General features: G+C 39.9%; 1 protein-coding gene across 7 annotated transcripts; it reads right to left on the bottom strand.

The window, feature by feature from the left end:
• Positions 1-17,909: 17,909 nt before the first annotated feature.
• On the bottom strand, positions 17,910-202,988 carry Dock11 (dedicator of cytokinesis 11). Of its 7 annotated transcripts, XM_087599790.1 has the most exons (55): positions 202,778-202,988; positions 154,948-155,064; positions 154,774-154,863; positions 153,663-153,745; positions 152,485-152,554; positions 152,027-152,122; positions 130,526-130,660; positions 127,695-127,872; positions 127,238-127,317; positions 124,836-124,919; positions 120,675-120,815; positions 119,273-119,485; positions 116,848-116,970; positions 115,486-115,568; positions 112,701-112,823; positions 112,431-112,507; positions 110,448-110,632; positions 110,296-110,361; positions 108,132-108,224; positions 105,406-105,529; positions 100,222-100,343; positions 99,702-99,788; positions 98,844-98,933; positions 92,211-92,329; positions 89,780-89,849; positions 89,570-89,695; positions 88,570-88,641; positions 86,376-86,522; positions 84,992-85,075; positions 83,696-83,807; positions 83,164-83,202; positions 81,359-81,537; positions 79,668-79,784; positions 77,165-77,240; positions 76,488-76,597; positions 70,502-70,613; positions 63,583-63,649; positions 61,929-61,976; positions 59,847-59,989; positions 58,040-58,155; positions 54,782-54,919; positions 51,217-51,399; positions 48,767-48,880; positions 46,508-46,723; positions 46,362-46,419; positions 41,237-41,343; positions 35,117-35,239; positions 32,630-32,743; positions 31,480-31,626; positions 26,419-26,629; positions 25,521-25,711; positions 24,943-25,043; positions 23,451-23,589; positions 18,526-18,543; positions 18,237-18,362 (listed from the first exon to the last, which is right to left on the bottom strand). In XM_087599790.1, the coding sequence occupies exons 1-54, from the start codon at positions 202,877-202,879 to the stop codon at positions 18,538-18,540; spliced, it is 6,147 nt and encodes a 2,048-aa protein (XP_087455916.1). In that variant the 5' UTR covers positions 202,880-202,988; the 3' UTR covers positions 18,237-18,362; positions 18,526-18,537.
• Between the last annotated feature and the right edge of the window lie 6,089 nt (positions 202,989-209,077).

Here is a 209,077-nt window from a genome sequence, read left to right as displayed (position 1 = left end):
TTGTTATTCCTTTGTCTGTAGCTTCTATTTGTCAGGTAAGCTCCTGGTCTAAGATAGCTGCTTTAGCTCTGGATTTCGTCTTGGTCCGGTTAGCTGTTCTCTAACCCATGGTCGTCTTCCAGCTAGCCTAACCTAATCAATGAGCCTCTGATCTCAGTGACTTGATCCAAAAAATAAGTGAGGCTCTGGAGAGATGGTGCAGTGGGGCTCCATGGCAGCTCACAACTCCAGCTCCGGAGGCTCCATACCTTCGTTTGGTTTCCCTGAGCATGCATGCAGGCAAAACACTCAAGACAAATAAACTAAACTAAGGTGAAAAATATAGCGGACAGCTCCTGAGGAACAGTGTCTAAGGTTTACCTGTAGCCTCCACATGCATATACATTTGCATATGAACAATGCACACAGACACATGCACACGTACAAAGAATTAAAATTAAAATAGATTATTTGACTATTGAGGTGACTCCAGGTGGTGAAGGGTGGAGGCAGGGAGGGAAGCTCAAGGCCACAGTAGTTTTCGAGGCACAAGATGAGAACTGTTTAGACTGGCATAGTAGTAAGAAAAAGGGCAGGTGAGGTGTTAAGATTTTATAGGTGGAGTAAAAAACATTTTACTGAAGAATCAGAAGGTGGGAAAGAAAGGGGAAGGTCATAGGTGTGACATTGACACTTCTGGTCTAAGGACATATTTGAGCGGTGATGCCACTTAGCTGACATGGAGAACTGTTGGAAAAGAATGATCTTGGGAGACAGCAACTGAGTTTGCAGTGGCTTTGCAGTACAGGCCTGTAAATCTAGCTGCTTGGAAGGCAGACATAGGAGGATCAAAAATTGAAGAGCTTATAGGCCAGAGTGTGACTTTAAGGCTACCCTGGGACAACTTAGTAAAACCTTGTCTCAAAAATAAAACACTTGCCAAAAAAAAGTCTCCTTTGATATTTTCCCACTAGAAGAGACTGTACCTTCACACTGAGAACCAGTGTAAACTCTCCCTTCTTTAGATAGCTTCGTGCAGTATCGTGCCAAGTCAACAAGGATGATACATCACTGCTTACCTTCCTAAGCCATAGCCTGGGGGCTCCTTCGCCAGATTCTTATCTCACAAAGCAAACAAAAACAGAAGTGAAATGAAACCTGGGAAGGACATGGACTGTGTTCCTAAAGCATCTTTCCATGAAATCTTCGTCTTTCCTTAACTTGTCCCAGTCAGAAAACACAATGGACAAAGACATGAACTAAAATAGTATAAATGTGGGTGAAGAGGGGGATACATTTAACAACTACTTAGAAAGTGAGATACATGGGGTTTTCATGATTAGATGTAAGAAAGGAAAGTAGATAGTTATCCTGGCGAGTGGGAGTTGAAGTTCATGTGCCAAATCTGGTCTATCTTTGTTTATTTGAGAGAGTAGCCCAAACTGGTCTCAGATCCAATAAGTAGCCAAGTATGACTTTCAACTCCTTATCATCTTGCTTCTATAACCCAAGTGCTGTTCTGACAGTACTTGGCTGTACATAGCATACTGTTATGACAGGGATACGTCATAACATCCATCTCTCATTGCCTGTAATTGGAGCAGAGCCTCACCCATTTGTTACATATTGTTGATGACAGCTCTCATCCTGCCACAGCAGAGCTGAATACTTGGGGCAGAGGGTGTATGGATTATAGAGACTCAGCTACAACCTGCTACCCATTCCCTCAGGTTCTGAATATGTGGAGTCAATGGTTGGATGAAGATATTAAAAAATAATTGCAGCCATGCATGCTGGCTCAAATCTGTAATTCCAGTGCTTAGGAATCTGGGGCAGGAGGATTGTTAGAGTTTGAAGCCAGTCTAGGCCACACAGATCATGGCTAGACTGGGCTACAAGGTAGAATCATATTTAAAAAGCATTGCAAAAAAAATAAAAATAAAAAAAAATAAAAAGCATTGCACCTGTACTGAGAATGTACACTTTTTTCCTCATTATTCTCCAAATAAAGTAGTAAAGCAACCGTTTGCATAACTTTTCATTGTAAGTAATGTAGAGATTATTTAAATACATATGGAGCCAAAGACATTATTCTGGGCTTAAAAGCACTTGTTATTCTTGGAGAAGACCTGGGGTTTGGTTTCTAGCACTTACGTGGTAGCTAACAATCATTGGTAACGCCAGCTCTAGGGAACCCCACACTTTCTTCCAATGTCTGTGGGCACCAGGCACTCACATGGTACACAGATATACATGTAGACAAAACGCGAATACACATAAAATAAACAAATAAAAATTGAAGAAAAGTTTATGAGGACATGTGTAGGTTATGCAGTAGTATGCCGTTTAATATGTAGACATTGAGCTTTCCCTAGATATCTGTAGGAGGTTCTGGAACCTAGTTTGTGAGGATACCAAGGGACCACTATACTTCTATATTTCACTTTGTATAGATTTTTTGCAATACGTGCACCAGTATACTTGTGAAGACGAAGTTTATTTGGTGCACAATTCTTCAGGTCCAAAGTTTAAACAGTACTGAGAAGGCTCCATAGTGCAGGGTTATCACTTCCCTGCAGAGACAGCAATGGTGGAAACCCATTTGGGAAAGAGCAGACTTACCTTGAGTCAGGAAGCTGAGAAGACATGAGGGACTAGACATGTTCATTTTGTAATACCCATCTCTTGAAAACAACCAAGGAATCACCAGGGGACTACTTCCTGCTCCAATAACCCAATGGCCTCCCTCTGGGCTCCATCTCTGGAAGGCCCACACAACCTTCCCATTTCATCACCCTGGCGACCAAGTTCCCCACACATAAATTTATACAGGAACAAAAATTATGTTCAAATCTTTAATAGGAAAGGATACTGACTACTATTCTAGATCACTTTTGGGTTCGTAACCTACAAAGCTGGATGGGAAACAGAGTGGCCACTGAGAGAGAGAACACGGGAGGAAGAGTGTGTAAAAAATAATTAAAAGCATAAATTAGGATAGGGAGAGGGAAATAGAGGAGAGAAGGGTGTAGAAGTGGGTTAGCTAAAGGTAAGGATATATGAAGAAGCCTTGTGGAAATACACTAGCTTGTGTGTGTGTGTGTGTGTGTGTGTGTGTGTGTGTGTGTGTGTATGCATATGTATATATAAATGAAAAAGGAGTTTGAATGGAAGCACTCTGCATGGGCAGTTAACAGTGCTGCCAAAGGACATTGGTCAGTAAATGAAAAGCTCAGTGCCAGGCATAGTGCAGAGTCTTACACTACGCTTCAGAATCACCTAAAACAATACAGGCTATTTCCATTGCTCTTGGTTATACACCTTCCACAAAAGTCTAATAAATAAATAAATTATTAATAATGATTCTTAAGTTTTTATTAATGATTGATATAATTTAATAAATGAATATTGCAAAAGGCAGAGAAACACTGAGCCACCTAATTTAATACAAGACGAGCACTACTTATGTCACCTTCTCTTGGTTTCTTGCTTTTTTTCTTCTCTATCAAGATGTAAAGAAGTTTAGCAGAGTTTCACTAGACATGCTAAGAAAGGCATCATCACATTATTATTAATATTACTTATAAACAATTATTACTTTGGAATACGCATTTTATTCTAGTCATCTTGGATACAGAACATAGAGAAATTAGTCTCTTTTGACTAGGAAAGGCCATACTGGCTAGCTTACATAGTGCCAGAAGGTGTAATTTAGGCTGCTAAGGGAGAAAAGACACCAATGCTCTCACTTAACACTGGACATGGAATGCTACCATCCTGACTAACCTGTCTGGTAAGATGCACCCACCGGTGCAATAGTGACAATGACAGCTAGTGGGAAAACCAACTGCTTTCTGATTGAAAATGAAGATGCTCTATAGGAGGGTTTTCTTGCCTGGCAATGTAAACCTGGTCAAAAGCTCACGACTTGGGAGATCTTGAGTCCTAGGAGGAATCTATGGTTGTTGTTTTGGTAAATGGTCATTCTGTCAAACTGCTTTCTAAATATTTATGTTTATACCTATAGATTTATGTTGCTTCTAATTTTGGGGGAGAAAAGCTTCTTTTTGAAATGGGCAACAATTAATGCAGAGGTTGATAATTGTTCGAAGTGCGAAGTGTGAAGAGTTTTGAGTTCTAAGCTGTGGATTGGTCATCTATAGTATACGCCCCCAATACAAGGCTCAGGGAACATCTCAGAAGAGTGGGCAGAAAGAATGTAAGAACTGGCAGCTAAGTGGGCAAGCTATGAAATGCTGATTTCTGGACTGGATATGGCTTTTGCATACCCTACTCACAGCAACTATGATTACCTGCATAGATTAAGCCAGTGGAAGTTCCAACAGGAGTGGGAGAGCAATGTCTCACCCTTGGCAGACATGCTGTCGAGTTACTTTCCTGTGTGGACATGGCTGCTAGTAGATTGTTCATACTTGTGGATGGCTCTTCACCCATGCGCATATGGGCAGTACTAATTTGACTGGGAGGTTAGCAATAACAACAAAAATTGGAGTTCATAAATTTTGGAAGAACATTTAGAGCAGGACTCTGAGGAGAATTGGAGGATGGTAATGATGGATATGATCAAAATAGTCTATGAGCCTATATGAATTTCAAAGAATAAATAAAGATATAATTTTTTAAAAGGGAAGAGGAGGAAGCTTGCAAAGACGTGTGATTGGCAAGTGTGTAGGGGCCACCTGAGGAAAACAAGTCGGTGAACAGTTGGGTATGTGGCTTTGGGACTCATGAAAGAGGCCCTAGCTGAAGACTGAGGAAGTGGATCTTGACACTCTTCCCCTTCTCCAGAAACTTCACGAAGGGTCTAGAATTCTGTTTATATCTTATGTTTCAACGTTTGATTGAGTAGTAAAGGTTTAATATCTACAGAATTCCACAATGATTAATGTTGGTTGTCAACCTAACTGGATGTGGAATCATTTAGGAGACAGCTCTGTGATTGTAGTTTCCAGAGACGTTTAACTGACTGAGGATGGAGGACTCACCCTAACTGTGGGTGGTACTTTTCCATTGGCTGGAGACTGGATAATAAGGGAAAAAGGAAAAAGTGAGCTGAGCCCTGACATTTACTTTACTCTGCTTCTGCTCTCTCACTCTCTTGTTGCCATAGCAGAGAGCTCCAGTGTCCAACTGCTAGCCAAAAATAAACTCATCTTCCCTAAAGCTGCTTCTTGTCAGGTATTTGGTCCTAGCAATGAGAAAAAGAACCAATCCTAATCTAATCCTAAAATCGAGATACAAAGTGGATGAAGGCCAGAGGGCTCTTTAGAATTTATTTCAGGGGCTAGAAAATGGAAAAGAAAGGTGTAGTAGATTCTGGAATGAATCAAAACTGGCTTTTATAAATTATATAAATCCTGTCGATAGAGGGGAGGATTAGTTAAATGGCACAAAGTTGCAGCTAGACAGAAATAACGGAGTCTGCTAAACCTCCTGACCAAGACTATAGATTAATGCATTATGTATTTCAAAATAACTGGAAGGGTGGGTATTAGACAATCTTACCTTAAAGAAATAAATATATAGGATAAGTATGCTAATTTTTTATTTTTATTCTACTACTATATATATATTTATTAAAGCATTATGTTGTACCCCATATTCGCTTGGAAATGAAATATTTATGTATATTCAATTATTCTGAAATATATATGCATATATATATATATATATATAATGTCTAAGTTCCCTTGTCAGTAAAATGAGGATAAATAAACAGAATAGGGATGGGGGTGGATGGAGGGAGAGGGAAACATGATCTGGTATTGGGTGGGGGAAAGGACTGAAGCAAGCCCTGAGGGCCAGCAGAAAGAATGGAAACAGATGACCTCAGGAGGAAGAAGGTTGGGAGGACACTCTAGAATGTACCAGAGACCTGGGAGGCAAGAAACTCTCAGGACTCAAGGTGGGGGTGGGCTACGGTGGGGAGAGGGAACTTACTGAATCCACCTTCAGGAGAAAGACAGGGCATCAAGTGAGGGAGGGGGTTGCTATCCCACAGTCAAAGCTCTGACCATAATTGTTCCTGTCTGAAAGAACTGCAGGGATGGAAATGGAGAAGAGCCTGAGGAAAAGAAGGTCCAGGGACAGGCCCAAAGTGGGATCCAGCTCAAGGGGAGGCCCTAAGACCTGACACCATTACCGAAGCTATGGGGGCATTCACAAAAAGGGATCTACCATGACTGCCCTCAGAAAGACCCAACAAGCAGCTGAAAGAGTCAGATGCAGATATGTGCAACCAACCAATGGACAGAAGCTGCTGAATCCTGTGGTTGAATTAGGGAAAAGCTGGAGGAAGCTGAGGAGGGCAACCCTGTAGGAGGACCAGCAGTATCCATTAACCTGGACCCCTGAGATCTCTCAGACACTGGATCACCAACCAGATAGCATCCACCAGCTGAGATGAGGCCTCCAACACATAACACAGCAGAGGACTCCCCGGTCTGGGTTCAGTAAGAGAAGATGCACCTAACCCTTAGGAGACTGGAGGCCCCAGGGAGTTTAGAGGTCTGGAGAGATGGGTGGGGTGGGGACATCATTGTGGAGACAGGTGGGCAGGGAGGAGGTATGGGATGTGGAACAGTTGGGAGGTGGACTGGGAGGGGAATAAAATCTGGAGTGTAAAAAAAACCCAACTGAACACATCTAAGCTTACTACGGTGGAATGGTTTGTTACCATTCAAAACCTGCAGGTTAGCCATGCGGGTTGCCGAATGTAATCCTAGCACTCAGAAGATAGAGATAGGACAATTGCTGTAAGTCCACAGTCAATTTGGATTACACAGAGAATTCTGGCCATCCTGGGCTACACAGAGAGATTCTGTCTCAAAGAGTGAACTAAATAACAATGCTGAAAGCTTATCCTTTCCTGTTTAAATGTCAGCTAAATGCCTGGAGAAGGGCAAAAGAGACCCTTTCTTTCTTTCTTTCTTTTTTTTTTTTTTGGTTCTTTTTTTCGGAGCTGGGGACCGAACCCAGGGCCTTGCGCTTCCTAGGTAAGCACTCTACCACTGAGCTAAATCCCCAGCAAAAGAGACCCTTTCAATTGGTTGCTGTCTAGGCTATGCCTAGGGGAAAAGGAGGAAAAGCAACCCAAAGCCAGTACTTTTATGTTACTGAACTCAAGTGGATCCCTTCTGAAAACAATGCTTTTTTTCATGGCAAAAAAAGAGTGTTTATTTCTGTGTGTAGTGCCTATTTTCCCAGATGGAACCCCTCTAACCAGATCATCTCAGGAAGCTTTGGTAGCAGCGACCAGGGACTGGCATTGCAAGAGCTTGGGTTAGAACTGCAAAGGAGTCTGGACACCCTCTGACAACTGCTTCCCAATGTTTGAAAACTTGAGCCTCTCTTTCACCTTCCTTCTGTTCTCTTAGATCTCTCTTTTCCCTTTGATTCCTCTCAGAAGGAAATGTGAGTGAAAATTGTCCCGTCAGCAGGTATGGATTCAAAGCCCAGCTCTGCCAATTATTAATTAATCTCAAACAAGTCAGCTAGCTTCAGTCTCTCTGAGGTTCCCCATTAAAAATAAGGGAATGATTAATAAATGACTTTACAATGTTATATTGAACACTGAATCAGATAACTTTATTCAAACTTAGAACAGGGCCAGTGACTACGTGCATTCTAGTGATATAATTTCTTTACACGCTGCCCTCTTCTTCCCTCCTTACTTACCCAACTGCAGCAGTCACATGAGTGCTGCCTCACCTTGAGTCCTGCCTTATAATTGCCGTGCTTATGTTTTGTTTAGATAATGTTCTGTACGGGCCAACAGAAATGCGGTACCTTCATGACTCAGAAGTGAGTCCTCACCTGGACGAATTCATTCTCAGCATTAGTCACCTGGATAAAAGGTCTGTCCCTCAAAGCAGAAAAGAAAAGCAACCAACTAACCAACCAAAGGAAAAAAAATTTAAGAAATGACAAAACAACAAGAACAAAGTTGAGCAGACTTGTAATGGAAGTGAAAACCTTTCTTGGCATGTGTATTGAAACTCTGACTTACTCCATCTTTATCAAGATGGTAAGACATCTAGGAGGGGCCTGCTCTGGGGAGTAGTAGTTATGGGTGGTAAGAAACAAAGAAAATATGCAAGAAAACAAGGGAAGGTGACACAAGTTGCAGCCGTCTTTTTTTTTTTTTAACTAGGTGGCTCAGTATTTATTCCCATTTTGTTTTTTCTTAAGAGTGTAATAAAGTGTCTCATCCTCTGTTCGCTATTGTTTTTAATTACATTTCTTGATGTTTTGGCTGTGAGCCTTAGCCTTTAATGGCTGAGTTCTGTTTCTCTCCAGCCTTGTGTTTCTTTAATAATAAAGTTGAACATCTGTTCATATGTTTAGTGGCCATTTGTAATGTCTTCCAAGTTTGCCTATTCTGTTCTGTTCTTTTCTGAGACAGGGTCTTATGTAGTTGCAAGCTTAACTATGTAGCTGAGGATGATCTTGCATTTTGGATCCTACTATCTCTAATTCCCAAGTGCTGACTGAGATTACACATGTGTACCACTGCATCTGGCTTTATATGTTAGTGGAGATGAAACTCACGGCCATGAGGATAATGGACTAAAGCTCTGAAACTGTAAGCCAGCCCCAAGGAAATGTTTTCTTTTATAAGAATTGCCGTGATGATCATGGTCTCTCTTCAAGGCACTAGAAACCCTAAGATAGGGACATTCAGAAATTATTGGAGATTCTTTCTTAAAACCAAGTGGGAAACATGGTGTCATATAGGCAAACATGGTGCTGGAGAAGGATCTTAGCGTCCTATATCTTGATCCATAGGCAGTAGGGAGTGATCTGATTCCCTTCCTCCAACAAGACCATACCTACTCAAACAAAGTTACACCTCCTAATAGTGCTACTCCCTGTGGACCTATGGGGGACATTTTATTCAAGCTACCATACTGGGTTAGCACCTATCACTGAGCCAGCCCCACTTGTTTTCTTTATTGTGGACTGAAACGAGGACCTCACATATGCTTAGCCAGCACCCTACGCCGGAACTATATATTCAGCTAAACTTTACCCATTTTCTTACTGAGAAATGTCATCTTATTGAGTTGTAAGGACTCTTGTAATAGTTTATCTAAAGTTTTTGGCTTTTTCATGTTAAAAATCTGTGATCAATTAAACTCTCAATTTTTGTGCAAATGCATAGTCAGTTGTTTCAATATTATTTACTTAGCATTTCCAAAAATATTAAAATAAGACTTGTTTTGGAACAGGGTCTTGCTATGGAGCACAGCTGGCCCAGATCTTGGTTGGCATCCTCCTGCCTCAGCCTTCTGTGTGGAATAAAGATCTGTACCACCATATCTGCCAAAATTTTTATTTTTATTTTTTCCTAATAAACTGTAGAATCACTTGGTCAAGTTTAATATTTTTACTGTGTAATTTTTATTGGGATGAACTTCAAATGATAGACATATGGGAGAGAAATTTCACCTTTATGAGCAACATAAGAAAAGGTTCATCTATTCCTTGATTCTAGACTTTGTTGTTGTTGTTTAATCTTTCAATAAATAGCTTTCTAACCCTGACCCTACCTACTGTTTTTTGTTCAGGATTAATAATCTTGGCATATTCTTCCTTCTGTTGTTTTCAAGACTGGGTCTCTGTGTATTCCTGGCTATCCTGGAACTCACTATGTAGACCAAGCTGGCTTGGAACTCACAGCGATCCACCTGCCTCTGTTTTTGCCTCTTGATTGCTGGGATTAAAGATGTACAGCACTGCATCTGTTTTAGGATTAATCATTTTAGAGGCCTTGTTTCATTTCCTTTCATTACATTTTATTAAAGAACTGAATTGCTTCTCAGGTGGCAACATGACTAGAGTTAGAATTGCCTGCCCTAGTCAGTGCAATGGTGGTTGCTACTAATGAGAAAGACTTCACTTTCCAGGAGGGTGGGAGATTATGAAGCTAATCTTCAGTAGCTTCTGATCCCCAAGTCTGGCTAACCTGAAAGTAAAGTGCTGAGTTAGGAACAAAGGTCAGGAAGATTATCACTGCTTATGACACAGAAGCATGCAATGGGATAGATAGTTGGGACTAATGGTAAAAAAATAATTCAGGCATGCAAAAGTCCACTGAGGCAAACAGTCCTTCCAAGACAGTGTTTCTCATCTTTTATGCTCTATGCACTGTCAATTATTTTAAAGACTTAGTTTTATTCTTTTAAATTATATATAGATGTGTGTATGCATGTGTGGGTATGTTCACATTGAGCGCAGAGACCTGTAGAAGCCAGAGGTGTCACAGGTGGAGTTAGACAGCTCTGAGTGTCCTGTTGAAGGTGCTGAGAACTGAAGTCACATCCTCTGGAAGAGCAGCCAGTAAATCACTGTGTCATCTCTCCAGGCCTAAGTCGATGCTTTTGTTGCTGTGGGGGTTGGTTATGCCTGTGTATAGTAGGGTGTTTAATAGTATTCCTAGACATTGCTAGATGCTGTTAGCAACACCTCCACTCAGTTATGGCAACAGAAAGTGTCTCTGGGCATTGCCAAATGTCCAGTGGCTGGTGAAATCACCTCTAGTTAAGGACCATGGCTCCAAGCTCTAAAGTCATGGTTCTCGACCTTCCTAATGCCATTGTGACACTTTGTGCTGACCCCCAACCATAAAATCATTTCATTGCTAATTCATAATTGTACATTTGCTACTGTTATGAATTGTAATGTAAATATCTGGTGTTAGGTCACTCCTAGGAAAGGGTCGTTCGACACCCCGTCCCCACAAAGAGATCACACACCACCACATGTTGACAATCACTGATCTAAAGTAGCAATCACTCCTGAGAAAAACCATGGAAGTGAGCACTCCAAATCAACTACAAGTGTGTCAGTGGGAAGGATGGAGCAATTTAAAGTTAGTTGGCTTCCTGGAAAGGGGAAGTACAAGGAACCCCACCCCCACCTCAGCCACATCCTGGTAGCCTGGTGGGTGGTGGCCTAACTGATGTCCCAGGGATGTGTCATGATCACAGCAGGAGTGGAAAGAAACTGACCAGGGGCCTGATTTTCTCATAACCCTGTGGAAGAAATATCTCCTGCAGAGCTTGGTGTGTGTGTGTGTGTGTGTGTGTGTGTGTGTGTGTGTGTGTGTGTGTGTGTATGTGTGTGTTAAGGTCTAGAGGCATTACTCATAAAGAAATTATTGGTCATTGTTCAAAGGTGATACTATAGTCAGAACCATCTCAAGACCTAGTGGAGGGGACTGTTCAAATCCTGTCAATTTGTCCCAGTTTTAGAAGCTTTGGGACCTTGTTCAAATGCCATTAGGTGTAATTGGCTTGGAGTTATGGAGCACAGTTGTGGGGGCTGTGCTCTGCTAGACAGTGGAAATTGAGTAGAACACACAGGATGGGAGTATGGGAGTGTTCCTGGGGAGATGAAAGAACTGAGGGATGGGGACAATGTGGCTCAGCAATGTTCAGGGGAGACAGGCTAGTGCTTTGCCAGAAAGGGAAGGAGAAGATATATCCCAACTATATGCACACTATCCGAGGTTGGTTATTACTTATCTGCAAACATATTTGTTTGGGCTGAGTTGCTTCTAAAATGTTTGTTATAGAGAGAAATGGCCTGGCTGTGGTAGCACATGCTTTTAACTTCAGTACTTTGGCAGGAGGATTGCTGCTGAGTTGAGGCCAGCATTAGCTACATAGCAAGGCCCTTTCTTTATAAAAAAAAATTACAGAGGAATGAATAGACAGTGGGAAAGGGGAAGGGGAAGTCTGAAAACTTTCCCTGGTTGAAAGCAAGGGAGCCACAGAGTTATGTGGGAATTGGCAGGGTAATATGAACAAGAGGTCTACATTCAATTTAAGAAGACTGTTCACGAGAGTTTTCTCTCCCCTACAGCTGCTGAATCTTTCTTCCAGTGGAAGGAAGCCAGGGTAGGTTCCAGTAAGCAGTAAGGCAGGTAGAAGCCTGTGCAAGCACAAGAAAGACACCTGGCTTTTGTTCAGCTAGGATGTGTGGTGCTGGTTGAGAACAGCCAACATTTGTATGTGTTGGCTGGTACACACACACACACACACACACACACACACACACACGAAATTACATGCCTAAATTGGGGCAAAGAACTCCATGATCTGGTGAGAGTAAGGGAAGCCACAGGTGATTTATGTACTATCAAAAGTAAAAAACGGCCTAGTCGTCACCTAATCATGGACCATTCCATTTATAATGCGGTGGTTAAAACCGGACAGCGAGGCTGTAATGCTGTCAAAATTCTCTTAAGCTTTAGGGACAAGATCAGAGTTATAGCTCACATATGATGTGATAATTATGTAGATGTAGTGGGCACCACATTTATGTGTGTGTGTACAAGCAGTGTTTCTATGTGGGTGGGTACAGCTCTTACACAAGTTACTATGAAGGCCAGAATACAACCTTAGACGACGTCAGTTCCTTGAACACCTTCCACCTTTTGACACATGGTCTTTCATTGGCTCTGAGCATCTTCAGGGGTAGTGTAACTAACCAGTGAACTTTGGAGATCTGTCTCTAGCACTCTCATCTCAGTATTCCTGGGATTATAAGCACAAACTACCATGCTTGGCTTTTTATATGGGTCCTGGGGTTCCAAACTCAGGTTGTTGTGCTTGCAAAGGCACAAAGATTTTAGTGGCTGATCATTGTCCTATTGCCCACAGACATTATTTTCTACATATAATACATGATAACTTATTGAGCCTTTAGGGTCACAGGTAATTTAACACCTCCATTTTATAGGCAAGGAAATGTAGGCATAGAAGGATCGAATAATGTATTTAGTGGCAAGTTGGGAATTCTGACACAGCTATCTTACACAAAAGAATGCTGAAATCTTCAAATGAATGACGCCAGTCAAAGCCCTGGGCAGTGGAGATTGAGGGGTGAGCATCCTTAGGTGCTACACATCAACCAAACTGTGTTATCTAGAATAAGGGTTTTAATGGAATCTATTCAGAGGTTGCTGTGATGATTGACACTTCTAGTGACAAGAAACCCAAGAAAGTTTAACCTACTGGGAGACTTGAAAATTTTTTCTCCCAAATACTGTATTTCCAAGGCTAAAACTCCATAGAGAATGTTATGATATCTAATGTGTGTGTGTGTGTGTGTGTGTGTGTGTGTGTGTGTGTGTGTATGTGTTACCTTTATTTTGCACATCCTAAGCAGTGGTGATTGGACTTAATGCCCAGACTTCATATTACAACTCAAATGAAGTTAAAAATTTTCCATTTCCTGTTTAAAGCTGTGCCTGAAGTTTATTCAGCACATATCAGTTAGTTCTTTCCCAGTCCTCGGAGTTTGTCCACACCCTGTCTCTGCTGTGAAGCCTCAGCTTTGATATAGACTGGCTCTGCCTTGTGGAGCACTTGCCCCACCATGGGTATACTGTTTCATCAGACTGCATATGTTATCTGTTTTACAGAAATAATATTGCCTATCTCCTTAAACTACAACCTCGCTGAGGGCCAGGATCTCTGTCCCCATCATTTTGTTCATTATGAAGGGCTTCAGGGGAGCTAGATCAATTTCTATAACAAAGCTTTCTTTGCTTAGGACCATTCAAGTGCTTATTCTGTGCCCGGTTCTGAGAAAATACATGAAACTTTTAGGCACAAATTTCATACCAGAAAAATTAGAAGAATTATTCTGGGTTTTTCTGGCAAGTTGCAGAACATTAATGTAAGACATCATAGGAAGGAGTATAGAATAGTTAAAAATATGGAAGCAGGATATCTTGGCATCATAGCTGATTCATGGTAAACTGAAATCTATTTCTTGTTCATTTGTGTGTTAATTTCCATGTAACATATAGAGCTCTTATGGATAATTGAGCCTGATTTGAAACACAGGAAGAACTGAATCTGTGAGGATACAGATGCAAATCATTTTAGAGGAAACTTCCTGAAGTACATTTTAAGAGACCTACTAAAGCCGCACAACTGACACCATACGGAAAAGGACTCACACACTTCTCCCAGGGATGAGGAGTAAAATGTCATTTACAATTGTTAGGGAGTTCTAGGGAGCTGTGAGGTACAAATATAATACAAAAGGCATCAAGATTAGAAAAGAGAAGCCTGGGTGGTGGGGGCGTACAGTTTTAATACTAGCACTTGGGAGGTAGAGGCAGACAGATCTCTTGAGTTCAAAGCCAGCCTGGTCTACAGAATGAATTCCAGGACAGCCAGAGCTACACAGAGAAACCTTGTCTTAAAAAAAAAGCCCCTCCAAATAAAAGATTAGAAAGGAGGATTATAGGCTATTAAGTGGAGGAAATCCAAAGTACCCATTGAACCTTATTAAAGGTCATAAAGGAACCCACCAAGGTATCACACAATTGTTTCTATAGACTAGTAATTAACGATGTAAAAATAAAATAAAGATGATAATTTCCTATCAATAGCATAAAATTAAAAAACAAGAAATTAAAGAATGAATAAAGATATAAATGCAAGACTTAGACTTAAAAACTGCGTAAGAATTAAGAAGGCACTGTTGTTCTTGCAGAGGACCTGAGTTCAGGTCTTACCACCCACATGGGGGCTCCCAACCATTTGTAACCTCAGTTCCAGTGGATCAAGTGCTACCTTCTTGACCTCCCGGGCACCAGGAGGCACATGGTACATAGACATACACGTGGGCGAAACACTCATGCATATAAAAATAAATCTAAACTTTAAAATGATATAATACTCTTGAAAGAATTAAAATTAAGATAAATGGAAAAACATTTTAAACATTTAAGTGTTCATGTACCCTTAATATTTTAAGATGGTCATACTCTTATATTTATAGAGTTACAACAACTTCTACGCAAATTCCCACTGCCTTTTCTTTTTCCAAAAATCAATAAGCGTATCGTAATATCCATGCGAAGGAACAGAATAGCTTTTGATATCTTGAAAATGCGCAAAATTAAAGAGCTCATACTTTCCACTTTCAAAACTTATAACATAGAGAAAGGAATTAAGAATGTGCACACACACACACACACACACACACACACACACACGCACGCACGCACACACGAACACACACACAGGCATAAACACACAGAGGTGGAGGGAGAGGGAGAGAAAGGGTCTTTAAAAAAACAACTTTGCGGTTGGGGATTTGGCTCAGTGGTAGAGCCCTTGCCTAGCAAGCGCAAGGCCCTGGGTTCGGTCCCCAGCTCCGAAAAAAAGAAAAACAACAACAACAACAACAACAACAAAAAAAAAAACCCCCCAACTTTGCTTCATACTGACTCATTCTGAAATTCTGCACTGTGGTGTAAATCAAGATGTGGGCCACACCTAAGTGGAGTGTTCTATAGCTGTCAGTGTTCAGCTGTCTCCCAAATTGCCACTGACAGGCTGAGACAAGAATATTGCTTAAACCCAGGCATTTAGAACCAGCCTAAGTGGACTAGCAAGACCCTGTTACTTTAAAGAAAACCAACAGGAGACATATATTCAAATAATATATGTGAGATAGAATGTTCTGCCAAAAATAGGTTAAAAAAAAAAAAACAACCGTGACAATTAAAAACAACTCAACAATTAGAAGACAAACAACCTGATTTTACTCTACGAATGACGTAAATTGATGCTGTTCCAGAGAGAATGGAAAACCGGTCAATATCCATGTGAAATCCTCAACTTTGTCAGCTATCAGGGGAATTTAAATACACACCCCATATGGATCCTACTGGGATGACAATCGAAGTGGCAAATAACAGTGCTGGGGGAGTTAGGAGAACCTGGAACCCAGTGCACTGCTGAGGGGAACACAGAGGGCTGCAGCTGCTGTGGGAAAGTTTGGGTTCAAAGGTTAGGGTTACCATGAGATCCAGTAATTCCATTTGCACATCTCTGCTTAAGAGGACTGAAAATACACCCACCCAAGCACCTGGAAACTCTTGCTCAGATTAACAATGTTCTTAAGAGCTCCATAATGTAAATAATCCAAATGCCTACGACTAGATAAAAGACAGCATATTTATCTGAAAGAATATTATTCAGGCTGGAAGGGAATGGATTAATGATATATGCTATATGGAGGAGATATGGACATGGATACCTTGTGCTATGTGAAGTAAGCTGAGCACAAAAAGATACATTATGTGTTTCCAGGAGGCGAATCTATAGAGTTAGAGAGCAGATTAATGGTTGCTTGGTGCTGGAGGTTGAATAGTGGGGACAGGGGAGTAAATGCTAATGCATCTGGGTCTCTTGTGGGTGAGAAACGGTTCTAAAATTGAGATGCTTGCATAACCCTATGAATGTACTAAAACATCAAGTGAATTGTGTACTTTAAACAAATGGATGTATATGGTATGTGAATTGCATCTTAATAAAAAGGAAAACTCAGAAAGTGACTGGAGAAGTTTTCAAATGACACACACACACACACACACACACACACACACACACACACACACGCAAAGTCCATGAAGAAGAATTTAGCTTCAGTTTCCATTAGGATTTGGATAAACAGACATACCTATTCCTCAGAGTGACCTTTATGTGTTTAGGGATTAGGAAAGTTGACTAGATAAACAAAGTATACTCTTACTGACCAACTTCCAGGACCAGAGCATAGCCTGGGCACAGATTTACTCCCCACCTTTTGTTCTTTTCATTTCCCTTCCTTTTTCTTTCCATAGTTGAAATATTATCTTGTTAGAACAAGGTAGACTAGGCTGATGCTCAGTGATATATTTCATACTCAACAGACCAAAGCTCCAAGACTCAGGATGGACATAAAGCATGCACATGTGTGCATGCGTGTGTGCACGCATACACACACACACACACACAGAGACAGAGACAGAGAGAGAAAGAAAGACAGGCAGAGAGAGGGGGAGAGAGAGAGAGAGAGAGAGAGAGAGAGAGAGAGAGAGAGAGAGAGAGAGAGAGAAGATAGGGGAGGAGGGGAGAGGCAGGGAGGGAGAGATTGTAAATCGATGACTTCATCCTTCACCTCAGGTAAACCAGTATTTATACTAAAAAGACTGAGTTCTTATGATGACTTGTGTAGTTTATCAGCTAGTGAGTCATCCTGAGTTCTATGTGTGTTGGTCACGGTTCAAAGGCTGTTGCTAACACTACTTTCTATTTCATTTAAAAAAAAGATGTTTATGCTACTTGTCGACAGAGCCAGACCATATAAATAATGTAACAATAACAATTCCATATATAGGCATGATGCCATCTGTGGTCTGCTACTATGAAAGTTTGCTTGAAATGAGCTATTTTATCTATGCTTTTGATACTGTTCAAAAGTTCTTTACACCCCGGGGTTATCCTGAACTACTGAAGGGATCTGAGATTCCTTTGTAGGTACCAGTGTTAAGCTTGCCAGTGTTGAATCTGTGTTCCTACTCTAATCCAAGACATACTCAAGTAACCGCCATGTTCTCAAACAGCGCTTGCTAATTTTGCAGCCGGAGAAAAGAATCACCACTCCAGCCACTCCTCCAGCTTCCTTGACACCCTGGAAGCTGCATAGGATATAGAAACTACAGATTCTCCAAGGATGTTTTGTTCAGCTTCATGGACATCCCCAAAGAGCAAGAAGCTTAGACAACAAATCCCTCCTGCTGTATAAGGGAGAGGGGCCCACCCTGACGCGGAGTGCCCTTGGATCAAATGGCAAGCAGTAAGGCTGGTGGTGTTTCTAGGAGAGCCTTTTCTTTCCCAAGTTTTCCTGTTAAAGCATGGTCCTGTGTTTTGTTTAGTTTTGTTTTTCACCCTGGCTTTAGCTCCTAATAGGCGGTAGTTTCAATTCTCTCCCCAATTATCCATGACCTGTGGGTTTTTAAAAACATTTTCTTGCCCAGGGGTTTATATGAGAATGAATTTAAGTTCTTATCAAGAACAACCCTAAATTCAAAGAATTATTTCTTTCACTTCGAATTACAAATAAGTTTTACCTTTTATTGAGTTCCATTATACAATTTTACATATTCTCATTGTTAGTAAGTGGTAACGAAGCAAATGGAACGAATGGTTTTGAGCTCTCCTTTTCAGCATATAGATTTACCTCAAAACAGTACAAAGCAAGCGCACGGCTGCGAGTTTCAGGCACTTTCGAGTTGCTTAAATATTTACAGATACGTAAGCACCCTGTATGAAAGCATGACGATTTCGGCGTCAGGAGGCAATACTCCACAGATATCAATCTCTAAATGCTACCCTTTGCACAGCTCCAAATATTCCTGAGAAAGGTCAGTCTCTTTGCCATTTCCTTCATACTTCAGAGTATCTTGGGGAACCATACCCTCTGTTACTTGATGTACCACTAATTGCACAAAATACATGTAATGTGTTGTTCATCCAGGGAGAATGCATCGTGTCTTCTTGTAATATCTGAAACAGAGAACAAAAGCAAAACCCACATGATTATCACCAACTGAAGCTGTCTGTGCCAAAAAAAGACTGTGTATATAAAATAACAGGCATATTTGAATTTATCACTGACACTGGGCTATTTAAAATGACGGAAAGCAGAAAGAGCAAAGAATAACATTACCGGCTTTAGTCTTCACAGCTGAGTTACAAAGGCAGCGTATCAAAAAAGCAGAAAAGATCTGGTTACTCATTAGGAAAAACAAAGGTTCGGGAAATGCAAAATTCAATTAAAAGAGACAGGATGTGATCTTTGAATTCTATTTTAATTGGTCATCACCAGGGCTTCTTTGATAAGAGTTTACGGATCACCCATGTACCTTTTAACAGAGTTATGCACGGAGTCACCCAGGGACTTTTCGAACGCTCCTTCCCTGCACACTTGGAATAACATTAAATGAAGATAGGAAACAAAAGTACCTATTTGAAATATGATTATATAAGCTAATCAATGTAAATAAATGAGATACAAAATGTGAATATAATATTTCCACATCTATATAAAGATATACATTCATGTTGCTCTACATATTTTAAAAATTAGTCAGTTAATGTGATCAAAAGCCAAAGCAACAAAGGTTTTATGCTTAAATGAAATAGACAAAGGAAAAGAATAGTATACACGTTACGTTGCCTCTCTTTGAGTCATACCTTACCATTGCCTCTCTTTGAGTCATACCTTACCATTGCCTCTCTTTGAGTCATACCTTACCATTGCCTCCCTTTGAGTCTTAACTCAGGTCTTAAGTTTTTTTGTTTGCTTTGATTTGGTTTTCTAATATTGAGTTTTCAAGGCTGTAAAGATGCTCAGTGGTTAAAAGGACTTAAGGACCTGAGTTTGGCTCCCAGTACTCTCACTGGGAGGCTCATATTGCTAGAAAGTCCAGCTCCAAAAGATTTGACACCCTTTTCTCCTTGCCTCTACATTGTATACATGAGGCACACACACACACACACACACACACACACACACACACACACACACACACACACCCCTCCCTCTACCACATACATGCATACATATACACACAAATGAAAAAGAATATAAAAAATACTGGATGTGCTGGTTGCTTTTGTTCGTTTATTTTCAACTGAATCCAAGCTATGGTCATAAGAAGAGGGAAACTCAATTGAGAAAATGTCCTCAACAGACTGGCCTTTAATGATTGACGTGGGAGGAGGATCCAGCCCACTGTGGATAGGACCACCCTGTGCAAGTGAGCCTAGTTTATATTAAAGTAGGCTGAGCAAGCTATGGGAGCACATCAATAAACAGTTCTACTTCATGATTCCCTTCCTGATTTCCCTGCATGAAGGACAGTGAGAGGGATGTGTAGGCCAAATTAACCCTTTCCTATCCATGTTGCTTTTAGTCAGAATGTTTTAATACAGTAACAGTATGCAAATTAGGAAATGAGGGTTTCAAGTTGGCTTTGAAGCCTTAGTATTAAGCCTTGTCCTACAAATGACAATTCTGTGTGCCCCTCTCATTTGTGTTATAAATAATAGGCTTAAATAGATCATAGAGGAATACAAAAATCTTAACTCATGATACTAATCTGAAAGCATGCTACAGATTTAACTGATGACAATTATTCCTGTCTCTCAGATGTGACCAACAAATGGGGTGTTCATTGAGGCTGTGTTGAAAAACCTACCAGATCCTACAGTGGCTACCACCGACTCCACCTAAATAAGAAATCTCCAATTAATAATCTTAAATTATTCTTTAAAAAATTTATGGCCAAAAGTTTAAGGAAAACAAGTATACTTAATTTGACTTTTACTAAATAATAGGTATGCTATAACAAATTACATTGCAAACTGCCAAGGAATATTAAGGCCATTTCTTCTTTGAAGAAATCAAGTATGGGGCTCGATAGAAAAGTTCCTATTTAAGTGTATACTTAATTACACTTGGTTTATTTTGTGATAGCATGATCATTTTCAATGATATGGCTGAAAAATATTTGTTTAACCTAACATCTTATGGAATACATTAATTCATTTATAAAATTCACTATAAAGTTAATGGTTTACATAAACATGTAACACATAGAAACAAAAAGTTTTCTTGTTAGCTAATGTTAGCTCATATCAAGGGCCTAAATTATTGGCCTCCAGCTAGGAAAAATATCAACAGTATAATGAAATAATTGATACATGCAGGAGGTGGGAGGAAGCCACCTGATTTGAAAAATTCATGCTTTTAGTGGAAAAACTGGACATGACCATTCTAAATATCTTGATCATAGGTAGCAATAACAAGTTGAATAATTTGCCTTGAATTTGAATAATTTGGAATTCAAGACTAGGCAATGCAGCTGCATGCAAATGAAGTAACTGTCAGACAGTACACACGGGCTGAAAACAGCATGTGCAATTGTTTTCTATTTTTTGTGAAGGAGTCATTGTTACTGGTTTTCCCCATGTATTATGAGGAATGAGGGTCATCAAGTAGACAGCTTCAAAGAACCAGCTATGTATACCATTTCCTAATAGGACATGCCTCAGGACAGTGATGGTACTTTTGCAATTGTGCTAAGCAGTAAGGGCGAATTGCAGTGATGGAAGCAGAAAGGTCCCTGCCTAGTATCAAGAAATGTCTTGCTGTTTGCATTCAGCCCTAATAGGCTAGTAAAGGTGGCAAAAAGAAGACAAAGAACACTGAAAGTCCCTCCAGCCTTCAAGGTTCCAGCTACAAAGAATGGACATATCTTGCCAACCAGAACTTGATAAACAAGATTTTTTACCCTGAATGTCTGCTGAATACTTTTGGTTTCCCATCCTCTTTCTGTATCAAAGGTTGTCTTAACAGCATGAGTTCTGAGGACTGAAAGGATCTGCTTAAGCATGAGGACCTGAGTTCTGTAAGCCAGCCCCAATTAACTATTTTTCTTTATAAGAAACAACAAAAAGAATGGATATATAGGAGACCAGACTTGACCTCATTAACCACTTAATTCTGGTCCACTCTGGTTCTCCATAATGAGTAGATGACAATGATTACAAAAGTGAACTCACAGAAACACCAGAAATCTCCCAGAGCTCTTTAAGTTAAAGCATATCAAAAAATGCAAAGACCGGGGTTGGGGATTTAGCTCAGTGGTAGAGCGCTTGCCTAGGAAGCGCAAGGCCCTGGGTTCGGTCCCCAGCTCTGGAAAAAAAATGCAAAGATCTAGAAAGCTTAACCGAAAGCCAGCTAGCTTTTGTTGTTTGACAAGTCTTTCTATCTACCATTCACTGGGCCATAATGCAAGGTAAACCTCTGTGTGAGAGTCTCCTGCATGGAATGACTACCTTCAATCACAAAAACCCAGACTCTAAGACAAATGAACTTTTCTGGGAATAGTTTGTGAGTTTTTTTCCTTCCCTGGAATGGCGTCTTGCTTATAGTCCAAGCTATATAGCATGTAGTCTGTATGTAATCCATGTTGGCCTTGAACTCACTAACCTCATACATATTTAGCATACTAAGCACTGGAATTATAGCTATAACACCATGCTAGACTGTAGGAACGAGCTTTCAAATTATTTTCTCTGGAGCTTAGCATGGACCATGTCTATAATTCCAGCACTGGGAAGGTAGGGACAGGCAGGAAGATAAGGAATCCAAAACTAGCTTTAGTTTGAGGCCAGTCTGGACTACATGTAACCTTGTTCAGAGAGAAAAAGTATTTATCTGTTCCATGTTTTCATTCATGGGGAAAGGAAGAAGGTGCTATGATAAGCTCTAATACTCTCAGTGAGGAAGCAGACAATTATGCTACAACTTTTACAAACACGATAAAAAGATTTCAATGGTTAACAGGCAATCCATATGCAAAATATATGTAAACAAAAATTCTAGGGCCTTAAGAGATAGTCTACAAACATGGTCAGGATTTCTATAAGGATCAGTAGATATGTAAAAGTGGTAATTATTTAATGGTGACAGAATTTGCCTATGAGCTAGGATCAGGTCTTCACTTTTATTTTTTCAGGCCATTTCCCTAAGGTAGTTATAGTTGATACTAACACCCAGTAATTCAGCCTGTCACCTACATCACGCCATCGTGTTAAAAAAAACTGTAATGGTATTTGCTTATGTGATATATATATATATATGTATATATATATATATATATATATATTTGTCTATATGGGGGTGTACAGGTTCATGTGGGTGCACTTGTGTGTTTGTGTGTGGAAGCCAGAAGAATGACATTGGGTATCTTCTATCGGGCTCCACTTTGTTTCTGGAGATAGAGCCTTACTGAACTTGGCTAGGCTGGCTGACTAATGGGCTCCAGGAATCCTCCATTCTCCACTCCAAGCACTGGGGTGACAGGTGAGTGCTGGGTATCTGAATTCAGGTCCTTATGTTTGTGAAATGGGCACAATGCTCACTGAGCCATCTCTCTAAGGCCAGTATCGAGCTTCTTATAGCCAAGATAAGAACATTATCTAGGAACATAGCTACCGAGATAATCTTTTCACCTCTTTGGGATTCTCCCAAATTTGCCAATCATCAGATCAATGTAAACTTGCTTAGCTAGTCGTCTTTAATGTCACAGCATAAAGAATAAATTCGTCTCTTCTGGATCAGCACTTCTGCAGCCATTTCAGGTAATTGCTTCAAGTTTCATTCATATTACATGACTTACATGGTTGAAGATATGAGAGGAACAAATTTTAAAATATAAGTGTGGAACAGTGAAATGACTCAGTAGGTAAAAATGTTTGCACTCAAGCCTAACAGCCTGAGTTCAATTCTGGGAACTCACAAGATGGAAGGAAACACTGGCTTCCGCGTGCTTTCCTTTCATCTCCACTCATACACACATGGTAATATATGTGTCATGCCACCTCACACTGTGGCACATACACAACACATACCTACTTACCCACCCACACATGGATGCATTCAAACAAAGTAAATAAATTAAAATGTAATGAAAATTATGAGCTAAATAAGTTTAGGGTAATACATTTCAAACCATTATATTTTGTTAAGTAGCACAAGGGACCCCAGATTCTGCCCTTACTTTTAAGGATGTTAATACTTGCCTGCTCATGGATAATGTCAGACAATTCTTTGACCATGTCTCTGAAATTTGATTTTAGTCCTTCATGGTACTCAATTTGATCCTCTTTAATTAGCCGCTCATTTAGTTCAAGTGCAATGCTGCATGCCTGTATGAATTTCCTGCGGATGAACATGAAGATACAAAGAAGAAAAATTAATTACCAACCATAAGTTTGACAACTTACAAATCTTAAAGAAAGACTCATTGTTAGTTATGATTACTTCCTTAGCTTAAAATACATTTAAAAAAAACCTTTCATTTTTTATCTTTGTTTTCTGTATTCTGATCTGTTTTAAAACTTGGTCAGTACCTGGTGCATACCTTTAATACCAGCACTCAGGAGGTAGAGGCAAGTGGGTCTCTGTACATTTGAGGTCAACCTGGTCTACATAGTCAGCTCTGGACTAGTCAAGGTTATATAGTGAGGTCCTGTCTCAATACAAAACAAAAATAATTCAACACCTGGCTCAAAAATATATGCCCCCTAGGAAGCTTAATGGACTTGGTTACTGTCACTCTTTGAAACAGAATTCATTTGGGGCTTACCATCTGGCTAGTAATGGTGTGGGCAAAGTGTTTGGGCTGATGGGAATAGGGGCAAAGAGTAGAGGCACTGCCATGAAAGCCTTTTCTCCTATTATTTCATATGTTAAAGTTAATTTTCTTCATTTATTTTTCTGTGTGTTTAATGCCCACAATGAAGAGAGGATGTACACAGGGAAAAAAGTACCTCACTGCCTGCATAGTATGTATTCCTGTCATAGCAACTAGTAGAGTCCTTTGTACCTGCCAGGCAGACACTATTAATACATTTTGGTAAAGGAATGAATACAGGTCAGTCTGCAAGCTGGAATGGATGATGACTCCCAGACAGAAAAAGTAAATGATTACAGCTAGGAGTAAAGAAGCTTACTGGTTACTACCTTTCTCCTTAGTCTATTTCACTCTATTAGTCATGCTTTATAATTAATATCTGTTTACATATGAGTCAGACTTTTTTTCTGACCTTTCAGACATGCCTTAGCTTACAGAGCTACTCACTGAAGACAAGGTAAGATAGTCGCTAGTGGTGCTGAGTCTGAGTAGAAGGAACAACACAAGGACTAGAAGAAAGCCTGTGCAACCTTCGTGGCTCCACGGCACCCCTTCCTACATGGTCTGAAACACTAGAATACAAGGTCAACCGGGCAAAGAAGGAAATCGTGTAATGAATACAGACTCATGTTTGTGTCGTTTAAAATATCCAAAGCAATACAGTAAGCTGGGATGTTTAATCCCTTGGGTCACAGGAGCAGTGACAGTGCCTCAGAGTATGAAACAGATCATACGGTTCCTAACCACTTAAAGTGCCATTTGGCGATCAATTAATCACTGCAAATGCAGAGAACACCCGTACTTAGTGAATATTTTTATTTCTGTTTTATTTTTTGAAGAAAATAGAATAGAGGTCTGATCTGAAGACTAACACTTACCTAAACATGTCCTTCAACTCATTCACTTTCTTAGGTGGATACTTGTTAGCTTGACTCTCATTTAAGAAAGCTCTCGCATATGCTAATGGACCAGCATTGACCTAAATTACAGAAGAGAAAGAAATGAGAGTGTGGCAAGCATGTGCAGGAAGAGTTTGCATTTTCCTTTTCATTAAACACCCCCCAAGGGCTGAGGAGATAGCAGATACACAATAAAATACCTAAGGAACCCATAGCTTAGAGGTCTATTTATTTTGCTCGTGAGAAGCTTGTGTGAAAAAAATTATTAACCAAAGGGATTAATCTGGCAAAATGATACACCAATAAATTAGTTAATGATTTCTGATGCAGTAATACAGGGCATGGCCAGTCTTAGAGGTTTGTGGTAATGTCTTCTGATATAATACAAACTTCATATAAACTAAATGTGATTTGTTTCTCATGTTAAAAAAGAATATTGAGTTTTTTTTTGCGCCCAAAAAGAACCTAACAGGTAGTTGATGCTTGCTCTGTGCCCTTACAAAAGCAAAAGAAACATCAACAGCCTTTTGTGTTTGTTGTGCAATCAACCAACATACCTGAACAGAGACACAGCCCTGCAACTTTAGCTGAAGCTGAATCATGTCCACGTCAGCAGAGGAGCAAAGCTTGTGTAGCTCTGCAGTTTTATCTTTTATTTCATCAGTAGCAACATCGATTGGTTTTAAATTCACCTGCTGTTCACAGGTTATAGGAATCCTTTTCTTTACATATGGAAATGAGTTTGAAGCTACGAAATACAAAGACCAATGTTTTGAAAGTAGCAATGGAATAATTTTATTTATTTTCATTTCATTTTATGTATTCTTCTCTCATATAATACTTTCGCCCCTTCACTCCTCTCAACTACCTCCCACCTCCCCTCTCCCCCAAATTCACTTCTCCTCCTCCCCCTCTCCTCCTCCTCCTCCTCCTCCTCTGCCTCTCTTCCTCCTCTTCCTCCTCCTCCTCTTCCTCCTCCTCCTCCTCCTCCTCCTCCTCCTTTCTCTTCGGAAAAGAGCAGGGCTCCCAGCATTATCGACCAGACAAGGCACAACAAGCTACAATTAGACCAGGACCTCGTCATACCAAGGTTGGATGAGGCAGCACAAAACCAATTTTAGAAAATAATTTATTCAGTAGAATTCTAGGAAAAACCCAGAATCAACTTGCTTTATGCCTTCCCATACTTTTCCTAGAAAAATTCCTAAGGGTGCCAACTTGCTTCCTTCTGCTTCAGGATGAAAGGATATAATTATCTTTATGAGACACCTTTAAGCAATTAGGAGTGACATATGGGAAAACGATCGTTTATTACAAGGACATGTTTGTATAAACTTGTAAAATAACAAATGATTCAAATTTCAGCCACATGTTCCTGCTGGCCAGCTGGTACTTGTTTGTGTACATGAGAAGGGACCAAGACAGATACGAAAGTAACATAAAATTCCTACTCACTGGTCAAGATGGTGCGGCGTTTGCACTGTTCTTCTATGCAGCCTTGCTTCTTGCCTGATAACGTGTATGGGGCCTCAAAAACAAATCTGTTGATATTATGATTCCTTTCAAACTCTGTCTTTCTTTCTGTGAGTTCTTTGTCATCAAAATAGGGCTTCACATAAGTGACTTGAATATGAGCGAATTTTGGATCAAGCTCTTTGGCATTTACCTATAAAGAGAGAGTTTTTTAAATCAATGAAAAGAAAATGAAAGCATAGCTTACTGCTTTGAGACTACACAAGAAACAAGCCATTATAAGTGTGCTCCTGATTTATTGTACACTTACCTGTGAGATTATAGCTGTGTTTTTACAGACATTTATCAGTGATTATAGGGAAGGTACAGAAACCTATAGAGACTACAGAAATATAGGAGAAACAGAGAACACCACTGCAATCTTATCCCTCAGCAATTAGCATTTTCTACATTTCACATATTTCTTTCCAATTTTGTATGCATATATGTTCTCAAAATTGAGATTACATTGAACAATTTTGTAATCCTATTCTTAAAATATTTATTAAAATAGTTGTGTAATACGAAAAGTCTACCACAATAAGAACACGCTGAAACTACTATAGTTTGTACTGGAGTGTTGACCATAGCATTAACACTATTTATTTATATTGTTTGAGACAGAGTTTTACACTGTAGCTCAGGCTAGCTTAGAATTCTCTAGGTAAACCTCAGTAACTTTAAATTTGCAGTTGTCTTCCTGGTTTGGCTACTGTGGTGATAGAATTTTAGGTGTGAGCCCCCAGTGGCTTAATATAATTTTAATGGCTGAGTGAATGCACATGAATTATATTGCTCATTTTCTTACATTTTGCTAGGAAAATCATGTTTTGGAGAACATCTTTGAATTTGAATGGTGTGGTTTTTAGAAAACAATTATTTAGTTCAAAGATGAATATAGCTTTAATTATTTTAATTGTATATATAACCTAATTATGCGACAAAGTAGTATACCAATTTGGCTATCCACAAGTAGTATCTATATCATGAATGAATATTGTAAAAGTCTTATTATTTTTATATTTTATGTGTATGAGTTTGTCTACATGTGTGTGTATGTATGCATATGTACCATGTGCTTGTAGTTCTTGCCAAGCCCAGAAGTGAACAACAAAGGAATCACTGGAACTGAAGTTAAACGTGGTTGGGAACCATTATGTGTGTGTTGGGAACTGAGCCTGGATCCTGCATGAGAGAAGCAAGTGCTCTTAACCATGGAGTCATCTCTCTAGCCTTCAGGAGTAGCTATTCTTATCTACATCAGTTTAATCCTAGCCATGAGAGGAAAGGGATCAAAAGAAAATCCAGTGATTGTATGTTGCAGACGTACAAGGTTAGCTGTATGCAGGATTGGGGGTATAATTCAAGTGGTAGAATGCTAGCCTAGCATGTACAAGGTATGTAGTTCAATTCCCAGTGAGAACAGCAGCAGCAGCAGCAACAACAACAACAAGATAATGCAGAAGTCTAGTGACCGTTGCCAAAATTCCATGCCAAGAATTGCTGCTGCTGTCCTTGCTGAAGGTTCACTTGCAGATTCTCAAACTCTCTAGCATTTCGCCTTAACTCCAGACAAAACTCAGGATCTGCTTTCAGTGTCTTCTCAACAAAGTCTGCCTAGTGTCCTGGGTGACTTGTTTATTATCTTGGTTATTTATCATCACATCTGTCTGTCTAGTGAAAGAAAAGAAAGGAAGAAAGGAAGGAAGGAAAAGAAAGCCAATAAAAATCCACCCCTCCCCAAACAGTCTCTGTATGATTTTATCCTCGCCACATATGCAGGCATAAAGACAGGGAACTGTAAATGTCATAACCCTACTAACCTCTTTACAAACCTTCTATTTATTTAGCTTGCTCGGGAAACATTAACCTTTCTTTCTTATTACACTTATTTTAGCCAAAAGTCCCAGAAATGATTCTCTAACATTTAAAAGCTAGAATTTTATTAAAAAAAAAAACAACCTTCAGTCAAAGTAAAAGTAATTATTTGGCTAAGATGAAACATAAATAGAAAATAAAAAGTTCAAGTGGGATGTCAAATCCTCAAACATACATGCACATAATAAGTAATAGACGGTTTATACATAAATAGCAGAAAAAACTTTTTTCAGCCAAGATTCTAGCCCCATTTATGTATGGAGATAAGTTTATACGGATTTAAATGTACTTACCATCTGTATTTTCTTGCACCTTGCTTTTTTCCCCTTTAGTGACATATTTTTGATATCATCATACTGATTATAAATCCTTCACCCTGTCAAACATGGTGGCTAATAACACCTATAATTGTAGCACTTGTGAAGCTGAAGCAAGAGGACTGCTAAGAGCTAGAAGCCAGCCTGGACTACACAAGAGTTCCTAGCCTGCCTAGGTTACAAAGTGAGACTCTGTCTCAACAACGCTCCCCCCCCCAAATAAAAATAATTCACTCTTTTCATTCCTAGAAGACTCTACCTATTATATATTACACATTATTATTATTATTAAACATTATTACTACCATGCAGGTAGGTATTATGAGTATCAAGCTTTCCCCAGGCTTTTATAGCACCAAACTTCCTTTAACAAACAACCATATACATGTATATTTATAGTATAAAACTTCAAACATAATATTGTTGGACCAAAGGACACATACATTTAAGAACCTGAAAGACACTGCTAAACTTCTATTCAAATTGATTGTGTCTTTAAGCAGGTTTTGTTCTTTGGCAAGCAAAAAGAGTAGTTTCCTTTGCTTTTCTTTTTATTTTGCTTAGCATGGTAGCCCAGGCCCGTAATTTCCCCCCACCCCCCAAAACACACAAGAATGCCTTTACTTTTACCATTACATATTAAAAGTAAAATTCCTTATAATCTTGGCAATATTGGTGCAGAGAACCGAACCTAAAAATTACCCTTCTGTAGCTTTTAAACCATCTAGGGATGACTTCTAGCAAACACAATGTAAACGCTAGGCAATTGCTTGTTATACTCTATTACTGAGGGAACAGTTACAAGGAAAACATCTTGCAGGTATGGTGATATGTGCCTATAATTTCAGCACTCTGAAGGTGGAGGCAGGTCCTGCATTTCAGGCCTGCCTAGGTCAGATCCTGTTTAAAAAAAATGTTTGGCCAAAAAAAAAAATGTTTGGCTAGGGTGAATGTTGTTGTGTAACAATTTCCTACAAGGTAAACAAAGCCCTTCATCTTGATCCCTAAGATACAGGATATTCTAAAGGGAGGTGAAACATTGCATTCTTCAAGGAAACTCGTCAAGACACACAATGTTCTTGGACATAAAATATTCCATCTTGGAGGGAAGCTCAGATAAGGAAGTAAACTACTCGGTAGCTTCATAGGGTCACTGAAACTGACCACATTCAACAGATCTCTCCTTTTCTAAGCTTCTATAAGGACTGCTGAGATCCATTCAGAGACAAGCTGAACTATCTGGAAGAGGCCCAGCCCTTATTAGTTGCCCGAAAAAGATACTTTCTAATCTGTGGAAGTTGCCTGCTTTTGGGAGCTGTCATTTATGCTAGGTTGGGCTTTTGGTTGATACAGCTGTCTTTGAGGTATTTCTATTCTAATAAATAACTTCCGACCTATATTCCTCTAAATAACCTTGAAAACACTCACGGGTTCAATAAATTGTACATTGGTGGCATCCTCACTTTGGTCTGCTATTGGGTTTCTATCTGGGATGAGTAGATGTTTGCTCATGTCTCCCTAGGAATGCTGACACACATCGTTGGGTTACATAGGGAATTCTAGACTACTCTGGGCTACAAGTAAGAGCTTGTCTCAAAACTAAGGAAAACGAAATAATGAAAAGTCTCAAACTGCTTGGTTTTCTGAATAGTTTGGATCCATGGTTGGTTGACTGTATGGCTGTAGAACCCATAACTCTGATTATAACTAATGCCTGCATTTTATATGAATAAAGATGGCTTCTTGTATGTTGCCTATGAGAAGTATAGAATAATGTCAGGAGTCTGGCTGCTCAGCAGTGGTTTTTCACCAGCATCTGGGGCTAGGTTTTCAAGGCAGAATAAAGGAGAAAGACAGGTTGTCCACAGTGTCTCACTAACCATCACCTATTCATTTCTACAGCAGTCAAGAGCATGGAAATGAGCTGAGGTTGCAAGGACAGGTAATTTTCTACTGTCTTAATCCAATGAAACAAAACTAGTGAAACTTGAAGAGAGGTATTGCCAAATATCTGGAACCAATCATCACATCTACTTTTAAAGCTCTTAAGCCCATGTTAAAGATAATTCAGCTAACAAGCGATACAGGTGTTTCTAGGAAATAAAGAGGTGAGATTTTTCTATCATTGCTGTCGACTTGACTTCAGGGGCTTCACAGAAAGTTATTGAATAAATGTGGCCACAAACTCTGCACTGTGGTAATCCTTTCTACCTAGGTAATGAGCTCTCATCCTGGGAACTGTTAGGACTCAGGCAGTCTGACTGTTAGTTCCCAAAGGCTGTCTAGAAGGATTAGTGCATTTCCCACAAAAGTCTCTCTTGTTAGACCTTTTACACCTTGTTATGCATGATAGGGCCTAACGGGGTAGATAATATTTAGGGTGAGACCAAAACTAACTCTCTGTAAACTGACTTCATTAGACATGCAGATACAGCCCATACTTGTAATCACAACAGCAGGGAAACTGTTCTGAGTTTGAGATCAGTCAAGAAACCAAACTAAATCAAACAACAACAACAACAACCACAGCAACAAAAAACCCAAAAAACAACAACAAACCAAAACCAAAACCAAACAAAACAAAAAACAAAGAAAACATTGGGGGAATCAGGAGCTGCAGTAACACCCTTGCCAGTGCAAGCAGAAGGGCCTCAAATGTGACCCCTTTGGCCACGTAACAAAGCAGGCAGTGCACACCTGTAATCTTAATCCCAGGGAGTTAGAGACAACTTCCCTCCCACAAATCAGGAGCAGTGTACTAGGCCTGTAAGAAACGAACAATGCTTTCCAAATGTATGAGACAGGTTACCTTGTCTGAATCCTGAATTATTTTGACATTTTCAGTTCCAAATTTTTCACCATAAAGTTTTACAAGTCTGAAGGAAATCTCTGAAAGGCCCGTGAGTTTCGGTTCTTTATAGATGTACTCTTTCCCATCTTCTTCTTCAAAAAAGGACTATTATAAAGGTAAACAAATAACAATTTACAAACAGTATGTGAAAACACATTCAAGAGTATCAGCACAACTAGTGACAATATATCTGAATACACTTAAAATAATACTTATTAATACTAGTTTTAATATATTTATGCTACCTAGTTTTATGCCATCTTGAAATAACCTAGAGTAATTTGGGCAGTTGGAATCTCAGCTGAGAAAATGTCTTATCAGATAAGGCTGTAGGGGATTTTTTGGTACGTGATTGATGTAGGAGGACTCAGCCCATTGTGTGGGACCATCCCTGGACACATGGCCCTGGGTTCTATAAGAAAGTAAGCTGAGAAAGCCAGTAAGCAGCATTCCTCCATGGCCTCTGCATCAGCTCCTGCCTCTAGGTTCCTGCCCTGCATGAGTTCCTGCTCAGACTTCCTTCAGTGATGGACTATGATCAGAGTGTTATAAGCTGAAATAGATCCTTCCTCCAAAAGTTGCTTTTACTAACTGTGTTTTAACACAAAACTAGAAATTCTAAGACCATATTAATATTTTAATTTTAGTGTATTAATAATATATTAAAAGTCACATGCATATAGTCAACTTTCTAACTTTGAATAAGTTGAGAATTGTCAAAAGGCCAAGCATACTAACATATTATTGTCTGGAAGGGGATGAAGTAATATGAAAATGCTTTTATTTTTTATTAATTTTATTAATTATTCCCATGTAATATTTTCGTGTATATATTCAAATTCATAAGTGTATAAACACGTTGTTGGTAGAAGGACGAAAGTAACATGTATTTTTTCATGAATTTTATTGAGAAGTCCATACCTTGCATCCCTGACCTAAAGACAGGAGAACCAAAGTGAACTAGAATATTAAAAACAAGCCCCCTGCTGTGTGAAAGGCAATACATACTTCCAGAAGGAACAACTGCACAAAGGCCATCTAACAAGTCAAAGGAAACATTTAAAACGTCAAACAACTTGATAAATGAACTTTGCTAAAGCATACTCACCTGGCCATAAAAGGCAACTCTAAAGAAAGTACCTAAAAGTCTTTTTTTGGTGTGCATAACCTCCAAAATTTTTGTGTAAGCGCCATGGAGAGTTCTATAGACTTGAGTCAGTTTCTGAAAAAATGAGAATAGAGAACTTATATTTATGATTTTGGCAGACATTAAGTATCATCATGCAAGAGTTAAAAACATATCCATACTGGAAAATATCATCCTGAGTGAGCTAACCCAATCACAGAAAGACATACATGGTATGCACTCATTGATAAGTGACTATTAGCCCAAATGCTTGAATTACCCGAGATGCCTAGAACAAAAGAAACTCAAGACGGATGATCAAAATGTGAATGCTTCACTCCTTCTTTAAATGAGGAAAAAGAATACCCTTGGCAGGGAAGAGAGAGGCAAAGTTTAGAACAGAGGCAGAAGGAACTCCCATTCAGAGCCTGCCCCACATGTGGCCCATACATATACAGCCACCCAATTAGACAAGATGGATGAAGCAAAGAAGTGCAGACCGACAGGAGCCGGATGTAGATCGCTCCTGAGAGACACACCCAGAATACAGCAAATACATAGGCGAATGCCAGCAGCAAACCACTGAACTGAGAACAGGACCCCCGTTGAAGGAATCAGAGAAAGAACTGGAAGAGCTTGAAGGGGCTCGAGACCCCATATGTACAACAATGCCAAGCAACCAGAGCTTCCAGGGACTAAGCCACTACCTAAAGACTATACATGGACTGACCCTGGACTCTGACCTCATAGGTAGCAATGAATATCCTAGTAAGAGCACCAGTGGAAGGGGAAGCCCTGGGTCCTGCCAAGACTAAACCCCCAGTGAACTAGACTGTTGGGGGGAGGGCGGCAATGGGGGGAGGATGGGGAGGGGAACACCAATATAGAAGGGGAGGGGGAGGATTATGGGGATGTTGGCCCAGAAACCGGGAAAGGGAATAACAATTGAAATAAGAAATAAATAAATAAGAAATACCCAATTCATCTTTATGAAAAAAACTATCCATGTTTAGGTTTTTAATGTTGGCTTTTTCTTGTTCTTTATTTATTTTTTGAGACAGAGTATTACTGTATTTATTACAGTACTAGGCCATCCTGGGCTGTTAGCAAGACTTTACCTCAAAAGTTGCAATAAAGGGGATCTGGTTACAGCTGAGTGGTAGAAAACTTGCCTAGCCTGGGTTCAATGCCTGGAGGTGCAAAATATTTTATATTATATGAACATGTGAATTTTACCTATTCATGTATACTTACTAAATTCCTTTTTAAATTTAATTTTTATTTGTGTGATGCATTGTCTGCATGTATGACTGTACATCACAGGAGTCAGAAGATGATATCAGATCCTCTGGAACTGGATTTATTGATGGTTGTCGACCACCACGTGGGTGCTGGAAACTGAACGCAGGTCCTCAGCAAGACCAACAGGTATTCTTAACTGCTGAGCTGTTTCTCCAGCTCAATTTGTCAATATTTTCAAACATTTTTTTTTCTGTTGAGTAAATGAGTTTTGTGTGGATTGCTAATAGTATGGGCAAGCTGAGCCATTATATGAGCAAAAATGACTGAAAGATAGCAGTATCTTCAAAAGTCTAAACCCTGGAGCCTGACTCGTGAAAGCCCAGGAGAGCTAAAATCCTGGAGCACACTTGCAGGTAGCTAACTTGTCAAAGAGTATCTGTTTCAGGAATCTAGGTTGATCTGAGACTCTTCTGGGCAGCTCGGATGGTCTGAGAGTGTCTTCTAGCAGTCCTTACCATTTATATTGGAGAAGGAGGGATTTAGCACTTCTGGTCAGCTTCAGGGACTTCTTGAAGTCTTTTAGTTTAAAATGGGTTTTGAGGTTTTTTGTTTGTTTGTTTTTGTATGTCACTATATTCAGCTCGTCCCACCACCTCCTCTCAAAATAGCTTGAATTCTCCTTCCCCTTTTTTGTACATTTGCAGTGGAAATTGTAATATGGGCCCAAAGACTTGAATATTAAAAAATTCTGTTCCATGTACATGGCAGTAGCCACTCATTAGAATTTATCAACAGTTTTCCTGGCAGAGCACATTGATAGACAAATGTTTACAGCTGGCTTATTACTGGCATCACACTATGTTTTTCTATCATGGTCAGCCAGTACTTTGAGTCCCTGCACTCAAGTTGAAAGAAAAGAATAATGTTTTTAGGTCATTCTTGCTGATATGGATGTTTGATAGTTTCGACAGTCCAGGGAGGAAAGCTAGAATTTGGACTGAGGGAGTCTTGGAGACAGAACATGTGTCTATCATGCTCAAGGCCCTAAATTACATCCCTGACACCAGAAACAAGAAGGACAAAATAAGGATACTTGTTCTGTGATAAAATTCCAATGTCACAATATTTTCTTTAGAAGACATCAGAATATAAAGATAGGAACAGCATTATATCAGTGTTTTGACAAGCCTGAAACAAAGTATGTAAGGCAATGTGTTCACCCCTTACCTCAAACTCACGGCGTTTCTCATAAATTGGAATGATCAACTTGGAAATCTCAGAAATTACTTCATATCGCTCTGCCTTCCACAAACCATCCACACACTGTTCTAGTAACTCCAGCAAAACTTCCTGGATAAAGAGAAACATTCAATTGGGTATTAAAAATAGCTTTAGACAAATCAATTTTTAACCATCTTAACTTATTAAAGAACAAGCCAAATGGGCTAAGTTCAAGCAAATGCACAGAAATATATTTGTATGGCCACACCTTCCCCCAACCATGTCTTTCTTTAGAATCAGGACCTAGCTATGGAGCCCTGTCCTCCAACTGGTGAGCTTCCTGCCTTAGCCTTGTAATTGTTGGGGTTACAAGTATGTGCCAGCACATACAGTCTCACAACTGTATTTTCAAAATCAAATGTTAACAGGAAATTAGAAATGTTTCTAACATATGACATTAATGTCAACAGTAAACTGTATGTGTTTTGTTTAAGAGAAAATAGAGACTTTACTTGCAGATAGTATCATGTTGAATTGAATCTTTTGTTTGTTCTAAATTATGGGCTCAGTTGACCTGAAAGTTGAAGAGTGATATACTACAGAATGGAAAGGTCCAGGGTCGGGAAGGGCAGGTGGTAAGGGTAGAAGAAGTATGCTTAGAGATCTCATCAATGGATTTGTATGCATGTATATAAAGATCAATAATGAATCATACACATATAATATGTTTTATTAACAATAAGTAACTAAATAGATGATGTAACAATGCTTAACAAGGTAAATTCCACTAAGCTTGTACATCTATATCACTTTTCTTTCATACTGAAACAATGCATAGAACATTAGTTTGAAGGGAATGGGACAGCTTTTCAAGCTATTGAATTAGTGATTTAGGTCTTAATTAAACTCATACAACCCAGAGGATGAACTCTTCCTTCATGTGATTTGAACATCAGTGATAGGTTAATGTCCTATGATAGAGCTCTCTCACCTGCGAGAATCGTAACAGCCTCTTGCTACAACTTTGTGAAGTATCATCTCATGTTCTCAACAACAGAAAAAGACTTTTAGGCCAACTGCTGTGCTTCTGGCTGAGTTAATAATTTGTTTTCCATCAGATCTACAGAACTGATTGCCAAAATGACCTTTGTTTGTTTCTTAGATAACTGAATGCAACCTGTAGATATCATTTCTATGTAGCAAGTGGCAATATTCTATAAATTTTTTAGCTGGAAACGAGGTGCAGTTTTTACTTTATCCTGTTATGAACTGAATTAATTGTATTTCCCTAAATCAGAGCTTTTCAACTTACCAGCTGCTATCCCCTTGGGGGTGGTGGTAAATGACCTTTCGCAGGGGTCACATATCAGATATTTGCATTGCAATTTGTAACAGTAGCAAAATTACAGTTATTAAATAGAAACAAAATAATATTATGGTTGGGAGTTACTACAACATGAGGAACTGTATTAGAGGGCTGCAGCATTAGGAAGGTTAGGAACCACTGCTCTAAACTGCAAGTTGAAGTTCTCAGCCACCTCAGAATGTGACCTGATCCAGAAAAAGGGTGTTATAGATATAATTAAGATGTGTATACTGAATAAATAAAATAATTCATTAATAAAAAGATGAATATACTGCTAAAGAGTGAACCTTCAAAACAATATGGGTGGCACCCTTATTTTCTTGCAGGTATTCAGGAAAATATGTGCCTACATAGACAGAAACAGAATCAATGCAGCTACAAGCCAAGGAATGCTAAGGATCAACAGATATCACCAGAAGGCAAGGAAGGCTTCTACCTGGACTCCGGGAAAGAAGTTCCACAATGAAGCCTCATTTTCAGATTTCTGGACTCCACATGGCGACATAGTACATTTCTGTTGTTTGAAGCCACACACTTTGAAGGTGTTTTGAATGTGACAGCCTCAATGCTCTGCTCTAAGTATTTGTTTCTCTCAGATTCATGTGTGAAAATTCTAAGCTTGCTAATGGTAGTAGAAGGTGGGTTAGTTGTGGTCATAATAAGGCAGAGCAACCCTGAATTGGATTTCAAGCACCCTTTGAAAAGAAATCCAGAGATGGAGCCCATCTCTTCTACCATCAAGTACACAGCAAGAAGGTGTTATCAGTGCACTGAAAGTTTTGCCCTTCCTGGACACATTGTCACTCATGCTTTCCTCTAGAACTTTGAAGTCTGAGAAATTAATTTCTGCTGTTAATCAGCTACCTAACATATTATGCTATGGTATAGCACTTCGGACAGAAGAAGATGATAGGGAATGAATACAACCGCTTCTTTCACTCATCCTCTGAGCTTAGGACCAAGCTGTATTAATTTTACTTCCTAGATATTTCTCAAATCCAACACTTCTCCACTTCTCCATTTATTGCTGAAGCTCAACACCTTGCTACTTTTTTGCTTGACTGATCTTCCTGACTGTAGCCTTGGCACTTCCCAATACATCCTCTACAGACAGACCAAAGGCTTTCATCTGTCACTGATCATGTCACTGAAAACTTGAAAACATTCCATCACTCACACAAGGAACAAGCTCCTTCATGTGGACACAAAGCTTGCAATGAGATTAATATTTCTATAATCTCCTCATTCAACAAGCCAAGTGTTCCAAAACAGAGAAGCACTTCAAGCCCCTTCTTAGAATAGTTTAGGTACTGACCTCCTAGATATTTTTCCTAGTCCAGATAAGGAAGGCAAGGTAAAATAATTTGTTCCCCTTTTAACTAATCAATGGGGCAAATATTTATAGTTCTACAATATTTACATACTGTCTCAATAACTGACCTTCTAAATAAACCATAATTCTTTAAAGGTGGGAACAAGCTTATTTATCCAGACTGTTTTCTTCTGTAACTCATATAGTCCTCCTATACAGCAGTTACTCAATCAGGGTGACCACTTGAGTAAAGAGTCAGCATATTAACCTTCAATAGCTATAGTAAGAAGTTTAGCAGGAACATGGTGGCACATAACTCTAAACTTAGCACTGTAGAGTCAGAGTCAGAGAGGCTGAGGCAGAGGGGCAGAGGCAAAGAGAGAGGGAGGGAGGGAGGGAGGAAGGGAGGGAGGGAGAGAGAGAGAGAGAGAGAGAGAGAGAGAGAGAGAGAGAGAGAGAGAGAGAGGCAGAGAGAGAGGCAGAGAGAGAGGCAGAGAGAGAGGCAGAGAGAGGCAGAGAGAGGGAGAGAGAGGCAGAGAGAAGCAGGGAGGCAGAGAGGCAGAGAAAGGTAGAGAGAGGCAGAGAGAGGTAGAGAGAGGCAGAGAGGCAGAGAGAGGGAGAGAGAGGCAGAGAGAAGCAGGGAGGCAGAGAGGCAGAGAGAGAGAGAGAGGCAAAGAGAAAGAGGCAGAGAGAGAGAGGCAGAGAGGCAGAGAGGCAGAGAGGCAGATGCAGAGACAAAACTCACAACAATCTTCTTTCCTCTTCCTGTAGACTTCTGAGATAAAAGATGATGTGTACTGTCGAATATGACTCATTTTAATATAACTTCTAAATCAGTTTAACCTACTTCAGATATGAGAGCATGAGGTGGAAACCCTACGTGGGCCCAGAAAAACTGGTACTTGGTTGAACACCGTACTCTAATTTATAAAAACAAAAACAAAACAAAACAAAAAACCCAAATGTATAGATTACTACTATAGAGCAAAAAGTATCCCAATAAATATGTTTACAAGGTCATCTGTATGGATAACTTAAAGCTGCCATTTAGAAGGGGAGGATAAGCTGAAGAATATGTCTTCTGTGAAGTACTGTTTGTGAGTGGGGTCACATAATAATACCAACCGAATTTTAAAGTATATCTAAGTCTCAGATTGTGAAAAGTGAAATGATTTGTTTCCTCTCTTTTTCTTTCCTCCTTTCCTCACTTGAGACAGGGCCTTGTTCTGTAGCCAGGCTCTTCAGGAACTATGTACACCTGACAATTTTCTTGGCAATACTCCTGCCTCAGTCCTCTGATAACATGGTCTGAGTCACCATGCCTGGCATAGTACATTCCTTGTGCAATTTTTCTTCGGAGGTAGAGCCTTCTTATGTGGCTCAGGTGGGCCTGGAACTTGAGATCCTTTCTGCTTCTGCCTTCAAAGATGGAATTATAGGCATTTACCGCCATACCTGGGTCAGTGCAACTGTTATGAAAGGAAGGGAATTTTGCCAGACAGTGGTGCACATGCCTTTAATCCAAGCACTCATGAGGCAGGCAGATCTCTGTGAGTTTGAGATTGGCCTCTTCTACAGAGCTAGTCCTAGGACAGCCAGGACTACACAGAGAAACCCTGTCTCTAAAAACAAAACAAACAAATACATATCTCTGTGAATGTCACATTTGTCTTTTTGTAAAACTTGGCATCTAAAATTTTATTTTAGAGGTAATAGATTTCATTTTAAAATATTTTTTCTTTATTAACTTGAGTATTTCTTATTTACATTTTGATTGTTATTCCCCTTCCCGGTTTCCGGGCCAACATCCCCCTAACTCCTCCCCCTCCCCTTCTATATAGGCTTCCCCTCCCCAATACATTTTAAAATATTTTGATTATTCTTCCTTCATTGTCTTTTACAAAGACAACAGGTTTCTTTGTGACATCACCATGCATCCCTATCATGTACTCCCCTCTTCTCTTCTCTTCTATCATGGAAATAGAAAATTTTTGATAGTTAAATTATATAACTCTGTTGAAGATACTTGCTTGTATATGAGTATAATGATAGTCATTCATTGAATTGTTTTCTGCATGTATCTTCCACCAAAATATATAATTAAAGCTCTTTTTATAAACAGTTTAAAAACTTGCACTCATCAATCTCCCTATAAATAGTAGCTATCATTTCCCCACAATTCCCAAAGCTGTAGAGATACCTATAGATTGTTCGCTCTCCTAAGCGGCAGTTCTTTCTTCTCCTCCCCTTCCTAATGGTATTTCCTAGGAATATTTGCTTTGTTTTGCTTTTTGAGGAAGGGTCTCATGTAGGTCAGGCTAGTGTCCTACTCTCTATGTACCAAAAATAGGCTTGAAATGAAAACTTCCAATCCTACTGAAGTATAGACATGGAGAACCTTAACCAGTTCTTGTGTAGCTGAATATCAAACACAGGGATTGTGTACGGAAGGCAATTACTCTGCCAACTGAGAAACATGCTTAAACTGGACCTTTTACTATTGTGGTTTATGACATAGTTGCCACACATCTAGACAATAAGACTGGCCTTCTCCCTGCCTCCACCTCCAGTCTCTATCTAGTCACCTGAAATTCACCTCTCATATCACAACCATGTTAATCTTCCTTGCCTTATACCTCTGACTTTTCATATCGCACACCTATATTATTTCAATGGCTATCTCCAGAGCAGAACTTGGAGATCATAGTTCATTATTTTACAGTCCTTTTATCTCCAAGTCTGTAGGCTTGATCCTATGTTGGTGCTTAACAGATCTTTACTGATGAACAAGTGAAGCTGTTTTCTATCTATCTGAAGTAGGGAGCAGGACACTTCATTCCTGCTATTTTGTTACAAATATTTTGCCTATTTTTAAGTAAAAGACAATTTTAACTCTAGTTTTCTGGAGTCATTTTTCATATGCTAGGTGGGACCTGGTCACAGAGATCATGGTATAAAGATGGTTAATATTGTAGGTTAAAGTAACTTTTTTTTTTCCGGAGCTGGGGACCGAACCCAGGTTAAAGTAACTTTTATTCATTTTATTTATGACTATTTTGCCTACATGTACATAGGTATACCACTGGAGTGTATGATGTTCATGAAGGCAAGAAGAGGGAGTCGGATTCCCTGAAACTGGAGTTAAAGGTGGCTATGAACCACCATGTGAGTGCTGAGAATCAAGTCTGGGTCCCCGAAAGAACAAATGCTCTTAACCACTAAGCCATCTTTCCAGCCCTCTAAATATTGTATTTTAAAACAAGATAATGGGAAGAGTTACTGAGACAAGATTCTACCCTGCCAACAGAATTCCTTTGCCTAGACAGATTGATTACTTAAAGCTCACCAACCTTTAGTCATTTTCAAATTTAAGCCAGATCTAGTAATTTAATATAAATAAATTTTGAAATGGGAAATGTCTATAAACGATGATGCCCTGGGACCTTACTTCACTGTAATGAACATCCATCATTCCAGCATCTTCCTTCATGGCGCCTTCTTCATCTATATTGGGAGTAATTTTCTTGAATGCTGAACATCCGCTAGGGAATAATTCTGTGTGGAAAACCAGAAATGGAGTCTTTATTACAAAAAAAGTTTGGTCAATAACAGACACCCTTAAAAGGACATGCTATTTTTAATAATAGAAGTGGGTCAAAGTCATAAGTACATGTTTCAGCTGTAAAAGTAATTTCATATGTTACTCAGATTTATTATATTCTATGGTTCTTCCTCTTGCACAAAGTGAAGTCAAATTCATTATAAGTGAATTGTGGATTTGGTGCACTATCTTCAATGGCTGGTGTAGATGATTTCCTAGTATAAAAATATAGAAAATGCTTATCTTTTCTACATTTGCTCTGTACATATTATCTAGACAAGAGGGTGGACACTTTCTGGGTAACCCCTGGATGACCTTTGGTAATCATTTCTAGTGTTTAAATTTCACGTAGAGTTGGAACGAGAAGTCAGTCAGTTATTGGAAGAGCCTAGCCTAGGATTTATATGACAGACAGGAAGTGAAACAGATGGCAGAGATAAACCACCGTTGGAGAAATTGAATGGGACTTTAAAAAAAAACCATAGATTTGAAATTTAGACGACTCTGACTCTAGCATTGTGTCATTACATGAATTTGGATGTTTGTCTCTCTAGTCTTTATAAAGTTTCTTCATCATCATTACTACCACCACTACTGTGATAACAAGAATAATAATAGAGGTTTGTGAGAATTACCTGAACACATGTTTGGAATAGAGCTTAGTGTATAAGAAGGACTAAATTAATTATCATTGCTAAGTAAGTCTATCAGTGTAACTTCCTGAAGCCTGGGAAGTGGGGCTTAAACTGTAGCTGAAAAGAGCTTTTATAACTGTGACCAAAATTGTTATCGTGGAGTGAGAATCTAGGTGGAGAAAATCAAATGGTTTTCCTACAGTCTGCGTTTTCTAGGATCTTGTGATTTAGAGGGGAACAAAGGCACATTTCAGATATGGCTGGCATCAAATTTATAACCATCCTCCTGTCTCTTCCTCCCAAGCGCTGAGATGTGGCTGAGGTACACTCCACCCGGTTTTGACATGGAATCTCAATCTCACTGCTTCATTAGCTATAGCTTTTACATTCCCATATGTCATTCTAGAGAAATAAACATGGGAACAGTCCAGGAAGGTACAAACACTTATTCCAAGTGACCCAGTGAAAACGGTGAGTAGGATTCTGGAGGATGGGATTGTAGTGCCAATCCTTGATAAAAATGACTGGCAGCCAGAGGAGTTAGAGGTAAGATCCTGAGGGGTGAGCACAAAGGGGGAAGCTGGAACTAGGAACAAATAAGGGAATGAAGTACTTTGTGAAATTTTAGCTATATGACACTGGGTACAAAGACATGGGAATGGAAGCAGCATTACCCTATAAGGAATGAGAAAAAGAGACTCTATAAGAGGAGGAAATCACATTTCTTAGGCTTATGGGAGAATATGAAGACCCAAAAGTTTTGCTGAACGAGGATGCTATGTGGTGGTACAAGAATGCAGAAAACTTGACTCTTGTCTTCCCCGGGGAAAAAAGTGTTGTGCCCTCTCTCAGGAAAAGAGAGAAGAATGCCAAAGTCTAGGCTTTAGAGAATGAGATCTAGAAATTCTGACTTGTCTTGGATCTTCTATTTGAGAACAAGAAAGAGTAACACAGCAAAGCCTCCATTATCACTGCTTCCACTTGACTTGGGCAAGGGAAAAGCCTGAGAATCTATCTGTAAGGTTATCTCTGGTACAAAGAGCAAGGGCCTGTCAGAGGGTGGGGTGGGATCAGGGTCAATCACAGACCTCCTTCCACTTTCATTTTCTTTTATTTCTTCTTTTTCTATGGGGAGGGGCAGGAATAAGATGAGATATCAGACCATAGCTGGTACTGTGTGGGCCAGTCTGGCCTCAAACTTCTAACCCTTCCACTCCTGCACACTGCAATTACAGGCATGAGCTGCCACTCCCGGCTTCCTCCTTTCTCTTTTCCTGCCACTCCAGTGCCCGAAACAAGATTCCAGCACTGTGGTCCTTCACTTAAGCTGACACCCCTTGGGGCCAGGAAACTACTGGACAGAACAAACTTTATTTTTATTAAAAGAAAGTCTAAATGATAGAACATTTGGTTCCAATATGTCAGCTAATTAGCATTCTATTCCATCATGATTAAGAATATTTTTATAGTGCACTTCAAGAGAAATGGCTGCGGGGCCAGAAGGACTTGTGTACTATGTACGCCATCCTGAGTTCCATCCCAGAGGGAGGGAGAGAAGTGCTGGATGAGATGAGCTGCAAGTAGAGTACTTTGAAATGACAGAAAACAATTTTTTGGTGCCACATAGCTGTCAGGGCTTTACAATGTGAACACTCTTCTGTATCAATGGACAATTAATTGAAAACAGGTAAGTTCTAGTGTGTCTTGAGGATCATCGCTAAATGTCATTTAAAGCATATTTTGCTTAAAGATTCAAGTCTTTTTTAGACTTTTTAAATCCTGCTGGGTTGCAGAGTTCTCACACTGGATAGTGGTTGTCCCTGGGGGCCAGGAAACCACCAGCTAGAAGAAAATTTGTTTTTGTTTTCCAAAGTCTACATGATAGAACATTTGCTTACAATGTATCAGCTAGGTAGCTTTTTAGTCTATTTTCATTAGGAATATTTTTATAGTATACTTAACTGGTTTAGATTAACTATGTATCTTGATACCACTCTCATAGTTTAAGCAGCTAATTGAAAAAAGCTGTTTTGGATTCCTTTTTTATTTTTTTACTTGAATCATTAAAGCTAAGGTGGAAAAACCCTGAGGATTTTTACTACTGCTGTCCTTTTAGAATAAGGTTTTCTACATTAAGATAGTTGAATTCTACGGGTTCAAAAATGGACAGCACTCATAAATAGATATAGAAACAGCACTCACATTTAACTTTTTTTTGTTTAAAGGGTAAGACATCATTTTCCCCTCCTTAGCTCTTTGAGGTTAATGAGAGATAAATTTGAAAGAACCTTAAGAATATTATGAACTACTTTAATAACAAGTTTGGGCGACATCCACTTGTTAAGACAGGACAGATTGCTGATTAAGTAGCTGCCTAATGCTGAAATAACTGGAGCAAGAAATAGTCCTTCTAAACTTAAGGACTGGCTAGTGGAGACAAATCATTCTTGGTCTGAAGGTCTTTATACACGTGAATAAAACAAGATTCTTGGGAAGAACTTCTAATATAATTATCTATATTGAAAGGGTTTATTCTTAATAGGCCTGGAACTCATATTTCAGGTGCTCACTAATTAGAAAGCTGGGGTAACAGGAAGCCAGTTTCTCTGGAAAGCATTTAAAACCACAGAATGGTATTTAAGAACCTCACATTTGTCGATGGGTATGGAATTCCAGGTGCGCAACTTTGATTTTTATTTTTAGGGCAACTTGACAAACATCAGTGTTCTAATTGAAAAAGATGAAATGAGTCTCACTTTAATCAATTCTTTCTCCATCAGAACTACTTTTAGGGACTGCCTGTACAGCTTGGTCTTCAAGCATTTGCTAATCATGCTTGTAGCCATTTTATCAATCCCCAGACCCACTCCCCCCAGGAGAAAATGAAAACAATATATAGACTAAAAGGAAAGAATAGAAATAGACTATTTTTTGCTTTGCTTTCTTATGATAAATCATTCTTATTTTTTGTTTAATATAAAGTCTTTGTACTTGTAAAACAAGATTCTCAGGAAGAATCTCTAATATAATTATGTATTTTCAAAATCTAGAGAGTTAATTCTTAATAATTCTTAATGAGTCTGGGACTCTACTTCAGGTTCATACTTTGTAGTACACCCTGACTTGGAATTCACCATGTACCCCAGGGTGCCTTGGATTTGTGGCAGTTTTCCTGCCTTAGCCTCAATGTGTTGGGATTATGGACCCCACAATCCCTAGCTGAGTATAACAATTTATAAACAGATTATTCAGAAGAATTTCACTGTCAATTTAAAACATAAGTAAAATGCTAAAAATGTTGCTCCAGTAGTAGTGTTATGCTTTCTTGCTTTAGCATTCACAAACTTCTGGGCTTGATCTCCAACACTGCATGAACTGAGCGTGGTGGTGCATGCGTGTAGTCCCAGGAGCTAGAGGCAGGAAGAGCAGAAGTTCAAGGTTGTCCTCCGATACATGCAAGTCTTAGGTTTGCTTGGACTGTATGAAATCCTACTCCTTTCCCCAAACTTAAATGACACAAATGCATAGTTTAATTACTACAGTCATTTTGGGGAAGAATCTCCACAATTCCCATTAGTCTACATGTGAAATGAAAAACACAGAAATTCCAGAGATTAAAAACAAAACAAAGCAAAAAAATATAATAAATCAAAAAAACCTTGTGTCCCCATAGTCCCAAAGCCCACATACTCTGACTCCTTTAAGTTGCTTTCATTTTGACCTCATTGTGATAGATAGCAGATGTCTTGATTGCAATCGCCACTACTAATTAACTTTTAAACCTTACTCAATTGCTTTGCTATTTGAGTAGTTATAAAATTCAGCAAATTATTTGGGGATGGAGAAGCTTTCAGCCTGATCTCTGAATTATGAATGCATAGCTGTGGATGTCCTTCAAGGGCTTGATTCCCTTTAATACTCAGGTGTCACTGCATAAAAATAGCTCTCGATACCTAGTCCATTCGCAGTTGGTGAAGTTAAGGATGAGGAGGGGAAAGAAGCAATCTGTCTGTATTGTGCAGAGCTTCTCTTAGGCCCCAAGAAGAATTGAATTTGTGGCAGTCATCCAGGGAGATAGTCTTGGGAAATAAACACTGGGCATGAAGCCCAGCCGTGTAATATTTAACTTATTCTTGTAACCTCCCACAGAAGCCAAAGCCAAAATGAGCAATCCAGTCTTCTTTTATAACAACGTCTGTTTAGCATTGAATGAGGCTGAAGGTAAACATATTTTTAAGAGCTCAATTCCTTCCCATTCACAACTGTACACTGCAAAGATAAAGATTATTTTGCCAACCGAGTGTCCTCCCATCTCAGAACAGAAAGGTCTTACTTACTCTTTCGATGAAGAAATTCTGCAACCAGAGCTGCTACATGGACATAACACATTGCAGCCTAGAAGTGGATGACAAAGACAGAAGTGTCAGAATGTGTTCAAAGGAGTTTGAAGAGTCCCAGTGGGAGCAAAATTTTAAGTAGTCACCTCAGAAAAATCTCCATTTTTAATATGAATTTTGGCCATGCTGTCAAGCCATGTTTTCCTCAGCTCTGGTGTGCTGGCATAAGATTTAGCTAAGCTGTACTGGAGATCAATTAGCATTTCAGGGTCTTTCTCATGCTCCTTCATTTGGGCAGTGGCCATAAGAACGGTGCGGATCCTCTTGGTCAAATCTTTCACTTCTGTGGGAAAAGCAGTTGCCTAATTTCAAAACAAAAGAAAACAAAAAACCCACATATTTAACAGTATTATCAAAAGGATTGAAGCATGAACATCCAAATCTGGTGACTATAGTATGGTTTCTACTTCTTGTTAACAGTTGCTAATACTGTATTCCATGTGGCAAGTCTAAAGGGGTTTTAATTAGTTATTTAAAAAAAATTAAAGCTTTTGGCAATATACTCAAAGCCCATAAAAACATGATCTTTGGAGGGTCAGACTATCCGGCTTTCATTATGAATTATCTACATGTTTGGTTTACTTGTCACCGTAATTGAAAATGATTGACAGCACATAGGTACCAGGTACCGATCTGGGTGCTTTATGTTTTAATTAAGTAGCCTTCTCATGCATTTCCACCAATGGGCAAACTGAGGCACAGAGCAGTTGAGAAGCTGAGTCAACATCTCTTGGTTGGCAAGTCATGGAGACAGGACCTCTATTAGGCAATCTGGCTCCAGGGCTGGTGCTCTGTGGGCAATCTCCCGTGATAGAAGTGTGCCTATCCTGCCCACTGACTATAACGCACACCTCAGTGAAAACTCTGCTGCCAACTTTCCACAGATGAGAGCTTATGAGTAACATCATACTCCAGAGAGGTTAAAGAGAACGTTAACCTCTCACAGTGTTTCTGACCCCAAGATAGGGATAGGGCAAGTACATGGTTAGGGAACTTAATAGGAATATAATATACTGTTCTGACTTTTTGTCTGCTTTAAAAATAATTATTAGATGCATCTAAACCCTTTGTGCTCATTCACAGAAACTCTACTTCCTGAAAGGCTTACCTTATAGTAACAGGGCTACAGGTGACCTTGGCCAATAAAACTAATTCACAAATGAGTAAAGGGAAGGCAAAGGGGCTCTTTTCTAGAGAGCTAACATCAGCCTCATTCACTTGCAAAACGCTGTGCTAATCTACCTGTATAATATGGCAGTGGGCACGGTAACAACTAGAAACATAACTTCTTGGAGTAAAATAGTTGAAATAGTACACATTGCTTCTGTGCTCCTGGGATTAGCTGAAGTGTATTCTGATCCCTTGGGAAACCCACAGCACTGCTTGAAAGCAAACTTTCCCAGCCTATGAGCCGCTGGCACCACTCAGTGTTTTGCTCCCTGTAAGCACACTCCTATGGGAATGGTTTTTTGGTACATAGATTCTACACGTCCCAAACATCAAGCATGTTGTGACTGTGAGCTTTTGAATTTTTGAAAAGGATTTCCTGCACTACTGTCAAATATACTAGAATATGACCTTTCCTGAGAATGGGGACAGTTCATCCCCTCGGGAGGAACTAAAGACCTGTTTTCCAGGCAACAGTAGGAGATGCATTTTTCTTTCTTTCTTTCTTTCTTTCTTTCTTTCTTTCTTTCTTTCTTTCTTTTTTTTTTTTTTTTACAACGTCCTAGTTTTTAAACATGTAGTGCTCAGAATCCTAGGTTTGATTCTGATGGATTGGTACTAAAGACTGACAGCTTTGGACTATTACAGCAAGCAACAGTTGGTTAGCCTAACTTTTGAAAGTCACAAAACCAACAAATAATGAAAGTCGTCTGTTCCACTTCTTATCTATTGGCAATGGATCTGTTAGCCATAATAACAAGTGAGATTTTTCTCAAATTTCCAACTCAGTGTTTAATTACCCAGTATTATAAATGGTCACAATTGTTAAGAAGAAAAGTAAACATTTATTTTTTGGGCAAGTTTAGAAATGAAGCAGAGAAAACAACAGATTTTATTACTAACAGACACACATTTTAAAAATCGATTTAGTTACTGCTGAATATTATTGTTAGAGATCCAGTGGTAAGTAAAAGCCATCAACTCTTAAAGTTCACATTCTATACATTCCATCATGAGTCACTGAGAATTCCACCACAGTTTAAGAACATAAACTCTCCTATTTAATTAAGGTATTCTTATTTGTTATTTTGGTGTTGGGGATCAAACCCATGGCACCGTTCACGGTTAGTGCCACCAACTCACAATCCCAGCCAAAGTGGTTCGAGTTTATTCCATACCTTCATAGGTCTGTCGCTATTTGCAAAATTATTGATAATGAATAAAGACTCCTGAAATCTCGATCCTCCACTCAGTGCTACATCAGCTATCAGTTGACTTACAGCAATGATTATCTGTGGGAAGAAATAAAGGTTATCTTTTTCAAATGGCTTTAAAAAAACCTGCTTTGGGAGGTGAGGAGAGGTATCACTATACTGTGCCCAGGCAAACATCTACCTTGCTTCTGCCTTCCTGTTTCAGTCTCTTCAATAGCTTGGACTGCAGGCTAAAGGTTCTTATCAACAATCCTTTCCCTATTGAAGAGCTCTAATGGGACCGACCAAGGCAGTGAAGATACATAACTAGAGATTTCCTATATTGCAAAGTAGATTACTGAGCCAAGAAATCCCAACTGTGTTTAGACTGTGTTTAGAGTTGTTTCATCAATTAATCAGTATGTTAGAGAATACTAATTATCACCCAGTGTGTTCTCTGTGCTCGAATGGTGCCAGCTGCTGTATGCATTTCATTTTCACCCTCATACTAATGACCATACAAGATGGCAAACACTTGGTCTCATTTTACAGATGAGCAAACTGGTTCAGCCAGATTAAGTAACTTGCCTAGTGTCACACAGCATGTATGGTAGTTGGTCCGTGAGTTGAGCACAAGCAAATAGTCATCTCTATACATTTTGTGATTTCCACAAAATCTTGAGGTTAATTCCATTGCTTGTTTGTTTTCTGAGACAGGGTCTTGCTGTGTTAGCAAGACTGGTCTTGAACTTGTGACCGCTTGCCTTGGCATCTCAAGTATATGAGAGTATACAGGTGCAGGCTAGCACTCCCAGGTCAATTCTTTTTAATTTTTGCTTATTTGAGACAGGTACTTCTTGTCCTGTAGCTCTTGTTTGGATTTTAGGCATGTGCCATCATGCTTGGCAATCTCTCATTGTTAAATAAAGGTTTAGCAGATGCATGCAAAACAACCTGTATCACCTGCCATTAATCATCGAACGATCTTATTTAATCATCTTACTTAAGCCTCACAAAAATTCTGAAGGAGAGCTTCTCCTATTTCATATTTAAAGAAGTTGAGGTACAGAGAGGCTAAGGAAGCTATGTGCTCCATGGCAGACTGTCATGGAGTCTGAACTAGAGCACACATTCTTACACTCTAGAGTAGCCTTCTGCAAGAAAAAGAGAATGTGAGTCGCATGGGCACTTGCTTTATGTACATGTGAATATTAGGGGACAACATTCAGGAGTTTGGTTTTTGGTGCTCAAATTCAGGTCATCAGGCTTTGCAGTAAGTACTTTTAGTCACTGAGTCACCTTACTAACTACAAATTTATTTTAATATATTTTAATTACTCCCCAAATTTGACAAATTATTTCAATATATAAACAATATATGACAACTTAGAATGCTCTATTTTTTTAATGTACTTAGTCTTTATACTTCTGACACATCTCAGTTTGGACCAGTCCCATTTCAAGTGGCAGATAGCCACATGGTCTGAGCTATAGCACAGAAAGGAAAATCCAGATATTGATTTCTTTTGCAGTACTGAGACTAGAACCCAGAGCCATGTGCATAGTAGGCAAGCATTATATATGTTGTGTTGTATAATATATAATAATTATAGTATATTATTATATAGCTATAACCTTAGGTCTCTTTTCACTTTTTGTTTTGAGATAGTGTCTCTCATGTTGCCCCAGCTGGCACTGACCTCACTCTCTAGACAAAGTAAGACCTGAAGACGATATCCTCTTGCTTTAGGTTTTGAAGTAGCTATAAATGTTGCTCTTTGTGGGGAGCAGAGTGAGAGGTGGGTGCATGCGTGCACGCACGCGCGCGTGCGTGCGCACACGCGCACACACACACATTTTCAGGTGCACATGTATGCCTACATGTGGCGCTTAACCATTCTTCAGATGCTGTCTATCTTAATTTGGGGGTGGGGGCTAGATCTCTCACTGGCTTAGAATTTGCCAAATAAGGTTAGGCTAGCTGGTCAGAGAACCCCAGGGTTTGGTCTGTCCCCATCCATCAGTTCTGGGGTTACAAGTACATACTACCATGCCTGGCTTTAAAACAAAAATGATTTATCTGTATGTGGATAGCTGTATGTATATGCTACTGTACACCTTGTACACGCCTAGTACCAGATGAGGCCAAAAGAGGACATCAGATCCACTGGGCTGGAGTGACAGGTGGTTGTGAGCCGCCATATAGATGCTGTGAATCAAACCTAGGTCCTCTGGATGAACAATCCGTGCTCCCAACCACTGAGCTGTCCCTGTAGCCCCATACACAGCTTTCTGGACCAAATTTAGGTGCTTATGCACTATGAACATGTACATTACCAACTGAGCTAGCTATCTTTCTAGCTATAGATACTAATTTTGATGGAGGTCGTAGATCGAAGAGAAAACAATCAAGAAGAGCGTTGATTGGTACTTACCTGCAAGTGTGTCCTCAGAAAGGTTTTCCTCTTTGTATACTCAAAGTTGTTTCTCATCAAAAGATACAAAAGTGCGGATGCCTCGTTCCTGGTTGAGCTAATCTTTGAAGTACAGCACTTTAAAACCTCATAGCAAAATGCAGCACACATGTTCACTCTTCCTTTGAAAAAGGCTGAGGGAAACTAAACAAGGAAAATAGAAATGAATATCTGAAAAACGAATAAAATCCACCAAATAGTCAAGTGTTGACTGAAGCCTCACTTAAAACTATGCTCGGAGCTTTAGAGGATAACCAGTCAGCAGGAGGCTAGCACTCTGTTCTTGAGATCCTACAGACAAGCATCTGTCAATGATAGAACAAGTCAAGTCAGTATAGAAGGTAACATGGAGGTACTTGGCATAAACGCTATCAATCTGAGAAGAGCCCAAGATAGTCCAAAACATAATAGGAACAGTATCGATGGCATGCTGAGCAACTGAATGACTGAAATGATGAGTGATGGCTCCTGTTCTAAACTTCCACCTGCTGAGAAAATCACTAGTGGTGAAATTGATCGCTTTTTATTACACAAAATGGAGTTTATGTGAAGTGTTCATGTACACCTGTCCATTTTCTACTCTGTCAGTTAAGACATATTTTTCATAGAAAAAGAGTGCTCAAGTGGTCACTGAATTCTGAAACCAACCAAGAGGCTTGGTGCTTTGAGAATGTATTCAGCCTGCTGCTTTGGGGAAGATAAACTGTATATCTAGTGTGGGCTTATTAGAGTCTTCTATTCTTGAAAGGAAAGACAAGCAAGCTGCTTCTGAGTGCACATTGGCCATATTTTTAGGACTTCTGAAGCTTGAGCGTCAGCCATTCAAAATGGCCTCTTGGAAACTGTGAATTTTAATTCACATTTCAGGAATTGATCTGATCGTTTTACCTTCATAGCAGGTGCAGTGTTTGACAAGCAACAGGCGTGTAACAAATGATTTCTGATAGACAGATTGGGAAATCTCATAAAGTTTCACAGGATTAGATCGACTCTTGCTAGACAAGATACTCTAGTATTAAAACATTTAAGGGCAGGCATAGCTGTGTGCAGTTAATCCTTACGATAAGTCTTTTTTTTTTTTTTTTTACATTACTAGTGACAGGAACAATGACCAAAGTCATGAGCAAATTCCTCAATGCCAGTTCTAATGTGCCCTTTCATCTCACTTGACACTCTGTACCTCATGATGATGCCCATACTCTGTTCCCCTTTGGCTTCTGTGACATTGTCCATTGTCCATTCTTGGTGGTTTTTTTTTTTCTTTTTTTCTTTGTATTGGCTACCTCTTTCACTGTTTCCTCCTGTCTCCTTTACTGTTTTCTGTTTCAACCCTTTCTGTGTTACCTTCTCCAATGTTCTGATCCTGATCTCTGTTTTCCCTCTATATCCTTCCCAGAGGAAGCTCAGTAAGTGACTGAAGTTGGTGAGTTCCAGTATCCCTTTGATGCTGATGTTTTATCAGTGAACGGGTGATAAAGTCCAAAAATTCTTGTTAACATGTATTCTACCTGCATATCCACACACCAGTGCCTTTTTCCAGGTCCTCATCTATTTTTTTACATGTTTTATTTACATCATTTTGTACTATGTTTTGTACTCCTTCCTTCTATTCACCCCTTTGTTGTTTACTATATTTCTCTGAAGCTCTGGCTGGTCTGGAACTTGCTACATAGACCAGTCTGGTCTTAAATTCAGAGATCTGTCTGCCTCTGCTTCTCACCCAATGTCTAACTTTAGAAAGTTTTACTTTCCCTTGCTCATACCAATTCTCTTTTATTATACATTGTGTTGCTTCCATGCTCAAAACATTTCCATGCCCGCCTGTTTCCTAAAAGATGAAGTCTAGCTCTTAAGGTGACGACACACTGATTTACTTGCCATTTATACTTTCACTTGTACCTTGTGAGTCCATACGAACCCCACCAACCACTACTGAAGGGAAACTTTGATAAGGTGCAGCATGTATGTATAGTTATGTGTATGTTTTTCATTGATTGCATGGTAAGCCCTCGGGATTTCACAAAATAACTACCTACATTGTAAGTGTTAAATGAATTTTTTATAATGTATTTCCATTCATTTATTCTAGCATGCTCCTACAGAACTCAATTCCCCATAGATTCCTTTATTCCTAAAGTATATTAAAGAATAGAAAACTTTTAAACCTTCATATTTATCCAATTTCGGTTTTCCATACCATGAAAGGTAGGACTTGTTTCTTTGATCATGTACTGGCTGCTTATGGTTCGTTTGCAAGATATTATATAAGACCCCAGAGTTCTAAAAATTAGTTTCTGCTTTCAAAGGGCTTACACATGACTTTTTTCCAAATAAGCAAGATTAATGTTTCATTAGTACAGTATGTGTTGTGATAGTCTCACCATATGATAAAGTAAGATAAAGAAAAATTGGTGAAGTTGACAATTTTAAAATAACATTGGGGCTACAAATGTGGTGTCCTGGGTTGAATCTTGAGGGAGAAAAGAAGATGCAGAGGTAGAGCATACAGGCTAGTCTTATGCCAACTTGACACACTAACTAGAATTATCTGAAAGAGGGAACGTTACTTGAAGAAATACCTTCATAAGATCTGGCTGTACAGTGGGGTTAAGGACACCACAAGAAAACCCACAGACTCAACTAACCTGAGTCCACAGTGGCTCACTGAGACTAAACCATCAACCAGGGGGCCTGCCTGAGACTGATCTAGGCCCTCTGTACATATGTAACCATTATGTAGCTTGATCTTGTGGGACTCCTAACAGTGGGGATAGGACCCGTCTCTGACTCTGTTGCCTGCCTTTGAAATCCTTTCCCCATAGGAAAGGAGGTGCCTAGTCTTACTGCAAGTTGATATGTCATGGCTGGTTGATATTCAGGGGAGGCCTGACCTTTGCTGAAGAGATACGGGAGGAGTAGAGTGGGGAGGAGCTTGGAGGAGAGAAGGGAGGGAAAACTGCTGTTGGAATGTAAATAAAATATAATAAATTAAGTCCAGCTGTAAGGCATTTTCCTAAGTAGTGATTGATGAGGTAGAGCCCAGCCCATTGTGAGTGGAGCTACCCCTAAGCTGGTGGTCCTGGGTTCTATTATAAAGCAAGCTAAGCAAGCAATGGGGAGCAATCCAGTAAACAGCATCCCTCCATGGTCTCTGCATCAGTTCCCGTCTCCAAGATCCTGCTCTACTTCACTTTCTTCAATAATGAACAACACTGTGGAAGTGTAAGCTGAATCCTTCCTCTCCAAGATGCTTTTTGATCATGGTGTTTTTTGTAGCAATAGAAACCCTAACTAAGACAGAGAGAGAGAGACCCCTGAAAAGGGCCTCCGGAAAATGGAAGGTGTGATGGTAAAAGGGAAAGCCTGTTCTGATTTTAGAGGATTCTTTGCCAAGTCTTCTATATCTATTTTGCTATGCTATGCTTGTCAAAGGCTGCGGTAGTTATTGGCTATTTGTAGATGTCAACACAATGATCCCCAGTCCTCCATCTTCCCTGGAACTCCAACACTTTCAAGTTGTTCTTACCTTACTGATGAAAGATCTCAATGAGGCAAAGACATGCTTCAGTGACACTTCAGATTGTCCATTTTTAAGAAAAGCAAGGTGAATATCAAATACTTTTTTCATTAGTGGGTTGTGACCATCATTATTTAAAAGTTGGCTCTATAAAACATGGAAAGAAAGTTCATAGAAGCCTTTAGTTTGTCCCTCTCCCCCATTTACAGGAGAACTAATTTTACTGCATCATCAATATCTGCTTATGAAAATGCTGTTAGGACTTTGGAAGTTTTTTCAATATTTTCAGTATTTTATTTGAGAATATTCATGTGATCTTCAACTTGAATTGAAAATCTCAAAACACCACAAGAATATTGAAACTCTAGCATTTAAAATAGCTTCAAAATTATTCTTCCTATAGAGAACATCAAAACTCAAAATGAGTTTGGGAAGAATATTTCACCTTCTATTCCTCCTCCCTTTCTGCCTTCTTCCTTTTCTGTTTTCTTCTTCTTAAAGTTCTGTTTCTGTAGCTCAGTGGGATCTAGAACTTGCTATATACAAAGGCCAGTCTGGCTCAAAGTCATAATTCTTTTTTTTTTTTGGTTCTTTTTTTCGGAGCTGGGGACCGAACCCAGGGCCTTGCACTTCCTAGGTAAGCGCTCTACCACTGAGCTAAATCCCCAGCCCCTCAAAGTCATAATTCTTTTGTTGGGATTATGCACATATTTAGTCATGACTGGCTGGGAGGAATTTTTAAAATTACCTTACACATTCAGAAATTTAAAACAAATACAAGGCAATTGGCCTTTGTATTTCTCTGGGACAGCAATAATTAAGAGAAATACCAATTCTTTTAAAAACTCTATTATCTTATTTACTTTTGGAAATGTATTTTGTATAAGACATATTTATGCACTGGTGACAAATTGAAACCTCCATGATACCTCATGATACCATAGAAACAAATACCACACCTGACTGTTTAAATGCCTCTTGTAAATGGGCATGAGAAAAAACAGTAAACAGTACAGTTATACAAGGGATATCAGTTGATTCATAAAATTTGCTCTAAAATAAATTATGAAGGGGCTACAGTGTATAACTGAGTGAGAAAATGTCTGCTATGTGAAGGTCTCTCTGGGAAGTCCAGAGTTCAATTTCTAATACTGCAAAAAAATGGAAAAAACAAAAATCAAAATCAAAACATCAGGGCTGGAGAGATGGCTCTGCGGGTAAAAGTGATTGGCATGAAAGAAAGCATGTGGAACTTAGTTCAAATTCCCACGAACCATATAAAATCAATACAAACTAGCAGAATCATCTGGAATTCTAGTGTTCCTATGAGAGACAGGAGATAGAGACAGAATTTCTGGAAGCTCATATGCCAGCCAGCTTGGAGTACACAGTGGAAAAAGAACAGAGACCTTGTGTCAAACAAGTCAAGTATGGATGCCCAATAACATCCTGGCCCTCCACACTTGGGCCTGTATTCATACACAGTATACACATGTACACACACACACACACACACACACACACACACACAGCAAATTATATAAAATCAAAACATTGGTTTAATTCTCCAACTCTGCCTTTTCGACTCTCAAGAAACTAAGCAGGTTATATTAATATTGCCCACCACACAAAACTAGACAAAATGGTGACAGGCCCATTGGTGGCCAGTACTTAGAACTATGGACTTGCATTGTGATTTATAAATTCTATAAATTTCTATAAATTTTGTTTCTGCCACCAACTAGCTGGGCAAGACACCTTATTTTTATGTGAATGATATCTATATACATAAGGCTATTATAAGGATTAAGAGATAATTTATTGTTTGTATTTAGCTTATGGGGATATAATTTGTGTTACCAAAATGTCATCAGTTTTAAGAGTACAATTCAGTTCCTGTTGGCACCAGAACTGAACTATCACAATCCAACTTCAGAGCAGTTTTGTTACTTCATAAATTTCAGATGTCCTCTTATGCTATTACCTCTCTTTATTACCCCAGTCATCAAAAGAAAAGGTGGAGGTAACACAGCGACACAATATGTGCTTTGCATGCATGAGGATATGGTTTAATCCCCAGCACCAGAAATAATAAATTAAGATTTGTAAAATGCTTAAGAGAGTACGTGACTTTTTACCAAGAAATACACAGATATCTTTAAATAAACAAAACGTATCAGAAAAGCAGGGAGGAATGGAAGACTAGTCATGGACTCGGATGTTCTATCTACTGACATGATGAAAAACAGATGTGCGTATTATTTTAATTAAAACAAACCTAATATTTTGTAAGATCACCTACTACAACGTATTAGTTTGTTATTCAATTCTCCTTTATGTAATGTTTTTGAGAAGCATGGGTCACGTTTCCTTTGTATATATCTGGAAGCCTGGGGCAATTGAGTACATTATATAAGAAAGGAAAAAGGCAAAACAAACAAGCAAACAAAACCAACAACACTGCCAAATCCTATGTAAGTGATGAGAAACAGGAGGTGTGTTTTCCCCTTTTAGGTTCTAATACTTATGCTACCTTGCACTAAGCTCATGAAGTTTTTCCTCTCAAAGCACTTTCACATCCACTTGTTTTCTTTTACCCTTCCACCTAGCATGCAAGCTAAGCGACTTTCTTTTACAAATCAAAGGAATGATGCTTTGGGTTGGAGAGAGAAAAAACATCTGAGAAAAACCTAGACATTGCCCTTACAAGATATCTTGCTATAATGGGTACTTTGGCAAACTGATTCTCTCATGATTTCAAGTAAAAACTCCTAGTTATTTTAATAAAGACATGAGAGAAAACAGTCCCTCCCTTCTTTCCTTCCCTACTTCTTTCTCCACCCCCCCCACCTCCTATCTGTCTCTACAGAGCCTTCACTGACCTGGAACTTGTTATACAGATTAGGCTACCCTCCCATTTGGCACGCCTCCTGCCTCTGTTGCCCAAGTCCTGACATTATAGGCATGTATTACCATGCTTGGCAGAAAGCCGGATCTAAAGACAAATAGAAAACAATAGAGTGAAAGAGGCCTAGGGGGATTAAGGACATTTTAGTAGGAACACTTCACTTTATGGATGACTGAGTCTCAGTGATTTCCCAAGGTTATACCATACCTCGTCAAATTTGGCCTGTCACCAGTATTTTCTCACCGCCCCTGCCAGGTTATTTCAAACTAAACTATCGTGCCTCAAACTAGCTAGTTACAATAGGTTTTTTTCCCCCCTTTCTTGCAATTGACGGTGACCGATTTCAAACTCATCTTTACCTTGAAGCACTGGGTGAAAAAGGAGATGGTGTCTAGTACGGTCAGAGACACTTCAGTAGCAGTATTGCCTTCTAGAAGTGCCTGGTGGAAAATGTCTGCTTCTGTCGTTGCAGAACCTAAGGTAAGAGAAGCATATTAAACCATGCCCAACACAGACTTTCGTTACCAGCACCAAATAGCTTCCTCCCAAAGCCATAGCGAGACAGTCTTGTCTTCTTAGAAGGAGCTCACACCACCAGACCTAATCATGAGCTTCGCTGCTGATTCCTGAGAGCCATGGTCTGCTGTAATCACTTCTGGTCACTTTTTTCTCTGCAGCATGTATTTAGGTAATACCCTTCTTTGGTGATGTGATCTCCATAATGAGCTATGGTGATGGAATTAGGAAGTCATGTGAAAGGCATCTTCAGCTGTGCTGCCAACATGGGTGAAGAAAAATGACAAAGCCACGCAAATTCAGCATCCTACATATGTTGTCAATTCCACCAGTGACAGGAGACTTGTTTCTACATTCCAGGCTATTTATGGGCTGATGGAGGCAGGTTTGTTGCACTTTTACAACAACTTTAAAAACTTGCATCCTCACTGAGCCACCAACCAGGCAGCATACACCGGCTGATATGAGACTCCCAACACATATACAGCAGAACCCTCAAGACATTTCAGGTCCCAGGGAGTGGGGAGGTTTGGTAGAGTGAGTGGAGACAGACTCATGGAGATTGGGGTGAGGTGGAGCAGGATGAGGAACACTCGGGCAGAACGGGAGGGGGCCAACAACTGGACTGTAAAAAAAGATTAACAAACAATAAAAAATGTGTACTAAGTCTTTTAGCTCAGGGTCTGTCTGTCTATGCAGGAAATAATTTATTATCATTATAATCGGGCTTCACAAATTTAGTTTTCTTGGCCTCTTTCCCTGTGCCAGTTGGAGTCCTGCATGAAAATGAAAGTGTTCTTTCTCTGAGTTTTTTTAAATTAATATTTGCAGTCAGAGGGTACTTTCCCTTTATCTAATCCCCTTAATGGCCTCAGTTAGGCAAGATTTCTCTTCTTATCCTATTTAAATATACCTTCAACAAGTAGTATTTAGAGCTCATTATTATGATTATTTGGTGCTACTGAGGATTGAACATAAGGTCTCATGCATGCTAGGCAAGCATACACTCTAGCAGTGAGCTAGGTCCCCAGTATTTTTTTTTTTTAGCTTTTTATTGTATTAGACAAGATCAAATCTGCTCAGGATGGCCTTGAACTTGTGAACTTTCTGCCTCACCCTCCTTGGTAGCTGGAATTACAGGCCTGAACTACTAAAAACAGTAGTGCAGTCAGCACAGGACATATATGTCATAAGTCATTAAATGAACAATTGTAACTCCAACTGAATATTTTATATGCTATTTTATTAAGATATTAATATGTTCTATTAAAATTTAATGGAGCTAAAGAGATGGCTCACTAGTTAAGAGCACTTATTGCTCTCCCAGAGGCCTGGGTTCAAGTCCCAGCACCCACATTGTGACTCACACTCATGCCCAATTCCAATCTTGGGGGGGTCAAGTGCCTTCACAGGTACCAGGCAAACATGGCGCAATACATATATTCAGGCTAAACATTAAAAAAAATTAAATAAAATAAATAAATCTAAAACAATTAAAAATAAAATTCAACGGAGCCTCCACATACATACTTGCATCTACACAATGCTCATATCTGCGTACACATCACACATACATACCCATTAAATTAAAAAAAAGATTAAATAGCATTACCAGGCTATTTGATATGCCTCTGACCCAAGATTACTTACTGTGATTAAGTGTGAATGAGCTTTCTAAGCTGCTAAGGTGCTGAAGCCGAGCCTGCATGACCCCTGATCTGTTTCGAAGAGCTGGCATAGTTTGTGACTTTCGATCTATTCCAAAGTGTTTGGATAGCCAGGCATCATGCACCCTAAAATAAAAATTTAAATCAACAACCAAAAGTAAAGACAGGCAGTGATGGTGTATTCCTTTAATTCTGACACCCGAGAGGCAGAGGCAGGTAGATCTCTGTGAGTTCAAGGCCAGCATGTTCTACATTGTGAGTTCCAGGGCAGCCAGGGCTACATAGTGAGACCCTGCCTCAAATCCCCACCAATAAAACAAAACAAACAAACAAAAAACAGTAACAGCAAAAACTGAAGTGCTCCAATAATATACGTCATTGTTTGATTCTTTTAAACTAAAGTGTGATTTTAGTTGATGTGTTTCCAGATAAATATAATATGCTGCTCAAAGATTCTATCAACTATTGCTTAGATTAAATGAGGTATATTAGAAACTGTGAGCCATCTCTCTAGCCCCTAAATTGTACAACATTTTAATGGGTTTCAAAAAGAGTGTATACTATTAGCTAAGGCATTTAGAAAGAGCCTTCTAACCTTCTCAAAACATTGGGGTTAAGTAGACAATACTCCAATAATATTCAGTTTTTTTTTTGCAGGAAGTGGGGAAGAAGAAGTGAGAAGACAGACAGTGAAATGGGAAGGGGCTGGCATCAGATATTCAAGTATAAATATCAATTCAGTTTCTTTCTGGATCACTTATAGCTGGGTCGTCTGTAAACTCAGGAAGGAAAAGTTTGTCCTCTTCTGACCATCAGGTCAGAGTAACAGAATCTGTGATGCCAATGGTCAGAGCAGCTCACAGTCTTAGGGAAAGATGGTGGTCACTGGAACATGCATCACTTGAGATTTATTACTAGGCTGTTCCAGAGACACAGTAATACGGCTTCAGACTGTAGAACTAAGCTTGGCATGGTGTGCTTACACATCCTATAATCCTGGCCTTTGAGAAGCTGAGGCAAGAGGATCAGAAGTTTAAGGTCCTTCTTGGAGACAGAGCAAGTTGAAGGCAAAAGGGCTCCATGAGATCCTGGGGCCAAAACCCAAACCCAAACCCAAACCAAACAAAGAAAAGAAAGAAACTGTTATAGATTTTAACTTTGAAAAATAAACTATTTGGTGCTAGAGACATGGCTCAGTGGTTAAAGGTCCTTACCACTGTGCCCAAGCTGGATCCCTGGGACATACATGGTGGAAGGAGAGAACCCAGACCATGAGCTATCCTCTGACATGTCCAAGCATGCACATAAAATTTTAAAAGACTATATTTGAATTCCTTTAGTGAGTAGTTCTAATTCATACCTACACAGATCCACTCATAATTCAAATAAACAAGACCTTTTTTGCCTTCGACCATTTGCCTTAAGAGACTCCTGATTGTTTTTTCCAGTGTTGAGGGCTGAACCCAGGGCTTCACATATGCTCAGAAAGTACTCAGCTGAGCCATATTCCAAGAACAAATGTATTTTCCTTCTTCTTTCCATTTTTTTTTAAAAAAAAATGTGGTTTTGGGAATTGAATCCAGGGCCCTGTGCATGCTAACAAATGCTCTATCACTGAGCTATGCCATGGAGCCCCTCAAACATTTCTTCATAAAGATTTAAGAGGCAAAAGAATAAATAGATGTATGTCCTAATTACTGTTGAGGCTTTCTAGTCACCTTAGCACTTGGGATGTTAACACACTGCAGGCAAGAGCGACTTTTACAGCCAAGTCTGCTTTTTGATTTTCTGCCTACCTATTTAGCCCTTACTTAAGTCCTCCAGGAAACACAAAGTTTAGGGAGATCTCAGAAGGTAGAAGCCTTCTCTATCATTCTAGTCATTACCCTTTTGAAAACATAGCATTCGTTCGCATTGGTTTTAACTTGGAATTGGGATACGCTGAATAAATCACAGCTGCCTTCACATTAACCTAAAGTCACTAGGTTTCGCATGCCACTGATGGGCTTGCTCTTTGCTGGAAAAGAATAAAGAAATGGAACATTGTAGTGCCCGCAGGAATTACCTTGCTATGTTTCTTTTCCCCATATATCGGAAGTGAAACAGACATACTCTAGAAAGGAGAACAACAGCACATTAGTAAAATATGGCTACCTGGTACAATTTGACAAGTAACAAGTAGAGGGTCATATGTTTCAAAGATCAATTTACTGAAATGATATTATACTAACATTCATTTCCATTGATAGCTACTTACAGGACTGCCATACCCTACCTTTCCACATGTATTTGCTATAGTTATATTAGCATTAAAAGTCCTGTGTCTTTACATATGAATGTAATGACAAGTTAGAAAAAAAATTGCCCATGTGAATCATCTTTTGTGCACTGTACCATACCATAGCAAAGGTCTCTAGTCATCATTAAGACTAAACCATGTTCCTTAATCATAGAAATAGAGGCAAATGCTATATTTTGTACAGAGGTATTAAAATGTTCTATATTATTAATAATCATAAACACATGAAAATAGGAAAAATAACATCTAAATCCCCATATGCTCATTACTTCCCAGCTTCAATAGCTGTCATGAACAGTCTTGTTTAAGCTCCATAAAAAGCAAGCTAATCTTCCTCCACCCTGCCATTCACCTTGCCTCTTTTCAAGCAAATTCTCACTATCAGTTGTCTTTATTGGTAAATATTTCCCAGCATATAAACAGGGTTTGCTACATCTGGGGGAGGTCATACAATTTAAAAGGGACCGTGAAAAAAAAGAGAACTTCAGGGAGGGATAGGAAAAAAGGAAAAATAGGAACAAAATGCAATAGAAGACAGGCTATGGGATAGGAAAAATTGGGCTAATGGAAAAATGGGGTAAGCGGGAGTGGGAATGGTTTAAAGGATGGGGCAAGAGAAGATCAATAGAATTGATTTGTAAGAAAATGCTATAATGAAAATCCCATTATTTTGTAAACTAATCAAAAGTCTAAGAAATACATATTTAGGAGAACCTACTTGAAATCTTAACAGCTAACCAGCAGATATTTTCTGTAATTTTTAAAAAGGTTGCATCAACTGGTTATATATTGATTATCCTCTCTGTATATTATGAGTATATAAATCGTGTCTATAATGCATATGTACTATTTATGTAAAAATTCCTATATTTCTCTCTATGCATAATTTTCCTTTAACCTTTTGATAATGATAAATAGTAGCTTAGCATATAACACCTTTCAATCACTATAGTTGGTTTCCCCGAGCGTTTTAAAATATAGGTAGATGTGTATTTCTATATAAACTCATAGAGCTACAGCTGTCTGCTCCTAAAGTGATTACTGTCTAGAATTATTCCACTCTAAGAGTTCAACATCTAAATTTTAGCTGTACATTAATACAGTATCCGGTTCAAAGGACTGATACAAGGCAGCTGATACCATTCTAATTTCCTAGTTTTCAAGGTCATAGTAAGAATTCTACTCACCTGTAAAGCAGTCTATTACTAGATAAGACCTTTTCTATGGGATCACAAGTATTCCACCTCCATCCTTTTATCACTAGGTGAAGAATGCTAGACTCTAGACTATTAAAAATCATTTAGTTGTCTACAATAATAGCAAATGAACTGTTGAAAACAGAAAAACAGTAATATCTAATAACCTTCAGCCAACTTTTTCAAGTAAGTGAACTGTATTTTAGGAAAATACTGTAACTTACTCTAGAAGCACGAGAATGTTTATGAGCTCTTGGGGAGACACTTTATTCCAATAAGTCAAGAGGGTATCTGAAAATAGGAGAAGTAGTGTTAGATCAGAGATCAAAGGCCCATTATCACACACTTTATCCCTATATTTGTCTTCCCACTGCCCAACACCCGCACATTCTATGACAGGATGATATATATTCCAGGCTGACAATAAACCCACTATGTTGCTGAGTATGATTCCTAATCCTCCTGCCTCCACCTCAGAGTTCTGGGATTATAGGCTTGCACAACCAAGGGGGTTTTCTCCTTTCCTTAGGCAGGATTTCACAGAGGCCTAGGCTGGTCCCAGGTGCCCAGACTTTCTGCTTCCTGTCTTACCTCCAGAGTGCTAACATCACAAATGTGTTTTATCACACTGCATTCAAAAGAATACACATACATATTTTGTATTGATTTCAAATGAATCAGTAATCTTTATTTCACATCCTAATCTTTTTTACTTTATAAATGTTCTTTTTGATGGTTAGTTCTAATCTTCCTATCATAGCTGAGGACAAAATAAGGAAATTTTTGTTTATCTTTTATACCCAAGGCTTAGCCAACTCTAAAATTTTACAAATAGTGGTAGGTTTATGGGAAGTTTTCTAGAGAGATAGAGTCAGGTGCTTTTATCTGCTACTTGAAGGGCTCTGTTAACCAAAAGATTTAAGAATTTAGAGAACGAAATTATCGTCTTCCATTTTCCTCTTTGGATAATGAGGTTGATGGTTTGTGTGTGTCCAACTATTTCAGAGAGAAGAACATCTTAAACCTATCCATGTAAGTTTTTTTTAATACATTTCTTTCATTTTTTCCAAAATCTTTTATTACCTAACTATCTACCTACCTACTTACAGGGGGTAGAAGGTATTTTATTTGTTTTAGACAGGGGTCTCATAGTCCAGGTTGACCTTGAATTCCTGATCCTCTTGCCTCTACCTTCCAAGTGCTGAGATAAAGGGAATGTACCACTTTGCCCAGCTCTGGCTAAAACCAAACAAAACTAAAAATAAAAATAAAAAAAGAAAAAGTACTAAATTTTGTCACAATATAGCTTTCTTTTTTATACTCCTCTTATATACCTAGCAGCATTGGCTATCCTACTGTAAATGACAAAATCTTTTGTCACAAAAAGTAGAAAAACTACTCTCTTTTCACCTAAGCAACAGTCTTAGGTAGACAAGGATTGAGGAGACAACGCCAACCTTACAACTGAGTGAGGTAGGATGAAGGAGCTTTGATGTTGCTTCTCTCATTTTTTAATATATTTTTTTCTGATCCTGGGATTAAATCTAATACTCTATATGTTCTAGGAAAGTACTTTATCACACAGCTATATTACCAGTTCTTAAAAAATTAATTATCATGATTATATTATTACATTTCTTGTGCATGTTCGGAACATGTTTAAACTGATATACCAGTAGAAGTTGGAGGACAACGTGCAAGCTGAGTGCTCCATTTCCACATTTGAGCTTCAGGGACTGAACTCGAGATATTTGGCAAAGGGTTTTGCGGCGGCCAGTTATCTCCGTGGCCCAGGTTGAAGACAGGGTCCGGGTTGAGAATGTAGCCCAGAATGGCCTTAAATTTTCCATTCCTTTGCCTTTGCCTCTAGATTGTTCAAATTATACAGCATTTCCTAAATTTTATTTTTAAGTCGGGGTCTAGAGGCTCAGGAGGTACGTTGGCCTTGAACTCACAATTTTCTCACCTCAGCTCCCTAGCATGAGTCACTGTCCTCACCTTACTCAAAAGTATTTTATCAAACCACGACTACCAACAGTTTCCAATGATTCTAAATTATTAATCTTTCATAATCAAAATGTTTTTGATACTTTTTCTAAAGTATTTGTTCTAAAAGATTAAGCTAAAGGCAACTTCTGTCCTCCTCCATCCAGCCTGGCCTCTTGGTATCTCCTGAGGGAGCGGGGCTGGCACGTGATTCTCAGGCGCATGCGTGCTCCCTCAGCATTCTCAGGGCATTCCTGCTTGGCCTCAGAGGGCGCGGCGCCATTTTTGAAGGCGGTGGTGGGTTTCTGTTTCCCTCAAGCTTTGGTATTTTTGTTTTGTTTTGGCAAAAAGTTTTTAGCTCCTTTCTAGGAGTAAAGAAACTGTGCTTTTCTGTCCGTCCGCAGCACGAACAGAAAAGTCTCTGCAGGACTGGTCTTAAGGCAGCTTCATGGCAGGTCTGTAAAGGGACAGGGGGGCGGGTGAGGCCTGTGAGGCCTGTGAGGCCACGGGGCAGCCGCGCCCCTTGCCTACAGACCTGATTGGCAGGGCTGCCGGGGCTAGTGTTCTGGTCAGCGGACCTTAATTAGAGGCTTCTGTGCCATTTTTTCTTTTTGTCAGTGGCATGTGAAGTTGCTGGCCACAGCTCCATAGTGAAAAAGCGGCCAGTGGTCCTACCAGTCGCTAGCCGGTGTCAAGTTCTCAGTGGAGGTTTTTTTTTTTTTTTTGGACAGTTTTTGTTTGTTTGTTTTTCGTTTTGGTCAGTGGCATGCTAAGTAACTGTAGTTAACAGCTCTGTAGTTAAAGAGCAGCTGGTGGGTCCTGGTGGTCACTAGTCAGTGACAAGTATTTAGCAGAAGCTCTCTGGCCATTTTTGTCAGTGGTCCTGCCAAGCTTGACCCCTGCCTCTCTCGGTTCCCGATAAGTCAAAAAACGATGCAGGCCAGCAGTAGTGGTAGTGAAGACAGGGAAGGTGGTAGAAAACCCACACGGGCAGGTAACATAAAGCTTAGCGTAAGTGATTTGGCGTCTGATGACTTTAAAAAGGCATGGTTGTCACTGAAAGAGGTCCATGATAAAGAGCTTTACCGCTTACAGGTGAAATTAAGCAATATGAGAAAGTCACGGTTGACAGAGGGAAGGCGGTGTGGTGGCCCAGTACCAAAGGGCAATAAACCACTAACGCAACCACTGGAATCCTCCCATTCAAAAGTATGTGAGCGCTGTTTAATGAACGAAACATACAGGGATGTGCTGCAACAAGAATTTAATAACATGCAACAAAAAAATCTCGTGCAGATTGCTGAGCTTACTGTAGAAAATAACAAATTAAAAGAAGAAAACAAAATGCTTTTGGAGAGGCTAAAAGCAACTCCACCTTCACGTGTTCAGTTGGCTTTTTCAGATAGTGATTATGAGGATTTCGTTAAAGGTACTCAAATGAAAATTAAACACATTTATACAGTAAAGGAGCCTTCCCAAGCAGTACAGTTGCAGTCGTCTCCTAGGTATGTTACAAAACCACAAGATGAACAAAAAAAATCTCTCTGTACACCGAAGGTAGAACCACCTCCTTCACGTAAACAAACTCCACAAAGCAGTCAGGAAATCCAGGTAGTCTCAGAGACCTCTTTTGTGGACTCTTCCTGTCCCGAGGAGGATCATGATACCAAAGAGGCCAATGTATTACTGTCATGTACAGCTTGTTCTATAAAAGCTTCATCGGACACCTTTAACAAAGATGAGTCAGATAATTCCTCAAGACGTCGTAGAGTAAGTACTTCCACACAAAAACATGATAAGGAGAAGACCTTAACTTGGAGCTTTTCCAGCATTTCCTCTGGAGAGGAACCTATAATAGTATCTGAAACTTCAGAGGAAAGTATGCCTTGTAATCCTAATTCTGCACTGGCATCTTGGGAAAAGAAAAGAGAACAAAATAGTTCACAGGTGTTTCCTGTGGACTATACTTCAAAATATATTCAGAAAAGGAGAGCAACACAGTCTGCTAGCAGTCAGAATAATGACATTTCAGTGAAATCTGGTCATGCTCCTCGGCTTTCCAGGGGAGAAACTACTCTGAAAAGCACTTGTGAATCTGAAGATATAAGACATCTTGCAAAGAGGTCTAAAAGTGATTCCTAGAGAGTTCTTTCAGAGATTTCATTGAAAAGTAAAAAACAGATAGAAAAAAGTTTCAGCTTCCCTTCATGTTTGCTTCTGAGAAAATGTGTCTGTGTTCAATAAGATAGTGTTCCTGTAAATTCAGATTATGCAACAAATAATAAAGTATTAGAACTTAAAACTCTTTGATTCATGCCCTTTAGGACCCTAAAATAGTGAATTGCTATTAGTAAAATATATAGACAGAGAAGGAAATGTCAAAATCCCCCCTGCTGCTAAAACAATTGTGTATACATAGAATAAATTGATATTAAAGTTATTAATTTTATAATACAATTAAAAAATTATGAGCACCTGAAGGATGTAAACTTGTAAGAATTCAATGCACATAGAGTAATAAAAATACTATTTATTAGACAAGGTCACTAGAACTAATACATTAAAAACGATCTAGAAGTAAACATTTTTTTAGAATAAAAAGAGAATGACTTTATGGGATGCAGTCTGACTTTAAACATGCAAAAGATAAAGAGATTTGATGCAGACAAAATATGAGTTACTGAAAATGTCTTCTCTGAAACTACAAAGAACCTTCCTATCACAGAGCTTCAATCTTTTTTTTTTTTTGGTTCTTTTTTTTTTCGGAGCTGGGGACCGAACCCAGGGCCTTGCGCTTCCTAGGTAAGCGCTCTACCACTGAGCTAAATCCCCAGCCCCACAGAGCTTCAATCTTTGACTTCAATAAAATTTTGACAGTTTACTCCTAAGTTGTATATTCATGAGACCAATAGATTATTCAGTTATTTGTATAATTTTTCTATATGAGATGGTAGAATTCCAGTCTTTAGGAGGCTGAAGAAGAAAAACTTCAAATTCAAGGTTAGTCTGTATGTTCTAGAACAAACTAGGCTAAAAAGATTCAATCTTAAAAAGAAAAAAAATACTATTTTTGAGTTGTACTAATTTATTTCAGAGTTTGTTACTCATATGTGGCTAAGGGCTTTAATATTTTTGTACCTAACTGGCTATTATCTAATAATTGGTATTATTTATATTATTATTTTGTACTATCAAAGAAATTCAAGTAATGTTTGTTAAAAATTGTTAAAGATATCCTGGTTGTGTAGTACCAGAAAAAAATTTAAATGAGAAATAGTTGGGCATACTACTAGTTACCTCCAGTTCCAGCATTTGGAAGATAGGTAAGAAGATTGTGAATTTACAACCTTGGCTAAGAAAAAAAGACTGTGGTATTGTTGTACTCTACAATTTGCTTTCCTATCTGAATAATCTGTTATAATGTTTCTTTGTCACAAAAATAAAGTATGTAATAGTTAGTAAAAATGTATGTATAAAATAAGCTGGGAGTATATAGCTCATGTGCTAGGCCCTGGGTTCATGTCTCTAGTATCAAAAAAGTTTAAAAATATGGCCTAGGATTTAGCTTGACAGTGAAGCACTTGCATAAGCATGTGCAAAGTGGAAGCCCTTGGTTTGTCATCTGACACCAAGGTATGTGTGGGAGAATGAAACAGCCAAGTGTGATGGGAAAAAAATGAAACAACCAAATGTGGTGTGTACCCTTGTGATTTTAGCACTCAAGAGGCTGAAGCAAGAGAATCAAGAGATTGAGCCATCTTTATGTATAGTATGACCCTCTCTCCAAAACGAATATAAATTGGGGCTGGAGAGATGACTCAGCAGTTAAGAGTACTTGTTGCTCTTGCAAAGGACCTTCATTCAGTTCCCAGCACCCACATGGTGGCTCATAACCTTTTGTAACTCCAGGTCCAGAGGATCTCATGCTCTTTTCCCACCTCTGTAGGCATACATGTGGTACACATACACATAAAGAAAAACAAGCAGGCATGGTGGTGCGTGCCTTTAATCCCAGCACTTGAGCAAAAGAGGATAGCCTGGTCTATACAGTGAGTTCCAGGCCATTTAGGGTTATATAATGAGATTCTGTTTTAAAAAAAGCCCAAAATAGAAATAAAAAATAGTAAATCTAAAAATATGTCTGTAATAGAAAATTTGAACAAGATAGTTATATGATAATGGTGATTAGAACCCAGGTGCTTTTTTGAATTTATTTTAAATTTATCTACTGATTTTGCATGTTGACAACTATTTTTCTTTTCTGTTTTGTACATGTGCTATGAATTGAACCCAGAGTCTCATATATGCTAGCCATGTGCTCCCCTAGTTTACATTTACTTTGCTAATTGTCTATATTCCTGAGGAAGAATATGATATTATATGTATACACTGTATAATGCCTACTTAGGTAGATTTTATGTTCTTTAGACCTGCATACTTTTTGAGCAAATAAAGATAAATGGAAGAAGAGGGTGGGAATTTTATAAATAAATGTGACATTTGAGGAAAAGGCAATTTTAACTCCTGAGGATATGAATGTAATCCCTTATTTATAGTTATATAGTATAAAGAGAAACTGGTAATGCTAGCAGATGATACCATTCTTCTCCAAGAAGAGATACAGATTGACATCCTGACTCCAGACATCAGGGCTGCTGCAGAGAGGACGACTGACTCCAGACAACACCGTGGTGCTGCAGAGACAACTGACTGCAGACAACACCATTGATGCTATAGAGACAATGACTGACTCCAGACAACACCATTGGTACTCAAAGAGACAATGGTGGCATCCCCTACCTTCAGAAAGCCCTGGTTTCTTGCTTCTGTGTTTATGTTTTTCAAATCCTAGTTCAAATAAATGCTAAAGTGTTAATTTTGTATTGTGATTATTTCCTTCCTGTTATATTAACCACTTAACATTTTATGCTTTGCCTAAAAACCCTTAAAATTGTTGCATAATTTTTATAAGTTAATAGTTTTAAATCCTATCAAACATTCAAATCCATGGAAACTTATTTTAATGTTCATCTTAAGGGATATTTCATGACTTGAATCTTTAAAGATCTGTTTCTAAAATGTATGTTCTCAATTTACAGGCCTGAACTTAGGAGGGGGTATCTACTACAGTTCCTGCTGAGTATGCTAGTCTCTCACCTTCAGAAATCATCTTTACTATGTATAAGTAGCACATCAAGAGGTTTCTGATTTCATACTGATCCAGACGATTATACTGGGATACACTAGTTCTTGACGAACTCTGCCGGGTCTGTAAGATAAAAGAGAGGAGACTTATGAAATAATATGGCGATTTTACACAGCTTTAAACTCAAATTATTTTTTCACCACTAGTCCTACTGGGGAAAACTATAAATTTTATAGTCTTTCTTACAGGTAAATGGGTTGAGTCTTTATTGCTACAGTATCTAGTGATATCACTGGAAATTACTTCAGTTGTTCATAAAGATATAGCTATTAATGATATATTAATGTTCCACTCCCGTATGCTTTGTGTTATAATAACAAAAACTGAAAATACTCAAAAATTTTTAGGAAGAATATCTGTTATGTGAAGGAGGGATTTAAGGTATATGAAAACATAACATATTTTAGGGCTGGAGATAAAGTTGAGAAGTAGATCACTTGCCTAACATATGCAAGCTCTGTGTTTAATTCCCCATCACTGCCTAAAAGTTACACTTTAAAATTTGAATCACTTCTTAGAATGGATTAATATCCAATCATCAAATAACCTATTTAAAAATGGGCTGACATAAAATACAGGTACCATGTTATACTCCACAGACCCAATGCAGCTTAACAAGAAGGAAGGCCCAAGCAAGGAAGCTTGAATTTCATTTCAAAGGGGTAATAAAATAGTCATAAGATGCAGATGGAGAGAGGGAACTGGGAGGGAGGGGGAAGGCAGAGGGGAATGGGGTTCAGGATCAGGTGTGGGGAAGGACAGGAGAGATGGCTACATGGCCATGAAAATGAATGGAAATCTCCAATTGACCGAGGTGATGAGGTTGGGGCGGGGCATCTCCAGGGAGAGACAGAGACTGGGGATAAGGGAGGAACCCAAGAATCAATGAGGGTGACTTAAGCTGTGACTCACTACACTGGGGATATGGAACCCGAAGAGGCCACCTCCTGTATCCATACAGGAACCCTAGTGGAGTGATAGACAACAACTCACCAACAAAACTTTCAACCCAAAACAAGCAATGCAGACATGGGGGAGGGAGCAGGGACTGAGGTAATGGCCAACCAATAACTGTCCCATGGATAAGCACCGATCCCTGACACGATTAGTAATCCTCGGTTATGCTATAGACAGGAGTATGTTGTCCTCTGAGAGGCTCCACCTAGCACCTGACTCAGACAGATAGACACCCACAGCCAAAAAGTGGATAGAGCTTGGGTTATGGAAGAATAGGAGAAAGAATTGCTGGCCCCAAAGGGGATAGGAACTTCATAGGAAGACCAACAGAGTCAACTAACCTGGATGCTTGGGGCTCTTAGAGACGAACCACCAACCAAAGAAAATACACAGGCTGGACCTAGACCTCCCCACTCCTATGTAGCAGATATGAAGCTTGACCTTCATGTGGGTCCTGAAAAACTGGAGCAGGGCTATCCCAAAAGCTGTTGTCTGTATGTGGATATGTTGTAGCTGGTCAGCCTTGTCTGGCCTCAGTTGGGAAAGAAGTGCCTAGCCTTACAGAGACTTGAAGCACCAGGGTGGCAGGAGGGGGGTATGGCCTCCATCTGCTCAGAGGAGAAGGGGGAGGGGAAGCAAGGATTGTGGGAAAGATTGACAGGGAGGCTGGCAGCGGGTGGGATGTAAAGTGAATAAGTAAAAACAACAATCACAACAACAACAAAACCCAAATGTGCTGATACAATAATTAAAATAAGAAGGACCAGGTAATATTTCCAAATTAGGTCAAGTAATGTTGTTCCTATTATTTAATGAGATCTCTTTAAATACCAAAATCATGGCAATATCGCATTTATTTGAGGATTTATATAAATAAGAGTAACAATAACACAAAGTTTTACCCTTGCTAATTAAACAATACTCAGAGCTGAGCTAACAGGGTACATAAAACTAAGGATTTTGAATTAGATTGAAACAAACTTGTTCTGATTGCTTGTTAGACATGAAATTACTAGGAAGTTATTTAATCGCTGTCACCTTATCTGTGATGGTATCATCACAATTCAAAATAGTGTGAAATAGGAACCATTGTGAATAAATTACTATTTACCCAAAGGTTCAAAGATGTATATTCCAGTGGTTCTTTTTTTTTTTATTCATTCTCTCCAGGAATGTCAGCTAAAACCATTATTAAAAAAATGAAATATCCCTAAAACAAAACTGTATAACCACCAGATTCACATGAAGATGACCTAGTGGAGACAAGCTGGACCTCACCTTACCAACAAGCTATCAAATCTGTTATGTTTAAGCAGTGAGACCGCCAAGGAAGGAGATGCCAAGTAGTTCTTCAAAGCTTCGGACCACAATCAAACACAGCATCATTTTCAACAGAAGCAGAAGCTCATCTGAATATGCTCAAGGATGCTGACATCAACATTTAATCATCTGCTCACTCATCCAGGAAGAAGGGGAGATCAGTTACTACTGTACTTTATTGTGTTCAACCAAATCACCATGTTACAAAAATAGCAAGCTGCCATAATAAAAAATAAAGCTCCTCTATCCAGCACCAGATAGCATCATTTTACTTTCAAGCCTAGAAATTGCACACTTGTATATAAACCAACCAAAGATGAGGATTGAGAGTTCATCTTGGTGGATTTTTCCTTTGATGAATATGAAGTGTCCTTCCTTATCTTTTTTGATGACTTTTAATTGAAAATTGATTTTATTTGATATTAGAATGGCTACTCCAGCTTGCTTCTTCTGACCATTTGCTTGGAAAGTTGTTTTCCAGCCTTTCACTCTGAGGTAGTGTCTGTCTTTGTCTCTGAGGTGTGTTTCCTGTAGGCAGCAGAATGCAGGGTCCTCATTGCATATCCAGTTTGTTAATCTATGTCTTTTTATTGGGGAGTTGAGGCCATTGATGTTGAGAGATATTAAGGAATAGTGATTATTGCTTCCTGTTATATTCATATTTGGATGTGAGGTTATGTTTGTGTGCTTTCATTCTCTTTGTTTTGTTGCCAAGACGATTAGTTTCTTGCTTCTTCTAGGGTATAGCTTGCCTCCTTATGTTGGGCTTTACCCTTTATTATCCTTTGTAGTGCTGGATTTGTAGAAAGATATTGTGTAAATTTGGTTTTGTCATGGAATATCTTGGTTTCTCCATCTATGTTAATTGAGAGTTTTGCAGGATACAGTAACCTGGGCTGGCATTTGTGTTCTCTTAGGGTCTGTATGACATCTGTCCAGGATCTTCTGGCCTTCATAGTTTCTGGAGAAAAGTCTGGTGTGATTCTGATAGGTCTCCCTTTATATGTTACTTGACATTTTCCCCTTACTGCTTTTAATATTCTTTCTTTATTTTGTGCATTTGGTGTTTTGACTATTATGTGACGGGAGGTGTTTCTTTTCTGGTCCAATCTATTTGGAGTTCTGTAGGCTTCTTGTATGCCTATAGGTATCTCTTTTTTTAGGTTAGGGAAGTTTTCTTCTATGATTTTGTTGAAGATATTTACTGGTCCTTTGAGCTGGGAGTCTTCACTGTCTTCTATACCTATTATCCTTAGGTTTGATCTTCTCATTGAGTCCTGGATTTCCTGTATGTTTTGAACCAGTAGCTTTTTCTGCTTTACATTATCTTTGACAGTTGAGTCAATGATTTCTAGGGAATCTTCTGCTCCCGAGATTCTCTCTTCCATCTCTTGTATTCTGTTGGTGAAGCTTGTATCTACAGCTCCTTGTCTCTTCTTTTGATTTTCTATGTCCAGGGTTGTTTCCATGTGTTCTTTCTTGATTGCTTCTATTTCCATTTTTAATTCCTTCAACTGTTTGATTGTGTTTTCCTGGAATTCTTTCAGGGATTTTTGTGTCTCCTTTCTATGGGTTTCTACTTGTTTATTTATGTTTTCCTGGAATTCTTTCAGGCATTTTTGCGATTCCTCTCTGTAGGCTTCTACTTGTTCTCTAAGGGAGTTCTCCACGTCTTTCTTGAAGTCCTCCAGCATCATGATCAAATACGATTTTGAAACTAGATCTTGCTTTTCTGGTGTGTTTGGATATTCCATGTTTATTTTGGTGGGAGAATTGGGCTCTGATGATGCCATGTAGTCTTGGTTTCTGTTGCTTGGGTTCCTGCGCTTGCCTCTCGCCATCAGATTATCTCTAGTGTTACTTTGTTCTGCTATTTCTGACAGTGGCTAGACTGTCCTATAAGCCTGTGTGTCAGGGGTGCTGTAGACCTGTTTTCCTGTTTTCTTACAGCCAGTTATGGGGACACAGTGTTCTGCTTTCGGGCGTGTAGTTTTTCCTCTCTACAGGTCTTCAGCTGTTCCTGTGGGCCTGTGTCTTGAGTTCACCAGGCAGGTTTCTTGCAGGGGAAAAGTTGGTCCTACCTGTGGTTCCAAGGCTCAAGTTTGCTCGTGGGGTACTGCCTAAGTCCTCTCCGTGGCGGCAGCAACCGGGAAGATCTGCGCCACTCTTTCCGGGAGCCTCCGTGCACCAGGGTTCCAGATGGCGTTTGGTGTTTTCCTCTGGCGTCTGGATGTGTGCAGAGTGCAGTCTCTTCTGGTTTCCCAGGCGTGTCTGCCTCTCTGAAGGTTTAGCTCTCCCTCCCACGGGATTTGGGTGCAGAGAACTGTTTATGCAGTCTGTTTCCTTCAGGTTCCGGCGGCGTCTCAGGCGCAGGGGTCCTGCTGCTCCTGGGCCCTCCCCTACGGGAAACCAGAGGCCTTATACAGTTGCCTCTTGGGCCAGGGATGTGGGCAGGGGTGGGCAGTGTTGGTGGTCTCCTCCGCTCTGCAGCCTCAGGAGTGCCCACCTGACCAGGCGGTGAGGTCTCTCTCCCACGGGGTTTGGGAGCAGAGAGCTGCTGCCTATTCCAGTGGTTCTTAAGGGTGCTTTCCACCAGCAGAATCAGCATCACCTGAGGACTTAGTATTAAAAATTAGCAGGCCCTGTTTCAGACCTACTGATCCTCTGAGGGCGAGGTGCAGCCATTTATTTTTAAGCCCTCCAGGTGACTGATGCACATCATGTGCGCCACAAAATAGTAGGAAATTCTTATTTATGAACATGCATTCAAGTATGGCTGGCTTAAGTAAAAATTCCAGTTTTACTTAAAAACATGAGTGGGAGTTTATTATTTTAAAAAACATTTACAGACCCATCTAAGTAATACATGATTCTATAATTTTATCTAGTGTGACAACTTTACTCTCTAGGCTGTGGTTTTTTGGCTTCAAAGCAGATACATTTCACATTTTGATGTTAGGCTTGAAACAATTTGATGGAAAAGTTAGAATACTTTAAGACCCTAAGTAATTCTGGAACTCTGAGACAATCAACTGGACGACCTAAAGTTTCTCTCAAACAAATGTTATTTTTTTTTAAAAGAAAGGCTGAATCAGGCCCGCTCTGATATATTTTCATTAAAGTGCAAGGCAGATTAAACATTTTAAATCAAAACCTCCCCTTCTAGGTTACAGTGAGCTACAGCAAAGGAAGTAAGAGTTAGGCTGCTCGAGGATAGTTGCCTTATTCCCAATACAAAGTTTTAAGACAACCAGGAAAACTGGGCATCCTGGTTTTTGCCTGTCGTTGGGATTACTCAGAAGGATGAGACTGCTTGAGGCCAGAAGTTTGAGATCAGCCTGGGCAATAAATTGGAGGTGGAAGCAGGAGACTCAAGGATTGTCTGGGAGACATCATGGCCTGAGGTGTGCTTGAACTTTGAGAAAAACCTCGTCTCAAACTTCCACTAAAAATGTCACACTAACTATGCTTAAGGGAGAAAAAGACGTCCAAGTAAGAGCTGCAAGGACAGGAAAGTATTGCTATAATATTCAGGAATTGTGGGATGTACTTTACAGATCCAGAAAAGACTATATGAGAGCAGATAGATGAATGTTTACTTTTTAAAAATGTTGGTAGCCTAATATGTCACCAGGTTTTTCTATATATTTAGGTTCTTACGTTTTCGCCAGTGCTCCCAGGATCTGGAAATCCTGTTGCTCCTTCAGGAATAAGGGAACCTCTTGAATCTTCCCTCTTAATTCCATGACCATTTTGAAAAGACCCATAGGCTGGAAAAAAGTCCAAGTCCTTGTTAACAGCAGGAAGAACCATCAAAATATTTTTAAAACTAAGTACTACATTATTTTAAATAAGTATATGCTATTAGAGAATCCTGGTCTTCTAAAAATGTCAAATTCATATGTCAAAATGCTGCAAAAAGAACCCAAGTAAATGTTAAGTGATTTTCCCCCTCTCAAAACAATTTATTAAAGTTCCTTGGAAGTCATGTAATAAAGCGACATATTTCACAAAACAGCTTACCTATATTACAGATAAGGAAACACAAGCCTAGGAAAGTGGCCTACCCAATACTAGTGAAAAAAAAAAGGAGGAAAGGAAACCAGTGTCTTTTTGTTTTGTTTTGTTTTTCCTTATCTTCTAGTTTTTCTACTGTACCTAGTCATCTTGATCATGTTTAAACAAATTAGAAAATATGGCTGCATGTGAATTATATTTTATCTAAACGTTAGGAAAGATCAGAATTTGTATAGATTTACCACAGAATATTTAAAAAAGAGCAGAGGTTCATTGCTAAAAATTTGTTGTGTTGCATAAGCTTTAAAGTGATTAATTACCTGGTTCTTTGTCAGTGGCCAGGCTCCCTCTGCTTGTAGGTGAAACAAAGCCACATGGAAACTCATCCCTGGATGCCTGTAACAGATATGATGCCCGATGCCCGAATCATTTAACCAATTTTAAAACTAGCACAAAAATGTTAATTAGATTGTACCCTGATTTTAAACAAAGCTTACTATGAAAGTTACATCAAATACTATTAGTAGTTAAGTGACACGTCTCAAAATATTGGCTGCCAGCATACTATAGTAAGAGTTATAACCTCTGATATCTGATATTATATACACACAGACACACACAGACACACACAGACACACACACACACACACAGACACAGACACACACACACACACACACACACACACACACACGGCTACAACTGGTATAATCTAAGCATTGTTCAGTTTAGCTCTCTTCCTTGGAACCAGAGACAATGCTAGAAGTTGAAGTGTAACAAAAAGTTCCTAAGTAAACATGAGCTGCAAAAGAACAGATCCTGAAACATTTCAACTATGAATGTCAAATGTGTGTGGAATGAACAACAGCATGAACTATTTATTATGTGTGAAGATCGATATGGCATCCAGTAGGTTACAATCCTATTCCTGTCATTAACACAATCAAGTGCCACAAGCAAGAAAGCTACCAGGCCAGCTTAAAAGTGGTTTTTTCAGCTGGTGATGGTGGCGTATACCAGTAACCCTAGCACTCAGGACATCTAGTTAGGAGACTTGTTCCCAGTTCCAAGCCAGCCTGGACTGTAGTCACAGTGAGATCCTGTCTCAGTAACCTAATACGGCTGGAATGATGGCTCAGCAATTCTAAGTGCCTAATTGCTCTTGGTCAGAGTTCAGTTCCCAACAGCCATGTGGACTGTCCATAACTCCAGCTCCAGGACATTTGTCCCTCTTCTGGTCTCCATAGGCACCTGCACTCATGCATGAACACACACTCTGACACATGCATATATGCATAATTTTAAAATAAAACTAAAATTCTTCCTTCAACTGATCTTTCAAAGATTCTTTCTTGGGAATTTAGGAGTAGCTTTCAAGATTAGCAAGGGCATTTTACAGGGAAAATTTTCTAGATTATCTTGTAAAGCACAATTCAACTTGCTGTCCAACAATATGAAATGATTCTGCAAAGTGTGTGTGTGTGTGTGTGTGTGTGTGTGTATACATGAATGATCAAGGACCATTCAAAGAAGGAAGAGAAATAGGAGCTAACAGTGCCACTGAACCAACAAGTACAAAACATACAATTTGAGCACCGAAACTTTTTAAGGTAGCATCTTATGTAGCCCAGGCTTGCCTTGAATTCGCTCCAGCCTTTCAAGTGGTGATACCCAGCCATTGTTTTAATAGGGTTACTTGCACATTGGAGAGTATCCAGAAGTACTGACCATGAAAATAAATGGTTTGGAATGACAAATATCAAAATGGTGATACATGGCCTGGAGATAAATTTAGAAGGTGTGTAAGGATTTGTATATGCTTGGCCCAGGGAGTGACACTATTTGGAGTTGTGGCCTTGTTGGAGTTGAAGTGTCACTGTAGGCAGGGGCTTTAAGGTCCTCATCCTAGATGCCTGGAAGTTAGTCTCCTCATAGCAGCCTTCAGATGAAGATGTAGCACTCTCAGCTCCTCCTGCACCATGCCTGCCTGGATGCTGCCATGTTCCTGCCTTGATGATTATGGTCTGAACCTTTGAACCTGTAAGCCAGTCCCAATTTAATGTTGTCCTTATAAGGATTGCCTTGATTATGGTGTCTGTGCACAGCAGTAAATCTCTAAGACAATGTGTAAGGGCCAAATTATAGAGGTGGAAACAAATATTTTACAGGTCTCTAGAGGCCAAAACTAGGAGCAATTGACAGAAACCCTTTTAGGTCTAAGGGTGAGGGGGGACTATTTTAATATTACAAGGGCAAGATTGTTTACAAACAGAAACATTGTTACCCTTTCAGGGTCTTCTACGTCTTAAGGCACTAAGGAGAATAGAGAGAAATTTAACCCAACTGTGGTAAACTAAAGGGGACTTATCAAGAAATACTTAACAGAGACTATCAAGGGTAGGGAAAAACAAAGGAATCTTAACCCCCAGTGTCTGACACTCTGGAAGTGAAGAAACTTTCATTTTGCTCTCAAGATGAATAAATACACTGAAATGTATTAGTAGCAAAATTTAAAGAACAAAACAATAGGAAAAAATCATTCCTTTGGACCACCTTATCCAAAATGAGGTCTTTAGAGTAGACAGAGGCAGTTAAGCTTGTTAGACACACAGACTCTGCACTTCGGCACTAGAGCCTACTGAATTAAGATCTGTGTTCTCCACACTACAGTTTGAGACACGTTGCTCTAGGACAAACAGTAGCAATGGAATATGGACTAAAACGTGAATTTGTAGGATTTAGATCATATAGCAGATGGCCTCAATTCCACATTCATCAGATAAAACAAGATACAACTTGAGACAGAAATGCATTAATACACTTACAGAATTAGGCATGGCTGCACAGGAGTACAAAGTATCTCGGCCTGCCAGTCGCTGTATATTTTCCAAGAGCAGCCCGACAAACGGGAGGTACAACTGTGCTATTTTGGCTTGCTGGTTCTGAAAAATACCAAAACTTTATTGATTAATAGTATGTATATGCTACAAATGAATGGGGTCGACTTCATATGTCAGATTTAAAAGACTAAGAGTGAGATAACAGCTATAAAAATTTGAGGTTTGAACTAATAGTTACAACAATTATCCAAGAACTTTGTTGCTGTTTGGACTTGCTCAAAATACAAAGTCCAGTGACAGCTTTCAAACATAATCACATAAAGGAAAAGGTTGTTTGCAAGATCAGTATAACTAAGCTGTTTATAATTTGTAAAAATCACAAACTACAATAATATAGTTTATATCTTAAAACGAAGGATCAATTTACTTTCAGACAGAATCATGAAAAAAATGGCAAGATTTGTAGATAGAAAAATTTTGGTAACTAAAAAATGCAGCATGATAAAATTATAGGAAAAAGTCCATCTGTAAATCGAAATTTCAAATTAGCTACAATAACAAATTATATCAAGTTTCTTTATATTGAATGTTTGAAATTAAGGATGGATTATCAAACAGGAAATATTATATTTCCTTGAGTTACTTAATATTAGGAAGTCACACAGAGTTATTCCAAATCCATTTGGTTTGTAGTTTAATTTTCCATGACCTTAAATTGCAATGTAAATGACTTTTAAATACATATTGAAGTAGTAGGAGACAGCAACCAGAGCCATGTAGGATCACACATAAATAATGCTAAATGTATGTAAGATTTACAGCCCCCTCCATGGTTTGACAGTTAAATATTATCGTAACATCTTTTTAGTATACAGAAAAATTCACATTACATATTTTATATATGTTATATTTCGTATGTCTTATTAAACAAGTATCAATATCATATTCATTTAGGGATATGTGTATATATTTACAGACATTAAACTATTTGACAGCACATGCATGGTACAACTCTATATGATTTTTTAAGTGTCCATCCATGTGAATAAAGGTGCCTGTGGAGGCCAGAAGTGTGGGATCTGCCTGTAACATCTCCTTGGAACTGAAGTTACAGGCGATATAAGCTGCCAGACGCGAGTACCGGGAACCAAACTGCAGTCCTCTGCAAGAGCAGTGAGCACTCTTAGCTCCTGACTCAACTATTTTTCCAATCCCTGTTAAGACTTTTCAAAAATCCTAGTTTATGGAATAAATAAGGAAAGAGTTTGACTACCCAAATGTTTATATTAAATAGAAGCAAAATACATACAGCAACCTAATCTCATTTTCATCATCCTATAAGTACAGATCTTTATATATGTTAATTTAAAAGCATGATTTGAGAAGCTGGGGATACAGAGCTCAGTGGTAGAATATGTGTTCACTGTGTACAGGGCCACAGCTTGTTTTTTCCCCAGCATCAAATTATTAAAAAATGATTTGAGAAAATGTTTTCCTTTAACTTAATTTGCATGACATTTAAAAAAAACTTAATAGCCTGAAATGAGGAAAAAACCCCAATAGTTTATAAAATTACCTCTTCACTGATAACTCATACTATGTTCCTCACTGTAATCATCTGGAGTGAAAAATCTTAGTAGAAATTTGCTAGTGTGCTACTGTACAGACATCCTTACCTTGTGTTGGTATCTAGTATCAAATGCATGCTTTATCAAAAGATTCTTTATGACCGAGATAGCTGTGTATCTGATCTCATAATTGTCTTGAAGAGCAATGGACGTTTCCCGCAGAAGTAGCCCAACCAAGAAGTGATGTTTGCAATACTCATCTGATAAACTGTATTCAAGATTGGAATCTGCAGTATAATAAAAGTTGTAACTTTTAATAAAGAATAAAAAATATTAGACAACTAAAATACTATAATTATTTTGATCATCTGTGGTCATGCTAGCAAGAACTATAAAATTTTATTATTAATCGATTTGTACAATTCTTCTGTACTATAGAATGAGCATGCAAAATTTGAATGATAAGACTACTCCTAAATTAGGGACAGACGATTTGCTTTAATGATTATTTCAGTCACCATGATACTTTTCCCCCTAAATTATTTCAAATCTCAGTACAATTATACTAGATTCTGGGATGAAAAAAATTCTATATTTGGTCATCTTTTAACATATTTCTTTATTATCAAAAGAGATTTAATTTTAACTCTAAGCACTCAATTTCATAGAGTAATGCTTGATTTCCTTATCCATTTAGATTTATAAAGTGAAAAGAAGAAAACAGGATGATGTCAAGAGTATTAAGTATTGATTATTACGATCATCACTACATTCTGGCCTGACCATTCATAGTAGATACAATGTTAATACAAAAAGCCACCACATCGCACATCAGGTCAGCATCACATCTCACATCAATTCACCATCACATAAATACAGACCTTCCATTTCATAAAATCACCACTGCAAACAGCATCTTTCACTCCTTTCTAGACTTTTTGATCTCCACTAAATCCTACACATTAATACTGTGGGACTTAAAATAATTAGAGGGCGGCTGGGGATCAAATTAAGGAATTTCTGGTAGTAGACTGTATTTCCATTTATTTTACATAAAATGCCTTTTTACTTTCTTTTGTCTGCCTCAGAATGTAATGCAATGCAGCATTTTCAGTTAGGACTTTTAAATGTTGGAATTCTCCAATTGAATCTCAAATCCCAATGCCCTATCTCCTCTTTTTCCCTACTGCCTCATCATTATCAAAAAGACAGGGGGAAGTACGTGAGCCACACAAGCTCTTAACTTAGTAATGGGTGGTTAGATAGTAGTACTATTGTCTTAAAATATTTATTTTCCTATTTTTGTTGGCTATGATTTAACCACTTCTATAACTACTACGTCTGAGTAGAGACTTCCTTAAAGACCACGGCATAAGACTCTCCTGCATTCTCATACTTTTTGTGAATTCCAATCACTTTCTAAATCCAAGGACAACATTGAATAACCAAGGTGGACTTATCTGGGTAGAATTTGCAAATGGCAAGTGATTTTTTTTTTTTTTTTTGCTTCAGTGACTTGAATAAATTCGGTTTGGTGTTGTCAAGTACACCTTCAAGACTGTGGCCAAGTAGCCATTTAATAGGGTGACAGAGAAGGCAGCAAGCCTGAGAGAGGTGACAAACATTTAAAACAGATATTCATTCCATCCCCTTTTCCCAAGCTGCTTTGCAGCAAAGGAATTTGCTTTCTAAGGACAGACATTTGAAAGTTGATTCTTCAGACAGCACTGAAGCTCATTTTAAAGGTAGACAAGCACTTGCCTTTAAGATTTTTAGGTACCAGAAATTAAAGGCTCACTTTGGCTAGGGAGGATTTGAAAAGCAAATAAAGCCCCCATTCATCTTGGCCATTCATCAAATCAATTGTGTTTAAACACAACATACTACTTGAGAGTGAACCGAGTTAAACCTACCTACTGAAGTCAAACGGTCCACCGCAAATGAAAAAAAATCTAATTAATATATGAAAAGAAAAGGGACAAATAAAAAACATAATAACATAAGAATAGTGCTATACAACAAAGCATTCAATAAAACTAGCAATGGAGATTAAATCTGAGGCATTTCATAAATTTACTGCATACAAAATTATCATTTTACTTTTTATATTTATTTTTGATGCTTTCAGCAGAAAGGCATTCACATACTTTCCCATTTCCTCTTAAATAAAATTCAATACACTGTTGTTATAGAAATGAATTTCACTGGTGTCTTGACATTGTGTTTAGCAACAATACATGTAGCATATCCAAATGTCTCATACTGAGACTACTGCTACTGATACAATGGAGGAAATGCAGAACGCCATTAAGGAACCTGTCTTCACATAGTAACAATTCCCAAGTTACCATAAAGTTAACTGGTTTCACTAGAAAACATTATGCTACACTAGTACTGTCCCAAAAGGAATAACAATCCCAAATAATGGAAAATACAAACACATACCTTGAACTCTTTGTAATTTAGGTTTTGCAAATGCCATTGGCAAGTTCAGAGGAATGTAATGTTCATGATTGCAGATTGTTTGCAGAAACTCAAACTTGTATTCAGCAAGAACCTAAATGGTAAATTATATATCAGGTCTCATTTTGTAGGCATTTATTGGTTGATGATTGAAAAATAAGATCTCTAGTTTCCTAACAGACGTGAAGTATTTATCTTCCAAAGTATACGTGCAGGTACAATCTGTACAGGAAAGAGTTAACATAGCAGGCCCTAGAGTGGTAGATTGAAAAAAAAAGGCCTGTTGCAACATTGATGTTGGCTGTCATTTGTGAAAAGGGATTTTGACATGTTCCCTCTGTGATAAGGTTGTGTTTCTTGGTGCCAGTCTACAAGGTCCTTATCACAGAGGAAACATGTCAACCTCTGTACTCTGGCCAGGGGAAGGCCTTGCTATTCCTATGGATTTAAGTCACCTGGGGTCCTGGACATGGCTGTGCTTATGTTATGAATGCTCATATGTCCAGGGGTATACTCGCTTCCCACAGTTCTTCCAGTGGAACTGATTTTTCGTTACAGCAGATCAAAATTCTAGACTATCAGAAAGTAAAGTAGGTATTCAGCATAAATCACTAGTCTAGAATTTTGATCTGTAGAGGTTGACAGTGTGTGCAACCTGCATGACTGCACCCTGAGAGTGGTCCCCTAAAATGAAGCCCTTACCTCTTCCATCAGTTGTGTATAATAAACCTGCATCCCCACTAAGCTGTAGCTAATAAACCTACTGTGATTCTAGACTTCCGGTATCTCTCCATCATGGCTAACCTAACCCTAGGTCTTTCTGCATGTTTTTCATTCCCATCTCCACATCTGGGTCAATCCCAAAGAACCCTAGACTCTAAACAGAAATACAGCAGTTTTTTAGCTGTCTTCTCACCCCTAGTGAGAAAGTGTATCTTCACAAGAGGGAAAAGGCACGAGCTGTCTGCATGGGGATCACCACAGACTTCACTTGCTGTCTTTTTCTTTCTTGATCCTGCTGGGTATACATATCCTGTCACTCTAATCAATGTCACCACGAAGAATTACAGCTCTCTGTTGAATTCTATTAGTAAACTGCCCAATCTGTGGGTGGTCGTGGTGGCTCTCCAAACTACTCAACAGTTCTTGCTTTTAACAATGCTCAAAGTTGCAAATGAGAAGAACTTTTCTGAATCCTCCAAAAGAGACTAGAACTGTCAACTTTGACTTCATGCTTAAATGTCCAATAGCTACTACAATTATGTCCTTAGAACTTACCTTAGGATCCTTGGGGCTAAATCCCGATATATAGTCATTTATCAAATTGAAAACAAAGCCTCTGTCCATCAGTGTCAAACAGCGCTAATAAGGCAAAGAAGGAAGATTAGTTATGTAATTCTAAGTGGTTCTTGTCATGATTTTAAAGAATTTAAAAATCTGTTCTACACAAAGTGGATATCATTTTTATGGATAATACGAGAAGAGCTGTCAAGAGTTTTCGGTGACCTTAAAAGGAGAAAAGTAAGTATTCAGTGGAATCAAGACTTAAGGGCTTCAACTCTCTAATTTCCAAAAACAAGACACATCCACCCACATATATGACAATAAAACAAAAAGCAAAAAACTGACATCTTTTGTAAGGGTGGGAGTTTGGTTACGTCTCAAAGAACCTCACCAAGCAAAGTAAACAATTTCTGCTGACAATAGCAATGAGGTACCTTTAGTTCAAACATTAAAAATTTTTGGCCATGAGAAATTGTTCAGGCGGTAAGAGTCTTGCCATACAAATATGAAGACTTGAATTAGAATCCAAATAGCTATGTCAAAGAAAGCTGGGCATGGCCACATGTAGCCCTGTACCTCCAGTGCCCAGTGCCATGGGGATTGGGAGAGACAGGGAGATTTCTAGGGCTTTAGGGCTGCCAGTGTAGCTTCAGGTTCAATGAGAGACATTGCTGCAAAAGAATATGGCAGTAAATAGCAGATGTGCTGCTCCAGTCTCAGGGCAAATGTAATGGTACATACACTCACACTCAAAACACAACAGACACATTCTCTCTCTCTCTCTCTCTCTCTCTCCCCACCTCCACATGTGTGTGTGTGTGTGTGTGTGTGTGTGTGAGAGAGAGAGAGAGAGAGAGAGAGAGAGAGAGAGAGAGAGAGAGAGAGAGAGAAGAGGAGAGGAGAGGAGAGGAGAGGAGAGGAGAGGAGAGGAGAGGGACAAACTCAAAAGCTAACCAGACTAGAAAAATGATTTAACTGCATAAAGATGTCAGAGTATGATAAAGACTGGGCACTGACCAGGCCAACACTTGCTCCACTTAACAGCATTCCATTTGAAATATATTTAAAACTGTTTTGTGAAATAAGCATGGCCAGTCTTTTGGCTCAGGCAGAGCCATTTAACTACTTGCTGCAGGTGGAGGGAGAGTAAACCTGGATGAACTGACCCATCAGTCTGAAGAGTCATTCGAACAGCTTTGAAAAGACCTAGCTAGGGGCTAGGGATATGCTAAGGAGTGTAGCATTTGCCCAGCATGCAGGGGATATAGGTTTAATCCTCAACAATGGAAAAAGAAAAAAGCCAAACACCCAGCTTTTCTAGGAAAAAAGAGAACTGTTATTCTTCTGGCTTTCCAGATCCTAAGATCCTTCAACTCACCTTTAGGAAGCTGGCCAAGCTATAGTTCACATTTCGGGACTCATCAGGAATCTCTGCATAGCGAATGGTCACATGGGGAATTATTGCAAGAAGCAGAGAATGTAAGATGTGATGATATGCCTCCGGGAATCTCTGTCCCCTGGGAAGCTTAAATACAAATAGAAAAAGAGTCAGAGTTTGAAAAAGTCTAAAGAGATCAAATGTCACCTTACTTTCAAACATGTCCCATTGTGGAAATGGCTTTAAAAAGTACTTTTTTTTCTTTCAACTAAAAATGACCCCCTATTTGTTCAAAGTAAACTTTATTCTAGAGCAGTGGTTCTCAACCTCCCTAATGCTGCAACTCCCATGTTGTGGTGACTCCCAAGCATATCTGTTGTTAGTTCATAAGTAGAATTTTGCTACTGTTAGGAATCATAGTGTAAACATCTAATATGCAGGATATCTGATATGTGATATGAAAGGGTCATTAGATCCCCAACTGGGTTGTGACTCACAGGCTGAGAACTGTTATTCTAGACCTCGAAAATGAAGGAATGACCTGATTCTCTAATAATATAAGCATCTGAAATTATCATTAGGCATAGCATTGGTCAGTATAACCCAGCTGTAGAATCCGAGCTCCTGGGACGCAGGCACACTTCTAGTATGTTATTTTTCTGATATAGAACATATGCATGTATCACAATTTCAGTCAACTTACTCTATGAAATTTCTATGAGAAGAGATTTTATTTTACACGCCTCACCATTATGATTTCTGTAACCAAGAAAACTTCTTTGTACAGGTTGTTTGTCATTGAAAAATTTCAAACCGGAAGTGCACTAAAACCTGAACCTGAGTTCTACACTACACATGGAAAATTCCACACCCGATGTTGTGTTGCTGATTGAAGTCAAAACACAGGCACAAATGTAAAGTAAAGCATAAAACTGTCTTCAGGCTGTGTTTAAAGTATCCAAGACACATGAATGTGTCATGTTTAGACATGCATCCTGTCCCCAAGATACCTATCTCACTATGTATATGCAAATATTCTAAAATCTGAAGATGCAAAAAATGGAAACCCTTCTAGTTCTAGGCATTTCAGTTCAGGAATTTTCAACATTCATAAACAAGATTCATAAACAAATAAGGGGCCTGTGAGACTGTTCAGTGGGAAAATTGTTTGCTGTGCAGGACCTGCTGATCTGAGTTTGATACACAGAAACCCACACATAGTGGCGGAGAGAACCGACTCCGAGACGTCTCAACAAATGCTCTGTAGCTCACATGGGGTCTTGTCCATACATCACATATACATGATAACGATGACGACAAATTAATAATAACATTAAAATAGAAAAACAAGTCAATGTACATACTGCATTTTAGAAATATTTGATATTATTACATGATGCAGAAATATTACACATGCAGAAATCTATATTAATATTTACATAAATTTCTTATTACCCTTTCTGTTATATACCTTAATCCTTTCTCATAGACAGAACATGTCTGATATGCTCCTTTTTCTCATTGAATCTTTTCAATAAACTTTTATTTGCAAAAAATATATTTTACTTCTGTGTATGTGGGAGGGAGTAGGGGTGCGTGTAGAGTTCAAAGGAAGGCAACATTCTTAGAAGCTGGGGTAACAGGTGGTTAGGAGCTGCCTGACAGAGGTGCTAGGAATCACACTTGTGTCCTCTGCAAGAGCAACAAACACTAAGCCATGTCTTCAGCTCTTCAACATTGACATTGTTAAATCACAAAAGGAATGCAAAGTGTCAAAGCCAATGCATTCTATATAGTAAGTAACGGTAGGATATTACCTATATTCTACTATAATTATTTCTAACTATATGCTGCAAATTAAAGAACATGTAAGAACATGAAGTGTGGGACCTTAGATTTATGCAAATACTCATTGTTTCTATAAGCAACATTGGGAAAGTGAAGGGCAAGCATTATTAGCATAAAAGGGAATTTGCATATTATTGCTATGGATAAAGTTAGCTTTATACATGTTACAGGTTATTTTCATAAATATGTGCAATTACCATTTAGCAATTAAAATGGGCCTAGTAGATGGCTCAAGTCTGTAATCCAAGCACTTGGGAGGTTGAACATGGGTTGGACACCAGCCTGGACTACAGGCTATCTCAAACATAGTTAATTAATTAATTAATTAAATGATTGTTGAGCCTACCTTAATTTTATTCTCTTCCAATAAGTATGTGGCCATCGACTTTGCAATTATTTCAAAGAAAAACCATGAGTACTGAAAAAGAAAACACATATATGTCTTAATAATTACCCAAATATTTGAGGCTTTGAAACATTGGACGAACCAACAGACATCTTGTCTCTGAAGTTTGATAACATTTTCAAGTGACCTCAATTCACTATTAAATTCTCACAGAATACTTCCCAAGTGTTTCAGACAAAGAAAAGAAATGAAAAGAAAAGAAAGAAAGAGAGAAAGAAAGAAATGACACTGTGTGTATCAGCCATGATCCAGAGCAAGAAGACCCTATTCCCAGGAATAGTTAGCCAACAAAAAATACAAAGTTTCTATAAGCAGGAACAGTGGAAGAATAGGAAGGTTGCTTCATGGGAGAGGAATTTTTTTAACAGTGATATTATTAGTAATGAGAGTAAACCAACTTTTAATTATTTTCATTACTTTTTAAAAATTCTCTACAATGAACACTTAAACATTTTATTAGCATATATTAATTATATATTAAATGGGTTTAATGATGGCATTTTCATACATGTATATATTTTGATCATGTTCACCTCATTGCCCTCTATTGTCCCCCTTTCACAAATAAAGGTAATAAATATTACTGCTGTCTACATTCAGTTTGGATTATCAACTTTGGCTATGATACAATACTGGCAAAGCCTGCATGACCTATATGGTTTGCAATATCATATAATTTGAAAGCTAGCATCAAATCTCTAGTTGATTCTTTTCAAAAGGCCCATAATTCTATCACCAATTAAAGAAATAGTAAAAAGAATTAGAACAACAGTTAATTCAGAGCAAGGGGTAAACATGGAGGGAGAAGAAGGCTCTGTGAAAGATACGTGTGCAGTGGAAGAGAAGGAGCGAAGGTCAGGGGCAAAAGAGGATAAAAATGAAAGGTCACAGCAAGTATGGAGCGACTGGCTTAACTTCCAGTTGTGTCCTCCATCCTTACCTTTAGAAGTTTATTTATAGCTAAGAAATCTGCAGACTGTTTCAATATTGCTATCATAGTAGTAGCCAGGGTTTCATGTATCAACTGGGCCTGAAGAGTGCTTGGTTTTTCAGGTCTGAAGCTATACTGCAAACAGAACCAAGTAAACCATCAGATCTGACCATCCTGGGAAAAGTAAATCATCTAGCAAGAAAGCTTTACTCCACAAACCTTTATGAAGGATCTTAAATAGCTCTCCAGGCCTTCTTCGTGACACTTTGACACAATGTGCAAGAGAACCCTGAAACAACATTCATGAAAGTCAGCAGGCCATGCTTCAACTCCTGACTTTAATGTGATTGACACATATGAGCAAATCTAATCCCAGAAAACAAAACAAAGCGAACAGAATGCCTGAACAACAACAGAGGGTTAAGAAAAAAGGTGACAGTGGCTTAGGTCTACAAGAGTCCACTGAAGAAGCCACTTGGCACCTTGAAAAATATACTTCCTGGTTCAAAAGGATACTTTACTTTAGCAGCCCGGATGTTTCACCTCCTTTCTAAATCTGTGTATTCACTTAAAAGTATAGTCATAGCCCTAGGTTGTAAAAGAGCTCAAGTAAAGTAAATACTCACATCCCTTCCACTGATGATAAAAGGAACAGAAAAGATAAAGTGGCTGGGAAAGGTGGTTGGTGCACACCTGTAATCCTAGTACGTGGGAGGCTAACACAGGAGGATCACCATGAGTCTAGTCCTGTCTGGGCTACCAAATGGGACTGTCTCAACAAAACCAAAACCAACCAAACAAAAGACAACACGAAAACTGTGTCAAGAGAAAAGGAAGGGCAGAGAAATAAAATGAGATGAAAGTTGGAGGTAAACTTAAGAGACTAGCCGTGCCTCTCAAACTTCAGCAGGCATCAGCGTCATCTGGAAGGCGTGTTATCAGATTGCTTGGCTCCTCGCCTAGTGTTTCTGACTTTGTAGGGCTGAGGTTAAAGTTCAGTGATTAGCATCTTGATAAGCTTCCCGGGCATAGTGCTGCTTCTCATCTGGGACGAGCATGGCGAGAACCATTATATTCGAATAATGCTTCTTAAACTTTCAGGAAAAGGACTGTGCCTGACAGCAGATATGGGCACACGGCCTGGAAGTGTTTGTAGCCTGAGTTCTAGGGGCAAAGGCAGTAAAGGGCAGCAGGGTCAAAGACATCTAGCACTGAGCACAGCAGTTTTTCAAGTCAGATATTTTCATTCTGAAATTCGAGTATGTTTCACCCTCTACCTTACAATGTACCTTTGTTTTCATACAGAAATAGAATACTTTTCCAAGTCAAAACTTATGGTTTTAATGACACACTCTGTTCCATATAAGAAACACTGGTCATAGGTAACTGACTATATTGGTTAAAACTAAACTGAACTGCAATTCAATATTCATTCCTCAGAAGAACTAGCCACAGTTGTGAAATGTGCCAAGTGGCTACCATATCAGTATAATACAAGTAGAGAACATGATTGGAGAAAGGGCAATTGAAATGTATGTTTGTCTTATAAATAGGTGTAGAACAGTAAACAACAGTGCAAGAACAGTGTGGGATTTCAATGTATCATTTTCAACAATAGATGGGTCAACCAGACATAAAATCAGGAAGCAAATATTTGAACTTAACTATACTTTAACAAAATATATATGTACACAGAACACATTTCATTCAACAGTAAAAGAAGACACATTCTGCCTGTGTGCATACAATAGTCTCCAGGATTGAACATACATTGGGTTATTTTAAAAAGTTTTAATAAGATTTAAGATGACTGCAATCATACCAGATAAAGTTTTCAACCACAGTACGGTGAAGCAAAAAAAAAAAAAAAAAAAAAAAAGAAAAAAAATCAGTAAGAGAAGAGACTGTGGAAAACAAAAACAACAGTGAAAAGTAAATGCCATGTTTCTGAACAACCAGCCAGAAAGAAAGAAAAAAGATAGATAGAAATAAAAGTAAACTTGCAGGAAAATGAATGGATTCAGAATATCTAATATTAAGTAAGGTCACACAGTCTCAGGGAGAAACTAGCCATGGTCTCTATCACATGTCGAACCTAGCCAATATCATGTATATATATGTAAACAAATATGCCTGTGGGCTCAGTATAACATATATGGAAGAACAAGAAAGGCTGACTATTAGAGGATTAGAAAGGACTGAACAAGTGTAATAAATGAACATCACGAAAGAGGATACACAGCTAATTTTTTCTCATAATTCTGCCATGTAGTTGTTGGTTTTGTTGATGGTTAAATGCATAAAAATATGATAAATAGTGAAGTTCCACGGCTTCCATTCTGTATGGCTCTTCTGACTGTATAGAAATTCACTGAGAGATGCATAAACGTTGGGTCTCATTCATTTAGGTGTGTGTTGTTTATTTTAGTTGAAAGTTTTTTAAACAATAAACTTACTTTAATTTTTTTAAAAAGAAAGAAATCAAAAGGAAAATTAAAAAAAAATCTTTCAGACAAGTGATGATGAGGACAACATGACCAAACCAATGGAACAGAACAAACACATTTTTAAGAGGGAAGTTTATAGCCATGAACGAAAAGAAGAAAGACCTGAAGGAAATAGCTTCTTCCATTATAACACCGAAACTCACATGGTGCAGTTGATGGGAACGTCATCTTCATGGGTCATGTTTGTGAGAACTCGGAAGAGTTGCATAAGAATTACAGGTAGAAACTGTATCATGACTTGGATCTCCATGGCATGCAAACACTAAAATAAGTCATTATTAGTTATGGAAACAAACAGAAATATGATCTAATTTGCAAATGCGAAACAATAAGAAAATTAAGTAATGAGCGACATATTGGCTTGAATATATGCTTGCTGAAATATGCACTTCCTAGACAGGAGACTCGCTAAGGACTTAATCCACCCCATTGTTTGTTTTGCTATTTGGGTTCTGCGAGTTAATTAGACAGGAATATCTAACTGAAGATAGCAAGTACAATTTATTTATGGGCTTGATAAGAAGAAAACGGCTTTTGGTAAATCGATAATCATTGCCAGGGTGGGGGTTGGAAAGATCTGCCTACAAACACCATTCATTCTACATGCTTTCTAAGAGAATCATAGCCTCCAGCTAACCTGATGGTAAGTTAAGTGAGCTTCAGTAAAGAACATGTCTGTACGGTATTTGCTTTATCCCACATCATCTATGAAATTGAGATAGTTTGCACTTTAACATTCTTTTAAAATTTTTATATTTTACTTACTTTGTGTGTGTGTGTGTATGTGTGTGTGTGTGTGTGTGTGTGTGTGTGTATTTGTATAGGAGCACACATACACATGTATGTGGGAGCTTATGTGCCACAGTATGACTTGCAGGAATCATTTCTCTCTTCTATTACATGGGTCCCAGAAATCAAACTCAGATGGTCAGGCTTGCCACCTTTACCCACAAGGCCATCTGGCCAGTCCTCTAACATTCTTTGACTACATTTATTCCACACGCTTGCACTCCATCTCTAATAAAGGGTGTAACAAACATCCAAATGTGTGCTGACATATTATATATTTATGTATATGTAGAAATGTTACAGGGCTGCTTGCTACTTTCTTCTTTCCATAGTCACTAGCTTCATCACTCCATCAGCCAAGCAAAAAAGAAAAATCCATCTTTACTGAGGACATTTTTTAAATCAATTCTATGTGTAGTGCTATGGGAAACACAACGAGCCAAGTCTTTGCACTTAAGGGAACTCATCATTTCCCTTTATTGGTCTGCTTTCCTCTGTCTTCACATCCTCACATGCACCTCCCCTTTCCAGGACTCAATCATTTGTATCTCAACAAGAGCTTTAGGCCTCTGTGTAGCTTCTCCATTATTGGGTTCACGGGATAAGCTGGCAAGCTCCAGGAACACAGGGTTGTCCTTCCAAGGGTTTCCTTCCTGTGCATTTTCTCTGCAATTCTCTCTTCTGAGGGCCCCTTTCAGGACACCCCCTTGACATTCTTCCAGAACAACTACAGTTTCTCTTCATTCTCAATATACCTAGCACATATTTCCAAATTGATTGCCCACCCACCTTGGATGCTGACTACCTTAGGCCACTTTCTACCAAAATGGTTCTCATCTTCTTTCTTCTATTAGTGCTGAAGATGTGACAGTTTCCCACACGCTAGGTAAGCACTTTCCTACTGACCTACATCCTCAGCCGTCTACAATGTGATGTGTTCCTGTTCCTGTGAGTAGGTGGTCCTCATTCAGGAATCACATGGTCTCTGAGAGCTTTAGCGATGTGTGTGGCTGGTTTTGGCTATCACAACTTGCATATGCATGCATGTGCTACTGGTTTCTACTAGGTAGAGGCCTGGAGTTTTGCTAAACATTCTACAGCAAAGAACTATCCTCCCCTAAATGTCATTAGTGCTGAACTTGAGAAATCCTGAGCTATAGAATTAATTTGAGTGTATTGAAGACCTAGTCTGCGTTTTTGAATCTTAAAACTGACAACTGTTCTTCAGAAAGCCAAACTAGCATCACCACTGCTCTTTAAATATACCATAGGCTTTCTTTTATTTTGTTTTGTTCCATTCCCAATTACTCATCCGGGGCAAATTCAAATCCTTATTTCAGTGCATCATTTCATATATCATTCAATGGAGGTGTACTGGATATACATCTAAAAGCCAAACGACAGAAAGCGGACCAAAAAGGCTGAACACAGCTACTACCATTTGAGAGTTCACTATCGAAAGGGGCAAAGACATGGAACTATATCACTTCAGTACAAATAGTGAATAGTAGGGCGGGTATGTGTACCACGTGTACTAAAGAAGTGACAATAGGACTGCAAGTAGGTAGCAAATGTGAGCTGAGCAGAGGAATGTTTCTGGCAAGGAAGACCAGGCAGACAAGGCAAATGAGCATTCCATGTAGGATGGTGCTCTCTGCTACCACTATATAGTTATTATCTTCTATAATTTATTCTCAACAGTAACTACAGTGTCCTTTTTGAAATGCAAATTAGTTAATGCCATCTTCCCCTTGTTAAATACAAACCAAGCAAAAGCACTACGAAGGCCATCACGGGCCTCCATGATCAGTCCGATCTTCAGGTTGAGCTCCCAGCAGCCTCATCCCCCACTCTCTGCTCTCTGTGGGCCAGCTATGCTGTCTTCGCTTTCCTGTAAACACACCAGTATAGGGTACACACACCCGCTATAACAGTCTCTTCTCAATCTATGGCTGTCAGCCTTCCTTCGGTCCCTCTTTTTGGCATTACCACAGACAACCCTTCCCTGACAACTCTACCTAGAATGTTCTCATTAACCTGTTCTTTTCTTCATGGCACTCATTTTCCCCCTAAAGTTTATAATCACTCTACCCACGCAAAAATAGTTCTGTCCAAATTTCCCTCAGTGACACTTCTAGCATCCAGAACAATGCCTTGCCCACATAAGGTGCTTAATAAATCTTTGGTGAATGGCTGAATAAATAAATAAGGCAAAATGGGAGTCCTTGCTCTACATGGTCTTCTCAAAGATCTGAATCTTTTCTTTTTTTTTTTTTTCAGAGCTGGGGACCGAACCCAGGGCCTTGTGCTTGCTAGGCAAGCGCTCTACCACTGAGCTAAATCCCCAACCCCGATCTGAATCTTTAATACCTGCAATTCTGTATCAAACATATGACATTTAATAACCTCTGTCTTTTGACAGCTCTTGGTATTATGAAGAAGTTGCTAGCTAACTTACTTTTTGCTCTGCCTTTGCTTAGGCTGTAATATCCATACGGACAATGTTTCTAAGTCATTCTCCTGTGCAAGCTCCTTAGGTGCTACATACATCACAAAACAACAAATAAATGAATTCATGCAACCGCCATTTGCAGGGATAATAGAAAGTTTTGCTGGGATGTTCATAGGACACATCAAGAGATGTGTCACAGACTCAGCTCAGCTAATAAGCAGCTGGAGCACTGTAGACAAATCACCTCTCCTTAAGACTTCTGTTTTCTCATCCTCAGAAAGAAAATGCTGCACAACCCCTTTCTGCACTATTTCTGCCATGGCATGCCATTTCACTTATGGCCACCAGAGAGCGTATGTGCATTGTGTAACTCGTAGACATTCTACACCCTTAAAAGCAAATACCAGTGCACATTTTGTTCCATTTGAAGAATACCAGTATTTGAAAATGATGTATCTAACACCACTCTATGAAAATTCTCACAAAGGTCCCTCCAAAAGGAAAAATCAATGACTTTAACAGATAAACTGTCCATCCATATAACTGGAGTCTTCCTAGATGGTACTAAGGATTGGATTTGAAAGTTATATGACTGTTATAGTCCTGAATGCTAACTGAAGCTGAGAGTCACTACTGATTGTCTCTCTTGAGCAAAAATTAAACATTTTTTATGTGGCAGTCAGGATAGTACTATAAAAACAAAAGTCAAGCCTGACCTAGTAACTATGATCCCAGTCCAGTCTGGTCCAGTCCAGTCTGGGAGGAGATGATGGCAGGACTATTGGCAGTTCAAGGCCTACTTAGGCTACATAGTGAGTTAAAAGACCAGCCTAGGCAACTTAACAAAAATATTTTGAATTTTAAAAATAAAACACAGGGCTGAGGTGATATCTCAGTAGGTAAGTGGCTTGCCAGTCAAGCATGAAGGCCTGATTTTGATCTCCAGCACCAACATTAAAAACATGGTGTTGGCAGTTTGTAATTCTATTCATAGGGAAGAGGGAGAAATCGGCAGATTCCTGGGGTTCTCTGGCCTATAATAGCCTACTTGCCAAGTTCATGGACAGTGAGAGATACTGTCTTAAAAAACAAGGTAGACAGCTCCTGGTAAACAGAACCTAAGATTGCCCTCTGGCCTTCATATATATGTACACACATATGCATGCACATGCTTACCCACACCGGTGTTGCGGTAAAATAATGGCAGAACTGGTTCCCGAGAGTTCTCACTCTGAATGGCTCCCATGGGAAGCCGCGTGTTCCAAATGTTTCTCTGCCAGCCGCTTTCACACACTGTCCCCTTGGCGGATTGTTATCACGCCTGACACACACACATCCCATTCCATGGGCCATTCTAGTGTGGCACTACGCCACACTAGCCCCAGGCATTCTATAGCCTAGCACAGCTTCCAGAACTGAGACAGGTTGTCTGTCTGCCTGCTGGGAACTTTGCTCACATCCCCTGTAGTCCGGTAAAATCAAAGCTATAGAAACTTGTAGTTTACCAATTCGATTTATATGTTAAATTCCCAATCTTCAATGCATCTACAGAATAAATTCACTGCCAATTAATAAAGATAGAAACCTCCCACCCAGACTAGATAAAATTGACCTAGACCACCTGGATCGGAATCATCTTCCTCCTCTGTCTCCATCTTCCTTTTTTTTTTCTTCCTCTTCCTCCTCTCTCTTTCCTAGACTTTTCCCCGCCTACCCTTCCTTCTCATCCAATGATAGGCTTCGCCTCATCCTGGAACCACCTTGCTGCATAATGACACCATCCTACACAATGACATCATCCTACACACAGGTACCCACACACATGAACAGACACATATATACAAAATACCAAAAAGTGAGGCTATAGCTGCATGGTAGGGTGGTTAAATACCTGGCATGCATGAGGCCCTGGGTTTAATGCTCCCATAAAACAGCAAAAGAAACAATGGCAAGTCATGCCTATGTCAAACTCCTGCAAGACTTGCTATTTGAGTTGCAAAAACTAACTCTACTTGCTACCCTCAGAGGCTCCCCAGATGTCCTGAGGTCACGCATTACTAACGTCATACGCCAGCCATATTACAGGTCTTCCTGTTGCACAACACACCAAGCCAAACTCTTCCGGGTCTCTGTACTGACTGTTCCCAGCTCTTTCCCAGCCAGACACTTGGCCACCATCATCCTTTAAGTAGCTGGTCAAGTAACACTTTGCCAGAGGCATCCTCCCTGGTAAGACAGAAAGTCTACCACATTCCCTATCTCACTATAGCAGTGCTTCTCAACCTTCCTAATGCTGTGTGAACCCTGAATACAGGTCCTCATGCTGTGGTGATCCCCAACCATAAAATTATTTTTGTCACTACTTCATAACTGGAATTTTGTTACTGTTATGAATCGTAATGTTACTATCTGATATGCAGGGTATCTGATGTGTGACCCCCCCCAAAGGGGTCACAGCCAACAGGTTTAGAACTGTTGCTCTATAGTATCTATAATCATTTGATGTGTCCCCTCTCCTTGCTCGTTTCTATGCTCATTCCCTCCACAACAGGTGACACTGTTCTCTTTGCTCAGATCCCTGATGCGGGCTTCCCAGGAGGCACTCCAGAAGTAGTGTGTCACGAACAGTCACGACCCAGAGGATGAGGTGTCTTTTTTAACCTCACAAGCAATGGGCATTAATTACTCTTATCCCAATGTGACAGCTAAGAGAAGTTCTGTGTCTTGGTAAAGGTTAACCGCAGACAAAGTAAATGACAGCTCTGCAGCACAATATCAGATTATTCTTCCAGACCCATATGCTCGATGTCACAGCATACTAGCTATCTCTCTGAAAGAAAGGGCTTCCTGAGACCACTGGTAGGCAGAAGCCAACGGGTAAAGGGAAATCCTGTACTCATCAAATTAGAATGCCTCATAGTCTCCTCAGCTTACCTAGTAATGAAGTAATGAAAAGATACAACTGCTGCCAGGTGGGTCCTAGGATGCACACCATTCTCCACACAGAGGGAATAAGCCTAACATGAGGTTCTCTGATTGCTACAGTATGGTATCCCTAAGACCCCTTAAGACTCCCTCCCCTGCGCTACATGCAGAAAATGCTTCTAGCTTTAGTGGGCCCTTATGACAGTCTAGTCTCCCACTAATGGACATAGGACCATTTCACATTTTATTGCAAGGAAAACTGTTTTTATTCTTTCTGGTCCTTCCCCCACCACAACATGCTCTCCTTTTAGTGGTAGTTAGCAGGAAGAGCCAAGACTCCCCTCCCCCCAAAGCCATTTCGCCAACTAAATTCATGAGGTTTCTAAACCATGATGTCAAATTTTGGCTGTAACATTTTCTCCCTAATGCAGCCATGCTATTGTCTGCCTCTAAACAGCCACTTGATGGAAAAGTACAAAAGAGAAAGTGCCCTCCTGAGGCCCAGAGGATTTTCAGGTGTTTGCCTGGTTCCTTTTTTTTTTTCTCATGTCAAAAATGTAGCAGCAGAAAGGCACGAAAAATGAACCTTTTGCAGAACCTGTTCATTTACCTTTAAATATTTAATGAGCTCCCCTGGAACTTCTTTTGAGCCCGACTGAATCAGCTGGCAATGATGGAAGAATTTATGCACATGCAGATCCTGGAACACAGATGGAAACAGCCTTATGAAATTTGTTTCATTAGCCTCAAGCACAGGCTCTCCAGTTCTCCCTGATGCAGCCTCATGATGGCCTATCTATCTATCTGGATATTCTCAGACCTAGATCCTGGGGCCATCTCTGCATAAGCCCTTGACATCTTCTCAATCTTCATATGAAGGACCACGACCAGGAAAACATAGTGTGTCCCCGAACACACAGGAAGTTGCTAAACATACCCAACTAGGCAAGCACTTATTTAAGGCTTTAAAAAAACAAAACAAATCAAAATAGAAATAATGGATTCTCTCGCATTGAGTTGTTTCTCTATTTTAATGAAGTGACCATGAACAGAGCTCTGAAATGACAGGTGAAGAAAACATAGCATCAGGAAGGGCCATGATTCCCTGGCGAACCATTCCTGGTATTTAGTACCCAGCTTAAGCCATGACACTCTGCTGGGGAATCCAGTTGTCTCATATGAAGTCTGTACATCTTGACTTTCTGGACAACGTGGGTCACATCTGGAGGTGGAAAAATGCAATATGTACTTTGAACTAGCACTCATTATTATTTTGTGCCTCAGGGAAGCTATTTTCTCCTAACTTAGACTTAGGTTTTTTTTTTTTCATGGTTAAAATGCTGATGATAGCCTCTACATGCCTTTTAAAGTTCAATTTCTCCAAGGCACTGGGAGATTAAAATTAGTCCAGTCTAATGAGGAAACATATTCCAGTATTCGGATGAAGAATTTGGGTGCTGCTACTTACCTGAGTATAAATGGTTGATTCTAAGTGGGTCTTAATCTTCAACAAAGGCTTTGCACCATCTACCCACTTGATGTCCGCATTTGATTGCTGGAAAAAATACAGCCATGAGCATATCTATTACAGCCAGAGATACATGAACAACTTACGATACTACCCATGCATTTTAAGAGATTTCGCAAAGAAATGTATTAGGTTCAACCAAAGGAAATACTGGAAAAACATAAGTGTCCTTTAGAATAAACATGTCCCAAATAATTTTGGATTTCTACTCCTCTCCAGATTTATATAAATTACCATAATATGAATTACTTAAATAAATGAGGTTTTTAAAGTCATGTCCCAAATCCAGTTTTAAAAGATACTGAAATCATCAGCTGTAAGCACAGAGCAGTCTTTCCTGCTTAACTTGATTGCGAAGGAGGAACAGTCTTCAGGATTCCTGCACCACGCTATACCAACGCAATTCTACTTTTCAATGTATAAAACGGGAGCGCTTCCCCAAACACAGATATCCCCCTACCCTTCTTGATTCAGCATCATTCACGTTCAAGTAGCCTGGGGGAAGATTGGCTGAGACTGGCAGCTGCTGCTCCAATGTGGTGACTCGCCCATCCTTCAGCAAAGGGACCCAGGCAAATCCAACTGCCAAGACAATAATCAACCATAAGAAATGAAACTGCAAATACAATCAGCTACACAAATGCCTGCAAGCTGGGGAAGCAGGCGGGATGGTGATGTTTCTAGGGATCCATATGTGGGAGCCCAGGTGTCAGGCAACTGTGGTGCCGGGAAGGAACAATGCATTTGGCTCTTTTCCTAATCCCAGCCTGTCCACTAAAAGTTATTGGCTCTCTATCTTTGGCAGTAAACATGGGAGCAACATATCCCTTTCAGTTAAAAGGATTAAGGAGCCGGCCTAAGGTTATTCATGAAAATATTTAAATGTCTCAAATGTGCCTTAACACCACTGTTGGCGACTGTTTGGGTAGACTCGTGTTTTAGAAGGTTCTAATCCCTCTTATCTAGCCTTCTACTTAGAGTTGAAAGTCTCACAGTTGACGCCATCTCGGACAGCAATCATGTGTTCTAAAACTTCTTATGGGAACCCTGGGATACTGGAGTATGGAAAATTAAGGTCCTAAATCAAGGTTACAGCCTGCATTGGATACAAGGTAGTAAAGGAGTCAATCATTTAGACAGGCAGAGGTTTCCTGCCCGGAGGTCGAGGAGTAGAAGGGGAACACAGCCAGGCTACAGTGTTTATGACTTCAGTCCACTAAGAGATTTCCTGCCATCTCTACATTTCTTAACACTTCTACCCCAAAGGGGGGCCTTGGCTTTCTATTAGAAACTCATTCTGTTTTGCTATAACTAACCAGAGCCGTCTGTGTTGCTCGAGTTCCATCGTGTCTGTCCTTCCATTATACAGATCACTCTGGGCTTTGAGTGTTTATAACTTAGCTGTAAAAAATAAAATAATAAAAAAAAAAACAAAAAACCAACCTTGCTCTTGATGGACTTCTGGCAAATGAAGCGGGGTGTTGGCTGAAGAGCACTTTGTAAATCCACCGCTTTCCAAGTCTTTAAAATTCTTTGCATGAATGCCTATGCACGTATGTGCATGTGTGTGCATGTGTGTGTTTATATTGTGAACTCAGAAGTCAACACAAATCTGGTTACAATGCTTTCATGGACATATATAATTTGTCAAGTGCTTTTGCTCTTAGAAAACCACCAAAATATGGCTTTCTCTCAGTAGACTGAAAGGCTTTCACATACACCGTATCATGTCCGAAGAGCATCCTCTCTAGTCCCACTTCAAAAATGCTTCCCCTAGACCTCTGCTCTCAGAAAAAGCAGGAAAGTGCTGTGTGCAGAAGCACCACTAAAAATGACAATGTCAGGAAGCCCAGGAGGCCCCAGTCCTACACAAAGGACTGTAGCAGCTAAGGAATGCTTAGAGAGGAAGAAAGTCTTCCCCAGGGAAAAGCAAACCAAAGGTTATTAAATACCAAATGGTCAGTCCTCAATTGGACAGTTTGGAAGGAAAAGGGGAAGGGGCAAATGATGTAATTATAATCTCAAAAATAAAAAAAATTAAAAAGAGAAATAAAGAAATGACACTATCGATACTGTGAAAGTGAAAATTAAACCAATGGGGGTGGGGTGTCAGGCACTTCCAAACTAGAAACTATTTCTTGCTCTTAGACAATATTTTTCCTCATGAAGTTTTTATTGAGGTATAATTTGTGATAGGTTTTTGGTGTATTTGCAGTTGCTCCATTAAAAAGGATTACAGAAAATTTTCACTCCAAAAAGAAACTCTTAACACGTCATTCCAACTGTCATTTTCTCCCTAACCCAAAAAACCATCAATTCACTTTCTGTCTGCCTAATTCTGCTTAGGTGACAGTTTTGCACTGTGAATTATCAGAGCACGGCCAAGTGTTTCCCTTAGTTGAAACTCATAGGCAGCACTTGGAAGCTGTAAGGTACGCGATCGAGCATGCCATCTGGCTCAAAGGTAGGAAGCCACTTAAGGGAGGACAGTTAGAATTGATGAGTGACGTGAAGAATCACCACCTCATGCTTCACCGAACACCTTGCCCATTTCTGTCTAGAATTTGGATAAGAAAACTGCAGTTTATCACTCAGGTGGAAAGGACTTGCATGGATTCTTCTAGTTCTGCCTGGTTTCAACTCATTTCTCCAGGCTCCTGCTCTAACTGCAATTTCAATGGTGGCTCCCTAATACTGAACCCTGTGGCCTGATGGTATCCCTCCGAGATCTCACTAGCTCCTCAAACACATCAGTTGGAGCCTGCCACATACTGCTGTGTCTTCTTTGTGATCACCTAATTTTGAAACTTCATTGGTTACTCTCAAGCATCCATCAATTAGTCAGCTAATTGCCAGGTAGTCAGCCCTGGGAATTCCCAGGAGATTGACTGGCCAAAGGCCATCTCAGAGACACTAAAATTTGCATGCTTAATTTACCTATAACATGGCATAGTATTTACATATACCCTACATACATCCTTCCGTATATTTCAAAGTATTTCTTGATTACATATAATATCTGTTGGAATGTAATTGCTATGGAGATGTTTTATTACACTAATTAGGGGACAAAAACAAGAGGGAAAGCCTATATGAATTTAGTACAGATGCATTTTTTTTTTATTTTTTTCACAGAGGGTGTCTCTCTATAGTCCTGGCTATCCTTGAATTAGCTAGTAGACCTCAAACTCAAGAGATCACCCGCCTCAGTCTCCCAAGTGTTGGGATTAAAAGCATATGCCACCACACTCAGCTTCGGATCCAGAATAACATTTACAAGGACCAGGGAGAGAACTCACTTGGTAAAGTGCTTGCTATGCAAGTATGAAGTCATGAGTTCAATCTTTAGCACAAATCTTTGAAGAAACCAAGTGTGGTGATGTGCAATTCCCAGCTCAGGGCACTTGTGGAGACAGATGGATCCCTAGGGCTTTCTCAGCACCTAGCCTAGCCTACTTGCCAAGTTCCAGGTCAGTGAGAGACCCTGTCTCAGTAAGACTGAGTGACGCTTAAGGAACGATACTGAGAATGTCTTGTGGCTTGATCATGCATGTATGTGAACATATACACACATACAAGATAATATTTTTAATCTGCTGGTGGTTGAGTATATTCATAAAGAACCCACGGAGGTTTTTACTGAGAGAACATGAACCTTAAACCTTTTCTTTCCTTTTTAAAAAAAAATAATAACAGATTCATACTATAGCACAGGCTAGCATTAAGCTCATGACAATCCTCCTGCCTCAGATTCCTGAGTGCTACAACTACAGATATAAGTCTTCACCCTTGACTTTCCTTTTCTGTAATTCTTCCTTATTCTTCCTTCCTGATTTGATCATAGTGTACTCTCTTCCTTTATAGAACCTTTTAAATAGGTCTCCAACTGGTATCCTTCTGTCCTTCCTTCCTTCTTCCTGCTCTAACTCACAGTGCCCTTTACTTTGCTTCCTGGACCATTTTCCTCTTAAACGGCTCACACTGGTGTTAGTAACCTTTCAATAGTCCCACACTGTTAATAAAGTCAGATCCACAGCCTGGCTTTCAAGGCTTTCCAAAATGTTTTCAATTTGACATCCTGTGTGTACCCAGCATCCTGGGCTCTTTTTTCTTTGTTAAGAACAAACATAAGTATGTTTGTTAGTTTTCTGTCCCTATCCCCTTAATACTCTAACTCTGTAAAAGCTGTTCCTTCATCTCAGAATACCCCACCTTCCTTCTATTATACCATTCTAAGCTCAATCCCCATCCTTTAAGACTTCATTCCAATACCATCTCCTGAAAGACTTTCCTGAGTCACAGTCACTGTCATTTCACTAGCTGAGTCATTCGCTCACCTGTGTTCACATATCAAGGGTTCACTATTATCTCAGATAGAATTGTCTACATAGGACCCATGAAGTTAACTAGATTATAGGCTCAATGATGATGAACTCTGACCTGGTTGGTTTTTCTTTCAACTTGATATAAGATAGAGATATTTGGGAAGGACTCCCAATTGTGAAAATGCCTAAGACTGACCTATAGGCACATCTATCATACATTTTCTTGATTAATGATTGATGGGGGTGGGGTGTTCAGGTCACTGTGGGTGGTGCCATCCCTAGGCTGGTAGTCATAAGTGCTATAAGAAAGCAGGCTGAGTTAGCCATAAGGAGCAAGCCAGTAAGCAATACCCCTCCTGTGGTCTTTGCTTTAGCTCCTGCCTCCAGGTTCCTGCTCTTAGTCCTTGTTCTGACTTCCCTTCATGATAGACTACAAGCTACAAACTGAAATAAACCATTTCCTCCTCAAGTTGCTTTTGTGATCATGGTATTTTATCACATCAATATTAACGCTAAGACAAGCTCTATATTAAATTTTTTACTACATTCTCCATAGTATCTACTAAAATAGTTCACAAAAATATACAGAAATATTTGCTGAATGAATGCATCCTAAGGCATAATGACATTTGTAAAGCGGAAGTAACACGGGGTATGCTCACAGTCCTTGGATGGTCTCCTAAAGCTGTCTTCTACTGGTTTATTTAAAGCCTTTGTGACACAGGACCAGAACTGCTAAAGCTTATTCAACTTCATTAAATCTGTTCTCATTAGCAACAGGCAGTCCCCAGTCTCCCTCAAGCTCACAGATGTCCCTGGCTCTGGGCTAACTTTTCTCTTCTTCAATAAGCAGAACTGGAAAATTCTAGTTGCTGGGCAATTCTACATAAAAGAAATAACAATGCTGTATTGTGATATGTGTTTCTCCCCAAAACAGCATTATTACTTGATGTCGCTTAAAGTACTCTGGCTGTACTAGTGAGCATCTGAACAAAGATATTTGATAGGCATGATAATAAAATCAATGTATAGTTTGTCTTTTGTCAATGAACTGTTTTCAGAAGAAGCTTGTTTTGCTGCCCAGGCTGGTCTTCAACTCCTGAGATCCGGTAATGCTTTTAGCTTGACTCAGCATGAGCTGTATAATCCAGAGATATAATTTTTGGTCAAGGAGTGAAGCAGTTGACAACTTGGTGAAAAGATTTTATATCCTAGAGAAAGATTATATGACCCTGGGTCTGATCCCCAATACCACAGCACACCATACCACCACTAGTCCCCTGCCCCCACACAAATAAATAAACAAGCAGCATACGTACCTGGAGTTTCCACTGTGTCTTGCTTTTTGGTTGTTCCTTTTGTGTTGATTTCACAGCTTACATGATAAAAAGTAAAAAGCAAATGATGCTTCTGATGGAGGTGGATGGGAAGCTCGATTTTGATCTGAAATGGTAGAGACATTACATAGGCCATTTTGGTTTGCTTTGTTTTAGCTGTTAGGTTAGGCTGTCAGACATGTAACTCAGTTTCACTGTACTGTTCCAAAAATACCCCATGAAGGATAAGCTAAGTGGCCTAATAGCAGGTATCATTTCAATGCACTTCAGATGTTTTTCTGCTCATCCTCAGTTTGACAGCACTATTCTCCTGAGTTGTGGGGATTTAATACTTTTGTTGATTTAATACTTCTTTCTGTATAGTTCAATGGATTCCCCAAGTTTTAAAGCAGGTTTTATAAAACAGTAGATTAAAAACCACATCCTCATGTCCAGTGCAATCCAATGAACACTGAATTTGAAATGCTACATAACCTAAGTTGTGGTTCCTCTGTGCATGGACAAAATTAAAATCCTACAAGTAATGTACAAATGTTCACCATCACGTACCCTCAAATCAGAGTTCATAAGACTTTCTCAAGGAAAAACAAATGAAACTTTGTTCTTGAACAGACAAAAAGATGTCACATATAACTCCAAACGTTAGGTTCAAAAGATGCTTATAAGACTCAATTTCAAGGAATTTTCTAATTACAAACCAATTGTACGCTTATATCTCCTATTAGCAGGTAAGAAACAAAATTTTAACTTTGATACACATATCCATACAGATACACATGAAAATAACTGCTTTCTCGGTCTTTTCTAGTCAATATATAGTGAATGAATAAAAAAATCTATTATTTTAGACACTCTGGAAATAATCATGTCTCATTTATTATGTTTACATCTCTGCACTGGGTGATACTGGCTATAGAGAGGCACATAAGAATAGTATGTCAATGGTCATTTGGTCCAATTATAATGCATACAAGGCCATGGTTGGGAGCATTATCACCGAGGTCTGTTATAGGTATATTCATTACCGAATATGCCTGTTCAGAGCATCCCGACCATCTGGGCATCTAATGCTCTACTGCACATAAACATGGACATACTCTCCCCCCTGGGTAGCAAAAATGCAAGACACTGTTAATTCCTTCCCTGCCCCCAAAGAAACCAGGGAAAATGCATTGAAAACAGAATGAGTGGGGCCCAGAGCTGGGGCAGAAGGGGCCATAGGAGAGCAGGCAGATCAGAGAAATCCTGACTGCAGGAGGGAGAGTTTCAGACCAAGCCAAGAATGGAGATTTTAGCACCTAGGCAGAACCAGCAGAACAACTGGCCCAGGATACCCATTCAGGCCACATGCAAATACTAGGAATCAAAAGCAGCCTGCAGAGTTGGATAAGCAAAGGCATAGAGGCTAGAAGAGGCTGTGACTAAGCACCCTGGGTAATACAGAGATAGAGAAGTGGCAAGAAAGAACCAGACAGACTAGAGGGAAACAGTGCCACAGCAATCCCCTTTATATCCCTTTCAGCAAGGTACACAGGACAGCCAGTAGGACTGTGACACCCAGCAGTATAGCTTTCTCCCTCTAGTGCTTCAAGCTGCCCCTTACCATTTAAAACCATAAGAGGAAAGAGCCGGCTATGCCTTCAGAAAAGCTAGTCTGGTTTTAGTGAAGTTTATCTATCTATCTATCTATCTATCTATCTATCTATCTATCTATCTATCTATCTCTATTTATTTGTGTTTTAAAATTAACACTTGAAGTATTGTTTCAGTATGGGATTTTCAAAGACAATTTTTGGTATAGCCCCCTTCTGCCCCCACCATGTCCCTGCTGCCTTCTATCTTTCTACCTTCACTCCATCCCCTTAGCCTCACTTTGGCTTCATTCACAGGTATTCACTATTGCCCCTCCCCTTCTTTCTTCCTCAACACCTCTTTCCTCTCTCCTGGCATTCTCTTTTCTAATTTCATGGCCTACACCCACATTTGTGTAGTTAATTACTTAACTTCTGGCCCTGGGATTTGATCCTAGGGCCTTGTATATACCAAATAAATTCACTATCTGAGACCTACATCCCCAGATCTGTTTTCAATAATTTTCGAGACACACTTTTGTATGGCCCAGGCCAGCCTCAAACTTGCTATGCTAGTGAGAATGACCTTGAACTTTGGACCCTCCTGTTTCAGCCTTTCAAATGTTGGGATTACAGGTGAATAACCGTGGTTGGCTTATATTTCCCCTTTAATGCTCATTTTGAGATACATCCCTATTAAGTTACTCAGGCAAGCCTTGAACTTACAACTTATAATACTCCAAAACAGCCAGGATTCCAGGCCTACTGCACCAGGCCTGGCTCTGGATTTCTTATTTGAATGCTGAAAAAATGGAGACCCCAAAAGTGACAGTGACTTTCTCATTGAAACAGAACCAGTCTGAGAAAAACATGGAGGGTCAGAGTTGCAAGTCCTGTTTCAGATATGTGTACTATCTTAACTAGAGAAGCCTTTCACATTGTAAGTAAATCTCTCCCTGTCATCATGGATACCATGAAGGCATGAGCCCTTCCTTTCAATGTGACATTTTCAATTTTTATGGACAAAACATTCAGGGATCATATGATTAGGTGAATGGCTTGAAAATTAAAAAAAAATAAAATGAAAGGAATTAGCAAGCACTGAATTTTGAAAATTCTGAAATGTCAGAGTTTTACCTCATCATAGAACTCCGGATTTTGGTTGTGATGGGAGACTACAGCATATGCATTTGTGGTAAAAACGGACCCTGCTGGTTTTCCATAAATGCACTGCAAAAGATAGGAAACAGAGTCACCATCCCTAACCCGAGTATTTAAATAAGATACTACTTAACCATACATTTAGAAGCAGTGAGAGGAGGGGGCGTGGCCAAGTCCACTCTTCTGCTATCATGAGCCTGTAAGTGTCCAAGCGTTTATGCAGTCACTTGAGAAAGTGCCTATCTCAGCTAGCTATAAAACGCTTTCCTACATCTGGCCACCAAAGGTATGCTCTCCCAACCAGCTGGCAGTGGTATGCTGCAGATATTTTCTCCTTTAGGACTGACATGCTCTATAATCTGGCTCTTCGGGACAGATAGGTGAACCTTAGCAAGAGTTTTCTTTTTGCATGTTCCTTGTTCAGTGACTTTTTTTTTAAAGGTGCATTTAAAAACAACAACCTAAAAATCTAAAAAATAAAATGTCTATTAAGCTGCAGACAGATAAGATTACTGTTCCCTTACACCATAAAGCTTTGTTTGTTTGCTTCTTGGAACAAGGTTTCCCTGTGTAGCCCTGGCTGGCCTAGAACTCACTATGAAGACCAGGTTCATCACCAACTCAGAGATCTGCATTGATCCTTGCCTCTGTCTTTCAGGTGCTGACATTAAAGGTGTGCCCAGCTTCTCTTTACATTTTAACCTGACACTTTATAAGGCACATTTTTTTTCAAAATCACTTGTTTTTTGCTATTAGATGTTAGGCTTTCTATGGTTCCTTGGAATGCTCCCATTTCAAGACCACTGTGATTTACTTTTACTTCCCTTGACCCAATAAGTTTAAGAATGAATACAGAGCCAGCATGCCAAGTTACTAACTGCTCCACTGTTACTGTGGAGTGAGCCTCTAGGCCAGCTAGGAAATGAAATTGAGACTCCACAAGTCCACAGCCAATTCTCCTGAAATACAGTTGTCAAGGCTCTTTTTTTTTTTCAAGAACTGCTGAAAAGTAACCCAAGGGTTTCTTATACTTTTGGTTGTGAGCCTAGCCTTTTAACAGCTGAGCCATCTCTCCAGCCCAACCTAAGGGTTTCTAAATGATACTCAAAAGATATCTCAGGGAGGAAAGGGAACTGGTTGTTCTCATCTCCACTGAAGAGACCAGCAGAGAGAGGAAAAATTCTACTGCATTTGAGTCAGCTAACCTTTAATTTCATTTAAGGTTCTCTTTGGGGGAAAAGGGAGTGCCTTTCAAACATAGGGGCAGTGCAATATTCAACAACTTAGTTGGGAGTGCAGGGGTACCTTTCTCTAGTGGGTTAGAGTATGACTACCAAACAATCCATTTGACTGCTTTAGATTCAGGCTAGGAGCAAGGAACCACACACACACTTTTGTGATGGCTGTGCTGTTTGGGGCTTCTACCTCAGGTTCTGATCACTGGGCTTAAGAAGAAAAGTTTATAGTGAAACCATAAAGGCACTGCGCCATGATGGGTATTCCTGGTTGCACTGCATGCTACTGAGACTCTGTTTTGCAGAGATCACACAGCTAAGTTTGGAGGCACTGTTTGGCCAGTCATGGAGCAGAAGTCCTCCCTCAGATCAAAGCTGTCATGCTGTGCTTCTGTCAGCTCAACAAGCCTGTTCAGGCTTCAAAGCGCAAGGAGCTGAAGGTCTCCTAATAGTAACACCATAAGGTCCCCTGAAGGAAACATTATAAACTATCCAGTCATTAAAAACTGACCTGGTGATTGGGCCTCTAAGCAATGAAAATTCAAGTGGAGCAAATGCAAGAAGGGACTAAGGAAATCTCATCCACTTTCTCATTTCCAAGATGGAACTTGTACATGCTAGGCATGTACTACAGAGCAGGATCACCACATAGATAAACATCCCCAGCCCAAATTCACCCATCTTCCCATATCTGCATATCACCCTACCTTGTAATATAGATTATTTAAACAGACCCTTTAGTTCCCATGTAATAGTAGAAAAGGAAATATTACCTTTGTCACTCTAGCATATTTTCTTGTTGAAATATAAAGACATTAAACTTGGTGCATGACACCATCAAGTACTAAATTTTCATCTCCACAATCTCTTCCAAAAATACACACGGATCACCACCATAAACAGACCTTTAGCGCAGATGTATCACTTTCATCTGAATCCCGGAATTCCACACAGACGGCAATGTTCCTAGCCTAAAATCATTAATCAGTCAAAGTGAGTCATGTAGTGAACAGATGATCAAAATATTGCATACTCCAAGAACGTATAGTTGCCTTACCTTGGCAAACGATTTCTGGCTGTCATATTTTAATTGCAAGGGATAGACATACAGATGGTTTTTGTAAATAGTGAATGGATAACAATATTTTGTCATTTCTGGAACAAACTCTTCAACCTCCACAGTAATATTTTGACAATTCTTTTCAAAAGGCTTCAGGGGCACATATGAAGAGGTAATACAATCTATGGTGAGGCAAAAATAAGCATGTAACATAACAGTCATTAACACATTCCTGCATTTGTGGAAATATACATGGATTGTGTTTGCAAAGAACAATTTCAAAAGAGAATTCTTAGTTGGTGACAAAAAGTCAAACACCTTTAAGAACCTGAAAAGAACACAGTAGAATTCTGAATTTTCATGAGACCCTTTACACTAGACATGGGTTGCAATTTTATTTTCAACATTGAATGACTTGCCAAATATAACACATCATAATTTTGACAAATTTAAACTCTGCAAAGAAACCCACTGCTTTTTCCCTCCTGTGGCTGCAATTTTAGCTTTCGCTGCAAGTTTTTATTAGTGTCAGGGAAAGCAAAGAGAGTAAATTTATGCTTCCAATTAGCTCATGGTGAATCGCTTTTAAAAATTTAACTTAGTGCAGGTGCAAATTTTCACTAAAAAATAATGGAAGTTTTTGAAATAATAGACCTTATGATGTGTTACCACTAATAAAATAAAACACACAAAATGGCCAAGCAGTTGAACCATGTGTGTTTCTGAAGCTGCCACTGTAGGAGAGGTCATGAGCATTATGTAGGGCTAGGACACTTTATTGTCCAGCCACGTGGGTGGACAAGGAAGACCAAGGCTAAACTGAGCCTAAGGACACAGCATTTTTGTTACAGTTGTTTTCTTCTTCTTCTTCTTCTGATTACTAAAACAATGCATGCTAATAATAGAACATCTGGAGGCACAAATTAAAGATTTACAATAGCAATCAGTCATCGCATTGATAAGTAGCATGGATACTTGTGAGTGTTGTCTTCTAGTCTTCTCGCTAAGCACATTTTACATAGCAAAGTGGAAGTCCCATGGTGTGTACACAACTCAATCTTGATTACTTGATAGTTTATCTGATAGCTCATTGAGCAAATTATAAACACCAATTTCAATCATTGCATCAAGTTTTACGGTAATTCTGTACCATAATTACTTGAAACTCACTGACAATCTTGATTTTGTTAGCTTCCAAGTTCCCTCTAAAGTAAAGAACATTGTAAAAAGCATCTGTGTGCATATGTATAAACTCCTGGCTATATTTCAATTATCTTATTAAAGATTTCCTCTGTGTGTGTGTGTGTGTGCATGTGCGCACATGTGTGCACACACATGTGCATGTACACACACACACATGTTCATATGCACAATCATGTGTTCAGGTGCCTGCAGAGGCTAGGTTGTCAAATTTCCTAAAGCTAGAGTTACAAGTGGTTGTGAGTAGCCACATATAGGTGGTGGGACCTGAATTTGGGTTCTCTGGAAGAGAAGTAGCTACAGGGTCATTTCTCTATTCCCCTCAATGATTCCTTTTGTGAAAAAATAATCTATTTCACTCTTGGATATTTTTAAATGCACATTGGGTATTGTTCCCTGTATACAACCCTTTAGTGATTTCTCAATGTTCTTAAAATAAAGTACAAATCTAAGGTGTTACCAGTCTATACAATTCTCTATATTCTTTTTCTACTACCGTTTCCTGTTCCATTGTTCCCACCACATCCTACCATGGAGTCACACCAATTTCCTCTCTATTCATAAAAATTAAGAATGTTTCTATCTCAAGGTCTTTACAATATATAGGATGCCCTCAGTCTGCAGCATATGACCCCAAACATCCTTTGCTAGTTAGCTTCTTCCTTTGGTGGTTAGGGAAGCCCTAGGGAATTAAGACACTGTGCAAACCTGCAGTAAACTATTGATAGCTACTCAAGCTCTGATTCCAACTCTCAATGTTTGTTTGCAATACAGTCTTACTTGGTAAATCTACAGGAACGCACTCCACTGTGATATTCAGCTGTCCGGGGATAATCTGCAATTTTGTCTTTTCTGGCCTAGGTAGAAATCAAGAATAGTTTAGAGGTAAAAAATGATGACTGACTGTTAAATACATTAGTTACCTGAAACCCAATCTCAAATTTTTAAGCATTTTAACCTTGCCCATATATAGCTCATATTCATTACTTTAGGAAGTCGATGATAATTCATCCATTCTATTCATTTAGTAGAACAATGTCACACACTTACTTTTTATATTCTGAGAGCAACTTGAGAATATCCTCATTTGAAAGCTTGCTACTGTCTTGTTTATACAAAGGGGAAAATTTCCCATCCAGATCCAGAGAGCCCTGAAGATCTTTGAAAATGGGTCTAGAACGGCAATAGAAAGGCTTTTAAAACAAGGAATTACCAACAAAGTCAACTTGTACTGGTGTGAATGCAAAACTGTAAACATGCACGGCAGTACTTTGCTGGGCTATCACAGAGTGAAGCACACACCACCTACCCTACAGCAATGCCATTGTCTTTCTAGGCACGGTTCCACAGGCTACCTGGATGCTCACAGCGGACTTATTTGTTGTAACTCCAAACTGGTAATACATCAGAAATTGATCAATAAATAAACAAACTGGCATAGTGTGCTGTGGAATGCTACTGAAAATGAATGCTACACAACAGGGATGAATCTGCAAAGCTTGCTGGGCAGAAACAACCAATCCCAAGAATACATGCTGCAGGATTCCACTTTTTGATGAGTTCGGGACAAAATTTTATCCAGTGACAATCAGATGGATAGTTGCCTGGGTGCACAAGGATGCATAAAGGTGGGTAAAGGCAAGTAGACAGGGGCATGAGGACCCTTTCTGGGAAGAAACATTATCTATATTATACTAGTTATGGTTAAAGTGGTCCTTACATTTGTGAATATTTATTAAGGTGGATTCTTAAATACATATTACCAATAGTGAGTCATTTTATCAGCATAAAACTGATAAAAATTACATTGGTTCCTAAAGGTAATTTTACATAAAGTTTACTACATATATAGTCATAACATTTTGAGAGGTCCTCCCCACATTTTTTTTGAGACAGGGTTTTACTAGATAGCCTTGGCTGGTCTTGAACAGGCTGTCCTCGAACTCGAAAAGATCTGCCTGCCTCCCCTTACCTCCTAAGTGTTAGGATTAAAGATGTGTGCACCACCATACCCAGGCTCTTCTACCATTTTAAGAAGCTATTTTGCTGCTAAAATGGAAAGTAATATATGAACACCTAATGCACTAGGAGTAGCAATAGCCAGAAACTCATCTAACTTAAAAGCATCTACCTTAAGCATCTACCTTAAAAGTCCATTTCTGCTGTTACTACTGTTTAAAATTGGTATTTTACTTACTCCTCAGCAAAGCCCACTGCTTCTGCTTTAAAATATTTATTCCCAGTAACAGGGGCTTATCAGACCCTTTTTAAATGTCCTGGACAAACCTTAGTAAATCCCTACGACTGCAGCTGATGGAAACAATCCAGGAAGGAAAAAGTAGCATAAGACCTTGCCAGAATTGGGGATCAGAGTTTCTCTGTGAAGCTTTCAGAATTAATTTTCTCGCCTGGCAAAAGAGCAGCAGGCAGTTCCCGTAACTGCCTAAGAGCAGGAGAATGGCACACTGGTCTGGAGTCAGTACTAATGCGGGGTAGCCCGTATCCTGATCTCCACTCTACTACATGCTCTAAGGTTTAGACATGGGTTTCATTTTCTTCATCCTCTCCTTCTGTGTCTCCATTTCCTTACCTCAAAGATAAGTGTGGTACCTGTCTCTTAAATGTGTATTTATACATTAAGCCCAGCAGAGGAGTGCATGGCTGTCTATGATCATAGCATTCTGAAGGCAGAGGCATGAAACTGCTGCAAGTTCAAGGACAGCCTGGTTGACATAATAGTGAGCTCTAGACTAAGAAGAGTTACAAGGCAAAAAATGTATTAAAAAATAAGTAAACAAAATATGCATTAAGTACTTAGATAAGTAAGTATTCCGGACAGGGTTAAACTTAATTATTATAAGTAAAATATCAATTTTAAACAGTAGTAGCAGCAGAAATGGACTTTTAAGGTAGATGCTTTATAAAAATTATATATGTATGTTTATAAGCCACAATTTTCCTTCTAGAACAGCAACCTGCATTAGTTTTTGCCATTCACCTATCTTTGGCAATCATTTGTTTTAGCAGTATGAGAAACAAGGCAAAGTGGTGCCTTCTCATCTAACAGCACATGATATATTTTGAGATCCTTACCCCAAATGAAATAGTTATAAATAGTGACAGAAGAGCTGATTCACTTCAAATCTCCTACCCTGTGCTATTCCCCAGCACCCAGTGAACAGAATTAATTGAATTATTCAGAACATGGTGCCCTTTCCCAAGAACTCCCAGTCAGTTGTACAGGCTGTACCACAAACAAGCTGATGAACTTATAGTTCAAAGTGGGGATAAGCAAGAAACAGGCTTCAAATCCTCATTGCTTGTACATTTGCAAGGTTTGGATAAAACGCTTTCATAAGCTACTATAACATAAGAATCATAGAAAATGTATGTTTCTAAATACACTATTTCCAAAGGATTTACCAGAAAATCTGCATGCTTTGCCATCAAATTTTGAGTACATTTTCCAAAATGATTCTGATAGGTTTTAAAGTCATAAACTCAGCCAACTCTGAAAAGCTGAGAATATTATACATAATTTGTTATACATTCTAGTTCTATGGGGAAAATTTTACCACTTTAGCGATGAGCTAAAATATAAGGTTAAGTAGTGTCCATCAGATTAACCCAAACCAAAAGAAATTTCCCGTATCACAATTGGGGTTTGGAAGTGGGTTTTATATGCATAGCAAATTCTGAAGAAGCTTTACATCCCAAGTGTCACAAGGCACAACTAACCTGACAGAAATGGACCGCTGAATTGCTGGTAAGGACATTGGTCTTCAACTTCACAGAGAACTAAAAATAGAAGAGTCAGGACTGCATTTACACTAACCTGGCTGCCCAAGCAAAGGGCATTCTGTATTGTCCAAGGCGGCTACACACTTGTTTAGCTGTCCTGTGTACCTTCTGGGCTGTCTACAGTCAGAAAAAAGGTGAGTTTAGATTTGTTCAATCTGCCATGGATTCATCTTCAAACTTCCCCCAAATCATCACTATAACACACCAAAAACCCTGGAAAGAAACATCTATAAATAAATATTAAAATATATCCTCAGTACCCATTTTCCAAGACTAAAGTATTTCTTTTTAAACTCTGTGTGTGTGTGTGTGTGTGTGTGTGTGTGTGTGTTATGCTAGAGATCAAATCAACAGCCTCACACTCTACCACTGAGCCACATCCCTAGCAAAAACGTAATTCTTAAAGGCATGTTGTTTTCTCCCTAACAACTCTTTCTTCAGTTTAGAAGACAGACTAATGAGATATTGGACTGCTTTGTACCACAGCCCTCTGGTAGGAACACTTTCAGCAGTGTTAACGTGTATTCCCTTCCATACTGCTGGCAGATACTCATTATTCATAGGGGAAGTTTGTCCTAGATACAGTTGACCTTCTACTCCCAAGATAAGGCACAAGTGACAAGAGTCAATGCAATTAGTCTCATGTGGGCAGCAGCCACTGTTTGAACAGGCAATGAGAGATGACAAAGGCGATAAGCTAAGGCCTAAATAGGCTTCGAAGCAATGGCTAGATGCTTATCTCTGGGGATACAAAATGCTAGAGGCTTTTGTGTACACTGCAAATATGTCCCCCACCTATTAGTCATGCCTCCTCAGCATCTTCCACTTAATAAATATTACTTGAATGCACTAAAATCTAACATTCAATAGATTTATGGCTCTTAAATACACAATAACTATGGTGCTATGAATTAATTGTCCCACAAATCCTTCCCTTCCCTAGGTCTCGATTTCTCATTTATAACAGGAAAGGACAGGATTCAGGTTTCTAACCAGTCACATATCATGATCCAAGGATTTAAGTAATGATAAAAGTGGACAACTTTTAATTTTGCCATTTAAGAACATTCAGGAAAAAAATAAACAATGAAAAATCCCCACCATGTAATATATGAACACGTCATGAAAGAAGTAATACTGAAAAAGTATAAAGGGCGAGATGGACCACAGTGAACAGTAACCCTTTGAAGTCAATACATCGATAATGTGCTTATTGTCTAGCCTCATTGCATCAGAGACAGGAGTGGATATAGGTACAGTTTTCCATAGTAGACAATGTAAAAAGTCCTCAGAGAAGATAATTTTTCATCACAAAGGTCTCTGACAATGCCCTTTTAAAATATCAGTAAAAGGTGAGTTCTCTACTGTGCAGAAATATTTACCAATTTTAAATTACCTTTATGGGATCTGAGTTTTTGATGTAGGGTTCTGCACAGTGTGTGATATTTCCCTGCAGCACCTTTTCAATTCTCACAACTAGAAAAATTTCAGGATGTGGGTTCGTCACTGAGAAGATTCCCTAGAGGAGAAATGACTTCTGTTAGATATTTTTCTGTAACATACATATGGCTGTTTGGCAACTGATATCTTGCAGTGTGGAGAGTACAGAATGTTGATATTCAACATAGGATCATGTCCAGGATTCCAGGAATAGGTAGAACATTTTTGTTATTTGGGGGGACTTTCTGCTTTTTGAGACAGTCTAGCTATACATAACTCAGGCTAGGTTGGAACTTGAAGCAATCATTTTGGCCCTGCCACCTGAATGCTGGAGCTCTACTAATACCCTAGGCCTGCACCACGCTATCCAGAGGGTAGTGCTGGCTGTTTTTGCTACAGATTCCAAAGCTTCCAATGAATGTATCTTTCCAAATGCAGTTCCTATTCTCTTACTAGCTCACCCTAGGCATCCAAGCTCCTTCTGTTTAGCTGTTTTGCAAGGACTAATGAATACAATAGACACTGTTTGGCTTAATTGGTGTATACTAAGGTATGTCTCCCAAGTAGCTAAAACTACCAAATGGTTCCCTCCCAATTCATACTGAATACAGTGAAAAAGGAGGAATACACTTCCACTGCTTGCCTAACATAAAAACTCACCATCTGGGGCTGAGAAAATGGCTGAGTGGCAAAGCATTTGTCACACAAGCATGAGCGCCTGAGATCGGCAGTCACAGAGAGCCAGAAGTCAGCCCTATAATCCCAGTTTTAGGAAGAAACAGGTAAATCCCTGGAGTTTACTGGCTAACCAGTCCAGCTGAATGTAAGAGCTCCAGATTCACTGAGAGATGCTGACTCAAAAAAAAATAGTGGAAGAACTAGAAAGTTGCCTCTTACTCCTCCTGCAAAGGCTGAGTTCATTTCCCAGCACCCGTGTTGGGGGTGGGGCTCACAACCACCTTTATCTCCAGTTCTAGGAGCCTAACACTCTTTTGGCCTCCACAGACATTCACACGCATTTGCCCGTATATGCATACATCGACCCACACATGATTAAAACAAAAAAATTAAAGAGAAATTAAATTTCTTAAAGAGAAAAAAATATGATGAAGAGTGACTGAGGAAGAGACTATTCTGGAACTCTGCCTTCCACACCTACATGCACATATATGTACATAAACCCACATAGACACATACAGGCAATACGAACACCCATACACCATCTTATGGAAAACTCTGCAGTTTAAAAAAAGCTTTGGTGCTGTCCATGAAAAGGGAGGCAGCAGAGGCTTAGAACTTGCCTAGTGTCTTTATCCTCTATTCAAGGGCACGAATGTGGATACAACCAAAGTGACATTATTTTCTTTGAATGTGTGTGGAATAACGACACCATCTTTTGTATTTTGAAAAAAAGAGAAAGGAAATCCTCTAACTATTGTGTCTGATTTTTGTCTCATACTTGAAGGAGCATCAAATGAATTTGAATAGAATAATCCATCAGTGGGTCTTTAGCAAGTTCTGTTTTCCTACTTGGTATATTACCAACTTCGTTAAATAGGGCTGTCTAGTTTTCAAAGCATTTCAAAGCATTTCATATTACCTCCTAAATTGAATTCCAAATTGAAGTTTCTAAGTTTGACAGAGCATGATAGAAAACAGTGTGAGGTTAGCAGTGGTCCCCTCCGCCACCAAGTCAAAAAACTTGTAGCAAGTCTGGGTGATGGATTACTAAGCAGCAAGCACAAACATGGAACAAGGTGGATAAGATATGGGTGAGGAGTTAGAAAGCCTGGGTTCAGATTCTGGCTTGGCCATTTATTAGTTTTGGCAATTCACATCTTCTCTACATCTCGGGTCCTATGAAATGATGGGACTAAGAGTAATATTGTTGTCAGAAGCTTCTTCTATGGTGTAATGGAATAACACATATTAGGGGTCTGGTTATCACTAGGGTGGCCCATCAAACTATATCACAGTCACAGAACTTGGTTTCTGGTATTGCTTTAAAGACGCTGCTTGAACTTTGAGCCTGGCTAACAGACTATCCGCGCTGTTCCTACACAAGGTATGCTTAGAACTGGACCTTGCATTCAGTCCTTTCTATTTTGATTAATACTTTTATTTTAAGGGGATGAGTGACAGTTGATTCTGCAACCATGGCCTGGTAACACAGATTCAGGTTATCCAAAATCCCGTGTTCCAATGTGGTAACTGTGTTGTGAAGTTTTTCTAAACATGGAACAAAGGTATGTGGGTTACTGCAAAGAGCAGCTCTGCAGCGTCCTCAGGTGCTGTCTGCTGACATTCTTAGCCTTTTCTTTGGTGGAAACGGTGTATTAATACATTCCAAAAAGTTTCACCTGCTCAGCATCCACGCTCACCTGCCTTATGTAGCATAACCGAGACTCAGCAATCCCATGGATGAGAGACTCAGGTGAAGAGCCCTTTGCGTTCCCATCATTAGCCAGTTGGGTAGACATACCCCACAGCATTTCTCGGACAGAGGGTGGATTCAAGTCTACATGAAAGTCGGCTGAAATTTTACAATTGTTCTTTACATCAAATAAGGCAAGGGTGATGAAAAAGGGCTCAACCTAGGAAGAAATACAATTGACACTTGAAAATTAAGCCTTTGGGAGACAAATTGCAAAATGAGTTTATTTTTTCTTCAGGATTGAGTTTATTGTGGTACCTTCTCATTTAATATTTAGTTAAAAGTGACCTACATTTGTTCTGGGTCAAATAACAGGAAAGGCATTCAGAAATGATTATTTCAATTTTAATTTTTAAATTAAGATAAAAGTTTAATTTCATCAGGTATAAATTTATAAGTTGTGAATTCACAAAAATTAACAAGTTATAGTTTTAAAGAGATGAACAGAATTCAAAAGTTTCCCCTAAAGAAAAATTGATCCATGAATAAAATTTTAAGTCTTTATACATTTACTGTCATGACTCCAAAAATTGCTAATTTATAGATTATAAAAAATTCCTTTATGGGATATTGCAATGTACTAGACTATACATTTCATAAGAGCCAGCATCAGTCAACAGCAAATTATACAAAAAATGTTCTGCCCCATCAGCAAATTTGGAAGACATGATTCTTCCCTACAGATGGCATTTGAAACCTGGTCAGAAAGAAAAATTTCATGCCAAATGGCGTAAAGATTAACCCTTTGCAGGCAGGAAAGTGCTCTGATGTATTTTAGGTACTTTGTGAAAGAATCCATCTTTACTTGATAGTTTTGGAACTAGAAATCAAAACTAAAGATGAACATTAGTGTCTTTGAAGATTGGAAATTTACAGTGGCAAGCATTTCTGACCACACCAATTCATGATACCCAATATTTACACCAAAAATGAATTTCATTCTATAGAACAATGAGTGAGCCCAGCGGATTGAACAGCAACTATATCTCTCTAAGGCTTGGGGAAACTAACTAATTTCTGTGAACCAATTTTCTAAAAGAAATTCTATTCCTTAGTCAAATCCCATGTGAGGGCAGATTTTTTCCAGCTTCTGGGGACATTCCACTCCTGAAAAGAGAACACATTCTATCAGCTACTCTAAGTAGGTAAGACTTGCAGGAATCCTCTCAAGATGAGAAAACATCTTTTGTATTTTGGCCAAAAGAAAGAGATAAAATTCTTCATGTCAAATTTATCATAATATCTAACACCGGAGTTTTCATCCCGCCAATTAGTCCCTACTTATAAAAAAGAAAGGTATTTCTTTAATATGCTGGATCCAGGGCAGTAGGAGGAAGGGTCATACATACATTTGTGGGTGGTCCTTTTGCATTGTCTCCAATGTGACCCAAGATATTGAAAGTTAAATCATGGCAATTCACCAGGAAACGCTTGTTGCACTTTTCTTCAAATGGCTTTACATCAGGCTCAATTCCTGAAAAGTCTAACCTCTGTAAAAACAGATAGATGAGTTGTTTAAGAAGACGGTATTCATAATAACACTGAATGATACAGCTTCAGAGCAGCATGCTAGAGTTGGCAGAACCCAACAGTCCTGTACACTTTGAACCCCCTTTAATGCTTTTATTCAACAGGATCTGTCAGGAGACTTGACAACTTTTGAGCACGGACAGACAACTCTTGGAAGAAGATGATGAGAACCTGACCTAAGGCAATGAACACAACAGAAATCCACCTGGGCCTAGAAACCCCTACCCTACATGGTGTGACTCCTGACTCTCATTTCTCATGTTTGTGACCTTGCAATTCACGCTTTTTGCCTTTCCCCATCATTTTACTGCTCCAAATCACATGTCCCTCCTCGGTTATTTTTTTTAATACATCTAGTATCTCTCTCACCACAGGGGCTTTGTACTTGCTACTCTTTCAGGGACCCTACCCCCAGAGAATTGTCTGGCTTGCTCTCCTTTTTCATTCAAGTCTCTCTGATCTATATGAACTTCTGAAGAGAAGTATTTCCCCAACTTCCTGTAAAAAAAAATTGCATACATCCTGACAGTCTATATGTCCTTTCTTAGATTTATCTAACATTACTTTTTAGTATTATTTAATTGGTTCTTCTCCTCCTCCTGCTCCTCCTCCTCTTCATAAAATATATCCTCAAAGACAGTAGGATGCACTTCCTTCACAAGCTGACAAGAACAGGTTTGAAAGGCAATGAGAACAGCACAGTAGACGGATGTTAAAAACTTCGTGTGTCCTGCAAATGAATGGTAGATTTTGGGGGAAAGTGAGTGGAAATGAGCAGTTCAGTTAGGGATGGTTTGACTTTTTTGAGTTTGAGACTTGGCTGGAAAACTGAGAGGTCTGGTTGTTGATAAGGATTTGAAAGTCGTGGCATCTAGGGTGAGAGGCAGCCAAGGCTGGAACCCAGTATAACCACCTACATTTAAATGATGGAGGGATGAAGGGAGGGAGGGAAGGAGGAAGGGATGAAGGGAGGGAGGGAGGGAGGAAGGGATGAACGGAGGGAGGGAGGGGGAGAGAGAGAGAGACAGAGAGAGAGACAGAGAGACAGAGAGATAGACAGAGACAGACAGAGACAAAGAGGTGTTTCTGTTTAGAAGACAGATAAACTTGAGCTCAGCTTCTAACAGAACTGAGGAATGTGCCCTAATTACCACAAAGGATACAGTTTTTTTTAAAAAAAATACTTGTATTTCAAGATAAATACAATTTTTAGACAAAAGCTACTGGGAGTCAGTTGTTCTGAGCAGGGCAGGCTTCTGTGTCTCCTCAGAAAAACCTGTAGCAAGCTCTGCACTTCCCAAGGCTCACACAGTCTTTTGTCATTCTGGTTGCAAACCGAAAGCCAAATGTAGATAATGGAACAACTTACACTTTCATGAAGGCTATAAGCATGGCAGGGGCAAAATGACTCAAAATGAATTTGATCAAAACTGTTCCCAAGAAGGAACAGTCAGGCCAAGAAATATAAGATTTTTTTTCTCAGTAAAACCAAGTACTATACCTCTTAAATAATTATGGCGGTTTGACCCAGCCTGTGTCTATAATAAAAATCCCCACTTAAGGGGACTAATGTGTGAAATTTTTACCTGAATATTGTATGGTTTTCCCACTCTGAGTCTATTGATCTACAAAAATAAAGCAAGTGTGGGACTAGGCAGATCCCTTAAACACTTATCTATGGGCCAGCAGAGGCAAGCCATTGCCATGGAGATCAATTCTAATTTCTGCCCATTTATCTGCTCTCTTCTCTGTCTTACTCAAACAGTGGAATGTGTAGAGGAAGTGGCCCAAAGCACCCCAGCCCCCAAATCCTTTTCCTTCTATGGGCCCCAAGTATAAATGTTCAGCTATATGGCCTTCCCCTGCAGTTTAAAGTTTGATCCATATCCCTTCAGCGAAACTAGCATTTCATTATTCCCTAAGGTCATAGGCAAAAATCTACTCTCTCTACATTGAAATGTGACCAGAAAAGGAAGTTGAAATTATGGGATAGCATTTCACCTTTTCTACTTAACACGACATTACTCTGTGGTGAGATGACCTTCCACAATGAACACTAAATTCTTAAAGATGGTGCTTAAAGATTCATCGCATCTGTGGCTTTTCCCTCACTGAAGCTCATTGATAAACACAAAATCAGTTCAGTTTCATGACCACAAAAACAGTAAACCACAAGTTTTTAAAGATACTAGATTTAGTTTCAACCACCATCAACTGCCTCCTTTGTACTCAGTCAAAGAGTCTGACATGTCCAATTACAGCCCAATCACTGAGGGCAATCAAAGGCTCAGTCATGCCTGCCACAAGTAGTTTTCTGAATGAGTATCCCAGAGCTGCCATCTCAGAAACTCACTGTTCTATGTTTTATTACATTTACTTACTATGTGTGTGTGATATATATACAATAGCACATGCATAAAGGTCAGATGACAATTTTCTAGAATCATCTCCTTCCACCTTTAAAGAGGGTTCTAGGAATTTAAGTCATCAAGCATTTTATCTCACCAACATCTATGTATGTGTGTGTATGTATCACATAACTGACATTAAAACAATCTATAACATTGCTATTGGCAAGAGAGAAGTTGTTTTTAAAAAAATAATTCACTGGCATTAAGGTCACTGGGTAAAGTGCCTACTATGCAAGTATGAGGACCTCAGTCGGGAGCCTGGATAGCCACAGAAAAGTCTGACATAATACTGTACACCTGTAAGCCCAGAGCTGGAGAAGAACATGACAGGGACCAGGTGGATCCCAGGGCCTTGCTGGACAGTCTAGCTAAAACAGTGAGCTCCAGGTTCAGAGAGATCCGTGTCAAAGTATAAGGTGGAGAGACATAAGAGAAAATGTTCCAAGGCAAATGCTGGCCTTCACAGGTGCACAGAAAGGTGCACACATATCCTTCCCACATACACATGCATGCACCACACGTACACAGCACACAGTATCAATTTTACATGGAAATTTTTTAATTGTATGCATTATACATACGCACTATGTCAATGTCAAGCCTAATTTAAAACTCAATTAGAGAACTCTATGAAGCATAATAAAAAAGAAATAACAAAATCAGTTTTTTCTCAAGTTATTTTATAATTTCTTAATATGTTTTTACTGAGGTAAAACCTGTTGTGATCATACTTTTTTTATTAAAACAAAATCACGATGACTCAGCGGCTAAAGGCACTACCATGAAAGCCAGAAATTCTAAATTCAATCCCCAGTGCTCATTAAGGGTAAAGGAGAGGACCAAATCCACCAAGTTGTCCTCTGACCTCCACAAATGTGTCATGGCATATCTGCCTGCAAAGATAACATAACACACACACACACACACACACACACACACACACACACACACACACACACACAAAACCAACAATAGTAAATTGTTCAATGAAGTTTCATATAGAAAAGGGAGAAGAAAACAAAGAATTCACTCCTCTAAATAGTTTCATGAATGTTTTTTTTTTTTGGTTCTTTTTTTCGGAGCTGGGGACCAAACCCAGGGCCTTGCACTTCCTAGGCAAGTGCTCTACCACTGAGCTAAATCCCCAACTCCTTCATGAAATATTCTTTCTGAGGGAAACTATAGGAGTCATATACCACAGACTTTTTCTACACACTTTATTGCAATATCAAATAGAGAAAATCCGTAGTTCATTAAATTCAATGTTCTTTAAATTATGGTTATTCATTACCACTAGATCACACATGTACTGAATGGATTCAGAGAATACTGAAATTATTGTTAGGCATTATTTAATTTAACCATAGTGAGCAGCAAGATGAAAGGACTGAGGAAACGATATATCCATTCAGCCCCCATGCTATTGACAGTCCTATTAAACGGAGAATCAGTCAAAGTACATGTTCAAAGTGAATTAAGACATCTAAAACAATTTGCTTTCCCTGCAGGTGACCAAACATCAATGATTTCAACATTTCAATCAAATTTGAGTTAGAAATCGATCAATACCTGAACTTCCGAGTCGAAAGAGAAGAGATTCTGTCTTCCATCCCCTCTACTGAGTTTGTTCAGCTGTTCTGTTTCTCTGCCATACTAAAATTTAAAAATACATAATGTTGCTACATTTCCTTCAAAAGAATGCCAAATACCTGTTTCATTTATACAGCTTCATCACATCACTGAGACTCATAATAAGATACAGATTTGATTTTTATACATTTCCATAAGACCTAAAAATTCTACATTTAGTACTCAGTGTAAAAACCTAAGTCTAACACCAAATGGCTGAAAAGCACCTAAAGAAATGCTCAACATCAGGAAATTTTCATCAGGGAAATGCAAATCAAAACAAACCTGAGATTCCACCTCACACCAGTCAGAACGGCTAAGATCAAAAACTCAGGTGACAGCAGATGCTGGCGAGGATGTGGAGAAAGAGGAACACTCCTCCATTGTTGGTGGGATTGCAGACTGGTACAACCATTCTGGAAATCAGTCTGGAGGTTCCTCAGAAAATTGGACATTGAACTACCTGAGGACCCAGCTATACCTCTCTTGGGCATATACCCAAAAGATGCCCCAACATATAACAAAGACACGTGCTCCACTATGTTCATCGCAGCCTTATTTATAATAGCCAGAAGCTGGAAAGAACCCAGATGCCCTTCAACAGAGGAATGAATACAGAAAATGTGGTACATCGACACAGTGGAGTACTACTCAGCTATCAAAAACAATGCCTTTATGAAATTCATAAGCAAATGGATGGAACTGGAAAATATCATCCTGAGTGAGGTAACCCAATCACAAAAGAACACATATGGTCTGCACTCAGTGATAAGTGGATATTAGCCCAAAAGCTCAGATTACCCAGGGTATAATTCACAGACCACATGAAGCTCAAGAAGAAGGAAGAGCAAAGTGTGGGTGCTTCAGACATTCTTAGAAGGGGGAACAAAATATTCATGGGAAGAAACACAGGGACAAAGAGTGGAGCAGAGACTGAAGGAAAGGCCATCCAGAGACTGCCCCACCTGGTGATCCAACCCATATACAGCGAACAACCCCAGACAATATTGCTGGTGCCAAGAAGTACATGCTGACAGGAGCCTGATATAGCTGTCTCCTGAGAGGCTCTGCCAGAGCCTGACAATACAGAGGTGGATGCTCACAGCCAACCATTGAACTGAGAACAGGGTCCCCAATGGAGAAGTTAAAGAAAGGACTAAAGGATCTGAAGGGGTTTGCAAACCTATAGGAAGAACAACAATATCATCCAACCAGACCCCTCAGAGCTCCCTGGGACTAAACCACCATCTCAAGAGTACACAGGGATGGACCAATGGCTCCAGCTGCATATGTAGCAGAGGAAGGCCATGTCAGCCATCAATGAGAGGAGAGGCCCTTGGTCCTATGAAGGCTTGATGCCCCAGTGTAAGGGAATGCTAGGTTGGGGAGGCAGGAGGGAGGAGGCAGGTGGGTGGGAAGGGGAGCACTCTCATAGAAGCAGGGGGAGGGGAGATGGGATACAGGGTTCCTGGAGGGGAACTGGGAAAGGGGATAACAGTCTGTCATGACTAAAACATACAAAAAGGATTCAATTAAAATCCACTAAACCATAGACAGCACAGACCATGGGGCCATGCGTACAGTGCAGTATTTTAAAGACGTTTTAAAAATTTTAAGAGAGAGGTAAATTGAAAAAGAGAAAAACAGAACTAAGTTTGTATCACCAGTCCAAGGAAATGAATAAAGAAAAAATGTAAGTAGACACAACAAAGACTGAAACGAATAAGTAGTTTGTCACTTTCAATTAATTATAACATAGAGCACAGAGCAAATATATATTCGAAGAAACGCACAGTAACAACTACTTTCAAAATTTGATCATTTCAAAATCCACAAAGGGTAAATAACACAAACGATAGCTGCTCTCCAAAGTCTTTATCGGTGTAAATTATTCACATAATTTACAAAAGAAATTAGCATGTGTTTTTGGGCTGAATATCATTTGCATGAACTGCATCATTAGCCCATTGAAATAAGAATATTTATTTAATTATACATCAAATCAAATTGCATAAAAATAGATAAAATAGATAAGGTTACAAAAGTTTATAATGCTTTTTTTTTCTTTTTTCTCTTGTGTCTATGAAAGAGAAAGAGAGAGAGAGAGAGAGAGAGAGAGAGAGAGAGAGAGAGAGAGAGAGAGAGACAGAGAAAGGATTTTCCACACGAATGGATACTTTCAAGGGCATCATTTAAATGCATCTTTTCTCTCTACCTGCTTAACCGATTTGGTGGGGTTTTGAACTTAAAAGTGACATTTTCAGATGAAATCCAGCACCAAAACCTTACTAGATTCCCTGCCTTATGTCAGTGGAAGGCAAGCTGCCATAAGAAAGATATACCTTCATCAGTTCCGGATGCATGCTCCTTTCCAAACTGGCCATGATGTTCTCGGCTTTTCCTTGGCTGCTAGTTTCCTCCTCTGCAAATTCATTAAAAGCAGATGTTCCAAACCATACAGACCGTTACTAATTACCTAAGAGGACTCTCCTTGCTCCCACTCAATCTTTTCCTACTAGATTTATGGCAAAGAATTGGGATTATGAAAGCACAGGGGGAAGCTTTAATGGATTTTTGAAAATCTGCTGCAAATTTCTTATCCATTTCAGCACCATTGTGTTTTAAGTGTCTGGTCCCATGCAGTACCAGCTCTTTAAAAAGCCTCTTCTGGAGGGACTCTTCATAAAGAAGCAGGTCGGCCTTCAATATTAAGGTTCGATCTTCACCCAGCACATAGGATGTCTCCATGGATTTAAAATGAGGGCCTTACCCAAGAGCAAATAATTCCAAAATCCTTACCTTGTATTGCCTCGACTGTTTCCTTTTTCTCTTGCACTAAACTGTCAGTATTGATCTGAATAATCTTTTTCAATGTTATCAACCATTCTTCCATTTCCTGTTCAGTCTCAGCTGCCAGATAATGGCTATACTTATCTAACATCTTGAGTTCAAAAGCATGACGGCGCATTTTGGGACACTAGAGAAGGGGAGAAAGGAAAACACTCATTCAATTAGATCAGCTACCCTTTTAAATATTAAATGCATTCATTTACATGTTACTTTTAGCTCAGCCTATATGTACGCGAATACTTTCACAAAATCATTGCTTCTTCCATAAGGTATGCACACCCCCAACCACATCAAACCTATCTTTAATGCTCCTCCCAGGTCTGAACAAAATGGAATAAAGGCAAAGTTGGCACCAATTATTTAAGGCTTGGAATCCTTTATGTTTAGAAAACCAAACCACCATTCAAACAAGAACGCATTTTGCTATCTTTACTCAAAACCTTTCTTTTTTTTTTTTTTGCTTTATTTATAGACTTTCAAAACTCAGTGATAGAAGCAAGCTAAAATATGACCTAAAATAAAATAAATACAATGCTTCCTTTATATTTACTAGTTAACAGATATATGATTCACTTCAACAAGAACTGTATCAAATACATCACTAGGGTAAAAGAAGGGCATAACTGTGACTAAGTAAAATATGTGGAGTGGGCCGCATTGCATATTAGAATAGAAGGGAAAACCCCCATCCTGTCTTCAAACCCAAGAACACATTTTTTTCTTTTATCACCTTCTTTGTCATGGCAAATGAAGTGACAAAGCATCCCTTCCAGTGCCTCAGCAATCATGTCAAGATTCATAGGCTCATAAATCAATAATTCTCTACTGCGTGGTCATTATTTAAGAAGAAACCAACCAAGGTCTCCTTTTCTGTCCTCAAAGCATAGGAAAGGACGAAAGTAAACTGGTGTAGCAAGTTGTAAAGGTTTATATATTTGAAAATACTAGAAAGGGGGAATCATAAATGGATGTCTGTGGGAACAATACAAAAAGGGCACTAGGTGAGGGCTGGTTGAGACAATCTAGAAATCATGTATGCCTTTCTTTTCTTTCAAGTAAAATTCAAAGGTGTGATTATGTTGTATTTAAAAAACACTTCTGGGGGTTGGGGATTTAGCTCAGTGGTAGAGTGCTTGCCTAGGAAGCGCAAGGCCCTGGGTTTGGTCCCCAGCTCTGAAAAAAAGAACCAAATAAATAAATAAATAAATAAATAAATAAATAAATAAATAAATAGCACTTCTGGCCTGGTACTGGTACTCAGAGGGAGAGCACTTGCCAAGTCTACTTAAGACTGAAGTTCCAGTCTTAGCACACTAAATAAAACCAGATTAAAGTATGTTGAATTTACACAGATGCTCACAGGTTTAATTTCTTTGCATTTGAGCCTCAGGTAATCGTATTGGATAGAGTACATGCAGCTTATTAATCTAACGCTACAGTTTTGAAAATAAGGATTCAAATAAATTGAAGTTATTGAACTAATCACCACTTCCTCTTCAGCAGCTCAGGGCTCCCCTTCTCTGTCAATTGACATACCATTCAAATACTCTCTCTGCACTTCTCTTTCCCACCTAACCTTTGTCTATAGCTCCAGTAATCCAAATCAATAAACATTTGCTAACTCCCTAGGGTGTGCACAGCCTTATTAATTATTGTAGGAGATACAGAAATGAGTGAGACAGGGTTTTTGCAATGCAACCCCAAAAGGGAACAAAACACAATTTAAAGTATGATTTTTTGATAAAGGTAACAGCCAAATGATAGCCCAGGGGACATGGAGCTGGATTCGGCCTGTGAACACGAGAGTGAGGAAGGAAATGGAAAGCACTTTAAGGTTGAAATGTATTTTAAACCAATATTTAAAAGATAAGGACAATTTAATGAGGTTTCTGTTAACCTAAAACATTGGCTATAAATATTGCCTAGCATGCACAAAACCCTAGGTTCAATTCTGAGCATCAAAAAAATAAATAATAAATAAAGAAGCCACACACATGCCCCAACTCTATGGAATACACAGTGTGCTGTGATCAGAACACGGATTTACATAGGACTGCAAAGGGATGAAATTAGACTATAGGCTAAGGAAAAGCCTCATGGGCCTTGAATTCCATGGTAAGATTTTTAAATCTCCCTCTGTGCGATAGGAAAACAAGATCCAAAAGTTTTGAAAGGACAACAGAATTATCCACTCTATGTCTCAAGAAGATGGATTCACATAAAACAGCAAATTGGGAAGTAGAAAGGCAAGACTTAGGGGTAGAGAAATGGCTCAGTGTTTAGTAGTATCCACTGTTTACACATAGGGCCTGAGTCCAGTTCTCAGCAATTTCCTTAAGCAGGGTATAAGTACCTGTAACTCCAGCTTCAGGGGAATCCAATGCCCCCTTCTTGCTTCCACAGGCACCTGCACACATGTGCACATACCCACATACACAAGTCCTCATAATCAAAATAATGATAAAAATAGAAATCTTAAAACAAAAAAGAAGGCAGAACTCTAGGACAGGCAATACAAGGGATACCCAGAGAAAAAGCTGAGAATTAAAAGAAAATATGTATCAAAAAGTAATTTGGAATCAGACTCAAATGGGTTTGATAGACCTTTAAATACCAGCACTGAATGAAGGTGGTGTACTGAAAAGATTTAGAAATTTCCAATAGTGGCATTTGGGCATGGGAATAACATCAACCAGGAAGTAAAGAATGCTTAGGTTCTCAATTGTTCAACAACAACCTTCTTGGCAAAAGAAAAAGAATGATTACCGCAATAGCCTTACCTGAACAACATCAATGCAGGCGTCCAAGTAGATGCAACCTTTAGACTCTTTGGAATTTTTCTCATCTTTGTAAGAATTGAGAATATATGAACCATCGGGCAGTTGAGTCAAATAAAAATACCGTCTCTTGAACACCTATAATGAGAAATGCAGCAAAGATCCACTTATAACATAAACTCATAGCAGCAGGGCTGTGTATTTGAACTAAAAACTTTAAACGTTTTGCCAGCTACCAAATCTGAACAATAGTCAGACAATCCCACAAATGTTTAAGAATCAGACTTCTGGACTGGTAAGAAGGCGGCTCAGCACAGTCAGGGACTCGACACAAAGCTGGTTGACCAGATTTTGATACCCAGGACTCCTGTGGTAGAAGGAGAGGACCAACTCCTGAGTAGTCCTCTGACCTCCATACATGTGCTATGGTAAGCATGTACCCATACATATACACACAAACACATTCACACACATACCCCAATAAATAAATACATAAATGAATGAATAAATAATAAGGTTTAATTTTGTTCCTTGTTTCTTTAAAGATAGCATGAATTCAAGTAATTTACCCTCAGATAAGGAAATATATAGGAAATGGTGAGTATTTAACACATGAATATGTATGAAGCACTTTTACATATGAATCACTGGACTGTTCACCCAGAATCCCTTTCTGTCTAATTGCAAGCTAAAATTGGATCCTTTCCAATTTTGTTTTATTACCATCAATCCAAGCATAAAAATGCATACACATTTACATCACCTTTATATCGTATGACACAGTGGACTAGGACTCTTGCTCTCTAAAACCCCACATACAGCTTCCTCCCAGGGAAGCAGAGAATCACTAGCTGCCCAAACAGTTGTTGGATGTCTGCAGTGCTGAACTCTGGATCAATAGGCCCAAGGGGACTGTGCTATGAGATCAGAGACAGGAGTAGCCTTTTGCTACAACTCACAGCAAAGCACAAAGGAATGAGGAAAAAGAAGAAGACTACCTGAATTCCTTCATGCTGTTCCTTTATTTTTCCCTCGAAACACTCCCATAGAACATAATGAATGAGTGAGCAAAGGGCATTTAGGAACACTTTCAGGTTTGTATTTTTTTTCAATAGGTCAGAAACTTTAGGCTGTTCCAAGCATTTGTCATAGTGAAAGGAAAACTTACTCCAGCCATAATTCCCTAGGATGGTGTGTCTAAAACCACTGCAGAATGAGAATGGTAACAGAGACAGAAAAAAAAAAACAGACTCTAAGTAATTATGGAGGAAATACAATGTGCATCCTATGTGTAATGTCTCACGCACAAAAGCTGGCTTTAAGATTTAAGCTTGCCATTTGCAGATGATCCAACATGATCTGTGATCTGGTATTTAAAGGAATCATGAAAAGAACATCATTTGACCGGATCATTCCTGCCAACTACATACATAATAAACTTCTGGCAAAGCATCTCGAAACACCAGTTATTTACTTCTCTATAGGATGAACCAATAAAATTATACAGATGTGTTAGAGATAACACATTTAAGAGATAAAAAGCGGTAAAATAATAATAATCATAATAATGCTTAAAGACAGTTCCCTGCACCCAAATCGCATGGGGAAGAGAGCGGACCACCAAGGAGTGCAGATATCCCGAGGCCGCAGGACAGACTGCCACCTCTGCACACCTCGGCCCACATCCCAGATCCAAGGGGAAACTGCACAGTGCCTCTAGACAGAGGGATATAGGAACAGACAGCCACCAGTACCCACGGTTCTGATCTGCACCCAGGTCCAAACTGATCCCACCAAACAGTTCCTTGCACCTAAATCCTGTGGTGGAGAGAGCTGGACCCTCAGAAGTGTGGATACTCCTGAGTAGTCAGAGGAGAATACCCTCTGCCCAAAGTCCAGACCCAAGAGGGAATGGCATAGTGCCAACTGTGCCTGCTGGGTGCAAGGACCTAAGAGAAATCAGGGGCAGGATCCTTGATTCCTGCCAGCCCCTAGAGCTGGAAGACAGTCTCCAGGAGCACCAACACACCTGAAATCAGAGCCCTTGTTCGCAGGAAAGGATAAAAGGAAACAGGAAAACAGTTCTACAGGAGTGCTGACAAAGAGGCCTACAGCAGGGTCAAGTCACTCCCAGAAACAGCAAGACAAGCAAACACCAGAGACAACCCAATGGCTAGAGGCAAGTGCAGGAACCAAATCAACAGAAACCAAGAATAATTGGCATCATCAGAACCCAGCACTCCCACCAAAGAAAATACTGGATATCCAAACACACCAGAAAAGCAAAACTTAGATTTGAAATCACATTGTTTGATAATGATGGAGGACTTTAAGAAAGACATAAAGAACTTCCTTAGAGAAATGCAGGAAAACACAAGTAAACAAGTAGAAGCCCTTAAAGAGGAAACACAACAATCACTGAAAGAATTACAGGAAAACACAACCAAACAGGTGAAGGAATTGAAAATGGAAATAGAAACAATTAAGAAAGCACAAAGGGAGACAACCCTGGATATAGAAAACCAAAGGAAGAGACAAGGAGCTGCAGATATAAGCATCACCAACGGAATACAAGAGATAGAAGAGAGAATCTCACGGGCAGAAGATACCATAGAAAACATTGACACAACTGTCAAAGACAATGTAAAATGCAAAAAGCTCCTAGACCAAAACATACAGGAAAAGCAGGACACAATGAGAAGATCAAACCTAAGGATAATAGATATAGAAGAGAGTGAAGACTCCCAGCTCAAAGGACCAGTAAATATCTTCAACAAAATCATAGAAGAAAACTTCCCTAACCTAAAGACAGAGATGCCCATAAACAAACAAGAAGCCTACAGAACTCCAAATAGATTGGACCAGAAGAGAAATTCTTCCCCTCACATAATAGTTAAAACACCAAATACACAAAACAAAGAAAGAATATTAAAAGCAGTAAGGGAAAAAGGTCAAGTGACATATAAAGGCAGTCCTATAAGAATTACACCAGACTTCTCACCAGAGACTATGAAAGCCAGAAGAGCCTGGACAGATGTCATACAGACCCGAAGAGATCACAAATGCCAGCCCAACTTACTGTATCCAGCAAAACTCTCAATTAACATAGATGGAGAAACCAAAATATTCCATGACAAAACCAAACTTATGCAATACCTTTCTACAAATCCAGCCCTACAAAGGATAATAAATGGGAAACGCCAACACAAGGAGAGAAACTATACCATACAGAAAGCAAGAATATAATTTCCTTGCAATGAAACCAAAAGAGTGACAAACAAAATCCCACCTCCAACAACGAAAATAAAAGGAAGCAACAATCATTATTCCTTAATATCCCTCAACATCAACGGACTCAATTCCTCAATAAAAAGACATAGACTAACAGAATGGATAAGAAAGAGAACTCAGCATTTTGCTGCATGCAGGAAACACATCTCAGAGACAAGATAGACACTACCTCAGAGTAAATGGCTAGAAAACAATTTTCCAAGCAAATGGCCTGAAGAAACAAGTTGGAGTTGTCATTCTAATATCAAATAAAATTGACTTTCAACCAAGAGTCATTAAAAAGATAAGGAAGGACACTTCATATTCATCAAACAAATAATCCATCAAGATGAACTCTCAATCCTAAATATTTCTGCTCCAAATGCAAGGGCACCTACTTTCATAAAAGAAACCTTACTAAAGCTCAAAGCACACACTGCACTTCACACAATAATAGTAGGAGATTTCAACACCCCACTCTCATCAATGGACAGATCATGGAAACAGAAATTAAAAAGAGACTAGAGAAACAAAGAGAAGTTATGAACAAAATGGATTTAACAGATATTTATAGAACATTTCATCCTAAAACAAAAGGATATACTTTCTCAGCACCTCATGGAACCTTCTCCAAAATTGACCATATAATTGGTCACAAAACAGGCCTCAACAAATACAGGAAAATAGAAATAATCCCATATATCCTATCAGATCACCACTCATTAAGACAGGTCTTCAATAACAACAATAATGACAGAAAGTCCACATATACGTGGAAGTTGAACAATGCTCTACTCAATGACAACTTGGTCAAGGAAGAAATAAAGAAAGAAATTAAAGACTTCTTAGAATTTAATGAAAATGAAGATACAACATTCCCAAACTTATGGGACACAATGAGAGCGACACTAAGACGAAAACTCATAGCTCTGAGTGCCTGCAAAAAGAAACAGGAAAGAGCATGTGTCAGCAGCTAGACAGTACACCTTGAATCTCTAGAACAAAAAGAAATAAATAAACCAAAGAGGAGTAGAAGGCAGGAAGTAATTAAACTCAGAGCTGAAATAAACCAAGTAGAAACTAAAAGTACTATACGAAGAATCGGCAAAAACAAGAGCTGGTTCTTTGAGAAAATCAACGAGATAGATAAACCCTTAGTCAGACTAACCAGAGGTCACAGAGAGTGTATCCAAATTTAAAAAATCAGAAATGAAAAGGGAGACATAACAACAGAATCCAAAGAAATTTTTAAAAAATCATCATATCCTACTACAAAAGCCTATATTCAAAAAAACTGGAAAATCTGGAAGAAATGCACAATTTTCTAGACAGATAACAGGTACCAAAGTTAAATCAGGAACAAATAAATCATCTAAACAACCCCATAACTCCTAAAGAAATAGAAGCAGTTATTAAAAGTCTCCTAACCAAAAAGAGCCCATGTCCAGATGGGTTCAGTACAGAATTCTATCAGACCTTCATAGAAAACCTCATACCAATACTGTCCAAATTATAACACAAAATTTAAACAGACAGAACACTACCAAATTCCTTCTTTGAAGTCAGAGTTACACCTACACCAAAACCACACAAAGACTCAACAAAGATAGAGAACTTCAGACCAATTTCCTTTATGAACATCGACACAAAAATACTTAATAAAATTCTTGCAAACCGAATCCAGGAACACATCAAAACGATCATTCATCATGTTCAAGTAGGCTTCTTCCCAGGGATGCAGGGATGGATTAATATACAAAAATCCATCAATGTAATCCACTATATAAATAAACTCAAAGATAACAACCACATGGTCATTTCATTAGATGCTGAGAAAGCATTTGACAAAATTCAACATCCCTTCATGATAAAAGTCCTGGAAAGAATAGGAATTCAAGGCCCATACCTGAACATAGTAAAAGCCATATACAGCAAACCAGTTGCTACCATTAAACTAAATGGAGAGAAACTTGAAGCAAAACCACTAAAATCAGGGACTAGACAAGGCTGCCCACTCTCTCCCTACTTATTCAATATAGTTCTTGAAGTTCTAGCCAGAGCAATCAGACAACAAAAGGAGATCAAGGGGATACAGATCGGAAAAGAAGAGGTCAAAATATCACTATTTGCAGATGACATGATAGTATATTTAAGGGATCCCAACAGTTCCACCAGAGAACTACTGAAGCTGATAAACAACTTCAGCAAAGTGGCTGGGTATAAAATTAACTCAAAGAAATCAGTTGCCTTCTTCTACTCAAAGGATAAACAGGCTGAGAAAGAGATGAAGGAAATGAGACCCTTCACAATATTCCCAAATAACATAAAATATCTTGGTGTGACTTTAACCAAGCAAGTAAAAGATATGTATGACAAGAACATCAAGTGTCTGAAGAAAGAAATTGAGGAAGATCTCAGAAGAAGCAAAGATCTTCCATGCTCATGGTTTGGCAGGATCAATAAAGTAAAGATGGCCATTTTGTCAAAAGAAATCTACAGATTCAATGCAATCCCCATCAAAATTCCTACTCAGTTCTTTATAGAGATAGAAAGAGCAATTTGCAAATTCATTTGAAATAACAAAAAACCCAGGATAGCGAAAACTATACTCAACAATAAAAAACTTCTGGGGGAACCACCATCCCTGACTTTTAGCAGTATTACAGAGCAATAGTGATAAAAACTGTATGGTATTGGTACAGAGAAAGGCAGGTAGATCTGTGGAACAGAATTGAAGACCCAGAAATGAACCACACACCTATAGCCACTTGATCTTTGACAAAGGAGTTAAAACCATCCAATGGAAAAAAGATAGCATTTTCAACAAATGGTTCTGGTTCAAATGGAGGTCAGCATGTAGAAGAATGCAGATCGATCCATGCTTATCACCCTGTACAAAGCTTAAGTCCAAGTGGATCAAGGACCTCCACATCAAACTAGATACACTCAAACTGATGGAAGAAAAAGTGGGGAAGAGTCTCCAACACATGGGCAATGGAGAAAATTTCCTGAACAAAACACCAATGGCTTATGCTCTAAGATCAAAAATCGACAAATGGGACCTCTTAAAACTGCAAAGCTTTTGTAAAGCAAAAGACACTGTCATTAGGAAAAAATGGCAACCAACAGATTGGGAAAAGATTTTTACCAATCCTACATCTGATAGAGGGCTAATATCTAAAATATACAAAGAACTCAAGAAGTTAGACCTCAGAGAGCCAAATCACCCTATTAAAAATGGGGAACAGAGCTAAACAAAACATTCTCAGCTGAGGATTTTCGAATGGCCAAAAAGCACCTAAAGAAATGTTCACCTTCATAATAGACCCAAATAATATAAAGTACCTCGGTGTGACTTTAACCAAGCAAGTAAAAGATCTGTACAATAAGAACTTCAAGACACTGAGGAAAGAAATTGAAGAAGACCTCAGAAGATGGAAAGATCTCCCATGCTCATGGATTGGCAGGATTAATATAGTAAAAATGGCCATTTTACCAAAAGCAATCTACAGATTCAATGCAATCCCCATCAAAATACCAATCCAATTCTTCAAAGAGTTAGACAGAACAATTTGCAAATTCATCTGGAATAACAAAAAACCCAGGATAGCTAAAGCTATCCTCAACAATAACAGGACTTCAGGGGGAATCACTATCCCTGAACTCAAGCAGTATTACAGAGCAATAGTGATAAAAACTGCATGGTATTGGTACAGAGACAGACAGATAGACCAATGGAATAGAATTGAAGACCCAGAAATGAACCCACACACCTATGGTCACTTGATTTTTGACAAAGGAGCCAAAACCATCCAATGGAAAAAAGATAGCATTTTCAGCAAATGGTGCTGGTTCAACTGGAGGGCAACATGTAGAAGAATGCAGATCGATCCATGCTTATCACCCTGTACAAAGCTTAAGTCCAAGTGGATCAAGGACCTCCACATCAAACCAGACACACTCAAACTAATAGAAGAAAAACTAGGGAAGCATCTGGAACACATGGGCACTGGAAAAAATTTCCTGAACAAAACACCAATGGCTTATGCTCTAAGATCAAGAATCGACAAATGGGATCTCATAAAACTGCAAAGCTTCTGTAAGGCAAAGGACACTGTGGTTAGGACAAAACGGCAACCAACAGATTGGGAAAAGATCTTTACCAATCCTATAACAGATAGAGGCCTTATATCCAAAATATACAAAGAACTCAAGAAGTTAGACCGCAGGGAAACAAATAACCCTATTAAAAAATGGGGTTCAGAGCTAAACAAAGAATTCACAGCTGAGGAATGCCGAATGGCTGAGAAACACCTAAAGAAATGTTCAACATCTTTAGTCATAAGGGAAATGCAAATCAAAACAACCCTGAGATTTCACCTCACACCAGTGAGAATGGCTAAGATCAAAAACTCAGGTGACAGCAGATGCTGGCGAGGATGTGGAGAAAGAGGAACACTCCTCCATTGTTGGTGGGATTGCAGACTGGTAAAACCATTCTGGAAATCAGTCTGGAGGTTCCTCAGAAAATTGGACATTGAACTGCCTGAGGATCCAGCCATACCTCTCTTGGGCATATACCCAATAGATGCCTCAACATATAAAAGAGACACGTGCTCCACTATGTTCATCGCAGCCTTATTTATAATAGCCAGAAACTGGAAAGAACCCAGATGCCCTTCAACAGAGGAATGGATACAGAAAATGTGGTACATCTACACAATGGAATATTACTCAGCTATCAAAAACAACGAGTTTATGAAATTCGTAGGCAAATGGTTGGAACTGGAAAATATCATCCTGAGTGAGCTAACCCACTCACAGAAAGACATACATGGTATGCACTCATTGATAAGTGGCTATTAGCCCAAATGCTTGAATTACCCTAGATCCCTAGAACAAAGGAAACTCAAGACGGATGATCAAAATGTGAATGCTTCACTCCTTCTTTAAATGAGGAAAAAGAATACCCTTGGCAGGGAAGGGAGAGGCAAAGATTAAAACAGAGACTGAAGGAACACCCATTCAGAGCCTGCCCCACAGGTGGCCCATACATATACAGCCACCCAATTAGACAAGATGGATGAAGCAAAGAAGTGCAGACCGACAGGAGCCAGATGTAGATCGCTCCTGAGAGACACAGCCAGAATACAGCAAATACAGAGGCGAATGCCAGCAGCAAACCACTGAACTGAGAATAGGACCCCCGTTGAAGGAATCAGAGAAAGAACTGGAAGAGCTTGAAGGTGCTCGAGACCCCAAAAGTACAACAATGTCAAGCAACCAGAGCTTCCAGGGACTAAGCCACTACCTAAAGACTATACATGGACTGACCCTGGACTCTGTCCCCATAGGTAGCAATGAATATCCTAGTAAGAGCACCAGTGGAAGGGGAAGCCCTGGGTCCTGCTAAGACTGAACCCCCAGTGAACTAGACTATGCGGGGAGGGTGGCAATGGGGGGAGGTTTGGGAGGGGAACACCCATAAGGAAGGGGAGGGGGGAGGGTGATGTTTGTCCGGAAACCGGGAAAGGGAATAACACTTGAAATGTATATAAGAAATACTCAAGTTAATAAAAAAAAGAAAAGAAAAAAAATGTAACTGCAAAAAAAAAAAAAAAGAAATGTTCAACATCTTTAGTCATAAGGGAAATGCAAATCAAAACCACCCTGAGATTTCACCTCACACCAGTGAGAATGGCTAAGATAAAAAAACTCAGGTGACAGCAGATGCTGGTGAGGATGTGGAGAAGGAGGAACACGCCTCCATTGTTGGTGGGATTGCAGACTGGCACAACTATTCTGGAAATTAGTCTGGAGGTTCCTCAGAAAATTGGACATTGAACTACCTGAGGATCCAGCTATACCTCTCTTGGGCATATACCCAAAAGATGCCCCAACATATAAAAAAGACACGTGCTCCACTATGTTCATAGCAGCCTTATTTATAATAGCCAGAAGCTGGAAAGAACCCAGATGCCCTTCAACAGAGGAGTGGATACAGAGGAGTGGATCTACACAATGGAATATTACACAGCTATCAAAAACAATGCCTTTATGAAATTCATAGGCAAATGGAATGAACTAAAAAATATCATCCTGAGTGAGGTAACTCAATCACAGAAAAACATACTTTGTATGCACTCGTTGATAAGTGGATATTAGCGAAAAAGCCCAAATTACCCAAGATGTAATCTACAGACCACAGGAAGCTTAAGAAGTAGGATGAGCAAAATGCAGATGCTCTGCCTCCTTCTTAAAAGAGGGAAAATATTCATAGGAGGGGATATGGAAGCAGAGTTTAGAGCAGTGACTCAAGGAATGGCCATTCAGAGCCTGGTCGTCATGTGATATATATATATATATATATATATATATATATATATATATATATATATATATATCCACCAAAACTAGATAAGATTGATGAAGCTAGAAAATGCATACTGAAAGTGACCGGATATAGATCTCTTCTGAGAGACACATCCAGAGCATGTCCAATATAGAGGTCAATGCTAGCAGCAAACCACTGAACTGAGAACAGGACAACAGGACCCTCTTTGGGGGAATTAGAGGAAGGATTGAAAGAGTTGAAGGAGCTTGCAACCCCATAAGAACAACAATGCCAACCAACCAGAGCTTCCAGGGACTAAGCCACTACCCAATGACAATACATGCTGACCTAGGGCTCCAACTGCATATGTAGCAGAGAATAGCCTTGTTGGGGCACCAGTGGAAGGGGAAGCCCTTGGTCCTGCCAAGGTTGGACCCCCAGTACAGGGGAATATGGGGGGGATAAGGGGAATGTATGGGGGGGAACATGTGTATGGGGGAGGGCGAATGGAGGGAATGGGGGCTTATGGACAGGAAACCAGGAAGGGGAATAACATTTGAAATGTAAGTAAAGAAATATATAATAAAAAATTTATAAAATAATGCTTAAAGACGTTTTGGACTTAAGTGTTATCTATTTGTAAATGTATACATAAATAAACCAGTATTAAGTACCCCTTACCAAGTTAGACTGATAAATGCTGCAGCTTCTATTTCAGGTAGTAGCCATATGGTATACATTGTATCAACAGAAGGGAGACCAAGCAGAAAACACCAGCCTATTTTTTAGTGCCTCAAGTAAATATTACTTTATTGAGACTCAAAAATACAGAAAATGTTCTTGTATGTGCATTTATGTTTTTCATACATTATATGCAAGTTGAATAACCTTTAACTAAAGTGGTTGGTGCCAGAGAAGTATTTTAGAAGATTACATCATTAATCCAAATTCACAGGCACTCCCGCACACAAGAAAATTGTTAAACAAAAATTACTAGTATAGCTGGGCAGGTTGGCACATGCCGGTAATCTCAGTGCTCAGGAAGCAGAAGGATCAGCAGAAGGATCCCTGGCTACACAGTGAGTTCAAAGCCAGTCTGGGCAATATGACATCCTGTTTCAAAAAGAAATAATAAAACTGGTAATGATATTCTTTACATTTATGGATTTTTCTTGACAATGGTTCACATCTCTTAATAAAATGATGGAACCAGAAAATCCTAAAATTACACTCTGAGCTTGTTTTTAGTGAATAATTTACTGAGCACTGAGACTTGATGCAAATAAGACTTTTTTTAAATGTTATGACAGTATTTACACGGCAAAAAAATCAGAATATATCTTCTGGGCAAAATTAATCTGATTTTTTAAAAAAAAAACTTGCAACCTAATTAAAATTTTAATTGTGGTCAAATCTAAAACTCAAATTATATAGATTTAGTGATGCAGCTGGCCAAATCTGCATGCAGATCCTACAGTCAACCATAAAGAGAAGCCAGATGAAGGAAGGACAAAGAGCAAACTATGTGTAGCCTGGAGTCCAATTACAGTCCGCACAAATGCTTGCACATACAGCTGTCTCACCCAGCAAAGACATTCTGCAGCAGCCGCCAGTTCCAAGATTAGTAAGGGGTTACGAAACTGTAGGAAATCACTCCACATAACTTAGCAATTATACCTCCCGGTAATGCTGGAGGTGGTTAGTTCACAAATCAACGAGAGCATCTGCCTAAAAGAGCACCTGGAAGCAACAGATGTGTCAACGTCTTAGATCTTGCCCATCATTCAGGACTTCCTGTGACAATATCCTTCTTTTAGTCTCCTTGCTTGTAACATGGTTGGACCAGGTCAGATGATTTAGAAAATAATTTTGTCAGACTCTACAATCATTTCACTAAACACGAATAAGTGACACATTAGCTTTCCTAGTGACAGTTATCTCAACCCCCCTGAACCTCCCCACCACACACACTTACAGGTCAGAAGCTGCACAGCATGAGAAGCTCATTGAACAAGTTATATATTAACTTACCTGGGCTGACAGTTATACTCCCAATACACACAAACACTTGTGAGCCTGCACATTAGAAGCACAATGTTTGCACAGCAAGGAATTATTTCGTTTGCTCTTTTTTGAAATGGAGGTCTTACTACACTGCTCAGGATAACCTTTTACTCCTGGGTCAATCGATCCTCTTGCCTCAGATACCAGAGTAGCCATGACCACACAGGTGTGGATTAGGAATTATTTTAAATCAACTTTGTGTAGAAATTGGTTTGTGAGTTGAACAACAGATTGGGAGGTGGCTATGATCTCTTTTCATTCTAAAATTCAAACTCAAGGATGTATCTGTTTTTTTTTAATAATTATTTAAATTATTTTTTGTGTATGGGTGTTTTGCGTCCATGTATGTGCACCACTTGCACGACTAATGCCAACGGAAGCCAACAGAGGGCATAAGATCTCCTGAGACTGGAGTTGCAGATGATTCTAAGCTTCTATGTGAGTGATGATAAACCTGAAACTTGCCTCTTCTGCAAGATTAGCAAGTGCTCTTAACCTCTGAGGCATCTTTCTAGCACCACTATGTGTTAGGGTTTTAACTTCTCTGAAGTTTATAAGTCCATTTTTCAAAGAAGAAAGGAACATCCTAAATCAAACCTACAGACACAAGAAGAAACAGAAGCATGATGTTTAAAACTTTCCCAAGACGTAAGTATTTAGTGTACAGGTAAATATTTTTGTACATTTCAGAAAGAAGGTAGATGGTAAAGTAATAATTCTACATCACAGCTTTTATTAAAAGACCTCTCTAGTCCTTGGATATCAATACATAATTATTTTACAGGACATATATCCACCCACCTTGCCTAACAGAGGGAGTAAAACATATTTAAGTTCACAGTGGTCACTACTTAAATTGGAGTCAGAATCCTGTGATATCCACAAGGAGCCTGTTTCCCAAACTTTGCAATGGCTTTCCACTAATGTTAGAGCAAAATCCAAGCTGTGGAAGGTGCAGAGGAAAGGCAGTGGGGGAGGGGTCATCAGTAACAGCCAGGGAGGAAGAAGCAGCTCTGGGGTGCTATTACATCATCATGTGATTATGAAATGTACTGCACACTTCACAATAACAAGGACTGAAAGTCTTCACAATATAGAAATTATAAATAAAATATATGTTCAATCTAATTTAAACATGATACAATGTATATCTGTTTCCCAAACTCATGCTATCCCATTAACATGTAACATGTTTGTATGAAATAGTTAAAATGGCTACGTATGTTGCCACATACCTATAATTCTAGCACTTGGGATGTGAAGGCTGGAGGAGCAAGAGCTTGATGCCAATCCTGGCTCCTTGAGACCCTGTCTTAAAAAAAAACACCCCACCAAAACAATAATAATAATAGATTTTAAATAAATGACATCTGTACCATAGCTTAGAACATGGTGCATATGACCTCAGGTCTCAGTCTCTCTCTCTCTCTCCCTCTCTCCCTTCCCCTCCCCCTCTCAGTTTCTGTCTCTCTGTCTGTCTCTGTCTGTCTGTCTGTCTGTCTGTCTGTCTGTCTGTCTCTCTCTCTCTGTGTGTGTGTGTGTGTGTGTGTGTGTGTGTGTGTGTGTGTGTGTGTGTTCAATTGCTTTCCATCTTTTCTCTCAATGGACCTCAGAGCTGGGTGGATTAGCTGACCAGCAAGCACCATGATCCTCTTGTCTCTGCCTTCCTGGTCCTGGGATTAAAAGCAGGGCAGCATTTGGCTTTTATATATTTCTGGGGGATCAAGCAGCTCCTCCTGCTTAAGGGGCAAGCACTTTACCAACTAAGCAATCTTCTGAGCCTGTGTATCTAATCACACTGCTCCAGTTACACTAGTTTATGTGCCATTACTCATGAACCCCAAAGAACTCCTTTAAGTCTTTTCTCTTCTTGCCCTTATCCTGGGATCCTCTTTCCTGAATAGTCGCACAATTCCCTTTCCACTTCCTTTCAGGACTGTACTTGAGCCTCACTGCCTTGGACTGGTTTTCCGTAAGTACCTGTAAATATTGTAGCATTCTTTTGTAGTGTGAACCCTATTCAAATCTACCTCCATTTATCTATGTCTTCTTAAAATTTTACTGTTTTATCTAGACTGTTAAGGTCAGCTATTGTTTTAAATCCACAATAATGCTTATAATTCATACATGTTTTTTTAAAAGAATGACAATTTATCTTCCATCATATTTTCAACACTTTCATGCAATAGAACGCTATTTCTCTGTAACACCCACATCCTTCTCATCCTCTGTGGCTTTTTTATTTTTCTTACATAGTAAGAAAAATAGTGACAATGCCCCATCTTAGTTAATGAGAAGCATGGATTGTCAAGAGTAGTCTATTCAGGAGAGCTGATTCTCAGGGTTCATGTCATACCAAGTCCTTTCATGGCCCTGAGATGTTGGAAAGGTAACATTTTAGACCTCTTCTGGACCAGGAACAAAGAAGGAAGATGAGCAGGAAAGGTGGACTGCCTATGCCTACTACCCTGCCTTCCAATTAGGAAAACTTTTAACCATCTCATATAACAAACCTCAAAGGTGTTTTCCTATATTCATTACCTGGAGTGTGGGTACTTTGTCTACATTATATGAACCAGAAGTCCTAAGAAGAAATGCTCTGAAGGATAAGAGACAGAGGAGGAGGGCCAACAGCAATGTAGAAACAAGGCAGTGGGATCTACTTAATTGATGTGTTCAACTAAACAGAATGACAGGATAGCACAGAGAAAGAGAAAGCAACATTCTGGCACTGGTAAGACACAGGTGGAAGGATTACAAGTTCAGGACTAGCGTGTGGCTCCATTTTGAAACTCTTGTCTCCAAGGATAAAGGGGAGCAAGAGCCATGGTAAGTCTCAAAACCGGAAGGATGAAAGGATGCAAAGATGGAAGGAACAGTAAGGAAGAAAACCCCCAAAACCTTATGAGGAAACTGATACTTAATTATACTAGAATGGGAAAATCTTGTCTTTCTGGAGAGCCCCTTCCAGAAGGTTGGCAACCTACCACTCTTTCCATATCATCTTATACTCCTATCACATTTTAATAGATTTCACAATTCTACCCTATGGGAAACTGGGTTAAAAATCAAGTAATTTTTCTTTTTTCTTGAATAATTCCATCATAGCTGAGCACTGGAGATTTTTAAAACAATTTTGAAGCAACCCATGAAAGAAGGCAGCTATAATCCTCCCTTGTCATTGTGGACACATTATTTTCTCAGACTTATTTCAATGATGGCCTTGCTCAACTTCCTGCTGTCCTTGCCTCCTATTTCTTCTTCTCCTTCCCTCCCCTCTCTCTCCTTCTTCCCCTCTCTCCTTCCCTCTCTCCCTCCTTTCTTGGAGACAGAATCTCACTCTACAGTTCTACAGCTCAGAGTAGCCTCAATCTCATAGTGATATTCCTGCATTAATCTCCCCAAGTACTGGCCTGAAATCAAGAGCCTACATACCCAACCATTTTTTCTTGCTTAAATTTTTGATGGTGTCATGTTTCTGGTATGATCAGGCTCAGGTGTCAGATCCTGGCCTCTTGTAATCCTCATACTATAAAATAATAATGACTGGCATACCTTAGTGCCTTATTGTCTCTGAGTGCTCATGTCCACTCACACAGTGGTGTGTGATTGTCACTATCTTCATCTCTATGTCACAAAAAAGAGCATGATGCATAGGATAATTAACCTAGCATGGCTACCAGTGTTCGTCTAGCATATGATTTTTATATACTACACCCACACTTACTCTCCCTTTTGCTCCCTTCAAGTCCTGGTTTTCTTAGACCCAATGCTAACGGAGTTGGTATTGGGCCAAGCATTAAATAACTATTTTTATTCTGTATCTCACATCTCCAAAGAGGTGCTAAGCCTTAAGGGCCACATGTGATACTTCTCTCTATCTTCCAGAATGTACTCATAAAGTATTCCTTGTATATATGGGAATAAATTTGATGATTACTAAGTGTATTTGGCTTATAGGAAGCACCTAATAAATGGGTTTTGAGCAGTAGTCACCAAACAAGTGGAAATAAAACAGAAAAACAAAATAGTAAGAAACCCCCTGCTTAGGATAAACAAGCATTAATACATTTTTTTTTACTGTAACTCTAGTAGACTGAAGTATTCAAATGGAGTAGCAAATCAAAGTAATATATCTTATCCTATCCCCCTTTTGTTCCAATACACACAGTGACCTGGAACTCCTAGCAATTACTTTCATATTGGATGTGATTTCGTGGATGAAATCCTCTTTCGATTTGCTGTTTTCCCCCTACCAAGAAGAGAATTCTCCTGCAGCAGTCAAAGAGTAATAAAGACTTCTCGATTCTGGATGTATAACAAATGGCTCTCTTTTGTGGGAAAAAAGAAAAAAGAAAGGGCACCCGAAGTGAGTCATACATCAGACAGTTGAACTTGCAACCCCGATAACACAGCAAGGCACTTCAACATTTAATTGCTGAGAATAGGGAGTAGAGAGCCTAAGGAATGTGATCAAACTGAGCCAAGAAGATGCACAAAGGTGGGTGTCCCAAGCGTTAGCCAAGAATGTGCAACTCTTTTAAACTAAAAACCACCCTCAAGATCAATTTTTTTCCTTATTCCATATATCATTATGCTTCTTAGGAAAAAAAATAGTTCTAAATACCGGGAGAAGGTCATGCCAGATAGCGCAGTTATCTAGTCCACATTAATTTTTCTCAGTGATACAGAACAAGTTGAATAAAGCAGATGTCTCTAGCAGCTACTTAGGAAAGATAGCGCAACCAAATAGGCTCCTCCTGGGACTGCAGTTTCTGCCTAAGTGATCATGGATTCTCTATGATTCTCTTCAGCTTCTCTCCAGTCCTTTTCCAGGAATTGAAATGGGGCGTTTTCTCACTAACTAGAAAGCACAAACTGAGGAAATTGCTCACTGTAATAAAGCATGTCCTGTCTTAACAGGACTGCTCACAACAACACAATTTACAAGTGCTGGAAATAAAAAAAAAAAGTCACTGTGTCCAGACTACAATCAACGCCTTTGCCTTTGCAAGAGCTGTGTGAGGCCAGAATCCTCTTTAAGGAGAGGAAATGCTTGGGCACTGTGACTTACTGTGTCTCACCGTGAAGCTAGATACATCATTAGCAGCTCTTTCACTGCCTGGATGTCTCTGTGAGACTTTGTTGGCGGATAATGAGGTTACCCAGAAAGCACTTTGGGGAAGATAATGACAATTGCAGTGAATAGTATTGACTAAAGTTAACTGTTCTGGGCTGGTGTGGGGGAACAATACACTGGGGAAAATATAATTTTTATTCCAGCATTAAGAATTCAGGATAGTCCGTGTGCCAGCCCTTCTTTTCTGTAGGGTCCATCACAATCAACTTGAATGTTGTGACAGAGTTCTGGCAGTCACAACAGTAGTTTTAATTTTTGAAAGTAGTCCAGGCATAATTTGCATTGGCTGGTGTTGGTGGTATTGCATAAGGCTGCATGGTTGCTTTCTCAAATGATCGCATAAATAACTAGTCTCTGAGTCTTTTGTAAATCAACAGAACTATACTGGGTATCTTCTGATCTTTTCACATTTTTCTTTGACACCTTCACTCATGATTCTAATTTTTCCTTTCTGTCTTGCTCTTTGATTCTCTTATTTGTGACAGTTCAAAGATCTAGGAGATCTTTTTTTAACCTAGGGCTTGGGAGGGAGAGGCAAGTGGATCTCCGAGTTTGAGGCCAGCCTGACCTACAGTGTGAGTTCTAGGAATACAAAGAGAAACCCTGTCTCAGAAAAAAAAAGCTGAAGCTACTGTGTATAATTTCAAACATCTTAAAGAACTGAATCTACATAGAGCTCCTGATTTGGTTGTATGAAACATCATTCCCTTGTATATTCCTCCAGTCTGACCTTGAGATCTATCCACCTGCTGCCACCTTACAAGTGCTGGGATTATGGCCTGTGCCACCAGGCCCAGCTACTCCAACAGAATTATTTTAGATTCAGATATTTTTGTTTGTATGTTTTAAAATGAATTTGAAAACTTTTGAATACATAACTTGTTGAAGAAGCACAAGGGGCTACACAGTCTGGTGTCAAGCCACAGCCCATCATGGAGACTCAGATAAAATACAAAGAAAGAAGCTTGGCTTCTGTGGGATTTTATTTACCAATGAGTCGTGATGAATACCCAGGCCCTTCTGCAGCAGTTTCCTGGCTTGCTGGGAGTTAGCAAGGATTGTTAAAGCATGGATTTTCTGATAAGAAAAGAGTCTCTGGGGGCCAGTTCTGTGGTGGTGGTTGCTAAACTTTCTCTTACTTTTTAACCAGTTCAGAAAGAGGCCCCCAGCATGCAGGAAACTCTGGCTATTCCCAGGATAAACCTGCCTCGAGTGCAGGGAAATTCATTCAGATAACCTCACACTGGAATGATCTTCCATTTTCCTATGTAATTGATTAGCAGTCTTTATTTGGAAGAGTCACACACTAGAAACAAACAGAAGCTTTCCTTCCAGCACACCTCTAATTCTGTGAGCCTCTGACTTAGTTATACCTCTGCCCCTCCTGACTGCAAGAGCTGGGCTGGCTGCTCTCCTGAGCCGTGGGCACTTAGCTTCTCATTAAGCCGGAAGGAATGTAGACTTGAGAAGAGCTTCTTCCCACACTGTGACAGGGCACCTACAGTTGCAAGGACAATGCCCTCAGGCTGGGGGTTTTAGGAAGAAACAACCTATTTGGGGGATGCAACTCATTTGATAGAGTATATAACTAGCATCATGAAGGCCTGGGTTCTGTCCATGAAGGTAGAGGCAGGAGGACCAGAAATTCATGTTCATCCTCAGCTACATAGCAAGCAGATGGAAATAAAGAGACAAAGCAAAGAACCTAGCTCAGCAGGACAAGACCCTGGTTAGCTGGCAAAAAGCAACAGCTGGCCTCTTTTACCTCACCCATGTGGTCTCCAGGTTACCTTAGACTTACCCTTTTACTCCATGAATTTATGGCTCCTCCCTGGTCTCTATAAGTGTGGGAGTTTTCAACCTCAGAGATAACAGCCAAGCTGGACAATCAATCTTTGGCTGACTGTATTCGTTTTCTAGGGTTATAATAAATTACTCCAAACTTGGTGGCTTAAAACAACACAGATTTATTCCATTATAGTTCAGTAGGTTAATAGTGTGCCTGATCTCACAAGGCTAAAATACAGGTAGGAAAAGGTCCATTTCCACCCCCCTTGCTTTCTTTTTGCTTCAAGACGATGTCCATCATCTTTGGGCTTGTAACTCCTTTCTCCATCTTCAAAATTAGCCACATAGCATCCCTCTATGGCTTCTGTTCACATCTTTTCCTCCAACTCTCCTTTCCTGCCTCCCTCCATCATCCATGTACCAGGAGCTTTGTGCTTATTCTGGGCCTGCCTGGGTAATTCCAAATCGTCTCCCTATCGGCTTATTAGCAACTTGAATTCCCTTTTGTCATGTAAGCAAACATTTACAGGTTCTAGGGATTAGGACACGAACATCTTTCGGGATTCATTAGTCTTGCTACCACAGTGGTGTATATTTTAAAAATTATGAAAGAAGATATAAAACATGAACTGTTTTACAGGCAACTGGAGTTTTTTTTAACCTAAAATGTTTTCTTGAGAAGTTGAACCATAGTTAGTAAATGGTAATTCAGTGTTATTTGAGAAATAATTTAAAACAGTCTTCTGAATTGCTTAGTAAATATTTATTTCTTACTAATGTCTTAAGAATCCAGCATGGCATACAGCTTATTTCCTTAGCTCTGTGATAAACTTAAGGTAGATGTAAAATAGTTTAATAGTTTGTGAATGTTAGGGGAAAGGAATGGAGTCTAATCTATAGCATGCAAGGGTATAGAGTCAGATGAGGGGAATAATTTCTACAGCTCAGTAGACTACAGATGGCAACCACTAATCATGTATCTTAAAAGAGCTAGTAAAGATTATTTTAAATGCCCCCCACACACATACAAGAACATGCAGGAGCACACACATGTATGAACATATACATGCATTCATGCAATGGTGATAAATATTTAGGCTAATATATGTGCTAATTACCCAAATCTATTCATTGTTTATTATGTATTATATATGTATTGAAAGTTTACATTGTAACCTATACATACATTCATACATACATACATTATGTACCTTCTTAAAAGCATAAAAACTCAGAACCATTTTCTGAGAGTCTGCACAGAGATATAACCTCCACACGTGTGTTTCTGAATCTGAAGACTGACAGGACATGCAATGTGGCACTCAGCTAGTGAGGATGACAATGTACTGGCCAAGAGAATAGATTGCATAGGATGAAATTGCACTCCTGAAAACTCGGAGCTCTGTTTATTTAGTTTTTATATATTTGTATGGGTGGGATACACACACATGCATGTGCAAATGTGTGTCCTGGTATATTCACCTGAGCATTCACATGCAGAAGCTAGAGGTGGCCATTGTCTCCCATTACCATTTTCCACCTTAGTTTTCAAGACAAGGTCACTCAGTAAAGCTGGAGCTCCCTTTTTATTTACCTTGCTGGCCTGGATGTCTCAGCGAACCAAGATGAAGGTAGTCAGCCAGGGTTTTTGTTTATATTGCTATTGGGGATCTAAAATCAGGCCCCCATGTTGCACAGCAAGCACCTTCCTCTCTAAGCCATAGCCCAAGCCCTAGAGATCTATTTAGCCATCAGATTTCTCTATGTCTATTTTACCATATCTGGAAACTAGGAATAATAATAATAGTGCCTATCACATAGGGCTGCCATGCAGATTAAATGCAGAATATGAGATACGTTGATCCCCTAGTAAATGGATTTGAAATAATTCTCTCACATGTATAAAAATCCCATGCCTCGATATAACATATACATAGGAAACATCCTACAATTTGGATTCATTATCTTCGGGGCCAGAAAATGAAAGTGAGAACAGGATATGGCCACTAAAGGAAAAGCAGTAGGCAAAATATTAAATTAAGATTGAATTTGAGTCTTCCTTTGGTAGACATCCATGGTTTCTGTTTTCAGACTATTTGAAAGCTAGAATGACTTTCAATACTTAATGGAACTGTGAATCATACTCAGGAAGCCACATGATCTTAGAGTGAATATCTGAAAGAACAGTTATATTTGGTATCACGGAATAATTTCTGCCGAGAATCCTCAAGAAACTCGTTTATTCTTCCTCTGGATTTTAATGGCTCTTCACTGCCTCCCAAACAAAAGCCTTTCACTGTTCTTGGTTTTGACCCCACAATTGCCTTACACAAATTCACTATCTAGTCAAACCATTTCATTTTCCAAACAGGTTTGACCACCCCAAGGCACTATTTTACATAGGACTTAATGTGGAATGTTTATAATATAATTATGAAGCTACTGAACACAATGGACTTGCCCATCTTAGATGTCAATAAATGTCCCCAGTCACTAGTATTTAATAAGAGCCAAATTCACTCATTAAATCCATTTCCACATAGCAACCTCTAATGCCTATTTTTGCAAAGCTATTTCCTTCATTCAACTGGCAACTTCCTTCAGACATCAAGAGCTTCATAATATGTCTTTAAAGGGTAACATTTCTAAATCTGTTCTGAGGTTGGAATTTTAAAATTCCATGTATCCCTTAAGATTCTTTCATTAATGACTTTTGGTAGGGGAAAACAAATGAAAACAAAGTATAATGACATATGTATTTTAAAAAATCCATAATGAAATCTACTATTCTACATGTTAATCTTAAAACAAAAGATTCTATGAGGGTTGATTAGAAAATAAACATTTCTCCAGGTTCATTATGTATGTCAATACACTTAAATGATGGAGTAATATAACTATTTCCTACCTTCATGGTTACTGTGATGGTGCTATTTACATTTGCTTTATGCAGCCATCCTTGCTTTATCACACCACCCTTCTGAGAACATAAAGAAGATGAATCCTGGAAAAGAATAAAAGCCATCAGGAAAATAGAGGTCATCCAACCATTTATTTAGTCAACATTTAGCAGACACAGAACTAGACCTGTTCCCATTTCCTAATTAAACATGAAGTTATCACTTTTCATAAATATTTAAAATATTGACCATAGATAGATGAAAGGCCCAACGGTATAAACACAGTAGGCACTCAGTAGTTACTGAAGTGCAACCATTTTTTTTAATTAAAAACCATTCATTGGTTAGAAAGGTGGACACAGATACACATAGCCACTTGTTCCAGCATCATTGATCTTTCCTTAAGGAATTCCCTTTCGGCAGAAGTGACCCCTGAAGAAAGGCACACAGTTAGCCCCGTCATTACCTCATCTTTCTCGCAGTCTTCATCAATCTCAAACACATGATTAGGAATCTTTTCTGGTCTCAGAGACTTGCTGAAAGTGCAAGAAAATTTAATTTAGACACTGAGTATAACCTATAAGCATCACCAACAAACAAAACCTGAAGTCAACTTCATTCTTTGGGAAAAAAAAAAGCAAGGCAAGAGATGGAAAAATGCTCTCTTCTTTTCAAGCACAGGCCTTATTCCTGGGTAAACATGCAAAGCCTCTTCTGTTTGCTTGTTTGATTTCCACTAAAGCAAAAACTCCTGACTAAGCTACCTCCTCGCCCCTGCCTTATTTGTATAGATGGACTCCCACATATGCAGCCAGCTGCAAAGATAAAACAGAGACCAGATAGGAGTCAAGCAGAGCACAGGTTGCTAAGGAACGTCTGCCAGGGCTGTCAGCAGTGGCAGAACTTTATCTTTCCACGGGTCAGAAAGCAACACTGTGTCATTTGGGCTCTCCTTTTTGTTTGCTTTGGGAACCTGGACTGTTAATGTTAGTAGCTTCTTTCCTAGGAAAATGTTTTTGAAAGCTACAGAGGACTACGCAAATATGTCCCGTTCCCCCCACCCTTCATATTTCCTAGATGAGATGCTGTGAGACCAGCTGTCATGCAGCGGAGAAATGGGGGTGACAGGAGAGCTCAAACAGGTTGATTGGGTGGTTCAAACCTAGCCCACTAGGAAAGAGCAGAAAGACAACTTGAACCATGACTGCTGGGTCTGTGTCCTCATGACAGTCCTTCAACTTCACTGAGATTATACCCCACTCTCATCCATGGGCTATCAGCAGGTGTCAAACTGATCTAAATAGTTTCTAACTTCTTCACTGAAACCACTGGGAAAACTGTCTCTATATTTTCCAGAATGAACTAAAGATTATTCTGTAGTCAATATGGATGTGTCAAACTATATGAGCTCACACTGGGAAGAGTGTCAACGAGCAAAATCAAAACATATTTGACTGGCCAAAATACTGCATGAACCAAATATGCTGCTGTTTGAGGTCTGACTTATTGTAAATCATAACAAGAGTTTCAGAAGCATTTTCTAAAAAGCCAAATAATAACCATGATATTAATGATGGTGGTAATAATAATAATAACAATAATAATAAAAATAATAATTCTATTTCCTTTAACTTCTAAGCTTACCATGGCAGCATCCGAAAGTCCCCAGAGAAATCTTCATACTTATAGTTCACCACATGCCAATCTGTGCTGTAGGTTTTAATACACTGGAACAAAGTAGGGAATCATCCATTTCAAACAGAGAAAGAACACAAAGAAATATATTTTTAAATGTTTGGGAGAGCTGACCATAGTGGCACACACCTGTAACCCCCAGCATCCAGAGAGCAGAGAATGTAGGATTGTAAATCTAAAGTCAATCTCAAGTTCAAGTCTCAAGCACAAAAGCCAAAGTCTGGTGAAATACCCACAGAATTGTTTTAATTAATTGAGTAATGTTGGTATAGGGATCTTGGCTTGGGATCAAGTATGATGGTGTAAAATGACCCTCTCACTGGGGGTCACCTAACACCATCAGACTATACAGAAGGTTGCGTTACAATTCATAAAAGTAGCAAAATTATAGTTGTGAAGTAGCAATAAAAATAATTTTATGGTTGGGGGGTCACCAGAACATGAGGAATTGTATTAAAAGGTCACAGCATTAGGAAGGTTGAGAACCACTGCTCTAGCCCAACTGACAAAGACAGACCCTAATTCATATGTCCTTCTGAAAACTCTCACTTCAAGTACATGACAAAGTACTGAAATCTAAAAGAAAAATATAACAAACAAACAAACAAACAACAACACCCCATACACTACTTATAAATGTGTAAGCTTTTGACTTACATACAGATTTGTTACTCAGGTTAGGTTTAGTAATTTAATTTCCCAATTATAAAAAAGTAAAAAATATTTTAATAGTGTATAAACTAAATTTGAACTTCATAGATGTATTACATACATAAACACATATGCACATCCATCCATCTATCTATCTATCTATCTATCTATCTATCTATCTATCTATCTATCTATCTATCTATCATAGTTACTATCTGTAACTCTAGTTTCAGGGAATTCAAAGGCCTTTTCTGGCCTGGGGGACACCTTCACACACGTGGTACACATAAACTAAGTAACTAACACACTCTCTCTCTCTCAAAGACACACAGACACTAATAAAAAATAAAAACAAAAATAACAGTGAATAATGAATCAAAGTTCTTTGGCTGGATATTGAGCCCCTTACCTCTTTGACAAATAGGCTCTGGGCCCTCTTTTCAGCATCTTCTGGTACAGTGGACTGCACTGTTCTGAGCTGACGACCAATCACTGAGAGCTAGAAATCAAATCACATTGTTGCTGTAAGAACTGGCTTGGAAAATAAAGTGCCCATTCTTTTAAAAAGAACATGTGAACTCACAGATATGTCTTCCATGGGGAACATAAGCAGATCTCTGAGGGGATCGCTGTAAATCTGTGTTTTCCGTTGGGTGATAACATTCTCATAGTCCAGGGGTTCAACTAACTTGGCCTTTTCCTTTGTAAGAAACAAAAATAAATGTTACTGTCAGACTCCCAGAAGAGGGAAATTCTGTTCTGTGTAGTGAAGGTTCACTATTTCACAGAAAGGGAATTGTTCTGGTGGTAGTGTCTCATGTCTTTAATCCCAGTATCCAGGAGGCAGAGGCAGACAGATCTCTGTGAGTTCGAGGCCAGCTGGTTTATACAGTGAGTTTCAGGACAGCCAGGGCTGCACAGAGAAACCTTGTCTCAATAAGCCAAAGGGGCGGGGGTGTTGAAGTAATAAGAACATAAAAGTGCTTTAATAAGAGAAACCTTTTCCCTACATATGTCTGCATCCAGACATATATCAAACACATGTGAACATCAAGCACATGCACCAACACACTCTTTCCTGCTGTAGGTAAGAATTCCAAAGATATAGTACCATATCATTTATATCTGTATGTCTTCCAAAAGTCAAACAAAAATAATATATTTAAAAGCCTATGAGTGATTTAGTGAATATGCTCTATTTGCTGGGTAAATAAAGTGGAGAAAATATGAGCATTAATGTGCCCTCTCTGGGCCAGATACACAGTCCAAAGAGTGTATTACATTCCAGCTTTGCTATAGCAAGCTAAGACCTTGAGATGCTTCATCCTGCCCATAGGGCATGAAAGGGTGAGCTTTCAGAGGGTAAACTTTGTGGAATTCAGTTAGACAGTTAAGTGCTCTAACCATTGATAAAAAGGCCCCAGCCTAAAGGTCATGTTACAAGGAACAGGGCCAATAAAGATGAGAAATCAAAACATGGTATAGTAAGAGTATTATTATCATTAATAATAATAATAATAATAATAATAATAATAGCATATAAGGTGTGATGTGATGAAGTCCACATTTATTTTCTCCTTTCAATTCTTCTCCTATCTCCCTTACTTCATCTCTTAACTTCCATTGGGTCCATTTGGTGATGCCTATATGTGCATGGGTATTGGACCATCTTCTAAAGCATGGAATGGCTTCTCAGGGCCTATGTCCCTGAAGAAAACTTGCTCAGCAGCCATCAAGTGACAATAGGTCCTGAGCTTTTTCTATACAGCAGGAACTTGCTAAGTGCTTTCTGTATATTTACCAATGCAATGCTTCTAACTACCTATGAAATAGGCATAATTGATTCTCCCATATTACAGTTGAGGAAATTCTGGACCTAACAGGCTAAATAAATCTTCAGAGTCAAGAGTCAACCCCAGGTCTGTGCCTGTAAAAGACTCATTCTTTTTCTCTCAAGCAGTCTCTTTCCCACTCAGAAATACAAAAGGATATGAATGTGCAAGGTCTTGAACTTAGATTATTCCACTACCTACCTGCCTATCATTTTCTTTCATTGAACATACCATGATCTATTTTTACCTCTGGGACTATTCAAAGGCACGGAGCCTCCCAGAATAGAACACCTAGGCCTGTGAACCAAACTTCATCTCTAAGAGAAGTAAAAGGAAAAAGGACTACTCTACATTTCCCTTCCAGCAAGATTCAGTTGTGAACTGCTAGCATCAGAGCCAAGGAAAAGCTGTAATTTGTTCACTGCCCACGGTAGGCATCTGAGCATTCATTATGCAATGAACTTTGAGGTATTCAGACTCACTTAGAACCATGTGTTGACATGTTATTTTAAATAATACACATTAATTGTTTAAAGAATATTTGTTAATAATTTCTAATAAGGATGTTTTTTTATTTAAGTGAATTTATTTAACTTGTAGTGATAGAAACTGAACAAAGATTTAAGATGTAGTAAATTGAGGCTAGACAGTTGGCTCAGTGGTTAACAGTATTTGTTCTTGCAAATGACCCAGCACCTTCATTGATGCTCACCATTTCCTTGGGCACCAGACTTGCGTGTGACAAAAACACTCATACACAAAAAAAATAATAAAATAAATCTAAAAATATTAAAGACATATTAAATCTTCGCCACAAAGAAATGACATTTGAAGAGAAAAATATGTTTAATGTGATTTAAACACTGTATAATATATGCATTTTTAATACTACACAACCTCATTAGTATGTATAATTTCCACAGTTTTGTTTATGAGCTGGGTGTGGTGGTGCATCCCTTTAATCCCAGAACTCAGAAGGCAAAATCAGGCAGAATTCTGAGTTCAATGCCAGTCTGATCTACATAGTGAATTCCAGGTCACCCCAGGCTATATACTAAGACCTTGAAAAAAAAAAAGCTAAAAAGGAGGGTTGGGATATAAGCCAGTGGTAGAGCATTTTCCTAGTATGCAAATGGTCCTGGATTCAATCCTCAATATTGCAAAGTTAATTAAACTAAGATATATTAAAACTAGTCCAAATTCAATGTGTAACCTGTTGAATTAACATCTACTAACATCTCTGTATAGTAATTTCACACATACCTGCTTCAAGCAACTTAGCAAAATGACAAAAAAGAAATTCTTCGTTTGGCTTTTTCATGTCATGTCAATATAAAAAATAAATCATGTGTTTAGATGTAAACTGTATGCCTTGTAAAAATGAAAGCTACAGTTTCCCCACATTTTAAAGGTCACATTTGCATGCTCCATTTTAAGAAAAGGTTTTACTTTTCATTTCAAACTGATTCAACCTAAGGTTGTGAGTCGTCATTTCTGTTTCCTTTGTCACGAGATGCAGGATATTAGAAAAATTAGAGTAACTGTTCTGAGTACCACAATGCTTACTGCAACACAATGGTTCTCAATTTGGGGGTCGAAACCCCTTTGGGGGTCACATATTAGATATCTTGCATACCAGATATTTATATTATAATTCCTAACAGTAGCAAAATTACAGCTATGAAGTAGCAACAAAGATAATTTTATGGTTGGGGGTCATCATAACATGAGGAACTGTATTAAAGGGCCGCAGCATTAGGAGGGTTCAGAACCACTGCTGTAACAGAAGAGCTAGGCCTGTGGAAAAAAGGAGAGGTAACTGAAACCCTACTTTTCCCTTTCCAGTGGGATTAAGTTATTGAAGACAAGGAAAAGGTTAGAATTATGGATTTAATAGTAGTTCTCCCCAGCCATCTAGACTATAATCTTTATTAAGTTTGTTTTAATTTTTTAAAAAATCATTCTATCATTAGACTTGTATGCTTACCAAAGAAAAACATCTTACTACATTTACAGAGTTTTCATGGGGGGGGGTGAGTTTGATCAAAATACACTGTATGTATGTATGAATATTCAATAAAATATTTTAAATTAAATATTAAAAAAATAAAAGCTGATCATGCCCTTAATCCCATCACTTGGAAGGGAGAAGCAAGTGGATCTCTGAGTTTGAGTCCAGCCTTATCCTAATGAGTCCAGGCCAGCCAGAGATAAATAGAGAGATTCTGTCTCAAAAAAAAAAAAAAAAAAAGAACGGAAAAGAAACAAAAGAAGGAAGCAAAAATGGACTTCATCTTTGTGATTTACCCTTTTAGTCTGTATAATGATAAGCCTACAAAGACTTTTTATAACCCCGGAAACCTACATTGCAATGAATAAAATTTCACTAATCCTTCAAGTAACAGCAAGGCCCCACTGCATGCTCGTCTACAGTTCTGTAACAGTGTTAAACAAAAGGCAAAGGCATATATTTATACAATCTGGAGTGAAGTGAGCAAATGTTTCAGTCTTGCCTTCCTAAGGAGTGACAAGAAAAACTTCAGTCCAAATCTGGAATCTACTCAGTTTTTACCAGGGAAAAAAATAAAGTCCTTATTTACTGAGCCATAAGTTCTCTCGAAATAACTTGCTGGTAGTAGTCTTGTGTTGTTTTGTTTTGTTTTGTTTTGCTTTCCTTCTGCTCATTTGAAAATCACTTTGCATCATTAAGAAATCACTCAAATCTGCATTCCACTAACCTGACAGAAGGTCCATCATGTACACACATAAATTACTATCACTATTACTATGTAGTATTACTACATATGTAATACTATGTAGGGGAGTGGCTCAGAGGCTCATCTATCAATATCAGCAGAATCACTATTATAATCATTCAAGCTCACATTCTCTTTGCCATGCTGGAAACGGGACCTTGTTCATGGCAGACAAGTGCCTGAGCTACACCGCAGCCCAAAACACACCTTCCAACTCCTGATTCTTTTCCTTTTCTTGTCAGTGTTGCACAGACTGGATGTATTTGTAAACAATCGGAGATACAGAGCTTGCCTAGATTATTATATGAGACCCTGGGCTCAATTTCTGCTCTAAAAACATCTATGTTGAGATGCATTTATTTACTAAAAAGCCTTCTGAAACTCCTATAAAAGAGAATAAATCATTTACATAATTCTAGTATTAAAAAAAGCTTTCAGCAGTCATTTTGAAACCATGGCTTGAAATGTATGTAGTCCATGGTTTCATGTATACTTAAGCTGCCTAAGTAAAACTCTCGATGTCCTTCATTGTGTAAATCCTAAAACCAGGAAGAAATGCACAATTTTGCAAATTGAGACCATCTTATCATTAGAGAAACAGGGAAGCCATCAGTATAGATTCAGCTGCAGTATGTGTTGTGTTAAAAAGACTGGAAAGAATGGACCCCAACTGAAGGTCTGTCTACAGCATTACAACTTGGACACTCTTCTTTGGAGTGGCTCTTACACATCTAACACGCTCATCTTTCATCATTTTAAGTACATATGTGAAAAATACCATATCTGACACACCGCAACCCCTGAATATTGCCCAAAGCACACATGGCTAGTTAAGTCTATATACGTTACCATTAGAAACAGAAGCACAGATCCATTCATTTAACACACAATAAAGTGGCCTCAGAGATGACTCTGGAAGTAAAGCACTTGCCACAGAAGCTTGACCACCTCAGATCTGGGAACCCATTCAAGGTGGAAGGAAACAACTAAAATCTACTCTATGGAGCTGTTGTCTGACCTCTACGTGCACACAATGGCACATTTGAATAACCCTCCCCCCTCAAACACAATACAGGCATACAATAATCACAATAAACAAGAATAAAATTTAAAGCACAAATAATCTCATATTTCTCTGCACTCACCACAAAGTCAACTAGACTTATTTCTGCTTAGGTATTACACTAAAGGTCACCAGTAAAATTTCTATTCTAGAAACCAGTTGTCTTGAAGAATTCAGAGAATGTGTCTTCTGCAAGTCTAAAGTGAGCACTGGCTGTACAGATTCCCTTCTTTATCAAACACTGGAAGGGAGAGCAGAAAGCTTAGCAATGAGGATGGAACGGGGCCAATTTCAAACCTTCACTACCAAGAATGAATCCTCCACACTAGGTTTCAGTATAATAAGGTCATGGCAACAAATGGCTAAAAACAATGATTTTGTCCAAAATATAATTTCTGTGATTTTTTAAGACAATAGGGTCCCAATTCTATGGTTTTGTTCTTTTGTTATTGTTTTTAGAGAGAAAGGGTCTTCCTCTGTAGTTCAGGCTGGCCTGGAACCTACTATGTATCCCAGGCCAGCCCCAAATTCATGACACTACTCCTAAGTGCCCCAGGATGACAGGAATAAGGCTGTGCCTCACTGAACATTCTCTTACAGATGAGGACAGTGTGAAGAAAGAAGTACCATGTTCAAAAGGAGAGAAGTCACTCCATCCCATCCTCCCTCCACCCCCTTCACTTGGAATTTTCTACCCTCCCCTTTGTCACTTGGCTCTCCCCTCCTTTTACACTCAACAGCAGTTTCTAGTGTTCTCTCTTGAGAATATCTTAAAATAACCCTCTGTACTCAAAATGGCCACTGGGGGAAGGCAATTTCCTACCAGCAGGAGAGAAAACAAAGCAGGTTCAGTATGTGACATATTAATGAGTTCCTACTAAGGGCCAGACCCTGTGCTAAGCTGCTGTTGATATGGACACACAAAAAACTGGACCTTACCCTTTGAGAAGCCTCTTAACTTACTGTAGAAGGCAGATAAACCCAGACATCTGACTTGATCCTAGAAGCTGTCTTAAAACCACACTTGGCTTCTGCACTTCTACATACCTTCCAATAGCCAGTGTCCCCTCTAGCAAAGTGTTGGCACAAATCACTTCACACACATAAAAACAGGAATCCGTCTAGTATCATTTATTTCAATGAAAAGCTTTCATTGTGTGAAAATATGTAGTCTAGCATCATTTTTGCATTTCTACTTTTGTTCAGAAACTCTAGGAGAAAGTCAGGTGCAGTGGCACCCCTGGCTTCTTAGCACTCAGGAGGCTGAGGCAAGAAGATGAGTTTGAGGCCAGGCTGGATTACACAGGAGGTCCTTATCTACACATCTGTGTGCACGCACACACGGAAAAGACCCCAACCTCAGAACATCATATTCTGTCAATTTGTTACACTTATACATGTTTATTCATATGTGTATGCTTGTTCGCATGTGTGGAAATGTATGTGGTGGTACAGGTACACATGTATGTAGAAGTCCCTGTTGATATCAGGTATCTTTCTTGATTATTCTCCACTTTATTTATTGAACCAATTCAGTTGGTCTGGACAGCCAGCCCCCATGTCTTGACCTCCTGAAAGGGCTGAGATTATAGACAGGTCACTAGCTTGCTTATCTTTTATGTAGGTGCTGGTGATCCTGACTGAAGTCCTCATGGCTGTGTGGCCTACTGAGCCATCTCCCTTGGCCTTCTATTTCTGAGCTAGCCTAACCTGCCTCTTCTCTAACCCACAGTATTTTCCTCATTGATTGTGGCATGCACTTAGACAGAGCTTTGCTTTGGCACTCAATTACTTTGCAGTTTAGTTTGCTCAGCAGAATCTTCTCGGCAGAGATGATGTCTTGCACTTTGCTTCATAGTCTATGCACACTGTTAAGCATATGTCTCTTCTTTTAATTCCCTAAAAAAACCTGGAAGGCTTTCTTCTTTTTTATGTACATTTTACATATGAAGAAAGTGAGGTTTAGTCAGACTGACTGAATGCATCATATTTGTGGAGTGCAATCTTGACCTTAACCATAATGTGTACCCATAAGCCTGTGTGCTCTAAACTCAACAGGTACGTAGTATTTCTTCATTCTTGATCCTGACTACCATGTTCTGTTTCTCTAGATGAACTTTGTATTTTAGAATTTTCTAAAACTTGGAAAGATGGGATTTTGGTTTTCTTTTGTTTTGATGGCTTTTTTGAGACAGGGTTTCTCTGTGTAACCCTGGCTATCCTGGAACTTGCTCTATAAACCAGGCTTCTCTCAAATTCACAAAGACCTGTGTGTGTGTGTGTGTGTGTGTGTGTGTGTGTGTGTCTGGCTCCAGGGTACTGGGATTAAAGGCATGTGCCACTGTGGGAGCCTCCCTTCTTACCCTGATGACGCTGAGAACGGCGACTGGGAGAGCTTGTATTGTAATTGGATAAGGAGTTTTGCATTTCGAGGCTGTTGCTTCCAATTTAGCATTTGTCTTCAATGAGTAGGGATTAACACCTTGAATCTTTTACTTTAAGGAAAGGAGCTGGCAGATTCAAGGGGGAAGAATAAAATTACAAAAAAAGTAAAATATTGTCAAGGGACCTGTATCTAATTCATCTCAATATCCTCCACAGAACCTAGCAGAGAGCCATGAGAACTCTAAAGCCAGAAGCTTTTGTGGTTCCTGGGGATAGCCAGCTGCATAACACAAAGAGGCTGGTCTTCTGTACAAGCTTTTCAAGCCAAAGGGGCCACCCAGGAGGTCAGGAAAGCCGAGACTTCAGAACTGATTTTCAGTTTCTAGCTTTAAGGAATTACTTACAACTCTAAAAATCAACAGAAAAAGAGATTTCAAAGGTACTCAAGACTGAATATAAAGATAACCGGGCAAAAATAGTTTTACCTATCCCTCCCTATTTTTTCCCCAATTTTAGGACTTTGACACGGGAAATTTTTAACACAAGAGTACTTCCCCTTTCAAAGTCTACTTGCTATTTATTTTGAGAACTAGTCTGAAAAAGTCAAAAAGATTTTATTCTAATGATACAACATGCTCCATGAGAGGCTCAGCTGGCTTTACAAATGTTTTCTTTACTGCCAACTCAGATATTATGCAAATAGCCCATATTCTGTTCACAGGGGTAAACAGAATGCTGATGAACTGTCTACCCCAAACTTCACTGCAGCCAATAATTAATTATACCTTGACTCACCCCACTTGCTCTCAGGCAAGAACTGATTTGGGTTCAATTCCTCCTGGCTTGTTACTCACTCTGTGCTAATACGTTTGAAATGACTCAAAAGCAAGACAGGAAGAAGGGGAAATGAACAGAAGGGTTTGGAGATATCAATTAGAATAATGCTATTTTGATTTGTAGCACACCATTATTGATAGGGGAAAATGCACTTTGGTAAGATATAACGACTTTCCAGAAAAAAATATCAAAAAACAAGTTCTCAAGACATACCCAATTATGACAAACAATTTATTCCATGCTTAAGTTGCCTGGGTGTCTGTGATCACCACAGAGTTGCAAAACTCTCACTAGGAGAGGAACCCACTTCCAACAGTCCTAACTAGTTGGGAAACGGAGACATAACTATGTAAGCCCTGAGTTCAAGCTCAGTTTTGACATTAAAAAATAAACGTTCTCTTTGTGGTGGTAGTGGTGGTACATACCCTTGACCCTAGCACTTGGGAGGTAGATACAGGTGGCTCTCTGTGATTTGGAGTCCAGTATAGCATAGAGAGTTCCAGGACAGCTGGGGCTACACAGAGAAACCCTGTCTGAAAAGAAGCAAAACCCGAAACAACAAAAAATTCCCCCTGACTTTCTCCTTACTTTTAAAGAGAGTCATAGCATACTTTGCATTCTTCTAGAAAAAAATCCAAATGTACAAATATTCCATAGATTTACTGTCAGTGAAAAAGTGAACACCTGAAGCATGCAGCCACATGTCATTTCCCACCTGAGGTTGCACCAGAAGTCCGCCCACTTCACTGATTTGCTTCTGACAATGGAGTAAAGAAAACAGAAACGTTCCAGTTTGAAAATGAATCTTGAAAAGGAGAAAATGGCATCTTGTAACAAGCCTTTTAGCCTTCTCCATATTTGTCATCTTGTCATCCTTTTTGCGAATCCCTCCCAATAGAAGAAGTCTGTAGCATTGCATGAGACAGTACACTGTTAAAGCTACTTAGAGAAATAAAGGCAAAATTTACATCTATAAAACGTTGGGAACTTTTCTATTTCTTATTATTACAGGACACAGTGACCTAGTCCATGTTAACCCTATCTATGCTACTATAACTCCATTGGCACACCTGCCTCGGTTTGGCTCTGTATTTCACCACCCTATTGACCTCCACACACTCTGGACAGATTTATAACCATACCCATGCTGCTTTAGCCTAAATCAAATACTCCGCTACTAATATGTTTGATTTGTTCATCTTACAGCTTATAGTCCATCATGGAGAAGTCAAGGCAGAAACTCAAGCAGGACCATGGAGCAACGCTGCTTAGTGGCTTGCTTCCTGAAGGGTTCATTCTTCTTGTTTTCTCATAAACCCCAGGGACACTTCCCCAGAGGTGGCACCACCCACAGTGGGCCAACCCCCTCTATAATATCAATTATTATTAAAGAAAATGCTCCACAGGTTTTCTTATAGGCCATTTTGATAGGAACAGTTCTCAACTGAGGTTCCCTCTTCCCAGATGACTCTTGTTTGTTTCGAAATAACAAAGTTAAACCAACACGAAGAGAAAGAGGACTTGAAGTATAATGGGTCAGGACCTATGAAAGGCTTTTTGAATACCTAAAGTATACTTCAGTATGATGAAGCCCAATTACTATGTAAGCTAAGGTAAACAAAAATTAAAAAGAAAACTAAAACATAAAAAATAGCCTACCTAGTTTCACTTCCTTGTACACACAGAAAGGTAAAAACTCTCCAGGGTCTCCTAAGAGATAGGTTCCCAGTACAGAAATCCAGTTACTCATTAGCACAGTTAGATTTTGGTGCGTGAGGAGATCCTACACCTCAGTCAAAATTTTCCTAGCCAACCTGCCACAAAAGTAAGGCTTCCTGGTCGATGATTCCCTGAGAATTCTTCCAGGATACTTAGAAAATATTTAACTTAGTCACATGTACTAACCAAGTATCAGCCCTGGGCCAGGCAGTGAGCTACAAAGTGCTGAAAAGTGGATAAGACGCAGATGGGGCTCTTAGTGACCTCAGGAACTAGAGGGGCAGGCAATCATGCTTTTCCACAGAGAGCATGGGAAAGACTGCAATGGTAGCATATTAACATTTCCTGGGTGGAGATAAATATGTATTTAAGTAGAGCACCAATGACAGAACAGAAAACTGATTCCAGGGAAGTCAGGCTTGGTGACTCAATGAAATTAGTTTGAGTTGTCAGCGACTTATGGGTGAAAAAGCCCAGTTTCTGGCAATTTTTAACTAGTTATATTCCGGAAGGCCTTGGGACCATCTCCTGAACAGCCACAGGAGCCCTCCTTCCACTCAGCAAGGGAACATTAGCTCCTGACAGTCTCATGTCGGTAATCCCAGTTGTTCGGATTTTAATACTGCAATGGCCATGTTATGGTCAGAGGGTGGGGTTCCACAATAGATATAGATATACATAGAGTGGTGTATGGACCCCCAGTAAGGGAGAGATTCATTCTTCTGGTGAAGGAGAAAAAAAAACAGTTGAGTTGATCCCTGGATGATGAGAGATTATCATCTCAGAGCAGGCAATGTGAATACAGGCAGCATGGGAAAAACAGTAAAGATAATGACATTGAGTGCAGAGAGCTAAGAGGGCTGTTTGTGGGTTGCTAAGGTTCTGCAAAGAGAAGATGGATGAGACAAGCTAGAGAGGTCCATTCACGGAGAGGCACATTCACCGAGACCATAACCTGGAGCTAGTTCCTCATGTCGGAGTAGGGAGCCAGCAGAGGGGTTTTGGTTCGATTGTTTGGATTTTTTTTTTTATTCTTGTTGGTTTTGCTGCTGTTGTTGTTTTCAGCAAGAGAAAGACATGAACAGATGTTTCGGTATACTCATGTACTGAGAGCCAGAAAGCCCATCGGAATGGAAACTAATCCATAAACTGACAAAACAGACTTAACGTGTAGCCTACTGTTTCTATTTCTCAGGAGCAGTACACCGAATTATGCAAAACTGCTTATTAGAGTTGCATACAAAACTCTAGAGGGAAAGCAAGTAGGAACTTTGCATGAAGAATCTTTCTTTAAAGAACACCAAGAGAGCATTTACACCTATCTATCTCCCCTGTGTCAGACTAAATTAACCTGGACATTTTATTTTGAAAAAAATCAACTACCAATCTGTGACTTAGTTTGTTCCCAACTCATTCTTTGTTGGCTAATTTGATCCAAATCTGTTAAACTCTTCCATAGACGAAGGTTGGTTCACAGTATTCCTTTGTTTCCATTCCTTCAGCAGCTTCCCAGAATCTACAGAATAAGACCCAGACTTCCAAGAAGGGCTCTAAGACTCTTCATGATCTGTTCTCTTAACCCAATGTCTAGCCCATGCCCTCTGACTAGAGTGGATAAAGCCCCTAGGAGCTCACAGGATCTCATTTTTGCTGATCCTGATCCCTCTGTTCAGTTTTCTCCTCCACTACCCTGTGAAACCCAGTAAAGCTACCGGATGCATCCAGGTACATGTGGCCAGTCTCTGATACCGATGCTACGCACTTGCTTTCCCATCCGAGTCCACCACTGAAAGATTCAGATGTAGTTAGTGTTCATCAGTCTTTCTCCCTTTCCCTCCCCACCCAAAGAAAGCTTTGTGATTGTAGGTTGTTGGTCTTGGTCACTGCTGGGCCCCCAATTCCCCCACATTATATCCAGAATGGGTGAATGGGCAAACTGCAGACCCACTGCCAACATCTTTTTGACCTTCAGCAGTAGGACTGTCTTCCTCTTGCACTTTTTCCAAGATGAGCACTCACTGAAAGGCACTCATTAGAGAAGGACCCAGGAGCCCTGCCCCACCCATCTGAATAGCATGAACGTCATTGACACATTACTCTCAGTATACATTCATTGTACTGTATATGAAGTTGTCAGAGGACAACGCATACCGACACAAAGAAGCCCTGTGCTGGGCAGTTCCAAATGGCGTCTGAGTTAAAACTGAGAGGAAGACTATGACTCAAGCAAAGGTCCCAACAGAGTAGTTAGTGCCTTTTTTCTGCCCAAACAATCAACCAACGAGTCAGTCATTCATTCAGTCAGTCAGCCAGTCAGTCAGTCTGTCTGTCCTTGTGTTTCTCCCTTCTGCTCTCCCCCCCCCCGTTGACTTCACATTTAGTCTGTGTGCTGAACATGCCTACAAGAATATTTGCTGATTTCCTCTGGCTAAAAGCACTCCAAAGGACAATCGTATTCGTTGAGAAAGCAAAGAAGGTTTTTGCTTCAACAAACACTCCCCCATGCCATTACCTGAGCACTTTGCAGTGCCCACTCTACCCCTGACAAATTCTATCATGAGGATGGAGGACTTCTAGAGGCCTTTGCCTAGAGCACTGACTGAAAGGCTATCCCAATGACAAAACACTCTGACCCTGAGAATGCTCTGCACCTTCTCTCTTACCTATCCTTTAGCTAGAGGACATAATTGTTGTGCTTCCCATGTGACAGTGCATTAGGGCTCTGCTTTTATTATTAGTTGAACTGGAGCCTAAAGGCTGAGAGTGCTCTCATGTAGCTGTTGTCCTTTTTAAACTGTAGCTACTGTTGCCACCACTCTAAGCCCAAGATCAGCCTCCGTGCTGTCTTCTCTGCTATGCCCTATTCCTAGGGGAAAAATCCCAACCTGGTGCTCACAGGTTTCCTCACTGATTCCAGTTCTAAGATTAGCCAGGCTGTCAGCCCTGCACACTCTAATTGCTTCAAAGTCCCCTGTACTTTTGTGTCACCAGCCTACAAAAGAATTGGAAAGAGCTGGGAGATTCAGCTATGATAGTGCAGTTGCCTAGAAGAATAGGAAACTTGAGGTTTTGTGAATGGAGAGAATTCATTGCCAACACCATATGCATAACATCCTTCGAGAAGGGTCAGGAACTTCCAGCAATTTCAAAAGAATGTGAGACCCAAGAAAGGCTAACCCTTACCACGCCAACTTTGCTATAAACAAGCTGCATTATTTTATGTGAGAATTTCCGATTTTCCATAATTGTAAAAGTGATACATGTTCATGGATGAATTTTTTGTTTGTATGTTTTGTTTGGTTTGGTTTCATTCTTTTAAGCGACAGGGTTTCATTGTGTAGTTCTGGCTGTCCTGGAACTCACTCTGTAGACCAGGCTGGCCTCAAACTCACAGAGATCTGCCTGCCTCTGCCTCTTGAGTACTGGGATTAAAGGCGTGGCCCACCACTGCCTGGCTCACTGAAGAGTTTTTAATCTAAAACTACAACTTAGAAAATAGAACTCACTTACTTAGAAACTCTCCACCTCTGTGAGCACACTGCTGACAGTTTGCTGTTCCCCATCTTATTAGGATTTCAAGTTGGATCCTGACTGCATGTGAAGTTGCTTTCCAGTAGCCACAGTGTTTCAAATGATGTCATAGAAACTTTAGCATAAAAGGAATTTGGGCTGAGTGTTCAAAAAACTCCCTTTAATTTCCAAAATACATCCATGAACACATGCACTATGTGAACACCATATGCTGGGCGAGTAAAGGGCATAAATTTAAAAGTTCAAGGCATTATTGTGGACATGGTAGTGCTCCCCTGTGATCTCAGTAGTTGGAAGGTAGAACCAGGAGCTTCACAAGTTCAAAGGGGTGTCAGGAACACATCAGGAGCCCTGTTTCAAATAAACTTTCTAGGATTTCAGTAGGCTATGCGAATCCCCAGCCTACCAAATAGAATATTTTCACTTAAATGTCTGGACTTGCATCAACTGGGGAAAAACAGAGACAGATGGCAGCAATAATCCAATTACAGACTTGGAGAGAAGCAATTAGACCAAGTCAGTTTTTACAAAATGTTTAAACATTTATTTTATTTATTATTTACTGATTGATTTTTATTGAGAGAGAAAGAGTGTTCATCCCTTGTGATGGTCAGATATTGGTTCTCTCCTTTGACCATCTAGGTCCCAGGGAATCAAACTCAGATTGTCAGGCTTATCACCTGCTGAGGCATCTCATACACACAATGCTCCTATATTTTAGAGACAAGTTATTTGTGTATGAGTGAAGGTCTGAGGACACCTTGGACAAGTCAATTCCCTCTTTCCACATTCTGGGTCTCAGGCATCAAACTCAGGTTATTGAGGTGGGCAGCCAGCAAATTTCCTTGCCATGCTATATCAATGGTCCATAGAAGTCAATTTTACAAAAAATGATATATTTCCCTTTACTCCAGAAAAGTACTCATGATAAAACATATAGTAAGTATATTGTGAGGTAAACCTCTTCTTTCCATCAATAGTAATATTAGGGAGTAAGTGTATGGCTTCCTATGTGGGTGGCTTTTAGGGACATCCATTTGGTGCAGTTATTTCACCAACATACTTCACAATCAATATAATTCTGGCAAAACAAGATTATTGATTTTCTTGGATCAAGTAAGAGATTTATTGCCATTTATGTCTAAGTTGAGATTTCTTCTCTTTTCTTCACCTCCCAACACCTTTCCCTCTCATTTGTACTTCCTGAGTTTGAAATGCAGGCTCATGTGCTTATTGGGCAAGTTGATCACTAAGCTACACCCACAACCCAATAATACCCTATTTCAAAAAGAAGGCCAATACAGTTCTTTTCAAAAGTCAGGTAGTGCCCATGCAAATGCTGGATACATTTCAACAACATTCAGCCCCTTCCCCTGCTAAACTGTTAGTCTTTCTTCCTTAGACACCAGGCAGTTTCTCTGAAGGAGAATCCAAAACTCAGTCAGCAAGAATTCTAAAGTACTGGGGAACCCAGCATCACCCAGTGTAGGAACCACAGGCCCCAGCCAGTTCAGGGACTTACCCTGTTTTCTGGTGAATTCCAAGATGTGACAGTGCGCAGTTTCAAACAGGCAATCAGTCTCCTTGTAAGGAGACTTCTAAAGCTCCAGCAGCAATTTTCCCTGGCTCAGAGACCTACTCACTGCCAGACTATCCACTGGAAGGCCCAGAGAGAAACACATGAGGGCAAGGCAGAAGCACTCAGAGCTGAAAGGATTAGTAAGAGTCCTCCACAACGTGTGCTTCAGTTACAGTGCCCTGTGTGTATTCTGACAATAGTGAAACACTTCCCCATCCTGCTACATACTGTTCATGCTATTCTAGCTGGGAGCCAGCCTGGATGACCCCAGGTTCTCTGCTCTCTGCTACGGCTGCTCCCATAGTGTGGCTGGAACCCAAGAACCACTGCTGCTGAGGACATATTTAGTGACAGAATGCCTGGTGTGGAGCTGTGTTTGCCCTAACTCTGAGCTCTGAGGCTCTTTCTATTTTTCTTCTAATAGTAGTTGAAGACTGGGAAGCTTCACTAAGTAGATGTCAGCATACCGCTTGCACAGGAAGTGGTAGAAAATGACTGTTAACCGCCAAAGGCGAAGTGGCTAAATAAAAATTTGGAGATATTAAAACATCAGCTTTACCTAGAGTTGTGGATGTGATGACCTTTTTTTTTTTTTTTTTTTTTTTTTTTTTTTTTTTTTTTTTTAGTGTCTAGGCTTCCCTCTGAGACTTTTAGTACTATATATTTCTGGTATAGTTTGAAGACATACAAGGACTGGATGTGAGGAAAGATTATTATTGTGCAGAAAAATCTACATACTATTTATCTATCACTTTCACTCTTTTAAGGGTACATTTCAGTGGCAGTAAGTACAGTCCCATTGCCATGTGCAGTGATGCACATGTCTAATACCAACACTCAGGAATATGAGGCAGGGGATTTATGAGATTGAAGCCACCCTGGACTACATGGTGACACTTTATTTCAAAAAACCAAATTATAAAAATAGAGTGTAGTCTTTGTTCTGCAGTCAGCGCTACTAATTTCCAAACGTTAAATGGTATCAAACAGAAACTCCAGACTCATTAAACATCACTTCCCTGCTCTATGTTCCTCCTAACCTCTGGTGATCTCTAGTTTCTATTGCTATGTATTTGCTTTGTCAACATATTTCATATAAATGGAATTGAACAAAATTGGTCCATTTTTGTCTGGTTTTTTATCACTTGCAGGATGCTGTCAAGATTCACCCATTGTGTCATTTATATTAAAATTTCACTTTGTGAAACTGAGTAATATTACACTATGTATATGTGTGTGTAGTATATAATACATATATAATTGTGATATATATGCATACACACATACATGCATATATACACTTTGGTTTTGTTTTATCTGTCCATGAGCATCTGGAATATTTCTAACTTTCAGTGACTGTGAGTAATACAGCTATGAACCTCAGTGTACAAATATCTTTTGGAGTCTCTGTTTCAGTTCTTTCATGAGGAGTTACTAATTCTATCTAGAAGCAATTCTATAATTAAAATTCTGAAGGACCACTAAGTTCTTTTCCACAGAAGTTACACCATTTTTAAATTCTCACTGGTACTGGCCCAGCTTCCAATTGCACCACATCTTAATGCTTGTTACTTTTCAGGATTTTTTTTGAAGGGGTGGGCAACAACCACCCATGTATGTGTGAGATGGCATCTCACATCTCACTGTCATTTTGCTTCATATTGCCATAGTTCTGAGTATCATTTCATGTGCTTGCTGGCCATTTGTTTAATATTCCTAAGAGAAATGTCTATTTAACTCCTTTGTTATCTAAAACAAGTTCTTTTTTCACCACTTGTTTTGCAAATATTTCCAACCATCTTGCAGCTTGCCTTTTCACTCTGGCTAGTGACCTCTAATGTGAACAACCAAAGCGCTGAGTTCTGTGTTGTTTTGAAAGAGAATTTTGCTAGGTAGCCCAGGCTACTTAGTTCAAACCAGCTTTATACAGATAGTGATCCAAATGTCTCCACCTCCTAAGTGCTATGACTACAGATGTGTCTCTTTTCAGTTTAGAAGACGGGATCTTTATAATTTTTACACAATAAACTGAGTGCCCATTTATAGAACTTCCATGTCCTTAGTCTATAGGTTAGAAACACAGTTCAGGTTTTGAAAATTGCTATCTTACAAAGGATTTTTTTGTATATGGGCACCTGTATGCCCAGAGGCCAAAGAGAGTCAGACCTGGCATTACAAGTCTTTAGAGAATGCTTGGATTGTCACATGGGTGCTGGGTTCTGAAATCTAGTCTTCATGAATATACAACAAGTATGGATCCATATCTCCAGGCTCCCACAAGCAGGAAGATTCAGCACATTAGTGAAGGCGGGGGAATCAGACACAGGATTCCTGGGACAAGCTGGCTAGCTGTACTAGCTAGAACTGGCCAACCCTGGAGTCAGCAAGAGACCCTGTCTCAATAAACACAAGCTAAGAATGATACTGACCCTGTCTCAATAATCACAAGCTAAGAATGATACTTGACATCAACCTCAGGCCCCAACATGTACACCCCTATGTGCATATTTTCATATACCTGAAAATATGTGTGCTCATACATATTTAAACACACACACACACACACACACACACACACACACACACACACACTACTTGAACAAACACACACCAAACAGTACTGTCAATTACAGATGAGTAACCTACCGAACTGGTTTTCTTTTTGTTTAGTTGATTGGGTTTGGGTTTTGGTTTTGGTTTGGGGGAAGGTTGTTTGTTTTGTTTAGTTTGAGACAGGGTCTCAGTATGTAGCTCTGGGTGTTCTAGAACTCACTGGCCTCAGACTCACACAGATATGCCTGCCTTTGCGAGTGCTGGGATGAAAAGTGCATGCCACTCTGCCTGCACCACACCTGGCTTCAAGCTAGTTTTCAAAAGCCGAGTAACGTCTGGGAAATGTTTCACCTTATCTCTTTTTTGTTTTGACACAGGGTCTCATTGTATAGCTCAAACAGCCTGGGAACTTATAATCATCCTCTTGAGCGTCCCTAGTACTGGGATTACAAATGTATGTCATCTCTCTTTGAAGTAACACAAAGCACTAAGGGAAAATTCTGAACATTTTTTTTAGCATGTTAGCCTGAGCTTCACCCTCAAAACCATTTCATTATGGGTGAGGAGTAAGTAAAGACAAGGTGGGAAAGAAGGCCAGAAAGAAGCACTTCTGTGCTATGACTCTGGTGTCTATGGAAAGCTCTGTTAGCAACAAGGCTAAGCTGAGATGCATTGCATATAGCGTGCATTCTAGCAACAACCTCATACGGTGGAGAATGCTACCACAACTCATACTTTAGCACTGGGAAAACAAAAGAAGAGAGCTTAGGTCACTAACCCAAGTGATTGGTAGAGTTGGTAGAGCAAGTGGAGTTCTATGAAGCCCCCTCTGTGGTATGTCTGTCTCCATTACACGTAAACAGGAACTGCGCCTATTAGGAAATATTGCTCCTCCCAAGTAGGTTACCGAACAATTGACCTAGAATTCACCCAAAGAAGACCTGACCATATTAGATGATACCTAGAAGATGGGCAGGGCTCATCTTGAAAAGAAAGACTAACCTGCTGAGTTTGACTGATAGACTGCCATGTAATGTGACAGCCACCAGGCTGGAACTGACACTATTCTTGAGAGTTGATGGAGGCTGACAGCCAACAGACAGCAAATGGGACCAGTTCCTACAACTAAGCACAAAGAACTGAATTATGCCGACCTGAACTAGCTTGGAAAATATCTACAAGCATCTAGATGAGGACCCAGTGCTGCCAAGACTTGTGAACTAAGAGAAGTGCCTCCCACTGAGTCCTGCCCATGGTACTACCCCAGAGAAACAGGAACTAGTAAATGTGCATTATTTTAAGCTTCTAGGTTTGTGATAATGTGCATGGAATAATAGAAAAGTAATTTGTTAGGGATTCAAAGTCAGGGCTGCTTAACTCTGGAGTTGAACTCTTAACCAGTACAAGAATTTTTGTAGCACTTGTGCAAATTCCTAAACATTTCAAAACTTCAAAACCAGTAGAGAAGATATATAAAACTCAATGATAGAACATTTGTCTAGCAGTTGTGAGACCCTGGGTTCCATCCTCAGTTGCAGGGTGTAGGGGAATAAAGGTAGAAATAGAGAGAGAAGGAATGAGAAAAATCAATAAATCTATACAACAGGATTTATCATCTTTTCCTTTTCTGATGATGATTTCCAAGTTTAAGAATTTGGAGGCCCATGAACTAGCACACAAGTACACTTGCTGATGCTGTCTTTGAGATCTCCTGAGAGAACACACATCCAGTGGAAAGCTGTCCAGCTATAACGTGAGACATTATAAGTATGTCATGAAAACCGAGCAGGACAGAAAACACAAGTTTATATTTACCAAAAACACCTTATTAGAGCGGACTTGGCTTTTGCTAGAACTCCAGGCTGTGCTACTGGCAAATACTTTCCTTCTGACTATTGCACGAACTACAAAATCTGTCTGTTGCTTGCAAGCAGATGACAACACAGTACTTCTTTTCACAGGGCTCAACTAAAAATTGACTAAATGTGAGAAGCCTGTGGATTCCCTACTGGAGTTAAGTATGGTAAAGGTGGAATTACAAAACCCTAAAGCCGTGATGGCTTCCTGGAGAGCCTCCATCTGCAAGTCAGATCTCTCTCTCTCTCCTCCTTCACACCAAACTACACACAGAGGCAACTGAGAGAAGAACTATGTGGAGTGTTTGCAAGGGAATGACCTCATTCAGAATGTTATTACTATTGCTCCCATTGTATAAATAAAGAAACAGAGATGCTAAAGTTAACTTTCTCATATTCTATAGATAGAAAGTAGTTTTCAAACCCAGACTCTCGAGCAGCCATTCTTAGTCACTTCTGTGTTACCCATTCTGCTCTTCCTCTGCCACTGAGGTATTCCCCCATTCTTCACAGCACCTAGCAAGAAGCCTTCCCACAGGAATATACGACAAATCTTCACTGATAAAGAAGAAGGCCAGAGCCCAAGGGAGTAGTGATCACTCAAGATCATTCATCATTCTCAAAATATGGGGAGTCTTAAAGAGTAAAGAAGGCAACATGGAATAAAGGGATAGACTGGGGACAGGACCTACTTTTGTGTATGACATTCTAAAAGACCATGAATGGGATCATACCAGGGAGAACCCCAAATAAATGTTGACTAACCACAAATGAGAAGAACTGACTAACTCTGGCTCTAAGATCACTTAAAGAAAACTAACCCAGTTTCCAGAGTTGATTTCTTCTTTTTGGAAAAGTTTCTGCTACACATCTGGAAATGATTTTCTAACACACTAATTCCAATGAGTCATCTACAATATTAAGCAACGATTCCATAGGGTGAGCCCTTATCATATTTTTCCATTAAGTAGCATTCAGTGAGGTCAATGAAAGGCAGTCTGACCCAGGCTTGGAGAAACTTACCATCCACAGTCCTATCCTCAACTGTCAAAAACATGTGTTTAAGAGGTACAGAAGCACAATCTTTCTTCAGGCACTAATACAGGACACACTGACACTCTTACTTCCTTTTCACTGGTCACACACAAAAGTTGGATCTAAAGACTACTTGAGAGAGAAAAACAACAAGGATCAAAGCTAGCAGAATATCACCATGAGGGCATGGAAAGACAGGACACTCCAAAATGCATGAGGTCAGGGATAGGTTGGGCTCCCTAAACACAAGAGGAAAGCAGGCCACAGTATACAGTCTCACTAGTGCTCAGGACCCATGGGGCTTTCAGAATAAATTCTCCAAAAGAATAATCTGCAAATGGCTGCCAGTACACCCCTTTCAGCCACATATTAATATAATGGCTCTAACCATTTATTTTTAACCCATATTACATTAGCTTCCTAATAATTAAGACCTCCAGTATTTATATTTAGAAGCAAAATGTAAATCCTTTTCTCAGTGTCTTCTGGGCCTTGTATTTCTTTCAGGTTTCAATGAAGAAATAAATCCCGTGCTCATATTACTGGCAGGCAGTTTACAGCCAGGTATGGTGGTGCATACCTTGTAATCTCACCACTTGGGAAGTTGAAGGCAGGAGGTTAAGGAGTTCAATGCCAACCTGGTAGAGAGGGAGGTAGGAGGAAGCTGGGAAGAGTAGAGGGAGGGGAAACTGTGGCAGGGACATATTGAATGAGAGAAGAATCTACTTTCAATTTAAGAAGAAAGCGTCTCAAAAGACAAAAAAAAAAATGGAGAGGCTGCGTTCACTAATTCTCAGAAAGAAACAACAAATGACAATTGATTATACGTACTTAACACCAAATCTTATTTTAAGGGAACCTAGAAATACAACTTCCCTAAACTAGCATAATTCCCTAACTATACTCTAAACATTTGTTTTTATACCAACAGATACATGTAGCCCTTACTTTTCATCAGGGAACCTTTGTTTTGCAACAGGCAGAGATAACTACAAAGCCCATGACCAATCAAAATGCAGCATTGTGGAGTTGGAATCAACTGATAACACTCACAAAACAATTCCTACACCTTAAAGTTCGAGGAACATTTTGAGGAGGGGGTGGTAGGAAGAGTGTAAGAGCCAAAGGACTGGGGAGTTTGCTGTAAGATCATTACTCCTACGAATGCCAGAAGCTATACCCATAGAGGTCCAGAAACATGACTGCCTAAACATGAGCTGAACAAGTACAACAACAAGAAACATGCTAAAGTGAACAGGGAAAAGCCAACAAGGCATCAACCCTACACAAAGAACCACAGACAACTAATGAATTCTAAGAGCTGGAGGAACAGCCTTCCCCAGGGAAGATCACACCAGTCAGTTATTTAATAATAATAAAGTATATATCATATATACATGTGTGTCTGTGTATACACATACATATATGTATGTAACAATAAAAAAGAGGCCGTGGATACGAAACAGAGCAGGGGGATTATGGGAGGGTTTAGAGGAGAAGGAATGTGGTAATGGTGTGATTATATTACAATCTCAAAAAAAAAAATAAAAGAAAGAAGAAAAATCCTTATACTTCTCAAGAACTGAAAAGCAAAAGGATGGGAGCCAGACACAGTGGCACAGGCCTTTAATCCCAGCATTCAGGAGGGAGGTACGGGAGGATGCTTGCGAGTTCGAAGCCAGTCTGGTCTACATAGTGATTTCCCTTCCTGGCATGGTTATGTAGTGAGATCTCGAAAACAGCACAACACAACACAACAAAAGGAATGGAAAGGTGGACTGCTGAAGTGGGAACTTTGAATGTAAGGGCTTGTCTCTGACACTTAGGACACTTGGATTATGGCACTCACCCCTGTAACCAGCACCTCCTTTTCCCTCTGCACTTGTGTGCCAATTTCCTTACTAGCATGCACATCGTTAAATGCCATTTCTTTGTTTAAGTTCTTTTCCCACCACACTGCTCATCCCAGCCATTTCTTTTCAAGCACTACACTCATCATACTATAAGGTGAACATACACAAATATCTTACAGAGAAAATAAAAATGGAGAAACCATTCCATAGTACAGGTACAGATTTGTACTCATAGAATGTTTAATAAGAAGAGTCATCCCTAATATACACTGTAGACTTTGGTTTTCACATCAATTTGGCTTTATTTGTTTCTTGTTCTTCTTTTTGGAGATAAAATTCATTTGTAGCACAGCATGGTCTTGAACTAGTCATCTTCCTGCCAAACTTTCCCAAATGCTGGGATTATACCGAGCCGGTTTTTAAATTAAAAAATTTAACATTATATCACATCCCTTCCCTTTCTTCCTTCCAACCTCTCTTCTCCCTCCATTCCCTCTCAAATTGATGGCGTGTGTGTGTGTGTGTGTGTGTGTGTGTGTGTGTGTGTGTGTGTATCTATATCTGTCTGTCTGTCTATCTATCTATCTATCTATCTATCTATCTATCTATCTATCTATCTATCTATCTATCTATCTATGCCTAAGTATATAAATACAACATTCTGAGTCCATTTAGCATTGCTTGTGTTATGTGATTTCAGAGCTAACCACATGGTAACCAGGTTCCCCAATCAGATAGCAGCTGAGCTGCCTGGGAGGTTTAGAGCAGCTGAGTAACTTGGGAAGGAACTCTCCAAACTCTTGAGCTGCCCCTAGGCTGTGCACTGTGTTCAGTTTCCCAGCTTTTGTGAGATGCTACCCATGCTCAGGTAAGCTTTGGTGACACTGTGTGGGGTGTGTGTGTGTGTGTGTGTGTGTGTGTGTGTGTGTGTCTATATCTATATCTATCTATGCCTAAGTATATAAATACAACATTCTGAGTCCATTTAGCATTGCTTGTGTTATGTGATTTCAGAGCTAACCACATGGTATTGGATAACTAATTAAGGGATTCATCCCTGAGAGAAGCTAATTTTCCCTCTCTCGGCAGTCATTAACAGCCTATAGTTCTTTGTCTACAGGTAGATATATGAATAAGTTTTGGAATGCAATTAAGAATTATGGTATTCTAGTAACGTGGTTATAGAAAGTTCCTCGAATATCCATGACATCACTAGCCCCAGGTAGCTGGCTAGGGTTCTAGTACCAGGCAAGATTTCCCTCCTGTGTGTGCCTTACATGCAATTAGACAGCTGTTGTTTTAGCACCAAGATATAAGTGTCATTATCACACCTTTAGGGATATCTTGTTATGCTGAGCATAGTACTCTGAAGGCATCACTGCTGGTTAGGACTATTGATTGCCTCCCTCCCTTGGTAGCTTACATAGCACTTTATGGTAAACTAGACTTCAGGAATGAGGTTTTCAGATTAGATCCAGCTGAAATCTTTCAATATCAACGAAGTCCTAGGTCTGCATTGTGTGCTATCTTAGACAATAGGGACTTGCCCTCAACCTCTGACAGACAACCAAAGGAAACAGTGATAGTCTATATTGTTTTGGCAGTCACTTGGACTACCCCTACCAACTACTTGCACAGAGCTTTCTTCTGCTTGGTTGCCTTGTAACAGTTTCCTTTGAGATTTCCTCTCCTTAAGCAGGAAGGCAAGCCACTCAAAATAGCTTCAGGAAGTCCCTGAAATGAACCAGGTTCAGCAGAACCCTCTCTGCCAGTATAAGCAATAAAAGCTGAGAGTCCCTTCTCAGACAAGCCAAGCTGCAAAGAGGACTCTGAGTAGAGACCAGATGCCTGGAAGCATCAGATAGCAGCTGAGCTGCCTGGAAGAGGTTTAGAGCAGCTGAGTAACTCGGGAAGGAACTCTCCAAACCTTGAGCTACCCCTAGGCTGTGCACTGTGTTCAGTTTCCCAGCTTTTGTGAGATGCTACCCATGCTCAGGTAAGCTTTGGTGACACTGTGTGGGGTGTGTGTGTGTGTGTGTGTGTGTGTGTGTGTGTGTGTTTGCATCATTTCTGCTCCTGTAAGTAACCTCTCACCCATATCCTTGTCAGCAACATCAATAAAACTCACTGGTTCTCCAAGTTGAACTTTGGTGGTATCTGTACTTTGGTCTGTCCTGGGCTCCTTATCTGTAGTGAGTAGATATTTCTATTGAATCTCTCCTCAGAAAAAAGTTTGACACACAACACTGGTACTGAGGCTATTGTTAGATAATCTTGTTGAGAGCATACTGAGACCAAGTAGCAAAATTTCATCGTGTGTGTGTGTGTGTGTGTGTGTGTGTGTGTGTGTGTGTTTGTGTGTGTAATGCCTATATGTGTACTTGTGTATTTCTGTGGGTGCACTGAATTGTGTGTGCATGTATAGAGACTAAAGGTTGATTTTGGCTGTCTTCTGTCCATTTCCACCCTGATTTGGAGACAAGCCTCTCACTGAGTCTAGTACAGGAACTAAAGATCTGCCTGCCTCTACCCCCACGAGCTGAGGTTACAAGTCTATGCACAAACACACCCAGCATTCACTTAGTGTGGAGAATCTGAACTCAGACCCTCTTGATTGCACAGCAGTCCTTTACCCACTGAGACAACTCTCTAGTCTGCTATAGACATTTCCTCTTTATTTTTCTCTTACTGGGTAGCCCAGATTACCTTCCGATTCACTATCCTCATACCTCAACCTACCAAGTGTGGGATTACAGCAGGCCAGTGTCACCCCACCTCACCACCCAATGTAGGTTTTGTTGTTCTTGTTGTAACTCACCACTTTGGTGCATGGTGCTAATGAAGGGAGGCTGTGCAGTAGATGAGAAGTGAACTCAATGTTTGCTGTTCTGTTTCACCTCAGACTTTACACTTACTCTAAAAATAGCTCCTAAAATATACATAAAATATTATCTTTATCTCTCTAAAAATAAACTGTAATGATTTTGTGCGTACTTCCTGCTGTCAAAGGACAGAGCAGAGAATTAGTTTCTCCTGTTGCTCATATTTTGGAAGGTTGCTTTCCTAGTTCTGTTGCTGACTCATTTGGTTTAATTATAGGGAAACAAATGTGGATTGAGCACTTTGAAGGTTTTGGATGAAAGCTACTAGGTAAAAGCCAAGCAACTTTATTGTTAATGTGAGGGATTATGAGTCAGAAATTATAACTTCTACTCTTCACTCTGTGACATGGGTGGCAGTGTGTCCATAAAATGGCTTTGTGAACAGCCAAGAGTCATGGTACATAGATAGCTGTCAATTGCTGTTCCGGCTTTTGTACAGCTGCATAGCAAAGTTAAATTTAAGGGAAATCATATAATTTAAGCATACACTTAGTCCATTTTTGTTTTAAATAGACTCTATTGACATGCTTTGCAAAGTAAAGAATTCCTTCAGGACGCAAATGACCATACCATACTATACATCGTAATTTCTAACACAGGGGCACTCCTATGTCAAAAGATCAAAAATGTTTTTAAATAAAAGGACCAAGACACAAGCATATTCAAAAAGTCAGGAAAATCACTGCTATACACCCATGTAGTCATAGTGCATGTAAGCTACTAATTAATCTGACTTGAAATTTAAGCCCCCACCAGATATGGTGGCTCACAGATATGAGCCCCTGGGAGGAAGAGAAAGGAAGATTTCAAGTTCAAGGCAAGCCTGGTCTATATAATGAGTGTCTGGCCAACCTGTACTACAGGGTAAAATCCTCTCTCTTTCCCTCTCTCTCTGAAAAAACCACAAAAGAACAACAATAAACCCACACTACAAAGCTAGATGTGGTGACACAACTTGTAATCTCTGCAAATGGAAGGCTGAGACTGGAGGGTCACAAGTCCAAGGTCAGCCTGAACTACATAGTGAGACCTTATCAAAAAAGGCAGACTCTAGTTCTCTTGGCTCTTTCGCTCTTGCTCTCTCCTCTTGTTCCTTACCCTCTCTCTCTTCCCGTTCCCCTCTCCCCTCTCTCTCTGTGGGCTCTACTCCTCTACTCTCTATCTCTTGCTGCCTTTCTCTGTCTCTACTACCCTCTTAACTCCTCTCTCCATGCTCTGAATAAACTCTTTTCTATACCACAAAAAGGGCAGACTTTAAAGCATTAGTTCTCAACCTGTGGGGCTAGACCCCTTTGGGAATTGACCAACTCTTTCACAGGGGTCACCTAAGACCATCAGAAAGCACAGATACTTACATTACAATTCATAACAGTAGCAAAATTACAGTTATGAAGTATTCATGAAAATAATGTTACAGCTGGGGGTCACCAGGACATGAAGAACTGTATTAAAGGGTCTCAGCATTAGGAAAGTTGAGAACCACTGCTCTTGAGACACAGAATGGGAGGAAGGAGGCAGAGGAAATAAAGCATACTATGATGAAAGCTTGAAATAATTGAGCAAACAGGAATGAAAGGAAATAGGAATCAAAGTCTATAACTTCCAGACTGTGCAAACTTGTATTCACTGAACAGAGAACTTGAGATGTGCAAATCATTGGGCAAGGACCTGAAGGTCTGTAGAAGAAATTGTCTTAATAATAATACTTGAAGCTGGATGTGATATCACACACCTTTAATCCCAGCACTCAGGATGTAGAGGCAGGTGGATCTCTGTGAGTTTGAGGCCAGCTGGACTACATATCGTGTTCCAGAACAGAGCTACATAATAGAGGGATCCTATCTCAACATAATAATAATAATAATAATAATAATAATAATAATAATAACAACAACAACAACACATAGGACTGGAAATGGCTTAGTGTTTAGAGAATTTACTGGTCTTCTAGAGGCCTTGAATTTAGTTACCTGGCATCCATGTCAGGCAACTCACAACTGCCTGTAACATAGGCTCCAGAGGATCTACCACCCTCTTATAGCCTCCATGAACACTGTCATGCACACACATGGCAGACATTCACACACATATACACACACCACACACAAACACACACACACACACACACACACACACACACACACACACACACGTATGTGGAACTAATAAATAAATAGTAAATCGGTGATGGTAGAGTATGCCTATAATTCCAGCATGTGAAAGGCTGGGACAGGAGAACTGCCACAAGTTCTAGGCCAGATTGGGTTACATAGTACCAGGTTAGGTAGCAAAACCTACATAGCAAAACCCTGTCTAAAAAGATTAAACATATGGTAAATTACAGATAGTGCTATACAAGTGTCTGTCATATAAATATAGCCATCCAGGGTTGGGGATTTAGCTCAGTGGTAGAGTGCTTGCCTAGCACGCGCAAGGCCCTGGGTTCGGTCCCCAGCTCCGGAAAAAAAAATATAGCCATCCAAAAAGTACAGTTCTTGTCTTGAAATCTACTTTTCTGCTTTTAAAAATGATTGTGATCAATGTAAAAATACATAAAAGTTTTAAAAACAGAAAGCATGCCAGGAGTGCTGGCACATGCCTGTCATCCTGGCTCTCAGAAGGCGGAGCCAGGAGGATCACCACAAAGTCAAGACCTGCCTGTCTACATAGTAAGTAGTAAGAGTTAGAGATTACCTAGTGAAACTGTCTCACAACACAAACAAACAAACAAATGAACAACCCCAAATGTCCCAGCATGGTGGCACATACATGTAATCCCAGCACCTGAGAGGAAAAGGCAGATGGATCTCCATAGGCTCTGGCTCAGCCTGGTCTGTATATTGAGTTCTAGACCAGGTAGGAATACACAGTTGATTCTATCTCAAACAAAAACAAAACCCAGAAAACATAAAGCAAGAATAAAACTTATCCACAATACCACCATCCAGAGTATACACTCTTAATATCCACAGGCCTATATTCATCATAAACCCTCAAATGTCTCACTGATAGTTTCTTTGAGAATATCAATAATACCAATGGCTATATTAATTCAGTGCTTCTTCTGTGCTAGGCATTGCTGTAAGAATTTTACTGCTTTAATTAAGCTTCATAACATTGCTGTTGTGGTCTATAGCAGCATTATATCCATATTGCAGATGAGGAGGTGATGGTGGAGAGTAATTAAATAGCTAAATTCCCACCAATCAGATGTGTATTATTCCACAGACAGGATGATACTTTATATGCAGTTTCATAAGTGTAACTTTTCCTTAATGTGAATCATAGTAAGAAGTCATGTCAATGACTGCATGGGTTTCTGGTGTATGCCCCTTACTTTAAAAGATTTATTATCATTTTTGAGCATGTGTGTGTGTATAGAGACTAGAGGCATTGGGTTCCCCAGGAGCTGGAGTTTCAGGTGGTTTTAAGTCTCCCTACATGGATGGGTCCTTTGCAAGTGTAACATTCACTCTTAACCACTCAGCCATCTCTCAAGTTCCTAGCCCTTATTTTTGAACACTTAAATTTGTGTTTCTTTTGGTCTTTTAATAAGTGCTGCCAAGTCCCAAAGACAATGTTATTCTTTCCCTTTTACAAACGACTGCATGGAAGTCCCCATTGTTAATAAAAACTAAATGAGCTATGCTGAGTCCTCTGGCACATTAGCGTTTGCCACTCTCCTGCGGTCTCTTAAGCCATCAATATTCTAATGGAAGAAAAGAGTTATCAACAGTTTACCCTGATGAGACAGAATGAAATCAATACACTGTAAAACCTAACAACTAGTAGGGTGATGTGAAGAATGACCTCTGAAACACATACCCTGTCTAAAGCCTGGCACCTTCTAATGTGACTTTATGGCAAAAAGGCACATAGAGATGTGCTTGAGTTAAAGGTTTTGAAATGAGGAGTTCACTGTGGTTTATAAGGCCAGGCCCTAAATGTTATTTCAAATGTCCTTTAATATAAGAAAGAAGCAGAGGGAGTTTGTCTTGGTTCAAAAGATGATGTGTAACAGGCTCTCAGAGGCAAAGACCAGAGTCATCCAGCCTTGGACCCAGGAAGCTGGGAGCTACTAAAGCTGGCAGAAGAAGAAAAAGCAACAGATACTTTTTAAAGTCTTTTGAGGGAATATGGCCCTGTCATTCTGATTTATGAACCTCCGGCCTCCAAAACTATGAGAGAATAAATGTATTGTTTCACGCCACTTGGTCTAAAATGTGTTTTGAAGGCATACTACATGCCTTCAGAGAGGAAAAACAAAATAAAACAATGTGCTACTCCGTGAGGTGGTCATGTTGAAGACTAAGGCCTCCCTTCGATAAGAGAAGGATGGAGGGGCATTTCAGATTAAGAGGGATGTTTGGAAAGGCTAAAAGTGGAGAGAACAGATAGTGTCTTTCTGAGCAGTGATAGCTCAGAGAGGCTGGGGTTCAATCTGTAGCTGAGGCTGTGGTGGGGGAGATGGGACAAAGGTGAGCCTATGTCCTTGGCTGGGTGACTTGAAGAAAAGCTGAGTGCTTCTTTATAGTCTCATGAAAGCAATGCTAATGGAGTTGGCATTTTTCTGGTCTTGGGGATTTTATCTCCCCCACCCCCACCTTCATAAGAAGCAGCAGAATGATGGACTACTTCTATGCATTTCAAAAAGATTGCTTTTTGGCGAATTGTCAAGATAGTCACCTCTAATTTGTAACAGCCCTCAGGGATATGCAAGCAAAACCCTGCCCAGGTTATTTCTCCAGGGAAGAAGCAAGGCACATGAGGGTGGGGTTCATCTACTCAGCTACACCAAGTAACATCTGGGAGGATGCTCCCCTGCCCCAGGAGACCCACTCTGGTTACTGTGAAATGGAGCTGGCCTTTGCCAAACAATGACTCCAACAAAGTGAAATCCTCAATTAAGTTGAGCTGTAAGAAATGCATTTATTTCTTATGCAAAGGATTGGACTGTAGAAAGTCCTAAAAAGCCAAAGGCTATGATTTCCCAATGAAGCCCAGCAGCAAAGAAAAAGAAAGTGATGTAAACCCGGATGTTCAGTTGTAATGATTGATTTCATCATGGCTAAAAACCTCCTCTTCTTTTATTCAGACCTAAATTCAAAACCAGGACATTTTAGGGAACGACTTTTCCAGATGTGCGGTCCCATGACATTCCCTTGGCACTCCAGTTACTAGATTTTCAGAAAAGGCTCCTAGCCATCACTAACTCAGGCCTCTGGAATTTTCCACCCTTGGCTTTTTAAAAAAAGGTTAAAAAAAATAAACAAAGTAATGTCTCTGCCCCATGGTGAGCACTTTGTAGTCAAAGAGAAGAAAGGAATGGAGGGGGAGAAAAGATGAGCAGACAGAAGTGAGAGCTGGATGTGATGGTCCCACCTGTTTTCCTAGCACTAGGGAAGGAGAGAGGATGAAGGAGAGAGAGAAAAAGAAAGAAGGAACAAAGGAAATAAAGTAGGCATGTGCCCACACTGGGGTGATATTAATTAGCATCGTGGAAAGAGAAGCAGGGAGGCAATGAAGTGGAGTGCAGAAGATCTAGAGCCATGGATTTGCCTAAAAGGTGAATACCAGGAACATGCGGAGTATGCATGTGGAGAGAGGGCTGGGCGTGTAACTCGATGGCAGGGTGCCTGCTGAGCAGGAGGAGCTATGAGGAGAGAGCACTTAGTGTTGAGTAGAAGTTAGAGAAGAGAAGAAAGGACTTGGAAGACAAAGGAAATAGTAAGAGGAAAGTCAGACCTGGTGGGGGGCTGCTCTTGCTGTGGTTCAGAGGCGCAGTCTCCATTTGCTGCCATTCCTGTCCAGCAGGGTTTGCTGCTTCAAGAAATACAGGTTTGGAACAGGTGTGAGGTGTTGTCATTCAAGGCTAAGAAAAGCTAGGAAGAAGGAAACCAGGGTAGGCATGCCGGGTACCCAAATCCCCCCTCCACTCATGGGTCCCAAAACACCTGTTGGTGTCTGGTAGCCAGTAAACTGGGACCTCAACCTGATTTGGACGGTTAGTTTTTGATTCAAAATTCCTCAGCTACTTGATTTGGGGGGTCTTGACTCACGCTGCTTGGCAGCATGAACTGTCTTCAGGCTTGACTATGTGTCTACTCACAAAAGCATTTTACTTACCTAGCACAAGGTCTGAAGCTTTTGATTTCCTCCTCTCTGGTTCTCTAAAAATAGGTTGCTATCCCCCATTGGATATTGTTAGTATTTTAATCTCTTGTCTTTTCGCCTATTGTAACACACACACACACACACACACACACACACACACACACACACACACACACACCCTTCAATTCTCTCAGATATCCTATTGCCTTCTCTTATGTCTGCAAGTTTGCTCTAAATAGACTTAATCCATTATAAGGAAATCAGCAGAAAATGAACCTCTGCTTCTGTTCCGTTCAAGCAACAGATCTAAAAGCTTGTCCCTTGGGATTTTAGCATCAAGTGAATGAAAGTATCTGTATTGATCATCAGCCAAAGCAGCAATCAACCACATCACAACATACCTTTCTCTCCTGTTAGCACACTCTCCAACAACACATTGCTTTCTACTTTCTTCTGCTATCTACAACAGGCCAAGACTTCCCTGGCATCTAAGGCATCAAGTCTGTCCTGAAATTAATCAATGTACCTACTACCTGTAGGCCATGGAGCTCAGTGGAAGGCAAGCAGAAAGGAAGAGGGCCCACAATAGAGATTAGTAAATTGGGAAAACAAAACTAAAAATTAGTCAGTATGAAGGAAAAGGATCCATAAGACGGAAAAATAAATGCCATCTTAGAAATCTTTCTAAAGAAGTCCCAAATAGGACTATAGTTAATATACTTGCACATTTAAAAAGTAGTGGATTACTCTTATGTAACAGCAGAAAAATTAATACAACCTGACTGAAAATATCTAAAGATTTATCTTATGTTTGCTTAGAAAAAATAATGGGAATTATTTTCCTAATTGAAGAGTCCAAGAAAAAACATGGAATAGAAGAGAGTGAAGAGAGTTGCTGGACATTTTGTAGCTCCAGATTTTGAAACAAAATCTGTGATTTTTCCCTGACCTTTTCATAAGGATTTTCAATGCACAGCCAGATCAGTTACCCCAGGACCTGTAAAAGGATAGGTTGAGCCAGGGTGAAATGTAGCCGTGGCCAATTGGAACTGCTGCAAAAATAGCAAACACAACCCATGTCTATGATAGAGTGCTTCTTCAGAGCTGCAAGGAGCTGTGCCATCAGACCATCATGGGTACTCTCCTGGCCAGCATGAGGAGGCTGAAACAAAAACAGCCAGAAAGCATTTATGGTGTGGCTTTCTAAAATGGCAGAGACTCATTCTACAGAGAGAGGAAGTTTCAATTTACCTCTCAGTTAAAATCATCATGAACTCAAGAAGGAACTCAGAGAGTACCCAGTTTTTTCCTCTACCTTCTCCAACCATGTGTTTTTAGAAACTTTACCTGGAAAGGCGTCCTGCAATTTCCTTGAAAATTCTGGAAGGTGCTGCCCTGTCTAACTTGACCTTCAGCCAAGGTGAAGTATCTCTTACAAAGGACATATGAGAGGCATCTTGGGACTTGTGAGCCAGAGTTACTCAGTGATGTGAAATCATTCCTTTCCCTTTAGTCTCCTGCACATATATCTACAGTGCTCCCCAACACACACCTACATACCCTTACTGCTTTCCTCTTTTCCTTAACTTCAAGTGGAAAATTCCATAGGGCTGAACTGGCTAAGTGCCTGCCTGTGTCTGGCCAACTTGTATCCTGAAACACCTTAAGTCTGAAAGCAGTGCCCTCTATAAGAACTCCAGACCAATGGAGTCCTCTGTGGGGAAAAATTAATTATGAAGAATTTCAGAAAACAAACTAATGAAAATCGCAGATGACAACCCTTGCAGTGCTTTCTTTCAGCTAAAATACTCAAAAGGGTCCGTGCTTCTTCACTAGACCAGTGGGAAGGCATTTGCACTAGCCCACTGTTTGCTAGTCTATCAGATTCTTTTTCTCTTGGCTTCCATTATAAAACCAGGAACCCATCCAACCTCAGGAGCCCACCAACTCATGAGCCTTTAGCCAGACTTCATGGAGTTTACATACAAAAATGGTTTCCCACGCATGGCTTCAGCTCAGTCCCTAAAACCAGGAAATGTTTACTTTACTCATTAGAGGAAGCTGCAGGTGTGATTTTAAGAATTTTTGAGATGGGAAGACCATACTGCATTATGCAGGTAGGACCAAAGTCAAAACAAAAGTTCTTCTATGTGGCTGGCAGTGTAGCACAGTGATGGAGCCGTTGTCCAGCATGTGCAGGGCCATGATTTCAATCACCAATACCACAAAAACAAAACAAGGGGGTCTTATAATGGAGAGGGGGGACAGGCTAATCAGAGGCAGAGAAGAGGATATAAGGTGAGAAGTAGAGGCAGTGTGCTATGATGTGGAACATGGCCAGTCACTGTTGGGCTGAAAATTGAGACAGAGGTGCCAAAGAATGCAAGAGTCCTCTGGAAACTGAAGACGATGGCAACATACAGGATTCTTCTCTAGAGCTCCTGAAGGGAGTATAGATTTGCCAAACCTTAATTTCATCCCAGTGAAACCTGTGTCAGACTTACAACCTCTAGAACCAAAAATTTCTTTGTTCTATCTGGGGCTAGCTAGGCCAGGGGAAAACAGGTTAAAATAGGGGTTTTTAACCTGGGGTTAGTGACCCCCTAGGTGTCGCATCTCAGATATCCTACAAAGCAGATTATTTATATTACAATTCATAACAGTAGCAACATCACAATTATGAAATAGCAATGAAAATATTCATATGGCTTGAGGTCAGTACAACATGAGGAACTGTATTAAAGGGTCACACTTTTAAGATGGTTGAGAACGACTGTGCTAAAGGCAATAATAAAATGGTGCCTAATGACGTTCTGCTGTACTCATTGATCAGTGCTCTGCTCAGCCATCATCAGACACGCTTCCCCTTGCAGTAGAATGGAACAAATTTAGAGACCTACACCAGGCAATATACAGACAGTAAAATACCTGGGACACTCAGTCCTAAATGGGATTTCTCCAACAAATCCCTCCCATCAGGCTCAGCCAGAGGAGATGGGGGACACCAAGGAATCAAGGCCTTCTAAACACAACATGACTGACAAACATGAACTCCCAGAGGCAGTGGCAGCGTGCACAGGACCTGCACAGGTGTAAGCCAGATGGGAAGCCAGTACTGAAATGAGGAATGGACACAAGCCAGCATCCCTAACCCAGAAGCTATCTCTAATAGACAATCACTTGCAAAAGAACACTGCATTTTCCCCCAACAGGAAATATACAATCTATACTTACAGACAGGTCCCATGCCAAGCAGTAGATGCCCAACACAAAACGAACTCAAGAGTATTTTTGAAGGATTTTTTTGTCTCCTAATGCTTTGTCTGGTCATTGTGTGTTTAACCTTACAGATCCTTTGAATTTTTGTTTTTATAGAATTTCTATGTATGTGAATGAGTGAGTCCCTCCATCTTTATGTTTCATGTGTGCTTTTTCTGTGGCTTTTTCTGCTATTTGTATTGTCTTATTATTCTGGTTTGTTTGCTTTTATTTTAGTACTTATTATTATTATTATTATTATTATTATTATTATTATTTTACACCTGTTTGTTTTATAGTGAGCAAGAGAAAAAGAAAGGTGTGGGTTTGGGTAGGTAGGAAAGTGAGGAGGATTTAGGAGTTGGAGGAGGAAAACCACAATTAGAATATATTGCATGAAAAACACTATTTTCAATAAAATAAGTAAATAAACAAAGACAGGAACTTTGTGACAGTTTGCTAAGTCAGGAGTGGGAAACTGATGCACCATATGTCTCACTGGTCCAGCGGTCTGCTTGGCCCACCTGCTGGATGTTCTTACCTGGTACTCAGTGAGTTTGCTAAGCAGCCCCTCCCTTTCTCAGTACACTGTTCAGCTGTATAGAGCGTAAGCTGAGAAGCTGTAGACTCAATGTATGGGAGTCTGTTGGTCCCGTCTAGCAGCACAGTGATACCACTGACACACACACACACACACACACACACACACACACACACACGCACACGCACACACACACACATATTTTTGTATTGCCTTTCAGACAAGGTCACATTGTTAAGCCCTGCCTGACCAGGAACTCATTATGCAAACAAGGCTGGCCTTGAACTAGTAGAGATCTATCTCCATATAATATCTATCTATCTATAGATATAGAATATATTGTGTCATATATTGTATAATATTACTATATGTTATATGTAATATGATACGTGATCTATGATATAATATAGAAATTATATTAAAATAAAAGTATATAAAATATATATAAAATATAAAATATTTATATGTTAAAGTTGAGGTTGGCCTGGCTCTATAAGACCCTGTCTCAATGTAAGTGAATGAATGAATGAATAAATATAAGCAAGTAAATAAATACAAACATATAGGAAAAACCAGCAGTTTATACAATTTAAACCCAAGGACCTGAACACTGAATGTGAGAATCTCTTGATGCTTCCAATACTGGAGTAGGACTGTGCTCTAAGTAGAGAAAGTAAGGAGGATGGGAGTCAAGGAGAAAGCTAGTGAGTTATTAGAGAACTGAAGCAAGAAGAGTTATCAAATTCTTTGGGGGATCACTTTGGTGCTCCTAGGGAGAATTCTGACAAGCCATTTGATAGGGACAGACAGATACCAATTTCCTCTGTGAGCTGTCAGGTCAATCACTAGAAGTGAAGGAACAAGTCTCCCTGGGGCAAGTTTGAAAGGAGAGCACTCTTTGCTTCCAGAGCAATAGAGCATGTCATAAATACTCTGTTAGGCACAAATGAGAGTCACAGGCCCCTATGAGATCTTAACTAATGATTCTGTTTAGTTTCTGCAACAGTTGATGCCAAGTCTCCTTGGACATCAGCCATTTTTTGGTGGTAAGGTAGACACCTTAGACACTGGCATTCCTTCTTTCAGGTCTCTAGGAAGCCGTTTGGTGCACTGAAGCACTTGTTAGCCTTTAAAAATAAACTGGTCGCGCCAACAGCACTGTTCCATGTACTCGTGAGCACTGTGACAATAGGCCCTGTAAGGCATAAAGTTGGCCAATTCTCAAGAGAGAAAACTAAACTACTAATATAAAAGGCATGGAAAGAAATATAAATGGTGTTATATTTGGAGAGAACCAACCAATTTGGAAAAGAAAAAAAAATCCTAAAAGAAGTTCCAGGAAAATATCCTAGGTACGTCTGCAGAGCTAAAGTTCTGAAGTCTTCTTTTTCTATATATTTATTCAAATAGCTAAAATAAAGGAAGAACAGCTGACAGTAACCTGTTCTTAAATAACAAAATAATAATCTTGTCCTTAACTTCTACTTTCCCACTAAAGAAACCAAGCTTGTTTGGAAATAAACATGGCTTCCTATAAGCCATCACCAAGCCACACAGGAAGTTCCTTCCCCTGATTACTTGTGGAACCTGGGAGGCACACCACTGTTGTTTTTTCACATGACTACTGCGAAGGAGAAGAGACAGCTGGAGTTCATTACTGGTTCTATCATTTGAAAGTGATGGATGACCTCTGGGCTGCCTCACTAGAACCCACACCTCTGTTTCTCCATTTATAGCATAGGAGTGATAGCAATGTAGTAGATGTTTAACACTCATCCACAGCCATATGACATCATAGACATCACAGGCCCTTTAACTCTCCTTAAAATTCTGGCTATAACAGGAGTGGGGAGATGGTTTTGCAGTTAAGAGAATTGTCTGCTGCTCTAGAGTTCCTAGGTTCAATTCCCCAGCACCCACCTAGCAGTTCACAATTGTCTGTAACTTCAGTTCTAGGAGAATGTGTATGAATGCAAGTGTAATATCTATACACATAAAATAAAATAAAATAAATCCTAGAAACAAAAATTGGGGCTATGGAAATACAAGGCCTTGTCATCATCTGAAAAACATTCCACACAAATAAACTAGCTGGCCTTCCATCACAAGGCACCGAAAAGCTTCAAATAAAGATATTCTGACTCAAGGACTTCAAAGCACACTGGCAAAGTATCTCCAGTTGTATCTTACTTGGTAAAATACCTCTGTTATTAGAGGAAGCACCATGTGGAGAAACTAAAAAAATCTGAACACCTAATGCTTTACAGCACCTTGAAATATATGCAGTCCAATACAAGCTGTCAAGAAAGCAGGAAGAGCCTTCCTGTGGATGATAAACTCTGTAGGCAATAAAAATAAAGTGGCAAAGAATCACAGGAAATCATTAAGAGCAAAATCTAGGTGTGATTGTGCAAGGTTTTGCATGAACAATAGAGAAACCACGTGTAGCTGGAATGACTGCTGTGTTTCCCGACAGACTTGACTGGGGAGGTAGATATGCCACCCTTAAAAGAATCTAGCTTGTTATTACAAACCTGAATGGTAGAATACAAAAGGACAGACATTGGGACGATGGGTGTAGTTCAGTAGTAGCATGCATGGTTAACATCTGTGAGGCCCTGGGGTTTTATCCCCAACAACACAAAAAAAGGACATAAAGCCTTGATATTGAGAAGCAACAAGGCATGGTCTGTGTGTGTGTGTGTGTGTGTGTGTGTGTGTGTGTGTGTGTGTGTGTGTGTGTGAGAGTGTGTGTGTGTGTCTGTGTGTGTGTCTGTGAGAGAGAGAGAGAGAGGGAGAGAGAGAGAGAGAGAGAGAGAGACTGTCTGTCTGTCTGTCTGTCTGCTTGTCTGTGTTTCCCTGCACTCAAGAGCACAGGTATATACAGGAAGCTATGCACGCTCATGTGTGCTCATGCATATGTGGTTTCTCTCTCTCTCTCTCTCTCTCTCTCTCTCTCTGTGTGTGTGTGTGTGTGTGTCTCTGTCACTCTCTGTCTCTCTCTCCCACCCCAACTATCTCTCACTAGCCTAGAGCTCACAGAGTAGGCTAGATTGACTGAGCCTTGAGCCCAGGGATCCACTAGTCTCCACCTCCTCAGAACTGGGATTACAAGGGTGTACTACCACACCTGGCATTTCTCCCATGTATTCTGGAACTCAAGGCCACGTCTTCATCTAAGCATTTTACTGACCAAGGTATCTCTCCTAGCACAACATTCATGTGGATCATATGTTCCAATGTATTCTTAATGCACTGGCCTAGTGTCATCCTGCTAGTACGCAGTTGGATGACGTGCTTCCAGAGCTCAGGCTCTTCTTACCCATTGCTCTAACAAGCAAGCGTGAGCTTAGAGGCAACAGCAGCTTAGTGAGACTGTCCCTTTACTCCAGCTTCTGCTCAGGAAGCCTCCGGGGTGGGGCTGTACAAAGAACCAAAAAGGCATCTGGCTCCAGGTTGATACAAATGACAGACCAATGTTAGCCAGGAATTCTTCCGCCTTCCTGGTAAAATCTATAGGAAGTCAGGAGATCTAAATCCCAAGAAGAAACATATTCTAAAAGTACCCTTATGGTTTGTAAATCATAAAACAAAACAGAACAAAACAAAAACCATAAGAAAGGAGGAACTGCTTGAGCTCCCTCTCCCTCCTGTGGTTTCCGGTTTCAGTGGTAAATAAAATTTAGAGACTAAAACTACAGTTTTCAGCACATCTTGTCAATGACTCTGTATCTCAGGAGAAAAATATCAAGTGGGTGAACTAATCCTCTGTACTAAGTTGTAACACTAAAACGACTCAGTAGATTGTGTATCTCTCTGTGTGCAAGCCTGTACAAGTCTCTCTCTCTCTCTCTCTCTCTCTCTCTCTCTCTCTCTCTCTCTCCTTCCCTCCCTCCCTCCCCCCCCTCTCTCTCTCTGTAATAATTAAAGAAGACATCATGAATTTTGGAGGGAATGGGAGGACTTGGAAAGTGAGTGGCGGTAAGAGTTATGGCAATCACTACTCAAAACATTTAAAAAGGAAATATTTTTTAAAGCAAGGGTGGGACTAGCAAGATGGTGCAGCAGGTTAAGACATACTACCCAAGCCTCCTGAACTGAGCTCAATCCCAGACATCCACATGGTGAGATGAGAGAAACAACTCCTGCAAGATAGTTAGCCTTTGACTTTCACAAGCACATTGTGCCATACTTCTGTGTGCCCCCCATCCCACATACTAATAAAATTTTAATATAGTAAATTAATTAATTACCTAAAAGCCAGGAGTGTGGTAGTTTGGAAGGTAACAACCACTGATTAGAGTCCACAGAGGTGAAGCAAGGGAATGACAATGAGCTATACACATATACTACAAATTTCTCACCATTACACGTCACTGCTAACTCTCACCATTCCTATAAAACATGGGGGAGGGGAACTCCACAGGAAGGTCATACAGATTAACAGTATTCATTAGTGAAGACTTATTCAACCTTGTTAAGACCAGAAGAGACTAAAATCTAAACAAATGAATAAAAAATCAGAAAGTGTCAGGGATCTGGGACAAGGATAACAGGATTAACCAATTGAAGAGAGAAGACAAAATTACAGCGTTGTGTCTGTTTTCCATCTTCTCTACATCAGTCATTACTGTGCATCCCATCCACATGTCTGGATCAGGAGTCCCTTAAGGGTAGAAACTACTACGTTAGTTTCCCCAGGCACCCAAAGGAATCTGGATAGTTTCTCATTCCCAAGATCTACTAAAGCCAACAACTAGAGCAAGATCTCCCCATCCCCACTCATGAGTATGGATGTGTGTGTGTGTGTGTGTGTGTGTGTGTGTGTGTGTGTGTGTGTGTGTGTGTGAGAGAGAGAGAGAGCGAGAGAGAGAGTGTGTGTGTCTGTGTCTGTGAGAGAGAGAGAGAGAGAGAGAGAGAGAGAGAGAGAGAGAGAGAGAGAGAGAGAGAGAACTTCTACTATCACTCTAATGGGAAGTCTAGGGCGAGCCTCCAAATTTTTCTTCCCTACCCTGGCTCCTACTCCCTAATCTCCCCCCATAGTGCAATCCTCCTCCATCAGCTAATCACTCCTACAATCTTTGTCAGTTCAGCTCAACCCTAGTCCTCTTCTGGTTCTTCCTCCCTTTCCTGACTCCACTTGCAACACTTTCCTTTCTGGCCTCAAGAACCCTAGTCTTCTGCCAAAATGGAACCCTACATGCTTGGCCTCCCTTTAGAATGTTCTCACTCAAACCTGACCCTCACAATTCTTTCAAATAGAGTGTGCTCATTCTCTCCTCCCTTCTCTATCACCTTCCTCCTATTCACCTAAGCTGTAAAATCTCAAAATTAGCTTGACTCCACCTCTCTCTTCCTCCCTGTTGTTTCTCTTCCCTCTGCTCCCACTCCCGCTTCAGCACTTATCACATGCTATAGATTTAATCACTGAGCTGTCTCTTATCTCCATTCTCACTGCTTTAGTTAAGGCCTCTGTTATCATTCTCCTGGACTATATATTTTCACTAGTTCCCTGACTCCAGGCTCTTCTCCCAATACTCAAGAATCCCACAGCTATGTACAAAATGCAAACTGTGCACCTACTGCATTCCAGGTACCCTATGCTGTGCTCATACCTTGAAGGAATAGGGAACATTCTGTGGTAGATACTGAGGTGTTCTGTTTTGTTGTTGCTGTCCAACATTCTCTACTGAGTTTTCAAATTTTTCTTTTTTCTTTCTTTCTTTCTTTCTCTCTTTCTTTCTTTCTTTCTTTCTTTCTTTCTTTCTTTCTTTCTTTCTTTCTTTCTTTGTTCTTTGAGTGTTTCATACAATGTGCTCTGGTGTTTTGATCATATCCACTGCTCCCCCAAATCTTCACAGATCCACACTCCCTTCCCTGCTCACTCAACTGTGTGTCTTTTGCATTTTAAACCTATTATGACCAATTTGTGTTGCCCAAATGTACTTGAATCTGTGGCCTTCCACTGCATCATGGTCAACATACCAGAAAAACTGTCTCTCCCTGGACCTTCATTTTAATACTATACAAACCACCTGTCCACTAGTCTTCATACATTACTTTATTCCTCAAGAGGGCAATACTTATGTCTGTCCCCACTCGACAAACAAGAAAACCTGCCTTTGTTCTCAATGCAAGTAGCAGCAGAAGTCAGACTTCAGACCAGGGTTCATTTCATCCCCAGTACTCTGCCTCTTCTGTTCAGCAGAAACCTGAACACTTGGAACCAAGTCAAACGCAATGATCATGGCGTGAAGAATCTTAAAAGCAAGTCATGTGCAAAATGAAGGAAAGAAACGAAGGGTCTCAGAGCTTATGAAGAGTGAAATTTTAAATGGCCTGGTGGTTATCTCCACATGTTTCAAGGGTTGTCATATGGAAGAGGAAGCAAACTTTCCATGTGGTTCCAAAATGTTTGTTGCAGATCAGCACAGAACTCAGCAGAGTAAATTTCAACTCAAGTTTCCCAACACAGCCTCCTAACATAAAGAAGGCTTTAAGGAGAATCTAACCAATCCTTTTTCAGATGTGTCTAGGGGACATTCTCGACTGGAGTATATGAGTGGCCAGATCAGCCTTGGGGTGACTTTAAAGAACAGGGATGGGTAGCCCCACCCTTGACTCAGCCAAACAGAATTGTGAAGGACTGAGATGATTATTATAAGAATCCAAAACAAGGAAACAAGGCTGAGTCAGGCCCTGTCCTTAAAAGAGGTAATGTGGACGGGTCATCAACACAGGAAACACTTCAATTTCAACAGTAATCAAAGAAATAGAAATTATATCAACATACTCTTTATAACTCACCAGATTACAAAGGTGATGAATCTTAACCAGTGTCAGCACAGGAGAGGAAAAATATACTCTCTCGTGCTCTATTGGTGGAATAACTGGAACAACTTTCTGAAGGACAATCTCACAGTATTCTGCTTTGCTTTGCTTTGGTTTGGCTTGACTTCTTTTAAACAGGGAATTGTTTGTGGTGCTGAAGATGGAGCTCAAGGCAAGGCACACAGAGTTACATCTCCACCCATAAGAGAAATTTTCAATCCTAAAAATGAATATGGGCTTTGAACGGGAATTCCATAGCCAGAAATGTAATCTATGGGCAAAATCTAGCAAATCTGAAAATACCCTCTCAAAGATGTTGGATGCAGTGCTAACAGAACTGCAATGATGGAAAGCTGTATTTTAGCACCATCTAATATGGTAGCCACCACAGGTGGCTACTAAGAAGTTGATCTATGGCAAGGGCAATTTAGGAAGTGATTTTAATTCATTTAAATTTAAAGTGTCAGGGACAGGAGGAATGCCTGAAATCCCAGGAGGCTGAAGTGTAAGAATTACAAATTCAAAGCCAGCCTTGGCTACAGAGAAAGACACTATCTGAAAATACAAAATAAAGGAAAAAAATCCAGGTATCTATGACACTAGACAACACATGTTTACAGCAGCATGAAACTAGAAACTACTGGGTCAGGGAGACAGCTCAACAGGTAAAAGGGCTAGCAAATCGAGCCTGATGACCTAAGTTTAATCCCTGGAACACACGTAAAAAGCTAGGTGCAGGGGCCTGACATTCCAGGGCCCCTCCCCCTGAGAGATGTGAGGCTGAGACAAGAGAATTGCCTAGAATATCCTGGGCCAGCTAGCCTGGAGTATACTGCTCACCAAAACCAAGAGAGGCCCCTCCTTAACAAAGCAGAAAACTGTCCTCTGACCTCCACATAGACACTGTGATGAAAATGCTGAGATGCACACATGGGCACATGGAGCATGCATACACACATGTATGCACACAACATTTTTTTTTTAAATCTAAAAACTATAAAGAATCAACCAACGAAGGACGGTTTAATCTATAAAAACTACTAATAGGATTGTTGGCAATTTTATTAAATACGCTTATGTAAGAGTAGGTTGGCTAATATGAGCAAATATAAATAAGATATAGAAAAGAGAAAATTTACATAAGAGCTGGCTAGATGGCTTTGCATAATCACAAAATAAAAACATTTAAATATTCATATATAAAAGTCAAAATACATACATTAGAATATTGAGTTCCTTCCAACCAAGACATAGTAATACTTCAATCTTTTTTCTTCTCTAAGTTTTCTTTGATGAATAAGTATTTTTAAGTGGCAAAGTAATACATGTTTAAAGAAAAATCACTGGTAATCAGGATAGGGAAAGTCTCAACCCAGAGAATTTAACTTAACATGTTAAACTTAGAAAACAAATCCTAGGACTGGGGAAATATCGAAGTGTGTAAGAGTGCTTGCTGTTTGAGTATGAGTATTTGCATTTGCATCCCCAGCACCTTGTTAAAGAGCCAGGTGTGGCTGTAGGCATAGTGGGACTGGTGTTCAGAGACAAGAAGATAGATCAGTCTACCCAAAGAATGTCTAATTCTGGTCACTGATACCTTGATTCAAGGAAATTAGTTGTCAAGTGACAGAACAGGGCACCAGTGTTCTCTAATTTCTGCATAGGTGCAGACAGATTCGGACACCTACATACACATGCACACACACATGCACCAAAAAGTGGGGGTAAAGATTCTAGTTGCTGTTTCAGTGAAGGCTCAGTGAGGTCTTTGGTTTTCTAACCAACTGAGTTGTTCCTCTGGACAAACTTTAGAAGAGTGGGTCATTTGAACCCTTCTAACAAGAGAAACTACCAAAAGGAATAATAAGGGATTCTTATGTTCAGGTGCCAAGGCTGTGGCTAACCTTTCTCATTCTCAACTCAATAAGAGATAAACTAAATCTTTGAACTGGAAAGGCATGCTCAAGAAGCCAACATTGAAGCCAGGTATGGCAGTACATGCCTGTAAACCCCTAGCATTCAGGAGGCTGAGTTAGGAACATCATGACTTAAGAAAGTAAACAAGCACAACCAAGTTGGGCTAGGAATGTGGCTTAGTGGTAGAATAGCACCTAGCACACTCCAGGGCCATGAGCTCTGTCCCCAGCATCAGAGAGGGCAAAGCCCACAGTGGAAGGCTTCACCTCCTCCCAAATAAAGCTATAGATTTTGTCCTATATTAAGTACTTTCCACACGCCCCCTGGGAAGAGGGAACAGTGGAGCTACTTACTGAGTTCTTCAGCTCTTGCCTAAAGGCAAGCAAGACAACCATTCTGCTCAAAGGCAGTTTTGAGTGGCGGGTGGAGGAAGTGAACAGCTGCTGACCCTTGTCAGCCTTTCTCAAGTCTAGAGAGCTAACTACTCTCATTTGAAATTCCTGATGCCAGCCAAAGGACCTGTCCGAATTACTGTGCCTCAAGGGGGCTATGACTGGTAATGTCTAACAACGTTTTGCTGATCATAAGTAGCAAGCACTATTTAAACTCCTACTAGGAGATACAGTAGGTTTATTAAATGCTTTTGGTCCCCAGCAGGCACCAAGAACCTGAAGAATAACAAAAAGACAGCACTCTGCACTTTAAATATGCATGTATATTAACAGTTTCCAGTAGCCTCAATCCTCACTGGTGGGTTATCTTGCTGCTCTCAAAAGCTCTCTTGAGATATCCCAGTCGATGATGATTTGGTCATTATCCCTTTCCCTGATCCTCATAGAAATGCTGAACTCACTAGAACATACAGCCATGAAACAGCCTCTCTTTCTCTGCCCATTTCATTACATAGTTAATACATTGTGGAAATACTAATAATGGCATGCTATATATAGCCAGGGCCCAAGCCTTCTGAATTTTTTGAACAGTGAGCAAAACCGAATGATGTTATGGACATGCCAACAAGGGTGTAACTGTAAGAAAAAGAAAAAAACCTAAAAAGGAAATAGTGTATATTTGTTCAGCTTGGTAGGGTTTCCAAGTTCTGTCAAGAATTACATGGGAAGAAAAGTGTGCCCTGCTGTGCTAACAACTCCAACTTATGCTGAAACTCTACTACTATCTTGGGTTTATGGCAGCAAGTGTAAATCCCATCTCAGCTGTCCCTCAATAAACACTTGGGGCTTACATCAGAACTGAACCAGAAGTTGACAGCAGCTGCAGCATGGCTGTTTTGCTCTCCAGTCACCCATGGCTTTCCTAACCATGGTTAACAGGTCTGTGATGTGAAACACAACACAAACAAAAACCAAGCAAACAACAAGAAACAGGAAGGAAAGTAATTCTTAAGAGTAAATGTATTTTTAAAGCTATTTATATCTTAATTGACAAATAACACTATGGAAGAGTGATTAGTAGATCACATACAGACACCCTAGATTGGAACTAAATAAATGAATAAAAGGTCCTAAAGCACCTAACGTCATGTCCTGTACACAGTAAGGGCTCAATGGACTGATTTAGATCACTAGAAACTACTCACTCAACACCCACCAAGTCTTAATACACATTACACACCACCGAAATGAGTAGATTTCACACTTGTATATTCCTTTGTATAAAAGCCAAAAATTGATCCCAAGTGAGATTGACTGACCAGGAAACCCCGGCCATAGTCTGTAGCTCCAAGAAGTCTTTCTCTCTTAATAGATTTTTGTTCCATTGTTGTTAAGGATGGAGAGGTAGGAAGAAGCCACTGCACCTATGCTGCACAAAAGTTATAGGTGGCACTTGTCTGTAATACTAGCACCCAGGAAGTTGAAGCAGAAGTCCTACCACCAAGTACAAGGCCAGAGTTCCAGGCCAGCCTGGGCTACACACTGAGACCTTGTCTCAAAACTGATCTTTTTAAAACCTAAAACCTCAGAAGGAATATTAACCTTTTACTGTTAGGGGTGGCAGGTCAAATGCTGGTCAAATCTCAGAAGAGGTTGCCTGTGTCCCATTTATTCTCTTGATACCATCTGTCCATCTTCCCTCTCTCTTCCCACTCTACAGTGGTAGGTAGCCAGCCACTCTCGGGCAAGGTTTTCTTTCTTTACGATTTTAGAAAAGCCATCCTTGTGGTAGGATCACTTGTGTCTGGAACACTTGCTAATAACCACTGAAGATGACAGCCCAGTATAAATAAAGGCCTTGCACACAGCTTGTGGTCCTCTCTTAAATGGCCCCGATGACAAGTGAGGTTCTGATCTGACCTCAACAGGGTCTGGCTCCAAATTCCGAGCAAAACATACAATAAGCCAAATCCATTAAAACAACATTAAAGGTCTGGGTTTAGCTTCACCAAGCAGCAGGATTAAAACTTCAAGGGTCCAGCCACGATAAAGACATTTTTTTAAAGTCACTTGGCTCTGCACAGTGGCAGCTATTAGAAATCTGATTTTTATCTCAAAGGTACATATTTTACCTTTGATCCTCTTCCAGAACTCCCACTAATGTCAACTTTCCCCACTGTTAGGATCAGGCCCCTTACCTCGCTTTAATGTTGGCTGTATTGCTGATTCTACAAGATCAACATAAAAATTACAAGGAAAAGCTGCGAGGTTCCCTTCCCAGGATAAGTTGTGCTAACAAAAAGCCTTCTCTTAAGTGGTGAGATTTAAACACAGCAAATGACACAAAATAATATAGGAGTGGAAAGAGACAAAAGCCAGCAAATCTCCTGCAAAACATAGTAACAAAAAGCACGCTAATGAATCAGTCCCACTGCTTATTTAAGGTTTGGTCCCTAGTCCAAAAAATTGGCAACGAAGGTCTTTAAAAGCGAAGGAGCAAGTGACCCTTAGCATCCAAGGCTTCCCTCCAGATTTTGACAATCTGAACCGGGCTTATGAGGGTACTCTGGCGTACGGGGGAGGGGTGGTTTCCCGGAGGGGGGTGTCAGAACTCTTTCAATCCCCATCCCCCAGCTCTATCCGCCGACAAGACATCCCCAGTTCTCTGTGGTAGGCATCTGGTTCTAGGGTCTTCATCCTTAGACAGCAACATCCAGTCTTTTCCCCATCCTCTTGCCTCCAAGCACTCAGAAGTCTTAGAGGCCATCCTCTCCCAGAGGCGACTGACTCAAAGCCCACTCAGACGCAGACCCCCGTTGTTTCCAATCCTCTCCCTCTGCCTTACTTGGCAGTACCCTTCAACACCCACCCATCACCACTCTCCCTCTTCTCAGTAGCAGGAGGAAGTCGCTGTGCTTCCTCTGTCCACACCGCCCGCTAGAGCTTGGGCGCCCTGGGCTTTTGGGTGGGGTTTTTTGTGTGTGAGTGCGTGTGTGCGCGTATACTCGATGTGTATCCGCGCTCAAGTATGTCTGTGCTCATCGCATCCTTCCGCCTAGGCTGCCCCAGGTGCCCTCCTAAAGAGATTCGGATCTCCTTGTGCCCTCATCTCCAGCTCTTTGTGCGGGGGTCCGGGGGAGCGGGAGGTGCGATCTGAAGCTTTCTGCCGCCCCCGCCGGGGTGGGGACCCACGCTCTCTGTGAAACCCGCTTTTCCCTTCCGCTTCTAGCCAGCGCACGCTAGTGGAGCAGTCAGAGCGCTGTCCCGCGGCGCCTGAGACTCCCACCCCCGGGCAGCCGGTAGCCAGAGCGAAAACTTAACTAGAACAGAGGGTGAAAGAGAGCTCCTAGCGCACCGACCGCCGCTTCGCCCATCCTGCCCGCGGTCCCCAGCGCGCGCGCGGGAAGCCACCGCGCCTCTCTCGGTGTGAGCGTCCACCCCCCCCGCCCCCCGGGACTCCCATTCGCTCGACCACTCACCAGCACCACAGAGCCCCGCACGGCCTCCGACACGCTCTGGCGGAGCTCGGCTGCTGTGCCCGGCTTGCTCAGCCGCTTGGTGAATTTGCGCACTTCGGCCATGGTAGCGGCGGCGGGCAGGTCTCGGCGGGCGCGCTCAGTGCCCGGGGCCCGGGCGGCCGCTGCTGCTGCTGCTGCCTGTGTTTACACGCCGACCGGCCGGCCACATCTCAGCTCACCGCCCCGCGCCCAGCTCCGGCGGCTCCTCCTCCTGAGCGCCGCTCCTCCCTCTTTCCCTCCTTTTCGCTCGCTCTAGCTTTTGCAAGCTCCGGGTCCTGCCGGGCGGCGGCGGCTGCTCCCTCTCCGCAAAGGCCCCGACCTGAGTGGCCAACAGGCGAAGAAGGAGGGTGTGTCTCCTGGAGGGGGAGGGTTGCTGGAGGTGGGGGCGAGGGTCACGCGGGAAGAGGGGGAAGTGGCAAGCACCCGGGCTCCGCCCGCAGCTGATGTTGCTGGTGCAGCCGCATCCGGGAGGCGAGATGAGGCTGCTTCTTTTTTCGAGTGTATAGTGCGGGAGGGGGTCAGAGGTGGGTGAGGAAATGTCTCCAAGACTAGGGTTGTGTTGGGCCTCAAGGGTCCTCTGCCTCCCTTAAGACTTCGAGACCAGCGAGGGGGTGGGAGAAGTCTCACTTGCCCCCAGCCCGCAAGCCCCTAGGTCCCAAGCGGCTAGAGGCTTGGAAACAACATGGAGCAGCATGTCTCCTATTGTGTACTCAGTCTGGTTGGGTCTGCCCTATGTCAAAGGAACGAAGAGCGGGTTTGCTTCAGGAAAGACTTGCCTGGGTCCTGTACCCAACCCACTTCATTTCCTCACTCAGACATCACCTCATAGGGCAACCAGGGGACAGGCTTCTAGAAGTGTGTCTTACCCAGGCAGGGAGAGCTGGGTGGTGAGGGGCCTCAGAGCCTGTGATGAGTGGTTACTTCTGCAGTGACTCCACAAGGAGAATGTGGCCCCAGTGCTCACTGGGAAGGCTTTTGGAGGACATGTCAATCCTCTAGCTTTTACCTGTGCCCTGCAACCATTTCAGTCTTTCCTTAGTTTCCTCAGCTTCCAAGAAATTGTTTTCCCAAGAATCAAAGGACATTTTCTTACTAGGTGTAAAGCATGCATGCTTAAGACACAAATAAGACGAGTCTTGGGATGCTAGTGATCCTGCCGAGCCTTAACTCTGAAATGAAAGCCCCCACTTCACTTTTTTTTTTAAGTTTGAAATGGCCCACCACCAGGGATCCAATCTGCTCCTTTGAGGATTTCCACTGGTACCCATATGGCACTTTCCACACTTCTCAGGCCTTCAAAGAGCAAACAGTCACACACCTACACAAGGACTTTGTTATGGAAACAAGAGCATGGGAATGGACTCCAGGAACCCAGAAAAGATCAAGTCTCTTAGCAGCAAGCCAATTTGGCCACTTTTGCATTGGTCCTAATAAAGCACAGATGAAGGCTTCCTCCAGGACCCGGGACCTGAAAGTCCTCTAAGGGACAGGCATTGAGGCATTGTCCTATATGTTGACCTCAAAGTGTGTGTGTGTGTGTGTGTGTGTGTGTGTGTGAGAGAGAGAGAGAGAGAGAGAGAGAGAGAGAGAGAGAGAGAGAGAGAGAGAGAGAAGGGAGAGATATGCAGGAACTGTTACTTGCAGGTAGATCAGCACAAATTCATGCCATGTGTTCCATGAATGGTGAATATCTGTGTACCTGGCTCCTAGTTGGTGACCTCCAGAATTTGCAGAATACTCTAGCATTTTCCCCCTTGCTAACCCCAGATTCACTGCTTTAGGTACAGGCATAAAAGCACAGGGGAAAGAGAGGTAGTGCTCTAGGTGCTGATGAATCATAATTGGTGAATGCTCGCCTCTCTTCTCTACTGTAGAATGGCCTAGACTCCTACTCAGTTTAGGCAATGGGTGTAAGACAGCAGACCAAGAGAACTCCTGGGAAAGTTCTCCACCTTGATAGAAAGAGAAGGTGTTCATTTCCCAGCCCATAGGTCCAATGGTCAAATCTTAGAGCAGAGTCTATTCCCCTCTGAGGATAAAGAGATGGCTTAGCACTCAAGAATACTTGGTGTTCTTGCAGAAGGCATGGGTTCAGTTCCTAGCACCTGTATTGTGGCTCACAACCACCCTGAAGTCCAGTTCCATGGGGATTACTCCAGTGCTTCTAACCTTTCCAGGCACAAGGTACACATGTGGTACACATACACACATTCAGTCAAAACATTTATACACTATTGCTAAAATCCCTTCCCTGGGCAAGATGTAAACAACATCTACCCTTCCTGCTAAAGTCTCAATGACCCTCAAAGGTACAGTTCCACCAAAGTTCACCTGGGGAACCAAGGAGTTTGTTAGACTTACTTACAAAGCAATACATGAGATGTTACTGGCAAGAATGTGGCTGACATAAAAGCAGTCACACTGAAAGGTCTGCACCCAACAGGGATGATAGCTTAACCCAAGGCAGCAAAGTAGATGAATTCCCTTATCCCTACTTGTCAGAGTCTATGAGGCCATGCAGAATTAAGATACAATTGTCCTTATATGGGAATTAAGGGGGTGGGGAGGTATCTCATGAATGGAAAGTAGAAGCAAGAAGCAAGGGGCCTTTATACTCTACACTTTGGCTTAGAGGATACTCCTATACAACACACATAAAAGACATCCATCCATAAATACATACAGAGAGAGGGCGAGATCTGTCCCTCGTTCTTCTCCCGAGTGATGTATTTTTGTATGTAAAGAATGGGCAGCTGTATTGTAACTAACAGGGAAGAGCAAGACGATGTTAAAGAAGCCAAATCAGAACGGAGCAGTGTTGAGCCCTCAAATCTACCGTCATACTTAGCTCTGTGTTTCTTTTCAGGGACGGAAAATTAATACTTGAGTCACCCAGTCTCCCTGCCAGGCTGCCTTGACACTCTTCATTGCAACTGAAGTTTGACTTGAACTCACCCCTGCTGGCTTCAGTGCTGGTATCTCACCAAGGGCTTTGGGCATTCTAGACAAGTACCCGACCAAGTGAATTATATCTCCAGTCATTATTAGGTAGTCAAGTGTTCTGCTTCCTTTAGCCAAAAGCATCCTTAGTACTGAAGGCTCTTCTGAGCCACAGAAGTTGCTTAGCGTTGAACATGACAAAAGTACCCCCTTCTCACAGAACTGGGCTTCCATTATAAACAAGTGAGCACGCTTATTCCATGCAGTCAAAGTAATGTGATAGAGTCACTGGAGTTGGGGTCCTAATGTGGATAATATGGTCAAGAAAAGCCTCTTTGAGCTGAATCCTAGGGAGGGAGTGATGCAGGTTGAGCAAGAAAGCAAGGAATACCGTGAAGAGGGACGCAGACTTAATGTATTCAAAGAATGTTTTAAAAGACCTGGGAGGCTGCAGGATTGAAGTGAAAGGTAGGAAATGGAGCCAGCAAAGTAGCAGTTTCTTCAGACTTGTGAGGCACAGGAAGCGTATGTCATGCTGATGCTGTGCAAACACCATCCAGCCGTTGTATACACTCCATGCCCATTAATGAGAGCGTAGGTTTTACATTTTCTGCTTTAGAACTTCTCTTTAATTACTTACACATCAAGAGTGGTGCTATCCACTGAGAGGGTGATAAATTAATGGCATTGTCTATTTCCTTCACTGGGGAGAAAGTGGGAGTTTCATGAGCATGTGTTTGTGATACAAGGTAGTCTGTGATCGGAGCTTATTCCAGGTTTACAATGAAAAGGTGGTGGAGAGCACATCTATGGAGCACTTCTGAAGGAGAGGCTGATAGAGCTGGACATTGAAGAATGAGTGGGATGCAGATAGGACTGAGCTCCTACGGTAGAGAGAAATTATTGTGGCAGCTCTCCAGCCTCCAAGAGGCTATTTCATTTGGTGATTTCTTGTCTACATTTGTTAAAATAGCTTGGATGTTTCTCACAAATTTACCTATCATATTAACACTATCTTAGCCAGGCATGGTGGTGCATGCCTGCAATCCCAGACGTGAGAAGACTAAGGCAGGAGGATTGTGAATTCGAAGTTTGAAGCTACCCTGAAGGAATAGACACCAGCTCAGACTGTCTAAAAAGAACTTGTCTCAAAGAAATAAGAGGAGGAGATGGAGGTGGTGGTGTGGAAAGAGAAGAAGCTGGAAAACTATTAGGAAAAACCATGTATGCCTATATTTATATCCTTATATGTAAATTAAGAGGGTGGGGAAGTGTCTCATGAGTGGAAAATAGAAGCTAGGGGCCTTTATACCTTATTATCCAACTGGGACTGCAAATGTGTACTCCTGAACCTGCATGTTTGATTGTTTAACAATATGTTAGGTAATATTATAAATGTCATTTCTCCATCACTTGAGCCACATTGCACATGCACAGTAGTCAAATGCAGGGCAGGCCTAGGAGAAGGTTTAGACATAAAAGCAATTCAGGACTGTGAGAATTTAGTGGTTGATAAAAAATAAGACAGCATAAATAATCGTATTATTGTGCTCACCTTTTGAGCATTGTTGAGGCCTTTATAACAACTGAATGGTCATTTGGGGAGCTGAATATTCTCTAAAAACATCTTTCTTTGTCATTTTTTTAGACTTATGTATTTATTTGTTTAACGAATATGAGCATTCTGTTCACATGTATGTGTGTGTAACACTTGCATGGCTGATGCCTATACAGGTCAGAGGAGGGGATTGGATCCCATGGAAGTCGAATGGTGAATAATTTTGAGCCACTGTATGAGTTCTGGACTCGAACCTCGCTCTTCCTCAAGAGCAACAAATCGTCTTAACCACTGAGCAATCTCCCCAGCTCCATGCCCATATCTCTTTCAATCCTTGAAACATGTTTGAGAGGTAGGCAGATTTAATGTCATTTTTCCCATTTCATAGATGAAGAAACCAAGAAAGACAATGGTTCTTTGCAGTTGGCAGAGACGGTCTTTGACAGGTCTTTTGCAGATATGCCATATAGTGTCCAGAAAGCCAATTGTTCTCTAGAACAATTCCATCAATCGTTATACATTGTGAACTCATCACCAATAATTTATATGGAGGGTGTCAGACTAGATGTAATAGCAGATACAATATAGGAAGACATATATGGAAAATCTTGTTGCAATTGTAAGACATTTCAAATAATACAGACATTACAGAAAGTATTATTGGAATGTTTGCACTCTTTCGGATAATGGGAGATTTCTTGTTTTCCTAGGCAAAGCCACAAACATTTTTATATTTTCTAAATTTACTTTTCTTCGAAGGATACTGTAAGGATACACTCCAGTAGGCCAGGGTGACTCACAATTATCTCAACACTCAGGCTGAGGCTGGTGAATTGCCCTCAGCTGCATAGCAAGGGCCCATCTTAAAAGAAAAATGGAAGAAGGCATTCGAGGTTCTCCTCTTACCTCTTCATGCACACTGACACATATGCATGTATAAATTATCATGTTCATACACACACACACACACACACACACACACACACACACACACATTGAAAAAGGAAAATACTCTTTACAAATAGCACTTTGTAGATTTAAAGATGACCTCTTATGTTGTTTTAATTTTTTAAAGACCTATTTTTAATGATGGTTTTTGAAATGTAGTAGCTTGGCTTTTAGCCTACTACCCACCAGAGGTAGTGTAAAAGAAAGGTTATTATGATATGGGGGAAGTAGTCCTGTTTAGAAATGGTTCTTTGGAGCAAATCTTATTTGTGTTGTCAGGAACTCAGCAGTTCAGTTCATAGGTCAGTAGCGTCAGCTCGATCCACTGTAAACAATTTACAGATATATTAGCAGTCCAGTTCAGTAGTGTCTGGGATATGTGTAGCAGTACCAAGAAGTACCAGGAACAACCAGGCCTCAGTTAAATTGGCAGGAGTCAGCTGGAAGGTTTAAGACCAGCAGGAATGTCAGGAGAAAATACTCTCTATACATAGCACTTTGTGGATTTAAAGATTACCTCTTATCTTTCAGGAATGCAGTGGTAGATCTATGAAAATGCCAACGTGTGCTTCTTAAATACTTCAAATGTTACAGAAAGCATCAGAGGTTGCTTTTTCCACTGTAAATGCAAACTTCTGAATGACTGTCCAAGCCATTGAGGGCAAACAAGTAAGCAGCACTCCTCCATGTCCTCTGCTCCAGTTCCTCCCTCCAGCTTCCTGCCCTACTTGAGTTTCTGCCCTGGCTTCCCTCAAGGATGGACTGTGATGTGGAACTGTACGCAAAATGAACCCTATCCTTCCAAACTTGCTTTT

The sequence above is a fragment of the Rattus norvegicus genome, chromosome X (assembly GCF_021556685.1).
Source record: "Rattus norvegicus strain SHRSP/BbbUtx chromosome X, alternate assembly SHRSP_T2T, whole genome shotgun sequence".
Classification (NCBI taxonomy): Eukaryota; Metazoa; Chordata; class Mammalia; order Rodentia; family Muridae; genus Rattus; species Rattus norvegicus.
This window is presented reverse-complemented; position numbering and strand designations above follow the sequence as displayed.

Coding starts and splice junctions, on each gene's coding strand:
- Dock11 (XM_087599790.1), bottom strand. CDS start 202,879: ATGGCCGAAGTGCGCAAATTCACCAAGCGGCTGAGCAAGCCGGGCACA. Junction 127,318..127,694: donor AACAGTCGAGGCAATACAAG/GTAAGGATTTTG, acceptor ATGAATTTGCAG/AGGAGGAAACTAGCAGCCAA. Junction 83,203..83,695: donor TAAATTACAAAGAGTTCAAG/GTATGTGTTTGT, acceptor TATATTAATTAG/ATTTTTTTTCATTTGCGGTG.